General features: G+C 35.8%; 5 protein-coding genes across 6 annotated transcripts; 3 read left to right on the top strand and 2 right to left on the bottom strand.

Annotated features, from left to right (window-relative positions):
* Window positions 1-357: 357 nt before the first annotated feature.
* Window positions 358-39,475, top strand: LOC128987674 (ribosome maturation protein SBDS-like). Its single transcript, XM_054408651.1, has 5 exons — window positions 358-649; window positions 10,646-10,866; window positions 15,117-15,226; window positions 37,046-37,213; window positions 39,254-39,475. Exons 1-5 carry the CDS (start codon window positions 519-521, stop codon window positions 39,380-39,382), a joined length of 759 nt encoding a protein of 252 aa, XP_054264626.1. The 5' UTR covers window positions 358-518; the 3' UTR covers window positions 39,383-39,475.
* A 6,829-nt stretch (window positions 39,476-46,304) lies between these two features.
* LOC128986650 (corrinoid adenosyltransferase MMAB-like) lies at window positions 46,305-136,114 on the bottom strand. Its single transcript, XM_054407122.1, has 5 exons — window positions 135,980-136,114; window positions 121,117-121,299; window positions 87,601-87,805; window positions 68,145-68,269; window positions 46,305-46,696 (listed from the first exon to the last, which is right to left on the bottom strand). The coding sequence occupies exons 1-5, from the start codon at window positions 136,042-136,044 to the stop codon at window positions 46,549-46,551; spliced, it is 726 nt and encodes a 241-aa protein (XP_054263097.1). The 5' UTR covers window positions 136,045-136,114; the 3' UTR covers window positions 46,305-46,548.
* A 3,645-nt stretch (window positions 136,115-139,759) lies between these two features.
* LOC128986241 (3-oxoacyl-[acyl-carrier-protein] synthase, mitochondrial-like) lies at window positions 139,760-141,468 on the top strand. Its single transcript, XM_054406481.1, has one exon. It carries the CDS (start codon window positions 140,037-140,039, stop codon window positions 141,294-141,296), a length of 1,260 nt encoding a protein of 419 aa, XP_054262456.1. The 5' UTR covers window positions 139,760-140,036; the 3' UTR covers window positions 141,297-141,468.
* Window positions 141,469-150,744: 9,276 nt separating this feature from the next.
* LOC128986324 (gametogenetin-binding protein 2-like) lies at window positions 150,745-230,877 on the bottom strand. 2 transcript variants are annotated; one of them, XM_054406644.1, is made up of 12 exons: window positions 230,644-230,874; window positions 215,589-215,794; window positions 214,147-214,290; window positions 200,523-200,735; window positions 191,115-191,318; window positions 186,435-186,609; window positions 185,550-185,711; window positions 168,991-169,089; window positions 166,648-166,869; window positions 160,182-160,344; window positions 155,551-155,633; window positions 150,745-151,469 (listed from the first exon to the last, which is right to left on the bottom strand). In XM_054406644.1, exons 1-12 carry the CDS (start codon window positions 230,728-230,730, stop codon window positions 151,305-151,307), a joined length of 1,923 nt encoding a protein of 640 aa, XP_054262619.1. In that variant the 5' UTR covers window positions 230,731-230,874; the 3' UTR covers window positions 150,745-151,304. The 2 variants fall into 2 exon arrangements, with proteins under 2 accessions (XP_054262619.1, XP_054262620.1); XM_054406645.1 differs by lacking the exon at window positions 168,991-169,089 and having other exon boundaries at window positions 230,644-230,877.
* A 6,146-nt stretch (window positions 230,878-237,023) lies between these two features.
* LOC128987651 (uncharacterized) lies at window positions 237,024-242,567 on the top strand. The gene is made up of 5 exons (XM_054408609.1): window positions 237,024-237,057; window positions 237,475-237,582; window positions 237,998-238,471; window positions 238,583-239,112; window positions 242,490-242,567. Exons 1-5 carry the CDS (start codon window positions 237,024-237,026, stop codon window positions 242,565-242,567), a joined length of 1,224 nt encoding a protein of 407 aa, XP_054264584.1.
* Window positions 242,568-254,924: the final 12,357 nt, after the last annotated feature.

A 254,924-nucleotide genomic window follows, 5' to 3' on the forward strand; every position in this document is an offset into this window, starting at 1 on the left:
TACAGAAAACAATCGCATAATTGGGTGCTAATACATTGACAACAAATACATAACCTCTAAATCGCAATTAGTAAATTAAAAGCAATAACAAAACAATATGGCGTCGTCTCAAAAAGAGTAATTTTTTGCCGAAAGAGAGGAAGAATAAAGTGCAGTCAACCTCCACTCAACAGCTCGATAGGTGTTGAGTAGTTTTGGTTGTATAAGTCCACCGTCAACCGTTTCAAAATACGAAACGATTGGAAATAGAATGACTCGACACTCAACTCAACAGTCAACCATTTCAAAAATAGGGCCCCTGGTCTGACGCAAGGCCCCACTAGAAAAAGGTGCTTCTCTACTCTGGTCTCGTTCATGTTTGCATTGCTATTGCTTAGCTATATATATTGCTGTGCTCGTGCTGCAGCTGCAATGTAATAAGAATAGGCTAAGGTTTAAGGTTATTATTGCTGTCATTGTCAGTCAATTCCAATTGGTACTTGACTTTTCACTCTTGTCAGTTGTTGTGCATCGTAAACATGTCCAAAATATTTACACCAACTAATCAAATAAGATTAACGAATGTCGCTGTTGTCAGGATGAAAAAAGGTGGCAAAAGATTCGAGATTGCCTGTTACAGAAATAAGGTGGTCTCGTGGAGGAACAATGTGTAAGTAGGCCTAACTTTAACTTGGTTAGGCTAGGTGAGGTACTTGGTAGGCTTTTAGCGTTGAATAGCCTAGTCAATGCTTTTAGTGAAGTGTATGTGTTTCAAGTTGAAGATAAACCATAGGCCTACAACATTGGGACAATTAATCAGTATTGGGCATATGAAAAAATAGGCCTACCATAACTAGGCCTAGGCATGTTCTGATGTTTCTGTTAATTAGCCTACCTAGGCCTACATTGTTTTCATAGACAGTATAGATGATCTTTAACATGCTCCCAATTCTTGAAAATATGAAGCAATAAATAGATTTGTATAACTTTCACGCTCCCGTCACTGTACACATTATATTTTTTCAGAACGGTAAACTTAACTAAGTTTCAAAGCATAAATCGGGAGGTTGAAGTGGGTTAAGTGGAACCAGGTTTTAGCATACCGTAGCCTAGTTCAACTTTGACCTTACATTACTCAGGTAGGTAGGTTTAAATATTATGTTATTTTTTTGGCAGAGGATACACGTTCGGTACCTAACCGGACGTGGATTAGACGTCCGGCTACCACTGTGGTATTTGTTTACTTTAGGGGCTTCTAACGAATTTTGAAAAAAATGTTTTTTTCTCATTATTTGGCCTATTTTGAACACTTTTTACATTTGACACTTTTGGGGCAAACGCCTATTTCACCCTGAAAATCGCGAAAATTTTTCAGCAATTAATTGCCATTTTTACTTAGTAAATCAGGTTTCCCCCCCTTGCCTTTCTTTTAAATGTGTTTTTATTATTGTAGTAGGCCTAATAAGCAGATGTATATTTAAACTAAACTAACCTAACCTAACCTAACCTAACCTAACCTTGGTTTAACTAAAAATCCGCTATTTTTGTCATATTGCTAACCTAAGCATTGGTTAGGTAGGGTTGGGTTAGGTTAGGTAGGATTAGGTTAGGTTAAGTTAGGTTAGGTTAGTTTAAATATGGTTAGGTTAGTTTACGTAAGGTTAAGTTAGGTTAGGTTAAGTTAGATTTAAAATATTCAGGTGATTTTAGGCTAATTGATTTAAATAATAACTTAATAACTAGCCATACCTTACCTAACCTTAACTAACCTAACCTAACCTAACGTAACCTAACCTTGGTTTAACTAATAATCCGCTATTTTCGGCATATTGCTAACCTAAGCATTGGTTAGGTAGGGTTGGGTTAGGTTAGGTTGGATTATATTTAGTTCTGTAGGTCCTTAGTAATAGTAAAAACACATTAAGAGAAAAAAAACTACGCAAATTTTTAGCACTTTTTGCAATTTTCAAACGCGATTTTCAGGGTGAAATAGGCGTTTGCCCCAAAAATGACAAATGTAAAAAGTGTTCAAAATAGGCCAAATAATGAGAAAAAAACATTTTTTTCAAATTTCGTTAGAAGCCCCTAAAGTAAACAAATACCAAAATGTTATAAATAACAAAAATTCTAACAAAAGATGAAATGAATGAAATGAAAAGAAAATCCTTTATTTCAACAGGCAAAGTTAGGGCCACATGGCCCTTTCTTACACTTAACCTGCATACATAATTATAAATATAAAATAGAATATACAAATTAACACATTTATTTAGGCTACACAAAGCAATACTTTTTTTGACAAAACGAAAACAAAATGAACATAAAAAAAAGTCTCACACACTCAGTCAGCAATTACGCAAATGCCAAAACAGTCCTAGGACACACCAGCCGAGGCCATACGCTCAAAGTACATTTTTCTTTGCCACGAACCGAGGACGACCATCAAGCATTTTGATGGATAAAGGTAGGCCTAAGTTGTTCCAAAGACGGCAGGCAGTTACAACAAAGGCCCTGTCATATGCTGTACTCATGATGAGGTATGCGTAATGTGAAAGATGCAGTACGTGAACTCCTCAAGCTACCTTCGGCTACAAAGCTAAAGTCCCCTTCAAAATATTTTGGCAATCTATTGTTTAAAACTGAAAATGCTAACATGGTGATTTTAAGTAGCCTCTGATTGTTCAACTTTAATATTTTTGATTCAATGTAGAAAGATGTAATGTGCTCAAAGCGTCTTAAATCAAATGAAAATTGCAAGCAATAATTCTTCGAGCGTTGCAGCACACCAGGAAGACTTACAGTCATGTCATTGATCACAGAGTTGCAGTAAGTGAAGTGGGGAAATACGAGTGATTTAACAAGGTGGAGCTTTATGTGCAATGGCAAGAAAGTTTAAAATTTCTTAAATGAATGTATTGATGAGAACACCTTTTTACGAATGTCAATCACTGCATCTCCCCAAGTGAGTGTAGTGTTGAGAGTCAGTCCCAAGTTTTTCACTTTGTCACAGTAGCCTATGGTAGTTCAGTTCCATTAACAGTGATTGGATTTGTAGCATGAAAGTCAATTGAGCCTTGCAGTCGTTGATGGCAGATTATGATGGGTTTGGTTTTGTCATGATTGATTTTAAGTCCATGTTTAACGGTCCATTCAATGATTCGTCCAATGTCTTCGTTAATGTTTGAAACACAATAGTTAATGTCATCGGCGTTGAAGTGAGAGTAAATTTGTAGGTCGTCAGCGTACATGTCGCATTTACAGTGGGTGAGAGTTGTGCCAATGTCATTGATGTACCAGTACAGTACAAAAAGTAAAGGCCCAAGGATTGACCCTTGAGGCACACCACATGAAACTATCTCCCAGTCTGATCCCAAGTCATCAACCTGAACACACTGCCGCCTATCTGACAGATATGATCTTAACCATTCAAGAAAACTATCAGAAAATCCTATGGCCCTTGATTTTTGCAATAATAGTCTGTGATTTACACAATCGAATGCTTTAGAAAAATCAAATAAGATAAGAATCGTACCCTGTCGACGTTCCATTGAGAGTCTAATGTCATCTGTAACTCGAAGAAGTGCTGTTTCTGTGCTGTGACCTTTGCGAAACCCAGATTGATAGTGAGAGAGGATGCTATTTTCAGTCAAAAAGTCAGTAATTTGACAGTGTACGATTCTTTCTAGGCCTTTAGATAGGGCGTGCAAAATACTGATCGGCCTGAAATCCTGACAGGATGATGGTGCTGCGATCTTATTTAATGGGCGAATGAGGGCAGACTTCCAAGATGAAAAAAATGATCTTTGTCTCAAAGACGTATTGAAAATATGTGTAATAGTTGGAAGAATGGCAAAAAGCATATCTTTGATGAATTGTATTGGTATACCGTCAGATCCGACAGCATTGCTACGAATCCGGCGAATAGCCTTTAAAACATCAGATTGTATAACAGGTTTAAAAGAAAACATTGGATATTCCAACCCTTGGTCCAATGAGTTAACCAACTCATTAACGTAGTTATTAACTGGTTGTTGGTTAATATTTTGACTAAGTATACAAAGAAAAAAGGTATTCAATTCGTTAAGAGATATATTAACTGGTTGTGAATCAGTTTGTTTCCTAAGCTCAAGACTTTTTACATTGCGCCATAAAACTCTGGAAGACTGATTTTTATCTCCGAAAAGCTTGTGAACGTATCTTAATTTTGAGTTTCTCAGCAGTTGTTTGACTCTATTATGTAGACGGCGATATTCATCAAACTCATTTTGATCTTGGGATCGTCTTGCTCTCTGATAAAGACAGTCGCGTCTGGCCATCAAAGAGCGTATTTCAGGCGTCATTCATGGTACAGGTTGCAGTTTTGTTAAACGTTTTGTAATTATAGGTGCATGTTTATCAAGGAGATCATTTATGGTACTTTTAAGCTCACAGACCATTAAATCAACAGAGACAAGATTTTTGATGGTGTGCCACGGTATTTGCTGTACGTCTAACATAAACTGTGCCACATTCATTTTAAAATACTTGAAGTAATATTAGATAATTAATATAGAATAAATTATTTTCAAGATAGTGTTGTAAAATGAGTCTTGTATTGAGAACAATGTTTTGATAATCACAATAGTAAAAACATCAGGAATAATGAATATTTTAAATAACATTATGATTGTTGAGGAATGCAAATAGAAAATATATAACAATTCATGTTCTTGAAATCTCTATACTTAACGGATTTTGTCTTGGGTTTAGGAGCTTTAACCGAATACACACAGTAGATAAGGTCATGTTGGGATACTACTGGAATGGGAAGCTGCCCATGATGTAAAATTTCTTGTGGATCAGAAACCACTATTAGGTCGAGGAGTGTGTCAGACTCGGCAGCATGATGCGAAGGTTCAAGTTGGAGTATACTTATGTTGCATGAATCGAATAATGTAGTCAGATGTCTGTATTCATAGTTCTGGTTCGTTTGTGGTAAATTTTTGTTAAAGTCACCCATAATCAAGACATGACTATACCTAAACATTAGGTGCAAGAGTGCATTCTCAAAGTCTAGCAGCTGTCCAACTCTAGGAGGGCGATAACACTCTCCCAGCAGCAAGGAATCTGCCCCTAGTGGCCTAGAGGTAGGCCTAGTGGCTGATCGCCAATCCTGTTTTACAGCTATAAGTCCCTAATTCCAGAATTAAGTCAAAATCCTTCTGCTGGATTTTGAGATACATATTACAGACAGACTTACAAACAGGCATAGCTCGTATTAGAGAATAGGATTTAAAAACCTTTAGAAACAGCCCAGTTCTTTTCTGAACTTAGTAAACTTGAAGTCATAAGTAATTTATTCAGCCAAATTAACCAATACAATTAGCGTTATCCATGTCAAAATAAACTAAAAACAAAAATGTGTCCACAACTTCTTAGGTAGTAACATTTGTAAGACTATTTAGCCTACAGGTTATGACTACAAGCCAAAAAGTCCTGGACGCTGTAGTGCACCTTATTAAGCAGTCTCTTCACTGCCCACTCCTAAGTCCAGTGATCCTGCTCGGTCTTTAATGCCAGAGGGAGGCTGTTGTACAGCTGTGTACTGAAAATGATGTTGGAAGAATGAAGTGGAGAGTTTGGGAATGGAAATGTTGTTAGTTTTTCGAAGAGAATACTTGTGACAAGAAGAAACATCAAACATGTCAAGATTCTTTTTAACCAACAACAGTGTTTTCAAAATCTACAAAGAGGGAAGGGTTAAAATGTTGTACTGTCTAAATATTTCTTTGCGTACACACTCTTATTCTTTTTTTAAAAACAAAACAATAGCAAAGTCCTTTGGTTTTCACTTTCCCAGACAGATAAAGCATATAAAAGATATGGAAATACTATGCTGACAGAAGCACCTAACTACCAGCCTTTTCTTCCAGAGTTCGAAGAACAAAAACCCTAGTGGAGACTTTACTAGTTACACTTTCAATGTGATGGTGAAATTTCAGATTTTCGCCCAGTATCACAGCCAGAAACTTTTACACTTTGGGATGAGGTAACAACTTTGTCTTCTAGAAGAACTTTAAGACCACTCACAGCTGTTTGCTGAGGATGACTTATTAGGTGGCATGTGGAAGTTCAACATTTGAGTTTTCTCTGCTTTTAAAATCAGCTGATTTTCATAACACCATTGCAGAAGGCTGTTTGATTCTAGAAATGCTATTAAATGATTCCATAGATGGACTGGAAAGAGTGGGAGACGTATTATCGCCGAATAGGCAAGTCTTAAGCTGAGCTGACACACTCAGGTAGGCTGTTATAATGAAAATAAGGAACAGCTTGGGACCCAGGATGTACCCTTGCTCTCTTGATCAGGGCTTTTGGAGAAGCATTTTGTCTCAGATAACCAGCCCCATCAACATTAGGTATGGAATCTGACTATTGCCTTTCCACCAAAAAGGAAGCAAACCAATCTAGCGCCACTCCCCTGATTCCCAAGACAGACATTCTTTTCAAAAGTAAAGTAAATCATGGTTTACCATATCAAATGCCTTGCTTAGGAAAAAAATATGCCTGTTACATACTGCCTGTTGGCCAATTCTTTCACTAAGTTATCTTGTTTACTAAGCTAAGGATGGCACTTGTAGTTAATTTATTCTTTAAAAATCCATTTTGGTTAGTGACAAGTATTTTATATGTTTCAAGTAAGTCATATATAGTCTATTCAAAACAGCTTTTAAAATAATTTTGGACATTGTAGACAGCAGACTGATAGGCCGATAGTAATCGCAAAAGGTTTCATCTCCTTTCTTAAAAACCGGTATTACCACTGCCACTTTCGGAGCTGATGGAAATGTCCCCTCAACAAAAGAATGGTTTACTAGGTGGCATAATTGTCTAGCCACATATTCACCGACCGTCTTCAGAATTTAGGAGAGATGTCATTAACTCCAGCCGACGTTTTACTTTTCATTGAATTAATAATACTTTTATTTATGTGACGGGGGCAAGAAAACATTACTGAGCTTTGTGTGTATCGTTTGTTATTAAATAATGTTTTACTTTGCTTGGCAAATTATCTCCTATAATGGTGAAATGCTTGTTGAGTGTTTCACATTCTTTTTCTGGCTTGCTTACTTCTTCTCCTTTTCTATTTACAAGATGGATAGTTTTCCACTCTTTTTCTTGTTTTCGTCTATTGTCATTAACTATCCCCTAGATGGTTTTACTTTTGTTTTCTGATTTAATCTGAGGTAATTCTAGTTTAGGAAATGGTCAGAGCTAAGATATACTGTACTAGCTGAACCCGGCAGACGTTGTCTTGCCTTTGACTATTTATCATTTACGTACCGTAACGTTTAATTGTCTTATTTTATATGAAGTGCTTATAACTAAATTAAAATACTTACGACAACTAGTGAAACACATATAGTACAAAGGATAACCAATTCTTTATTATTGCTCTTATATTAATGCTAGTGGGTAGACAATATTTTTGGTCTTTCTATTCGGCTCAATCACGTCCTGGTTGAAGTTCGTTCGATACGCTCACTCACCTTTAGGTTTGAGCTCGTTCGCTACGCTCACTCACCTTTAGGTTGGAGCTCGTTCGCTGCGCTCACTTGCCTTCAGGTTAGCTCGTTCGCTACGCTCACTTGCCTTCAGGTTAGCTCGTTCGCTACGCTCACTTGCCTTCAGGTTAGCTCGTTCACTACGCTAACTCGCCTCCAGGTTGAAGTTCGTTCGCTATGCTCACTCACCTTTTGGTGAGGGCTTTGCCTTTTATATATTTAGATGAATTTGAACGGATGGTGTTTTTGGCCTCTAGGGACCTCAAAAAACAAAAAAGGAAATCGGTCCCGGTAGTCAGGTCTTACCATGAGTACTAGGGTATTAGCTTATTCCCTATATGGGAAATTCGCTAAAATTAATGTGTTATGGTCCTAAACGTACAGGGTCCTGAAAGACCGTCGCGTGGTTTTTTGGCGCCCGGGGCGGGATGTTGCCGGCGCCCCCCCCCCCCCCCCCCAACACAGAATGAGTGATGATGTCGCTATCTTTGTTTTAATCCCCAAAAACAGACACCTAAAGGGATTGAATCACCTTACAACAATACTAGAGTCAGAAATCTGGAATTGATTATTAGGGATAAATTACTTAAATTTTGTATGAAAATCTTTTTTAATTGATGATAACCAAATCCCAATTAATGTAAGAAAATGTTAAAATGTATAAAAAGTACTATACTGTATATGTTATTAATTAATACAGAGCAAATTGAAATTAATGCAATGTATGCAAAACCTCAAACCAAACCTACTCTGAATAGAATTTTTATACAGAATAAAAGAAAACCACGTTATCACATTTAGATATGAGATCCTAAACATTAAGTGTAAATAACTCTTAATCACTCATCAAACTAAGCTGGCAGCTCAGGGGCCCTATTTTTGAAATGGTTGACTGTTGAGTTGAGTGTCGAGTCATTCTATTTCCAATCGATTCGAATTTTTGAAACGGTTGACGGTGGCCTTATACAACCAAAACTACTCAACACCTATCGAGCTGTTGAGTGGAGGTTGACTGCACTTTCTTCTTCCTCTCTTTCGGCAAAAAATTACTCTTTTTGAGACGACGCCATATTGTTTTGTTACTGCTTTAATTTACTAATTGCGATTTAGAGGTTATGTATTTGTTGTCCATGTATTAGCACCCAATTATGTGTTTGTTTTCTGTAGAATAATCGCATTTTAATTTTATTTACTGTGTCAATACTAGACTATTTAATCAAGGGTTTTATTCTTGTTGGAATGTTTGAAATAGACTAGGCATACTAATTGAACTTATTATAAGATAATTATTGTTATTAGACCTATGATTTAAGGTAATAAAGATTGTGGTAGAGAGAAACAATATCATAGTTTGTTTCAATAATATTCACCTAATAAAGGGATCAAATTAATTTAAGTTACGATATGCTTCCAGTGCAATGGCAATTAGCCGCTTTCACCTAAATAAAAAACAATTAAAATTAACATAAAACAAACCGATGAAGGAAACTAAAATAAGGTGATGTGTTCCGAAATAGAGACGAAGAAAGCAAATAATAATGTATTTAGGATGAGTGTAGGACCTAAAGTAAAGTGCAGCCTATGCCTAAACTTATAACTAGCTACACCCTAAAACAAACATCCATAGTAAATTTTATTTTTTATACTTAAGTTTATTACTTTATTTAGTTTACTTTAGTTTATTACTTAAGTTAAGGTACTTTGCAATCACTAAGATTAAGCAAGACATAACCTCAATCTCAATCTCTCAAGAACGGAGTTGACAGTTTACCTCAGTGTCTCGAAATATGGCAGATTGAGATTAGCTGCCAGATTTTAGAGTAAGAAGAGGTTAAATCGAAGTCCGCAAGAACTCTGGTTTGTGATTGGTTCAAAATGACGTCATCTGAATTTTTGACGGTCGTATGCTCTACATTTCCACCACGAGTCTCTCAACTAGTGATTCCCAACTCGCTTCCCAACTGTTGGGTTTCAAAAATACCAAATCATGTTGTTGGTTGAGTTGAGTGCTGACGATTGACTCAACTGTCAACCATTTCAAAAATAGGGCCCCAGCTGAGACTGCCGTAGGAGAAAGGAGTGATTGGGGTAGGGGTGGTTCCCAAGGTCGACCGTCGGCCGGTCGGGCGAAATAAAAATAGAATACGGCAGCTACGTGTACAGAGCAACACCGCGAACCGCGACATTGCAATATTAAGATAATTAAGACATTGCAATATATTAAGATAATTAAGTTGGGACAGAGCCTTCAACTCCACAGTGGAAATGATTGTTTAGGCTATTATTACTAAATTGAATTCAATACTATATTGATATTTAATTTGGAAAACATTGCAAATTATAAAGTGATTGGTATCAAATAATATGTATTTGTTCAATAAAGGCATACAACGTAATATTCAACATTCAGTTACACACACGAATAATAGAACTAGTATTCGTGGTTATACATAACTTTCCAATATACGTTATGTGCATCTAACTTTTTTTAATTTTGTTGCATTACTTTTGCCGCAGCGCCCAGGGCGGTCGCCCTGGTCGCCCCACCCACGCGACGGCCCTGCTGAAAGACACTTGGCCTGTGAAAATACTATTTCATTGTCAATTTAAATTCTTAGTATTGAAGTATGGCTATGGAAATAATAAGTGTAAATTTGTTTAATTGTCTCAGATATTTTTCAATTTTATTTGAACCCAGTGACGAGACCTGTATTATACAAATATTTTATTTACCTATGTTTCCTGAAGGTCTTGTAGGTTGTTGAGCTACTTGATGCGCATTTTGCCACTCAGTGCGGCATCTTCATAGAGTATCTTCTTACACTTATGTACAGTAGTGTAAGAAATCAAGTCTAAGAAGATGTTCTATGAAAATGCCGCACTGAGTGACAAAATGCGAATCAAGTAGTTCAACAACCTACAAAACCTTCAGATAACATAGGTAAATACAATTTTTAGATATTTTTCACTACATTAACCAATTTCAAGGGTCGTTTACTTTAAGATCTGGCCACGTTTTCCGTTAGGGCCTAGATTTTCTCTTATGTGTTCTAAATTGATCTAATAAGATAAAAGTACAGTGATAAAAGTAGTGTAAAAACTCATGGTGCTTTCTTCTATAGTGAGAAGGATATTGACGAAGTCCTGCAAACACACACAGTGTTTACAAATGTCTCCAAAGGACAAGTTGCAAAAAAAGAAGACTTGATGAAAGCTTTTGGAAAAGAAGATCAAACCGAAATTTGTAAGGAAATTTTAGCTAAAGGTGAACTACAAGTTTCTGACAAGGAGCGGCAAACTCAATTGGATTCTTTATTCAAAGATATCGCAACAACAGTTGCAGGTTTGTTAACTAGATGTTAGAAATGGTAGTACTATAACTATGAATTATCTGTTTTAATCACTTAGTTTAACTTTAGCAGAAAAGGAATAGGCCTATTAGCACATAACTCTTTAGGAAAATGCAAAGTTGTTAACCTTGGCCAAGTCATTTATCTGCCGCTGTTAATGGTCTTGTTGATTATTTTACTTTTAAGCTTTTCAGGTAAGTGGTCTTGTTGAGCGACGTTCTACTCATAAATTAATTTTTGTAAATATCCTCGACTATTTCCTTTAGTTTCTGCTCTTTATAAAATGTCATTTCAGACACATTGTGACTCATTGTGTTATTAGCATTGTTAATTGTTATTATTAACTGAACAAAAATTTCAAATGAAAATCAGACCCTGTCAAAACACAGTAATATTTACAGTAGTTGGATGGATTGTAATCTGTTGGTAAAACCTTTATCACTTTAGAGTTGAAAAAGATTAGTTAGAAAATTAGAACTATTGAGACTGTAGTTGGTGGTTTCCTTAAGGACTGGTTTATTTTAATATCCAGCTTTATAGTTTTGTTTGTGGCTGTCTGTGTGTGTCTATGTGCAATAAATAGCCATAAACATGTATTAGGCTGCAACAGATTTAGATAGTGCACATTAAAATTAATCACTTCTAAAATACTACAAATCCTACCCTAGACTACATCCCTCTTAAGATGGAGGTCACCTTGTGTGTGTGTGAGTGTGTGTGTTTTTTTTACTAAACTAAGTGACCTTACTTGCCTTAATTAATTTTCTAAATCCTCTGAGGAGTCTCAGAAGGTCCTGTCTGAAAAATAACATAGATTATAGGATTTTTCTTGAATATACAGTAGAGTCCTGATAGTCCGAAATGGTTGGGACCGGACCCATTTCGGATTACCAAATATTTCGAATTATCAAATATTTCGAATTAAGCGAAATTTTTACTAAAATACACGTAACTATGAAATACAACGTTTAAGTTGGCCCACTGGCCTACTAACATTAAGTCTATCTCGCCCAGCTGCTCGGACATTACAGAATACTTTGACAAAGTACAACTAAGTGTCGTAACACAACAGTGCTAGCAGTTTCCTTCGGCTTTTCCCAATAGGTAACAGCACGTACTGGGTTACTTTTTGTGTCTGCATTAATGGCGTTACGCGATGGTCCTAGTAGTTACAACTTTCCCCGATACGCGGCAGCACGTACTGGGTCACTTTTTGTGTCTGCATTACTGGCGTTACGCGATGGTGCTAGTAGTTTCAGCTCTCCCCGATAGGTGGCAGCGCGTATTGGGTCACTTGTTGTTTTTACGATAAACTGCATTGGTTTTACTGTACTGCAATTTTGTTCTTTAGGTTGGCAATTCTGGTGTTCAGAACGGCCAATTTATAAAGTGAACAAACCTGGTGCTTAGTAACATTTATGTACACTTTGTAACATTATCTTTTGAGGTTGTGAATATGGTGAAATGGCTTGAAAACGTAAACATACTTCGGTTACATTACAAGACAAACTTGAAGTGTTAAATGATTAGACAATGGTGAAAGTGCGTCATTGGCTGTTGAGTTTGGAGTGAGGAATGCTACGATCACCGACTGGAAGAAAAACCGGTTACAAATAGAACAGTTTTGTATTGCTTCCACAAGTAAGTGTACTAAATCCTGCCATACAGCGAAAACCACACCACTGGAGAACCTCGACAGTGCTTTGTTTGTTTGGTTTTCTCAAGAGAGAGAAAAAGGTACCCCGATTAGTGGACCCTTGATCAAAGAAAAAGCTCTACAGCTAAATGAATTATTGAAGGGAGACACGTCTTTTTCTGCTAGCACAGGCTGGCTTGATCGTTTTAAGAAGCGTCACGGCATACGACAATTAGCCATTACGGGTGAACGTCTTATCGTCCAATGAGGCTGCTGCAACCGAATAAGTTTCAGATACATTTGCTGACATGATTGCTGAAGGAAACTATTCACCGCAGCAAATTTACAATGCTGATGAAACTGGGCTTAATTTTAAGGCATTGCCTAAAAAAAGTCTGGCTTCTAAAGAAGAAATAAGTGCTCCTGGTTTGAAAATAAGCAAGGAAAGATTGACAGTTTTGGCCTGTAGTAATGCTGCTGGAAATCATAAACTCCCTTTAATGGTTATCGGCAAAGCAGCAAAACCAAGGGCATTTAAAAACCTAAATATAAATGCATTGCCTGTTGTCTACAAAAACTCCAAAAATGCTTGGATCAATCAATCAATCAACCAACTTCTTTATTTCATAAAATGTACAGATTGGTACATGAAATTGTGTCAACATAAGTTTTCTTATCTAGATCGCTAAAACTAGGGATTTTACAGCAGTCAAAACAGAATATATGATGACTGATGACCTCAGCACTATTTAAGGGATGGTTTAACGACCACTTTGTTCCCAAAGTCACTCGATTTTGTAATGAAAATATTTGGCTTACCAGTTCGAGCATTATTTTTTCTCAACAATGCAACTTTTCACCCGTCAGACGACAAATTGATAAGTGGAGACATAAGGGCCGTGTTTTTACCACCGAATGTGACCCCTTTGATCCAGCCAATGGATCAACATGTACTACAGCATGTGAAGCTCTCATATAGGAAAAAGTTGTTGAGAAGAATACTGGAAGATCAGGACGAAACGCTCTCGTTGCTTCAAAAGCTCAAGATGGTAAACATTAAAGACGTCATTTATTGGGTAGCAGAAGCATGGGAATCTACAAGTGAACAACTGTTGAAAAAATCTTGGAGTAAACTGGGGTCAAGCCTAAATTTTCAGGACAACTTGACACAACATAAAGAGAGAAACAAGGTTGTGCAGGTGCAGGAGCTGTTACAAAACATTCCTGGTTGTGAGTACACTAATGGAAATGACGTGCATGAGTGGTTACAAGCTGACAACAATGATCATGAAATTTTAAACGATCAGCAGATCGTTGAAAGGGTTTTGAGGGAACCAGAAAACAACTCAGACGAGAGTGAAGGCGAAGCTGACGACGGCAGCAAGCAGAGAGTATTCCACTCGGACGCGGCAGCTGCCTTTGATCTAGCGCTACGCTACGTTGAACAACAGTCCGTCTCGACCCCAGCGGATACATTGTTTCTATGGCGTTGGCGTCATTATGCTTCTAAGAGAGATCCTCTAATCTTCGTCAAAAAATTTTAACAGACTTTTTTAAACCAACTGAAGAACTTTAGTCCAACACTGTATGTAAATGTAAGTTTCAAACACTGTCTTTACTGTACTATACATTTGAAAAGTAGGCTACTGTACTGTGTAATTTTTACTGTAGTACGTACTGTACATGCTGTACTGTAATTCTATTATTCACTGTTTTTTCTATAAATAAAGCATAACTGATTTTCACTTATTCACTGTTTTTTCTTTAAAATATCCTTTCTTAAAAAAAAAACACGTTTTCGGATTAAGCGGACTTTCGGATTACCGAAGTTTGGATTATTGGGACTCTACTGTATATATATTTTTTCGTTTTTTACATTGTCTCTTATTCTTGCGCTGTAACTTTACCAATACATAATTATACATCCTAAATATACCGGTACAAAAAAAGGGATTAAGTAGGTAACTTTTAATTTAACACATTGTTCCAATTTAGTAATGAAAAAAACCAAGTTAAGTAGTACCCAAATGTTTGGTTGTTTATTTATTGTAAAAAAAAAACAACACTAAAAGCATTTTTTTTTTCAAAAAAAGTTACTCGAAAATCTTTTGAGTTTAATACCAGGTTACAAAGAAAAAATCTCTCTGTCCCATCAACTCAAGGGCAATAATTATTGGAGTTGCCTGAAAAAATAGTGTCACTTTTAATTTTATTCGTAAAATATCTAGACTTATGTTGAGAAAAAGTGTCTTGTTCCCTGCACTTTGGTTCAATTTCATTGTGTACTATATTTAGTTAGGTAGAGCTCGTGCTTTTCCTGGTGAAGCCTGGGGCGCAGGTGGTTAGAGTGGCTCTGAACCGGTTTTGTGTGGGCTTCAACCCTACCCCCAGGCTTTACCAAGAAACGCACGAGCTATAGCATATTTTACTCTGACTTCACTTCAAAAGGGATTTGGGTGCGTATTTTGTGGGGAAGGCAGTCAAAATTTATCAGGCCACACTGATTGTAATTCCGTGCTCATAGGGCTATCTTTACAAACTAGTTATTCTTGAATTGTTTTACACTGGTATAGCCATCATTATGAAAACAGTTGTTTGCAATTTCAGATAAGTGTGTTAATCCAGAAACAAAACGGCCATATCCTGTGTCAATTATTGAAAAAGCCTTGAGAGATGTTCACTTTTCTGTCAAGCCCAATAGGAATGCCAAACAACAGGTAATAAGCCAGACTTCAATACTTTTTTTGGTTAGAGAACAATTAATTTTATGTTTTTACTACCTATAAATTTTGGAATGTCCAGTAACGGTTATTTCTTTATAAAGTACTAAAATTAATGTGCAAGCTTTTGGGCTGTTTCGAGATATTCTTCTTTATCATGAAGTAATCTTTAGCTTGAAAAAAATCAACACATTTATTTTGGATGATCCAACAAAAATGCAACTTTAGACAAGTAATGAACAGATTTCAACTGTGTAGTTGTGATCGTGTGCAATCTAGACAGGGGAAGCAGGATTTTTTATTGATCTTTTTTATTTGGCGTTTTCGGGTATTTGGTTTTGTTAGTAGAGGTGGGGATGGTGGAAAGCTTATGAGTTTGCAGTTTACTTTGATCATGTCTTTGCCATTTATTTTGTGAAAGCTGGCTCTTTTGATTATTCTTCTTTAACCTAAACAATTATTTCGGATTTAATTTGATTTTCTATATACAATACTGATTTTGATTGTTTAAAAATCTGAAAATGATACTAATACACTAGGCGTGCACCAAGTGTGTATTTTACGAACAATGGCCGGTTCTTTCAGCACTTTTGCAATGAAACCTAACAGGCTATCTACCGGTAACGGAAATCACATAAGTAACGAAAAAGTCGCGGATTTTAATAACTGGTCATGGAAAAGTCACAGATTTTACATATCGGTCACGGAAAATCTCCTATGTTTAATTTTCCCTTTAGAAACGACTCTTAAAGATTAAGACTCATTTGATTTACTCCGTGATTCATTAGATTTTCAATACTTACTTTCCATGTCCGGAATTCAGACTTCGCTTTTCCAAAAATTTGCTACCGATATGGCTTTGTCATTCGCATGTAAAAGATCATCTAATGTGCAAGACTGGTCTAGGCGTGGGCAGATCAGCAGAGGTGGCCAGGATCCTGAACAGCACCACACGCGCACAAGATGTTTTCTTTTTCTGGTAAGAGACCCAATTTCTGCATGTTTGTCTTGGATTTTGGTACCTCGACCCTAATTCGATTTAGGGTCTTCCACACCGTGTAATGAAGGCCTCCACCAGGAGCCAGTTCCTCCCTGGCTGGTATGGGAGGGTTAGTCAACGTGGCGTCCCACCTTGCCACCCGATTGCTTGAGATTGATCCATCCAGGACTTGTGTCCGTGATAAAAAGCTCTTTCTGGACCGAAGCCGTCGCTCTGCAGGTTGGTGGCCGTGTAATGGGTGACAAGGGTCTGTCTCTTGCTTAGTCCTTTCTGCGTCGGCAGCGACATCACGTCGGATTGATGGAGGGGCGATCCCTATGATAGGATAGAGTTTGTGTAGTGGGGTTGGTTTCAAACACCCAGTTAGAATCCGAGCCATGTCATTGACTGCAATGTCAACCTTTTTTGCATGTGACGATGCATTCCATACTGGTGCAGCGTACTCCGCAGCCTACACACTGAGCACTAAAGCTGAGGTTCTGAGGACATTAGGGTTAGCACCCCAGCATATACTGCTGGTGAGCTTCCTGATGATATTATTCCTCGCCGAGTCTTTACCTCTTGTCGCAATACAATGCGCCTTGCACAATACAATGTCAGTGTGCGGTCCAGTATGACACCAAGATATTTGGGTGTAGGACAATGCTGAAGACGGTCTCCCCGCCACCTCACATTCAACTCACGGCCTGCTTCTCTATTGTTTAGGTGAAAGGCACAAACTTGGGTCTTAGCAGGGTTCGGCTTGAGGTGATTTGCATCATAGTACTGGGAAAGTCCATTTAGAGTCATAGTCAGCTTCTGTTCCACCTCTTCAAAACTCCTGCCTTGTGCCGCCACCGCCGTATCATCGGCATATATATACTGACATGTAGTGTTTGGCAACGGTTGGTCGTTAGTGTAAATGTTATAAAGAGCTGGGGCTAAGACGCTAGCCTGAGGCAATCCATTTCTTTGATTCCTCCATCTACTCTTCTTGCCCTGAAGGGACACGAAAAACCGCCTGTTATGAAGAAAAGTGTCTATCATTGAAGTCAGCTGATAGTCTTTGGTAATACTGTATACTTTTCCCAAGAGTCTTCGGTGGTTTACGGTATCGTAGGCAGCTGTTAAATCTACAAAAGCGACACCCGTGATCTGTTTTCTCTCAAAACCAACCTCAATGTGCTGGGTCAGGTTTAAAACTTGGCCACAACAAGACTTGCCTGATCGAAAGCCTGCCTGTTGTGGCATGATCTTTTGTTCCAGAAAATCGCCGATTCGATTGAGTATCAGACGTTTTAATATTTTATATGTGTGGCATAAGAGAGAAACAGGTAGAAAGTTCTTAGGATACTTCTAGAAGGGAGGGGGAAGACCCAAAGTCAATAGTGCAGAGTTAAATGTGCTCTCTGGTTTTTTAAAGTTTTTTACAAGAAATAATAGTTTGTTTACTTACAATTGTGTACAGCTGTGTGAGTTTTATTTCAGTGTGTGTCTTATAAAAATAATATTTCTGAAAAAGGGTTTATTCTGTGAGTAAGATGAGAAAAACATAAAAGTTTTACTGAGAAATCAACAACTTATGCAGGTAAAGAGATAGGCTGGGTTTCTTATCAGATCAGATAAGAGGGTTGCACTGCTTGAGTTTTCCTTATCTACAATGGGATGAGTCAACTTTATCTCTGAGCGGGACATGGACAACTATTATCTGCCAGTTTGTTTACTTCCTTGTTTACATGCTGTTTGAAACCGGAATTACAATACTGAAGAAACTATAATTTTTTTAACAAATATTGCCATTACAAAGTTAGTACTAGTGGTGAATTGAGTAGCCACTTATTTTTATTTTTTAAGCTACTAATAGCATTGGATATGTAATATAGTTTTGAATGGAAGCATGCTTTAATGGAAGCCTTTAGGAAATAAAGTCTGTTAATATTTTATTGATTACACTTTGAATTTGTAAAAAGATAATTCTGTTTTGAATTTATATTTTTTTATGTACACTGGAACTGAATATGAACTCTGATGTAAATAAAACAATTCCCTCTGGATGGAAGAGGGCTGAGGTTGTAAGGAAAAAAGGCCTCAGTGCTGGGAAAATTGATGTTTACATCACATCACCGAGGGGTAAGGTTTTTCGTTCCAAAAAAGAGCTATCCAAGTACTTAGAAGACCACAAACTTAATTTAAAAATTGAAGATTTTAACTTTAGTTCCATTAAAATAAAATCCAAAAATGATTCCATTATGAATGAAAGTAGCATTGCTAGTTCCCAAGCCTCCATACTACACAAAAGTTCTGATACGGATATATTGTTAAATTTGGATAGAGATGGGTCCAATGCGGCAAGTACCACTCCATCTAGTAATTTAAGCATTCTTAGTATTAGCGAGTCATGCAATGAAGAAAATAATATTACAGTCAGTGACCTTCATCCTGTTCAGAATTTTAAGCCACAACTGCTTGAAAGGGAAAAAATTAGTTTATCTATTCTTCAGCGAGATTGGCTCACAGATGATGCTATTGAACACTACTTCCAGTTATCGTCCTCCAAAATAATCTCAAATGAAAATGTTTTTATCATGAAACCAAATTATTTCTCAAGCCATAAAATGTCTGGAAGATATTAACTATTTGCTTCAAGGTTCCGTTTTGACTGACAAATCTTATGTTTTGATACCAGTAAATGACTCGCCTGCTGTGGATAAGCCAGGAGGCTCAGGCTCTCACTGGAGTCTTTTGTTGTATATAAAGGATGTAAATAAATTTGTATATTTTGATTCACTAAAAGAGTACAACTATGCCCATGCACTGAAAATAGCAAACTCCTTACAGAAATACTTTGGAGTCCTTAAAAACTGTAATATCTCAGTGGTCAAAGTCCCGCAGCAGAGGAATAACTACGACTGTGGCGTTTATATGATTCTGTTTGCTGAGGTAATCATCCAGCTCATCCAAGGACCATCTCCGCTTGATTCATGGGAGAAGTTTTTCCCCGTTATTACTGAGTCCAATGTAATTGCTAAACGGGGTCAACTTGCGTTGTTATATAGTGATGTCAACCTATGTGTAACTGCAGATACACTAAGGGAGATGATGTTGAAACCATTTTTTGACTTAACTACTCCACCCCCATTAGAGCATAAGCCATTAGATGACCCATTAAGTGTGGATCAAGCTAAAGAAAATAGATCTAAACCTACTCACGATATTTTAACTACATGTGAACAGAATCCAAAAGAAGTTAACCATAATAACGAATGGAGTACTATAGTAAATGAAAAAATCTGACTGTATCACCTAAGAACAAGAACAAGAATTTAAGCAAAAAGCTGACTCTTTTACAGGAGAGCAAATTTGAGGTTTGCCCCATAAAAATTCAAAATAAATTCAGAATTCTAGAAAATATGTCTGGAAATGTTGAACTGACATCAAATCTTAGTCCCATAACTGTAGAGGAAAATAAGGCTAATATAACTCCTATAAATAAGGCTCATCGAAGTGAAGAGAAGAAGACATCAAGAAGAAAAAGAAGAAGAAACTTTGGACATATTACCCCTAGGATGAAAATTACCCTGTGTGCAGATAGTCAAGGGAAGATGCTGGCTACACAAATCCATAACATTAGTGCTGGGAAAGTAGATGTGTTTGGTTACGTCAGACCTAACACGACTCTGATTCAAGTTATCGATTCATCTTCTATCGAAAACCTCAATACTCCTCTCTTAATATTAGGAGGGAGCAATGACAGCCTGAATAATGACTTCCACAGTATTTATTCTAAATTAGAAGGTAAACTCGTGACCCATAGTAAGAATAGACCAGTTTTTATTACAACAATCCCTATGAGATATGACAAGCCTTACAATAGTATTGAGAACCATCTGTTAACGCGAGTAAATAACTACATAGCTGAATTAGTCGCTAGATTAAACAATGTTTTTCTGATTGACCTGAAGTTTATGAATAGATCCCACTTCACAACACATGGCTTGCACATTAATAATAAAGGTAGGACTAAACTAGCTCATGTTATTATAAACACCATTTCTTGAAGGTCAGCTCAAATTTCTTTAGCTAAGCAAACTAGTTCTATCGCATATAAAGAGCATAAACAACCAACATCATTGACCTACAGCAAAAAGTATCCAGAACAGACTAAAGCTTCAAACCAATCTAAAATGCAGTAAACTGAAAAACCAATGTTTGATGTTATTAAAGATTACCAGCATGACCAATCCGTTGCGTTCGCACACAGTATTTCAGCTGATTTTAACCATCCACGCCACATGACAGCAGGAGTGGCAGTCGTCTTTAGGCGACACTTTGGCAGACCAGAATCGCACCACTGCATTTCATCACATTTAGCAGTGCAATCCACTTCGCATTGTGCTACCGTTTACAGTTTGGTTACAAAAGCCAACTATTATGGTAAACCGGACATATCTGATTACACAACAGCTTTCAAAGATTTGACAACAGACTTTAAAAACAAAGGGCTAAAACACCTCGTATGCTCTGCCATTGGATGCGTAAGAGATAAAGTAGCGTTACCCCATTTCTTCAATAACCTCAGACAATTTCAAGAATCAACAGGAGCAAGTATAACTATTGTTTCATACTACCAAGAATCCCTTAGACAACTAAGAAACGGCCTAACACACAGTGAATTTAACAATAGAATCCAGTCTTTTATCGATAACAACCTAAATTCAACAATAGATTGTAGGAGCCCAGACCCGTCATCGACCTGTCCAGCACCGCCTGCCTCAATAACACCATTAGCAGCCCTGCCTACACCTTCACCGGAGGCACCAACGTTGCCACCTACCCCACCATCACGACCTTCAGTGACAGCTGTTAATGAAAGTGTGACCAGAGTAGTGCCCGGCGACTTCACCTTCTGTGAGTTGTTAAAGCAGAGCAAAAGTGATAGGCCAAGGATGGAAGTGAATAAAACTGCTCATGTACCACAATTGTTAGATTTAGAGGTAGATTCTGTAAGCCAAAACGATACCTTTAATTTTTTAGTAGATCAAGCAACCCCCATTGTAAAAGTAACGTTAGAATAAGCAATTTATGTATTTTTCATCAAAACATTAGAGGGTTGCAATCATCAATTGAACCTTTAGAAGTAACTCTAACTGAACTAACACCTAGTATTGTTGTCTTGACAGAGCATAAAATGATAAGTTCTTCTCTGGAAAGATTAAATATTAATGGTTACAATGTTGCTGCCAGTTTTGGGCGGAAAAAATCTAGAGGTGGTGGCGTAATTATTTTAGCAAAACCATTTTTTACTTTTAAAGAAATTATAATACCTGAAATCCAAAATCTTGTCACTGAACAAATTTTTGAGTGTTGTTTAGTAGAGGTAGATAAAATTATCCCCAGGAAAAAACTTATTATAATTGGTTTCTACAGGAATCCAATTAAGCAAAATGAATCTGAGTTTATCAAACGACTCGATACAATGCTTGAAATAATCAGTGTTAAATATAAATATGTTATTTTTATGGGAGATATTAATATTGATATGCTGAACTTAAATGACACCAGCAGGAAAAACTTACTGCATGTTGTAACAGCTAATGGCTTCCAGTCATTGGTTGATTTTCCTACAAGAATCACCGATACAACTAAAACTGCAATAGATAATGTTTTTACAAATTTAGATAGCAGCTGTTATAAAATTACGGGTATTAATACACAACTTTCGGACCATGATGGCCAAATAATTGAAGTTTTTACTAATACGAAAAATAGCCTGAATAATTCTTCTGTTTATTTTGAACATAAAAGAAATTTTAATGATAAAAACGTCGAACAATTTATATCTGCTTTACAACATGAGTCATGGCTTAATCTTTATTTATGTCCTGTGGAATGCAAGTATGATGTTTTTTATGAAATATTTATGCATTATTTTAATACATTCTTTCCCTCAACTCTCTCAAGACAACATACTAACTGTAAGTGGATTCCTAATGAACTGAAGTTGGAAAGACAAAATATTATTAATCTTAACAAAGCGGCTAGAGAGTTAAATTGCAAAAAGTTGTTACATGAGGCTAGAGAAACAAATAAGCAGTTTAGAAAGAAATTGTTTTCTTCAAAAAAACAGTATTATAAAAGAAAAATTGGTAGTTCTGACAATGTTAATAAGGCAACTTGGAAGATTGTGAACTCTGAAGTAGGAGCCAAAACTATTAACAATCATAATATAAACCTAGTAGTAAATAATGATGTATGTTCTGACCCTTCCCTGGTCTGTGGCCAATTCATAAATTATTTTGCAGATATTGTAAAAGAAACTGAAACTTTCAATAATATAAATACATTCCAAAAAAATGTTGATGACACACTGCATCCTGTACTTCCTTTAGATAAAAGGAGCTTTAAATTTAGCTTTGTTGATGAGAGCGACATTGATAAAATTATTAAAAGTCTAAAAAATTCCTATAGTGCTGGCTACGATGGTATTCCTGTGGTTCTTTTTAAAAAAGCGAAATCAGTCCTACTTAAACCAATAACTCATCTCATTAACTCATCTTTGATATCAGGAATTTTCCCTAACAAACTCAAAATAACAAAATTAAAACCGCTATTCAAAAAAGGAAACAGACAAACAGTATCAAACTATAGACCGATTGCTTTGCTGCCTTCAATTTCAAAAATCTATGAAAAGGTTGTTTATAACCAACTGGTATGCTTCTTTGAAAATAATGGTACATTTGATGACTGCCAACATGGATTCCGAAGTGGCAGATCTGTCATAACAGCTGCCACAGCTTTCATTGAATCCATCGTTGATAGCTTAGAGAGTAAATCTAAAGTGGTAGGGTTGTTCATGGACCTCAGTAAAGCTTTTGATTCAATTTCTCATGAGTTGTTGCTTTCAAAGCTCAGTAGTAGTGGACTAAATAGTACTGCTTTGAACTGGTTCAAGTCATATCTTTTTGATAGGAAACAATACGTAGAACTGAGTCACTGTAATAACAAAAATTATAAAATTTCTTACAATTCTTGTACTCAGGAAGTAAAATATGGGGTGCCCCATGGATCGATCCTAGGCCCTCTTTTATTCATCTTTTATTTGAGAAATTTTCCTCAACTCAGTGATTTTAGCAAGCTTTGCCTATATGCTGATGATGCAAATTTAAAAATAGCCACAGGAACCTATGCTGAACTTGAAGCCAAGGCCAATTCTGATATACAGTATTATTACTTAACAGTTTTTTTAATTCGAATAATTTGCGTTTGAACACAGATAAAACTAATTTTATGTGTTTCCAAGCAGGAAAAACTAAACCGCAAAATCTGCCAAAAATTGTAGTTAATAACAACATAATTCAAAATAAAGACCACATTAAATTCTTGGGATTAGAAATTGATGAAAATTTGAAGTGGAATCATCATATTGATCAGTTACTTTCTAAAATTTCATCTGGCCTTTATGCGCTAACAAGATTAAAACCCCTATGTGAAAAGAAAACTTTAAAAATTATATATTTTTCGTACATACATTCAATCATATCATTTGGAGTTTCACTTTATGGTGCAGCAAAAAAGAAAAAATTAAAATCAATTCTAAAAAAGCAAAAGAAAGCTATTAGAATTTTGTGCAATTTAAAACGCAGAACTTCAATCAAAGAATATTTTAAAACTGAGAATATTATGACTGTTTATGGAATGTATGTCTATGAAACAGTATTATCAGTAAAAGACAGATTTAATGAATTACAACTTATTGGAGACTATCACAATTACTTCACTAGAAATCGAGAAAACCTGGCCACAAGCTCACATACTCTGCAACTTTTTACGAAGACACCTAAATATGCCGGTTCCAAATTTTATAATAAACTTCCTAAAGAAATCAAATTAGAAACTTCCAAAAATAAATTTAAATCAAAATTGAAAAAGTTTCTTATCAACAAGGCTATGTACTCCTTTGAAGAGTTTTAGTTCTTTAAGTTATTAATTGCTCTGTTTCATATCAATTGAAACTTTTGGTTTTAAAATAATTTTATCTATATTTTTAATTTTGATATTTTCATGTATAAACTTTCAGATTGCACTGCTTGTTTTAATTTATTTGATCTGAAAAGCTATTAATATTGATGGTATGTTGTTATGCCATGCATGATAATGATGAGTATTTTAGTTAGTTAGTTTTATTAAATTACTCTTGACGCCATTCCTGTATCTATGTATTGTACTTTAATGAATAAAGTTATATGAAATGAAATGAAATGAAGGATCGTTTGGATCTTTCCCAGGTTTGAGCAGTGCAGCCACACGAGCTTTCCTCCAAACCTTTGGTATATGCATTTGGCTTACGCACATGTTCATGAGGCTCAACAACCATTGCATGGCATTTTTACCTAGATTCTTTAGTTGTTCGACTCTGATCTCGTCAATACCTGGTGCCATGTGCTCCGATGAGGCGCGTCGACATCCAGGCACTCAAATACTCCTGTGGCACTTAATAGTCTCACACACACCTAGAGGTAGGGGCACTCAAGCACCCAGTGTCCACAATGTCTGGCTAGCCAAAGGTTTATTTGTTTAATCCGGGATAAGCTGTGAGATCAGATGGTAAGATGTATTGTACTAAAGAATAAGATGTCTGACTTATCGGTTGAAGACAGATGATCTCGGGCTCAGTCTGAAGTTGGTATGTCCGGTCCACAGTATCCGTGGTAATTGACCAGTCAGGCAGTCCAGGTCCAAATGTCCAAAAACATAGCAGTGGGTAGACCAAGTGCAGTAGGGTACAAAGCAGTGACCCAGGCTGTTAGATCAAATCCCAGCAGCAGTAGCCAAAAACCCTACAAAATTCCTTATAATATATATTTATATTTAACTAAACAAGTTCTAGTGCCACAGTTTTAAGCCAAAACATAACTTTTGAATGTGATTGTAATGAATTATGCTCATGCTCTTGTAACCAGATTTGAATATAAAATGAGTTGTGTTGTAAAAAATTAAATAAAAGCAATAGTTGTTCCCTGTTTAAATAAATAATTCAACTAATTTGTCAAAGTATGTATTACAAATAATAATCCTACATAAATACAAATATTTAAATATTTCCACCAAAGATATAATCACCCTGGTTCAAAGATAATAGATAAAAATATACAACTTTGTAAACAACTTATTGTGATAATGCAAGGTCCTGGAAATTATCTGCAGAATAAACTATTTGATCTGTATTCCAAATAATATGCATTGTAACTGCCCAAAAGCTTATACAGTATGATTTAATCATTGTATCACACCTACTAAGATGTATTGAAATCATACAACCTCAAGAATCAATCACACATTAAATTACACATCAAACAATGAGTACACTAACTATAATTTTTGACCCAGTTAAAATTGACAAAATGGAACATAAAATATGTACAATTAAATAAAGTTTGACCTAGACAATGTAGCTTCATAAAATGTTGATTGTTCAAAATATAATATTTATTTACAAATTTACTAACCTTTGAGATATTATTTACAGATATTATTTACAGTTTTCAGCAAAACCAAGTAATTAATTTAACAAAAATACTACTGGATTTTTAATATTTTAACATTTACAGCCCAACAATGATTGTAATTTACTTTACTCAATATTCACAAAATTTATTTACAACAATAGCTGGCTTTAAATTTCAAGATATGTTTGATATATAATTAACACCCATATGTTTATTTTACTTTGTTTATCAGCAAAAATTTCTAATAAAATATTTTTTACCTATTTTACAAATTTTTAGAAACATGTGCTTTTTGAAATTGTCTATGCATGAAAAGTCAATGTTAGAATTTTATAATTCCAACAATATTAATCATTCAAGGCAATGTAAACTACTTATACTTTGATTTTGATACATAAAATTTACAAATAAAATATCTGCATTACCTCTTGAAATAATATCCTCAATAAAATATTCCTGAAGAGAAGAGGGTGTTGTCCTGGATATCCACAATCAGTCAGGTCGGCATCCACACCATAAATGCCCAGTTTTCCTTATCCATCAGCTGCGCTTATCAGTACTCATGCTCCAACCTGAGGGCTACTGATGGTCGGCACGTGTAGAAACTCCCTTTGCTACAGATTGAATTTATCTTGCTCCTTCAGTGGAGAGGCGGCAATTGCAAGACCTACTAGTAATATTGTGTATTGGGGCAGTTGAAGGTGTCCCACAAAAACAGCAATAATTCCTATCGGGTGATCAGTCCGATTTCCACTTGTTTTAAATATTACTAGCAACGTTATAAACACCCCCCAAGCAGAAGGAAGTTGCCTGCAAATTCCTCAATTAGGCGTAAGGCTTGAGGTCTTCTACGTGCCATGTGCCAACATTCTTCCCAGCCTGGTCAGTCAGCTCATAGATAAGTGGCGATACTCTTCTGGTGATTGTGAAAGGTCAAAGAAATTTCGGAGCCAACTTCGCAGAAAAGTTTTTGGTGGCATCAGACTGCTGGTAGTTCTTCTTCCAAACAAGATCATTGACTTTATACTCTTAATGTCATCTTCTCAGGTCGTACCTTGCAGCATTCTTCTGATGAGCCTGTTCCATCTTCTCTTGAACTGTAGACTAGATTATCCTTAGACCCCTCAGCTTTCGTCCGTAGACTTGGTTGTCCTCTACTTCTTCAGGTGTATCTTCACTCTTGTCTTCATCTTCCAGATTTAAGCTCAACTCCCGGCCAAAATTTAGATAGTTAGGAGTGTATCCAGTGGTGTCATGTCTTGCAGAACGAAGTGCAAAACCAATCTTGGGCAACTCTTTATCCCAATGACGGTGATTGTCACCTACATAAGCCCTCAACATATTCCCAATGGTTTTATTCACCCGCTCAGCTGGATTTGACTGGGGATGCCTGCTGGCATTGTACAATATCTTCACCTTGTATTCCTTGGCTAAATCCTTAACAGGGTTTCCAATGAATTCAGGACCGTTGTCGCAAATCAAAAATCGAGGGATTCCCCAAAGCAAGAAAACATCCCTTTCAAGGTGCTGGGCAACTAAGTTTGCAGTGGCAGCACGTTGAGCCTGACGTTGAGTGTGGGAAAGGACCTAACAAATCGGCAGCTACCATAGTCCAAGGTTTATCCACCGCTCTACTGGCTCCCATCATTCCTGCTGGCTTACTCTGTTCAGCCTTACTTTGTTGACATATACGACATCGGGACACATAATTACAATACAATACAATACAAATCATCTTTATTCATCAAGTATTTTTCAGCAAATACATAAATTGCGTCACAGAAAGGAAAAGAGAAGCAAAAAATTAGGTATAGGCTACAAGTATCCTAAATAATAGATTACAAACATATATTATAACATAACATGTATTTCTAATCATTTAAATTCCAAAACTCTTCTATTGAATATAATGATTTGGATTGCAAATAGTTTTTCAGTAGTTTTTTAAAGCTACTGAATCAAGAATCAAGAATCAAGATCTTTATTGTCATTGGCCTTTACAAGGAATAGACATAGTCAACAATATAAATAAAAACTAAAGCTATACAATACAGTGGGTTCTAAATTAAAAATTAATATTAACATCAGAAACTAAGTACTCTGTTATACAGTAGTATGGATTTTGGATGAGCCACTCAAACATTTTAGACTTAAACCTATTAAAAGGAACCTGTTTTGCTGCCAGACCTAATTTATTAAAAAACCGTATGCAATTTATTTTATGGCAGTTATCTGTTTTGGCCAACCTATGAGCAGGGATATCTAGATTGGATTTGCCTCTTGTATTGTAAGAGTGTATACTCTCTCTACAAGTGAATTGATGAAGATTGACTTTAGTGTAGAGGAGTATGTGAAAAATATACAAATTTACAACGGTCATAATTTTAAGGTCTATAAAAAGAAGTCGACAGCTATCCACAGGGCCAGCCCCACAGATTGTTCGTGTGACTTTTTTTGTAATAAAAGAATTTCATGGGTGTGGGGGGAGTGTCCCCATAGTATAATCCCGTAAGAAATATGAGATTGAAAAAAACCAAAATAAGTAATCCGAAGGTATTCATTACTAACAAAATCTCTGAGTTTCCAAATTAGATAATTTACTCTGGAAATTTTTTTACAAGTGATTTCTATGTGCTCTTGCTAATTTAATTTTGAATCAATTTGGAATCCTTATAATTTTACAGATTTTAATTCATTGTCAAGTGGGGATAGACTCAAAAGAATTTTCTGTGTTTTTTCTTGATTACGTTTATTCTTGAATGGCGCCACTTTGTCTTTAACGCATCCAAGTGGAGAACAAAAATCAGTCGCTTTAGGTTCTTCTTTTTGAAGTCTTCTGTGAGCGCTTCAAATGCTTTCTCATAGTAACCAATAGTAGGCTTTCTAAAGTAATGAGATTTTGTAACCAATCCATAGACTGTGGAGCCATCTTTACTTTGTTGACTGGTCAGGTGTTGGTTGATAAAGTCAGCCAAAGTTGGTTTGCCAAAGAAACTCAAAATTTAATTTGTACAAAAACACAAAATTGATTTGTACAGACACTTAAAATTTGTATTTACAGACACTTCAAATTGACTTAATATTTTTGTATTTTTTTTATCTCTTCAGTCAGGAGATCAGCCTGTTTCTGGGCTTCTTCAAGGATCTTTAATTTCTTCTCCTCCAGCTCCTTCAGATGCTGCTCTGCTTTTCTTTTCATTGACGCTTCTGTTTCCACCTTCTTTTCTTTCTTCGTCATATGTTCTTTATACCTGCTGTATGCATTTCTGGCTGCATGGATCAGAGGTTTTTCTATAGTTAGGTTATGAATACCTCCAAAACTCGTCACTGTATCATAGATACATCTTCGTGCCACTAATAGTTCTTTCATGTTCTCCACCACACATTCCTTGTTGACGGAGAATCCTCTTTCAACATTGGCATTACCATGGCTGAGTGTGCTAACAAGAATCCAAACTTTTTTTACATTGGAGTGCTCGTCCCCAGTCATTTGGGAAATCCAAAAGTGGTCTAGTCTTGTTGCCCTTGTGAAGGATTTTAGTTCTTCAACTGTCCTAGAAGAGCTACACAGAGAGATGAATTCTCTTAAAACAACATCCACGTTTAAATTGGTAGCCCAATTGTTTTCTAGCAAAATGGTTAAGAGGGACTCCATCCTTGCTTTGAACAATTTTTCGCACAGTGCTACTTTGGGATCAAAGCAAGACACAGCTCTTGTTAACTTGTAATGAAGTGGAGACTTTTCCAACATGTTTTTGACAAATTTTAGGAGGCCTTTTCTTACATCTTCTCTAAAAGCCAACACTTTCTTGTCTTCTACTCTTTTCCCTTCGTTAGCCTTCCTTAAAGCACTCTTGGTAGCTATTCCAAGTTTGACTGCCTTAGCTGGTAAGAGGTTTTTTTCTACTAAATCAATTTTAGTGATAGAGTTTTTTTCCAAGACCTCACTCACAACAATCCGCTCCATCTGTGTCTTAATTTGATGAGTCAAGTCCCCAAACAAAAATGGCGCCATTGGGTTATCACTTTGATATTTCCTAAGAAATGGTTCAACATCTGAAGCCAAGCTTTTAAAAAACTCTAGCTTAGCAACCAACAGCTCATCTTTTAAGTGACTGACTATAACGCTAAAAGATTGAGTATTTATTTTGTTTCCTTTTAACATTTCTTCAGTAATTTTTTTCATTTCAGGTAGGATTTCTATTGCCCGTTGGACAACGCTGACATTTTCTATCCATCGTACTGCACAAAACTTTTTTGGATACAGACCAGAACCTGTGATGTTGGTAAAGCAGGCTCTTCTAGCTGGGCTATCTTTAAATAAGTTGTAGAGGGCTCTAAGAAATGGTACAATGTCCCAGCCAGTGGCAATCATAGCAGACTTGAATGCACAGTGGCTGCAACAACAACAAACTTTTAAGTTCCCTTACTAATACTCATTGATTTAATTTTGTTGATTAAATCAAATAATAAAAATTTTTCAAAACACCTTCAATATGAACGTGGTTAGTCCAGATTGCATATTATTTAAGATATATTTTTCATCTTGCATAGCATGGTTTGGTTCCATTGCTTTAGTTAAATAATTGAGTACTCAAGGATTCACACATCAGACCTGCAAGCTAATTAAATGTATATTTTCTCGAGTTAGCTGAAACCTCTCTCAACCAAATCTGAACAATATCATTCACCGTTGCCAAAAAGTAAGCCTACTAGTTTTGAGTATAAATTCAAACATTATGAATTTTTTACAACTAGCTTGGATAAAATGGGCCTAGGCTTTAAAAATTTACATTAAATGTGAAGCATTGTGTTCTTGTGTTAAGTTGGCAAAACCTTGTTACTTATCCAACTTGAAAAAATTTTTCAAATTATTAGGCCTAACATAATTTAGGTTATTTTCAAATGTAGGCTATCAATCGAGTAACTTAAGTTACCGTACTTTACTTTTGGTAATTACCAAAAGTAAACATTTTCAGCTTTACTAATGAACAAACATAATTTCATTACCAAAAACATTTTATCCATTTACCTTAAGGTTAAAGTAAGGACCTTTTGCTTAGAGGTTTATATTTTTAAGTTAATTTTAAGTAAAGCTATGAATGTTTTTATTCAGAGGGTATCTAACATTTCATAGGCTATTTAACTTTATGTTACAAACCTACCTAAGTAGGCTATAAGAAACTAACCCAACCTTACCTAAAGTTTCCCAGCTCAACCACACAAATAAATAGTTGAAAATAACAATAAATTACATAACAAGTGTGGGTATATAGCTCATTTGTGTTATAAAATCAAGGTGCCAAAAGTATAAAATTTACCTAAACATTTTTTAACTCTTGAATAAATAGGACATTAAGTTAACTTAATACAAAGTGAAGTCTGTAAATTTGTCTCCGTAAAAATAAAAATTACACAGCATATTATACTATAACCTCATTTGTTATCAACAAAACCAAGCTAAAATGAAACTAAAATTACCTAACCTAACACCCACAGCACAGTGTGGAAGAGAAAAGACCAAATGGCCTAGATATAATATATTTACAAACTTTTAGCTTGTAAGCATGGTATAGTGTAAAAACTAATTATATCCCAATACGATTTACATAATATCAGAGTAGGCCTAAGTTAATGTTTAATCTGAAAATATATCAAAGGTTCTCTTTAAAACTGCACCTCAAGTTCTGCCTTTAAGTTAGGCCTATATATTTGTCTTGCCATTTTATGAACTGCCACAATTATGTGTAAGTTAAACCACCCACAATATATAAAATGTAAATAGGCCTACCATCAAATGAAAAAGGTCACATGATACTTAGTCAGATAGGCCTACATAAAAACAAATAAGACAGCAATATACTTACAGTGTGTGCAATCCACAGCTACCCATGTCCAAGATGGATTTGTCATTAGGTTCTGTCTTTAAGTCTGCTTTGAGGTCTTTTAAAAACTTGTGATTGACATTTGGACCATCCATTGACACTTGAAGTAGTTTTTTGCAATCAAGGTTTTCAAGTCCAGTTTTAAAAGCTTCAAGCAAGTCAACTGCTGTTGATCTTCCCAAAAACACTGAAGTTAAGTATCTAGTTTTGACTTCATTTCCTGAAGGGTCCCAAAATCTGACATTCAAATCCATCTGTTGCTTTTGTGCAACTTTGTTGAGAGATTCGTCAAATCCAACGACAAAAAAGTCATAACTATTAACTTTGTTTATAAGTTCGTTTCGGAAAAAAGGGGAAATGGTGTGAGTTATTAAATAACCAATTTTATCTCGTTGGAGTTGCATTTTTTTGACAATTTCACTATCAGGAAACATTACAGCCATCAATGTAACATCGCGAGCGGCGGTGCGCATAGACGTATGGGTCATGACGCTCTCAATTGCCCACAAAATCTCAGCCTTGGTAACATTGTCATTAACAATAAAATATTGCATTCCACGGGGTGCCGAGGGTTGGGAAACTACTGCTGCAGTAGGCCTACTCGACCCAGTGTCACTATCGGTACTAGTTGAAGCACTTTGTAAATCACTAGATGTTTTTTCAGTTTGCAAATTGTCATGTAAGTCCAATGGTGGTTTATCTACTTTTAAAAAACATTTTAAAGACGCTGAACTTTTTGAAGCAGACATGTTTTTTTAATGTTTTTCGCCAGTCATGTGACTTACGACCGCACGGCGTCCCATGTTGCTTAAGTTAAAACATTTCTTGCACACGCCCCCCTCCTCCCTACCACTACCCCTCCTCTCTGCCACCACTTTCAAAATTTCAAAGTATGAATACTAATACTAAATTCAAAAATTAAAAATGGCCAAAGGCATTATACTGCTATTCAGTTTATTTAAAAACAAAAGAAAACTGATCATTAATAATTATTGCATGGTTTGATTAGGAACTTTTAAAATAGTAACAAATCGGTTGTTCAAGGAATATAAAACTTTTAGTTTTAAAATAATGTATTTATTCAAATGATTCAAATGATTTATTTGGCCATTCAATTCATACAGGACAATAGGCTACGTCAACAATACAATAAATAATAAATAACATGCCAAGCTTCTTCTAGCATTCTTGACTGACAAAATTAAAAAAGTTTGTCGAAGTAAAATGATATTTTACATTTTATTAAACATATGATTGTATTAAATAAAAGTAGACCTAGCCTAAAATATCAAAAAACCAAACAATAACATACTACTTTCTAAATTAACTCTGTTAATCACCTAGGCCTAATACAAATTTATTAGGGCCTTTAGATAGAATTACTTATGTTGTGTTGTTTATTCCGAATCACGTTGACAATAATATTGTAAAAAGGTTAAAATACCTGTAACTGCCTCGTGATTCCTCTGTTCCTGTACTCCCTTCTTTTACTAGATCCTCAGAACTTAATTAGAAAATTATAGCATGCCATATTGCCTGTCTATTGTCAACTACAATGTAGCCAAAATTAGGATGTAGTTATTTTTTGACGAAATCAATCATAATATTGTATTGTTTAAAGATGGAATAAATGACTATTCATTGACTAATGAACTTTTCGTCAAGGTATTACTGGTATTAGAATTGTCTTGTGTAAGACTCTGAAGACCCAGATTGCTTTGATTATTACCAAGAGTCTTTTTTTCTGAGAGGGGGGAACTGCTTATTTTGTATATCTCTATAAACAGGGCAAAACCTTTGTAATTTGCAGAGTGCTTTCCTGAGCACAACACACAAGCTGGGGGTACATCAGGTGGTTTAGGGCAGTCTTTGGTATCATGTTCCTGTGTGCATTTAACACAACGATACTTGTTGTGACAGTAAGATTTAGTGTGCCCATACTGCTGGCAGCGTTTACATTGGACAATTTCTTTCTTTTTCTGAGGTGGTTCAAATAAAACCTTAGCATTTAAAATGAATTGTGTTTGAAATATTTCCTTATGTTTAAATATTCCACAGAAAATTATTAAATGTTTCATTATTATTGTCACTAGGCTCTAGGTCTATGAAACAAAGAGACATTGGTTTCTTCAAAAATTTGTTCCTTACATTAGTTAGATTCCTTACCTTGTGTCCATTTTTCTCAATAGCAGCCTTTAAGTCGTCAATGCAAGTTGAATAGTGCATTCCCTTCAGTACGACCCTATAATCACGTTCCTGTTTCAGCTGGTATGTATGGAAACATACATTCAAATCTGTCAGCCCACACACTATTTTCCTGTAGTCGTCAGAGGTTGCAGGAAACAGTTTAATTTTGGGAAGGCATTTGTAGGAATATCCATTGATAGTCACCATTGTATTCAAAGATCTGATCATGGGTGCAACGTTCGTAACGCCAGGAAGAAATATTGGTGGTGGTTTTGACTCTTTAGGCTTGTTAGTCACAAGTTCATCTTCCATTGCATCGGAGGACAGTGGCGCAAAATTGTTTTTGAGAGTAATTCCTTGTGAAGAACCAACATTCTTTGCTGTGGTTTGATGAATGCGATGGCGTTTTGGTCCATGTTCCGGTAACAGCATCAAGTTTCTTTTGCCATTTCTTGATATAACAGTTTGCCAGTTGTTTTCGGAGTCTTTTTTATCACATTTGAGATCTTCTTCACCGGTGATTTGAAAGTTTGATATCTCTAGAATAACACTTGGTTCGTCTATAAATTGAGTATAGTCATGATCTGGTGCTGGTCCCGTTGCCATAGTTACAATAGGAAACTACACTAACCTCAATATAATTAACAAGTAAAAACGGTTAAAAAAGTCAAAGAAAATTGAAACAAACACTGTTTTTGCTGATACAGAGATATAAAATGTAATGGCACAGTTTTACAATTTTACTGACTCAATGTTTACACTTACTTTTGTGTTTTAATTCAATTTACAAACTAAATTACAACTATACCTACTTTTATTCTGTCCAGAGGTAGCTACTACTTATATTTTCTTCTATGAATTACTTCACATTCGTTCTCTTTTTACATTTACAGAAACCTCTTTAGTAGTTATGTTTTTACAACTCTGCTTTTCAATATGACTATGGAGAAAATCACAAAACTATGGTGCACACAATTCACTTTTGTTTCTAAAATCAATTAAATATCTATGACATAACTATGTTTCTTTACTCAATGTTTTAAATGATGATGTAAATTAATGCAAATGCATACACGTTTTGAACTATGGAACGAGTTAAAATAAAAACTGTTATGTATTATGTTGTTGATTTATATTTAAATTGATGAAATTTGTGCCCTGATTAACAATAATAGTGGTTGGCTTTCTAACAAAAGGTAATACAAGTTTTCCATTAGTTTATTTTTGCTTATTATTGTGATATACTCACTGATCTGCAGGTAGAGATTGAACTTTGAAAAATGCTCAGTAGCTACGGTTAAACTTGCCGTTGAAGTGTTCTTTGGTTATAAGGCTATGGGTGCGTTCACAAAGAAAGCTGGTTACAAGTGCTTGGAAGCTCGAACCGGCGTGAGAAAAGTCAACATAGTATCAAACGTGTGCGTTCACAGACAAAGCTTGTGCCGGCTAGCAAGCGCTTGCTACAAGCTTTGACAAGCACGCAAGAACGTTTCGTACTTGTTTTCCGGCGCTTGTTGACCGAACCAGTCAGTTACAAACTACTAACAGTGCAGTATGGATGTCGATTAGTTGATAGCTCAAGTATTTAGAGCTTCCAATTTCCAAAAAAATATATTATCCACGTATTGTGGTTTTTCTCTAGAATGTTCAATAACGTATTGAATAGTACAAATATAACATATGTATTAAGATGATAGACAATCACATTTAATTTAATATTATAATTAAGTGTTGGATTATTATATAAATCTTGTATACTTTGACTTTATTTACCTAGAAAATTAAAACATTTGAATATATCTCACAATATTGTTTGCATCATAATTAATCAGCTACGTAGGGTGTTTAATACTCCCTCCGAGTATTTTTTAGGTTTTATTATTGGTCCAAAATTCGTTCTGGTGCATGGATAGGTTGCTTATGCCAATTCCCTCAAAACTTCACTAAAACACTTTCAATTTTCTTGAGGATGTAATTAAACGTGGTTAACTCCATTCTCATATCAGAAAAAAACCTCACTTTGTCAAATTTCAATTGAGGAAATAGATGGTGGTATTCCCCGAACCTACCTCTTACGCGGTTAATTTCATGAACACCTACTTTCCTTCTACGAACTTTTAATTCTACATTTTTAATCAAAAATAACTCTTCATCACTTGAGGAAGATATTGTCTCAACCAAAACTAAGACTACACTGAGCTTGAAATGCAAGCATTTGTTGTGAACACACAATAGCATTCTCAAGCACTTGGAACAAGCGCTGAAAGTAAATTACTTTTAACCAGCTTTCTTTGTGAACGCACCCTATATACCGTTGCTTGTTTAGGAATGGTCCTTTGGCATGACAAAAAGTTTGTTAGGCAATCTTTTAAGTCGGGCTTCCCAAAGTGTTTCCTAAAAGCCCTGGCCACACCAGCAGTGATTCTTCTTGGGTGATGGTAGTCGCCGGAGATGGTATGGGCGAAGGCTACAAAATTATCGTTCCTTAGCCATTCAATTACCTTATACATATCTGCCTCCACCATATCTACCTTATTACCGGGCTATTCCGCCCTCGACCTATCGTCTCGCAATATACGCGGGTCCAAGAGCTATTCCGCCCTCGGCCTAACCCTAGTATTCAACGCTACCAGGGTTGTTCAATACTGGCTTATTACCGGGCTATTCCGCCCTCGACCTAAGGTTTCGCGATGTACTCCACTCCACTTACCAGGGAGAGATGTTGCTAGCTATTCGCCCAGCGCTCAAGTGACTAGCCCCTATACTGTGCGGCTGTTATAGGGGTCGCGACGCTGGCGTAGTGCGTGGCCGCTCAGTGAACCACAACCCCGCGCTATTTGAATTACGAAACAGCAACGTTCCTACTCTTAATATTTGACCGTTACAGACTGAATTAGACTAAAATATTTTGTTATTCTTCTCCAATATTTAATTTGAAATAGCTTGTTCTGTTTTGTTCTAAAAAAATATTTTTAATCACTCTAAAATAGTTGTTTCATGTTTGAAAGGCTATTCGATATTAATGCACAAAGAAACTGCCTCTTAAATGTACATTTTCGGAAATCAGCAAAACATTTATTTGCGTTAACTATCAGTGAAACCCATGAATTTTATCATCTTACTACGGTGGCAACCCTGCAGTACAAGTTCCCTTAGGACTCTGTTTGCAGTATCAGCAGACGCACTATGACATTTTGTGCTACAATCCATCATGAAATCGTACAATTGCTAAGTAGAAATTGAATTTTTTTTCTTACAGGCTTTAGATGTGATCCCTCAATTAAAAGCAACAATGCCATTGGAACGAGCACAAATGAGGCTCAGAATAGTAATATCTGGTAAAGAGGCTAGGAAGTTGAGGGACAAAGTTGTGAAACTAACTAGCAAAGTGGAGAATGAGGAATGGACTGATGGCGAGTTGAATCTGGTAATTATCAATCATACTGTGAAATTATTGTAAATGTGGTATAATCAAATACCCCCGCCGCAGCAAACCTGCAGACTAAGCGAATTTCCATTTGACTGATTAGATTTACACTGAAATGTCTACTTAAAAATATAACATTTATTCTCTATTTAAGTAGAATTAGTTTAACTAGTACTTAGGTTTGCTGCATCAGGGAGGGTAAAACTGTTTTTTTTTTGTAAAACGTTAATAGTTAGTAAGAAATAAAAACATTTTCCAAATTTGATCAAAATATGTTCATAAACAAGCAAACTACAACAATTTACTTATTCTCCATAAGAATAACATGGGAATTTTAAATTTACAATTTTTTGTAATTTTCTCCGTAACCATTAGGCGCATAACAACGCTTCAATATACTAAATTATTTGTTTTTTTAAGCTCTACAAAATGGTTTGGAAAGAAATTGCTAAATTTTATGTTTTTTGGGTCAAAAATGGTAAAAACCTATTTTTACCCCATAAAACCCCCCGTAAACCCCCGTTCCCATGGTCCGATCATGCTGGATCACGAACTCGTTCGAATAAACGTAGGATTACACGTTTGTACCAAATTTAAAAAAAAACCGGATCATTTTTGCTCGAGTTATCGTGCTAACGGACACATATATATATATATATATAAATATATATATATATATGAATTTGAACGGATGGTGTTTTTGGCCTCTAGGGACCTCAAAATGAAAAAAAAAATCGGTCCCGCGTCCAGGTCTTACCATGAGTACTACGGTAATAGCTTATTCCCTATATGGGAAATTCGCTAATACCCCCGCCGCAGCAAACCTACAGACTAAGCGAATTTCCATTTGACTGATTAGGTTTACACTGAAATGTCTACTTAAAAATATAACATTTATTCTCTATTTAAGTAGAATTAGTTTAACTAGTACTTAGGTTTGCTGCATCAGGGAGGGTAAAACTGTTTTTTTTTTGTAAAACGTTAATAGTTAGTAAGAAATAAAAACATTTTCCAAATTTGATCAAAATATGTTCATAAACAAGCAAACTACAACAATTTACTTATTCTCCATAAGAATAACATGGGAATTTTAAATTTACAATTTTTTGGAATTTTCTCCGTAACCATTAGGCGCATAACAACGCTTCAATATACTAAATTATTTGTTTTTTTAAGCTCTACAAAATGGTTTGGAAAGAAATTGCTAAATTTTATGTTTTTTGGGTCAAAAATGGTAAAAACCTATTTTTACCCCATAAAACCCCCCGTAAACCCCCGTTCCCATGGTCCGATCATGCTGGATCGCGAACTCGTTCGAATAAACGTAGGATTACACGTTTGTACCAAATTTCATAAAAATCGGATCATTTTTGCTCGAGTTATCGTGCTAACGGACACATATATATATATATATATATATATAAATATATAAATATATATATATATATATATGAATTTGAACGGATGGTGTTTTTGGCCTCTAGGGACCTCAAAATGAAAAAAAAAATCGGTCCCGCGTCCAGGTCTTACCATGAGTACTACGGTAATAGCTTATTCCCTATATGGGAAATTCGCTAAAACATATCACTTAGAACCTTCCAGTAACAGAACATGGTTTATAAATGAAGGGAAATTAAACTACATCAAATTAAATGTCAGACTATTTGAATAAGTGGTAGGAAAGGTTATTATTCTTGCATAGGAGGATTTTGGTTTGGCAAAGTGACTGTACTTATTTAGATTTCTTCTGAGTAATACTAAAGAAAGAGAGAGAGTATGCCTTAAAGTTGAACTAGCAAAGATTCATTATAATTGTGTTTAAATTCTTCTTGTTAGTAAATGTGATATAGTAAAAGTTGTGTTGCGGTGGTAATGTAATATGTTGTTAATATATCTGGCGTAATCCTATATTTTAAATTCTAATTCATTGTTAGGAACACACAAAAAAGATAAAGAGAGTAGGATTTAAATTGTTAGGCATATACTTTTAAGAGTTTGTAAAGTATATTCATACAACTAATTTAAATTTTGTCATCACAGACTTGCCTGGCAGACCCAGGAAACTTCAGAGAAGTGGATGAAATAGTCCGATCAGAAACTAAAGGACAAGGAATTCTAGAAATTCTTAACTTAAAAGAAGTCACAGAGGGTGATGAGTTATTAGAATGATCATTATTTTGCCTTAGTTTATTTATTATTATATCCTAACTATTTATTTTGTATTTCAGCTTTTCTTTTGTTATTAAACAAGTATTAACTGTTGATGCAGTTCTTTTGTCCTTTTATTAATAGTCAAGTGTCTGTTACCATCAAGTTTATGCTACTTGTGAATTTAGTAACTTTAGACTTAATGTTAGTTAATCTGGTAACTAATTGGAACAGAATCCAGTTCAAAGTATAGCCGGAAATGGAGTAAAAATTGCATGAAAAACTTAACACATTGTATTCCTATAGCTGTAATTGGTCATATTGTTTCTGCAATCATGACAACACCGTGACTGTCTCTTGTGATTATATCAACACCATGATAGTCCCTTGGGTTGAAAATATTATCATATCTCGTGATCAAGGTGGCACTGTGACCGTCTTCCATAGTTGCATTCTCTTACATCTCGTACACTTCAAAAGGTATCTTTTTTTATAAACAGTCTGTTAATGATAGATAGTAATATTGATACAGTAAAAAAGATAAAACGTAAGAGCTGGTTTAATGAACATGATTTTTTAAGAACTGACTAAATGTAAACAAGTAATGTATTAATAATATAATAAAACATATGATTTGTGCACAAAAGGCAGGCAGTACATAGTATTCAGAGAACTTCTAACATATTCCCCCCAAATTGCAACAGGAAACTGGGCAATTTTATTCTGTGGCAGGAAGAGGGCTTGGGTGTTCCAGTAGCTGTCTTCAGTGTTACCAAACAAATGAGGTTGTCCGGGATTTTTGGCAGACTCTTTTAGTGGGAGTTTTAACAACATATCTTCCTCTTTCAATCATAGAGTGTGTCGATTGAAAGTGTTCTGCACAATTTTGATTTTCAGGAGATCTAACCTGAACTGGATCTTTTGCAAAATCTTCCTGTTCCCAAAACTTCTGAAGTAAATCATCTACTTTGTTCTCCAGTAGGCAATGATACATTGGTGATTTATTGTCATTGATGATAAATCCACTTGGCCTAGATAACACCCAACCAAAGATGGTTAATTGAGCAATAGGAGTGAGAGGCCCTTGATAAGTCCAGGAAGAATGATACTTCCATAAACATCAGCTCCAAGTATCAAATCTACAGACCCAGGAATCATGAAATCATGGATCAGCTAAGCTAGTTGGAGCTTCTTGAGGCCAATTGGATTCACCAGGTGTCATAGTGAGTAACTTAGCAGTGAGTTTTGGTAGAATATGAGCTGTTAACGGACAGATAACTTTGTCACTATATGGACTCCCTATGTTAAGGGACACTACTCCACGAGTAGTTGATCATTGAAACGAGGAAAGTCCTACAAACATGTTTATGATATACCAACCTAACATAACCGCCGCAGCGCTGTAAAATATGTGGCCTCGGTATAATACAGCCAGGGCAGAAATCTATGATGGAAGCTAAGTCAAATGAATGATAAAATAAATGCAACGGGTACAGTAATGCCTAACGCCTCATTCAATCAAGTAACAGACACTGCATTGCTTTCAAAATACAAATATGATGCAGTTATTCTTATTGGAGGATCTAATGATTCATTGAAAAACTATATGACTCCTATCTACTCATCCCTAGAAGCCAAATTAAAGACTTTAAGCCAAAAACAGCCAGTATTGGTTACAACCGTACCACAAAGATTTGATGTCCACAAGAAGCATGCAGTTCATGACGAAATATGTCTTGTAAATAATTACTTGAGGGAATTAGCTAATAGACTGGAATCTTTACATCTTGTTGATCTGGATGTGTTGAAGAGAACCCATTTCTCATATCATGGCCTACACATAAATAACAGAGGAAAGTACATAGTGGCTAAACTTATTACATACAAACTTAAACAAATATTTGAAACAACAAAGGTAGTTCCATCCTGTCCTGAGATCATACAAACATTCCCAGAAAATCATGAAGGAATAAGTGTCACTGAAATGCCTATGTCTTTAATGATTGAAAAGTACCACAATGACAGATCAGTAGCTCATAGCATTTCTGGAGATTTTGACGACGACCGGCGTATGTCAGCGGGTGTGGCTGTAGTGTTCGCAAAGCACTTTAAGAAACCAACAGCAGCTCATTGCATTACCGATCATCTTACACTGCAAAATAGTCAAGCTGGAGCCTGTGTATACAGTCTTGTCACAAAAGACAGATTTTTTGGTAAACCAACCCTTGATGATTACAAGACTGTGTTTGAACATCTAACTGAAGATTTTAAGAAAAAAAACTAAAACATCTGATATGCTCTCCAATTGGGTGTGTTAGAGACAGGGTGAGTCCAAGCCAGTTTGTATCTAACCTGATTAAATTTAAAAAAGAAACGCATGCAAACATTACAGTTGTTTCGTATTACCAGAAGTCCTTCCGGCAACTGCGAAATGGCATGACCCATAAAGACTTTACAAATTACCTACGAAAACTTACATGTGAAAGTCTACAAGCACCTACACAGACTCCATTGGAAAAACACAAAAATTCAGATGCCTTACCTGAAACCAGCAAAAACAACTTATCTCCAAGTCGTATTCCTTCATCAGTGTTGTCTTCAACAAACTCAGAGATCTTGTCTGTTAGCCAATTTGACCCTGGCTCTACAATCACTGTACATTCAACTCCTGGCTCTACAATCACTGTACATTCAACTCCTAAAGTGAGAGGACATCACCTGGTGAACTATGCAGCGGCCCTCAAAGACTGTCCAACAACAATATCTCCTGTGATAGTTTCTAGTGAAAAAAAGCAGAGCACAGTGAAAGTGTCCAAGGTTAACGAAGAAGATTGTCTTGCTGTACATAGTACTAGTATTGTAGAGGGAGAATTTGTAAATAGTAATCTTAGAAATAGTAATAAAGGTCTTTTTTTAGAGAAATAGATAATATAACTGATGCACAGGTAAAGTTAGTGTCTGAGAATAAATTGAGTAAAGATATGTTTTTATTACATTTTAATATTCAGGGTTTTTTAAATAACCATGTGGAACTTAGTCTGTTCATGGAAAATAAGAATTGCAAAATTAATGTTATCTCTATCAATGAGCATTGGCTAGATGCAAAAAATATAAATGTATTAAATAAACTAGATGGTTTTATAATTGCTGACTGTTACGCCAGAATAGATCAATGCAGGGGAGGTTCATGTTTGATGATTGACAAAAGCGTTAGTTTTAAAATTAGAAATGACTTAAAATTTTTAAATGAACAATATTGTTTTGAAGGATCATTCATTGAAGTTAAGGACTGGAATTCAATCTTTATATCAGTATACAGGATTCCAGGCAATGACATAGATAACATATTTTTAGAAAAGTTTGAAATGTTATTAGACAAAATTGCATTGGAAGCAATGTCAAAAAATGTTTTTATAATGGCAGATACAAATATAGACTTATTAACTGATAAAGTAAGTACTGATAATTTACTGGAAATTTGTGATTGTTTTGGATTTAAACCTAATGTTTTTGTACCAACTAGGGTAAACAGTATCTCAAGTACGTGTATTGACAATATAACTTACAGACAAAAAATACAAGCAGTTTAGTCACAGACATTGGTGCATCAGACCACAAAGTTTTACTTTTGTCATTTGAGAAAATGTCCTCTCTAAGACTTGAGGGCGTGAATCAAAAGTTTATTCGGAAGTTTACAGAGACAAATTTTCAAACCTTTGAAAACACACTACACAACATGAATTGGAACCTTTTTGAAAACTTTAACGTAGATACCAATTATAATACATTTCTTACACTTTTTCTAAATTTATTCAATGAGGCATTCCCTAAAAAAATTGACTGTCCAAAGAATAAACGGAAGAAAAATAACTGGGTAACAACAGGAATAAAGATTTCTGCAGATAATAAAAGTAAGTTGCACCAAGAATCAAAATGGAATCGAAACCCTCAGTTTTTAACTTATTACAAAAACTACAGAAAGGTTTTCAAAAAAGTAGTTGCACTAGCAAAACTTGAAGCTAATGATGACTTTATTAATAAGTCTAAAAATAAAAGTAAAGCATCTTGGGTAGTAGTGAAAAATGAAACAGGACTTAATAAGCAAATATCTGATACCCCAGTAGAAATTAAATTCCAACATGAATGGAATACACAAAATTCTGCAGTAGCGGTAGCAAATAACTTCAATAATTTTTTTATTAATATTTCTCAGTATGCTAACCAGTCAACAGATAAATCTAAAGCCATTCAGCTACTAACTAAAAATCATCCACCTTCCAAATTCACATTTAAATTTAGAAAGGTTTCAATTAACGAATTAAGAAAAGTTTTTGCATCTCTCAGTAACACTAAGTCCTCAGGTTGGGACGATATTCCTCTTTTTGTCGTTAAAAGAGTCTTTAAATTTATCGAACATCCATTATGCCAAATAGTAAATCAGTCCCTTGACGAGGGTGTTTTTCCTGATAAGCTTAAGTTTGCTGAGATTAAACCGCTATTCAAAAAGGGTGATGTCAACGATCCTTCTAACTACCGTCCTATAGCAATTTTGCCATGTTTTTCAAAGATTTTTGAAAAAATTGTTAAGATTCAGCTAACAGAATTTTTGGAAAGTAATAATCTAATAAATCCGTCACAGTTTGGTTTCCGCCCAGGGCTTAGTACTGAAAAATCCATAACAAAAATAATTGACTGCATTGCGAAAGCCTTGGATGGTTCGCAGAAGACTGTGGGTGTGCTGTGTGACTTATCCAAGGCTTTTGACTGTGTGGATCATGATATACTTTTAGAAAAACTAAGTAAGCATGGAATAAAAAACACTGAATTAAAGTGGTTTGGATCCTATTTAAAAAACCGAAAACAAAGACTTATTGTACAAAAAATGCAGAGAAATTATAAATCAGAGTGGAACATAAACCCCTGTGGAGTTCCTCAAGGCTCCATTCTTGGCCCTTGTTTATTTATTATATATGTTAATGATCTATGTAAAGCTACTAAGATGTCTACCTTTCAATATGCAGATGATACAGCTCTAATTTGTACAAGACAGAACAATGATATCATACAAGCCTCAATAACTCAGGAATTTCAACTTCTCGGGGACTGGTTTGCAGTAAATGGTCTGTCCATGAATGTAGAAAAAACCCAACTAATTCAGTTTTCTGCATCCAATATTAACCAAGAAATCTGTTTAAATACAAACTTTAATTCAATTCACTCACAAAAATCAATAAATTATCTGGGAATTGATATTGATTCACAATTAAATTGGCAAAATCACATTAAAAACCTATCAAAAAGACTACGTTCAGCAACATTTGTTCTTACAATAATCAGGGATACTACTAATTTAAAAACACAAATAGCAGTATATCATGCATATTTTTCATCGATTATGAATTATGGAATTACTGTATGGGGCTCATCAAGTCAGGCCAAAAAAATATTTGTCCTTCAAAAAAGAGCAGTAAGAATAATGGCCAGAGTTCCCAATAGAACACATTGTAAAGATTTATTTATTCAGTTTAAAATTTTGACCTTTTTTAGCTCTTATATATACAAATTGGCATTAATGGTTAAAAGTGATTTCGATACATTCATGGACTGTCAACCATCTCATACACATAACACAAGATTCAAAAATATTATAAAACCAATTCAACATAGGCTTAAAATATTTCATTTATCTCCTCAGTATATAGGGTCAAAAGTTTTACAATAAACTACCTGCTGAGATAAAAAACATTGCCTCAGTTTCTAAATTAAATCATCTTTAAAAAGTTTCCTTTTGGAGAGGGCATTTTACTCACTAGAAGAATATCTTGGAGATGTGATTACAATTTGAAAGGTATTACTTCTCCCATAGGTTTGTATTGATTGCTTTATTTGTTTTGTATTTTATAATGTAGATTTTTCAATGTATAATTTTATTAGACTTTTAAAATGACAAATCACCTGTCAAGAGAATTGATGTAATGTGACGATGTTAAAAAAAAAAAAAAATACCAAAGTACCCAAAATTTAGCTCAACTTAGAAAAGACTTAACTTAAGACAACTCAAAGCATTATAACAGCACTGTATTTGTATTGCAATTTGAGTTGTAATAATAAAGTGTTAACATTTTAATATACAATACTGTTGCAACAATATCCTCAAATATTAAATTATAAGATCAAGTATGGACAGATTGTATTGAACTAAATACAAACTTAATCATAAATGAGTTTATTAGAAGGGAAAGTTTTGTATGACTAATCAACCAACATCCTACAACAAAAAAGAAAAAGATTAATTATTTAAAATAATCCAAGCACAATTTAAGACAATAGAATTGTCTTACATTTGTGAAAAATACTGAAGAAATACTACACAATAGTTGGGGTTACGGCGTGCCGAGTAGAGCTTTGAAAAGTCCCCTCAAATCCATCATTGGGGATTTTCATGACTTTTTGCCTATTTCCATGACTTTCAATGACCAGAATTTTTTTCCATGACTATCCCTAACTTTCCAGAATGTGAACACCCTGCTATTTACCAAACTATATTATTCAAGTGTTACCATTAGATAAATTTTAAATAGTCATTAATAATTTGTTATTGAAACACTGTTTTTAGGACATAAAAGAATATTTTGACTTGTAAAACGTTTTATTAATTGTTTATTGTTTACTATATTGACCCAGCCTATACAGCATTGTATGTTTTCTGTCCATTGGTGTTCTGGAATCCTATAGACAAATGATAGTATCCCACATAGTATGTCAAACAAACAAGATAAAACATTGATCAATTTAGTTGAAGCAATGTTGTAATGCACATTTAAAAAATAACATTTATTGTTTTTCCAATAATTTGTGCATTGAATTTGATAAAAATACACAATTTCAAAATTTATCTAAAGGATTTTGGTGTTAGTAAAAAAAAAAACATTGGGTTCTGACTAGAAAAATTCAGTTTTATTTCACAACTGGCAGTCTATTTGTACCGATCACTCGGTAAAAAAAAACTTAACAATACATACAAATATATACAACATGTAAATTATTAATAAATAATCTTTGTGGTAGTCAACAGTCTTATAAACTATATAGTTGCATATGTGAAACAACAGACCCTCCACGGTTTAGCATTGGCTACAAAATGATACTATCTGGCACGATACAATTCAATTGAATATTTTGCTATTTTAACTAGTTTGTATATTATTAGAGTCATTATTTTCTTGCTTTGCTTCGGTTTTCTTTTTCATTTCAGACCTTGGAGTATAGACAGACTCTGACCTTTCATCTTTTTTTGCAGCATATCTAGCCCATGTGAACAGCAGATCTGCCAATCTGTAATAATTGGTAAATAACTTAGGGAAAAACAACTACATTCAAAAGGCAAACAAAATTGGCAATTTGTTGCAGAATACCCATCAGCAATGACATAATTTATCTTATCTTTAAGGTCCGGCAACTTTCAAGAATGAATATGCCTTAGTTACAACTACTCTCATAATTTTTACGACTGATATTGATCAATATTAAGAGTTGTTGATTTAGGCAGTTCAATTATAAAACAACCAAAAATCTTTATGCATGGTCCTTAATTTTTTAGGGAAAATTAATAAACTAGACAATCTTTTAACTTACATCCATTTCACTGCTTTCAGTCAATGCAAGAATAGTATTTTTATCACATTTTTGTCAACCATTAATAATCATAACTAAAAACAATTTATTACATTTAAATTTGTTAATTTCTATTTAATGCTCTACATTAAACTTTAGTTCATTCTAATGGGAATAAGTATTATTTTTTCTTGTCTTCGGTTTTTATTTTTAACAGTTTATTTTAAAACTGATTTAAACTGATAACTTATTACCTTACTAGCTATACCCGCGGTCTTTGCCCCGTTTAACTTCATAAGTGAGCTCGTTCGCATGGCTCAATCACATCCTGGTTGAAGTTCGCTACGCTCACTCACCTTTAGGTTGGAGCTCGTTCGCTGCGCTCACTTGCCTTCAGGTTAGCTCGTTCGCTACGTTAACTCGCCTCCAGGTTAAAGTTCGTTCGCTACGCTCACTCACCTTTTGGTTGCAAGCTGTTGTCATAAATATAAAAAAATAATAGTGGTGCACCCTGTTGGTAAACCTAAAATCACGTCCTGATTGAAGTTTGTTTGCTGCGCTTACTCACCTTTTGGTTGCAAGCTGTTGTCATAAATGTAAAAAAATAATAGTGCTGCACCCTGTTGGTAATCCTATTAACACATTCACTGCTAATGATATGTTATACTTTTATATATGGCTAAAAACATAAACATGAACATGATTATGTATATGAAGTGCTAATATATCTTTAATTAAATAAATTGAATCATATAAATTGTGAATTAAAACATATTATATAATTGTATACATTATATTTATATACCTGCAAATATACTGATGACGCACAAGTGCGTCATTAGCAGTGAACGTGTTAACTCTTTAATGCTATTGAACATCACACAATTAACTTGTTTAGTTGAACCAGCTGTTAAGATTCTTTAATTCCATATAAATATGAGTACTCATAAGGTTAACATGGGAAACTCCAGAGCCACTGGGGCGGAGCCCGAAAACCCAATCAGAATAAAAACTACTTAGTTTTCCTATTTAATGCCCAAAGAATCGGTGTACCCAATTTCAGCCTCCTAGGTAAATGGGAAGTGGGAGAATTAGTGATGAGATTAAGTGAGTGAGTGAGTGAGTCAGTGAGGGCTTTGTCTTTTATAAGTTTAGATTACCGATTCTTCATCTTTTACCCCATGGGGGATTTATGGCGTCTTTTACCCCATGGGGGATTGATGGTGTCATTAAAAACATAAAATCACTTATTTACACATATACAACATACAATTAACATATAATTAAAATTGAGGCTGTGGACAGACATACTTCAGCCTAGGCCTAATAGAGGGTCTTCAAAGTACTCCTTCAGCGAATAGTAGGCTTTGTCTTTGAGATACGCTGTAACCATCTTAAGGAGTTTTCTTTTTTCAAGGTGCAGGATGGAGTTTGGCAATTTGTTGTATATATTTATTGCTCCATTACTGAAGGCCTTCTGAGTCCTTGACAGCCTAACTCTAGGGACATCTGGTCGGGTACGATGCCTAGTAAGATGTTGATGTGTTGCTGCTCTGGTAGGAAACTCCTCGATATTGTCTAATACCTTGTATTTTATGCAGGCGAGGATATAGTGACTAAACACTGTAAGTATGCCTAGCCCAGCAAATATAGGCTTGCAGTGAGCCAAACCATCGCTGTGTGCTGTGTGTACGTGCTCAACGCTCAACGGCACAGTTTAATTTGTTGCGTGGTTGGTACTCACTGGCTGTGTCTCCCGTTTCTCAGATTTTTGGGTTCTGCCGAATGTTCTTCAGAGGCCGTTTTCACATCGCTCAGCATGGAGCACTTTTCTAGCTAGAGTTTTTCATCCACGGGGCGCAAGGGCGGTCCCGGGGGGGGGGGGTCAGGGGGGTCATGACCCCCCCAAAATATGTTTTATATACATAAACTATTATACCAGGGAAACATTAATAATTTTTATTGCAAATCGTTTTACCAAATTGAAATTCGTTGTAGTCTTTACACTTGTAGCGAACAAAAGGACTAATTACAAAGTCTAACCTAAAACTTGGGATCGTTCAAGTCTGATTATGTTTTTGTACGTTATGAAAAGTAGGGAAGATCGGCAGACAACGGACGCTTTCAGCCATATATGGCAACTGCAGTGTCCGATGCTGACGTTCGACGTTCGGCTGCATTCTTCTTATTTAATTTTTCGGCATTTAATGTTATAATTCATTTTAACCCAGATGATTGAAAACTTGAATTGGGTATTGGATAAAGAAAATAAGTTGTATCAATAGTCAAAGTTTGAAAGGTAGTTGAATATTAATTTATCTGAGTTCAGCGTTAGGAATTTGTAATTACAGTAATGTAATTCAATGATTACCGTAGCAAATTTCAAAACTTTCAATATTAAATAGTATTCATATTTAGAGCACCTGATATCATATTTAAGAATAACACAACCCAATTGGCATGTTGCTAGCCACAAAACAACAACAAAATGGTATTGTCTCAGACTTAGATGCGGAAGGGACGGATTTAATTCCTGGCACAATTACAAAAACGTTGCACAAATGCCACTGGCACTAGCATAGAAAAAAATAAGAACACTGAGAACCAATTCTTCAGGCGGTAGCAGTGACGGGACGCCGACGCAACGTTAGTTGGGTAGTGTACTTTGTGTAGGTTAACTGTTGCTTACTGGGCAGGTATAATGCAGTCGTGTTTGGTGCAAGTTCTTAAACACTTCTTAGATAAAATAAGTTCTTCCGATAAGATAAATAAGATAAAATAAATAAAATAACCAACTTCCCCACTACCAACAAAAGGAGGAGGTTCTCAATTTGTTTGTGGCGATGTTTTTTTTTTTCTATGTATGTTCACCAATTTCTCTGTGATTCTTTTACCGATCAGTGTGGTTCCACCACCAAAATAACCAGGAGAGTTTCTATTTGGTACCTTATATATTATGTTTAAGTATAATATTTGTTTCGGTGAAAAATTCTGAAAACCTTAAATATTCAACATTTATTTTGTTTACATTTTTGCAGATTGTTGACATTTGTGCAGAGAAGGCATCTATATATATAATACGTGAAGCCGTTTTTTGTTAACGCAACTCCTCCCTCATTTGTTGACCAATTTCAACGTTTAGGGTGTCAAAAGATTCGTCTCAATATGTAGTTTTGCAATAAGGTTTTACAATTTTAAAATTCCTACTCTTAAGGGAATGAGACCCTCTCAAAAGTCGGGTTTTCCCCATAAGAAATACACAGAAGAAATTTAAAAACAAACAGCTGTTTATAAAAAGAAACTCATTAGCTTTTTGGGAGTAAATATTATTGTTTGTAATATTCAGTAGGTTAAGACCAAGTTAAACAGTTTATAAGTTTTGTTGGAAGAACAGAACATGCCTCAAGTTCAAAGAAGAAACATTGAAAACGGGAGGAGGAGACAATTAATAATAAGATATCTTATGTGTATGATGAAAGTAGAAAAAGAGAGGCCTGGTCTAACAGATACCCATCCAGATACAAAATCACTTGGTGAGATGAATAATATTTGACAGTTATGCTATGCAACTTACTTTGGAAGTGAAAAAATATACGAAGCACATAGTGTTTTCACGTTGCTAAAGTAAACTTGCCTAATCACAGATCAAATGAATGCATGCATGAATTGTTTACTTCTGACACTTACAGATCGAGAAATTTCAAAACATTTGGTAGAAACTGGTAATAATGCCTTGACTATGATAAGTTCAAGTAGTAAGATTATACCAAATATTTGTGGACCTTATGTTTTTATTGTAAACTTGTGTATTACTAGGTCTACTTCAATTGAGAAAAACTCAAATGGATTGTTTACTTCTAGGTTGTGTTGCCCGTATCTCTGACAAACTTACACACAATTTTTGGACTGAATTCACCAACACAATCCAGACATTTCAAGTTAAAAATAAGAAGTTTCAAAAACTTAGTGGCAATATTAGATCAATCATAAGTGAAGGAATCGGTGTTTATGTATTTAACGATCGAATAGTTACGGCTCAGAGTAAATAAAACAAAAAGCTTTAACTGAGGTTACGGTCATGTTTATTTTTTATAATTCAGGAGAGGCAAATAATATACGCTTTTCAAAAAGAGAAAATAAAAATTGATATCCAAATTTTATAGCTAGAAGAGTTATCAGTTATTTAACCTATTTCGACAAATGAATCCATACTTTCAAAACTATGGTACAGGTATTAAAAGAGGAATTCCACTGAACAACGTGAGAACGTTATGATGCGGGCCATATACTGTGACTGACAGACAACACGTTAAAATACGTTAACCATATTTCAATGGTGTTGCTTCTTTAGCCTATTCAATGCAGATTATGGCTGTCCAGTTGGTAACCCAGAGTTTGTGGGTAAAAAATTGAGCACATGAAATGTCTGATATCACCCACCTTTTCCGGATTCTCTACGGAGAAAATTCCTTTGATTCTGGAAGTCTTAAATTAAAGAAATAAAATTACCCAAACTTAAATTACTCAACACAGGCTATCAGCAAGGCAACAGTTTTCTTTAATTATCAATTCTGGAAAAAACCTTTTTGTAACATGTTAACTCGAATTGAAGCAGATCGTTTAGCATTCAGAAGTTATCAGTTAAAACTGAGAGCGGAAATAATGTGGGTAGGTGAACCTATTACGACGCAAATAGAGATATTTAAAAATAGTATCTAACAAGTGTTTAAACTACTCTAAGATGTAACTAGAATTACTCGAATTTAAGCATAACGTTTTCCTCAGAGTTTTGTTACATACTATGCGGCTCATTAAGCCGCACGGGTTCTCTAGTTAAATAATAATAGCATTCCTTCAGCTGTTAGTTAAAACCATTTAAATGAAGCTACAGACAATTCTTAATGAAACAGTTGCTTCATATTGATCAATAAACTATTTCTGTCATGGAGCCTAAATTAATTACATTGAGAAAATGCATTTTGTTTTGGTTACTATAAAAAATGTATTTTAACGTTTGATCTGATTTGTGTATACAGTAATTCTGTTTTTAGTATTGAATATTCTGACTTACAAAAACATATATGTTTCAGTGAATAGCTGTATGATATTGACAAATTATACGTGTTAACGACCAATTTTCCACTTTTGAGAGATTTTTAGTGCTGGTATTTGAGGAATAACTTTCATATCGTTCCAAAAGGCTTTGAGACGTTACTGTATTTCTTTTTATAATGTAGAAGTACACCGATTGCAGGAAACGATGATGTCTGACACTTCAATGTATCTAGAAAATACAATTAGTTTTTCATTAGGCCTAATGTAATGGACAACTCTTTCCTTCTTAAGGAATATATAAAAATGTTTATTTTCATACCCATTGATTATGTAACCTGAACAGGTGACTCAAGCAGTTTAAAAATAATGATTGTTCTGTGGAACTTTTGACTGTTTCAAACAGTTTTGCTTATCAAAAATCTTCAAGTAATTAATATATAAAAAATTATACAGTCACTAAAAATCATGAAATAATTTATTTTCGTAAAAAAATACAACCGACTTCAAACGCTCTAAAAAGAATGAAATAATTTCAATAAAGTAAACTTTTGTATTAGGCAAGCTCACGTATTTCAAGTCGGCGCAGCTCAAACTGCAAATACGATTGAATATTGTGTGTGTATTTTGAAAATCAAAATCAATAAATTGTAGCTGAATAACATATATATATAAAAAGCATACTAAACTGTTTTGTTTATATATTAAAGGAAATATTTTCTTGCATTTTATGTTTACTTCAGAATAAATACATTATGAAAATAACACACACAAATGTTCTATATGAATAGGAAAATAATTTAGTTTGATATTATGATAGGGAAAATAAGCTAGTTTAGCATTAAAACGTTACTTTTCAAAGTTAAATGCGTTATAATCTTTTTAAAGATACTCGTTAATACCACTATAATGCCGATCTCTGATGACGGTAATAAAATAACACTTAACGCATAACTATGAAAAAGACATGCAGATTAACACCTTTAGTTATAGATAGTCACCTGCAATATGGTCACCCTCTTTCAATAGTGTATCAAAAATCATCATAGAGCTGCGCCGACTTAAAATACGTGAGCTTGCCTAATACAAAAGTTTACTTTATTGAAATTATTTCATTCTTTTTAGAGCGTTTGAAGTCGGTTGTATTTTTTTACGAAAATAAATTATTTCATGATTTTTAGTGACTGTTTAATTTGTTATATATTAATTACTTGAAGTTTTTTAATAAGCAAAACTGCTTGAAACAATCAAAAGTGCCACAGAACAAACTGCTTGAGTCACCTGTTCAGTTTACATAATCAATGGGTATAAAAATTAACATTTTTGGATTTTCCTTTAAAAAAAACAAAGAGTTGTCCATTACATTAGGCCTAGTGAAAAAAGAATGTCTTTCCTAGAGACATTGAAATGCCGGACATCGTTTCCTGCAATTGGTGTACTTCTACATTATAAAACGAAATACAGTAATGTCTCAAGCCTTTTGGAACAATAAGAAAGTTATTCCTCAGCCACCAACACTAAAAAATCTCTTAAAAGTAGAAAATTGGTTGTTATCACATATATTACCTTTAAAAAATACGTGTATGAAAGATTGGTTCAGCTAAAAGTGGTGTAAGGGGTAGGTGGTTTTGTTTGCTCAAGATGTAGTCGAAATTACAAATCAGCTTCCCATTTCCGAAGCAGGCATAATATTATTGACAGTGAAGAATATTAATAAACATTCCACATCTTCAAATGCATGTTTAGTAATAAAATATTTAACACTTTTAAGACGATTGACGATTATGCAATCTCACACCTCATATGTCGTTTAAGGAATAATTGCATCTAATTTATATTTGGACCTCTTTTACGAATGCTTTGGTTTTCACAATAGACCTTAAATTGTCAATATCATACACTATGTTATTCACTATGTTTTTATAAGTCAGAACATTCAATACTCAAAACAGAATCATACACAAATCAGGTCAAACGTTTAAATACCTTTTTTATAGTAACCAAAACAAGATGCATTTTTTCAATGTAACTTATTTAGGCTCCATGGCAAGAAATAGTTTATTAATCAATATGAAGCAACTGTTTCATGAAGAAACTGTCTGCAGCTTCATTTAAAAGGTTTTAACTAACAGCTGTAGGAATGTTATTATTATTTATTGCCTTATCTGCACAAATGTAAACAATCTGCACAAATGTAAACAAAATGAATGTTGAATATTTAAGATTTTCAGAATTTTTCACCGAAACAATTATTATACTTAAACATAATGTATAAGGTACCAAATAGAAGCTCTCCTGGTTATTTTGGTGGTGGAACCACACTGATCGGTAAAAGAATTACAGAGAAATTGGTGAACATACATAGAAAAAAAAAACATCGCCACAAACAAATTGAGAACCTCCTCTTTTTGTTGGTAGTGGGGAAGTCGGTTAAAAATAAGTTCTCTTTTTCGAAATCTTGGTCTGATTTTGGATATTTTCTGTTTAGCATGCACATCAGCACCAGTTGAAAGGGTGTTTTCGCAAATCAATAATGCTTGAATTTGTTGTAATGTTGCGGTATTCCTTTGATATTAAAACCACAAGTCTCAATAATGCAAAAACATGACATTATACAAGTTTATTTTTAGACATTTCTTTGACCTTTAAATAAACTGGGAAGCTTGAACACATTAAACTAGGTCCTCAAAATAGCTTAAAAACCACTCATTTTAGCATGTTATTTCCAAATTTTTTCCGGGAGGGAACCCCCAGACCCCCCTCCTTTGCTGGGGGGTATTCCATACCCCCCGGTGATCGCCCCCAAAATATATGTCTAGGACCGCCCTTGCCACGGGGTCAGTGACTCCATCTGAAGCCTGCCACCATTAGAATGCTAACAAACTGCACCACGACGAGCATTCTCCCAGACTGATGGGACTGCGCCACACCACTGCCTGTGCACCACCTGCTGTTGGCGATACCTACACAACTAGGCCTACATCTACTAAACCAGAAATCAGAAATCCTTTATTGTCCTTCAGCAAAACAATCTTGCAATAGACATAGTCACATATTATGGTAAAATAGGGTTACACAGTAACCCAGTCAGACTAGATTAATAAACTAATATCACAGACAATAACAGGTAAAAATTTAAAAGTTTAAAAGTAAAAAGAAGGCTGTAGGCTGGGTGGAGAATATACTAGATAAACTATTAACCCTTCCCGGACGGGTGACGGATATATCCGCATAAGTCATTAGCGATTAAGGACGGGTGACGGATATATCAGCCTATGGTTATTTATGTTCCGGACGGGAAGCGGTTATATCTGCCTTCTTTTCAGACAGACTGGCAGGTACTTAAACAGTAACCAGATGTTTTGCGGTACCAAGGCGCCACTTTCCTGCTCTATCCATGGCTGCGCTCTCTCTCGCACTCCCCCTCTCTCAGGCGCTGCCCCTCTCTCCCGCGCTGCCCCTCTCTCCCGCGCCGCCCCTTTCTCCCTCACACCAACCACCTCTCCTACACCCCCCACGACGTTTCGCGCTCAACACCACGTTGTCTGTGTGTTGGCGCCAAACGTTACAGTTGTCTGTCTAGCAGAATGAGATAGTGATGCACGATGGCTTATAACGTAAATAGTACTAGTTTTTCTGGTGATATTATTGAGTTATTGAACAAGAGTTTTTCGGAGGGTGATGTTGCTGTTGATGGAATGGAAGTGGACGAAGATGACAACATATCTGTGCGTAGTTGTGATGTAAATAATGCAAATATCGATGGAAATGATATTGATATAGTAAATGGTTTTGTATCCGAAAATGACAAAGACGCTGATGTTCCTCAAGATGAATGTAATGTGGTTCAAGTGGAAAGTATTAGTGATGAACAAGTTAGTGAGGACGATATTGGGAATGCCTCAAGTTTTATTGACTCGGAAAAAGAAAGCCTTCATAGTTCAACCAATGAATCTACAATGGCATCCAAAAAGTCATTTGCAAAGAACTCTAAAAAGCCATCTAAAAAGAGGTCTACAGAGGCACAACAACCAAATCTAACTAAAGCTAAACTCCTTCGTATGAAGTGGGATAAGGAGTATGCTTTTGTGACCGACAGTGACAGTGGACCTGTAAGTACTATTCCTATTTATAACTGCAATTACGGTCGTAATCTGCCTACAGAATTTGATCTCACTTCAAAACCAATTGATTTCTTTTCACTTTACTTTCATAGTAATCTAATACAATTGATTTGTGATGAAACCAACCTATATGCTCAAAGTTTGCCTATTCAAAACCAAAGGAAACAAAAGGTTTGGGCTGATACAACAACCACAGAGATCCGAGCTCTTCTCGGGGTTGTACTGAATATGGGACTTCACCCGTTGCCTGATATAAAGGACTACTTTTCATTGTCCTGGGTAAACAAGATGCCCTTTTTTTCCGATATTTTTACTCGAGATAGGTTTTTGATGCTGTTTTGGAGATTACACTTTAGTCATGAACAGGGAAGCGCACGTGACCTCAAAATAAGAAATATTGTAAACACAATTCAAGAGCAATGTAAACTATTCTATACGCCAAGCTCGTATGTGTCAGTGGATGAGAGCACTATTTCATTCAAGGGCAAGATTTCATTCAGAGTTTACAACCCCGACAAGCCTGTAAAATTTGGGCTAAAAGTGTTTGTTCTTTCTGATGCTCTGAATGGGTATATTTACAGTTTTAGCCCATATTACGGTAAAAGTGATGGTAACGAGGATGAGCTTTTGAAAACAACAAATACTGTTCTACAACTCTGCGATTCTTTAGTAAAAGATCCCCTGGACCCTCCATCTGGTCACCATGTATACGTCGACCGTTACTACAATAGCCCTGAACTGGCTAAAGAGTTGCTGAAGAAAAATATGTTTGTTACGGGAACGGTTATGAATAATAGAAAGGAAATGCCAACACTAAGCAAACCGCTCAATTGTGGTGATGTAGAAGCACGAAGAAACAAAGACTTGGGTGTTATTTATTGGAAGGACAAAAGAGTGGTAACTATGCTTACAACCAAACACAAAATAAGCCGGAATGAGATGACAGAGAAGCCCAGCAAGTGGCCAAATAAACCTCCTGTTCTAAAGCCTGATGTTGTCTTAGATTACACTAAACACATGGGTGGAGTTGATCGTGCTGACCACGTGATATCTAGTTATCAGTTTATGAGGCGTACAAAAAAATGGTATCGCAAACTTTTCTTTTGGCTCCTTGAAGTGTCTACTATAAACTCTTACATTTCATATAAATCCTTGCAAGAAGACAACAACAGAGTAGCAATGTCTCACAAACAGTTTAGACTTAGCCTTGTGGAAGATTTAGTAAGAGACTACGTTCAGGAGACCTGCAATTATGCAAGAAGACGACCAGGACGACCGAAAAATGATATTCAACGGCTGAACGGAAAACTCCATGTTATGGGCAAATCACCGAAGGGGTCCTTCAGATGTCATGTTTGTGCAAAGAAAAAAGTACGTAAGGAAACTGTGTACTTTTGTAAAACATGTGACGAAAAACCGTACTTACATCCAGACACATGTTTTGAGGTGTACCACACCCAAAAAGACTATTTTTAGAAGAATGGACTATTTACAGGCACCTTGTAAACTCCGTAAAATGATTTTGTAACCTTTTGAAAACTGAAATTATTGTTATTTATTCTTGTTTTATAAGAATGGACTATTTACAGGCACCTTGTAAACCCCGTAAAATGATTTTGTAAATTTTGGAAAACTGAAATTGTAGTTCAACTTTTTCTTGAAGTGTTATTTTCTTGAAACAGTTTTATATAATAAACAACGCAACAACATATTGTTCTTTATTTATTACCTAACGTTGTCATAGTCATATCTTCAAAGACGGGTGGCGGATATATCCGCAGCTTTTCTACTCATCTGCGGACGGGGAGCGGATATATCCGCATAATTTTTTTTCAAATAAAAACGAGTAAAAAATTATTTGGACAGTATGAAGTGTTTCATTGTGTTTATTTTATGTATATTCGTATAATAAAACACAAAAAAGGAAAATTAATTTTTATTTTTTCCTATGATTTTTGCCCGTCCTATGTCACGATTTCGCCCGTCCGGGAAGGGTTAAACATCAAAACTTAACAACTTTTACATAAAAAAACTCTTTAATCACATAATACCCCTGCCGCAGCAAACCTGCAGACTAAGCGAATTTCAACTTGTCTGGTTACATTTTTACTAAAATATTTCCATAAATAAGACATAGGTATATATTTCCAATTTAAATAACATTAGATTTTCCGAGTGCTTAGGTTTGCTGCTATGGGGAAGGTAAAAAGTGTTTTTTGACCATTATGTCAATAGTATAAGATGAAATAAATAAATTTGCCAAATTTTATCAACATTATATCCATAAACAAGTAAATTACAACAGTTTTCATTTTCTCCATAAGAATAACATGGGAATTTTAAATTAAACTTTTTTTTTAATTTTCTCCGTGACCGTTGGGCATACAACAGCGCTTCAATATACTAAATTATTTCTTTTTTTTAGCGAATTTCCCATATAGGGAATAAGCTATTACCGTAGTACTCATGGTAAGACCTGGACCCGGGACCGATTTTTTTTTCCGTTTTGAGGTCCCTAGAGGCCAAAAACACCATCCGTTCAAATTCATATATATATATATATATATATATATTTATATATATATATATATATATTTATATATATATATATTTATATAAATATGTGTCCGTTAGCGCGATAACTCGAGCAAAAATGATCCGATTTTGATTAAATTTGGTACAAACGTGTAAACCTACGTTTATTCGAACGAGTTCGCGAACCAGCATGATCGGACCATGGGAACGGGGGTTTATGGGGGGTTTTATGGGGTAAAAATGGGTTTTTCCCATTTTTGACCCAAAAAACATCAAATTTTGCAATTTCTTTCAAAACTATTTTGTAGAGCTTAAAAAAACAAATAATTTAGTATATTGAAGCGTTTTAATGCGCCTAATGGTTGCGGAGAAAATTCCAAAAAATTGCAAATTTAAAATCCCCATGTTATTCTTATGGAGAATAAGTAAACTGTTGTAGTTTGCTTGTTTATTAACATATTTTGCCCAAATTTGGAACATGTTTTTATTTCTTACTAACAATTAACATTTTACATAAAAAAACACCTTTACCCTCCCTGTTGCAGCAAACCTAAGTATGTGTTAAACTGATTCTACTTAAATAGGGATAAATGTGATTTTTTTAATGATACATTTTAGTGTAAATCCAATCAGGCAAATGGAAATTCGCTTAGTCTGCAGGTTTGCTGCGGCGGGGGTATTAAGCTCTACAAAATGTGTGAGAAAGAAATTACAAAATTTTTTGTTTTTAGGGTAAAAAATGGGAAAACCCCATTTTTACCACATAAAACCCCCCATAAGCCCCAATTTCCATGGTCCGATTATGCTGGTTCGCGAACTTGTTTGAATAAACGTAGGTTTACACGTTTGTACCAAATATCATCAAAATCGGATCATTTTTGCTCAAGTTAACGCGCTAACGGACACATATATAAATATATATATATAGATATAAATATATGTATATGAATTTGAACGGATGGTGTTTTTGGCCTCTGAGGACCTCAAAACGAAAAAGTCAATCGGTCCCGGGTCTAGGTCTTACCATGAGACCTACGGTAATAGCTTATTCCCTATATGGGAAATTCGCTAAAAAAGGATGTTCAACAAGCCAGTTGTATAGCCTATCTTTAAAAACCAACTAAGGCAACGCTCTTTTATTTATTTATTTATTTCCTCTCAACGGTTACACCATTTTCTCTTGACCTTCACCATGCACTCTTGACTCAGAGTGCAATACATTGAATAACTTTAACACTTAAAGTGCCGTTGACATGTTTGAACATGAAAATTGCATTTATTTCAATGTTAAGCAATGGCGGGAATTCCCATCATCAGCACCCAACGTGTTAAGCTCATGATTGAATGGTTACTGGCACATTTACTTAGTCTATGGGACGGAATTTCAAGTAGAGAGTTAGATCTAGTGTAATGAGAATGGAAATCTTTTCTAACAGCCAAGTCTCCTAATTTTAATTTAACATCAAGTAAACACACATAGGTACATGTTAATGACAGTCAATATCCTAGTTTTTATAAACGAAGGTCTACAATGGGCTTTGAGAGCTGATTTGGTTACTATTCTAAGTGCCTTTTTCTGAAGTAACAAAACATCACTTATAACAAAACATCACTTATATTATTACCGTTACCCCAGAGAATCAGACCATAGCTTAACACTGCCTCAAAAAATGCAAAATAGGCTGCTCGGATATATTTCTCAGAAACAACAGTTTTTAACCTATTCACTAAATAAATAACTCTTGACAGTTTTTAACATACTAAATCAATGTGAGCTGACCAAGAAAGGCTGCTGTCAATCAACACACTCAGGACTTTTATGGGCCTAAGAACCTCTTTACAAATTACACCTGAGCCCAAATCTTTGTTTTTAGTATGGCAAACTAGGTGTTGTGTCTTATCTACATTAAGAAGGAGTTTTTTGGCACTAAACCAATCCCCAGCTTGTTTCATTGTATGTTCTACAGATAACTTTAATCTATGGAGATCAGGGTGAACAGTTGGGAACGTTGTATCATCTGCAAACATTGTGGTTTGAGAACCCTCAATACTAAGTGGCAAATCATTGATAGAAATCAAAAAGAATAGGGGACCAAGGACCGAGCCTTGGGGAACCCCAGTTTTAACTTCAATGCACCTGGAATGCACACCCTTTGCATCAACAAGCTGTGAACGACCACTTAAATAAGACTTAAAAAATTGGAGAGGACAACCACGGATGCCATAGTGCTCCAATTTACACAGCAAGAGACCATGATGGACACAATCAAAAGCCTTGCTCAAATCACACACAGTCACCTGAGCAAGACTCCTTCCTTCAAAAGCTTCCAAAATCCCAGAAACAAAGCAATCAATGGCATCCGTAGTTGACCTTCCACTCAGAAAACCAAACTGACATGCAGAAATCTATCAAAGTGTGTACATACCTGGTGCTTTACAATCCGTTCAATTCATTTACCTACAATATGCACTAATGACACTGGTCAATAATTCTTGACATTACTTTTGCAACCCTTTTTGTGAATAGGAACCACTCGTGCTATTTTCAGTGCTTCTGGGAAAACTCCCTCCCTAAAAATCGCATTGATACACAACACCAATGGAAGCAATATTGCACTCAGAATATACCGGATTATGTAACCCGATAGGCCGAACACATCTTTACTTTTTGAGAGCAAAAATGATCCGATTTTGATGAAATTTGGTACAAACGTGTAAACCTACGTCTATTCGAACGAGTTCGCGATCCAGCATGATCGGACCATGGGAACGGGTGTTTACGGGGGGTTTTATGGGGTAAAAATAGGTTTTTCCCAATTTTGACCCAAAAAACATAAAATTTAGCAATTAATTTCCAAACCATTTTGTAGAGCTTCAAAAAACAAATAATTTAGTATATTGAAGCGTTATTATGCGCCTAATGGTTACGGAGAAAATTCCAAAAAATTGTAAATTTAAAATTCCCATGTTATTCTTATGGAGAATGAGTAAACTGTTGTAGTTTGCTTGTTTACGAACATATTTTGATCAAATTTGGAAAATGTTTTTATTTCTTACTAACTATTAACATTTTACAAAAAAAAAAACAGTTTTACCCTCCCTAATGCAGCAAACCTAAGTACTTGTTAAACTAATTCTATTTAAATCGGGAATAAATGTTATATTTTTAAGTAGACATTTCAGTGTAAATCCAATCAGTCAAATGGAAATTCGCTTAGTCTGCAGGTTTGCTGCGGCGGGGGTATTTGAAGCTTTCATGGCCCGCACTTCACTTATAACCTCCTCACTGGACACATTTCCATTCAAGGTGAGCTTCACAACGACCGGACCTACGAAGCAGTTCCTCTGAAGACACATCGGGTTGATCGATGGTACTGGTTCTGGCTTCCTCTACTGAGCTGATGAAGAAGTTGTTAAACTCCTCAGGGGAAATTCCCACCTCGACATCCGGAACATTGTTGGTTGTGCTCTTCTTGATGATGTTCCAAGCTGTTCGGCATTTGTTGGAAGCGGACTCGATGGATCTGTCGTTTGCATCTAGTTTTGCCTGGTTGACTGCCGATTTGTAAATCTTCCGACTGCAATTGTATGCCTTAAGTGCCACCTCGCTAGGAGAAGCTTGAAGTATTGTACGATAGGCCATAGTCCTTTCTTTCATTTTTCTCAAGTCCGGTGTGTACCAAGATTTTCCTGCACCACTCAAAGTTTTGTTCTTTCTTAAGATTTTCTCCGGGCAACTTGAGTAAAAAACATCCAGAAGAGTGTAGAAAAAAACATTAAATAAGTCCTCAGCAGGTAAATTACCAAAGTTTAACAGAGGCAGCCAGTCAATTTGTAGTTAATTAGATTTAAACTCTTGTAAACGCTTCAAAGAGACGTCTCTATTGACAACTGTAGGTATTTCTGGTCGAGTAGAAGATTGGACCAACTCCACTGTAGGCTCCAGCCCATCATGGTCAGACATAGCAAGGTAGACCACTTTAGAAGAATATAACTCTTCCGAGATGTTGGTAAAGATGTTGTCGAGACAGGCGTTGAACCTAGTTGGCGCTCTGTTAATATAATGACAGTTAAATTGTTCCAGAGTGTAGACAAGCTGTTTCACGCTTTGTAGTTTATTATTTACATCAAATTTGGCATTGAAGTCACCACCAATTATTATATTACTCTTGAAACGATCTAAGAATATTAATAACAGTTCCAAATTAGTGAGAAAGATGTTGCTGTCCCCAGATGTTGAATGGTACACCGATACTATAGCCAAATTAAAAGCCTTGATAAATACACCAGAACATTCAAAATTCTTTTCAACACAGAGCCAATCCAGTTTTAAATTCTTAAAACTTATCAGGCTGGATACAAAGATACCAGTACCACCCCTAATGAAATTCTTCCGACAAAAAAAGCTGCACTTCTGAAGCCGCCTAGGTTAAGGAACTCCACTTCTTCTTCAACGAGGCAATGTTCATTTAAACAGATAATACTATACTCATTTTCAGTAGATTCCATTACTAACATATTTAGCATGCCTTGTAATCCTTGAACATTTAAGAATAAACATTTCCTTTACGCTGTAGGCCTACGACATTTGACTTACAATGCAGTGATGTTGAGGTAGGTAGGCCTAGGCCTAGTTACATATGAACTTTAGGAGGTGTTAGTTCTTTTTGCGTTGCGGTCTCGCATTCCATAAAAAACTCTTCCTGTCATTGTAGAACGGTTTAGGTCTACGTGATGTGTACTCACACACAAGTACACCTTCAGGCCACAGTTCCGGCTTTATAATATTGTCTACGTCTTCCGGGTTGACTCCTACCTTATAGGACTTGTAGCCAGGGAATTTAGTCCTAACTTCTTCACAAATCACGTCACTAGTATTAATGCCCACCTGTTCTAAATGTTCCTTGATGTCCTCGGGTTTGCATTGTAGTGACAATCGAGATACAAACGAAACACCCACTCCTTCTTCTGAGTCAAAATCAAATTGGAATTCTCCACACTAGGCTTAGAACCCACGACAGTTTTCTTACTGTGGTTAACTGATAACCTCTTCTCTTTTTCGCTAAGTTTATTTAACTTTCCACGGGGGTTAGGCTTAGGCCTACCCAGAGCCTTGGTATCTTGATTGGTAGTCTTATTTAGGGCTGCTATTTGTGCATATATTTCGATATCATTTGTAACATTTATGTAGAGAATCTGTGTGACTGGGTGATACTACTTGAATTGGTTCAGCATGTCTGTGGAATAAGTTAAGGGAAGAGTGGTATGGATGAGTGAGGATTGTGACAAGAAAATATATATTAATAATAACTATGAGGTTGAGAAATTAAGAAGGACTGTTGACTGTCTATTATAAAAGAAGGATTTTACCATGAGGTTGATCGTGCCCATCGCCGTTAACACCTTAAGCCAGCTTTTGATGAGCTGTGACTTTAGTAATTTATAACAAGTAAATCTTATAACTAACCCACTACCTAAATATGTAAGAATTGCATCTACAAGATTACTAATTAATGAACTAACAGTGTAAAATGGAAACTGATAGAAGTAAGGTAATTTAGCAATGAATTAATCGAATTGACAGCACATAATTATTGAACAATTTAGAACATGAAACAATTAACAACAACGTTGAACAATTGAACAATTGAACATTTTAAGTTGGAAAACCTACATCACAAAGCCCCCTGATTTCTCCCCGGCAACCCCTAACTGAACTTAAACTACTTCATGATTGAAATTGGTTTCCCTGATAAATTAATGCAATTACTTAGATACTAATACTTATGTTTTAATTTGGAGCTGTCAGCAAGCATTCAGGCGCGTTCAAGAGACGAAAACGTACGAGAGAGATTTCTCGTATGCTCATCGCTTTTTTCCTCTATTCCATTGGCTGCTGATATGCTTCGGCCAGTAAGCTGTTGCCCGCGCGCTGAGTATATATATATAAAATGACGCGCACGGCACACATTGGAACCATCAGATTTTTTTTAACACTAGAAACATTTAATACTTCGATATTAACATTTTCATTGTTTATAACATTTGAATCGGATGTGCAACAATCACTTTCGTCTGTAGTGGTAGGCCTATTCACAATAATGTTTGGGGTTGAAATCGATTTGCTAGAGCTTTCAACTTGTTTCAGCCGCTCATCTATTTTAACGTAATTAGTTTGAATCAAGTCTAATTTATCCCACATCAATTTTAAGCTGGTATTGTCATTGGTATTTCCACTCAAATGTTAATTTTTCAAACGGTCTATGAAACGTTTAACCTCACTTTCACATGCAGAGCAGAACCACATAGCTTTACCCTTCAATTCTTCAAATTGTTTGCATTCTTCTTTAGTTATTTTGCTACATTTGAGGTGAAACCACTTTTCACATATACCTCTGCAAAAAATACCTCCCGTTTTATTAGTAACTTTAAAATTACATTCACCACAATGCTCGTTGTCTTTACTTCCACCCGCCATTTTTACAATGATAAATTTTACTCCGGCCTAATACCGTGCTGCAGTGTCTAGGGAGCGGCCACCATGCCCTCGGTCCAACTTCTACTTCCTGCTACCTGGACGACAGCAAGGTTTTACGGTCAGGTCAGTCCAGTCCATTTGGAGAGTCTCATCCATCATGAAGAAATCTAACTCAACATCACCGTTTTGATTTAACTTATATAACAACCCCTGTAATCTTTTTACCTGCAATTTAATTAATTAGGCTTTCAGCTCAAAACTTAATTTGACTTTAATATTTTATTCCATTCTTTTAATTCTGCTTCACACCCCTTGATTGAGGGTAAAGCCTTTTTTTCCCTTGACAGTTAATTTTACCGCTTGGAATATATTTTAAAGGCTTTACGAGGCGACCACATTTGTTGATAGTGTAAATGTTTTTCATGTTTGTAAATGTAAAAATTATTTATTTTAATGTAGGCAAAGGTCTTAATTTAATTGTTTTTAAATAATTTTTATAAGGTGGCCACCTAACCTAACTTAAGTTAAATTTGTTTGAAATAGTACATTTAAATGTTTTCGCTTTATGGCAATTTAGCCCTAACCAAAATATAGCGTTTCTATTTTTAAATTAAATTGTTTTTATTAAAGAAATTTTTAAATATTTTAAAAACTTTAATTATTATCTTGGCTAGGGCAATGCCTATTCATTATGGCTATTTATTATTGTATTGTTATATCTTTATATATATTTTGAATAAATGAAATTATATTTGTGTCCAGCCAGCTCTTGTGTTGTTATTGTTGGTCCTCCACCTCAGCAATATTGTGCCGGAATCCCACCATTGATTTTGCGCTTCCAAGGGCTTCACCCTTTTGATCAATGGAGTTGGCAATTCGGTTACAGCTGTTTAAAGGTCATTATTCTCAGAGCTCTCTTTTGCAGGATCAATATTTCTTCGGTCATGGGTGCGTGTCCCCACAGCAAAATACCATAGCTCACATGGCAATGAAACATTGCGTGATACACGCTCAGCAGGTATTTACTGCTCTGTGACCAGATATCTTAGTTTTAGAAGCAGGAAGCATACCCTCGATAGTTTACTGTAAACTTGGTCTATATGGTCACTCCAGGTTAGTTTTTGGTCGAGTGTGAATCCCAACAACTCACCGGATCATTCGGAGGAGCATGTTTGGCTAGACTGCAGACAAGAGTCTGTGTTTTAGTTTGGTTCAGCTGGAAGCCATTGGCCTCAAACCAGTTCGAAGCTTCTAGTAAGTGTTGCTCCGCTCCCGCTACAGACTGATCAACATGCAGTCCTCGTGACACAAGGGTGGTATCGACAGCAAACAATACAACATTTCCAGTCTTGTCAAGATCATTAATCATGACTAGGAAGAGAAGTGGCCCAATGACAGATCCTTGCGGGACTCCATAAGCTACCTCTAGAGGTGCTGAAATCGCCCCCTCAATGGAGACCAACTGCTGCCTACCCAAAAGATACGACTCAATTGTCTTGAGACACCTACTCCGTGTCTTTCCAACTTCCTAACAAGTAGAGTATGGTTGACGCAATCGAATGTGCGGCTTAGATCGCACAATGTGAGGGTGACTGTGTTACAAGCCTCAAATGCCTCGCCAACCAAACCTGCCAGCCTCATTACCGCCCCTGTTGTGGATCGGCCCTTACAGAATCCAAATTGACCATCCGTCAGCAAGTTGTTTGACTCCAGGTGTTCGCAGAGCTGCTTAGTCATCAGAGCCTCCACGACTTTACCAAAGACTGGTAAGATAGAAACGGGCCTGTAGCTGTCCAGTCTATCTCTCTCTTCCTTCTTGTAGATGGGGCAGCGATAGAGGTTGAGAAAGTTTTCCTTTCACCCGCTTCAACCAAGTTGTAGACATACCGTAAAAATCAGGGCTATTTGGATTCTTAAAGCTCGCGACAATTTTCTCTATCTCGGTTGGAGTAGTAGACTGCCACGATACAATTATTTGGGTACTCACCTCAATATTCAGCAATACCTCATTAGGATCTGAAGATTTCAAACAGGCTACAATACTATCCACAGAATCAATAAAAAATCTATTAAATTGGTCTGGATTATGTGGGGGTTTTTGTATCGCCCGACTGCTTCTTGTGGCCGTTATTGACCACATCCCAAGTTGCCTTACTTTGATTTTTGGCTGATAAATTCATCTTTCTTGGCTTCCACAATCTTTTGCTTGTAGACCTTTTTGGAGTTTAGGTAAGCTGCCTTGTCCGCCGCTTGGTTGGTCTCGCAATCCTTCAGGACTAGCATGTCCTGTTTTAGCCTAGACAACTCGGGACTATACCAGTCAAGGCCAGACTTTGACCTCTGCTCTCACATTTTTTGTTAGACTTCCAATGGGGGCCCACCTTAGTCTTGGATGGAAAAACACATCAAACAATTCCCTTGCTTTGTTGAAAAACACGTCAAAATCTTTTCATTGCCTTTTAGGATGTTTAACCACTTGACTTCACCTAAAGGAACTAAAAATAAGTCTATCAAGCTTAAGTCAAGTTTTCTAATGTTAAAAACATATCTGCTATGCCATGAATTCAAAGGAGGACTCACCACATTAGAAGAAGTATTCCATTTCATTACCACTGCTGAGTGAGTATAATCTGACTGATTTAAAAAGGTCAAGATGGTATCTAGTTTTATTTCTTCGTCTGAAACTACTCTTTGCTGTTCCTTGTTAATTTGCTTTGGTTTGCATTTATAAAAAATATATACGATATTTACAATATATACGAATATTTTTACGACTTGTAAAAAAAGTAATTAAAATAGTTTCAAATTTTTAGGCTTTTGGGTAGGGGTAGTCAAAACCATTCAAGTTTTTATGTTTTGCAGCAATATTATTTTCATAATAAATCTAACAATAATTTTCAAAGAAAAATCAGTATTCAAAAAATAGTTTTTTATCTTTTTAGTGGCAATTACTTACTAAGGAAATTAAAATGATCATTACCTGTTAAAATACACCTGGATTTCTTTGTCTAACCGGCCGTCTTGAACCAGAGGCTGAACTGATCGCTCTGCCCGACGACAGATAGACCTTGCCACATGAAGTGATGTAGAGGTCTTGCCTCCTCCCTTCAACAAAAATATTACAGTAGTTAGGTTCAATGCCTCCATACAGTACAAGTGTTATCTAATCATCAAAAGATGGGATTTTCATCAACAGTGAGAATGAGGTGAGGACATCCAACAAGGGGGGGGGGGGTTCTAAACTTTCAGGGTGACTAAAGTTGATTGATACAGTGTTCAAGATAGAATGTCAGTTAATTAATGACAATAGATTTACAACAAACAATTATTATATAGTTATTGAATTTCAATTAGCTAAAATAGCTACTGTATGTTTAGGATTCGTGCAGGAAGTTATTATTCAAGCTCAGCAAGACATGAGATCCAAGAGGAGGTCACGGAATGGCTCCACTAATGCGATAGATAAAGATAATAACACGTGGCACAGACAAGCTACACCCCGACTCAACACAGTATGCTTTGTCGACATAAACCTCATTAAAATACAATTAAGTAGCATAAGCTACAATACTTTAAGTAGACACTTGATTACCTGAGTTTGAAGGGGGGGGGGATCATAAAAACTACGGTTAACCCAATATAGTATAAAACACATGACAAACCCATTAAAACGCTGTAATACTGTGTAAACAGCCATTAACAATTTGCACATTGTCATTATTGCACAATCATTATTATTGCTTAACTAGCAACAGAGCCCGTTGTGGTTAAATACAACGGTCATTAGAATCACATACTTAAAACATAAGGAACTCACTTTAAACACAAATGCAAACTGTTAACAACATTTAATCAACGAAAAATCAATTAAATAACAATATAACAATAAGCTGTAAAAATTATTAACACATGTTTTGTATGATTAGATTATGCATAGGCCTACTGGTAAACCAATTATTGCCATCTATAAAAATTATTGGTTTTTCTTTTCCGAGTCGGGTTAGCTCTTCTACCCGACCGATTTTCAGCATTTTGGCCTTAAACTAAAGGTATGGACACACCACAGATTTGCCATCAAGCATCAGCATTCATTTTGACCTATATTTCGAGTTATGCACAAAATGATACTTAACACTACTTTTTTCAAGTTATTTTATATATCTTTGTCTTAAAATACTTCAAAGGCTTTCACTTGAGCTTGAGATATTGATAGTTTTAATCAGTTAAGTTAAAGATACTGTGCTCAATCAGAAAATATAATTTTGATTATATCTTGGATATGGAATTTAGTTTTAGATATATTTACTCAATTCTAATTAGGTTATTCTATTTGATTTGACCTAAGAACCTTCAGTGAAATACCATATATATATTTGAAAAATATATATTTGAATATATATATACAGTATTTGAAATATATATTTGAATATATTTGAATTATTGATTACTAAGATCGGACGTACCTAAAGCACCCTGGTAAATCACGAACAACCTAAATTGCTAAAAAAATGGAGTTATTTATCATCGATTTATAGTCAAACGATCTTGCTTGCAACCTTAACAGTAACTGTCGACGTGATAGGCTTAACCTAGTAAATCTTAACCTCTTACTGCCCGAATTTTTAAAATACCTTAGAAAAAAGTTTTTCTTAAAAAATTGTGGTTATTTATGTCTTAAAATGACTTGGAATTTTTTGCAGATTTTTCCAATGCTGATTTGACATATTTTGGGGTTTGTTACTAAAACGCAACATTGGGCAACAAGCGATTTCAAGCACCACAGGGGTTTGTAATGAAAATGCAACATTGGGTTCTAAAACATTTTTATTGTAGACAAATTGAAAAAACAAGGTAGACTTAGATTTTAGTCTTATAGTTAACAACAGTCTTTGATTTCAATGGTACTAACTTATGTATGAAAGGATGATGAGAAGCAATTTCTGTTTTTTGTTAGACATAGATGCACATTGCATTTAGAGCAGTTTACAACGGTGATTCCTTTGCAGGAAGGCTTTTTGCATCTCTGGCGGTCTTCTGTGATCAGGGGCCAATGACCAACACCATCATGTCTAATGTTGTACTCAGGGATGGGTTTCGTTGGCCCACGTTTTTTCTTTTGTTGAAACTCAGCATCAGTTTGGTCACTCGATGGTCGACCCCTTTTCCTCTCATTGTCTTTACCTTGCCTTAGCAGACTTTCGGCAACATTTGATTTGAAATCTAGCAGGTCAAGAGTATGCTTTTTGGGAAAGTTGTTATTCCTACAGTCCCTCCTGTACAACAACCAGGCATTCACAACAGTTAAGTCTAGGAAGTGGAAAATGAATTTGAGGTAATACTTCTTGGACCTTATTTTAGTTCTATAGTGTGCAATTAGTCCGTCTAATAGGTCCACGCCTCCCATGAACTTATTGTAAGTTACAATAGCCTTTGGACATGGGACTTCAACTTCCTTGGAGAGCTTTCTGTCAAACCGCTTTACATTAGTAATGGGCAAACTGCTTTCAAACGAACTCACCACAACAACACCACGGTTGTCAAACCATTTTATTGCTCTTATTTCGACATCAACTGGTTCATAATTGGGAAAATAAGAGGTGATGTATCTCTTTTCTTCAAAGGTTCCTCTCCCTAAGGCCTTCATTTCTTTATCTCCCGTGAAGTTCATTCCAGGAAATCTGTCGATTCTGACTGTTGATAGAGCTCCTATTCCTAACTTCCACAATTCAAAGAATAATTTCAGGGAAGAGAACCAGTTATAAAAAAATAATAGATAGTTCCTGTCTCTCGGTATCGTTTCTGCCATTCTCAAAACTATATTGGAACTAGCACCCAAATCAGGGAAGCCTGGTACTGGCTCAATTTGGCCTACATACACTTCAAAGTCGTAGATAAGACCCTTGGTATCACACAGAGCAAAGATTTTGTATCCCCACTTCCGGGGCTTTTTTGGGTTATACTGCTAAAGTAAATGATAAAAATCAATAGTTGTATGGAATTAAAAGTTGTATTGAAAACAATGTAAAAAACTAAACTGTTTACAAAACAAAAATAAACAATAATAATTCAACATATGTAAAATTATTAAGTTATTAAAACAAAACAGACTTGATGCTAAAGACCAGAAGGAAGAGTAGACTACACACTCCCCCCTAGAATGAGTCCCTCACTTTAAGTGAGGAATTATTCACCACACGAACAAATCTTGATCTTTGAGCCTTGTGTGGTTTGTCTGCTGTGGGAATGGACTTATTTACATTGTCGGATTGTCTTGTGACATCTCTTTTTTGTTTTCCTTTTTCGGGGATGTAGTCTTCAAGAAGGAACGCTGGTTTTAAACGATCAATTGAAACTTTTGTTTTTTTTCCGTTCACTTCAATTTCAAAACATTTTTCATATCTTGTCAAGACCTTGTGGGGTCCTGAAAAATTAGGGTTAAGCGAACCAAACGACATATCTTGCCGGAGAAACACATGAGAAACAGTAAATAGTTCTTGTGGAACAAAAGTCTTAGGTGAACCATGAGTAGAAGTTTGTCTTGGCTGTAGTTTACTAATCACACTTTTAAGGTTAAGCATAAACTCTTGCTGACTAATGCATTTGCTTGTATCTTCATTAAAGAAAACGCCAGGGAGTGTTAGAGGTGATCCATAAACCAGTTCAGCAGCAGAACATTGTAGGTCATCTTTTAATGCAGTACGCATACCCAAAAGAACTAAAGGTAAGGCTTCCACCCATTTTGTGTTGTAGAAGATGACATTTTAGTGCTGTTTTCATAGTCCTGTGTTGTCTTTCAACTAATCCATTTGATTGAGGATGATAAGCTGAGGTACTAGCATGTTTAAATCCAAAATACTTTCCTAGGGATTGAAAAAGTTGACTTTCAAACTGTCTTCCTTGGTCAGTAGTTATCTGAGAAGGTATGCCAAAACGAGAAAACCAAGTGTTTACCAACGCTTTAGCCACAGTATCAGCAGATTGATCTTCAATAGGAACAGCCTCTAACCAACGAGAGAACCTATCAATTGCTGTCAACACATAACGAAATCCTTTGCACAAAGGCAATGGACCCACGATGTCGATGTTGATGGACTTAAACCGTTGATCCGGAACAAGGAAGTTTGTAAGAGGTGATTTAGTATGCCATTGGATTTTTGTTTTTTGACAGTTTACACAAGTTTGAGTCCACAGCTTACAATCTCTCTTTGACTCTCTCTCTTTGATCTCTCTTTGAATGACTTTACATTTGGCCATATAAACCTTTGAGTCACCAACTTAGTTGTGCTTCTTACTCCCGGGTGGGACAGAGAATGTATAGCGGAGAATATTGATTTTCTATAAGGAAAAGGGATGTAAGGGCGAGTAAATTTTGTAGATACATCACAGTATAGCTCTGTAGATGAATTTGGAAGTTGAACTTTAACTATTTTCAAACTAGAACTTTGCTTTAGATCCAACAACTCAGGATCGTCTTTTTGACTGTCCGCCAGAGTTTTATAGTCTACAGGGCAAGGAAATGTAATGGACTCTATTCGGGACAAGGTATCTGCAACGATATTGTCATTACCCAAAATGTATCGAATATCTGTTGTGAATTCACTAATAAAGTTCAGTTGTCTAGTTTGACGAGGTGAAGTTTTATTTAAGTCCTGTTTAAATGCAAATATTAAAGGTTTGTGATCTGTAAAAACCGTAAAGTTTCGTCCTTCGAGAATATATCTAAAGTGTTTTATTGCACTGTAAATTGCTAGCAGTTCTCGGTCATAAGCACTGTATTTAGTCTGACAGTTAGTGAGAGATCTTGAGAAGAAACATAATGGAGTCTTAACACTATCGATCTCCTGATGAAGGACTGCGCCGATTGAAGTATCAGAGGCATCTGTTGTTAATGTCAAATTGGCATTTGGATCAGGATGAGCCAACATTGTTGCTTTGCATAAGGCGTCTTTTAAATTATCAAAACTTTTTGAAGCCTCCTCACACCAAGCTAAAGGTTTAGAACTGTTCTTCTTGTGACCATTTAATATCTGATTCAATGGTTTTTGGAGTTGTGCACAGTGAGGAATGAAACGGTTGTAAAAGTTGACCATGCCTAAAAATCTCCTTAATGCAGATGCTGAAGTAGGGACAGGAAAATCTACTATTGACTTAACCTTTGCTTGGAGTGGTTTTAGACCGCTAACACTGACTTCATGGCCTAGAAATTCCAAAGACTTGACGCCAAAAATACATTTTATTTAACATTGATGCATAGACCATAGTGATCGAGTCTTTTGAAAAGTGTCATAAGGTGAATTTTGTGCTCTGATTCATCCTTTGATGCAATTAAAACGTCATCAAGATAACAAAATACAAAATCTAAACCTAATAGTACCTGATTCATGAACCTTTGGAATGTTTGAGCGGCATTTCGTAAGCCAAATGTCATATATGGGAACTCAAATAATCCAAATGGAGTGGTGATAGCTGTTTTTTCAATGTCTTCTTGACGGACAGGTATCTGTTGGTATGCTCGGACTAAATCAATTCTGGAAAATATGTTTGTGCCATGTAAAAATTAGTGCAATCAGTTAGAAATGGCAAAGGATACTTATCAGGAATTGTAGCTTGATTTAATTTTCTGTAATCACCACATGGTCTCCAGTCTCCATTTTTCTTTTGAACGAGATGAAGAGGACTTGCCCAGCGACTGCTAGAAGGCCGACATAGTCCTTCTTGCAACATGAACTGGAATTCATGTTTTGCAGCTTGGAGTTTATCTGGAGGTAAGCGACGGGGTCGGGCTGTGACTGGAGGACCTGTAGTTTCAATAAAATGTTCGACTTTATGTTCAACAATCTTTTTGTTTATAGGACTAGGTCTTAATAAATCAGGAAATTGTGCCAATAAGGAATTGAATGGATTACTTGTATTCAAAGAGAAGACTGAAGGGTTACGGTTTGAAGACATTTTCTGGGGAATGTTTCGAAGTGCACCATCAATGAGCCTGTTTTTCTTGGCATCAATAATAAGATTAAAATGTGATAAAAAATCCATACCTAATATAGGTTTGTTAACATCAGCTACTATAAAATTCCATTTGAAAAGCTTGTTTAGTCCTAAATCAATCATAAGTTGTTTTTGGCCATAAGTTTTAATTTTTGTACTATTAGCAGCAACAAGTTCAAGTTTCTGTGGGTGATTTTTATCCTTATTGGTAGCTGGAATCACAGAAAAATCAGCTCCAGTGTCCACGAGAAATTTGGACAATGATTGTCTATCATGGACAAATAGGCGACTCACTTCTGCCCCCTTCGGTCGTGCCGCCGAAGAACCTGGGGGCTGGAGTTTTCCTGTTCCAAAGGTAACTGAGATAACAAACAGGGAGGTGTGCATTTGCGAGCATGTCCACCAAAATTAAAGTGATAGTAACACAAAGACTGTTGTGGAGAAGATTTCCTTGTGTCTGTGTTGTGAGAAACACATTTGGATTGACTTAGATTGTTTTTGTAGATGGATTGAATTTCATTAGACAATTCTGATAATTGATTTTGAAGATTAGTTATACGTGAATCCTGTGTTTCTATGGAAGAAACAGAGGTAGTGGAATTTAGATGATTAGTTGTGATGTCAATAATTTTGTCAGCCATCTCCGATAGTTTAGATAAGTTTTCATCACAAATTGAAAGAGTAGTTTAAGCACTGATTGGTAGTTGTTTCAACCAAAGCGCTTTTAGAAAATCGTCACTCACCTTATTCAGAGCCAGTGACCTCATTCTACTCAGAAGTTGCGAGGGTTTTTAGTCCCCAAGTTCCATACCTGTCAGAAGGGTTTGTATTTTCTTTGTATCACTTTCTTCATACAAGGATATTAATTTAGTTTTTATAGCTATGTATTTGTTCTCTGCTGGTGGATCTGTGACAATCTCAGAGACTTGAGATAGAATATCAGCGTCAATAGAACTTACCACCGTGTCGAACTTGGCTTGATCTGAGACGATTCTTGATCTTCGAAATTGAGCTTCAATTTGAACGAACCAAATTTTTGGGTCAGGTTTCCAAAATTGAGGAACTTTTATAGACAAGTTGGCTATTTCTTGGGTATCCAAATCTTCATTAATGTTCATGTTGTCTTATAAGGGGTCACCAATAAAGTAAATGATAAAAATCAATAGTTGTATGGAATTAAAAGTGGTATTGAAAACAATGTAAAAAACTGAACTGTTTACAAAACAAAAATAAACAATAATAATTCAACATATGTAAAATTATTAAGTTATTAAAACAAAACAGACTTGATGCTAAAGACCAGAAGGAAGAGTAGACTACACTGCCTTAATTTTGATTTACCTTTGAAGGGAACTATCTGCTCATCAATAGATAGATATTGTTCTTTAGGAATAGCCCTGAATTTGGCTTGCAAGTGGTCCACCAACGGTCAAATTTTGAACAGCCTATCACGCTGTTGATCATTCATGTTGTAATGGGCATTATAATTACAATGGAGGTTCGATTTGATTTCTTCCCACCTGTTTCGGCTCGTTGTATCAGCAATCTTATCAATTCTTGTTAGAGCAGACAAATAGTTATTTTATATATCTTTGTCTTAAAATACGTTAAAGGCTTTCACTTGAGATTGAGATATTGATAGTTTTAATCAGTTAAGTTAAAGATACTGTATTGCTCAATCAGAAAATATAATTTTGATTATATCTTAGATATAGAATTTAGTTTTAGATATATTTACTCAATTCTAATTAGGTTACTCTATTTGTTTTGACCTAAGAACCTTCAGTGAAATACCATATATATATTTGAATATATATATTTGAAAAATATATATTTGAATATATATATTTGAAATATATATTTGAATATATATATTTGAAATATATATTTGAATATATTTGAATTATTGATTATTAAGATCGGACGTACCTAAAGCACCCTGGTAAATCACGAACAACCCAAATTGCTAAAAAAATGGAGTTATTTATCATCGATTTATAGTCAAACGATCTTGCTTGCAACCTTAACAGTAACTGTCGACGTGATAGGCTTAACCTAGTAAATCTTAAAAAATCAAACTTTCAAAATTATTTGCAAATATACACGAATTAGGCTTTCCAATGACCTATTAATTAATAAAATTGGTTCAGTAGAACTGTAGATTTGATTGTAGAAAGTTTAACAACAACATCTTTAATTCAGTATTTTGGCGCCTCTATAAATTGGGAGGTTGCTTAACATTTTTGCAAATATCTTTGAAATGGTGAGGAAATCGACCAAAGTGGAAGGTGATATTCTGTTAGAGAATAAAATTTCATACAAATTATTGTTATGCATTTCTTAAAAATACTCAATAAAGGCAGCCAAAAGCTGGCTGGCTACAAATAGAAACTTGAAAACAGAAACTTGAAAAAGCAGTTTTTAATTTATTTTTTGTAATTTTTACTTTTTCACCACAAATATTTAATAAAATTACACTTTCATAATTATTTGCAAATCTACATGAATTAGGCTTTCCAATGATCCATTAATTAACAAAATCGGTCCAGTATAAGTCTAGATTTAGTTGTACAAAGTTTAACAAAAATATCCATAACTCAGTATTTTCTCTTTACTATAAATTCAGAGGTTGCTTAGCTTTTTTGCAAATAACTTTTGAATGGTTAGAAAATCAACCTAAGTGGAAGGCAATATTCTGAAAGAGAGTAAAACTTCCTACAAATTGATACCATGCACTTCTTGGAAATACTCCAAATAAGCAGCCAAAAGTCGCACCCAAATAAAAAGTGTGAAAAACACAATTTTCAATGTATTTCTTATGGAAAACATGTTTTTTTAATCTTTTCACCATAAATCATAACAAAAACAAACTTTCATAATTATTTGCAAATCTACACAAATTAAGCTTTTTTACGACCTATTAATTAATAGAACTCTAAATTTAGTTGTACAAAGATTTATAAAACTGAATTATATATAGAATGTTTAGATTATGCATACTGGTAAACCAATTATTGCCATCTATAAAAATTATTGGTTTTTCTTTTCTGAGTCCGGTTAAAGGTCTTCTACCCGACCGATTTTCATAATTTTGGCCTTAAACTAAAGGTCCGACGCACCACAGACTTGCCATCAATCGTCGGCATTCATTTTGACGTATATTTTGAGTTATGCAAAAAATGCGTCCCTGTACATTTCTTATAAGAGTTAAATTTGTTTTTTTTTAGTTCGTTTGGCTCTTCTACCAGCCTGATTTTCATAATTTTGGTCTGAAAATAAAGCTATGCAAGCATATATTTGTCATCAAGCATCATTAATTTATCTAAAGTATTACTCAACGAAAAAATATAAATTTGATTTTTTTTTTACTTCAATTAAAGATGTATTCCAGCAGTTCTAATTACATTACCCTATATGTTTTCGTCTAATAACCTTTAGTGAAATACCAGCTTTCATTTGAGCTATTCCAATCTTAATAATCCTACCTAAAGCACACTGCTGAATCACAAATCAACAATAATTATAATCGTTTAGGTACTTATCTGCAATCAATGATACCTAACTCAAATTTTATTTCAGTTATTTTATAGGTCTTGGTCTTAAAATACTTCAAAGGCTTTCACTTGAGATATTGATAGTTTTAATCAGTTATGTTAAAGATATCCTGAATCGCTCAATCAGAAAACATAAATTTAATTATATCTTGGATATGGAATTTAGTTTTAGATATATTTACTCAATTCTAATTACATTATTCTTTTTGTTTTGACCTAAGAACCTTCGGTGAAATACCAGCTTCCGTTTGAATTATTGAATTATGTTAGCACACTGCTAAATCACGAACAACCCAATTTAAAAAAAAAAAAAAGGAGTTCTTTATCATCGATTTATAGTCAAACGGTCTTGCAACAGCAACTTTGACTTTGACGGGTTTCACCTAGTAAATCTAAAAAAATCAAACTTTTATAATTATTTGCAAATCTACACGAATAGGCTTTCTAGTGACCTATTAATTAATAAAATCGTTTCAGTATTAACTGTAGATTTAATTGTACAAAATCTTTAGTTCAGTATTTTCTCACCATTATAAATTGGGAGGTTGCTTAACGTTTTTGAAATGGTAAGGAAATCGACCAAAGTGGAAGGTAATATTCTGATAGAGAATAAAATTTTCTACAAATTACTATTATGTATTTCTGGAAAATACTCAATAAAGGCAGCCTAAAGTTTGCTACAAATGTGTAACTTGGAAATATAAACTTGGAAAAAAGTTATTTTAAATGTAACTAGTATACATGTTGTTCGAAATCGAGCAATTGCAAAGAAGTACAGGAGTTGTTTATAAACAAATGACTTGTTTAAAAACTAATAACAGTCATAATTGTCGATGATTTTGAAAGAGTCGACTAAAAGATTATTAACTACAGTCATAATTGTCGATGATTTTGAAAGAATCGACTAAAAGATTATTAACTAACGGAAATACTCACAATTTACATAACAGTCCTATTCCAGTTTAAAGAGGGTTAATTTTTAACTATCAAACTGCACATGGACGGGAAAAGGTAAGCTTACATTTTAAGTCAATGTAAAAAGGCTGTCAGCTAAAAAAAGTCTCTCGGGAATCCGCCCTACTGGGTCTCAAAGTTTCAATGTAATCCTTATGGAAGCAGTATTTGACACACAAATCCTACTAATATTATAAATGAGAAAGTTTGGATGTATGTATGGATGTATGTTTGTGACAAGTGAACGCGAAAAATACTGGTTGGATTGGGCCCCAGTGGCTCTGGAGTTTCCCATGTTAACCTTATGAGAAATGGAATTATTGAATCTTAACAGCTGTTTCAATTAAACAAGTTGGTTCTGTTCTATGATGTTCAATAGCATTAAAGTTACAAGGATTACCAACAGGATGCAGCACTATTATTTCTTTTACATTTATGACAACAGCTAATTTGCAACCAAAAGGTGAGTGAGCGTAGCGAACGAACTTCAACCTTGAGGCGAGTTAGCTTAGCGAACGAGCTAACCTGAAGGCAAGTGAGCGCAGCGAACGAGCTCCAACCTAAAGGTGAGTGAGCGTAGCGAACGAGCTCCAACCTAAAGGTGAGTGAGCGTAGCGAACGAGCTCCAACCTAAAGGTGAGTGAGCGTAGCGAACGAGCTCCAACCTAAAGGTGAGTGAGCGTAGCGAACAAACTTCAACCAGGACGTGATTGAGCCATGCGAACGAGATAATCTTGAAAATTAAGAAGTTAAACGGGGCAAAGCCCGCGGGTTACAGCTAGTAAAGACATATGTTTAGCTGTTGACTTTTGAATGCAGTAAATAAAGAAATAGCTTATAGCATTATTCCACAGATATTAGAACAGAAACGGTATGGATCATAAATATAATCAAATGACGACACTAGCTTGAGGTCCGTGATGTAGGATGTGGTGAAGGAAGTAGTAAAGGTTAGCAGTCTGGAGTGTGGAAACTGTTTATGACGATTAGATTAAGGTATCTGCATTCCTAAAATTCTATGGGAAGGGATGAAAACAGGTCCACGAAGTAGGAAGTGGTGAAGGAAGTAGTCAAGGCGAGGGGTCGCCGGAATTGTACCCCCCTGGAATTGTACCCTCCGGCGATCGTTGACGCCATTTTGACGTCACGCCTAGGGGGGGTACAATTCCACCCCATACACTTTGATTTGAACAAAATCTAATCTATTTAATGTGGGCAGGCCGCTCGCGCCGATGTACCAGCGCTACGTCACTGAGGAGGGGCGGGAGAGGGGAATTAGGATCAGGCGGTGACCGCTAACATCAAAGGAGTGAGCCAGCCCTTGTATATCTGTAGCCCTGATGGGAAGGGAGGAAAACAGGTCCGCGACGTAGGAAGTGGTGAAGGAAGTAGTAAAGTCGAGCAGTTCGGAATGTGGAAACTGTTTATGACGATTAGATTAAGGTATCTGCAATCCTAAAATGCCATGAGAAGGGATGGAAGCATACCCACGACATAGGAAATGGTGAAAGAAGTAGTAAAGGCTAGCAGTGCGGAGTGTGGGGGATGTTTGTGGCAATTAGATTAACGTAAACGTACGTACGTACGAGCCACAGGCGACTGTGGAGAGATTCTCGTGTGCAGCAAAGGCACTTGGCGCTCGTGTTACACAATACACATTATATTTTTCCAACATATACTCTGATTAACATAATCTGAATAATCTGTAATACGAGGTCATCTTGGAGAGTGGTGGGGGTTAAAGGGGAGCCTCTGATTCCAGTTGAAGAGTGTATACATTATGTTGTGAGGGAAACGGACACGGACCTCGGTTCCCGCGGAGAATGTCATTTTATGCCACATATGTCACACCGTGTGCAATTATTCTCTAGCATCGAACACAACGTTTTCGGTTGTATTTGGATCCGAGGTCCCGCACCAGGACCTCGAAACCAGCGGGGACCTCGGACCCATTGTGGAAAATCACATCGATCGCCTCGGAAACGGCCTTATACGCACGCACAAACTTTTAGTATTATTAGTAAGATGAAACTATTGATTGGCTAAGTTAAGCTGAAATAAACAATCAGAATCCTGAACACCAAGGTGGTTTTTTTAAAAATTTAAACTGATGTAATTGTTTATTCTGAGCTATAGCAACTGTTATGGCCCAGCAACTATGCCAGTAACAAAAATTAAAGTTTCCAATAGTCAATGATATAATATAAATGGAGATTTTTTTTTTATATCTCCATCGTACTCGTAATAACAAGCTAGCCAAAAAATTGACGTGAGAGTTATTAAAACTAGCACTAAGAATATCTATATAAATAAAATTAGAGTTTTGTCTGTACATTGCTCAGAATCATAAACTTTTAGGTTATTTTTACGTTTTATACATTAGAGAAACCGAAACAAAACTCATCTAAATTTCTGTCTGTCTTCATGTCTGTTACGACCCAAGAGCCATTTTACGCGGCCTACTCCTAAAAAACGAGAGTACCTATCAAGTTCCAAATCATTTTAATGTATTCACTGGATTGGCGAAATTGTCTTTAGCCATTGAAATATGGCGTCACCACTTTGTAAATAAAATGACGGACGTTTAAAAACCCAATTTTGTGCGATTTTTTGTAAAGTTTTTTCCCAATGTTTAGCACATATTCTTCTATGAAATAACGAACAGCTGTTCAAATCAAGATTATTTCTTCTAGCTGTCACTGATATGTTTACATTGAATTTTGTTTACAAATACCGCAACCATTTCCGATCAAGTTTTGAAAGCAAATCCAAACCAACTAAGATTAAAAACGTTTTTCCTTACATAACGGATTTAATTAATCGCAAGTGCAATAATATGTAGGGTAACAGTAAATGAAAATAGAGATTCTTTGTGTATAAAATTGTTCTTGAGTTTTGATAACCGGGAAATAGACCTTGAATCAGTGTTGTATATTGCTGGGAAACTTACATTTTTTAAATGAGCGTTTTCAGTCGAGACTCGGCACACGACCGACGCGTGTCTACTTGTCTATAGTAAAAATAAAAGTAGGCCTACTGTGTATTTATGTTTTATTCGTCATGTGTATAAGTGTACAGTTCGTGTATGTGTTTCAAAAACTCCAAGACAAACTGTACAAGGGAAACCTAATGGGGAAGCTCAAGACCTTTAGGACTGATGATGGCGATTTAATTTCGCCGAAATGCATCTCCTGTAATAGGATACATTAGGATCGACCAGCGGACACAGGTAATTTAGCCTTTTATTTATTGTCATACCGATCCGGAACAACAACAAACGACATAAAATGAAGTTATGTATAATAAATAGTTTGGCCAGCATATCTGAAAATATGCAAACCAACTGCTGTTCTTTATATAAGAAGGTTTCAACTGATTACTATAAGATCCCCGTGTGTAGAACGGGTACACAGCTAGTTACAACTCTAAAAGTTGTTGCGTTATTGCCTGTCTGTATAGTGTATAGCCTTTATTAAATACAAAATAATACAAATTTATATGAACACAACTCTTGATACATGTTTATTTCTTAATAATAAAAGGTAAACATTGAATTATTTACAATATGAAAATTATTCCAGTCATATGATTAATATTAAAGTAAACGATAGATTCTTTGAATATATAACAATTCCTCCCTACTTATTTAAGAAGATCATTCATTTATAAGTTCATCCTTTTAATCGGTTTTCTGATTCTCATTGAACGGCGAATTTTAGGGACATCTGGTTGTGAGTTTGCATTGGACCCTTCAGCGTCTTGTTGTATGATTGTCCTCTTGTTGGCTGCTTGTACGATGGCTTGTACCTGACGCTTCATTGTTAGTTATAGGGCTTTTTGCCTCACTATCAGGCATTGAGTTTGCTGTAGGACTCGATGTTTCAGTGTCCGTAGTTCCTTCCCAGCTCGGGGTGCTACTTGAGACATTTTCTGTATCATGTGACCTTTTTGAATTGCCTTTTGATTTTCTTAACATGCCGTACCTTGTATGTCCCACGAATGAAGGTTGTCTTGAACAATTTTGATTGGTATTTTGGAATATTAAAGTTCGATGAGTTTGCGTAGGGTGTACTTTGGCTATTGGGTCGCATCGGTTGTTTGAACTTTCTTGCCTTGTTTGCTTCAATGAGCTAGGTAGAGGGCTTTTGTAATGAGTAGGATCTTTTGGCACTTCACAAGCTCGAAGCTGATTGAAGTGACGTTTTATAACATACCCATCATCAAGTTCCACGAGGTAGTGAAGTTACCCCAGCCTTTCCACCACAGTTCCAAATTTCCACAGAATGGATCCTACGTAATTTCTTGATTGTACTCTCTCCCCAATATTGAAATGTTTGTTAAATATTGGTTGTTGGGCCTCATTTTTGTCATCTTCACCAGGCCTTAAGAGATCTAGCTTGGTTCTCAAGTTCCTGCCAAACATTAATTGTGCTGGGGATGCACCAGTACTCAGTGGTGTAGCTCGGTACCGAAATAATAGTGCACATAGTTTTTCATGCAAAGTGCCCTGTTCAAACTGCATGCACCTCGGTTTTGTCTTGAGTGTTTGGCAAAATCTTTCCGCCTGACCATTAGTAGAGGGGTTTCCTGGTGCAATGAATTGTTGTCTTATTCCTTGGCGTTTTCAGAATGCTTGAAACTCTGCTGATTTGAAAATTGTAGCATTGTCACTGACCAATATTTCTGGTAGGCCATGGTGACTGAATATTTCTCTCAGGTGATGAATAGTACTGGCAGTTGGTTTATTGGATATATTTCTGGCCACTTTGATCTGGCATCTACAACAATCAAGAAGTTGTGATTTAGAAAAGGTCCTGCATAATCCATGTGGACTCGCTGCCAATTGCATTTTGGTATTTCCCAAACATGGGTAGGGGCCTTCTCTGGGTTTTTCTTACTCTCACAACATGCCTTACAACTTGCCACCATACTCTCAATATCTGTATCAATGTTTTTCCAGTAACAGTAGAACGTTGCCGTTTACCGTTTAGAGATACGTTCATCATCATTCTGTCATCTCCTTCGTCATTCTTCAATACATTTATGATCCACTAGCTGTAACCCGCGGGCTTTGCCCCGTTTAACTTCTTAATTTTCAAGATTATCTCGTTCGCATGGCTCAATCACGTCCTGGTTGAAGTTTGTTCGCTACGCTCACTCACCTTTAGGTTGGAGCTCGTTCGCTACGCTCACTCACCTTTAGGTTGGAGCTCGTTCGCTACGCTCACTCACCTTTAGGTTGGAGCTCGTTCGCTGCGCTCACTTGCCTTCAGGTTAGCTCGTTCGCTACGCTAACTCGCCTCCAGGTTGAAGTTTGTTCGCTACGCTCACTCACCTTTTGGTTGCAAATTAGCTGTTGTCATAAATGTAAAAGAAATAATAGTGCTGCACCCTGTTGGTAATCCTTGTAACTTTAATGCTATTGAACATCATAGAACAGAACCAACTTGTTTAATTGAAACAGCTGTTAAGATTCAATAATTCCATTTCTCATAAGGTTAACATGGGAAACTCCAGAGCCACTGGGGCGGAGCCCGAAAGGATTTTTGAAATAAGAATATGCCTATATGTTAATCGGGAATGTGAGCTATCATCATGCCAAATTTCAGCCCAATCCGACCAGTATTTTTCGAGTTTACTTTTCCCATACACACATACACACATACAGCAACCACCTCTTTTTTATAATAGTATAGATTGAACGTTGTATTCATTTTCAGAATCAATTTCATCAATTCTTTTTACATTTTTCTTTGAATACTGTAATTCCAGTATTCGTTTCGCGATACAAACCTTTTCTATGTGTCCATCTTTATGACAATACCTGCAATTTAGCTCATCTATCAATCGGCAATTTTGTGTTTCATGGTTATTCCTTCCACAGTGCAAACAGACGTCTGAAAATCCCAGTCTTTGTAGCCTTTTGTTTTTGTTGTCTTTCTTTTTGCTTGAGTCATTGTTGAAATAGTTTATGGTTGATAAATTTTTGTTTTTAGGTAGGGATGGACGAGATTGGATTTTTAGTTCGAGACGAGACGACATTTTTTATTTCTCATAAAATTTCGAGACGGGATTTCCCTTCTCATACACAACGGGAAATGCACGTTCAAAATTTTTACCTGATTTTGTAACATTGTTAGATGACTGTTTAAATACAAAAATAATGATAATAGGCAAGAATATTTACAATCTTTTATTAAAAAACATCAGCATAAAATCTTTTTATTAATCACGCCTAACTTATTAAAAATGCCTACGATTAGGAAACATAGTAATATCAGTTAGGATAGAGTTCAACTTATCCTAAAATAAAATAAATCATAAAATAAAAGCAATATTAATTTTTATAAAATAGTTACTTGTTTGGACTTTTTATAGTAATAAAACATTCCTCACACTGCTTACACTTAACAAAACTTCTTAAATGTTATTTAAGTAATATTTACATTTAAAGAATTAATTAAATAAGAACGCCTTCGTAAAGGAAACGCAACTACAACACGCTCCTGTATTGCGGGTATTGCATTGACTTTCTGCAGGCGTTTTTAATTTTTTTTTTTTTTTATTCTCGTCTCGATGAAAATTTCGGCCAAAAAGAAATCTCGTCTCGTGTAACGAGACTTAAAATTTCCCGAAATTCCAAGACTTGACCATCCCTATTTTTAGGTCCAATTTTGTTCTTTGTTGTTTTACAGATTTTGTGAATGTCATTTTGATTATTATTAGTATTTAAAATCTGGTTGTCAAGTTTTGATGCCTCTATAGCCAGGGCGATTTCTAAGGCTTTTTCAAATGATATTTCACCCAGTTGTAAGAGTTTTTCTCTTATGTCTGAGTCATATAAACCTCTGATGAATTGAGCCCTGAGCATAAGATTTATAACTGATTTTGTACATTTTCCTTCATTACACCCAGATTTGAAATCTGCTGAACAAGCCAGTTGTTTGAAGTCTGTAACATAATTTGTGATTGATTCATTTCCATCTTGTAAACGTGATAAGAATTTGTGCTGTTCTGTAAGTATTTTCTTCTTTGGGCTTAGGTGCTCATTTAGTAATATCAGTTAACTCTTGATATGTTTTTGAGTCTGGTTTGTCTGGAGATGTTAGACTACAGATCAGATTGTAGTGCTTAGCCCCTAAGCAATTGATTTAAAATAAACCTTTCAATTGTTCTGTCTCTGAATCATTGTCTGTCAATCCTTTTATTTAAAAAAATATATCTAAACGCTGAGTGTAGCTTTCAAACGTTTTATTACTTTCATCATAAGCATCAAACATCAAGGCATTGCTCTTTAGTAGTTCCTTGGTACTATGTTTTGATCTAGGCTGTTCTGTCTGTTGAATTGAATGTTGTGTCATAAATGTCATAAAATTGTTCAAAGTAGGTATAAGGTCTTGTATTTCAGTCATTTTCTTCCTCGTCGCCAAATTATTAAATACAAAATAATACAAATTTATATGAACACAACTCTTGATACATGTTTATTTCTTAATAATAAAAGGTAAACATTGAATTATTTACAATATGTAAATTATTCCAGTCATATGATTAATATTAAAGTAAAAGATAGATTCTTTGAATATATAACAGCCTTCATCTCTGGCGACGCAATGCCCGCCCGCATCTTAGACCTTCCGGGACTCAAAAATCTTAGACCTTCCGGGACTTGAATCTTAGACCTTCCAGGACTCGAATTTTAGACCTTCCGGGACTCGAATCTTAGACTTTCAGAAACTCTCATTTTATAAATATTTATTTACAAAATTTACATTGTGCGCCCAAGGTCTAATCCCGCAAGGTCTAAAACAGTATCAGTGGATGAGTTTTTTGCATTGACTGTACTCTTAGACCTTCCGGGACTTAGACCTTCGACATACTCTCAGATTAGACCCTGAGCTAACAAGTAACAAAGTGTGTCGAAGGTCTAATTAGACCTTCCGGGACTTAGACCTTCAGCATTACTCCCGATACAACAACGCTTCAATATACAAAATTATTTCTTTTTTAAGCTCTACAAAATTGTTTGAAGATAAATGATGAAATTTTGTGTTTTTAGGGTCAAAAATGGGAAAAAATAATTTTTACCCTATAAAACCCCATAAACCCCCGTTCCAATAGTCCTATTATGCTGGTTTGCGACCTCGTTTGAATAAACAGAGGTTTACACGTTTGTACCGAATTTCATCAAAATCAGATAATTTTTGTTCGAGTTATCACGCTAACGGACACACATATGGGAAATTATTGCCATATATATGGGAAACTCGCTAAAAGCAAGATGTAAACAGGTGTTTGACACAGTTTGTTGTTCTACTTTGGTAAATTTAAATAAAACATTACTAAGTTTACATAATAACTTCTAACAAGATAACATTTTTTAAGCGGAGTAGAGGCCCCCCGCAATCGTGGACTTGGCCAGTCTGGGTCTGACTGGAGTCACTACTCTTTGGTAAGCATTAAAGAAAAGTATGCCATCAAGATGGCTGCTTGTTGCTGGTTTGTTGGTCACACTGTCTCGACATGGTTGGACTCGTTAAATAACCCCATCTGATTTGATATAATTTTACAGCTAACCAACCAATCAATCATATGACCAACATAACAACACAAAAAACTGCAAAAACCAGTTAAAACAGAAGCATAATTTTAAAAAACAGATTGGTGACTCCAGTTATAATCCATTTATCTCTATGGAAGGGGTCGTTATATCGAGATAAAAACGCAGACAATTTGTTAAGCCGAGGTTACGTAGGTACGCTATGTAGTTGCTGGCAATAATAAATTCCTTATAATGAGGTGACTTACATTAGAACAGAATATAAGTTTATTGTCACAATAAATATACGTTTCAAATGTTGAAAAAAATATCTAAAAATAGATCGAAATAGATCTATAAGTTACCAAACAATAAACAGTAATATTAACAGTAGTACTTACCGGCAGTAGGTAGTTTTCAGCAGGTGTTAGATCCTTGGAATATAATACAATCCACTCCTCCAGTTCTTTGGTATTCTGGGAGGAAAATGTTGCTTTGTTTGTTTGTTTGCTGATCGCTAGCACTATGTCTACCAACATGGTTTGTATCCTCGTCAACTTGTCTGTGTACGGGTGCTGACTGACAATAGCATTCTCTCGAGCCAATCTATAAATAAATACATGTTGATATAAAGTAGTACCATTGACTATTCCTTCATCATCCGAAAGACCATTCAAATTAGTTAATTAGAGTAACCATTAGTGAATTTGAGAAAGCTTAAGTTTCTGCAAAATGTTAACACCAATTTGTTGCCACTTCCCAGTACATTTTGTTTGAAGTTAATTTTTGGTTATGGTGAGTATACACTACCTAATTAAGCCGTTATTGTGGACATTTTCTGTCATGACTATAATAACTATCTTTGGGTTATACTACTGTCATTGAGATGGCGAATGTCCTCACTAATGTCTTAGGTAACGTTGCTAGTACACTAGTAACTGAAGAGAGTGAATGTGTCCCCCCCCCTCCACCAGTGCCAGCATTCAAGTCTGGTTAAGGGCTGTTGGAAGAACCCCTTACACCAACGTTGCAGTCCGAGCTCAGGAATAGTGCTTCTGCGTCAGGAATATCTTGATGCAGAGTAGCATCGGAACCTGGCTCCGAGACATGGAGGAGACGATTAAAGCTATGCTGGGCACCTTCCGGATACAGAAAGCTGTAAACCAAGTGGTAAAAAACGGCATGGCCAAACTAGGGGATGACCTTGGTTTCGTCTTTGCCTGCTGGCTGGTGAACAAGGCGGCCATGGAGAAGATGATAGTGAAGGTAGTGTCCATGCCTGACGACAGGGTGCTGCCTTCCAAAAAACGCATAAGGTCATCCACTTCTGAAAGCCCTCCAAAAAAGGAAGAGGTTGTCCAGACCACAAGGCCTAAAGTTAAGGCTAAAGCGATCTGGATAGACAGCGTCTCCCGCGCCCAGGTCAACAAAGCGTCTGCACCCTCAGCAACCCGTGACCCTTCCTTGAGTAAGTTCCCGTAAGGGGTCAGTCATTGAGACACCATCTGGGGCTGTATGTATCGGCTGTACCATCGGCTTCTTACTCGAAAGGACCAACATTGCCCAAACTGGGCCCGGATTGGCCCCCGCTCTTAAAAAGTCGCGGCCAAAAAAGCCCAGGATGGTAGCAATCTTGGTTAAACCCTCATGGGAGAGATCATTGCCAAAGTCTTGGTTGTAATAAGAGATACCAGTGACCTTTGCATTTCAGCAAATCGGCACCCACTATTTGCCAAGGTCTGTCCGGATAAGGAGTTGGTATCAGCGGCTCAGCTCTCGTAGCGCGATTTTCTGCACATATCTTGCAATTTTCTACTAGTTCTTTGATTTGTTGAGAAAGACGAGGCCACCACACAGTCAATTTTGCAAAAGTAAAAGATCTACATTTTGTTATGCCTTGATGTCCTTCATGAATACTTCTTAGTACATTAGCTCTTAAAGAATTTGGTATTATAATACGACTTCCAAAAAGAAGTATACCATTTTGCTCACTTATATCTTCTCTATGATACCAGTAGGGCAATACATCCTCTGAAATCTTAGATTTTTCTGGCCAACCTTTCACACAATACTGTGACACATGTTTTAGAGTTTCATCTTTCATAGTTTCTTGATTTATTTCTCTCAACCTTTCATCCGATACTGATGGTCGAGTAGTGTCAATATTTTGTATATATGCAAGGATTTCCTCTGTAAGTTCCCATTCCTCTTCTTCAGAGTTCTCTGTGTCTCGAGACAGTGCATCAGCCAAAATCAACTGTTTACCGGGCGTGTAGGTAATATCATATGTATATCTCATCAGTCGGAGTCGTATTCTCTGAAGCCTAGGTGTGGCAAAGCCATAACATTTCCCAAAAGACTGTTTGTAACATATGTAATTAATACCAGATATTGTGAATATAAATACCCCCGCCGCAGCAAACCTGCAGACTAAGCGAATTTCCATTTGCCTGATTGGATTTACACTAAAATGTCTACTTAAAAATTTAACATTTATTTCCTATTTAAATACAGTATTAGCCATAATAAACAGTACTAAAATGGAAACAGCTGATTCAGTTTCAGTACTGTTTATTTTGGCTAATCTATATATATAATAGGCTAAGCCGTTTTTTGTTAATCAAACTCCTCTGTTATTATTCGCCCGATTTTTCTATATATATAATAGGCTAAGCCGTTTTTTGTTAATCAAACTCCTCTGTTATTATTCGCCCGATTTTGACGTTTGAGGTCTCAAAATAAAGGTTAAAACGTGTAGTTGTGCCCAACGATATTAGATTTTTTATAAAGTCGTTGGTAAGGGCGTCAGAGGCCCTTAAAGTCAGTTTTTTCTCCATAAGGATAACATGGGAGATAATTTTTATTTATAACAACATATGTTTTTGGTTGAAAATAGTCAAAGTCTACTACATAAGAAATCGGTGTGTATTATACCTGTAAATGTATATTAAGTTTAATCATGTTTTGGATACCTTAAAGTGTACTCCTAATGGATCATACTACTTTATTTTAATGTGAAGAATAGTAAAATTTAGTTGAGAATAAGTTACCATGATTTACAAAACTGTACTGTAACATTCAAAATCACAAATCTTTGACAATCATTAATTTGACATGAAACAGCTGTCTACCAGACAATTTATTTATAAATCAAAACAAAACAAATCCTCTACTTCAAGTTTGTTTCTATACAAAAATATGTTTTTTTATTAATTGTTGTGTATCCTAAAAGTGGAACCTTAGAAGATTTGGCTGTACACTCTTCAGGTCTTGATCCAATAGCCTTACACACTGATTGATCGGGCAACTACACACTGGAACACTGTTACACATTAGCAGTTCGCGGCCCACAGGCTATCTCTTAGACTTCAGTATTCTGCTGTTGTGGTAAGGTTACACTTCAATATATAGTTGAAATTTTTATGAGAATTGAAGGTGAACGTCTCGGTTTAGGGAACAGCCAAAACTTCGAGCAGAGCTATATGAACCTTCATGAAGCAATACATGCATAAGTAGAAAATAAAAGAGTCAAAATAGGCTAAAGCTAATTGATTCCTTATTTTGCCAGCAAGATTGCTTGGAGTTGGATGCCCTGTTGATTTCATCCACCCAAACGTCGTTGAAAGTATACAAAATGGTCAAATAAAAGACAAAGCTATTTTAGCTCCAAAAACAGTGTCTGTGGTTTGATCAACAACAAAGTTTTGGATAAATTGCCAGGTGAGCCCAAGGTGTACGAAAGCATTGATAGTTTGCTTGCAGATAATTTAAACACACATCTAGAATGTCCAACAGAGTTTTTAAACAATATAGAGGTCAGTGGATTGCCAAGGCACAGATTGATTTTAAACAAGGGGGTAGTGTGGTTTTATTGATGAGGAATATCAATACACCAAAGAGCCTCATTAATGGAACAAGGCTCCAAGTGACCAAAATGGTTACCGGTAACAATTTAATAGAATGTGTGTGTTTGAAAGTCCTAACTAGAACAAGCGGGGGGACATATTTTGATTCCGAGAATAAAAATGTGCCCGTCGGAAACAAACTTAACATTTAAAATGGGAAGATGCCAATTTCTATAAGCTTTGTCATTTGCAATGACAATCAATAAAGCACAAGGGCAATCACTTAAAAGAGTAGTACTGTTCTTGCCCAGACCAGTTTTCAGTCATGGGCAACTATGTGTTGCTTTAAGTAGGGCTACATATTTGATGGTGTACACATATTCATCACGGAAAATTCTGACCAGGGTAATCTTCCTGAAGGTGATTTCACATATAAAAACTTAGTTAAGTTAATTCAAGGAAGTACTGTTGTCAATAAAATAGGTTTTTTTGTGTTTATTTTTAAAAGGGGTTTCTTCAAGAAGCATTTTTATGTTCTTCAAATATGCTACATATTGGTTTTATTAAAATGTTTTATTAAATGTGTTATAAAATCTTAAAATAACTATGAAATACTTGATAGCTTATTAATTTACTAAATATAAGACATATGGAGCTAGAAAATTGATGGACTGCTTTCCTTCTAAGGCTTCATTCATTACTGTATTTTATTTTCGACTCAGAGTCAATATATGACAGTATGAATTTGTTTTCTAAATTCATGTATGTATTTTTGCGGCGCGTTGAGCCGCACGGGTTCACTAGTACTGTAGAATTAGTTTAACAGGTACTTAGGTTTGCTGCATCAGGGAGGGTAAAACTTATTTTTTTTGTAAAATGTTAATAGTTAGTAAGAAATAAAAATATTTTCCAAATTTGATCAAAATATGTTCATAAACAAGCAAACTACAACAGTTTACTTGTTCTCCATAAGAATAACATGGGAATTTAAAATTTAAATGTTTTTGTAATTTTCTCCGTAACCATTAGGCGCATAGTAACACTTCAATATACTAAATTATTCGTTTTTTTAAGCTCTACAAAATGGTTTGGAAAGAAATTGCTAAATTTTATGTTTTTTGGGTCAAAAATGGGAAAAACCTATTTTTACCCCATAAAACCCTCCATAAACCCCCGTTCCCATAGTCCGATCATGCTGGTTCGCGAACTCGTTCAAGTTTATCCCGCCTTACACCTTCAAACCAAATTTGATCAAAATCGGACAAAAATTACTCAAGTTATCGTGCGGATGGACATATATATATATATATATATATATATATAAAAATTTGAACGAATGGTGTTTTTGGCCTCTGGGGACATCAAAATGAAAAAGTAAATCGGTCCCGGGCCTAGGTCTTACCATGAGACCTACGGTAATAGCTACTTCCCTATAGGGAAATTCGCTAAAAGAAAACAATTGAGTGGTACTAGTTGAACAAATAGCAAGAAGATGATGTTAACTGAAACTTAAACTACTTTAATTGTCAAAAATAAAACTTATTTCACGCTTCCACATTTATATACTTACTTAATTTAGAACAAAACTTATAAATCCGCGACAATTGGTAGCAGAGCTGGAAAATGACCTCAAGACTACTGAAGAAGATTGATACCTTGAGCAAGAGATTGGGCAATACCATTACCAAGGCCAATTTACTTCTACAAGGGGAGGACTCTTCCAAACGTGACCTCCTAGGGACACTGACGACTTTAGACGGATATCGTAGGCGTCTGGAAGACTTACTTGAACAACTTGATCAGATCGAAATCGATGACTCAACGAATGGAGGGACAAGTACGTCAGTGGGAGATCCATTTGAACTAGTTCTGAATTGCGAAGAAGTAGTTGCAAAACTACAGGTAAGAATAGATTCCTTCACACCTCATTATGCAGACAAACAATGTAACTCCCATGATCAAACTGTAGTTTCAGAACCTAAACGTTGTTTGGTCAAACTACCTAAACTTGTCATCCCAACCTTTGATGGCGACGTCCTCAAATGGCAGGAGTTTTGGGATTCCTTTTCCTCCTCCATTCATAGCAATGATGCTCTTACTGTGATTGACAAATTTAACTACAGTATTTGAATTCATTACTTGAAGGGGAAGCTAAACGTTGTATATCCGGACTCCCACTAACATCATTAAACTATGATACAGAAATTTCTTTACTGAAGAGTAGGTTTGCAAACAAACCGATAATTGTAAACTCACACTACAAGTCACTAATAGAAATTCCTCCTGTTAAGTCTAATGACACAAAATTCTTGCGTCGTACCTTCGACATAATTGAAAAACATATGAGATGCTTACAAGCCTTAGGGGAGGATACAAATTCAAACTACTTCCTCACACTTATTACTAGTAAGTTACCTCTCAATGTTCTACTGAAGGTTGAAGAACTAAACTTAGGCGAAGAATTAAACGTAAATCGACTTTGTAATACAATTCAAAACATTCTAATCGTTAGAGAGAAATCAGAGATGCTGTTGGGAATTTCTACTAAGTCTAGGGATGTGACTGTGGAGCATATCATTCATAAACCTACCTCAACTGCCGAGACCCTGTTAACTGGTGGTGTGATAGGTCCTGCAATCTAAGACGATGTATATTTTGTGAGAAAGACCATTGGAGTGATTAATGCACAGCATTCAGCACAGTAAGTGAGCGTAAGGACAAAATAAAGGGGTTATGTTTTATTTGTTTAAAAAGGGGACATAGCCTTAAAAATTGTAAAACTTTCAAGGCTTGTGTTTTTTGTAAGCAAAGCAAAAATCACCACAGGAGCCTTTGCCCTAAACAGTTTCCACCAGGTATCACCAAAGATGCTGTGAATTCCCAGACTGTTCCTACGGGACGAGAGTTACAAGTACCAAAACCAATTGGAGGCTTGTCACACTTGACCACAACTCAACTAAAATCAACTAAGTTATCGTCTCTTCTTGCAGTTAACGAACAGGTAATTTTACAAACTGCAATTGTAAATGTTACAAATGAAGTTAACAAACTAACTCACACTGCTAGACTTTTATTCGATTCAGGTACTGTAGTCAAAAGTCATACATGTCAAAGATATTAGCTTCTAAGTTACAATTAAAATCCGAACAACATCAGATTTTAAATGTGTTCACTTTCGGAAACAAAAGTTGTAAAACACTTGAGACACCTGTTGTTTGTGTTGGTATATCGCTTTTAAATAAAGACACAATCAACCTACAAGCAAATGTTGTGCCTCACATAACTGGACAAGTCCACTCAAGCGGGATGATAGATATTATTGATCAAATAAAATCAATATATCCGAACTTAACTTTGGCTCAAGATCAACACCTGAACTCCGAAATTGACCTTCTTATTGGAAATGACTATTACTTGGACTTTATAAATGACGACAAAATTGAGGTAAGCAATGGACTTTTCCTTTTAAACACTAAATTAGGCTGGGTCATCAGCGGAAGGAGCTTAATAGGGATGGTCAAGTCTCGAAATTTCGGGAAATTTTTGGGAAATTTTCAATCTCGTTACACGAGACGAGATTACTTTTTGGCCGAGATTTTTATCGAGACAAGAATAAAAAAAAAAAAAAATTTTAAACGCCTGCAAAAAGTCAATGCAATACCCGCAATACAGGAGCGTGTTGTAGTTGCGTTTCCTTTTCGAAGGCGTTCTTATTTAATTAATTCTTTTAATGTAAATATTACTTTAATTCTTTTAATGTAAATATTACTTTCATTATTTTAATAATATTACTTTAATAACATTTGAGAAGTTTTGTTAAGTGTAAGCAGTGTGAGGAATGTTTTATTACTATAAAAAAGTCAAAACAAGTAACTATTTTATAAAAATTAATATTACTTTTATTTTATGATTTATTTTATTTTAGGATAAGTTGAACTCTATCCTAACTGATATCACCATGTTTCCTAATCGTAGGCATTTTTAATAAGTTAGGCGTGATTAATACAAAAATGTTATGCTGATGTTATTTAATGAAAGATTGTAAATATTCTTGCCTATTATCATTATTTTAGTATTTAAACAGTCATCTAACAATGTTACAAAATCAGGTAAAAATTTCGAACGTGCATTTCCCGTTGTGTATGAGAAGAGAAATCTCGTCTCGATCTCGTCTCGAAATTTTATGAGAAATAAAAAATCTCGTCTCGTCTCGTCTCGAACTAAAAATCCAATCTCGTCCATCCCTAGAGCTTAATAAACTCTATTGAAACTGACTCTTACTCAACTTCATTCTTAACTACGGTCCAGCCATCTAACTTGTTTGTTCCTAAAGCTTACTTTCATTCTGCAGATTCTGAACTTGTAGAACAACTTGACGTCAAAGACCTCTGGAGTCTTGAAACTTTAGGTATACATGATAATCCATTTGAAATTGATGATGATATTGCTCTAAAGCAGTTTAATAATACTATCCAATTAGTCGAGAATAGGTATTCGGTTTCTTGGCCATGGAAAGAATACCCCCCAAACTTGCCGGATAATTATTTTCTCTCATTAGCTCGACTGAAATCGCTTGTGAAAAGGTTATCAAGTCAACCAGATTTGCTTCAAAAGTATGATAACATAATCAAGGAGCAGAGATTAGCGGGAATCATTGAACAAGTTCCGGAAAATGGAAATGCCATTGTTAAGCATTATATTCCACATCATCCCATAATTAACGAAGCAAAATCCACAACAAAGGTAAGAATAGTGTACGATGCTTCAGCCAAGTCAAAGAAATCTTCTAATAGTTTGAACGACTGCCTTTATCGTGGCCCAGTAATACTAGAGGACTTATGCGGATTGCTCATACGTTTTCAACTCAACCCTATAGGGATAATAGCTGATATAGAAAAAGCTTTCCTTCAACTGAACTTAAACATACCTGATAGAGACGTTACTAGGTTTTTATGGTTTAAAGATTTGTCAATGCCAGTGAATCAAAACAACATTGAGGAACTAAGATTTTCCAGAGTTCCGTTTGGTGTTATCTCTAGTCCTTTCTTAAGTGCTACTATAAAGCACCACCTGTCCAATAGTGAACTAACAGAAGACACCAAGAAATTGAAAACTTCATTCTATGTTGATAATATGGTAACTGGAGCCAAAACTGATGAAGAGGCTCTTGGTTTGTACGACTTTGTAACTGATTTGTTTTCACAAGCAAACATGAACCTCCAAGGATGGTGCTCCAACTCTCAGGCGCTCAAAGAGAACATACCTCATGGTAAGCTCACAAAAGAAGATGAATCAAATGTAAATGTCTTAGGTGTAAAGTGGGATACTACAGAGGACACTTTAAGCATAAAACCAATTAACTGTATAGAAGATATTTGTACAAAGAGGACTGTTTTGAAACTCGTATCCTCAATATTTGACCCTTCTGTTCTATTTATCCTAGTAACATTGAAAGCGAAGCTTTTTATTCAAAGTTTGTGGGAAGAAAATTTGGACTGGGACGTGCCCCTAACCGAGGACAAATGCAAGGAGTGGCAAGAAATAAAACGTGATATTGTCAGCATTTCTAATGTTTCAATACCAAGATATGTTGGTTTAGAACCAACCTCAATCGAGTTACACTGTTTCATCGATGCTTCGAACATTTGCTATGCAACTACAGTATATGTTCGTGTGCAAAACGGATCAGTTTCAAAATCTAAACTTGTATTTTCCAAAAGCCATTTAACTCCTAAAACTAAAAAAAACATCTCTGTGCCTCGTCTGGAACTACTTGGGGTTTTAATAGGTTCGCGTGCCTTAAACTTTGTGGAGAAGAATTTAGAACAGCCAGTTTCAAGAAAGTTTCTTTGGACCGACTCCCAGTGTGTCTTACATTGGATTAACACAACTAAGATTTTACCTAAATTCACTGAAAGAAGAGTTTCTGAAATAAAGGCAAATAAAGATGTTATATTTAAATATGTTCCATCTGAAAATAATCCATCAGATGTAGCAACTCGTGGTTGAATGTTAACAAACTTTGCAGCTGTCAAATGTGGTGGTCAGGACCTCAGTGGTTTAATCTGCCTGAAAACCAATGGCCGAACTGGAACTTTAATCCCACTGAAGAAATTCATGAAGTTAAAGAAGAATTAACAGCGTTTAATGAGACAGCTGAAGAAAGGATCTTAGAACCTCCATATGGAATTGATGTCAAACGATTTTTGACTCTGAATAAACTACTACGAGTAACAGCGTTCTGCGAAAGATTTATTTCTAAGTGTAGAAGACAATCCATTGTTCATACCACAACTAACGTGACTGCTGAAGAAATCCAGTTGGCTAAACTAAGATGGGAAAAATATGTTCAAAGGAAACACTTTTCCGAAACTATAAGTAACATCGAAACCAATAAAGGAGATCCACTTCAAAAACAATTGAAACTGTTTCTTGACTATGACGGCCTGCTTAAATGTTCTGGAAGGCTTTCATATGCTGAACTTTCAATACTCCAGAAACACCCTAAACTTCTACCAAAAAATGAATACTTCTCAACTCTAGTAATACAACACTACCATAATGCTTCATTTCCTGCAGTATGTTGGAGTTCAACATACTCTGGCAGAAATAAGAAAAGAATACTGGATTTTGTGTGGAAGATCTCAAGTCTACAAAACTATCAAGAAATGTTTAACTTGTATTCGTTGGGAGGGTGGTCCATACAAATTGCCACCCATGCCTCCACTTCCAAAAGAGAGGGTTACAGAGCAGATCCCATTTAGCAACACTGGACTCGATTACTTCGGCCCATTATACGTTAAAGACTATCACAACAATGACTCTGGAGATTTAAGGAAAGTTTATGGCTGCATATTTACTTGTCTTACAACAAGAGCCATTCATCTAGAGCTAGTTATCGATTTAACAACTGAAGAATTTCTTCTATGTCTCAAACGGTTCATAAGCAGAAGAGGTAAATCAAAACAAATATTTCTAGACAATGCTCCTCAATTCAAACTCGCCGCTTCATTTACTGAAGATATTTGGAGAAAAAACTTCAACGACTCTAGTGTTTTATCTTACATACATAATGAGGGATGTGAGTTCTGTTTTATTCCTGAACTATCACCTTGGATGGGCGGTTTCTATGAGCGACTTATATCCCTAGTAAAGAGGTGTTTAAGAAAGACAATTGGTCCGACAGTACTTACATTTACTCAGTTGGAAACTACTTTAACTGAAATTGAAGCGGTATTGAATTCAAGACCTTTAGTGTACGTCTCTTCTAGTAAAGCCAGTTTATCAGATTGTATCTTAACTCCCGGTCATTTCCTGAATTTTCACGGGAAAAATGGAATTGAAATGAGTGGAAAGACAACTAATCCAGACCATAAAGCTATCCAACACTGAACATTTACTTCAAACTTGGAAAAAAGGACAGAACCTCATAAACACATTTTGGGTTCTTTGGAAGAAAGACTACTTAACTAGTTTGAGAGAAAGGACTCAATCTGAAATCAAGCAGAAACGTTGCCGGTCTTCACAATTCCCCAGTATTGGAGATATTGTCCTTATTCACGATAATTTACCCAGAGGATGTTGGAGACTTGGTCGAATTAATAAACTACGCTCAAAGCAGAGATGGAAATATCAGAAGCGTAACAGTCACTACAAGCAACAAAAAGAAAATAATTCGACCTTTAAAATTACTCTACCCTCTTGAAATTAACCGTGATGAGACTAACCAGGTGTGTTGAAGAAATTTCTCAAGTGGCCGGAGTGTGGCAAAGCCATAACATTTCCCAAAAGACTGTTTGTAACATATGTAATTAATACCAGATGTTGTGAATATAAAAAGAAAACAATTGAGTGGTACTAGTTGAACAAATAGCAAGAAGATGATGTTAACTGAAACTTAAACTACTTTAATTGTCAAAAATAAAACTTATTTCACGACTTCCACATTTATATACTTACTTAATTTAGAACAAAACTTATAAATCCGCGACACTGGGAGTAATATTGTCCAAGTCTTTTATCTTGAATATGGAGAGCAAGGGCTTATGGTCTGTCTCAATATGCAAATGCAGCCCTAAAATGAGGTGTTCAAATCGTTCACACCCCCATGCAATCGCTAGAGCTTCTTTTTCTATTTGAGCCCAATTACGTTCGGCTGATGACAAACTTCTCAAAGCATAGGCCACAGGACGTTTAGTTCCATCTTCTTGAAGCTGAAGTAGTGCAACTCCAATACCGTATGATGAGGAATCCGCTAAAGGAAGGTTTCTTTAGACATGCTGTATAAAGCGAGACACGGTTCGGACATCAATGACAGTTTAATCTTTTCCAAAGCTTGGTCTTGATCAGGCCCCCAAACAAATTCTGTATTTCTTTAAATCATGTAGTGGATTTATTCGTCTGCAGTGAGTGGAATTGTCCATGGTTCAGTTATAAGGATTCAATATTTTAAAGTATCTAGTGAATTACAAGGTTAAGTTTTACATGTATGCAGTAAAAACATTGGGGAAGTACTATTCTAGTAACTGAATAATCAATCTTTTATTTTATTTTTGTAAATAGTTTGATATTTAAGAATTAAAGTACTCACTTTTCAGTATGTAGAAAAGCACATGTTTTGAAGATCATATTTAACTGTATAGAACACCATTATGGGCACTGCACCAGTAAAGTTAGAGTAAAATATAAAATTTTTACTTGTAAATAAATAAGTTGAAAACTTAAGTGATATTATTTTACTCAGAAAGACTCTATAAAAACAATAAATATCAGTCAGTTTGGTTAGAGTAGTAATTTCCTGGAGAAACATTAAAAACAAACTGATCTTTTTCACGGCAACTACATCTTATCAGTAGTGGCAACTACAGACTACAAAGTTCAGGTCTGTTATCAGAGCTGGACAACATAAACTGTCAACAATAGATTATAGCTTATCGTTACTGACTACCTGTGAAGTCGAGTTCTTTATGATTATAGTAATTAATAGTTGAGCTGGAGCTCAACATTGTTGCCATTTTCAAAACAAGGATATTTAGTTTTTCTGAGAGTAAACCAATCATTACAAATCAAAGAAAATTAATTCAAATGCATAACAAAAATTAAAATAAGCTTATTCAACAGACAAAAATGACCAAAAACCCGTGTGGAATTTGTAAAAGAGGGGCAGGGTCAGGCTCCGTTTTTTGCAAAGGTTTCTGTGGTTATTGGTACCATAAAAGATGTATGAGGGATATGACGGATGTGCAATTCCGTGAAATCTGCAAAGAGGGTACTCAACATAAATGGAAATGTTATAACTGTAAGAAATCTGAAACTAATCAGGAAAACATGACAATAGATGTTGTAAAAGAAACAATCAAAAATCTTGATATAAACAGCAACTCAAATGAGGACCTGGAACGCTCACTTACAATTGCAGCAGAGGCTGGCAATTTGTTGTTAACGGAGAATGAAAAGTTAAAACAAGAACTACACAGCATGAAGTTATCCAAAACTTAGTATCTGAATAGATTAGAAGATAGACTACAAAGCTATGAAGATCAAATAAATAAATCTAAGTTAGAAAAAATAAAGGCAGTTAATGAACTAACAGATGAGATAAAATTTTTGAAAGATAAATTATCAAAGAGTGATGAATTTAGAAATAACTTGGCTTCACAGTTGGATAGTGAAAGAACAGAGTTCAAAAACAAAACAGAGGATTTATTACTACAAAAGGCCCAACTAAAAACCAAACTTATGGAACTGGAGAAAACTGCAACACTAACTGAGGGGCAAACTGACACTGCAACTAAAGTTGCTAAGCTTTTGAAAGCGGATGACGCGGCTTGGTCAAGAGCTAGATGGTTGGATGACACAATACTTCAATCATACTTTTATTACTACAATCAGGATCCCACAAACACAGGATCATCGGTACTACTCTTAGGTCCACTCCCAACACAAATTCTTAAACATTCAAACAGTGAAGATATTAAATCTGAAATGAACACTCTGCAATTTAACACCTTCAAATATGTTTTATGCTGTCTCAATAATAGTTTGGACCCAATGGTGGATGACTCTGGCTCACATTGGAGCCTTCTAGTCTTTGATAATTTCAGGAAATGCGCTTACCACCTGGATTCAAGCTCTGGATTAAATAAGCTAAGTGCCTTGGCACTTATGAAGAACATGGATTTTCAAGGAACTCTATGGGATATTCCTTGTCCACAGCAGCAGAATAGTTTTGAATGTGGAATTAATGTTTTGGTTAACTCAAAAATAGTTACTGAATTCTATTGCAAAAACCCAATTAATCAAAAGTTACCATTGCAAGATTGGTACAGGTTATATATGGAAGGACGAGCTGACCAGCGCAGTGAAACTCTTATTGACAATTTTAATCATAAAACAAGTAAAGATGATGGGGAAATTTCCCAAAAGGATCAAGAAAAGGATAACTGGATCAAAGTAGGCCAAAAGCAGAGAAAAATTAAAAAGTCTAAATCTAAACAAGGAAGGTCTAAAACGACAATCAACCTAAAAAATACTTTCTCTCCACTTACAGAAATATCTTCAACTGCAAGTGGAAAATTAGATCAGGATAACATGCAAGTTAACCAAAAGAAAGGCAAACATAAAGACTGTGAAGAAAAAGAGTCACAACCTATCAGAAGAAAAACAAATGTAAATCACTACAACAAAACAAGAAAATCCAACACAAATGTCTTTGAGATAACCAGCAAAGCCAACGATCCATCTACACTTCAAGTGGTGTCGTCTACTCCAATAAGGAATACAAAGAATGTTACAACTAAACATGAGAATAATTCTAAAATAAAACCCACATTTTACATAACAGGAGACAGCCATGCAAGAGACATTGCAAACCTACTGAGACCACACCTTCCTCACTACAATGTTACATCAACCTACTACCCAGGAGCACACCTAATATATATACTTCATGAATTAGAAAAACATAAATTAAAATTTACTAAAAATGATATAGTTTTAATTATTGGTGGTACTAACAGAACAGACTCCTGGCACCAAAATCAGGTGTATGCTAAGCTTTGTTCTATCATTAGGAGTTTCAAATGTGAAATTGTATTGACGGAACTGCCCTACATCTACCAGCAGCCACATAATGGTAGAAAGTTTTTTGAAATTGAGACCTGCAACTTAGAACTATTGGCTTTTTCTTTGGAAAATAACACCAAGCTCTTATTATTTAATCATAAATTAAATTCCTTTGAACATTATGCTAGGAACGGATTACATCTGAACTCAAACGGAAAACAGATAGTCTGTAATTGTATCGCCTCCTGGTTAAATGGGTCGAAGGATTTGGGGAAAGTATGTAATTTGGATGAGTCACATAAGTCACACAAACAGAGATGCGCAAGGAAACAGACGATTGACAACGCCAAAAGCATTCAAGTGGTAGAAGAAGATATGGCCAAAATGTTAGCTGACTACAGTAAACAGGAATTCACTGCATTTGCTCATTGTATTTCAGCAGACATATACCATGAGAAAAATATGTCAGAAGGCGTAGCGGTGACGTTTAAGGAATTCTGTGGTAAACCATCATCCGCTGACTTAATTCAACCCAATCTTGCATATACAAAAATTAGTGAAATATCTGGCGTTTATAGTTTAATCACTAAAGAAGATTATTTTAAGAAACCTTCAAGATCTAGATATGACAAAGCATTTCATGGTTTGATAGAAGATTTCAAGAGTAGAAAATTTAAACATCTGATATGCTCCCCAATGGGATGTACTAGGGATAAAATAAAACTAGAACACTTTATATGCAACCTAACAAGGCTTCAAAAGGAAACAGGTGCACGGATTACAATTGTAGTCCATGAAGAGGCAGTAAACAGTCGGCTGAGAAGAGGTCTGTCCCACTCCGACTTTGTGAAGAGGCTACAGCAACTGGTACGTAAGGAGCAGCAAACTCCAGGTCAGCCCGAGACGTCAACTAACCTTCCATCTGGCAACATTCAGCAGACTGATGACAGGAGACTTCACCAGCAACACCAGATGTCGTCAGACCTTCAGCATCAATGCAGCAGCGATGTGTATGTGTCTAGTGCAGTGAGAAGTAATGCCTGTTTACTCCCCTCCACTATTCTTGCACCAGGCCCTCTTTCCTTTTGTGAAGCCGTAGTCCAAGGCAATAGAAATGGTAGTGTCAGTGAGATAATGCATAGTGGTGAGAGAATGCTTCCTGGAGGTTCCAATAATAACTACATTCACATTGATGATGCAGAAATGCACTTTCCTTTTTTAGGGATAATCCCAAAGAGAAACCAACTTCTCTGAAATCGGAAATAGTTACAAATAAAAAGCTTTTACACCCAGCCAGTGTCATATAGGGTTTCTAACAACAATAAGAAGAATGTGGTTCTTCATTGGAATCTCCAGGGTGCAAATGGAAAAATGGAGGAGTTAGAATTGTTCATTTTAGGTTTAGAATGTAAAGTAAAAATTATATGTATTAATGAGCATTGTATAAGAAAAGATAATAAGTATATTTTAAATAAAATGTCAAATTTCTGTTTAGCTGACGGCTTTTTTAGGGAGAGATCTGAGGGAGGTTCCTGTATTTTAATTCACAACTCTCTATCATTTATTGTTCGAGATGATCTCGCTGTATTTAACGAAGAATTCTTGTTTGAGGGTTCCTTTGTACAAATAATCTCATTAAATCTACTAATCGTTTCAGTCTACAGGATTCCAGGGAATAAAATTTCAAAACTGTTTTTAAAAAAATTAGACACTTTTTTAAGGTTTGTAGCATTAAAAAATAAAAACTTAAAAATTTTATTGGCCTCTGATTTTAATGTAAATTTACTAAAAAAGGATACAAATTCAAGTAGGTTTTGTAACATTGTTAAAAAATATGGTTTTTATATTCACTGCAAAGAGACAACTAGAATTACTCCCAATACAGCTACTTGCATTGACAATTTTCTTACGAGCAAAAACTTCTATGGGTCCTTGATTTACAATATTAAGCATGATCTTTCGGACCATAATGTTCTAATTATGTCTCTTCCTAAATTCCCTAATAAAGTAAAAGCTCCCAGAATTTATAGAAGATTTTTTTCAACAGACAACTCAGAGAAATTTTTGATCGTACTACATCAAAAACTATATAGTTTTACTCTTTTAGAATCGTGCAATAGTAGTTATGATAGTTTTCTACATTTATTTCTGACATCCATGCATGAGTGTTTTCCATTAAAACTATTCATAGAAAGGAAAGAATCCAAGGCTTTATGGGTCAACGATGAAATAATGAGGTTAGCTCGTAAGAAGAGGCTATTACATGTTAAATTTAAGGAATTTAATGATGAAAATTCAAAGTTAAAATACAAAAAATGTAGGAAAGAATTTAAAGCTTTAGTAAATAAGAGTAAAAGAACAGAAAACAATAATTTCATTGTCAATGCAAGAAATAGAATGAGGGCCACCTGGTCTGTAGTCAAGAAAGAAATAGGAATTAGAAAAGACGACAAATTTGTAGATGTGCAATTAGAAGTTGAGGGTAGTTTGTTAGATGATCCAGGAGTCATAGCCTCTTGCTTCAACAATCACTTTATAAACACAGTTGATATTTTAAATGTCCCGGCCCCGTCTTTCATAGACATCAAATCCCCATCAGCTTTGTCATTTCCAGTGTTGATGGACCTGTGCCCAACACAGGGCTCAGAAATAGGCAAAATTATACAGAGCCTAAGCAATTCTGGCTCTGTTGGTTGGGATGAGGCTCCAACGAGGTTAATTAAACTGTCCCAACACTTAATAGCCCCGGTCATTAGCTTAATAGTCAACCAATGTTTTTTGTCAGGTCAATTTCCAGATAAACTTAAACTATCAGAAGTAAAACCAATTTTTAAGAAAGGAAAAAGAACAGATATTAATAATTACAGACCAATTTATATTTTAAGCAACTTTGCAAAAATCTTTGAAAAAGCAATTAATTTCCGCTTGACAAATTACTTAGAACAGAACAATGTATATTCACAATCACAATTTGGATTCAGGAAAAATAAATCAACCACAAAGGCATTAACTAAATTTGTCAACATGGTCTCTGAGGCGCTGGATGAGGGGCAGAGTACTGCTGGGGTGTTCTGTGACTTATCCAGGGCATTCGACTGTGTTGACCACAAACTAATTATTTGCAAACTGAAGAAAGTAGGGATTGTTGGTCAGGTATTGCAACTTCTCTCAAACTACCTATCAAATAGAAAGCAACGCACAGTAGTTTATAGGGATGGCCACAAGTTCTTGTCCGGATGGAATAATATCAGGTACGGTGTTCCTCAAGGTTCCATCCTGGGGCCAACACTATTCTTAATATTTATTAATGATATAGACTGTAATATATCAGGCGAACTCTTCTTGTATGCAGATGACACAAATGTTATATTAAAAGCCCCAAAAATACATCAATTGGAAATCATTGTTCAGAAATCAATAAAAGAACTAGAGGAATGGTTCTCTCAAAATGGACTACTGTTAAATAATTCAAAAACACAAATTATGCAATTTAAGGGGAAAAACTCTTCAAATTCATTAAATAGCAGCCTATTAATCCCGACAGATTCACACAAAGTATTAGGAATACATATTGATTCAAAATTAAATTGGGGAGATCATATTCAATATCTAACAAAAAAATTACTTTCTTTTCGCTATGCAATAAGTGTTACAATTGATGTAACATCTCTGAAAGTATGTAAATTAGTATATTGTGCCTATATTGATTCTATAATAAGGTATGGTATAGTACTCTGGGGATCCAGTCCCAAAACAAAAAAACTTCTTAACGCACAAAAATCAATTGTACGTACCATGGTTAAAGTATCAAAGAAAAACAGTTCTAGACCTCATTTTAAAAGATTAGGGATTTTAACCATCACAAGTATGTACATTTTTGAAATGGTTAAGCTATTAATTAACAATATAGATAATTTTGAAGAGTTTAAATTTACACATAACTATTCCACACGTCAGAAACATTTATATCAATTCCCAATACATAGACTAACTCTTTTTGAACGTACACCAAAATACAGTACATGGCTATAAAAATTTTTAATAAACTTCCAAAAAGAATCACCAACAATCCAAAAAACATACTCCTAGAAAAATTACATGAGTTATTAATTGAAAAGGCATATTATAAAATAGAAGATTTCTATTCTGATGTTTTCTAAACGGACAAGAATTGGGTTAATTTTGTAAACTAAATTCACTTTGAATACATACCTAATGGCTTTCATTGATTTTAGCAGGATTTTATCTTATTTGTTGTTTTTTATAATGGTAACTTTTACTTGATGTCAGTAGTAATAATTTTGAGTTTTGTGAATTAATTAGTTATAGTATTTTTTTAAATTCTTATTTTTGACGACACTCCTGTCTTTGTACGTTGTACTATGTAAGATGTTAAGAGTGAATAAAGAATTTGAATTTGAATTTGAATGAACTATGGTCGACAAATTATGAATAAACTTGGCTACCCTACGTAATTGACAACACCTAGAATTCTCCTTAGTTCTTTAACATTAGTTGGCGTCTTGAGTTTTTGGATAGCCTCAACACGAGAGGGATCTGGCTTAATACCATTTTTAGTTACAAGGTGGCCTAGTAAACTGATACTGTCATGCCGGAACACACATTTTGATCTATTAAGTGTCCAGCCCTGGAGCCTACACAAAACACTATGTAAGTTTTTGTCATGTTCTTCCATATCTTTCCCGTATAGGCCTATGGTTATGTCATCGAAATGGCAAACAACACTTTGAAGGCCTTCAAGTGATTCAGACATTTGACGCTGGAATACTTCTGAACCAGTATAAATCCCGAAAGGAAGTCGTAAAAATCTGAACCTTCCAAAAGGTGTGATGAAAGTAGTAAGATATGAAGCTTCTTCTGTTATGAGTATTTGCCAATAACCCGAGTTAGCATCTAGTTTCGAGAACACCTTAGCACCATCTAATTGTCCCAGAGTGTAGTCTACAGAAGGCACAGGATACAGTTCTCGTTTAACACTCTCATTAAGTTTAGTAAAATCTACGCAAAGTCTTATTGAATTGTCCTTTTTGGGGACAATGACAAGAGGTGAACACCAGTCAGTCGGAGTGTCTACTCTCACGATAACACCTTTATCCAACATTGCATCCAGTTCCTTTTTTACAGCATCTTTATAGGGTAGGGGAACATGCCTAGGAACTTTGAGAGAGTACGGTTCAGCGTTTGGCTTTAATTTTATATTATAATGAGCTTGTGTATCACCGAGACCACTGAAAAGTTTAGGGTATGATGTAAAGGGATCAAATGAGCCAGTTGAGTTGACTCGAAACATCCTTTTAACTAAACCCAAATTTTCACTAACTTCATTGCTCAAAAGGGTTCTATCAGCACCAGATATTACATAAAACTGAGCCTTACAATATTGATTCTTGTACTGGATTGTACCCTTATACATAAAAAGTTTCAACTTATAAAGTGATTGGGGCAAGACACAAACGTCAGCTCCAGTGTCTATTTTAGCTTGAATACATACTCCATTTAGTTTAACTTCAGCAGACCATTTTGCTTTAGAATTCTTTTGAGGATTAATAGACCCCACAAATTTGTCACTCTTATTAACTTCATCATCTTGAAGAGGATGTGAATTTATTTCCTTGACATTCTTGAACTGGCAACATTTAGCAAAATGGCCCTTCCTGTTACAGTTTCGACAGAAAATATTCCGGGCAGGACATTTTGGTCGTTCATGTTGAGCGTTACCACACCACTGGCATTGATTGTAGTAATTTGTACTGGACGCATTGGAATCAACTGGAGGTTTCTGAGCAAATTTAGGCCTAGTGCCCCAAGTCCTTGAAGTGACTTTATCTGCAGTTAGTGCATGTTCAGAAGACCTGGACCTCATCAATGATTGTTGCATTTTAATCGATTCGGCTTGCTTAACATTTGAGACAGCAGAATTAAGTGTTAGATCTGCATTCATTTGTAGTTTTTCAGATAAACTTTTGTCCCTAATCGCTACAACAAGTTGATCTCGTATAGCCTCATCTTTATAAGAAGCAGGAATATCGTATCTAGAAGCCATCTCATGAAGATCATGAATCAAACTCTCAACACGCTCTTCCTCATGTTGAACCCTAGTATGAAACATTTACCTCTCATAGATTACATTTTTAGAAGGAGCGAAATATTTATCAATTTTTTTTAAAACAGTTTTGAAACTTTTACTTTCCTCAGATGTCAAATTAAATGATTCAAATATGCTTTCGGCCTTTTCGCCCATCATATATAGTAAGGTGTTTACCTGATATGGTTCGTCTTCATTGGTGAGCCCAGATACCGCATTAAAGCGCAAGAAACGGGTTTTCCATTTAGGCCAGTTTTCTCCTTTAAAATCAAAATGTTCTGGGGAAGGAACACTAAAAACCTTTCATCCTTATGTACTGTATTGCTAAAACAATAAAAACCCGCTGCCACCATGTAGTGTTATTGTATGTTAAATTAAAATAGTTTTAATAAGACAAATACTTTATTTCCCAATGTTTACCAAACAAAAACTAAACAAATAATATTTTAACACCATATGTTTTCAAACACATATGAATAACAACACAATAAAGACTAAGGCTAAGTCGGAACAGACGGATACGGTTGTGCGGTCGATTAGACAAACCTGGGACAAGTACGTCCTCTTTGAACTGGGTAAGTTGAAAGAAAAAGCTGCTTATGCTGCTGAACTAAAGGCAGCCGTGGAGGGCCAAGGCACCGTCCGCGCACTCGAGCCCAAGACGTCAGTTGAGGTTCGAGACATAGATTGTGTGTTGGCAGAGAGTGAAGTAATTAAGGCCTTAAAGGAAGCAGTCCCTGAGCTTGCTGGAAAATCGGCTGTTCTTAGGTTGTAGCTCACAAAACCAAATAGTAGCTGTACTATTTGACTAAGAATTAAGTGAATGCACTGTTTTATGTCATAACTCAAACTCAACTAACTTTATTTACCTTTATAAAAACATAGAATAACAAATAAACATATGATAATAATTAATAGAAATTAACAGGTGTTATGAAATAAACTGTCTCACAACACCCTCCCTTTTAAGTTTGAAAGTTCTTCAACCAGCTTGGTTTTTGTATGTTTCTCTTTGGACGGTTGTATGGTTCTGTTTGATGTGTATTCGCTGACAAATTTTCTTCACTGTTTTCCTCTCTTAAATAAGGGGCAAGTTTGAGGTGGAATCGATTTCTTCTCACATTCCTCTTATCAGTTTCAACAATATATGAACGAGGGCTGTCCAGGATTTTCACAATCTTGCCATGTCTTCTAAGGTCCACAATCCAAACTGGGTCTCCTATATGAAGAGGATTGAGAGTTTGCACTTTGTGCCTTCTATCATAGTTGTGTTTGTACTTCTCACGATATCTTTCTTCTCTCCCTTTAAGATCCTTTAGATCTGGTTTTCCACAAAGCAAATGTCCTGTCTGAGGCAATGTGCTCCGTAATCGCCTGTTCATAAGAAGCTGAGAGGGACTGAACCCATTCCAGAGGGGTGTCGTTCGATAGGCTAGAAGCGCTAAATAAGGGTCTTCCACATTTTTCTTTAGAATCATTTTGGCGATTTTCACTGCCGCTTCAGCCTCTCCATTGCTTTGGGAAAATTTTGGGCTAATTGTTACATGCTTGAAGCCATAAGATTAATTAGTTATAGTAATTAACTAGTTGTGAATTAATTAGTTATAGTATTTTTTTAAATTCTTATTTTTGACGACACTCCTGTCTTTGTACGTTGTACTATGTAAGATGTTATGAGTGAATAAAGAATTTGAATTTGAATTTGAATGAACTATGGTCGACAAATTATGAATAAACTTGGCTACCCTACGTAATTGACAACACCTAGAATTCTCCTTAGTTCTTTAACATTAGTTGGCGTCTTGAGTTTTTGGATAGCCTCAACACGAGAGGGATCTGGCTTAATACCATTTTTAGTTACAAGGTGGCCTAGTAAACTGATACTGTAATGCCGGAACACACATTTTGATCTATTAAGTGTCCAGCCCTGGAGCCTACACAAAACACTATGTAAGTTTTTGTCATGTTCTTCCATATCTTTCCCGTATAGGCCTATGGTTATGTCATCGAAATGGCAAACAACACTTTGAAGGCCTTCAAGTGATTCAGACATTTGACGCTGGAATACTTCTGAACCAGTATAAATCCCGAAAGGAAGTCGTAAAAATCTGAACCTTCCAAAAGGTGTGATGAAAGTAGTAAGATATGAAGCTTCTTCTGTTATGAGTATTTGCCAATAACCCGAGTTAGCATCTAGTTTCGAGAACACCTTAGCACCATCTAATTGTCCCAGAGTGTAGTCTACAGAAGGCACAGGATACAGTTCTCGTTTAACACTCTCATTAAGTTTAGTAAAATCTACGCAAAGTCTTATTGAATTGTCCTTTTTGGGGACAATGACAAGAGGTGAACACCAGTCAGTCGGAGTGTCTACTCTCACGATAACACCTTTATCCAACATTGCATCCAGTTCCTTTTTTACAGCATCTTTATAGGGTAGGGGAACATGCCTAGGAACTTTGAGAGAGTACGGTTCAGCGTTTGGCTTTAATTTTATATTATAATGAGCTTGTGTATCACCGAGACCACTGAAAAGTTTAGGGTATGATGTAAAGGGATCAAATGAGCCAGTTGAGTTGACTCGAAACATCCTTTTAACTAAACCCAAATTTTCACTAACTTCATTGCTCAAAAGGGTTCTATCAGCACCAGATATTACATAAAACTGAGCCTTACAATATTGATTCTTGTACTGGATTGTACCCTTATACATAAAAAGTTTCAACTTATAAAGTGATTGGGGCAAGACACAAACGTCAGCTCCAGTGTCTATTTTAGCTTGAATACATACTCCATTTAGTTTAACTTCAGCAGACCATTTTGCTTTAGAATTCTTTTGAGGATTAATAGACCCCACAAATTTGTCACTCTTATTAACTTCATCATCTTGAAGAGGATGTGAATTTATTTCCTTGACATTCTTGAACTGGCAACATTTAGCAAAATGGCCCTTCCTGTTACAGTTTCGACAGAAAATATTCCGGGCAGGACATTTTGGTCGTTCATGTTGAGCGTTACCACACCACTGGCATTGATTGTAGTAATTTGTACTGGACGCATTGGAATCAACTGGAGGTTTCTGAGCAAATTTAGGCCTAGTGCCCCAAGTCCTTGAAGTGACTTTATCTGCAGTTAGTGCATGTTCAGAAGACCTGGACCTCATCAATGATTGTTGCATTTTAATCGATTCGGCTTGCTTAACATTTGAGACAGCAGAATTAAGTGTTAGATCTGCATTCATTTGTAGTTTTTCAGATAAACTTTTGTCCCTAATCGCTACAACAAGTTGATCTCGTATAGCCTCATCTTTATAAGAAGCAGGAATATCGTATCTAGAAGCCATCTCATGAAGATCATGAATCAAACTCTCAACACGCTCTTCCTCATGTTGAACCCTAGTATGAAACATTTACCTCTCATAGATTACATTTTTAGAAGGAGCGAAATATTTATCAATTTTTTTTAAAACAGTTTTGAAACTTTTACTTTCCTCAGATGTCAAATTAAATGATTCAAATATGCTTTCGGCCTTTTCGCCCATCATATATAGTAAGGTGTTTACCTGATATGGTTCGTCTTCATTGGTGAGCCCAGATACCGCATTAAAGCGCAAGAAACGGGTTTTCCATTTAGGCCAGTTTTCTCCTTTAAAATCAAAATGTTCTGGGGAAGGAACACTAAAAACCTTTCATCCTTATGTACTGTATTGCTAAAACAATAAAAACCCGCTGCCACCATGTAGTGTTATTGTATGTTAAATTAAAATAGTTTTAATAAGACAAATACTTTATTTCCCAATGTTTACCAAACAAAAACTAAACAAATAATATTTTAACACCATATGTTTTCAAACACATATGAATAACAACACAATAAAGACTAAGGCTAAGTCGGAACAGACGGATACGGTTGTGCGGTCGATTAGACAAACCTGGGACAAGTACGTCCTCTTTGAACTGGGTAAGTTGAAAGAAAAAGCTGCTTATGCTGCTGAACTAAAGGCAGCCGTGGAGGGCCAGGCACCGTCCGCGCACTCGAGCCCAAGACGTCAGTTGAGGTTCGAGACATAGATTGTGTGTTGGCAGAGAGTGAAGTAATTAAGGCCTTAAAGGAAGCAGTCCCTGAGCTTGCTGGAAAATCGGCTGTTCTTAGGTTGTAGCTCACAAAACCAAATAGTAGCTGTACTATTTGACTAAGAATTAAGTGAATGCACTGTTTTATGTCATAACTCAAACTCAACTAACTTTATTTACCTTTATAAAAACATAGAATAACAAATAAACATATGATAATAATTAATAGAAATTAACAGGTGTTATGAAATAAACTGTCTCACAACACCCTCCCTTTTAAGTTTGAAAGTTCTTCAACCAGCTTGGTTTTTGTATGTTTCTCTTTGGACGGTTGTATGGTTCTGTTTGATGTGTATTCGCTGACAAATTTTCTTCACTGTTTTCCTCTCTTAAATAAGGGGCAAGTTTGAGGTGGAATCGATTTCTTCTCACATTCCTCTTATCAGTTTCAACAATATATGAACGAGGGCTGTCCAGGATTTTCACAATCTTGCCATGTCTTCTAAGGTCCACAATCCAAACTGGGTCTCCTATATGAAGAGGATTGAGAGTTTGCACTTTGTGCCTTCTATCATAGTTGTGTTTGTACTTCTCACGATATCTTTCTTCTCTCCCTTTAAGATCCTTTAGATCTGGTTTTCCACAAAGCAAATGTCCTGTCTGAGGCAATGTGCTCCGTAATCGCCTGTTCATAAGAAGCTGAGAGGGACTGAACCCATTCCAGAGGGGTGTCGTTCGATAGGCTAGAAGCGCTAAATAAGGGTCTTCCACATTTTTCTTTAGAATCATTTTGGTGATTTTCACTGCCGCTTCAGCCTCTCCATTGCTTTGGGAAAATTTTGGGCTACTTGTTATATGCTTGAAGCCATAAACTTTGGAAAATGTCTTGAAATCTGAATGTTCAAGGACTTGGTTTGTCAAACGACAAACGACACTTGGTGATTCCAAAGTGACCTTCATGTACTCTTTGAAGTGCCCAAGACTGCAGAGCTGACGGAATTACAAGTCTTGAACCTCGTAGTATCATCTCATTATCAACACTTAGCTCATCCTTAACTGAATTGTACGGTTTTAGGTCATCTCGCAATGATGTCTTAGAAGGCCAACCTTGGATGATTATTTTTTTCAGTTCACGTAAAGTCGGATCTTTATTTTGTTCCTCCAATACTTTAGCAACTATGCAGTCGTTTATATCGATGGATGACAAAACCATTTGAACAAACGCTTGAGTTTCTTCTTCTAACTCACGGTCATCAGTACCTGAAAATGGGAGAGGTGCTCTTGAAAGAGCATCAGGAACTAGAAGCTGCTTTCCAGGAATATAAGTAATTGAAAAATCATATCTCATGAGACGCAATCGAATTCTTTGAATTCTTGGAGACAATTCATCAAGATGTTTGGACTTCAAAATTTGAAGCAGTGGTTTGTGATCTGTTTGTATTGTTATTCTCTTGCCAATAATAAATTCTTGAAACTTTTCACATGCCCAAGCAACAGCTGTAGCCTCCCTCTCGATGTTTGCATAGTTTTTTTCAGAAGGAAGAAGGCTTCGGGATGCAAATGATACTGGTCGTATAGAACCATCATCTTGAACTTGAGAAAGAGTTGATCCTAGTCCTTGAAGCGAGGCATCACATGAGATAATTGTTTCCCGATTTACATCGTAAATAGCTAGGCAAGGAGAGTTGGTCAAAATGAGTTTTATTTCATCAAATGCCTTCGCCTGCTCTGGACCCCATATCCATGGAACGTTAGCTTGAAGTAGTGAATTCATTGGGGCCAAAATCATAGCTTTGTCAGGAATAAACTTACCAAGAAAGTTTACCATCCCATTGAACCTTTGAAGTTCTTTTACGTTTTTTGGGCAGTCCATTTTGAGAATGGCGGAAACCTTTTCCTTATCAACAGAAATTCCATCGGATGAGAGGAAATGCCCGAGGAATTTAATACTTGACTTCCCAAACTCAGTTTTGTCTTTGTTAAGTGTCATTCCTACATTTTTAAGCTTTTCAAGTACTTGCCGAACAACTGTATCATGTTCTTCTTTCGTTTTGCCCCAAATCAGAATATCGTCCATATGGACTGCGACATTTGACTGGTTGTCTAAGATTTTGTTCATGCATTTCTGAAAATGTTCAGGTGCTGATGTGATTCCAAATGGAAGTTTGAGAAATTTAAAACGTCCAAAAGGGGTAAGGAAAGTAGTTAGATCCTGGGAATTTACATTTAAGGGGGCTTGCCAAAAACCACTGTTTGCATCAAGTTTTGAAAACCATTTTGCTCCTGAAATTGAGCTGAGAGACGTTTCAATTTTGGGAATCGGATGATAAGACCGCTGGATGGATTCATTCAACTTTGTTAAGTCAACACATATGCGGACATCTCCATTAGATTTAGGCACTACTACCATTGCTGAGCACCATTCAGTAGCATGCTCAACTGGTGTGATTACATTATTTTGGACCATACTTTCTAGTTCTTTTTTCACTTGACACATTAGGGGTAAAGGTACTGTCCTAGGAGTGGTTATTGCGTATGGCTTTGCGCCATCCTTAAGTGCTATTGTGTAGGGATCAGGAATGACGCCCAGACCACTAAACATTTCATGGTATTCGGTAAAAAAATCACTGTCTACCTCTGCAACTGAATTAACAAAAGTTAAAATTTTCAAGTCCTGTATTGCTGGACGACCAAGCAAGGGTGTTATGAGTCCCTTCACTACGTATACCATGTGATTTATTTTAACATCTCTGTATTGGATATTAGCTCTAACACAACCTACAGTTTCTAATTTTGTTCTACCAACCCCAAACAACTCAACTAGAGTCGGCTGGATCCTACTTGGATCAACTATGCCAGGGGGAATTACTGTTACATCTGCCCCTGAATCAATTTTAAATGTTTGTGGCTTTCCCTCAAATAGTAATTCTAGTTTCCAGGGCTTACATTTTGACCCATCCCCAAGTGTACCTATGAATACTTTATTATTTGAAGGTCCAAGTTCACTTACTTCATTTTCATCAGTTACTTCCTGTGCTTCTTTAGATCTGCAGACCTTTGAAAAGTGACCAATCTTTTTGCATAAGTTACATGTTGCGCTTTTTGCTGGACACGTGCTTCTTGGATGAGACGGTTTATAACCACACCAGATACATTGCGCTGGGTATTCTTGTTTCTTTTGACGAAACCTATATCCTTGATTTTGGTTTGAGCTCGATGACGTAGTTGCTTCAATTTGAACTCTTTTCTCATCACATAAATCTGCCTTCTCTTTCTTTACGTTATCTGCATGTCTTATTACTGTAATGGCCTTGTCTAAATTCATCTCGGGATCTAGCAACAAGCGATCACTAAGTTTCTCATCATTTAAACCCAGTATTAGTACCATCAACACCATTTCATCATTAAGTGAACCCCAGTCACAGGTTCTAGCCAAGGAATGGAGACTAACTATAAACTCTTCAACTGTTTCATTAATTTTTTGTTGTCTCTTCAAAAACTTTGCTCTTTCAAAAATTAAGTTCCTCCGTGGAATAAAATGTTTGTCAAATAAATCTAAGACTTCTTCAAATGTTAGCGTTGATTCGGTTGCTAAATTAAAAGATGCAAAAATCTCATCAGCTTTCTCACCTAATGTGTATATAAGTGTTGATTTGTTTGTTCTCAGACTCTTCAGATAGCCCAGATGCTGACCGATATCTTTGAAATCGTGTTTTCCATCTTGGCCAATCTGCTGGTACAAAGGAGAAACTAGCTGTAGGTTGAATTACTGAATGAGTGTTTGATACAATGATTGACTTCATAGTTGAATTGTTGTATTCATTTTCTCTGCTTCTTTCATTTTCATTATCTTCATAGTCAGATTGTTTCCTTCTTGGATTTCTCTTCTGAGGCATAGCTCTAAACCGCTGCCACCATGTACTATTTGACTAAGAATTAAGTGAATGCACTGTTTTATGTCATAACTCAAACTCAACTAACTTTATTTACCTTTATACAAACATAGAATAACAAATAAACATATGATAATAATTAATAGAAATTAACAGGTGTTATGAAATAAACTGTCTCACAACAGTAGCTAGCAGCGGTTGGAGGTCGCTGAAATAGCAGGCGCATAGGCAATAGACAATAGACAATTCCTTTATTAAAATTTCATCAAGAAATGTTACAGCGTCAAATTTAAATAAATAACATTGGTATAATAGATACAAAGTGAAATGGAAAAGCTTCTTCAGTGCTATGTGTGGTCTTGACATGCAAAGAACTCCATTAGGGTGTAGAAAGCTTTGTCTAGCAGCCATCTCCGTAGCTTCCTCTTCATCAGCAACGGGCCTCCAATTTTCAAGTGGTCTGGTAGCTTGTTTAGCATCTTCACTCCTGTATACAGTGCTTACTGGCAGTGACGGTAGTACGCTGATGTCTTATTGATGCCTGTGTAAAGTCAGTGGCTAGCAGACAATTTCACAACTAACTAACTAGCCTGGTATGGAACATCAGGAAATCAGCTGTTTCCCCATCCTTGCTCGCGCGCTCGGCATTCGCCTTTGCCCTAGCATGTCTACAGCTGACTGCTGTAAAAATTGGATGATGCCTACAGCGTAATATTGTTTTATTCGTTGTGCTATTGTCCACAAAGTTTATCTCTGTGAAACTTAATACTACTCCTGCCATCGCTTATTAAGTTTAATAAAAACCACATTGATGATGTCTGTTTTATGGCATTGCGTGTTTTAAGAACGAAATGTACGTTTAAATTTACAAAACTGACTTTTCAAATATTGGGGGGGACGCGTCCCCCATGTCCCCTATGGTGGCGACGCCCGTAATATATACTAACTAAACAAACATTTAAAATACGTGTTTACATAGTTAACACCCTAATTTTCAATTATTTACACATATTTGAAATTGTCTCTATTATTATATACACGTCTATATTTGTAGCCCAACTAGCAGGTTTATTTATATGGATTCGATTTGAATCCTGTTTTATTCAAACTTCAAATTGCTCTTGTATTAGGTTGACCCCTTTAAATTTAATTGAGGGTTGGTATTTATATGAATTTTAAAGTATTTCTACTTCATTTACTCTATTTATATATATTTACTTTATCTTTCTTATAGTTTATTTATTTCGTTTATATGTAGATTTTTGTTATATTTTATGGAGTTTCTCCCTCACATTTAAGTTGTGCACACTATGACCAAATGAGTGAAGATATTTCGACATACCACAAGACGAGGCAGTTGGGCAACGATTGAAAGGTTCCCCGGGGCGTTCCTTTGGTGCGGGCGTAGACTCCGGGGTTGCTCGCTCGAGACACAAGGGTTGATCCAAGCGTAGTCCTTCCTCTCGTCGTCGGTCGCTCGTCCTATGGGCCGTCCTCTTCGGGTTGCTTTGGTCCTTGGTAGCGCGGTAGTGTGGTGGTGGCCTTTGGTCTTGAAGAAAGCCGTGGGGTTGTGTCCTCGTGATCTTGAGCTGGTCGGGATCTTAACAGGTGCTTCAGACTATCCTGTTAAGTCACTGTCCCTACTCGATCCGGGACTCCCGACGGTTTCTTCTTTGAAGTGCTACTTCTTGAGACCTCTCCAAGACTGATTAAAACTTTTGGTGTCCAAGACCTCTTTTCCCCCCTTCGATGTTTGGTTCTTCCCCCGATGTCTTCGGGAAACGCCTACCCTCCAATCATCGGTGGAATATCTTCGATCATCGTCCTCATTGGCTTCTCCCCTCATGACCAGCCTCCAGAGGGCGTGGTGCTGACCGTAAGTAAAATAATTTCTTTATGCATGTATAATTTCTTGGAATCGGCGGGAACAATATTGTTTCTCGTCGATTGTTCCCATCGGTTACAATTTCTTCTACCATGCATTCCAGATCGAAATTCAATCTATGCCTGGCTTGTTCTCAGCCAGGTCTTTGCCCATGAGAACGTGACTTGAACCTGAGATCTTGCGATCATCTTTACTTTTTATTCCTATGAGGGGCCAGCGAACGTTTTCTATTGTTCATGAGTTCGTAAAGATAAATAATTTTAATGAATTAAATTTTAAACTTCCATATGTTTATAATAAGCATTAGAATCATAGGAGATGGCTCAAAGGAATTGAACTTAAAATAGCTGAAAAAATAATGAATCAACAATTTTAAGTGAAGAGAACATTGGTGTAAAGATAAATATTGGTGTAATTAGGTTAGGTACACGTTGTTTTGTAATAAAGGGAAGTAAAAAAACACAGGGATGTAATTATAGGCATTTTCAGAGACCTGCATTTAGCCTACATTTTAATTTTGAACCCTCAGAGTTAGTAACCAACTTATTCTAAAACAGATCGGTAACTTACAGTTCTAGCTAGTTATAACCTACAAATCAACCCTTTACTAATTTACAGTTATGGATTCTACCATTTTGGTTACTGATAACTGCATAAGAGAGCTTTATGTGATGGTGAGTATATAAGTGAAACCACAAAATATATTATCGTTACAAAAGTTACATTGTCAATCACATTTGCATTGATTCAAGCGTTTAAACCATAAACCATTTGTTGCACATTAATAATTTGTATAATTCAATTTAATCGAAGACGAAGATTAAGCCGTCGAGTTTTGGCTAAAATTGTTGTGCTTCCTTGTCGGTCTTGACAAGATCGAACTATTTGCTACGAAGCGGCATTTCAAACACATCATGTCATTCACAATGATTCAAGAAAACCAGCGTATGGATGATATGTAAATTTTGTTAACATGTATGATTTTCATTTATTCAAACCAATTTATAATTTTTTTATAAAAGCTAAAATTTAAAATTCAGTTTTATCAAGTAAACCAATCACATAAAAAATATCAAACAAGACACTATTATTTACAAAGCTGTATGTATTACCTTCAATTTGAATACACCTTCAATGTGAACCACAGTTTTTTGTTGCTAAGTTGGTTCAAATTAGCTGTCGTCATAAATGCAAAAAAATAATAGTGCTGCACCCTGTAGGTCAAGGGCGGTTCCAGAGAGGGGGCCATGGGGGCCATGCCCCCCCCCCCCCCCCCCCCGAGAATGTAGATAAACAAACTTAAACTCCAACCATAATAATTTATTTTTAAAGTTTTTAATGTGAGTAGGCTATCAAGTACAGATGTATTCATTAGGACATGAATAGGTAGCACAGGTAAGGCGGAGCTGGCATTTACGCGGAAAATAGTATGGAAGTGAGAGCGCGATAGTCATCGTCGTACTCAAGTTGTACTAGTCTGGGCCACACACATTCGCCACAGGTGCGTGGTGCCGCCAGCTCGCAGTTAAACGGGTAATGTTTTTAGGCCGGCGCGTAGACACATCCGATGACTCATCACCATCACGCCATGTCACTAGTAGCCAATAGCAAAGAAAATTATTTTCTTTGCCAATAGCCGCAGTGCAGTGGTAGTAGTAGCGACCAGCCGACTACAACACTGCGACTAGCGACACTGAGTAGAGCAGCAGTGAGAGTGAACTGAACATCTGTGGAATTTATGCTACGTTGTCACTAGATGATTTATACCCCTGCATTGTGAATGGTTATTTATGGGTTCTTCGTCAGTATTTGAGTAGTAATAACGCAGTCATGGTAAGTTACCATTACTGCATTATTACTACTCAAATGGTAAGCACAACTTTAATAGATTATAGGTCTCTGTCGGTAAATTCAATGGACCATGGGCGCCATATTGAACCTACAATTTCAATTTCCTAAATTAGCCGAGCCTGAAAAAAATGTTTCAAGCTGATACCTTACAAGCATTTTGCAGAGGTTTGTTTTCAACGCAATACAATTGTAATTATTGAGCTCCCATATGCATTTAAGGATATTTTTAAAGTAGCCCATTATATATATATTAAAAAATATATATTAACAAGAATTGTTTAGTCGACACGAGACACTCTGGTGTGACATACAAGTACAGTACTACACCTTAAAACAAGCTTCACATTTTAACATTGGATGGGAAGTTTTTTTTTGTGTTAGCTTGTATACGGTTCAACATGCCTGATGAGTTCACTGGAACCACTACATGCGCCCTCCTTATATACCTGCCCAAGTCGGCACAAGGTGGTCAAGAAGTTTTATTGCATATAACCAAAATCATGCCTATACTATACACTTTTCTTGAATTGTATCAATAAACCTAACCTAAAACTAGGTTCGAGTTTGACTGTTTGCACTTTGTTGCCGAAGATATGTTCATGAAATTCCACAATTATTCTTAATAAGGCAAAAACCTCAAATGTGTGATTTTTTAAATCTTAAAGCTAGGGTCTCAAAATAGCTTTAAAAACGCTAATTTCAGCACATAATTTTCAAAAATTTCCTCCATATCCCCCAGACCCCCCCCCCCCCCGGTGACCCCCCATGTAATGCCCCCCCCCCCCCCCCGAAACTCAGCCCTGGAACCGCCCCTGCTGTAGGTAAACCTTAAAACCTGTTAATGCTATTTAATATTATAGAACTAACTTGTGCAGTTGAAACAGCTGACAAAATTCTTTAATAATTCCTTTAAATATTTATGGATATATTTTTATCAAACTTGGCAAATTTATTTATTCTATACTAAGCTAATAGTATTTTCCTAAAACCACACTTTGTAACCCTCGTTTCCAAGGTTAACTCCAATATAATCTAACTCCATTTAAAAGAGGTAGTACCATAACTATTTAAGGTAAAAGGTAAAACTCAATTAAAGTTTGTACGATAATTTTGGCTACCAGTAATGTTAGGTGAAATCATATTAAAAGATTACAATGACCAAACAACAAAGAACCACTCAATCTTAAGCAGAAAACTTACCCCAGGTAACAAGAAAGCTCATCAGTGTTACCAATGGCATCAAATATTCTGTCATTTTTAGGCAATGAAACCTCATTAATTGTTGAGAAACCACTGTCTCCTTCTCGTGAAAATGGAGGATGGCTCTCGTTGTTTTCACCTGGTAGTTCATTTGACTGTGGAGGTTCAACTTTTGATGTTGAGCTAAAAAAGAAAAAGAATGATGAAAAGAAAGATTTGATGGGATAAGTATAGGATAAACATTTGCCGCACCAAACCTACAGACTAAGCGGATTTCCATAAACCCAATTAATTAATCTCTACTAAAATATTTCCTTAAACATCAAATTTATCCATAATATACTGTTTGAACTTATACTACTTATGTTTTATTGCATTTTTTTACCTTAAATCTATCTATAGAGTAGACTGAGTGAGTATGGTGGAAGTTGGTGACGAGGATTCTCCCTGTGAAATTTGCAATATTTTAATTACTAATGACTGCAATGGTCTATTATGCGATGGTTTTTGTAAAAAATGGTACCACGCGAGTTGTGTAAATATAGACTCTAAGAAATACTCTGGTATTAATGAACTGGCAGACCTTATAAAGTGGTACTGCAAGCAATGCTCTGCAAGGTTAGACAGGCTTATGTTAAGTGTTTGGGACGTTGATGATTTGATTAACACTCGTACTATCTTAGACAATCTTGTAAAGGTAGTGAAAGGAGTTGCAAACGACAACCTACAACTTAATAAACGCGTTGACGACGTTTGTTGTCAAGTGAGGTTAGGTCTGAATCTGAATCCTAGGTCTGTCGACACTTCAAAAATTGACAGTGTAAGGGCTGTAATTGAGACTGATGAAACTGTTATACAGTTTCCTTCAGAAGACCATTCTACTTTAATTGACGTGTCTAACAGTTCAGTAAACCTTGTGACTCCTGCTGTTGGTGATCTGAATATAGACAAACATTTTCCACCATTGCCGACAAAGACAAAGGTCAGTGCTCAAGCTTCTCCTTCTACTGATAACTGGCAGACACATGTATCCCGAAGGAACAGACGCAAGTCCCATAGGCCTAGACCAATTATAGGCACCAAGTCTGTGGATGTAGGTTCTGTCGCTAAAACTAAGGTTAAAGCCGTTGAAAAAAAGGCGTGGATCTTCCTATCTCGTATAGCCAACGATGTAACCAAGGAAGATATTGATAATTACATCTCTGATGATGGAATTTCAGGTGAGTCTATTCTACTAAAGTCGAAGTTTGATAGGCCTTATCGGTCTTTTAAAATCGGTGTCCAACCTGCGGATGCAAATAGACTTTTACAGGCTGACTACTGGCCTAAGGGTTCATTGGTTAAGGAGTTTAAACAAAAATTTGTCCCGAGACTCAAGCCTCAATTCGTACAATCACGCACATTTTTAGGGAAAATGCAGCCCCGTCAAACTCAATCCTAGGTTATGGGCCTGAAATCTTGCCTAGTACGGGTAAATCTGCTAGTAGCCTGCTTGTGTGTGCTATAAATGTGCAATCTATACGTAATAAAATTGCTGAACTTGAAATACTTTGCTGTCAACTGGACATTGATGTGCTTTGTGTCTGAACATTGGTTGTTAGAGGCAGAAACTGCATACTACTCTAGAATCAATAGCCTTGACCTTGTATCTTGTTTTTGTCGAAAAACCCCTTGGGGGGTGTGGCAATTTATACTAGGTAGCGTTCGCAGAGGCATCCACAAAATTGAGCGGAGTCATCAAGAGTTTATGTTATATTATTTTTGTCATACTACAGTAAAACAGTCGTTTTTAATGCATGCGTTGCGGGTCTAAAGTAGCAATTTTACTCTTAAGGGAGTAAAAATCGTTTTTTAGCCTCTATGGAGTAAGTATCAGCTGTTGTCAACTCAGTTGTAAATTTCAATTATAAACGATAGCATGTATCGAAAATATGTATCGATTCGTGCTTCATAATCATTTTTACCTACAGTTTTAAGAGATGACAACATTTGTGCGGATATAAATAATACAATAATTAGTTTGGCTACACATTGTTTTGTAGTTAAGGGGAGTAAAAACACAGAGCTGTCATTTTAGGTCTTTTCGGTAGCCTGCATTTACATTTCAAGTTTAAAACCTCTGGGGTGGTCATTAGCTTTTTCTCAAAAAGGGCGTTACAGTTCCAGCTAGTGATAATCTAGAAATCAACCCTTACAGTTTCGGATTCAACCATTTTGGCTGATTCAGTAACTGCATTAGAGGACTTCATGTGATGGTGATTATATAAGCAAAAACACAAAATATATGGCATTCTCTCAAATATGCGACCTTCATAACTACTAAAACATAACTAACCAGCCAATTATCTTAATATACTCGTTAAAAAATTGTATTTTTTACAATATTAAATATATAGATTGACTTAAAAGCAATTAAAAAAGCAATCCGGTGAGCACTACGGACTGCTCACCTTTACTACTTCCTCCAACACTTCCTACGTCACGGGCCTGTTTCCCTCCCTTCCCATAGCATTTTAGGATTACAGATACCTTAATCTAATCGTCATAAAAGTTTCCACACTCCGGACTGCTCGCCTTTACTACTTCCTTTGTCACTTCCTACGTCACGGACGTGTTACCCTCCCTTCACTTAGCATTATTGGATTGCAAATACCTTAATCTATTGATCATAAACCGATCCAAAACTCTGGACAGCTCGCCTTTATTACTTCCTTCACCATTTCCTACGTCGCGGACCTGTTTCCTTCCCTTCCAATAGCATTTTAGGATTGCATATACCTTAATCTAATCGTCATAAAAGTTTCTAGACTCCGGACAGCTCGCCTTTACTACTTCCTTCACCACTTCCTTCGTCACGGACCTGTTTTCCTCCCTTCCCATAGCATTTTAGGATTGCAGATATCTTAATCTAATCGTCACGAACGGTTCCCACAGTCCGGACTGCTCGCCTTGACTACTCCCTTCACCACTTCCTACGTCGCTGACCTGTTTTCCTTCCTTCCTATAGCATTTTAGGATTGCAGATATCTTAATCTAATCGTCTTAAACAGTTCCCACACTCCGGACAGCTCGCCTTTACAACTTCCTTCACCACTTCCTACGTCACGGACCTGTTTTTCTCCCTTCCCATAGCATTTTAGGATTGCAGATACCTTAATATAATCGTCACAAACGGTTGCCACAGCCCGGACAGTCTTAAACAGTTCCCACACTCCGGACAGCTCGCCTCTACTACTTCCTTAACCACTTCCTACGTCGCGGACCTGTTTCCCTCCCTTCCTATATCATTTTAGGATTATAGATACCTGAATCTAATCGTCACAAACGGTTCCCACACTCCAGACTGCTCGCCTTTACTACTTCCTTCACTACTTCCTACGTCACGGACCTTAAGCTAGTGTCGTCATTTTATTATATTTATGATCCATACCGTTTCTGTTCTAATATCTGTGGAATAATGCTATCAGCTATTTCTTTATCTACTGTATTCAAAAGTCAACAGCTGATCATATGGCTTTGTTTATGTGTCAAATACTGCTTCCATAAGGATAACATTGAAACTTTGAGACCCAGTGGGGCGGATTCCTGAGAGACTTTTTTAACGCCATATAGATGTTGGCACTCACCGATATGTTCTTTATCACCATGCAAAATTTGAAAACGATTGATCCAGCCGTCTAGGAGGAGTTTGCGTATTACGAAATGCATAAGAGTCGACGTATAAGAGCTTTGCTCAATTAATACTAAATGGAACTACTCTTTATTAGACTTAAGTGAGTACTGTGAAGAACTGCATGCAGAATTTACAGGTATAATCATCTCTAACTTGAATCTCATTGTTGTCACCATGTATCATTCGCCTGGTGGTAGTTTTGAATGCTTTTTTTATTTACTTGACATGTGTCTAGTTTATTTAACTTCCCTGGGGTTAGATATTATAATCGGCACAGACCACAATGTGAATATACTTAACCATCCAAGTGAGGCCAGTGATTTCAGGAACATTCTCCGCAGCCATGATATATTCTTCAGTGTCAATGAACCAACCCGTGGTCTATCTCCTTTAGACACTGTTCTTACCAATCTTGACAGCTGGAGATACATGGCCCATGTAAGTGTAGATCAGATATCTGACCACAAACATGTTTTTTTTTTAACTAGATCTACCAGAAGGTGTATCCAAACGTGGTCTGCAGGAACCTGACTACTTAAATAATCCTGTCAAAACTGTAACTTACAGACAATTTAATGAAAGTAACTACTGTTACTTTCAATGTGTATTGACTGATCTGGCAGTAAAGTGGCTCTCTGAAATAGAATCATTTAATGCTGAACAATCCTTTGACTATTTCTTTGATAAGTTTAGAAAAGTTTTTGACTATTGTTTTCCCTTAAGAAATAAAACCTGCAGGACTGTGTCTTCAGCCAAGGCAAATGCTGGGTGCAGTGTAAACAACTGGTACACACCTGAACTCTCTGCCTTTAAGAACTTTATCCTAGGTATCAGTGACTTATGCAAGAGTAACCCACAATTGCTGCCCTACCTCCGTGATCTCAGGAAGCATTATCGTTTGAAGGTAAGGGAGGCGAAGCAATTTGCTACTGCTACTGCCATTGCTACATCTCCAAATGCATGCAAGGCTGCCTGGAACTACATCAATAGGCATAAAACCCCTACTACTGTTCCTGCTAAAGACTTTTGCACTGCTGATGAGTTTAATTCATATTTTCTTGATTCTGTTGATGAATTAATCCTCTCTTGTAAACCTGATCCATCTGTTCCTTATGATTGCCTTAATTTTGTTCTTTTTGTTCCCACTAATTTTTCATGGACACCTGTTACTGTTGATAAGCTGCTTGTACCTGTGTACAAAAAGGGACCAAAGGACAGTACTGTAAGTTACAGACCAATATCTATCATCCCCATCTTTGGTAAGGTGCTTGAAGCAGTCATCAGGGTGTCTACTAAATTCTGGATAAAATATTCATGGACAATTCCCGTACATTTAAGGACCTTTGTCGGTGTGATTACAGAATAATATTCCTGATTTGTCAAACTGTATTAATCTTGTTCTTCATTGTAGTTGTTCCAGAGAGAAAAGTAAATAATAATAGAAAAGAATTAAATTTCAAAACAGAAACTTATTGAAAGTAAACTAACATATACTTTAGGTACAGCTTTTATAGTGTAACAGAAAAACGCAATTGTCTCCTGCAATAGCGACAAAATCCTAAATATCTCCATCAGTCACGGAAACATCATAACATAGCTTATCCGACCCAGGCAGATTAATTTGGCATTATTCGCCCTGGCACAACGTTAGGTTCTTGACTACTTTTGAAAAAAAAATCTGTAATCCATAATGAATATATTGTAACTCGGCTCTAGGTACAAAATCGGTATGGTAAGCGGCTACCAGTAAGCACAGAGTAAGATTAAATTGTCTTTTCATTTGCAAAGTTAACATCAACATAGGCCTACAGCAATCATTAGTTTATCTTAGGCTCATTAAATTTTCTTACTATATTTTACAGCTCTTTCAAAGAATCAAAATACCCAGGCCTAGGCCTAATTATTTAGGAGGGCCTATATAAACTGAGTAACAAACAATGAGGTTATAATATCAGCAAAGTCACTACAATATCATCATTCTAGTTCATATGATTTAGATTGCTTAAAGCATACAACACAATAAATAAATATGGGAAATAAAAAAAAAAATGAAACCTGAACGCCAACAATGTACAAAGATACAGAAAATGCAATGACATAATATGAAACCAAGTAGGCCTACGTAGTGATAAAAAATTAATGCAAACAACAATGCTTGTGGTTTTGTCAATTGAAAGATAAAATATCCATAAAAAAGGGTTTAACTTACAAAATAAGACTGTAGATTAGTTACATGTTTTATATGAAACCATAAACAGTTTTATGGCACTAGGCAATGGCCAGCGGCAAATTGAATCTTCAAGACTAAAGTACAAGTAAGAAGTGAAATTTAACAGCCATTATAAAACAATTATTTCCATGATAAAATATGTTTGGGATCTAATAATGATTACTCTAGTAATAAATAAAGAAGTTGTATGGGAATAAAAGTGATAGCCTACAACTTTTATGAGCTAAGCTACTACTGAGTCAACAGTTCTTGGAAGTACTTGACTTGACACTTAATTGTCGTGATAAAATATTAATGGGTTTGAGACTGCTAACATGTTTTTATTACATAATTACTCTAGTAATAAATTATGAAAATGTAAACAAACATCTGATAAACATTTTATGTGCTCCTAACCAACTAGCGATCGATAAAATTATGGCCCATTAAAAATTTAAGGACATTGTCTGGCATTTAAGGACAATTCCCGTACATTTCATGGCCAGTAAAAAATTAAGTACAATTCCCGGTTTTCCCGGATTTCCCGGTTGGTAGACACCCTGAGTCATGTTAGACCAGCTGTACAGCTACTTTGAGAGGCATCGCCTTATTGTGCCCGCTCAATTTGGCTTCCAAAAAGGAAAGTCCACCGTTCAGGCTGTGGACTGTCTTGTTCAAGAAATCTTAAATGGTCTAGAGATTAGAAATTCTACTTCCGTTATAATGTGTGACCTATCCCGCGCTTTTGACTGTGTGTCACATAGTCTCCTGTTGTCAAAGCTCGAAAGGCACGGGGTACGAGGCGATGCTCTCTCATTGATTAAATCTTATCTTGAAGGGAGGTCTCAAGTTGTGACTTGGAATGGTAACTCTTCCAGTCCTCTGATGGTGAACAATGGAGTCCCACAAGGGTCTATTATGGGTCCCTTCCTTTTTGTAATCTCAATTAATGACTTGTATCACAGTGTTGCAGGCAATGTCCTGCTATATGCAGATGATACAACTCTCTTTTCTAGTCACTCAGACTTTTCTGCATCTAAAGTTGCTGTGCAGGAATTATTAGATGTAGCTTCTATCTGGTTTCGCAACAATAAATTATGCCTGAACCAAGCCAAAACTCAAAACATCACTTTCAGTCTTTCTAGGGAACTGAGGGAAGAAAACACTGTAAAGCTGCTGGGCTTCACCCTTGACCCTCAGCTTGATTGGAACGATCATATTGAAATCGTGTGTGGTAAGCTAAGTCGTGTAATCCATTTGCTCAGATGGTTAAAGGCTGACATGCCATTTGAATTTGTTTGACTTGCGTACTTTGCTTTTTTCCATGCTCACATTCTGCATGGCACTAGGCTCTGGGGTCACTCCCCTGGAGTGCAAAAAGTCCTCAAACTACAGAAGAAAGCTGTCAGGGTCTTGTGTGGAGTCCATCAGCTGGAGCATTGTAAACCTCTGTTTGTTCAGCATGGTATAATGCCTGTACACAATGTATTTATTTACCAATGCCTGTTAGAGATTAAGAACAATGAATCAGCTTTTCCATTGGTTAATAATGTTCATCATTATAGCACTAGGAACAATGAAAATATTTTTAGAGATAGAGTTAGACTAGATTTAACTCTCAACTGTTTTCCTGTTGCAGGAATAAGGTTCTGCAATGCCTTACCCATAACTGTCGGACAACTCTTACCGAACAAGTTTGCGACCCCACTAAAAGCTTGGATGCTTGCCAATCCATTTTATTCCATAAAAGAGTTTTGGAATGCACAGCTTGTTACTATTGGGTTGAACCCACAGTAGTCTAGTAGAGGTATTACGAAATTGTAAATTTATTTTTCTCTGCCTTGCATGGCTTGCAGCACGTAGTTTTTATTTTTTTTTTTCATTTTTAGTTGCATGCATTGCTTTGCATGTTTTATATTAAACGAGATCCTGCATGTGTTTATTTCAGCTCTATTGTTTTTGTTTGACGTAGCCTATTGTCTGTATGTACTGAATGGCCAAATAAATCTTTTGAATCAAAATAAGGCTATTTTAAGTAGGCTACTATTTTTCTTTGGAAATTTTGGGAGAAACGACTATTTCACCCTGAAACTCACGTTTGAGCATCACAAAAGCACTAGAAATCAACAACTTTTGGAACTTGAATTTTTTTTTTACTTTTTTGAAAAAAAAAACCTTAAAATCTTTTTTCTTATTATTTAGGCCATTTCAAACACTTTTTCCTTTGGACACTTTTCCGGCACATGCCGTTTTTACCCAGAAAACAAGGTTTGAAGTCATTAAAAATATCAGTGCCAGAAAATGGCAGATTTAGGGTAAACCAAGGTTAGGTTGGGTTGGGTTAGGTTAGGTTTAGTTAGGTTAGGTTCGAATCATTAAGTTAGGTTAGCTATTGACACTTACCGGTTAAATGTGCCGGTCAAAATCTGTAAGTTAAGTGCCCACAACTCCAACACTTTTGTTAATATGAACATTTAAGTTTACAAAACGTAGCTTTTCAATGACAGAGTACTTTATTTATTTAGTAGAATGGAAGCATTTCCAGGTACTTACGACGACATTGTTGTCGGTCTTATCTATCTGTCTGAGAGAGATAACGATTCGCTGTAGCGTCGACAGCACCGGCCCGCAGTAATAAATCAATTAGCCTAATTTTCGTTCTAGGCCTAAGCGAAGAGTTGGGTTGACAAGTTAAGTTTGTTTTGGGTTAGGTTAGAACAGTGTCATCTATCCTAACCTAACCAACCAAACTTCTTGGAACAGAAGTTGATGATCAAAAACCTTTTCTAAATATTGTATTTTGTATTAAGGTCAAGTGGGGTAAGTGGACGCCCAAAATCACATAGGTAGTACAACTTTGAGCACAGATTAAAAAACGCATGTAGGTGCCTTATGCTATACAAATAAAATTTGCTGAGCTTATTCTTTGGAACTTTTTGTATAGCCTATGTGGTTCTTTTATTTTGTTAAAAATATAAATTTTGTGTTTTTGAGAATTTTTTTTTTAGAATAAATCGCTCTTGATTTATGTTTAGACGCACACGTGGTGATTTTATAGTCGAGAAATGAATTTTTTCAAGAGTACGTTAAGCTGTCCTAAAATGGATTTAGTTGAATTAACCTGTGTTTGTGCTCTTCAACTTAGATCAAAGAAAAAAGAAGACAAAGTAAATAGGTGGGTTTGTCCGATAATAAGTCAGAGACTTTTGAATGGACTGTTTTATTAACTGTAGGTACACTTGTTTACGTGATGACAGTAAAAAGGTCTTAACTACTATAGAATGCCTGTTGAAAGTTTTGATAAACTATTAATATTATATTCTCGATTTTCAGGGTGAGATAGGCCAAAGTGTTTTCCCCCAAAAGGGCCAAAGGAAGAACTATTACCTTTAAATCCATTCATTAGGTTAATCCAGGCAACTATCCCCAATTGATCTAGAATCTAGATTAGGCCGATGGAGGGTTAAGTTACTGAAGCTAAGTAGGCCTAGTGTTGGGTATCAACAGTCGGTAATTATTCCGACGTCGGGACTAGTCGCAAAAGTAAATTTTTTTTCCATAATGACCTAAATTTCACGCCGAATCCGAAAATGACGTTTTTATTTTTCGGATTTTTATTAAAAGACCGGAAATTACTGAAAAACCCGAAAAACAGAAAAAAATATTTTACTCAAAATAGCCTACGTCATGTGGGTACTCAAAATATGCGGAATATTGTGTAGATTAAGAATATGCGAGAATCTTTTGGATCCGATTAAAAACACCGGAGATAGGACGAAAAATCGGTTAGGTTAGGCTTGGTTAAGTTAGGTTAAGGTAGGTTTGAGTAGGTTAGGTTATGTTAGGTTAGATTGAGTTGAGTTAGGTTAGGATAGGTTTGGCTATGTTAGGTTAGTTTGAGTTAGGTTAGGATAGGTTTGGTTAGGTTAGTTTTCTTAAGGTTAGGTTGAGTTAGGTTAGGTTGGATTAGAATAGGGTTAACCCTAACATAACCAAACCTAACCTAACTTAACCAAACCAAACCTATCCTACACTAACCATCGCTGTAGCGTCGACAGCACCGGCCCGCAGTAATAAATCAATTAGCCTAATTTTCGTTCTAGGCCTAAGCGAAGAGTTGGGTTGACAAGTTAAGTTTGTTTTGGGTTAGGTTAGAACAGTGTCATCTATCCTAACCTAACCAACCAAACTTCTTGGAACAGAAGTTGATGATCAAAAACCTTTTCTAAATATTGTATTTTGTATTAAGGTCAAGTGGGGTAAGTGGACGCCCAAAATCACATAGGTAGTACAACTTTGAGCACAGATTAAAAAACGCATGTAGGTGCCTTATGCTATACAAATAAAATTTGCTGAGCTTATTCTTTGGAACTTTTTGTATAGCCTATGTGGTTCTTTTATTTTGTTAAAAATATAAATTTTGTGTTTTTGAGAATTTTTTTTTTAGAATAAATCGCTCTTGATTTATGTTTAGACGCACACGTGGTGATTTTATAGTCGAGAAATGAATTTTTTCAAGAGTACGTTAAGCTGTCCTAAAATGGATTTAGTTGAATTAACCTGTGTTTGTGCTCTTCAACTTAGATCAAAGAAAAAAGAAGACAAAGTAAATAGGTGGGTTTGTCCGATAATAAGTCAGAGACTTTTGAATGGACTGTTTTATTAACTGTAGGTACACTTGTTTACGTGATGACAGTAAAAAGGTCTTAACTACTATAGAATGCCTGTTGAAAGTTTTGATAAACTATTAATATTATATTCTCGATTTTCAGGGTGAGATAGGCCAAAGTGTTTTCCCCCAAAAGGGCCAAAGGAAGAACTATTACCTTTAAATCCATTCATTAGGTTAATCCAGGCAACTATCCCCAATTGATCTAGAATCTAGATTAGGCCGATGGAGGGTTAAGTTACTGAAGCTAAGTAGGCCTAGTGTTGGGTATCAACAGTCGGTAATTATTCCGACGTCGGGACTAGTCGCAAAAGTAAATTTTTTTTCCATAATGACCTAAATTTCACGCCGAATCCGAAAATGACGTTTTTATTTTTCGGATTTTTATTAAAAGACCGGAAATTACTGAAAAACCCGAAAAACAGAAAAAAATATTTTACTCAAAATAGCCTACGTCATGTGGGTACTCAAAATATGCGGAATATTGTGTAGATTAAGAATATGCGAGAATCTTTTGGATCCGATTAAAAACACCGGAGATAGGACGAAAAATCGGTTAGGTTAGGCTTGGTTAAGTTAGGTTAAGGTAGGTTTGAGTAGGTTAGGTTATGTTAGGTTAGATTGAGTTGAGTTAGGTTAGGATAGGTTTGGCTATGTTAGGTTAGTTTGAGTTAGGTTAGGATAGGTTTGGTTAGGTTAGTTTTCTTAAGGTTAGGTTGAGTTAGGTTAGGTTGGATTAGAATAGGGTTAACCCTAACATAACCAAACCTAACCTAACTTAACCAAACCAAACCTATCCTACACTAACCAAAACCAACCTAACTCAACTTAACCAAAACTAACCTAACCTAACCAAACCTATCCTAACCTAACTCAACATAACCTAACCTAACCTAACATAACCTAACCTAACATATAACCTAACCTAACATAACCTAACCAAACCTATCTTAAAACTTAACCAAGCCTAACCTAACAGATGTTTCGTCCTAAGTATCTCCGGTGTTTTTCATCGGATCCAAAAGATTCTTCCATATTCTTAATCTACACAATAGGCCTACTCCGCATATTGTGAGTAGGTACTCACATGACATATTTTGAGTAAAAAAAATAATTTTCCCTTTATCAGTTTTTTCGGTAGGCCTAATTTCCGGTCTTTTCCGAAAAATAAAATCGTCATTTTCGGATTCGGCGTGAAATTTAAGTCATTATGGAAAAAAAACATTTTCACTTTTGCGACTAGGCCTAGTCACGTCGTCGGAATAATTAGGCTACCTACCCAAAAGTCGATAAATCAAAAATATCGGTTTTGAAGCTGATAGTCGATGTTTTTTCCATCAATAGGTGTCTTCTGATATATTTTAAGTAATGTATCGATATTTTATTCATTTATTCATGGAAATTGTCACAAATTACACCATATACAGAGGAGTTTCCTCAATGGTAGATGACATGTCAAAAATATGATACAAAAATGTTAAAAACTAAATTAATGTAACTTAAACATAATGAGAAAACAAACTCTCCACATGAACCATTTTACAAACCACTATTACTATATAAAATGAAATCCTCTACTGAATAAAACATATGGCTCTTTAGATAGTTAACAAGTTTTCTTTTAAATGCTTTGGCAGAAGATTCATTGCGAATATGAGAAGGTAGTTTATTAAATAATCGGCTGCCTGTATAGAATGGTGTCTTTTCAAAAGCTGCTGTTCGATGTACCGGCAAAGAAAGATTACAATTACGTGTAGGATAGTTATGTGTAGATTTTGAAAGAGTGAATTTGTGAAAATTTTCTTTAACAAATAGAAGGGTATGTAGAATGAAGATGCAAGGTAAAGGCAGAATATCTAGTTTCCTGAAAATTGGTTTGGCTGATGCAGTATAGGGGGAATTTGTCATAGCACGGACAATGCTTTTCTGAACCTTAAATATTGCTGGAGAAGACTGTGAGTTGCCCCAAAATATCACTCCATATGTTAAGTTTGAATAGATATATGCATAGTAAACCATTTTCAAAATGTTTATCTCCAGGATTTTTGATAAGTCTAGAATTAGAAAATGACCTTTATGGAGAATTTTTGATAAAAAATTTACATGCTCATCCCACTTCAAAGAAGGATCAACGTGTAACCCTAAGAATTTATAACTATCTGCTGTCTGCAATAAGGGTTTGACATAAGAGTCATCAGAGTATTTTGAATTGGAGTAGTTGGAATGAAAATTAATAGCAAAAGTTTTATTTTTATTTAAAAGAAGGCCATTAGCTTTAAACCAAGAATTCATAGCAGATAAGTCATTTTCTAGCATTTTAAATAAATTAACCCGGATGGGGTGTTTACATAAAAGAGTAGTATCATCTGCATATGTTATTAATTTGGAGTTATGAACTGCATTTGGTAGGTCATTAGCAAAGACTAAGTAAAGGAATGGTCCCAGAATTGATCCTTGAGGGACACCAGCTTTAACAATGGAATAATTACTTTGAACAATATTATTTATTTTGACTGATTGTTTCCTATTATCCAGATAGGACTGAACCCAGAGAAGTGCATTACCACTCACCCCATTAGTGATTCAATTTTTTCATGAGCAAGTCATGGTCAACACAGTCGAAGGCCTTAGACAGATCACAGAACACTCCGACTGTGTACTGCGATCTATCAACAGCCTCCGAAATGCCCGAAACAAACTCATAAATTGCCTTAGTTGTATTTCTACCCTTCCTGAAACCAAACTGGTTTTCACAAAATATGTGATTGCTCTCAAAAAAATAAGATAATCGGTTTAAAGCTACCTTCTCAAATACTTTAGAGAAAGTAGGGAGGATGGAGATAGGCCGATAATTGTCCAAAACTGAAGAATCCCCTTTTTTTAAAACAGGGTTAATAACACTATATTTAAGTATATCTGGGAATTTATGATGGTCAAAAGATCTGTTAATAAGAATTGATAAAGGATAACAGAGATTATCAGAACAAGCCTAGCCTTAATCTACGTCTATCTACGTTTAGCGAGACCTTATGCTTTTTTTACCTTGATATTGTTACTATTGATAAGTTATTTCACTCCAATGTTTTTGTTAATAGCGTAAGTTTTATATATTTCTAAAGGCTATAACTTAGTATATTTTACTCCGATACCTATTAATTTTTTACTATCACTTGTTACAGCCATCGGTGCATCAGAAGTAAGTTTAGGCCTAGGATAATTATTTCTCTAGTTTAAGACTGAGGTTAAAATATAGTAGGGCCATAAGTAGTTTAAACCACGATTGTCAGAGTTAATATAGGCCTCCTAGATTTGGGGAAAGCGGCCCTTAGGGGATAAGTCCGATAAGTACAAAGAGAGGCAAACTTTTTTGGTATTGACTAAGTATAGGTTAAATATACCTACAGGTAGCCTAGGTAAAATATTGTCAATGGTTATACCTACATATGTATTTATTCTCCTGTAGGCCTAACCAAAAAAATTTTAATGGAATAGAGATTTAAATTATAGCCTAGCCTATATTTCATTATTTAGAAGTTGGATGATGTTTTAAAAATTTGGTAAAACATCGACCAAATGCAGGTACAGTTTCTTAACTGGGCTATGCTAATATCGATTGAAATTATCGAATTGAAAATATTGATTTAATAATCGATATTTTTAAATAGGCCTATATCTATTATAAATTTAAACTATCATAACCTAACCTAACCAACCAAACTTGCTGATGGTGAAAAAATCGCATGAAGGTTTACTAATTGAATCGATAGTTTCAATCGATATTAGCATAGCCCAGTTAAGAAACTGTACCCCCAAATGCAAATAATATACTTACCTAACTTAGATACCGTATTTTGTACCTTCTCCAATATTTATCGATACGGTATTTTGATTTCGATATTTGGGTACACTTCTTTATCTGTTGGCACAAACAACCAAATGAAAATATCGATCGATATATCGTTTGGTTGATTACGTAAGGTTAACCTAACCTAACTAACCAATCGCTATACTTAAGTTATCAAATGTTTCATTCGGTTGTTTGTGCCAACAGATAAGTTAAGGAAGTCTACCCCGATATTTTTTTACATCGATGTTAAAAAGGCCGATATGACTATCGATACTAGGCCTAATATCGAAGTTACCGGTTCGATGTTCCAACACTAAGCTAAGTGAACTAGCCTAGTTTGTTTACTATAGGCCTAGGCCTAGGCCTTATAGTGAAACATTTATTATGATTGTTAATGTTAACCACCATAATATTATTTAATATCTAGAGTTTATTTTGCTGAAAAACTATTTATAAGTTACTTACTATCTGGCGGAGAGATATCTAATTCCTGTAGGCACAAAGTTTTTTAATTTTGATAAAGCTTCCATTTAACGTCGTTGATTGATAGTACAAACAAACATTAACATGACATTCTTATTCTTTCTATGGTTGGTTGAGGTTGGTAAGATTTGATAATTGATTTGTTCAGTTCACTCTACTACCATTCGCAGTCGCGGAACGAACAGTAACAATAACTGACGGAGCCCGGTTGAGTAATATAACAAGGCAATAACAAATAACATAACATAACGACTGGGACGGGTGGCGTGGGCGTCACGAGACCTTAGGCTCGTTTCACATCCACATCTATCTACCCGACCCGGCATCAGCGAACACATAACAAAATACCCCCGCCGCAGCAAACCTGCAGACTTAGCGAATTTCCATTTGCCTGATTGGATTTAAACTAAAATGTCTCCTTAAAAATATCACATTTATTCCCTATTTAAACAGAATTAGTTTAATGAGTACTTAGGTTTGCTGCAACAGGGAGAGTAAAAAGGTTTTTTTTATGTAGAATATTAAAAGTTACTGTGGTTTAGTAAGAAATTAATGTATTTTCCAACTTTTATCAAAATATGTTCATAAACAAGCAAACTACAACAGTTGACTTATTCTCCATAAGAATAACATGGGAATTTTAAAATTACAATTTTTTTGAATTTTCTCCGTAACAATTAGGCGCATAATAATGCTTCAATATACTAAATTATTTGTTTTTTTAAGCTCTACAAAATGGTTTAAAAAGAAATCGCGAAATTTTGTGTTTTTAGGGTCAAAAATGGGAAAAACCTATTTTTACCCCATAAATCCCCCCATAAACCCCCGTTCCCATAGTCCGATCATGCTGGTTCGCGAACTCATTCAAGTTTATCCCGCCTTACACCTTGAAACCAAATTTTATCAAAATCGGACAAAAATTACTCAAGTTATCGTGCGGATGGACACATATATATATATATATATAGATATATAAAAATTTGAACGAATGGTGTTTTTGGCCTCTGGGGACATCAAAATGAAAAAGTAAATCGGTCCCGGGCTTAGGTCTTACCATGAGACCTACGGTAATAGCTACTTCCCTATAGGGAAATTCGCTAATAGAAGCGCTACTCGCAGCGCAGGAGCGTGGCAGTCTTACTAGCCGGCGAAACAGACAAAGATGGCGGCGCTAGTCTACCTGTCGAGTATGTTTTCTGTGCTGTCGGGGAAATAAATATGTGCACTCGAGTGTGAGCCTATCAGAGATGAATTATCCAATTTTGGCGAAACAACAATTAAATATAAGCTGGATTAAATACATTTTACGTGGTAACAATAACAAAAATTCCGCTTACCAGAAAAATTTATACTGTTGAAAGATCCTAAAAAGTACCGGTTTTTTAAGAAACTCTGCACTAACACTGAAGTTTAAAATTTAATTGTAAACAAACCACTGAGCCAATCTTTCTGAAATTTTTATGGCTGTGTGAAAAAAGCAATGTCAGTGTGATGGCCAGGTACACATCGGCAACGTCGCAGGTTCGCACGCGCTACTGCCCGACTGGGAAATATCGTACAAACACCAGGGGCCCATTTCATAATAAACTACAAGTTACAAGTTACAACTTGTAACTTGTAATTTCCATTAGATTTGCATTGGGCGATCAGCTGATTTACTAATAATATTAGTTTGTACGAGTTTGTACTTTATTATGAAATGGGCCCCAGGGAGAACGGCCCGCGGCGCGATTTATAAAGAACCTCTTTGCGTTACTAATTACTCCATTAGTAAATCGCATTGCCATGCGCTGGTGGCGCTGCCTACGGATTGACAGGCAAAGCTCTCTCAAACCGCTTAATGCTTTTTACCATGCGGTTGGCATTCTGGGTTAAAGTAGTACGTTTTCTGTGATTACACACGACTAGAAAATTGTATATGAAATTGCTTGGTTACAAGTTGAAGATCATCTCATTAAGCTACAATTTTGTCACTTGAAGTTTGCTTCTGACAAAAAAAAAAAAAAAATCCTCGCTTAGTAACTTTTTCATGTCAAGGTGTGATATTTGTTTAACATTTTTAGTTGTTAAAATTCGAATTACGATTTAAATAAGATTATATTTATACTGTCAGATTCTGCAGTTAATGCAGATTCCGAATATATAGCTTTCATTGCAGTCAACCTATTGTATGCACGGCCAGGAGCGTATTAACAACCGCGTGCAGGGCTTAAGGAACTGACATATCTGCGTCGAGTCCACCTTTGTGGTGGGGGAAGGTTGCTGAAACGGCGCGCTTTTTATCCCAAATCAAATCTCCTATCTACCCGGTGTTCCAGTTGTGTTATATAATTCGATGGGTGCATCACGGCATGGGCACACGGGAGGGACTAAGGCTAAAGGTGTAGTGACGTCATATCTCTAGTGGCTAATGTCTACTCTTGAGGCAACACGATTACCGTAACGAAACAATGTGTTGTCAGCGGCGTTCGTGGCATTGTTAGTAGCGTTTCGATTTGGTGTTCAGGAGGTCCCGGGTTCGAATCCCGCTGGTAGCACTAACTTTAGGTCAACAAATTTTTCATATCAGCAAGTTTGGTTGGTTAGGTTAGGTTATGACAGTTTAATTTTATAATACTAAATTTTAAAATTAATTTTATAATTAATAAAAAATTATAAGTAATCATTAATTAGATTTTTATCTTATACAGTTTTTATATTATCAGCAAGTCTGGTTGGTTAGGTTATGTTATGACAGTTTTATTTTACAAATTAAAAATTTATTTTATAATTTAAAAGCAATATTTTATAATTAAAAAGTTAATTTTATAACTAAAAACAAAATAAAAAAATTTCAACTTAGCGGTTCTAGGGCTGCATTTTACTTAAGGTCCTACGCTCATTCGAATTAAAATATCGATTATTCGATTGTTTCATTCGATATATCCTTTGGTTAGTTAGGTTAGGTTAACCTTACCTAACTAACCAAACGGTATATCGAACGAAACAATCGATTAATCGATATATTGATCGATATTTTCATTCGAATGAGTGTAGGACCTAAAGTAAAGTGCAGCCGGTTCTAGCGGCGAACGCTGACACTACAAGATATGTTAGCCTTAGTCCCTCCCGTGTGCCCCACCGGGTACATCACACGTCACTTCACTAGTTTCAGTTCAGGGTATTTACTCAGGGGAGGTATAGAAGAGGCTACGATGACAGCTGTGGGCTTCTTATTAGCTGAGGGAACGCCATTACCGTAACAAAACGGACAATAGCCATCGGCTTCGGTGGTCTAATGGTTAGCGTGCTGGGCTGATATACTGTAAGTCCCGGGTTCGAATCCCGCTGATAGCATTAACTTTTTGTCCAAGATGTTTTTATTATCAGCAAGTTTGGTTGGTTTGGTTCGGTTATTACAGTTTAATTTTATTATTAAGTCATTATAAAATTTTAATTGAGCAATTTCTAGTTTTATTTAATAAACAAAATTATTTTTCCGATTACTAAACTTTTGTTATATTATTTCTTTATCAGCAAGTTTGGTTAGTTCGGTTAGGTTATGATAGTTTAATTTTATAATTAAAAAATAATAAAATTGAATTTGAGGCATTTATAATTTTATTTTATGAACAGAACTATTTTTGCGATTAGTAAACCTTCATTGCCAAAGTGCTCTCTACTACAGCGCTATTGACGGAGGAATTTAGAACTAAATGCCTCATTCGTACCTCCCCTAAGTCAGACCCTCAGTTCAGTGTTCAGTTTGTGTTTGTGGTGAAGATGATGACAGGTTTTGGAACTTGGAACTGTCAGAATTTCAGATTCAGAGGTTATGTTTGGTTTGTTTCATGTTTGCTATGTTTAAAGAAGAAGTTAACCTTACCTTTGGGTTTAATGCACTGTGATTAACACACACTGTCAAGTGCGAATAACACAAGAATTATTCTGTGTTTGGAGGTTAATGAGTTGGTAACCATAATATTGGGATATTTCATAACTAATGTGCACTGTGCAGTCGTATGTAAAATATAGTGTATGTTAGTATTGACCATTAAGAATGAAACGTCGAGTTGTTGTTACAGGCATAGGAATGATATCTCCTTTAGGTAAGAATACGCAACAATCTTGGGAAAGCCTACTATCAGGGAAAAGTGCAGTAACAGTTGTTGAAGGAGATGAATACATACAAATTCCATGTAAAGTTGCTGCAGCTGTAAGTGATGATGTGCTAAATAAAGAATTTAATCATTATTTTACTATGAGAGATTTTAGGAGTATGTCTCGTGCAACAATTATGGGAATTATCGCAGCCGAAGAAGCCTTAGCTGATTCACAGTGGAAGCCTACAACAAAGAAAGGTCTAGAATCAACAGGCGTGTGTGTAGGAATGGGAATGTCAGATATTGCACATATCTCTGAAATGAGTAATGCACTAAAGCTTGGATATAATAGTGTGACACCATTCTTTGTGCCCAGAATTTTAACAAATATGACTGCAGGACAAATTAGTATAAAGTATGGTTTCCAGGGTCCCAATCATTCAGTTTCTACAGCTTGCGCAACTGGTGCACATTCAATTGGTGACGCTTTCAGACTCATTCAAAATGAGTATGCAGATGTAATGGTTTGCGGAGGTGCAGAGGCAAGTATAAATCCACTGTCTATTGCTGGCTTCAGTAGGATGCGAGCCCTTAGTACAGACTATAATCATAAGCCACTAGAATCTTCAAGACCTTTTGATGTTGGGAGGGATGGCTTTGTGATGGGCGAGGGTGCTTCAATCATGATTTTAGAAGAATTAAATCATGCACTATCCCGTAACGTAAAGATTTATGCAGAAGTGATCGGATATGGAATGTCAGGGGATGCATCACATCTAACCGCACCTCATGAAGATGGCAGAGGTGCAATATTGGCAATGGAAAGGGCAATCAAAGATTCAAATCTTAGTTTGAAAGACATATCTTATATTAATGCTCATGCAACTTCTACTGTATTAGGAGATGCTATTGAATTAAAAGCAATTAGAACTCTGTTTAAGGACCACTGTAAAAATATTGCCATCTCCTCAACTAAAGGGGCCACAGGTCATCTATTAGGAGCAGCAGGAAACTTAGAAGCTTGTTTTACAGCTTTAGCTTGTTTTTCGAGGGAGATCCCACCCACAATTAACTTGCAAAGTGTTTGTGAAGAAGGTAAAGGGCTTAATATTGTTGCAAACCATAAACAAGTTTGGGGAAAAGCAAAAAGGATAGCCTTAAAAAATTCATTTGGTTTTGGGGGAACAAATGCTTGTTTATGTCTTTCAAGCTTTTAAAAATTTTAGAAGGAATTTAGTTTTAAAAGTATAAACATATTCGAAGACTATTCTTGTTTTATAATCTCTTCTTTTGTCTTATGATTAGGCCTATCTTAAGATGTTATCAGAGACATTAGGCCCCTCATCTCATGTTACAATGACCTGTTAAGGATTTCAAAATAAATAGAACAATACATATGCACAGCATTTATTTATTTTTGATGCCTGGAAAACCCAACAATTCTGAACTTTTAAGGTTTTACTGTTACTATCTCTAAAAAAATATTTGTTGAGCTTAATGAATAAACAAAGCTTAAACCATTGACTATACACAGTCAATGCTTAAACCTACTTACCGCTATTTTTTTCTACTATTTTCGTTACTAATCGGTACTGATAATCTGTACTGATCATAATGTAAATCCTCGCTTTTACCCAAATGAGGTAAAAGACTTTTAACACATTCTTAGGAGCTTTGACCTGTTTTTTATGCAGATGAAGCAACTAGAGGAGAATCTGCACTGGACACAGTCATAACCAATATTGACAGCTGGAATTACAGTGCTTGTGTTAGCTCTGACCAAATATCTGATCACAAGGCATGTGTTTTCTAGATCTTGGACATTAGCTTACCAAATTAGGCCTAAAATCTGATCAAGTGGTTAAACCTACTAGAACTGTCTCTTTCAGAGTACTTAATGACATAAACACAAACAGGTTTTTAGAGTGCTTGATCAGGCCATAGTGTGGTATGATGAAATATTGTCACAAAGTTCTATTTTTACTTTTGACAACTTCTTTTAAAGCCTTAAAGAGATTTATGATTTTTGCTTTCCCCTTGTCTCTAAAACATCCAAGTCCAAGCCCGAATGTAGGCATAAGTAGAGGTGTTCCTAACTCAAATAACTGGTACACCCCTGAACTTGCCAAATTTAAGAACCTAATTTTAGTTATTGCTGACTGGTTCAGAAGCTCGCCCCACCTACTGCCTGAAACTGAACTACGGAAGCTGATAAGGGAGTAGGCTACTGTGCCTACTCTGTAAAATGTAAAGGAAGCCAAGCAGGTGGCTGTGGCCGCCTCCATCTGCGAGTCACCCAATCCCTGTAAGGCTGTGTGGGATCACATACGGAGGCTTGAAGGTCCTACTTCCAACCCGCCCAGAGATTTTTCTAGTGCTGATGAATTCAACCATTTTTTTTGCAGAGTCTGTTGATGATTTGGTTAATACCTATACCTCCCACACCAAATTACACCAACCCCGCTACCCTTGATTCTATACCTACTGCCCAATCATCAACTGGCACCCTGTGGGCCCTGAGACAGTGATTAAAATTGTAAAAGGTTTTAAAAGCTCTAAAAGTGTAGACTATTATGATATGAATGTTGAGCTCTTAAAGAAAATTGTTTATGTCATTGCTTCTATCATAGCTCATTTTATTAATAGCCTACACCTTTTGCAAATGGTATTTTTCCTGAAACTCAAAATTAGTCGAACAGTTCCCATTTACAAAAAGGGCTCATAAGATGATCTTAAAAGCTACAGACCAATATCCATAATACCTATATTTGCCCAAATATTTGAGGCCATTATGCTTGAGCAATTGTATAGTTACTTTGAGGAGCATAACCTTCTCACTCCTGTTCAATTCGGTTTTAGAAGTTGTTCCTGTTGGTGACCTCGATTTGTTATTCGACTCGCTTGAACAACTTATTTTGCATTTGACGAGTCCTAAGTGCCCAGTAATTATCTGCGGTGACATCAACATAGACATTGTAAAGGTTTAAATGACCCAGCAACAGTGAATTTGCAAAACATGCTACGAAGCGCTGACTCCTATTGTGCCAATAATAAGCCAACTAGGGGTCTGGCGTGCCTGGACAACGTCATCACTAATCTGCCAAGACAATCAATATCTGTTGATGTAATGGAACATATATCTGACCATTCTGCCCTGGCTGCTAGGATTAGTACCACCTCAGCTTTAAACGATGTCGCTCCAGAGAAAATAACAATCCGCTGCTTCAGTGAAAAAATACAGATAAGTTCTTAAGTTTTTTATACAATGTAAATTGGGATGCTGAGTTACCATTTGCCGAATCAGGCTATTTTGACAATTTTATGGAAATTTTTATTGATGGTATGAGGATATGCTTTCCTTATAAAACTATAAATGAGAAGAAATCAAAATGTGTCAGTGTATTTTGGTTTAGCCGTGAACTCCTTGAAATGAAAAAAGAAGTGGAGACAGCTTACACAGCAAGTTGCAGTGGGCACTACGCTACAACACATGTAGAGGAAATGAAGAATAGGTATTCTCTAGCCAAATCAAGGTATAAAAAAGCTCTTCATCTAGCCAAAATTGAGGCTAACAGCAAACTCATCGATGCAGCTCCAAATAAAGTGAAGAAGGCATGGGAACTCATAAATGCATAACGGCAGGTGTCTGGACGTCAAGATGACTGCTCACTAACGGCGAGGAACTTCAACTCCTATTTCACCTTTTTGGTTGCTGACATCACCAACCAAGTCGGCTGGTCCCTAGCTACTGCCATGGATCTACTGACCAACAACATAGGCCATGCACCTCAGTTACGTTGGAAGACAGTGTCAAGTGCCCAGGTGGAGGGGTATGTGAAAGAGATGAAGTCAAGCCAAAGTAAAGATATATAGCATAAGTTCAAATTTGGTTAAAAAAAAGTGTTGCCAGCCATACTTATCCCTCATACAGCTTGTGTAAATCAGTGCCTCCAGTCTGGGGTGTTTCCAGAGTCACTTAAAATATCTAAAGTGGTTCCAATCTATAAGAAGGGTGACAGGTCATCTGCCAGTAGCTATAGGCCCATATCGGTTGTACCTATAGTATCAAAAATACTTGAGAAGGCAGCAAAGCAACAGGTATGTGAATTTTTTGTATCAAATTCACTTTTTTCCAAACTTCAATTTGGTTTCAGTTATGGCAAGAAATGTTCAGACGTTAATTGAACTGGAAATTAAAATCAATCACTTTTATTTTTTTCATGGCTGTTAATTTGCAAATAACCTTGAGTAAACTTGACCAGGTGATGTCACACACTTTTTAACATGACTTCAAATTTCATCACATCACTCACTCCGAAATAGGGGTTGCTGGTGGGGTTTTGATTTTTTAAAACCAACTGGTAGGGTTTTGATTTGGGGGTGGGTGATGGGATCTTGTTAAAAAACACCATGGTCACGTGTTATGTATTGTCATAATGTGATTTGTTTAGTGGACTCAGAATAGAGTTTTTGCAAATATCACTTTTATTGTTGTAAATTTCACTTGAATATAAATCATCAACTACTAATAATCCATTCCTAAAAACCATGTAAACAAAGAATCGGTAAACAAGATTTTTTTGCGTTTCATTCAAGTTTTATATCTTGAATCAAAAATCTAAAGCCTTAAAAATCTGCACACCTGTCACCCAGACATGTGTTTTGATATGTGGGTAATACAGAAAGACTGAGTGGAAAAACTCAAGAGATGCCAAATTATACACAAATACTTGTTCTACAGCCCGAAAACCAATTTTTTCTTTATGTTTTCTTTCCAATTTAAATCCGTCATGTAAGGAAAAACGTTTTCAATCTCACTTGGTTTGGATTTGCTTTCAAAACGTGATCTGAAATGGTCGCGGTATTTGTAAACAACATTTAATGTAAACATAACAGTGACAGCTAGAAAAAAAATCTTGATCCAAACAGTTGTTCATTATTTCATAGATGACATTATGTGATAAACATTGGAAGAAAACTTGACAAAAATGGGTTTTTGAACGTCCGTAATTTGATTTATAAAATAAGGAGGTCATATTTTAATGGCTAAAGACACTCTTGCCAATCCAGTGAATACATTAAAATGATTTAAATCTTGATAGGTACTCTCATTTTTCAGAAGATAGCCGCGTAAAATGCCTTGAAAGCCGTGACAGACAGACAGAAATTGAGATTAGACTTGTTTCGGCTTATACAATGTATAAAACTTAAAAATTACCAAAACATATATAATTCTGAGCAATGTACAGACAAAACTCTAATTTTATTTATATAGATTGGTCGCTATTCACAGTCAGCAGCTATTTAGTGTAATAAACAAAAGTAGCCTATTAGTTTTGGATGAAAATGGCTAAATCAATAACATTTTATAGTTACGAACAATGCACATTCAATATAGTAAATATCGATCAAGTCTAGATGTAACTGATATTAACCGATAGTAATCTTAATGGCCCATCATGTAAAAGAGGTTGCTTAATAAAAGTGAAGAGCATCCACTTGCTCATTTATACTTAGGTTGAATCCTCAGCCACTGACAGTTATACAATACAAACAAAATATATGCAAGTTTAAAAAAAATGCATTTCATGTTACAGTCAGTGGTGTAGTGGAAGGGGTGGAAATGGGGTACCCAAACTGCTTTTTCCTAAAATCCTTAACATCAGTAGGTGACCTGTGCTTTTTCCAATATGGCAGTGAACGTTCCCAAACGAGAAGATTTTTGACTACGCCACTGGTGATAGTACTACCAACTAGGGATGAGCATCGATAGGTCAACCATCAATGTTCACCATCGACTTAGCAATAACATACAGTGGAGTCCCGATAATCCGAACTTCGGTAATCCGAAAGTCCGCTTAATCCAAAACAAAAAAATATATTTTTTATATATAGCCTATATTTTTTTTTAATTAAAATTTTTTTGAAAATTTTTTGGAATTTTTTTATTAAACTTTTAACACAGTTAGCTGTACCTTGTCAAAGTATTCTGTAGCGGCCGGGCGAGATAGACTTTTTTTAGAGTATTTTAGTAAATATTTCACCATTTTTGTTATTAACATTTTTCATTTTCGTCCCGGGTTCCAATCCCGCCAAATCACAAATGGATTTTACTAAGTGATAATGCTGCAGCCTCTAGGTCTAGCCTTAAGTAATGTGAAAAACAATCACGGGCTTGTGCCTGCGTCCTAAGACAAAAAAAAATTCAAAAAATAAAAAAATTAATTTCTTTTTTCAAAATAAAAAAAAAAACAGAAAACTTTTAATCTAAAATATTTGGTGATCCGAAATGGGCCCAGTCCCAACCATTTCGGACTAACGGGACTCTACTGTAATAATAATGTTGCGAAAACATTGATGTTTTTCAATGTTTTTCGTCTTCTTTTTGTACTCTCCGCTGATGGAAAACATCATCTCTATACTTGGCCAAAAACATCAGTAACCTACCATCGATGTAAAAAACATTGACTGTCAATGCTCATCCCATCTACCAACACAATTACTTTATTTTTAACTTTTAGTATAAACGTCTCCCTGTAGCGTGCCAAACATGACTTACATAAGGGACAGAATAGGACACTAACATCTGTATAAAAAACAATTTATTCATTGTTGTAGCCTCCGGAAATGCTGAATTATAAGTAATCAAGGTTACTTATCTTACTCAGTGAAGGCAATTCCTTTTTCTAGTACACTTGACTACGTATACATTTCAGGCTAGATCAATCCTTAAGTAGCTGTACTTTCAGGTCTAAGGAAACATGAAACATCCTCTTCGCAAATTTGTCACTTATGGGTAACCACACATACATAACAAACGTTTGAACATGAAATTGAGCATTTAGAAAAACTTTTAACATTTAGGTTGTGAAGCAGTTCACTTACTCTAATCATTGCTAATCACTTAATCTATTGCTTATGTGGACCTAATGATTAGGGTTTAATCCAACCCAAAATGTATTCATATAGTCAAGTGTCCTAGGATAAGGAATTGCCTGGACTTAATAAGGTACCTGAACTTTATTACTTTAAAAATAAAACTTAAAATTGGGCTTTTTATGAATGTGACTCTCATTCATGAGAAAGGAGCCAGTGGCCTCGAAATATTCAGTGTTTCCTTCGTGTTAGTTACTTTAGTGAAGTGGTATGCCTACAACTTTTAAGGTAAGCCTGCTTATCCTATCCTTTGTCTCCTTATTTCTCAAGCAAAAAACCTTTTCTAATCAAACCTAACCTTAAAATAGGGCCTGTAATTTAACAGTTTGGCAGGGATCAGTCAAAGATAAACATTTAATAAGTTTTTGTCCTTCCATTAATAGGCAACACCATAACAAGCTCCCATAGCTCCTAGCCACAAGAATCTCAAAGACCTCAGCATCCTCAAATGATATGGCGTGTTCAAATATTCACACCATGATTAAAGTTGTGGTCTCTCTCACACAGGTCTATCAGACCACACAGGACAATACTGCACACTGGACCTTCCAAAAACAAAAGCAGCAACAACATATACATCACGACGGAACCTTAACCACAACAATCTGCTGATCTTAAAAAATGAGCTTTCCACTGTAACCTTGGAACCTGTTTTGAGAACAAATGATGTGGAAGAGGCCTACTTTAACTTCAACCAAACGCTCCAGCTTGCAATTGATAATGCATGTCCAAAAGAAAAAAGATTTTGGACTTCACAAAAAAGGGGCAAACGACTGATGTATGATGAAGAAACTATGATACTTAAAAAGGAGTTTTTATCAGCACAAGACAAATTTCTCCTAACTGGTCATCCTGATGACAAGAAGATAGCTACAGATAAGAAGAAATCTTACGACCAAAAATTAAAAAAGGCAAGGCAAGAAACAAGTGCTGCATACATTGAACAAGCAGAAAACAAATCTAAAGCCATATGGGACACCATCGATAGTGAGAGGAAATAGCTTGACAACATTTCTACAATAGAATTAAATGACAATGGAATGAAACTTATTGACCCTAAAGATGTAGCAAACCGCTTTAATTATTATTTTTTAAACATAGCTGAGGAAACATTAAAACAAAACAGCAGATACAACACACCACCAATAGCTCAAAATCCTCCAGCTACCACATTTAACACTCTCTTCCTTCCGTCCAACAACACCTGATGAGATAGGCAGAACCATTCAATCATTAAAGAACTCCACATCATCAGGCATTGATGATCTTCAAAAATCCTTAAAACCAGATAAATTAATAATGCCGCTAATGAAGATTGTAAACATTTCAGTGGCAGAGGGGACTTTTCCAACCAAGTTGAAAACAACCAAGGTATTTCCTAAACACAAACAAGGGGACCTACAAAACATCTCTAACTACCGACATATCTCGCTGCTCTCATCTGTCTCCAAACTCATAGAGAAGATTATAAAAGTAAGAATCCAGGAGCATCTTAGTTAAAACCAAGCATTGACAAACAGCCAACATGGGTTTGTTCCTGGAAATCAACCACAACTGCTCTGATAGACCTTGTTGAATATATCATTGAGAACATAGAAAATGGCAACACTATCACCAGCCTGTATCTTGACTTAAGCAAGGCTTTTGATTCCTTGGGACATGATCTTATTCTAACTGAACTTCAAAATTTAGGAATCCAGCGAACAGCTCTGAAATGGTTTGCAAGTTATCTAAAAGGACGAAGCCAAATGTTAGAAATAAAACACACAACAAAAGGGTTTACAGATACTGTCAGATCAGAATTGCTACCGACTAACAGGGGAGTTCCCCATGGCTCTGTCCTAGGGCCAGTTCTGTTTGGCCTGTTTATTAATGACTTCTCGGAACACCTTGAGGAATACAGCAAGATGGTTATGTATGCAGACGACACTGTGCTGCTTACAGCAAACAGAAATGAAATGAAATAATACAAAGAAACATAGATCAACTAGAAGTAAACACCTATATAGCTTTCAATATGACACAGGACTACTGTATGAAAAATGACTTAGTCCTCAATTAAAGTAAGACCAAGCAAATTACTTTTAGAAATAAAAAGTCTACAGTATCTGAAATACCCAACCTGACAGCAGCTGAAGAAATCAAACATCTAGGTGTCATAATTGATGAAAATTTATCCTGGGATCGTCATGTAGCTTGTCTTTGCCAAAAACTCGGGCCAGCTTGCTTTGCTATAAAACGAATCAAAGAGACTAGTGCCCCTGAGGCAACGAGGACTGCATACACCGTACATTGTTTGAAAGCCATGTACGCCATGTGTATTACTATCTGGTGTGGATCCACTATGGACAATCTTAACCGGGTCCTGGTTATGCAGAGAAGGGCTATCAGAATAATAGCAGGCATAAGTAAAGAACAAAGCTGTAGAGATGCCTTCAGAACATCCTGACGGTGACTTCCATCTACATCCTAGAAACTGTTTATTACTGTGTAACCAAATACCCGCCTAAACAGAGAGATATTCATGAATACAACACCAGATATGCAGGAAACTATGTGCTGCCTGGCCACAGAAAAGCAATGTTTGAAAAGAAACCACTGTATACAGGAGTGAAGATGCTAAACAAGCTACCAGACCATTTGAATTGAAAATTGGAGGCCCTGTGCTGATGAAGAGGAAGCTACAGAGATGGCTGCTTGACAAAGCTTTCTACACCCTAAAGGAGTTCTTTGCATGGCAAGACCACACACAACACTGAAGAAGCTTTTCCATTTCACTTTGTATCTATTATACCAATGTTATTTATTTAAATTTGACGCTGTAACATTTCTTGATAAAATTGTAATAAAGGAATTGTCTATTGTCTATTAACTATAGGACCATGTTGGTAGATAATGAGTACAAGGTATAATAAAACCCATAAGTAATACAACGCTCGAGTTACACAATTCTGTTGGTATAGCATAGACATATCACTATTTCCGAGTACTAAGCAAAGCAATGAACGAGTCATCTTACATCCTTGAGTTTCAAAAACAAATTTGCTAGGCCAGTTGGAACTGTGCAAAGGTCCACAATGATTTATTGCTCTAATTTAGTACAACATTTCATCATTTGGTGCATTTATCAACTACAATAATCAAAATTAATTTCTTTCAGTGTATGTATATTTTAATCCAATCAATTTTTTTTTCTATTGAAATTGGCGTATTCCTAGATTAACGTTGACAGAATTCTACTGTATAAGATAAGAAATTAAATTTATTTTGCTCTAAAGCTAATGAATGTAAAATACTTTTATGCTACACTACATTATTTTGACGAACTTCCCATGCAAGGATTTAGTCCAGAAAACAGCTGTTTGCCGCCAGCTTATTCAAATGGGGTTTCATTGCGTACTACTGTACTGTAATGAGTTTTAACGGACACTAATCAGATGATTATACTGTATTTAGGTGGCAATGAGTGGTTATAAACAAAAACATAACCTCTCTTAGAGGTTATAACTAGTGATTTTTAGTCCTCGAGTTGGTGGAAATATACAAGGATTTGTACAGATTTAATATTATGGCGTAAACTATCGTACGTAACTCGTCCAAAATGTGTGTACCGAACTCGTATGGTAAACACTTATTTTCAGGAATAGTAACGTAATATACTATTTCACTACACTACTATGAGTTAAGCTGTTTAGAAAAAGAATTGGATCTGGGATAATAAAACGTTAGTGGGTGAATAAACCTTTATATTTGAACAATGAAACAACAGGGCTTTGTAAGGTATCGACTCCAAAGTCTCACAAAGAACATGAAAGGAATGTAACTGTATCCTTGGGTTACGCTACACTAACATGAAACACGCAACGGTAACAATGCCTTGTTTAGGATCACAAGAGTCTGTTGTAAACTTAGCACCGTTTGGCCGTATAATAACAACATTATAAAATATATAAATCTCCCAATCACACGACACGGTTACACTCTAGTGACAACAGCTCCTCGCATGGTAAAAAAATACACAAACAAAATGGATAAATGGACTGTACAATATAATGAAAACTTTAATAAAAGTACCGAGTATAAATATAATTAACAAATTCGAGAACCCTCAACAGCATGTATAAGAGCCCAAAAACGGCTTTAACAAGTATAATAAAATAGACTTACAAAATAATTACCTTTTCAATATGAACAATTACAATAACTTTTGCTAGCTTAGCTACAATATGGTCTCGACGACTGTGACTGCGGTCTGTTGACTAGTGAGGGAGCCGACAGTCCAGATGTGTTCAATCTTGGTGCTTCAGCTGACCCATCTGACACATGAGAGCGAATCTCTGCCGTAACATGTGTCGCAACTCTTGCCTCTTCTCTGTCACATGCGGCCGTTTGGCCATGAACTTCTGCACTTCTTCAAGAGGTATGAAGCTCTCTTCATCTGATGAACAGGATTCCTACAAAAAAAAAGCTTTTCACTATGTTACAAACTTACTTTGTAGCATTACAATTGTACAGTTGCAAAACCTCTAAACATTGACAACTTGGGGTAGCGGATTTCTACCCCCGGATATTTACCCCCATGAAAAAACGCCTACGTCATTTTGACGTCACGAGGGGCGGGGCTTATACACGATCCAGAAACAGCCCGCGACTGGAAATCTACCCCCGGACATCTACCCCCGGATATCTACCCCCAGACATCTACCCCCGGATGTCTACCCCCGGACATCTACCCCCGGAAATCTACCCCCGTGGTCAGCTACGCTATGTATCGGCCAAGATGCATTGTTGTAATTGATTTTATTAATTGGTTTATGTAAATAAACGGCTCTTTGGTTATTCATTAGCTTCTAATATCCAGTATAAAGCATGCGATATGTCGTTGTCGTGTTTAACATGTACATCGAATAGGTACAGTATTTTACATATTTGATTTACTTAGCTTAATAAGGTTATAACAAATAACATTTATCTTATGTTATTGGAATTAAAACAACTACAAGATTATGCAGTTTTGAAAAACTAGGTATTCTGAAACCAATATGTTTTTTCTAAATATGCTATTATGAAAATATGCTTTCTTATTATTTACTTTAAAATATTTTTGATGATATCATCGTTTTAGTGACACACCTGTTGTGTTGACTGTTGTGTTGGCAACGACTTGGGGTATTTTATTGCCCAAGAAGAATAAAATATTTTTTGAGTTTTCGTTTTACAACAAAAAAAAATTATTCGCATAATAAGCTAATGAATAACCGAAGAGCCGTTGACTTATATAAACCAATTAATGAAATCAATTACACCAATGCATCTTGGCCGATACGTAGCGTAGCTGACCATGGGGGTAGATTTCCGGGGGTAGATGTCCGGGGGTAGATGTCCGGGGGTAGATGTCTGGGGGTAGATATCCGGGGGTAGATTTCCAGTCGCGGGCTGTTTCTCGATCGGGAATAGGCCCCGCCCCTCGTGACGTCAAAGTGACGTAGGCGTTTTTTCATGGGGGTAAATATCCGGGGGTAGAATTCCGGCGACCCGACAACTTGAACATTCCTTTAATTTTAAATTAGACAATATTAAATACAGTTGAATTACCTTAGCAGCAGTTAGTCAATCATTGATATATTGTCAACGGCAAACAAATTGCAGATCTTTGAACATTGATTCATTGCAATTGATAGTACATTCAAAGCAATAGAACGCTCTCCTGTATTGTAAGAGAGGGTCTTCTATAAATTTTGTTGTAAAATTACCAAACTAGTAAGATATGAAAGACAATACACAATGTCAATACAATTGGTGATGGGTCGGTACCACTTTTTCAAAGTCGGTACCGGTGCTGGTTCCTAGCAAAAATCGGTTCTCGGTTCCGGTACCATAGGTATCTTATTTAAATTTTTTAGAATAGGCTTAGGGGTCTCAATCCCGGGCTTTCAATCCAATCCCGGGATTTCGGGATTCGTCTCAGCCGATCCCAGGATATTTGATGATTTTAACTTTTTAGCCATTTCAAATTTTTAGGCCAAATTCAAACCAGTCAGAAAGAGTCAATCGTAATTTAAAAATAGCTTTAAAAATATTTCATTCGCAAACACAAAAGCGTTGGGATGAAAATATCGCATTTCTAAATATGGGTTTAAATTCAGCTGTCCACGAATCAACCAAAGCGACGCCTGCGCGAATTTTCCTGAGCTGTTTTGATGTGCTATTTATATGTATAGTGTAAATAGTATTTAATTTGTACTATTTATAAATTGGGGCGCTTTCATTGCCTCACCCTGTATTAAGTTATCTATTTTATGAATAAAATTCTTTTACAATTTGTTTCTTTATTGGATTGAAATTATTCTTAAAGTAATTAGTTACCTAGGTTGATTATCATGTTGGTGAGGAGGGAGAAAAGGTAAGTATAAATAAAATACACAATAACAAGTGTAAATTTAATGCTGCAGCCAACAAGTAGGCTAGGCCAAATTTTTTAGTGTAGTATTAGGCCTAATACTAATAATTTAAATTTGAAGATTTGGTGTATAACTTACTTAAACTAACTTACCTATTTAGGCCTACGCCTACTTTATGCGCAACTACACGACTCGACTCGTTACTCGAGTTTTTACTCAAATACTCAACTTGATCCGAATTGAAAAATCAGGACTCGCCCACCCCTAATGAAAATTAAAGGGTACTTAACAAGTTTGAGCTTTTTCATTACAAAAACAAAATGCCAAAGGTTTGTATGAAAAAGAAATATATAAAATTCTAGTGATGGTCGGATCCAGATATCGGACAACCGGATCCGCCAAATCCGAGCTGGAACCGGCACCGGATCGGATCCAAAAATTCCGGATCTTGAGCTGGATTCGGTTTTGATGGATACGATTTTTTTGCTAACATAAAGCTGTATTTTTGTATCCATGTACAAGACCAGTTTCTTCCCGATTTTTTACAAACACAAAGCTGTCATTATCCATGTACGCTCATCCGGACTAAAGTGGCGGGCGTCCGGTCCGGATTACGAAAAATCCGGACTATCACACAGTACTGTATATAGAAGTTTTTTTCAATTTTGTTCCAGGTCCACCACAGTAATAAATAGCCGGGCATATGCACTTCAACCGGTAATAATTTTTACCACCGAATTTTGTTCCAGGTCCACAGTAATAAATACCTGGGCATATGAACTTCAACCGGTAATAATTTTTACCGTTGAATTTAGTTCCAGGTCCACAGTAATAAATAGCCGGGCATATGCACTTCAACCAGTAATAATTTTTACCGCCGAATTTAGTTTGTAATGATATTTATAGTTTGAATTTATAGTTATAAATTCGACTATTTAAATATAAATATAAACTATTTATATTTATAGTTCGTATTAGTTTAGTAATGATAGCTGGGCATACGCACTTACACCGGTAATAATTTTTACCGCCGAATTTAGTACCAGGTTCACAGTAATGATAGCCGGGCATATGCACTTCAACCGGTAATATTTTTACCGCCGAATTTAGTTCCAGGTCCACAGTAATGATAGCCGTGAATATGCACTTCAACCGGTAATAATTTTTACCACCGAATTTAGTTCCAAGTCCACAGTAATGATAGCTGGGCATATGCACTTCCACCTTTAATATTTTTTACCGCCGAATTTTGTTCCAGGTCCACAGTAATGATAGGCGTTCACATGCATCTTCCACCGGTAATAATTTTTACCGCCGAATTTAGTTCCAGGTCCACAGTAATAAATAGCCGGGCATACGCACTTACATCGGTAATAATTTTTACCGCCGAATTTAGTTCCAGGTCCACAGTTATGACAGCTGGGCATATGCACTTCCACCGGTAATATTTTTACCGCCGAATTTAGTTCCTGGTCCACAGTAATGATAGCCGGGCATATGCACTTGAACAAGTTAATAATGTTTGCCGCCGAATTGATTTCCAGGTCCATAGTATTGATAGCCGGGAATATGCACTTTAATCAGTAATAATTTTTACCACCGAATTTAGTTCCAAAGTCCACAGTAATGATAGCTGGGCATATACACTTCCACCGGTAATATTTTTTACCATCGAATTTTGTTCCCTGGTCCACAGTAATGATAGGCGTGCACATGCATCTTCCACCGGTAATAATTTTTACCGCCGAATTTTGTTCCAGGTCCACAGTAATAAATAGGCGGGCATAAGCACTTCAACCGGTAATAATTTTTACCGCCGAATTTAGTACCAGGTCCACAGTAATGATAGCCGGGCATATGCACTTCAACCGGTAATTATGTTTACCGCCGAATTTAGTTCCAGGTCCACATTAATGATAGATGGGAATATGCACTTCAACCGGTAATAATGTTTACTGCCGGTATAATTAATTTTAAACAGTATGATTTAAATTGGCATTCTGTTAATTATGTTTTTTTTACCCGCACTTATGACAGTGTTTATCTTCGGATCCGGATCCGGTACCGACATTTTCTTGGATCCGCCCATCACTAAAAAATTCTTATACTAAGTCTTCACTATCATATTATTTACCTCAAGCATTTGCTGTAAAGAGAGTGTTTGCATTGAATGCCTTAGACGTTTGATTTTCTCTCCTTCTTCAGAATTGCATTCACCTAGAAAAGAAATTTTGAATAAGAACACACCGTGGAAGATGATTAAGTAAATATGCTTATATGTTGGGATATTCTGCTTTTTACTAATTGACATTGCTATTATTTATATCTGGATTTTCTAAACAACATGAAAAAGAATAATAATATTTCAGGTAGTGATACCTGCAATGGTCAGCAATAGGTTGCTGATTTTATTGGTTCGGTTCCTGTTCGTTTTTTTTATCGGTTTTTCGGTTGTTTCCCTTAAATAACTTATTTAAATACAAATTTTCTCTCTACTCATGTAAAAGTAGTACAGTAGAGTCCCGTTAGTCCGAAATGGTTGGGACTGGACCCATTTCGGATTACCAAATATTTCGGATAAAACGTTTTATTTTTATTTTTTAAAAATAAAAAAAAATAATTTTTTTGTCTTAGGACGCTAGGCATGAGCCCGGGATTGTTTTTCACATTACTTAAGGCTAGACCTAGTGGTTGCAGCATTATCACTTAAAATACATTTGTGATTTAACGGGATTGGAACCCAGATGAAAATGAACAATGTTAATAACAAAACTGGTGAAATATTTACTAAAATACTCTACAAAAGTCTATCTCGCCCGGCCGCTGCAGAATACTTTGACGAGGTACAGCTAACTGTGTTTAAAGTTAGGCCTAAATAAAAAAATTAAAGTTTTTAAATTTTAAAAATGTTAACTTTTTTTATTAAAAAAATATATTTACAAAATTACCGGCAACTAATATAGGCTAATTATAAGAAAAGCCCAATAAAAGTTGTGTAAACAAATTAAAAAAACAGATATTGGTAGGGGTGGGCGAGTACTCGACCTTCGAGTAATTACTCGAGTTTTTTCAAATTACTCGACCTCGAGTCGAGTAGTAATTACTACTCGAAAATTCGTGTCGAGTAGTTATAAATAGTGCCACTTCACAATTTTCTACACTCAAATTTAATAAATTATATCTTGTTTTGTGTTGATGCCTTATTTAATCCCCATTCCTACAAAAAAACAACAATCTAAATTCATAAAGGTTAGACCAGCGTAAACCAAATGTTCAACAAACAAACATCGTCAGTCGGCAGAGCTAGCAAGAGGACTACTTAAGACTTTCACTTTCCTACAACAGTCAACAATACATTTCGATAACGATACGGATACAGTAAGTCGAAATAAACGAACTACAATAGTCGAAATAAACGAACTACAATAGTCGATAGTCAACAAGGGAGTCTCGTGACTAGTATAACATAGGCAGACGATTATTGAAGATATTATAAAGTACAGTATCAGATTTAGTTTGAACTGCCATCAAAATATTTTATACCAAAATATAGAAATACAACAAATAAAAATTACCTATGCATAATATTTTTTCAATTTAATCGGTGTTTAGTTTTACAAACCGATAAGTTACTTAAGGAACATCAATGCATCTGACTGACGCAATCTCATTGGGTCTTGGCAGAAAGAGAAGATCAGTTCCACTTCAAACTCAGTGTTGCCAGATGGACGATTATTTTTGTACTTTTACAACTAACAGTGGTATTGGCATAAACAAACTATAAGTATAATTAATTCTCAAATGAGTTTACATAAACATGATTTAAATTAGTCAAACTATTAACTTTTTTTACAAATTAAAAGCTATAGCAATTTTATAATAATTTTGCCGACATTCACCATAATAGTGTAATGATAAATATGGCAACGTCAGCCCTGCAAAACAGCTGTTTGATGGGAAAACAAAGCAGAAGCAGAATGAGCAGAGCAGACCGACTAGACTGACTAGAGAGAGAGAGAGAGGATAGAATGTCGACCGCATAGCAACAATAACAAAACAAAACAATGGATTGGAGTGAAGTTATGTCAACGTCAGTTTAGAATGTTTTTACTTTGAAGAACTTTGAAGTGAATTTAATAAAATTAATTTTGTTTGGTGGAAGTTTAATAGAAAGTAAAATAAAAATATTCTGTTTATGATTTTCATTGTGCAATTTTGAATCTGGTGGCAGAAACATGACAACTACAGTTTGAATTGTAACTAAACCTAGAAAGATGTGATTTTATTAAAGAAAGGCCAAATAGGCTATACCGGGCTACAAAGAAATGAAATGTGTTTTCATTTTAAAATTAAGTGTTTAAAATGTGGGATTTTATTTTAAAATAATAGGCCTACTACGTTTTTGTTTAATCTTCAGTCTGTCAGAGAGAGTGACTTGATTATTCTTATGTAAATGGATAGCCCTAGTACCCATAACCTTCAAACTTAACCCTCCGAGTGTCCATAGTTTAGGCCTTAATGTCCGGCTATTTTTGGCGCATTTGCAAAGTTTTATTAAAACGGATCTGAGAAGCTTAAAACAATGTTAATTCTACTGTTCTATATACCATTTTGTTTGGAAAATCATGGGCTTCAATATTATACATAAAACATAAGGAACATTTGTTTCAAAAAATTTTTTTAGGTAAAAATAAATATTTTGGAAAAAAAAAAAAAAAATAAGTTTGCGCTCAATGAAATTGTATAAATTATAGGCCTATAAATATTTCTACAATTACGATCGGCTCGGAGAACATAAAGCGCTTAGAGACAGACCTCTGGAGAAAGCTCAGAATCTAACGAAAAGAACGATACCTAACTCGATCCAGTTCAATCCGATTCAGTCAGTCATAGAGCCTTCGCCGTAAACGATGTTCGTGTGTCGAAAAATCAACGCGAGACACTACACAAAGTGTGTCGTGCGTCAATTTTTCGACGAGTGACGCTCGGAGGGTTAAGGCAGATGAAGTGCTTATCCAAGTCATTATTTTAAAATACCTTATTGCATATTGATGTTTTTAACATATGATACAATATGTAGTTTGATATTAGTTTTCTGTTTTATAAATAAATTTATGTTTACAAATTCTGTTTCTTAATTGAATTGAAATAATTAGGCTTAAAGTTACGTTATAAAGTTAGTTACCCAGGTTGATTATCATGTTAGTGAGGAGGAAGAAAATGCAAGAAAAAATAAAACACACAATAACAAGTGATGTGTAAATTTAATGCTGCAGCCAACAAGTAGTCTAGGCCAATTTTTTTACTAGGCCTAAGGTAACAGGTACTAATAATTAGTAACCATATAATTTCGAAAATTTTGTATACTTAAACTACCTATTTAGGCCTAGGCAGGGTCAAATTTGGCTAGGATGAAATTTGTTTCAGCAAAATGCTGCAAACTCTCAGACAACTAAGTTAACTGTAGGAAAAATATTATTCAATAGAGTAAGCATTTAAAACAAATATCCCAGTAGGCTAGTATTACATAGGCCTATGTTTGAACATTAGGTTACATTTTCAATTTTATTTGTATAAAATTTGCTATAGGCCTAGCCTGGAAAACTAAGTTATGTAGTATTTTTAAGTTGTGAATAGCAAGATGCTAAAAATGCTACCGCAGCTTAAACCCTGGGTCTAGGCCTACTTAACGCGTAACTACTAGACTCGACTCGATACTCGAGTTTATAGTGTTTTCACTCAAATACTCGACTCGAATTGAAAAATCACTACTCGCCCACCCCTAGATATTGGTAAATAATTAAAAACCCACATAGGCTACGTTTATTAGCCCTAAAGGTAAATTAACTCTTAATATTCACTCGACAAACTCTGCAAATTAAGGTTAAAAATTAACATCAATGAGTTTGAATCAACTTGTAAGTACTGCTGAGCTAGGCCTCCTGAAGCAGTTTTGAACTGACGAACGTTACGATTTTCGCCTTATATTTGCCGATAAGTTACAGTACTTATGATTAACTGTAAACCAGTAAAAAACCAATAATTACAATAAAAACTTATAGTATATTTTTCAAAGTTAACATAAATGTAGTACTTTAAAACAAAATTCGTGGTAGAAAATGGTATTTTTAGAAGTTCATCGCAGATGAAAATTACATTTCCTATGTAGATTTTAATGAAATATTAAACATTTTCTTTACACCAGAAGTCTAATTCAAAGGGGGAAAGAATGTATTATGAATTTTCTAGTCCTATAGACATTTTTTAAAAAGCTTGAATATGATTTTTTGACAAAAAACATGGTTGATTTGTGGGTTGTTTCAGATTATTCAAGGCACATTATTTATTGTTTTGTATTGTATTAATAACCTTTTTAAACATTGAATTTTGTCTTAAAAGTGCCCAGATATGTACAATACTAGTTACAAAGAACATTTTTTAAAGGCCTATTAAAATACTCTTCGGCCCGGCCCGTTTATCCTTAATTTTGAAGGGTTAGATTATTCACTACCTTCGGTCATAATTCATTACTTTTTCACAACTTTTCCTGACCTTTCAAAATCCCTGTCTTTTCCCGAATTTCCCGGAATTCTCGACTGGTAGACACCCTGAGCTCCCTCCCCTTTCTCACTTAACATAAAAACAAATTACCAATTAATTGATGGTGCAGACTCTAGGTCCAGGCACGTCACATAAAGCTTATTCTGCATGCCTCCATGGATAAAAAACAGAATTCCTAATACTTATATTTTACTTATACATTACCTGTACCATCGTGATTACAGAATCCATCAGAACAGGCCACCTCTGAGCCCTCAGGGGAGCTCGGCCCACTAGGTCCTGTACTGCCGAGGTTGTTCTCACTAGAATAACCGTAGTCTTGAGAGTGATCACTAGACGACCAACCTTTCTGTGCATCCAGCAGCTCCTGTCACAGAACAATAATGGTTTATACCTACTGGATGCAATGGAATGTTAGAGTTCTATACTATTTTCATGATTGGGTCACAACATCAAATTTGCTAAGGCAATGTGCATGATTGAAGGCTCTTAAATGACAAACCTTTTTCACAACTGTTATTTTTGGAAAGCATTGCTTAACCGGTTAGACAACGATCCAACAAGATCCTACTAGTCTATTAGGTTTCATTTTGTCATTAGTGAAACTCAAGGAGTCAAGGGAAAAGATATACTGTTAGCTACTACCACAGTTCTGCTAACAGAATCTCATTTTCCTTCTCCAGATGGGACTTCCCCGGCCCCCCACAGAATTCAGAGTGGATGGTTATACATTTTTGGATGCTTAGGCAAATCAGAAAAAGAAAGGAAAGTCAGTTTTTTTAATGTATTATTGCAAATTGTTTGGTTTGTTTACTAAAGAAGAATCACTAATCCAAAATAATTCCACTATATAAAATACTCCCGCCGCAGCAAACCTGCAGACTAAGCGAATTTCCATCTGAGAGGCCTGATTGGATTTACACTAAAATGCCTCCTTAAAAATATCACATTTATTCTCTTTTTAAAACGTTTTTATTAGCTCGCTTTCTTGTCCGGTACAAATTTTGCAATCAATTTTATACTAACTTCCCAATGAGCTAGAGACTTGAAACTTGAAACATAGCTCACAAATGGAAGACAGTGCAATATTATATCATTTAATTTTCATATTTCCCTTGGGCCAAGCCCCATGGGCTTCTTTTTATTAGCTCGCTTTCCTACAAATTTTGATATCAATTTTAAACAAAGTTCCTGATGAGCTAGAGACTTGAAATTTGAAACATAGCTCACAAATGGACGACAGTTAGGGGTCTGCGGTGCACTGAAAAAGTCGGTACGGTACAAGCTTAATTACCGTCATCGGTTCGGTACAGCATTTAACACACAGCCTATTATAATAATAAATTACTTTCAGTTTACTATCAATTAGCAGTCCCAAATCCATTAACATTTTATGACGACAATAATTATTGTTGTATTCAAGTACTTCCAATAAATGTTGAGTTTTATCACTTTTATTCCTTTATGACTTTCCCCAATTCTATTTTATCATAAAGATAATAGTTTTATAATGACTGTTAAATTTTATCTCTAACTCAGTCAGTATTTTCGTGAATATTAAATTTGCCGCTGGCCATTGTCTACAGCCATACAACTGTTTATGGCTACATATTAAACTTGTAACTAATATACAATCTTATTTTATAAGCTAAAATATTTGTTATGGATATTTTATCTTTCTATTGATTAAACTACAAGCATAGTTGTTGTTATTTGCATAATTTTTTTTTCGTTATGCAAGCCTACTCAGTCTCAAATTATGTCATTGCATGTTCTGTATCTTGTTGTGTTGTGTTGTATCATGTTGTTGTTGTCTTGTTGTGTTGTATTGTTGGATGTGGCTGTTAAGGTTTAAATGCTTTTTGTTTCCTGTATTTTTCATTGTGTGTGAAGGTACTTTATGCAATCTAAATCTTATGAACTAGAATTATGATAGTGATTTTGCTACTCTCATTGTAACCTAATAAATTTATATAGGCCCTCATAAATAGTTAGGTCTAGGCCTGGGTCTTTTGATTCTTTGGAAGAGCTTTAAAATATACTAAGATAATTGGATTGAACCTGAGATAAACTAATTATTGATATGTGTGGGTGTTAACTTTGTAAATGAAAAGACAACAATCTTACTCTGTGATAATCCAAATTTTAGTTTCAGAATAAAACTTTGAAAGAGTTGTATCCATCTTATAGTTAGTTTTGAAGCTTATAAAAAAGGATGCTCTTTGCCATTACTCCATCATAACCTCCAGTTTTTCATTGTCGTCTGCTGTGAACAGCTGGCAACTACACTGTCTTTGTACTGAATGCTTTTATATGTTTTTAAAAATCTAAAAAACAACGAGACATTGTGTTGGTTGGAAATAATTTACCAGTTGTGTGATATTATCTTGTCAATTAATGCTTCAAACATGTTTATTCCTAAAAACTGTTATCCTAATTTTAAAACCACTTTATCATGGCTATTCAAAGTATCTCAGAGTAAAATAGGTAAAGCCTTTATCTTAACTGTGATTTTCCTGACACAATCCTGGTAGTAGTAACAGGTTTTTGTTATAATGTGTGGTACAGTAATTGTTGTTAGAAAACCATGAATGCAGGATACTATCCTTTTTCATAGTAATGTCAATATATTAAAATTTAAAATAATGGTTTAAATACAGTTCTAAGAAGAAAACCACAAAAATACGGGTAGCCACGTACCGTACCGATTTTGTACCGAGAACCGAGGTACAAAATATTTTACCGTACCGAACCGTACCGACCTTAAATTTTCTGTACCGCAGACCCCTAATGACAGTGCAATATTATATCATTTAACTTTCGTATTTCCCTTGGACTACACTACGCCCCATGGGCTTCCAAATTTTCCATGTTTACATTTTGAAAAAATGTAAATATATCAATTAGTTTAAGTCAGCTGTAAATACTTAAATTTGACAGTTTGAAGAGCAGAGGTTAACAGGGTGTATACTATTTTATAAAGTGAAATTCCAGGTTTTTTCCAGGTTTTTTCATGGTTTTTCGAAGTTTTTCCGGTTCCCGCGTATTTCTTTGGTTCCACTTAAACTATAATCAATTTAAGACTTGCAGCTTAAGAACACAATATAAACTTACATCAAATTTGTTTCAAAGTCCAGTGAGCTAGTGTTGAAAAAGTAATAATCCTTATTATAGTAATAATTTTCATTATCATCATTACTTAAGTCCACGGAAACATTGTCTCTCTCGATAGCAGCAAAATCACGAATATTATCTTCATTTTTTATGAACACATTATCAATGGCAGCAAAGTCCTGAATATTTCCTGCGGTCGTGTGGTCGCTTCCCACGGTGACGAAAACCTCATCACAGTCTTACGTTATCATAGAAAAATCCTGGACATATCCCGCGGTATGTATACATTATCGCCGTCTCTCGCAATCACGGAAACGTAATCATCGTCATCCACAATCGCGGCAAAATCATGAAAATCCACCGCGGCCGTGTGGACATCATCATTGACTCCCGCGGTCACGGGAACGTCATCGTTGTCGTGCGCGATCTCGGCAAAATCATGAATATTTCCCGCGGCAGTGTAAACATCATCGTTGATCCCGCGGTCACGTAAACGTCATCGTCGTCGTCCGCGATCGCGGCTAAATCATGAACATCTGCGGCCGTGTAGACATAATCATCGTCGTCTTTCGCGGTCACGGCAAATCACGAATATTTTCCGCGGCCGTGTAGACATCATCATAGCCTCCCGCAGTCACGGAAACGTCATCGTCATCGTCCGCAATCTCGGTAAAATCATGAATATTTCCCGCGGCCGTGTCTACATCATCGTCGTCTCCCGCGGTCACGGAAACGTCATCGTCGTTTCCCGCGGTCACGGAAACGTCATCGTCGTCGGCCGCAATCACGGCAAAATCATGAGCATATCACGCGGCCGTGTAGAAATCATCATCGTCGTCTTTCGCGGTCACGGCAAATCACGAAAATCTTCCTTCCGCGGCCGTGTAGACATCATCATTGCCTCTCGCAGATATAGAAACGTCATTGCCGTCGTCCGCGATCTCGGCAAAATTATAAACATCTGCGGCCGTATAGACATAATCATCGTCGTCGCCCGCGGTCAAGGAAACGTCATCGTCGTCGTCCGCGATTTCGGCAAAATCATGGATATTTCCCGCGGCAGTGTATACATCATCGATGATCCCGTGGTCACGGAAACGTCATCGTCGTCTCCCGCAGTCACGTAAACGTCATCGTCGTCTCCCGCGGTCACGGAAACGTCATCGTCGTCTCCCGCGGTCACGGAAACGTCATCGTCGTCTCCCGCGGTCACGGAAACGTCATCGTCGTCTCCCGCGGTCACGGAAACGTCATCGTCGTCTCCCGCGGTCACGGAAACGTCATCTTCGTCTCCCGCGGTCACGGAAACGTCATCGTCGTCTCCCGCGGTCACGGAAACGTCATCGTCTCCCGCGGTCACGGAAACGTCATCGTCGTCTCCCGCGGTCACGGAAACGTCATCGTCGTCTCCCGCGGTCACGAAAACGTCATCGTCGTCGCCCGCAATCGCGGCAAGACGCATTTTACGACTACGATCTTCTACCGGGGCTATATTAAAGATCCCGGAATCGGTCCAAAAATCCCGGCTTTTTCCCGGTTTTTTCCAGGTCCCTTCAAATTCAAGGTTATTTCCCGGTTCTCCCGGTTTTCCCGGTTGGTATACACCCTGGTAAGAGGAACAGGTTATGCTCCCAAGAGATTCTTTATACAAACAAACATTTCAAAATAAAGATAAAAAATCTGATTGCAGATATAAAGGTGTTTGTCAATTGTTATTTATTTAGTATTCTATAAAGTAAACAATAAATTAAAATCGATTGATATATTTATAGTTAGTAGGTAGGCCATACATTAAATCTAATACATAATTATATGAAAAGAAAGAAACTCAAATAAACCTTAGATTTCCCACATGCCTCTGACTTAATCTGATATAGATGCTTTGAAATAGATCCACACACATTATAAACTAAAAAGTAGAAAATAATTTATAAATATGTGGAGAGAATAAATACTTGTAAGATTTAAAACGAAAAACGTGGGGTGCATGCAATTGATAATAATATATTAGTTCAATAGGTGAAGGTATTTGTAAATACGTTTTTCGATTTAAAGCTTACAAGTATACTCTCCACATATTTATAAATTATTTTCTACTTTTTAGTGCGTTAAAAAACGTTTTGATTGAACAGTTTTTTTTAAAATTATAAATTATTTAAATAGAATTAGTTTAACGAGTACTTAGGTTTGCTATAACAGGGAGGGTAAAAAAGTGTTTTTTGTTGTAAAACATATAAACAGTTTAGTAAAAAATGAATGTATTTTCCAAATTCGATCAAAATATGTTCATTAACAAGCAAATTACAACAGTTGACATATTCTCCATAAGAATAACATAGGAATTTTAAATTTACAATTTTTTAGAATTTTCTCCGTAACCATTAGGCGCACAATGATGCTTCAATATACTAAGTTATTTGTTTTTTTTAGCTCTACAAAATGGTTTGAAAAGAAATAGTAAAATTTGGTGTTTTTAAGGTCAAAAATGAAAAAAACCTATTTTTACCCCATAAACCCCCGTTCCCAAAAAAATTGCATGTGTTAAACTTCTTATTATTGGATAATATAACCTCACAGGGTAGATAATTGATTGTAGTGCTTAAACAAATGCTAATGGAAAATAACTCAGCCAAATGATCTTTCATTACTAAATTAATTGTTAACCCCCCAGAAATACTTTTAAGTTAAAGTGTTAAAGTTTATTAACACACAGTACTAAACAAGTTTGAATAGCTGTCTTCTACTTCTTGATACCAATTACATTTTTTTTTCAAAATGTCCTCCGTTTTCCCTGATACACAGCCAAGTTTTTTAGCACGTGGCGTCAACAGTAACTTTAAAATACAACGTTCCTCTGACTAGTACATCTGCATTTATTATCTGGTTGTGAATTTCCTGATTATCGTTCACTGAAGATGAGTAGACCATGTAATCCACATAGCCACACAAAAAAGTCCAGTGGACTTGAAGGTCTAGGAACCTTGCCAAATGATAGGTTATTTACTTTCCGTGGATTTCTATTAAGCAACTTGGATGTGAGTCAGGGTGTCCACAGAAATTTTGTCATCAATTTCCCTGACTTTCCATGACCATTAACCATTGATTTCCATGACTCACGAACTAAACTCAAAAATGAAAATATACCGTACACACACGAATAATACTGCCTAGACAAGTTATTTCACAGAAAATATTGAAATATGTATTAACAGATAACAATGGAGTACAATAGGTACAACAATGATCTAATAAAAACTCAAAACCCAAACTAAGACAACTGTATAGATTGAAATTGTCGTACATTTGTTAAAAATTCGGAAAAATGCTACAATAGTCGCGGTCACGGCCGACTAGAGCATTGAAAGGTCCCCTGAAATCCATCCATCATTGGGGATTTCCATGACTTTTTGCCTATTTCCATGACTTTCAATGACCATAATTTTTTTCCATGACTTTCCATGACTATCCCTGACTTTCCAGAATGTGGACACCCTGTGAGTTGATTCCTCACAAACTTAAACTTTAAGAAAACTTATTAGAGAGATAGATAACATACCTGGGCATTTACACAAGATTCACATGGACTTAATGAGTTTAAGTTTTTGTTTTTCTCTGTGCTGACTATCGCTGGGAATTCTAGGTTCTCTGCTTGCCCAGCACATTTTGATTTACTCTTTGTTACACTATTAGTCACTTTCACTGCACTTTTTTTGTTTTTTACACAATCTGCACATGAACAAGTCGGTGATCCTTTCATCTTCCGATCCAGAACTTGCAGCTGAAAAAAATCATCTATGAAACAATATACTTTTGGAATAAAGGTTTAAGCTATACACTCAACTAGGTAGGCCTACTGATAAACCGGGATAAAGTAGGGTTGAGGCTTACCAGATACGTAAAATCGTGGATAATCCGCAAAATACTATTGAATAGGAATTGGCATTAAAATAAAAGACAGTATTAAATTAAGGTACCTAACATAATTATATTACATTAAAACATAACTGAATGTTGTATTTGACAGGAATTTACAATGACAAGTATTTGAACCCAATGACAAACGTAAATACAAAGAAGATGTAGTCTTTAAGATCAAATAAAATATAATTTACAAGACAAACTACCGTGAATTAATTTCCTTGAAAATAATCTGTGGCAGTTTTCTGTTTTTGAACAGAGAAATATCTTTTTTTTACTCTAATTTCTTGTTTCGTTACACAATTTTGTCTGCAATAGGAGTATTGCATTGCAAATGGGAGGTATAAGAGGGGAGGGTCATTGACACCCGAAGGCCTGCTGGAGACAGTGATATACAGTTTTTTACATCCTGCTGCACTTCTTTCTGAGAAAAAGACCCTGCAGTTTAAAAAACAATGACTTACAGTTTAAAAACATTGACTCGTGTTGCTAATTATGACTGTCTGTCTGCATTTTATTAGAATTTCCTTTAATGTAACCCTGTTAAGCCGCAACGCGGATAATGCAAGTACGGTCCATTGGGAGTTTAGTGTAACTTAAATAAAATATTTTGTTTGGAAAACACAAATTTAATTATAAAATTTAGCACTAACCAGTACTTAATAGGGATGGACGGGTCCCGAAATTTCGGGAAATTTTCGGGAAAAAAATATTCCCGATATTCGAGACGGGATAACATTTGGTTCGGGAATTTTTAGGGCCGGGATTTAGTGCGATCGTCGGCGATTTTGCCGCTTCGCGAGTGACAATAACGCCGCTATCGCGAGAGATGTTCCGCGAACGCAGGAGGCGAAGTCAATTCGAAGATTGCGCCGTGACCGCGGAGTCCTACCGATGTTCCCGCCGAGACCGTGGAGTCATACCAACGATCGTCCCGTGACCGCGGAGTCATACTGACGATCATGCCGTTATCGCGAGTCATACCGACTATCATGCCATGACCGCAAGTCATACCAACGATCCCCCCGTGACCGCGGAGTCATACCGACGATCATGCCGTAATTGCGAGTCATACCGACGAGCACCCCATGACCGCGGAGTCATAACGATGATCGTGCCGTGACCGCGGAGTCATAACGACGATCGCGCCATGACCGCGGAGTCATACCGACGATCACGCCGTGACCGCGAGTCATACCGACGGTCACCCCGTGACCGCGGAGTCATGCTGATGAACGTGTCGTGACCGCGGAGTCATACCGACGATTGTGAACTGTATATTTTACAGCAATTTGGGTTGTACCATTCTGTTTGGATTCATAATGACCATAACATAAAATATGTCAAGGACAGTTTTAAAAATATGTCAAGATTACCTTACTTACTAAAGACCTTATCTCACATGCGGGGGAAGACTTAATAATTTAAAACATTTACTAGACAGACACACAGCTAAGCGTACACATCAGCTACAGTGCTACAATTGGAGCAATTCTCTTCACCAATGATGTCACTAAACAGGGAGATGCCTCATACCGGTATACACATGAACTAGGGAGCTATACGCAAAAACAGCCTTAAGTTAAAAAAACAACAGTCGTACAATTTGTTTTCCTAAAAGTGGAAATTGGAACTATGTGTCTTTTTTTAAACTACAAATTTAAAACAAATTTCCTTTACTATTTTTTATTTGTAGGTAAAATCAAGTTATGAATGGCACTCTAAAATATTTTTAGTAAACTTCCTGTGTATGTAAAACAATTGATTTTGGACCATAAAATTAAAAAAAAACAGTTCAATGGCAAATAAATCTTACCACAGTATCTACAGATCTACAGTAAAAGATACGTCCCAGGAGGGAACTTTGCTTAAAATAATACACATTTTACCCAACAGCAGGTAAGATATTTTTCAAAGATTTTTCACATATTTTGAAACATAAACGAGTAAAAATGTTACAAATTGAAGAAGTGTCATATACCTTCTGGCGGTCAATATTCTTAGGATTAGGCTTGTCTACAGTACAAACACAGTCATCTTCTGTATGTCCACAAACATCAGGTTGATCTTCTGACTCGCACTGTAAATATATGCATATGTAATTAAAATTATTTAGGTAGGCCTAATAATTAGAATCTGGGATGGGTTGGTTTTTAAAGTAGGTTGTCGGTTTTAGTTTACTGGTGGTTATGCAATAATTTTGCCGTGATCATGGGTGAAGATAATAATATTTTGAGAATGAAAGAAAGGAACCCTAATCTCCTAAAAAACGTATCAATTCATAAAGCTTATGTACAGGCAAACCTAGCCTATGCAGGGTTATTCCTAAAGGGGGTTGTTAGTTTTAAAATGTATAAACTAATACACTTGTATCATAAGTTTATAGTGAGAAGGGGTTCTAGCAATAGTCCCTGCAAAAAAAAAAAAAAAAAAAAAAAAAAAAACTACCACCACCAAAAATAAACTTAACACATCGAAAATTATCATTAGTATGGCTAAGGCTAAAAATATAAGTGGGTTTTTATCCTTCAAATATTTTATCAATTTAAAAGAGAAAATAAAAAAGGAGAATTGATAACAAAAAACTAATAAGTGATCAAACAAAAACCGAACCAATAAAAATTGCATTAAATTGAAGCCGTGCAACTATATCCAGGGTGTCTAGTTTTTTTTTAGTGATGTGTCGATACCAAAAATTTATCGATCCCCGGTACCGATGCCTAAAAAACCAATTCTCGATACCGATACCATTTTTACTGAATTTCCCTAAGGGGAAGTAGCAATTATCGTAGGTGGTAAAGTAAAGACCTAGGTCCGTGGCCGATTTAGGCCTCTTTTATGCACGGCGTTTTCGGTCGGGCGAAATCGTCGGGCGAAATCGATGTTCCTTTTATGCAGTTTCTCCGCCGAGCGGAATCCGCTGATGCCCGTGGTGGGGGTGGTCAGTGCTACCAGCTTCGTTCATTTTGCCATCGTCAGTGACCCAAGATGGATCCTTGTGTATTGGTGTACAGTAGGGATGGTCAAGTCTCGAAATTTCGGGAAATTTTCGGGAAATTTTCAATCTCGTTACACGAGACGAGATTACTTTTTGGCCGAGATTTTTATCGAGACGAGAATAAAAAAAAAAAAAAAAAAAAACGCCTGCAGAAAGTCAATGCAATACCCGCAATACAGGAGCGTGTTGTAGTTGCGTTTCCTTTTCGAAGGCGTTCTTATTTAATTAATTCTTTTAATGTAAATATTACTTTAATTCTTTTAATGTAAATATTACTTTCATTATTTTAATAATATTACTTTAATAACATTTGAGAAGTTTTGTTAAGTGTAAGCAGTGTGAGGAATGTTTTATTACTATAAAAAAGTCAAAACAAGTAACTATTTTATAAAAATTAATATTGCTTTTATTTTATGATTTATTTTATTTTAGGATAAGTTGAAATCTATCCTAACTGATATCACCATGTTTCCTAATTGTAGGCATTTTTAATATGTTAGGCGTGATTAATAAAAAAATGTTATGCTGATGTTATTTAATAAAAGATTGTAAATATTCTTGCCTATTATCATTATTTTAGTATTTAAACAGTCATCTAACAATGTTACAAAATCAGGTAAAAATTTCGAATGTGCATTTCCCGTTGTGTATGAGAAGAGAAATCTCGTCTCGATCTCGTCTCAAAATTTTATGAGAAATAAAAAATCTCGTCTCGTCTCGTCTCGAACTAAAAATCCAATCTCGTCCATCCCTAGTGTACAGTATACTTATTTGTACATGAAGAGAAATAGACGACGGCGAAGGAGATGGGCTGTACACCCGGTTAATGACAGTCGTAGGGTGGATGGGGCTTTCACAAACCTATATGGGTTGCTGCGAAATGATGGGGAAAAGTTTGAGAAGTTCCTACGAAACAGTAAGTTTGTATTATTCCGCGGATTTAAACAAAAATGTAATTAATTCTCATGCAGTAATTTTTTCCCTAATTACATCACTTTATTTGTACTCTTCAATCAATTACAATGAATAATGATATTCTATTTACAATGATTACCGTAGGTGATTTCAATACTGTAGATGACAGAGCGTGGGGTAGGTTGGCAGCACTACATTCCGCCCGACGGAAAATGCAGTTGCATAAAAGGGTTCCATTTGAACCTATGTAAAAACACGCTCCACGAAACGCCGAAACTCGGCGGAGTCTAAGGCCTCCGACGGAATTCTGAAACACGACGGAGATTCCGTCGTGCATAAAAGGGTCCCATTTGATCCCATGTTAAAACACTCACCGACGGAAAGCCCGATAGATTCTAATAGATTCCGCCCGACGGAAAACGCCGTGCATAAAAGAGGCCTTACTTTTTCATTTTGATGTGCCTAGAGGCCAAAAACACCATCCGTTCAAAATGTTATATATGTATATATATTATGGATATTACGGTGATTAGAGCTCTTATGTTGATATATAAATACATTATTAAAAACTAAGTACCCTTTTCAAATGAGTTTTCAAAGGGTACTTAAGTTTTCAATAATGTATATATATATATATATAGATATATATATATATATATCTATATAAATAAAATTAGAGTTTTGTCTGTACATTGCTTAGAATAATGAACTTTTTGGTTATTTTTACATTTCATAGGTCAGAGAAACCGAATCAAACCTTATCTCAATTTCTGTCTGTCTGTCTGTCTGTCTGTCTGTCTGTCTATCTGTCATTCTCTTGGTAACGCTAAAATACGCACTTTATTACAACTACTCCTCAATAACTATAGCACTGTCCCGCCTGAAACTTATTTTCCAAATACTATACATATATGAGATGGTTTTAGACGTATTTCATCGAATATGAGACAGTTAGATATTTAACAGTAAACCCTTGAAAATCAAGTTTTTGTCGATTTTTGACGTGGAATTTCTGGAAGCCCATGTTAACCTTATGAGAAATGAAATTATTGAATCTTAACAGCTGTTTCAATTAAACAAGTTGGTTCTGTTCTGTGATGTTCAATAGCATTAAAGTTACAAGGATTACCAACAGGGTGCAGCACTAGCACTATTATTTCTTTTACATTTATGACAACAGCTAATTTGCAACCTGGAGGCGAGTGAGCGTAGCGAACGAGCTAACCTGAAGGCAAGTGAGCGTAGCGAACGAGCTAACCTGAAGGAAAGTGAGCGCAGCGAACGAGCTCCAACATACAGGTGAGTGAGCGTAGCGAACGAACTTCAACCAGGACGTGATTGAGCCATGCAAACGAGATCAGATAGTAAAAATAAAAGTAAGCCTACCGTTATAGGATCGACCGGCAGACACAGAGGTAATTTAACCTTTTATTGATTGTCATACCGATCCGGAACAACAAAAAACAACATAAAATGAAGCTATGTATAATAGTTTGGCCAGCATATCTTAAAATATGCAAACCAACTGCTGTTCGTTATATAAGAAGGTTTCAACTGAATATTATAAGATCCCCGTGCGTAGAACGGGTACACAGCTAGTATATATATATTAGCTGTGTGCCCGTTCTACGCACGGGGATCTTATCATAGTCAGTTGAAACATTCTTATATGAAGAACAGCATTTGGTTGGCATATTTTCAGATATGCTGGCAAAACAGATATTAGGCCTATATATATACCTTCGCAAATACAGTATCTGACAGTTTCAAGGCAAAACCAATGCTTCACAATTAAATTTCACCCGGATCGTGTTGGTCCATATGTTAAACCCAATGATTAACCTAAAAAAATGCTTTATAGATCTATGAGGCATAGCCCTAAGGTAGGCCTATAATTGAAAGTTACTTTCCACAATAGTTAAAAAGTATTTAAGGTACTACCTTAACCTCACAATTCAACACTTTATTTGGGTTGACATTTTCACTATCAAGGTGCTCTTGTCCTTTCCGTGAAACACTGAGAAATAAGGACATTAATGCGTTACCAACAGACATACACAAAAATACAGAACTTAATTAGGGAATTTGCTACGCTCTAAGGATAACAAAGTACATACAATTTAGTATTTGAAATCTTTGTTAATGTCATCAAATTTAATCATAGCAATTTATATTTGCTTGGACCGAAGATGACCCGAAATGCTATAAAAATTACGGCTTACTATGTGAAATGAAGCACAGACGATTAAGATTGGTAATTTATAATAAAATTACTGAAATTACCACGAACTATTGATACATAAACAACGTAAAGCGTTTAAACAAATCATGATGGTTTGCTGAATAAATTTTTTACTAAAATTTTTGAATCCAGACAGAAAAAGCAAAACTTATACAGTTAAGACATCAATTAAATTGAATTCGCCTGTAATAAATAAGGTGCAACACCAACAATAACTAATGTAAAAATGATTCTTGCTGCTACCAACGGTTCTAAGGAAAAGAACCAGTACCAAAAACCAACGTTTACAGTTAAGAATTATAGTACATCCGACCAATTATATGCGTTAATCAAGTCCCGAGGTTATTGATCTCTTGGTTTTGGATTTTCTCGTAAAAAGTTATCGGCAATCAAAGTTATTTCCCATAAATTGCTTTAATTGTAAACAACTTTAATGCAAACTTATCAGTGTCAGTTTAAAATAAAACAAACTTATACAAACAACATTTTGATATTTAATATATTACGAATTCCCTAAACAATGATTGGTATATCTATTAACATTAGAAGGAATTGTGACAAAAATCACACAACATTGGGGTTTTGGACGTTTGTAATTTTAGAGAAAAATTATCCTCGTCGAAAAGGTTGTTATGAATAATTGGGTAGGCGTACGTACCCAAGAGATGGGATATGGGCCTGTTGGCTGTATGGTCCAGCGATTGCATCACACGGTGAGTAGGAACTATTGACTATATATATAGCCAATGGTAGGAACAGAAAGTGACACATTGGAAAAGCGAGTTTAGCATCATCCGTAAACCTCTGTTACAATCACCCACTGCAGTTGTGATTTTTTACTTACACTTTACACAACCACAATTGAAGCGCAGTCAATGAGTGGAAACCTTGTTCCTAAGCTATTGGTGACGATCATTAATAAATTTAAGTTTCCCAGCCGTATACAACACTGATTTAAGGTCTTCTTTCTGGTTATCAAAACTCAAGAACAATTTTTTACACAAAGAATCTCTGGTTCCTGACCTGGATGATGTCTAGTTATTTACTTTCATTACGCATTATCGCACTTGCGATTATTAAACCCATTATGTAAGAAAAACGTTTTAAATCTCACTTGGTTGGGATTTGCTTTCAAAACGTGATCGAAAATTGCTGCGGTATTTGTAAACAACATTTGTAAACATATAAGTGACAGCTAGAAAAAATAATCTTGATCCGAACAGCTGTTCGTTATTTCATAGATGAATATGTAATTTTATTTATGAAGTAGTGAGGCCATATTTTAATGGCTAAAGACACTCTCGCCAATCCAGTAAATGACTTGGATCTTGATAGGTACAGTGGGTGGCCAAATTATTAGACTAGACATATGTACTGTAGTTTAATGCATTTTTGACTTAACTTTTAATTTGGTTAGAAAACACGTATAAACTAAAATAAAACTGCCTAATTTGGTATGGACTACAGTATAAAACTAATTTATATTATTCTTGAATGTTTTGTAAAAGAAATAACAGCTGATTCAGTGCTGCCAATACCATCAGAATCAATACAAAAACAATACAAAAACATTCAAGCATAATATAAATTGATTTTATACTGTAGTCCATACCAAATTAGGCAGTTTTATTTTAGTTTATACAGGTTTTCTAATCAAATTCTAAGTTAAGTCAAAAATGCATAAAACTACAGTACATATGTCTAGTCTAATAATTTGGCCACCCTCTATACTCTTGTTTTCCTGGAGAAGATAGCGTAAAATGCCATCTTGAGTGTTACAGAAAGACAGAAATAGAGATAAGACTCGTTTTAATGTTTTAAACGTAAAAATGACCTAAAAATATATAAATGGTAGAAAAAGGAGGATAGCAGCTAGCTTACCTTGAAAGTGTGGGTAGGCCATAGAACAAGTAGAAAAATATTTTGCACACAATATTTCGTCCCCTAAGGGACTTTGTCAAGTGTAGAGAGAGTTTATAAATTACAAGATGGCTGCTGTCATGGCTGATGGCTGTTAGTATCAGGGTGTATACTATTTTATTAAAGTGAAATTCCAGGTTTTTTCCTGGTTTTTCAAAGTTTTTCCAGGTTCCCGCGTATCTGTTTGGTTCCACTTAAACTATAATCAATTTAAGACTTGCAGCTTAAAGTATACAATACACATCAAATTTTTTTCAAAGTCCAGTGAGCTAGTGTTGAAAAAATAATAATCCTTATTATAGTAATAATTTTCATTATCAGTAGGGATGGACGGGTCCCGAAATTTCGGGAATTTTTCGGGAAAAAAATATTCCCGATTATCGGGACGGGATTACATTTGACTCGGGAATTTTTCGGGACGGGATTTGGTCCGATCGTCGGCGATTTTTCCGCTTCGCGAGTGCCGATAACGCCGTTATTGCGAGCGATAGGTCCGCGAACGCAGGAGACGAAGTCATACCGACGATCGCGCCGTGACCGCGGAGTCCTACGGACGATCGCGCCGTGACCGCGAGTCATACCGACGATCGCGCCGTGACCGCGAGTCATGACGACGATCGCGCCGTGACCGCGGAGTCATACCGACGATCGCGCCATGACCGCGAGGTCCTACCGACGATCGCGCCGTGACCGCAAGTCATACCGACGATCATGCCGTGACCGCGAGTCATAACGACGATCGCGCCGTGATCGCGGAGTCATGCTGACGATCGAGCCGTGATCGCGAGTCATACCGACGATCGCGCTGTGACCGCAAGTCATACCGACGATCATGCCGTGACCGCGAGTCATAACGACGATCGCGCCGTGATCGCGGAGTCATGCTGACGATCGAGCCGTGATCGCGAGTCATACCGACGATCGCGCTGTGACCGCGAGTCATACCGACGATCGCGCCGTGACCGCGGAGTCATACCGACGATCGCGCCGTGACCGCGAGGTCCTACCGACGATCGCGCCGTGACCGCAAGTCATACCGACGATCATGCCGTGACCGCGAGTCATACCAACGATAACCCCGTGACCGCGGAGTCATACCGACGATCGCGCCGTGACCGCGGAGTCCTACCGACGATCGCGCCGTGACCGCGAGTCATGACGACGATCGAGCCGTGTTCGCGAGTCATACCGACGATCATGCCGTGACCGCGAGTCATACCAACGATAACCCCGTGACCGCGGAGTCATACCGACGATCGCGCCGTGACCGCGGAGTCCTACCGACGATCGCGCCGTGACCGCGAGTCATACCGACGATCGCGCCGTGACCGCGAGTCATGACGACGATCGCGCCGTGACCGCGGAGTCATGCTGACGATCGAGCCGTGTTCGCGAGTCATACCGACGATCATGCCGTGACCGCGAGTCATACCAACGATAACCCCGTGACCGCGGAGTCATACCGACGATCGCGCCGTGACCGCGGAGTCCTACCGACGATCGCGCCGTGACCGCGAGTCATGACGACGATCGCGTCGTGACCGCGAGTCATACCGACGATCGCGCCGTGATCGCGAGTCATGACGACGATCTCGCCGTGACCGTGAGTCATACAGACGATAACCCCGTGACCCGCGAGTCACAAGTTACTATAGGTACCTGGAAATTGTTACCCATTTTTTGGTTTTTATAGATCAGTGCCACAAATGGTAAAAATTGATTTCGTATGTCTTTTTTTGGTAACTGCAATACAGTACTTTCTTTTTATGCACGGAAAAAAATCCCGTCCCGTCCCGTCCCGAAAATCGGGAAGGAAATAAAAATCCCGTCCCGTCCCGTCCCGAACTAAAAATTCAATCCCGTCCATCCCTAATTATCAGCATTACTTAAGGCTACCGGAAACATCGTCTCTCTCGATAGCAGCAAAATCCTGAATATTATCTTAATTTTTTATGAACACATTATCTACGGCGGCAAAATCCTGAATATTTCCTGAGGTCGTGTGGTCGCTTCCCACAGTGACGTAAACGTCATCACAGTCTTACGTTATCATAGAAAAATCCTGGACATCTCCCGCGGTACATTATCGATGGAGACATTATCGCCGTCTCTCGCGATCACGGAAACGTAATCATCGTCATCTCCGCGATCGCGGCCGTGTGGACATCATCATTGACTCCCGCAGTCACGGAAACGTCATCACTGTCGTCTTCCGCGATCTCGGCAAAATAAGGAAAATGTTCCGAGGACGTGTAGACACCATCATTGACTCCCGGGGTCACGGGAACGTCATCGTTGTCGTCCGCGATCTCGGCAAAATCATGAATATTTCCCGCGGCAGTGTAAACATCATCGTCGTCTCCCGCGGTCAGCGTTGATCTGCGGCCGTATAGACATAATCATCGTCGTCTTTCGCGGTCTCAGCAAAATCATGAATATTTCCTGCAGCCGTGTAGACATCATCATTGCTTCCCACAGTCACGGAAACGTCATCGTCGTCGTCCGCGATCTCGGTAAAATCATGAATATTTCCCGCGGCCGTGTCTACATCATCGTCGTCGACCGCGATCTCGGCAAAATAATGAATATTTCCTGCGGCAGTGTAAACATCATCGTTGATTTCGTGGTCACGGACAGGGCCGGATTTCCCAATAGGCCCGGTAGGCCCGGGCCTATGGGCGCAAGGTCCCAGAGGGCGCACGGCTGAGAGGATTTTTTTTATATATCTAAAAATAAAAATAAATAGTCTTAGTTGATAAAAAATATGCTTAATACAGAGTTGTGATTCTGAAGTTCATAAAAAGAAATAATCGTTAGGAAATTTAAACTATTTTTCAGAATAACGCATCATTTCGTTACACAATTGGTAACGAACCTTGGTTAAACGGGAGTAAGCTGCAGGGATGTTGACGTTGACGAGCGCCCAAGGGGTACGCATCGTATTGCCACTGCACTGCCACTCGGTACTACCGATTACAGTGATTAGGGGCGCATGCGTGCTAGACATTGTTAACACCCTCACCTCACAAAACAGTTATTAACTAATCTTTTGATTAGTTTACAACAATCTGCAGGATCAAGTTAAAATATATAATAGCAATATTAAATTTAATATATTACGTTGTGAATGTTAAAACAACAATGAATTTACCTTTAAAATTTACAAAAAAATATTAATCTCAGTTTGCATTAGATATTAGAAAAAATCAATATCCTCCAAAGCACCATAAATGCTGTCATTTTCTCCTGAGACCTAAGGATCGGTATGGTTGGCCGGAATATTCTGTTTTGCTTTGGAAATATAACCTAGATGCAGTACAACCATAGATTAAATATAACCATTGACTATTGGATACAGAAGTCTATAATGCTATTGTATTAATAGTCAAAGATATAACACAAGTCGACTTATTATGGCATTGTTAATTCAAATTTTTTTCATGTCTAGTTAATTTTGGTGACACTGGACGTCAGTTTGGACGAATTTTTGTTTTTGTTATTTTAATGTTAGTTCTATGATGTGTGTTTTAATTTCTTGTAATACAAACAGGAGACGACCTATTCATTGTTAATGATTAGATTGTTTTATTTTGGATAAACTAGGTTCAAATAACATACATAAAACATACTCCTTAAATAACAAGAATTGTTTTCAGCTAGGCTAATCCAAAACGATGACAAATCAACTAAAGCAGTATGATTAATCTATGGTATCACGTACTGTATGGAGTTCATGTTTTTGGGCCTGGAATTGGAATCAATTCAACGTTTTTTTGCAGGAATGCTCGGTGGGTTGAGTTTTTTGTTTCAGTCCCACGGCCACAAACGTGAGCATTTATTAAAGGCATAAAATTGCGAAAAGTGTTTAAATCGGCATTTTGTTAAGGCTGTAAAAAAAAAAACTTGCAATGATTACGACGAGGAGTGGTATTCAAGCAATTAACTTAGGCCTATGGGCATGATATAGTTTTTAATAAAGGTTTGAAGGAAAGTAACTGTGACCAGACTAGGGGGCGGAAAATTATTTGGGCCTAGGGGCGCAAAAATGCTAAATCCGGCCCTGGTCACGGAAACGTCATCGTCGTTTCCCGCGGTCACGGAAACGTCATCGTCGTTTCCCGCGGTCACGGAAACGTCATCGTCGTTTCCCGCGGTCATGGAAACGTCATCGTCGTCGGCCGCAATCACGGCAAAATCATGAGCATATCACGCGGCCGTGTAGAAATCATCATCGTTGTCTTTCGCGGTCACGGCAAATGACGAAAATCTTCCGCGGCCGTGTAGACATCATCATTGCCTGTCGCAGTTATCGAGAAACGTCACCGTCGTCGCCCGCGATGTCAGTAAAATCATGAATATTTCCCGCGGCCGTGTCAACGTCATCGTCCTCTCCCGCGGTCACGGAAACGTCATCGTCGTCTCCCGCGGTCACGAAATGGTCATCGTCGTCGCCCGCAATCGCGGCAAGACGCATTTTACAACTACAATCTTCTACTGGGTCAAAAATAAAAATCCCGGAATCGGTCCAAAAATCCCGGCTTTTTCCCGGTTTTTTCCAGGTCCCTTCAAATTCAAGGTTATTTCCCGGTTCTCCCGGTTTTCCCGGTTGGTATACACCCTGAACTATGCAGGGTTGCCACATCTCATTAGTCTATTTACAACTATGTACACAACTTTATATATACACACACATATAATATTTTATATACAAACTAGGCCTATTATGTATTTAGCTAGCTGCTTGGACAGGTTTATGTTAGGTTAAGGTTGGGTGGAGTTCTGGAATTGGTTATATACTGGAATGCCAGTTCCCACCTTCTTAACATGGAAGGGTTGCATTCATCCTTTGGAAGGGATTTTATTACTTTAGTTGTGAAGCAACTATCAAAGTCCATGTTGTGATAGTTGGCATTGTTCCAAACAATCACAACATGGACTTTGATAGTTGCTTCACAACTAAAGTAATAAAATCCCTGGACAAAAATCACGGACACACATATATATGTATATAAATCTATATATATAATATTTCTATCTATATATCTAATTCCGTAAGCCCAAAATTTTACAATGAAATTGTGAGCGAACGGGAGGCCGTGGGAAGCTGGGAGAGGTATCATTTTAAAGGTCTGGGCATGAAATTTTGGGGAAAATTATTAATTTTTCTTAATTATGCACCAAAAGGTTGTTACAGAATAAAATAATTCACATTTAAATAGCATGGGAATCTAATTTTATGTCTTTTTATTTAGTGGAAACACAGCTGTGATTATATAAATTGAAGCAATTATAACCACACCTGAATGTGCATTATTTTGTTATTGTAAAATTGTTAGTGAAGTAGTAAACAACACAAAGTGGAACTTAGATAAAATCTTTTGAACAAACAATTTGATACTTTTAAACTAAATACTTTACAATGGATTGTTCTTTTGCACCGTAATGTATAATGTCGGAAGACTACCACCAGTGTATACTCAATGCTACCACGCATCGGTATTGTTCATCGAAATGAGAACAACAGGCACCAGATTTGGCACGATATTAATGGAAGAAGAATAAATGAGAATCGGATGAACATGAATTTATTCCTGTTTATAGATTACCACTTTTAAATGAGATTGCATTACACAGCGTAGGACCAATGAACGATGGGCGCATTCATTGTGGTACATTGCACAATTTAATTTGGTGAAATTATGGCGCAAGGCACACAACCGAACCTTCACAAAAGTTGGCATTCATTTGAAAAACCCAGTTTTAACCATGGTCAACTTTATGTTGCTTTTAGATAGGTAAAGAGGCCAGATGATCTTAAAATAGTACTAGAACCAAATAAAGACCAAGGAATCGACCAAAATGGATACCATACAACAAGTGTTGTTTCAGAGAGAATTTTGTTATAGAATTAGCATTTTACAATTTGGATGATGACATTATCTCTAAGTGTTTTTCTAAGAGAATTTGTCTATATTTAAAGAAATCTATATTCAAGGTAGGGTAACCCATGAGACTAATAATTTGTACAAAATAATTACTAGAATATAGGGACTATTGCCCCTACAAGCCACTAGTATATATATATACATATATACAAATTTGCAGTGTTGGGAAGTAGCACGCTACAAGTAACGACGCTACAGTAGCGCGCTACTTTTTTTGTAGCGTTAGCTGTAGCTACGCTACTTTTAAGATTTTGTAGCTGTAGCTGTAGCTAGCTACATTTTTAAAGTAGTTGTAGCGGAATTTTAGCTACTTTTCTCGCTACATTATCATTGTTTGAGATAGTGATTTTTATCATAACCTCAACCTTACGTGAAACCTCTTTCAAACTGAGATTTAAAAAAAAATTAGGCCTTACTTTCTTGGCTTCATACAGCTGGTTGCACCCGTTTCATTCCCTATTACAACGTTGTGTGGACATGGAGGCCACTTACTGGATACTGTGTTATCCACATTTTTGGCTCTCATTTCCTTAATTTACTACTCTATGATTACTGTCAGATAAAATAAAATCGCTAGATGCAGACGACGTTTAAACGTTACCGGTGACAAGAGAAGCTATTGAATGCTTGCAAGTGATTGACAGGGAAATTAGTAATCAATTTAGTTTGTTTATTATACCGATAGTGTTTCAACTTAGATTTTAATGGAAACCAACACTAAACCTTAAAATAATGAGAAATCTGGTCTATCAACCTTTGCTTCAGCTGTTGATTGTGGTTCATCATCACAAGCCCTTCCTTGGTTAGATTACGAAGATTTTTCAAAGGTTTACTAAATTAACAAAGAGGAAATTACCTGATGTGATTTAAGATATGTATAGACTAAATGATAATTGTAACAAAAAAATCTCCATATAACATGAAACTTACATTGAAAAAAATAGCATAGTTTGCTCCTAGTAACAGCTCTTGTATAGGACTATTAATTCCTAGGCTATGCTATGGTTTAAGACGAATACCAAGTCCCAAGTTCAATTATTAGGAATATATCTGTTTAGTCCTTGCAAGAACAAGCCTACTATAGCCAACTTGTTACATAGCCAAGTAGGCCTAGGCCTACATGTTATTTTTACTTTACAAATTTCAACATGTTTAAATTAAAAGCCGATTTCAGGATAAGTTACTGGATACTGTTTTCTGTACCAACTAGGTTGAAGCACAATTTGCCCTATGCATAATGACAATAAAGGACGATTTCTTGACATTGAAAAGTGTTATTCATAGTACAAGTAACTTATCACTTAAAAGTTTATAGCAATGTCGTTTTTAACATTTAAAGAAAAGCAATAAACTCCAATTTCAGTAGGCTAGGCTCTGTAACACAAAAAAGTATTTTTAAATAATCGTTTTACAGTTTTATTGGTCTTAATTATTGATATAAGACATCTTTAAATGAATCTTTATTAAAGAAATAAAATGAGCTTTTAAAATATAGTTTGGTTGTATGTCCTTTGAACTTAATGAAATTTACATTTAAGATGCTTAAAAAGGTGTGCGGTTATCCAATAATCGGGTCGGATTCGGTTTGGTTCGGATATCCGTATCCGAACCGAGCATAAGTTTGATATCCGATACTATCCGTTATATATCCGACTTTTTCGGATAGACAACATATTTTGACGTTTTGGACAGAAAACTAAATCTTCATAACCATCATTAGTTTCCCTGGACAAAATTACAGCAATACGTTTCCAACGACGACGACGTAACATCAAAGGACAAAGAAGCCGTATGATGCAATACCGATGTCTAGTTTAGTCGTTATCAGCTGTTTTGCTTTATGATTAGATTCGTCTGGAACGTTATCAGCTGTTTTGCTTTACGATTAGATTCGTCTGGAACAAACATACATAAAGCAGAAAAGAACTTCCATGGTCAACTCGTGCTTGTCTCTTGATACTAGAGGCGCTATGCGTAATAGTTTTTTTTACAGTACTGTTTTAAATCATAAAAATCTAGCCTACTTATGTGCTGTTACGTAAACAATAGATTTAATGTTTCCCGAAAAAAGTCAGAATAGAAACAATAGAAAGGCAACACAATAGAAGGGTGGGAGGGGTTGGGCAATGACCTCGAAAGGAGCCCGGGTAACGGGTAGCAACAGTGAGTCCAGTAGGCCGTGAGGGGGGAAGGGGTGGGTACGACCTTGAAGCTATATATAGACTTGCACTACTTCCCTAAATCTAAAGGACTGGCGAGTGGTATTCCAATCACAGGACAAGATATGTTGTTTTTTGAGTATTCATTGCCCGGTTTGACTTTGGATTGTCTTATTGTGTAGAAACTTTGAATAATCAAAAATAAAATTAGAACTAACCACGATTATTTAGTAGGCCCCTATTGATTGTGTATATTAAATGATTAAATGATAGGGACCAGGGGAAATATACAAACTTTTGTCATGATTTGAATTTCAACATCAAAATACAATATTGCACAATCAAGATATTTTAGGTCATTGACCTTTATTATACATCCGGTATTGCTGTTTCAGGAGAAACACGTTGATAAATTATAAATTGATATTCTCGTGGTTAAAAAGAATTATTTTATAAACCTATAAAACAAAATCATAAAATCTTACATAAAGATAATAACAATAACAGCAATTGTAAAAAGGGTATAAAGATAACAACGTCATTATACTTTCTCTTTGTTCTTCTATTTCTTGGGTTTCCCTTCATCACGCATTCAACAAGTTGCCTAGTTGCCCATGTCGTTATCAGCTTTTGTGACATAGCACAGCAGGGGGTAAAACTTGACGAAAATCGGTTAATTTTTACCTATTATTTAATTACCAATGTACTTGATTGGTAATTTATTAATAAATTGGCCGGTTTTTGTCAAATTTTACACCAAATTTATTGGAATTTCAAGGTGAATATCAATAAAACAATTATTACCAAATATGTTTATTCATTTAAAAGATTGATTTGTGGTATTGGGTTCCCCACTGAGTGCAGCCGAGCGGCACTAATGAGGGTTGAAGTGAACAATAGACGGCTTATCAGACCCGACCCTCCCAAGTGGTCTGGAGAAAGCTTGTAAAAAAACTATTGTTGCACATGCAGTGACTTGTTGACCTTGGGCTGCTTCAACTTTAATTTTTTCAAATGAACTGTGATGTTTCAAAATCAAAAACAATAACTTGGGACCATACTGCATAACAATAATAGACTGCAATAATTTTTGAATTTAAAATCCATTTTTAACAAACTTATAACTTTTTAACTTTTAAAACTTATCTTGGTATTTTACTTGGGGTAATGAAGTTATGTAGGCTAGTGTAATTCTTGGTTCATCAAGGTTCTACTGAATTAAGTTTGGCAGTGAATAAGTGTAGAATGAAATTTATAAATTCAGGGATACACACCTTTTACAGAGTTATAAAGCCTAATTGCTCTAATTAACTTGCCACAACATCAAATCTAGAGCCCAGTTTAGTTTTATTAGTGATGTTTTCTAAACTTGGCAAACCCCAAGAATGCCACTTAAGGCCAATAATCTGTTCCAAAAACGTAAGGAAATACAATGTGAAAATAAAATTGAGATAGAAATCCTTGTCTTGTGAGAACCAGGAAACAACATAAAACATAACCTCAAGTAAACAAACCAAAACGTTTTGACATCAGTCCTGCTGAGCTTAAGTGTTGTGTGAAGATTTCGGCTGCTAGTGTACTTAATTCAAGCAACCAACTTTTGAAAACAGATGTTGTGAATTGTGATTTTCAAGAGAGAAAAACTGTGAACTATCCGAATCCGAAAATATCCGAATCCGAACCTCCCAATATCCGATCCGATCCGAACCGAGCCTCAACTATCCGATCCGAAATGAAATTTCACTCAAAATAATGCAATATTTAAAAATAAGTACTAAATATGATGGGACACCGAACTATTTGGTTCTGTTGTTGTAATGTTAGGTTTATAATGCCAAAAAATTAAATACAATATAGGAATAATTTGTTTTCCAATTAATGTTAGATACAATACTGACATTTTTTTAATGTTTGTTCAGTAAAAATGTAGTTGCAATTAATTTTACATTTACCTAATGTGCGTGGAATAAAAAGTAACGTCTTTGGAAAAGTAGCTAAAATTTTAGCTGTAGCTACATTTCAATGTAGCTGTAGTTGTAGCTAGCTACTTTTGCGGAACTGTAGCTGTAGCTGTAGCTAAGCGACTTTTTTGGAAATGTAGCAGTAGTTGTAGCTAGCTACATTTTAAAAGTAGCTTCCCAACACTGCAAATTTGAACGAATGATGTTTTTGGCCTCTGGGGACATCAAAATGAAAAAGTAAATCGGTCCCGGGCCTAGGTCTTACCATGCCACCTACGGTAATAGCTACTTCCCTATAGGGAAATTCGCTAAAAGTAAGTTAATTTCTTTAAAACTAAAAAAATATTTTTTTAATAACATTTAGTCTTCAGATTGTTTATAAGATAAATGACCAACTTACTTCACAGTTTTCTTTTTCTTCCAATCCAGCTCTTTTCTCTTTCCTTTTTCTCTTCTTTAGTTTCTTGTGTTCTTTTCTTTGTTGCAACAGCTGCTCTTCCTTTGTGATTTCTTCATAGAGTAGTTCTAGTTGGGTCTTGCCTCTCTTGCACTCAACAGCTTTCTATTAAGTCATAAGCTATTTTATTAATTTTTAACATAAGTTGAAACCAACTTACATTTTTTTTTCAGTGTTTGGGTTTCTTTAGGATCCCTTCATGTAATAACAAATAGAGGATGCGGAATACTACCAAACCAAACCCCCCCCCCCCCCCCCCCACCGTGGTGAAACGTGACGTCACAAAATCTGCCAACTATCCCAAAATGGAAGCCGTGTCCGTGACTGGAATACTACCCCCCCCCCTCCTAGCAAAATGTGATGCTATGTATTAAAGTTAATTTCATACATAATAATTATTGTAAATTTTAGTAATTCCGTTTGATAACAGAAAAGGCATATGAGAAATATCAAACAGAATTTTTCAATGTTACAGCAAGTTTGGTTAGTTAGGTTAGGTTAGTTAAGAACATTTTGACAACCAAAAAATCCTGCTTGGGGGTAATTGTCTGGGGGGCAGTCTTCTGGCGATTCAACAAATAAATCAAATACTACCAGCTTGGTATTTTATTAAATACATTTCAAAACCTTTTCTGTAGCTGCAAACCTAAGTACTTGTTTAACCTAATGTTATTCAAAAGGAACTCAAATGTGGAATGTTAAAAGAAACATATTAGTCAAAATCCAATCAGGCAAATGGAAGATCACGTGATCGCTTAGCCTGCTGGATTGTTATGGCTGAGGTAATTAACAATACATTTTTATCTAAGTCAACAGCAATGGTTATACCTGAAAGTTGCGGTTGAGTGCGTCAACAGCGATGGCAGCCAACACCTGACAGGTACACTCCTCCTCCCTCAGTCTCAGCTGTATGCGGTGGAGCCTCTCATACACACAGATACCCAGACAAGTCAACACCTCCTCCTGGGCAATCTCCAAAGTCTTGGCATGTCTCTCCCTGCGACTGTACATAGGATATCACTTAATATATGGTGGAGCCTCTCATACACACAGATACCCAGACAAATCAACACATCCTCCTAGACAATCTCCAATGTCTTGGCATGTCTCTCCCTGCAACTGTCCATAGGATATCACATAATATATGGTGAAGCCTTTCATACACACAGATACCCAGACAAGTCAAAACCTCCTCCTAGGCAATCTCCAATGTCTTGGCATAGGCTGTCTCCCTGCGACTGTACATAGGATATCACATAATATATGGTGGAGCCTGTCATACACAAAGATACCCAGACAAGTCAACACCTCCTCCTGGACAAACTCCAATGTCTTGTCTCTCCCTGTGACTGTACAAATAGTCCAATCATATAAGGAATTTCCCGGGAAAAAATTCCCGAACATTTTTTCTCAGTGGTTTCTTATGTATTTTTTGACGCTGAATCCGATTTTAAACTTTGCCACCTCGCCAGAGGTGAGCTAACTTCAGAAATCGCAAAAAACTAATAAAATACTGTACTTTGTTTTACTTTTTTGCATATAACTCACAAACGGAGTATTTTTTTGCAATAACTGGCATTTACTAAATTAAAGTACACTAAATTCCCTACAATATACGTATAATAACTTTATTTCTACGTTGTTCCAAACTGACGCTAGAGCGCGCTCAAAAATCATCATTTTCTTTTACTATTGGAAAACGTAGAAAACACCATTATAAATCCTTGGATTAGACACCCAACGAACTGATGAATATTGATTATTTTATAATTATATGGTACCATTAGGTCACATTTAGTGGTAAAAAAATGTAAGTGATGTTTATAGTCGGTAACCATAGCAATAAATAAATAACGAAACAAATTTTCAATTTAAACTAGAGGACCCATGCTGCTCCGCAGCGTTAAAATAAATATAATATCCGAGAAATAATCAAATTTATAATTTTTGATCGAACAATACAGTATCTTAATTGCTTAAATAAAAGAAAGTTCTTAGACCAAAATATATACAGTACGATTATATAATTACAACTGGTGAAATACATCTTAAATTGATGTAAGAATTCGAAAATAATCAAATTATGTTTTTAGTGGAGTAAAACAGTAGGTAAATACTATATACCGATGCATGATGTGAAATTTTTGCGTGCATGGCATCAATTTGTGACCTAAATCATTAAAATCAGTCAGGTAGAAGAGCCAAACGAACTCGGAAAAGAGAAACCAAATTTAACTTTTAGAAATACATGGAGAGCAAATTTCTTTTACATATAAGCCGAGTGGGATTATAGATAAATATATGCCGGTGCTTGATGGCTAATCTGTGCTTGCATACCTTCAATTTGAGACCCCAATCATGAAAATCGGTTTGGGCAGTAGAGCCAAACGAACTCGGCAAAGAGAAACCAAATTCATCTCCCATAAGAAATACATGGAGATCAAATTTCGTTTACGTATAACCTGAGGGGGATTGTGGATAAATACATGCCGATGCTTGATGGCAAATCTGTGCGTGCATACCTTCAATTTGAGATCTAAATCATGTTAATCGGTCGGGTAGAAGAGCCAAACGTAGTCGGAAAAGAAAAACCATGTTTTTTTATAACCTTTTATACCACCTTTGCAAATTATTATTATAAATCAATGTGTCAATTATAACTATAGTTTAATATGCTGGGGCTGCAGTATAGATACCATTTTCCCTATATGTGTACATTATATAGATAGTATCTTTATAAAATGTACACACTATATACAGAAAATATACAGAGATGTTGACTGAAATGCTATAGACGAGCTTCTATTTATTAAATTAACATGTACAACTATAACTTTTATTTTCCTATTTTCTCCTCACTTGTCATCTTTATTTTCTTGACTGGCTAGGGGTCCTCGGATGTGGGCTGAGCTTTGAGATGGATGTTCTGTAGAAGGACCTGGGATGTTGTCCACCAAGAGTCTCTCCCCTGCCTCGGTAATTTCGTTTGTTGTTGAATTGGGATTAGAAAACCGGCAATGATAGGTATAGAGGTCGTTAGTCTTATAACTGTCTTATGACTCGACGTCCGCTCTATTCCAACAAGGTAAAGTAAAGGCACTGAAGACAGTAAAGGAAATAAAGACGGCAAGTGAGGTGAAAATAGGAAAATAAAAGCTATGGTTGTACATGTTAATTTAATAAATAGAAGCTCATCTACAGCATTTCAATCAACACCCCCTGTATATTTTCTGTATATAGTGTGTCCATTTATAATTATACTATCTAGATATAATGTACATATATGGAGAAAATGGTATCTATACTGCAGCCCCAGCACATTAAACTATATTTTTAATCGACCCTATGATTTATAATTATAATTTTCAAATATATTTAAATTGAAAATTGTTTTCTTATTTTTTATGCTATGGTTACCGACTATAAACTTCACTTACATTTTTTTACCACTAAATGTGACCTAATGATACCATATAGTTATAAAACATTCAAAATTCATAAAATAGAGCTCGTTGGGTGACTAATCCAAGGATTTATAATGGTGTTTCCTACCTTTTCCAATAGGTAAAAGAAAATGATGAATTTGAGCGCGCTCTAGCGTCAGTTTGGAACAACGTAGAAATAAAGTTATTATACGTATATTGTAGGGAATTTAGTGTACTTTAATTTAGTAAATGCCAGTTATTGCAAAAAAATACTCCGTTTGTGAGTTATATGCAAAAAAGTAAAACAAAGTACAGTATTTTATTAGTTTTTTGCGATTTCTGAAGTTAGCTCACCTCTGGCGAGGTGGCAAAGTTTAAAATCGGGTTCAGCGTCAAAAAATACATAAGAAACTACTGAGAAAAAAACTTCGGGAATTTTTTCCTGAAAACGTCATCTTTTTTCCTCATATGCTTGGACTAAAAGGATATCACACAATATGGTGAAGTATCTCATACACACAGATACCCAGACAAGTCAACATTTCCTCTTGGGCAATCTCCATTGTCTTGGCATGCCCCGCCCTGTGACTGTAAAATGGATATCACATAATACAGGGTGATTCACCTAAAGTGTTACAATAGGTCATTTGTTAGGCATTTTTTTACAGAGAACTTTAAACAAACAATTTCCCTAATTTTTTTTTTTTTTTGTAAAATTTTACAACATGCTATTTTTTATTTAAAATTTTGTCGCCATTTTGCAAAATTCAAAAACAAAAAATTTTGTTCATTTTGCAAAATGGCGGACAACTTAATTTTTTTCAATTTCAACCCCCATTTTTATGATATTTTTGGATTCTACATAAAATCTTAAGACATTTTAACTCTTGTCAATTTTTTGATACTCCTGTTAACTGTTTTGGAGATACAGCCATAATAAACCACACAAAACCATGGAGATAAAAATGACAGCAATAATGATGATCTTCATTTACAAAACAAGAATCTATAATATTAAAACGTAACAGGGTTTTTTTATTTCACGATTCTGAATCAACCACTTGACGGATTTTCATGATTTTTGTGTTGAAAGAAAGATAATTTTGAGAACTAGGGAATGTTGAAGCCATAATTTTAGTTTAGGATTCCAGTTCTTTATAAATTAAGTTTTAAATTCTAAAAAGTGTAGCAGCTGACGCCAACATTCCAATCTAGCTTTTGGTATCATTTAATTTGCTTAACATAACAGCTGTAAACGTTTTTTGATGATGGCAAATGGCATCATCAAGGGAAATGGCCTATTCAACAGGATAGTAACCGGGGACGAGACTTGGGTGCACATTTGGACGCCCGAAAGCAAGCGGCAGAGCATGATGTGGAAGGGAAAGGACGAGCTTACTCCAAAAAAAGGCAAAAGTTGTCGAATCAGCTGGCAAGGTCATGGCAACGATCTTTTGGGACTCAAAGGGAGTATTGTTGATTGATTACCTGCCAAGGGGAGAAACAATTACAGCTGAACGTTATTGCGAAGTGCTACGTAAGCTGAGAAGGGCGATACAGAACAAAAGGAGGGGAAAGTAGACCAAAACAGTGCTTTTGTTTCACGACAATGCTCGCCCACACACCGCCCGTTAAACACAAGACCTTCTGGAATCCTTCCGATGGGATGTTTTCGGCCATCCACCTTACTCTCCTGACTTGGCGCCGAGTGATTTTCATCTCTTCCCGGAGTTGAAGTGGCATTTAGGCGGGAAGCGCTTCGAAAACGAAGACGAACTGAAACGGGAGGTGGAACAAAGGCTAACCAAAATGGCGGCAGAGTGGTATGATGCTGGACTAAAAAAACTGTTGCCACGTTATCAAAAATGCCTTGAAAAAGATGGCGACTATGTAGAAAAATAGTCTATGTATGTATCTTTTAAAATATACCCTTTTCTAATCAAATTTGGCTTTTCATTTATTTTGGAAATAGGTGTAACTTACTTTTGAGACGACCCTCGTATCAACTGGCTGGAAATCTTTTCTGTTGTGAGATAGTTGATGTAGTATTCATGCAGTAGTTGTTTAGTTATTGTTTACTAACCTGCCCATCAATTCAGGTTCTGCCCTGGTGATGAGGTCACTGATGTACTCTGTGTTGGTCTGCAGATGGATGTGTTTGTCTGGCAGACATCGTTTGATGCCAGCATACAGTGCCGGGACATAGCCCTTCTCCTGTACAGGCTCCGGTTCTTCAACCAACAAAGCATAAGCACGCAACACCTTGGTGCGACACTCGCCACAGAACCTGTCAACCAATTCTTTAGTAACAGCAATTTTCAAGTTGAATTTTTTTAACTTTCTAAAGCTAATAATCATCATAAATTTATACCAAAGTTGTAATCATAGTCAGAAGAATTTCTATTGTGATTTAATCACAAAAAGTTAATATTCATTTTAAGAGGAGAGCTTTTCATTAAAAAGGAAACAACAAAAAATGGGAGAGGATAAAGGTCAAAGATAATGTAAAAATGGTTTGCTTTAAAATTATTAAATCTTAAGTAAGAAAAAAAGGTTAATATACAGTAGGGGTGGGCGAGTACTTGACCTTTTCCAAATACTTGACCACGAGTCGAGTAGTGACTACTTTTTGAAAATTCAAGTCGTTTAGTTATAACAAAAAACACCTGACAACTGTGGACCACTTCGAAGGTACAGGGTGTTATAAAATTATATCAGTAAATTAAATACTACTGTTCCTTGGTGAACATTTAACGACACTAACATTTTTATCACAGACAATTGTAATACAAACATATATTTAGTAATCATCATAGAATTGAACCTTTAACTACTTATATAACACGGGGTCTACAAATTAACCTGTGGCTCTTGCCCTAATTTTATATTGGGCAAAGGGCAGAAGTTTTCACCAGCATTTCAAAGAACATCTCCCCAAAGAGCACCCAACCAGCTCATCAACCTATTCCGAACATTTAATTTCAGAAAACCATTCCTACGACTCAATAGATGCCAACCTAGAAATCTTACATAAAGCCCCAAAAAACAAAAAGTTATGAGTTTTTTTTTTTTAATCAACGTTGGCGGCAATATTGAAAAATGGCGGCTAAAATTATTATTTCAACTTTACCAAAATCGTTTTAATAAACAATCCAAGGAAGTTACAATTTAACATTTTTATATCTCTTATAACTTTTAACCCTTCAAGACGTTTTGACGTACGTGATTCGCTTTTACTTTACAGTACTTTTAAGCCCGCTGCAGCGTTTTGACGTATTGCGTACATTCTCAGACTTTCGTCCGATGCTGCTACCTATCGGGGAAATCCGCAAACATCTGGACACGATCGATATTGTAGTGCGTTGAGGGATAGATGGGCTACATGAAACTACAAAAATACCCGGTTTTAGAAACTTTTGGTTGCCTTTGGTGAAGGTGAATGAACTGTATGTTTATTTTGGCCTAGTGATGCTTATGGGTATTGACCAAAGGCCTAGTCTTAGAGCATACTATTCAAAAAATGGTTTGTTACGTACTGTGTATCCAAGTACAATGCCGTTGGAGCGGTTTCAGCTCATTTCCAAGTACTTGCATTTTTGCGATGAGACAAAACTCAGTGAGTACAATGGACAGAAAGGTTTGTTTAAATTTTTTTCTATCATTGATCATTTGAATAATAAGTTTCAGGCAGCATATAGCCTTTCCCAGAATATTTCAATTGATGAATCGTTAACTTTGTGGAAAGGTCACTTGGGGTTCAAACAGTATTAATTTGCCGCTGAAGGCAGCTTAGTTTGGTATTAAGTCTTTTGAGATTTGTGAGTCATCTTCGGGGTATACCTGGTCATTTCTTATATACAAAGGTAAAAGCATCGTTTTTGACAATCCTGTTGTCCCACCAAAGTCAAACAAATCCATTGCAATTGTTTTATCTCTAATGGCGCCTCTTCTCGATGAGGGTTTTACGCTCTGGATGGATAATTGGTACAACTCACGGAACTTTCAAAGTTATTGAAAGAAAGGAAAACTGACACTTGTGGCACCATGAAACTGACCAGGAAGTGTGTACCTGATAAAGTAAAAAGTCAAAAGTTGGATAAGGGTGAAATAGTTGTATTGCATAGCGAAGATGTCATAATCATGAAATGGTGCGATAAACGAGTTGTCTCTCTTATTTCAACCTTCCATTCCCATGAAATGGGAGTGAAAACTAGCAAGACTGGTAAGCAAGAAATTAAGCCAGTTTTGGTACTTGAATATAATAAACAAATGGGAGGGGTTGACTTGAGGGATCAAATGCTACACAGTTATCAGCTTGAAAGAAAGAGGGGGCAGAAATGGTATATAAAGATTTCCAAAAGGCTGCTAAATGTTACTGTTTTGAATTCCTATCTCATTTGGAAATGTACCAACCAAAAAAGTGAACATTTTGCCTTCAGATTAGAACTGGTAAAAATGTTATTTGAAACCTATGGATCCCAAGTGCAGAGAAATGTAAGTGGTAGACCATCGATCGAACCCAAACCAGCTCGGCTAACCGAAAGACATTTCCTTTACCTCATTCCACCTACTGCAAACAAAGTGAATGCTCAAAGAAGATGTCGTGTGTGTTCCAAGAGAGGAATTAGAAGGGACACTAGGTACTGGTGCCCAAAATGTGAAGCTGGAGGGAGAATGTTTGAATGTTTCGAAGATTACCACACAAAACTCATCTTTTAAGGCATGAAAAACTTGTATAACTGTCCTAGACTTTTAATGTAGGCCTATTATATATTTTTTTAAAGCCAGTAATTTGCTGTTTAATTTGGTGAAAGAATTGTTAAAATATAATTATAGTTGTATACGTTTATTGTAAAAATGTTCCGAGCCTGCTGGAAAGCCAAAAAAACCCACGCAGCAGGGTTGGTCTTTATTAAAAAAACTCGCGCGTTGAAGGGTTAAATAAAACAGATGGCAAACTTATATCAATCACCCTGTATATAACGCTACCAAAACCGACCCATCCCTCATACAAAATGACCAAAGAATCTTCGCCGCTAACATCAGGTTTGATTCATTAATTTAAATAAGAAATAAATAATACAATAAAATACTAGATGTACAATGCAGATGTTTGCTTGAAATATTGTGCGGAGCTAGCATATTAATCCAGTACTTTTCTAAAGTCAATGCTACATCTGTTCCTTATAAAAGAGATAAAATACTTGCAGTGTCCAATGTCAATGATATATTTGGTTCACGTAAATGAATTGTCTACTTGCAGCAGTGGCGTAACAGATTTTTACGGGCCCCCCTGCAAACTTACTTTTTGGGCCCTCCTCTCATGAGTTATTTTTAGACCACCAGATACAACATAATGAAAAGCCCTCCCCCCAGAGTTATTTTTGGACCACCGATACAATGATAAAACAGATTAATTATATATAGAGTGCTAAATAAATTACGGGTTATGTTACATAAAAGGTTTTGTTAAGTATTTCAGTCATGGTTTGATGAAAAAGTTACATCACTACATCATTATATCAAAATCAGTGTTTGTAAATAGTTTTGAAATAAAATAAAAATACCTTATTTTCCATCCTTATCAGAATGTTTATATCAAGGAGGTTTTACATTTATTTATCACACATGTTATCAATTTTTATTATCCTGATAATTAGACAAATTCGTTAATTACAAGGTAAAAATGTGGTTCGAATTCCCCTATAAACTGTAAGCCTCTTAGGCGCGATTACACCAAATTCTCGCTAGCGATGGTTTAGTTAAACTTCGGTTAAAACTAACCGATGATTTAAACCACAGTTAAGGAAATCTGGTTTCACCAACAAAAATGCGTCGAAACTAACGCTGGTTTTATAAACGAGAGTTTAGAGTAAAATCCAGTTGGGGGTGGCAGTTAACTGTCGTAATACCGGGCTGTTACGGGAGCAAGTAAACATAACCTAGAAAATAAATCAGTGTTTATGAGGTAGTGAAAACAAAACTGAAGACAGCAAACTTACAGGAATACAATAGATTCTGAGCAAAATAACAACAGAAAGCAAGAATAAATACCAAAACAATTAACATAAGTAAATAAAGGCAAAGCAATGCTGACCAAACATATTCGAGGAACAAATTGATTGAGTTTTGCAGTCGAGTCGAGTCAAGACTCAAAATCCAACTTTTTACAGGGATGTTCAATATTCTGTTTGTTCACTAACCAGTTTGGTACATTGTAAGTAGTGAAAAAAAAAAAAACTGGGGTCAAAAGAATTACAAGAATGAGACACAATATAGATAACGCCAAAATAATTATTTTCTATAAAATACTAGCTGAATAATGACAACTTAGGTTCAGATTTTGCTTTAATTACGTCTGACCGAACGCAAAACAATTGTTTGAACGTTGGGTTAAGGTTACCCAAAGCCGGGAGAAGGAAAAGGAAGCCTATTTTTTCGAACAGTGTTTAAAATAATAAATTTGATAATGTTGGTAGAAGAGCCGGGACACTATTTTTAGCCGGGATAAAAGAGTACGGCTCTTGGTCGCCAATCAGTTCAATGCGGTCGCTGATCACAGATATATGCCTTAACTAAAAACCTTGTGGGATAACCTAAAGCAATGCACTATGTGGGATAGTCTAAACACAGTAGTGGTTTGTATTCATTTCCTAAAGAAAAAGGCTAAACGTTTTTGATAGTTCATATCTAATTAGTTATGTGGGCCGGTTAAATACCCAGTGGGTAGGTAAATATAAATTGGGTATTTACCCCAGGCCCGGGTAAATACCCAAAAACTGGGTATTTATAATTTGTATTAAAGTTAGAGAAGATTGAGATTTTTTTCGCAATTATTACCCTGTCAGGATAGTAAAATGATTATAAAATGTGTTAAACAATAATTTCATATGGTCACTACTAGCATTTTACTTCTGGGTATAATAGCCATAAATACTAGGGTGGGCTGAAAAAAAAATTATTTTTTTTCCTTAATGCTATACCGAAAAAAACTTGTCTCTATGATGGGTTATCAAAATGCAACAAAGAAAAAAAATCTATACCTAACCTCCAGCTAGCGCGTTACACTTGAAATTTCAAAATTTCACTCAAATCATAGGATTTTTATAATTTTTTAAAAGTATCTAAACCTTTATATATTAGTTTGCTATAGTGAAAATAATTTATTTTAGAGTTACAAATAGTCAATAAACTATAGGAAGTTTTGTATTTTTTTAATTTGAGGTGGCACAAAGGCCTTCAATATAGTAAATTTGTGACGTTTTTAATGCTAACCAACTGCAGTGCAGTACATTCTCTAACTTTTTTATACCCACTACTAATGGGTTTTTAGATCTATAATGTTGGTACTTAAATTTAAAAAACCTCTTGGAAAATTAAATAAAGATATAAGCAATTTACATACATATATCAAAATGGATTTAATGAATACAAAATAGATTGTTAAATACAAATTTCAATTCCCAAGCTGCAAAATTGTATTTGACTCTCACAGAATAGTTATTTGCATATTTGGAACCTTGAAATCATGTTTGCTTGTAAAACTTGGCATTGAAGCTCGTGATAGCAGTGTTGTTCGGATGAAACCATCTCTGTTCTTGACGCCAACAACTTTTGAGGAGGCTTCAGTTATTTCACACAGCGCTCAACTGCTTGTGTGTGACACGGGAATTTATGAAAGTTCCATTCTTCTGCTGTGCTGGCAGTTGAAATCTTGGCCCACATTTCTTCTTCGGTTACTCTTCGTAACAGAGGTGGTGGATAAATAGCTGTAGCAGTCCAATCAATAATTTCTTAATATTCTTTTGCCTGGAAGTTGAGTTTTGGACATTTAAAAGTTCGGACTAGCTTTTTTTTGGAAGCCACAGCTCTTGATTTAATTACTCTTCTAAACCCCAACTCTCTGATATGAGCCCTTTCATCAACGGTCATACTCAGTAGCAAGTTTTCTGGATGTGCGAAAAAAGCATTTCTTTCGATCACAGGATCAACTTACCTTAAACAAGTTTTCTGGCAGGAATCTTGACGATGTTATTAAATCGAAAACATGTTTTGGTCTATCAGTAAGGTATTTACCGGTACTTTTTAGCGAATTTCCCATATTACCTATTACCGTAGTACTCATGGTAAGACCTGGACGCGGGACCGATTTTTTTTTCGTTTTGAGGTCCCTAGAGGCCAAAAACACCATCCGTTCAAATTCATATATATATATATATATATATATATATGTGTCCGTTAGCACGATAACTCGAGCAAAAATGATCCGATTTTGATGAAATTTGGTACAAACGTGTAAACCTACGTTTATTCGAACGAGTTCGCGATCCAGCATGATCGGACCATGGGAACGGGGGTTTACAAAAGGGGGGTACACCTGCGCATCGTTTTATAGGGTAAAAATAGGTTTTTCCCATTTTTTACCCAAAATATATACAATTTAGCAATTTCTTTCCAAACCATTTTGTAGAGCTTAAAAAAACAAATAATTTGGTATATTGAAGCGTTATTATGCGCCTAATGGTTACAGAGAAAATTTCAAAAATTTGTAAATTTAAAATTCCCATGTTATTTTTATGGAGAATAAGTAAACTGTTGTAGTTTGCTTGATTAAGAACATATTTTGATCAAATTTTGAAAATGTTTTTATTTCTTACTAACTATTAACATAAAAAAAAAACAGTTTTACCCTCCCTGATGCAGCTTGTTGAATAAGTACTAGTTAAACTAATTCTATTTAAATCGGGAATAAATGTTATATTTTTAATCTTCATGATGATGATCTTTGATCTTCATGATGGCTTTATATTTTTAAGTAGACATTTCAGTGTAAATCCAATCAGTCAAATGGAAATTCGCTTAGTCTGCAGGTTTGCTGCGGCGGGGGTATTTATTCTATCTTGGAGATTCGATCTGAATGATTGTTTTTCCCTTCTAACCTTGTTCTTATCTATTATGAGGGAATCGTCCTCTTTAGTTACAGGACCTAGGTCATGAAGTACACTAGAGGCAATAGCAGCTGTTGCTCTGTCCGAAACCCCAAATCGGTCACTTGCCAATACGGTATTTTTTAATTGTATACGCATTTGCCACTGCTGTTTAGTAGAACTCAGAATAGGAATGTAGTCGTCATCAGACTTTTCTTTTTCCATTAAGATTTTGTCTGGATCTATGTTTGACTCCGTCACATTCTTAGAGCATGAAGGCTGGGAATATGAAACTGGTGGAATGTTAGACGACACAACCCGATTTTTTATTTCCTTACGTTGCAGTCTTTTGATTATTTTTTTCGACTCCTTCTTGTCTACATTTCCAATTTTTCCTTGTCCAAGATAACTTTGGAAATACATAAACTTAAGTTCAAGCACGGGAATCTTTTTGTCTTTTTCACATTTACATGAAATTGACAAAGGGCACTCACAGATCTCAGGGACTTTTTTGCAGTTGCATGAGTATGTTATTTTACATTTACATACAGATACATCAAATAGTGATAAAGCCTTTTGCCTGAACTCTTCAACTTTTTGTTTGTACTTCTCTTTTTCCTTGTCACGCTTAAAGGACTTCATTAGATTACGGTAGCTATCATGGTATAAGTTTATTAACTGAACGATTCTGTAAGGCGTCACTGTTAATATTGATGCTTTGTCAAAGACTGCTTTTACTTTTGGAGCAACAATATTTGATATCTGAGAGAAACTAACAGACTTGTTACTTTCTAATGCTAGTACATACTGTTCATGGAAACAGCCCTAATAACATCCTGGTAATTTGGAAGCTTACTTACAGGCAATTTCCTTGGACAGCCAAACAATGGACAATCAAAGTCACTCCGAGTCACTTTCTTTGCAACGGCCATTACGCACAATAAACTTAACTCAAAAAATTATAAACATAATTTACAAGATCAACTTACAGCAGCTAAACGTCAATCCAGAATCGTACACAGATGTAAACTGCCGAGTGACAGGCCGTCTCAACGTCTCCCCGCGAAGTGCATTGTGGGTGTGTGGAGAGTATGGGTGGGGGAGCCCGGCAAGGCCGCCGGGTCATCGCCCGAACTCGCAGCTGTCATCCCGCACTTGACTCAAAAATGTGTCATTGTAATGACTATTGCGCTACCTCAGATTAATACAATTAAACTTCTGCAATTACTTATTGTATTTTCAAGGCTCTGTTCTAACGTAATATCACTATAGCAGTCCAATATGCAGGTATTTAGATGCTTTAATTACATTTACAAAAGCTTATAATTTGAGTGAAATTTCAAGTGTAATGCGCTAGCTAGAGGTTAGGTATAGATTTTTTTTCTTTGTTGCATTTTGATAACCCATCATAGAGACAAGTTTTTTTCGGTATAGCATTAAGAAAAAAAATAATTTTTTTTTTCAGCCCACCCTAATAAATACCCAGGCCTGAGCATAAAGCATAATCGGCATAAATGCCCTGGCCGCATGGTCTTACTGGTCCTGATAACTTATGATTTTTTAATTTCTATGATAGATATGATTGTGGATTGTGATTCTAGAAGTGATTGTGAACCTGGATTCCTTACTGTGAGACCAGGCCTCTCCTCTACTCTTCCCATACGTATAAGATTTCCTATTGATTGTCTCATCCTCCTGTTTTCAATATTCCTCCTTTAAACTCAAGAAATTGTCTGTTCTTCCAACAAAACTGATTGACTGTTTAGATTTGTCTATAACCTCCTAAATATTACAAACATCAATATTTACTCCCAAAAAGCTGGTGAGTTTCTTTTTATATACAGCTGTTTTTGTTTTAAAATTTGATTTTAATGTAATTCTTATGGGGGAAATGCGACCTTTGAGAGCGTCTCGTGCCCTTAAGGGTAACAGTTTCAAATTCTAAAACCTTTATGCAAAACTACGAATTGAGACGAATTATTTGACAACTCAAACGTTAAAATCGATCCAGAAATAACGGAGGAATTTTGTTCACAAAAAAACAGCCCTCACGTATTAATATAAGAGATCCTTATAGCACATGTCTCCAATTTTAGTATAACCAGCTGTTTCAAATATTTGTGTCCATTTCAAAGTATTCATCTGTTCAAAATGTAAACTAACATTTTCTCCCTAAGAATAACATGGGAACTTTAAAGGCCACTGGGAAAGAGCCCTGATGGAATTCCCAAGTGTTTTTGTTTGATGGCAAAACTACATGCTAAGACCTTTCTAACGACACCTTGTGCATGGTGATCAGTAGCACCACCGCTCTAAAACAATTATGACAAAAATATGCCTAGCGTATTAAATATATAGATATTGTCTTGAGTTTTGTCTGGAACTCTTTTCTTGGATAAGTTAGTTGTGTAGTTATATTTTCTTCCTTGTACTCTTAAGTGAAGTGCTATTTACTCTAAAAAGTACTTATGAATGTTATAACATGAGTATTTAAGTTAAACATTTTGAATATAATTTGACTTTTGGTCTCAGAGAATTCATGAATGAATAATTGTGTGACTAACCTGTGTTTACGCAGGTAATTCTCTAATGTAGCCATTAGAGTGGTTGCCTCGATGAGCACGACCTCATCTCGACACTGAGGTCGCATCACTGACCACACATCCCTCCAGGCAGTAGACAACACTCGTGTGCGCTGAGAGTCAAGCGAATGTAGCAAGCAGCGGCGAGACTTTTTGGAGCGCAGCTGGCTGTCTACCAGATCATTAAGATGAGAACTGCAAAGAATAATTCACCAGATAAAATATTTAAGCACAATGTTCATCTAATGTTTCCTATGTTAAGTTCATTAAAGTGAGTACAGTAGACCTCTTAACCGACCCTAATAGGACCCGCTCTAGGTTGGATAACTCAACAGGTCAGTTAAAAGCAGCAATCCCAAAAAACATAACATAATGAAGTGCTATTCATTGGGAATTGAATAATCATTATTTTGCATTGTTTATAAATGAACTACAATTAATTATCTCCTTTTTCGAAGTGAATTTTCCATATAGGGAATAAGCTATTACCGTAGGTCTCATGGTAAGACCTGGACCCGAGACCGATTTACTTTTTCGTTTTGAGGTCCCCAGAGGCCAAAAACACCATTAAGTTTAGATTAACCGTTAAAATATCTAAAAAATATATATTAAGGATTTATGTAGGCCTACTTCATATATATATATATATTTAAACATATATAAGTAGGTAATATCATGTTACTTCTAGGCCAAAAAAAGTACAAATTCAATAATTTAATGAAACTAGTGTCCCTGTTGCTCGAATTCGAACAATTGCTATGTATTACAGCAGTGTTTCCCAACCAGTGTGCCGTGGCACACTGGTGTGCCGGGAGGCCTCTGTAGGTGTGCCGCGAAATTTTAAGTAGTTAAACAATTTTTATCAAGAAAGAAACTTTTAATGAGCAAACGTCGAGCACAAATTTCCCACTAGAACTCAAACCAGGGTTTATTAAATTTTTCTCACTCATTATTGGTAAATTCATACAAAATTTCAATCAAGCTCAATGTTTTATTATTATTTAAAACTTTCCACTTAATAAACACTAAATAATGTACGCATGTTAGATAACGAATGTGAGTTTTATATTTTTTACCTTATATATATATATATTTATTAGTAAAAAATAGGTTTTACGGAGTAAGATTTAATTGAAAAAAAGAGTTTTTTATGCACTTACTAAACGTAATTTTAACCAACGATATTTTGTAGACAAGTGTGCCGTGACTACAAACTTGTTCTAGTTAGTGTGCCCTGAACGGAAAAAGGTTGGGAAACACTGTATTACAGGCATTATTTTAAAACAAATAACAGTCATAATTTTTAATAACTTTAAAAGATTTGACTCGAAGATTATGGAACACTCAAGATGTACATAACAGATCGAATAATCAAAATTTCTTGTAATCTTATCATTTTTCAAAAGCTGATCTTGTTTTTTAGTTGTTTTTAGCCTTACTCATAGCCGCACTAGGTTGTCTATTATAACGATTATATATAAAAAAAAAACACACATTATTTATATTCCTTCTCCTTGGTGGTGTTCGATGACTCCTATGTTTCCATAGTTTGCAAATCGGCTCTTTCAGTGGTTACTAAGAAATGCAGCACAGCGTTAATTCAGTTTTGTTTTTAGTATATCAATTTATCCAGGCTCTCTCGTTTTTTTCCATTTTAATATTTACGCCAACCCAAATTCAAACAGTAAATATTTTATTTCAACCAAGTAAGTAAATTCCTGTAGCAAACTAACTTTTAAATTAGCAAACTTATTGACTGTTTACTAATAACATATGTTCTTCTTCTCACTTTTAATTTCTGACAACAGCGAGTTTCATAACTATTTCTTTCCCATGTTAATCTTATGGAGAAATACGAAACTTTAAAGGGCCTCACCCTCTAATTACTTCCCTAAAAAGAAAGTTTTCTGCACAACTTCACGTTACGCTTTTTCCAATGACACCAAGAACATATCAATCGGCTCAGTAGTTTTGGAGGAGTATTTGTCACAAAAAAACTGCTTGCGTATTAAATAAGTATAGATTTGATGTTTTTCAATACTAATATGTTAAAATTTCGCCTCTTTTAGGCCATTTTCATATTTTTCAGGAAAAAGTATACAATTAAAGAACTATCTAATATATAAAATTCTCGTGTCACAGTGTTTGTCTGCAAACTCCTCCGGAACGACTTCACCGATTGTTATGAAATTTGGTGTGTAAATTCTGTAGGTATAAGAATCGGACGTAAACTATTTCCCGTTTCGAAATTCTTAAAAGGGCTCCGCCCCAGTGGCTCTGGAGTTTCCCATGTTAACCTTATGAGAAATGGAATTAATGAATCTTAACAGCTGTTTCAATTAAACAAGTTGGTTCTGTTCTATGATGTTCAATAGCATTAAAGTTACAAGGATTACCAACAGGGTGCAGCACTATTATTTCTTTTACATTTATGACAACAGCTAATTTGCAACCAAAAGGTGAGTGAGCGTAGCGAACGAACTTCAACCTGGAGGCGAGTTAGCGTAGCGAACAAGCTAACCTGAAGGCAAGTGAGCGCAGCGAACGAGCTCCAACCCAAAGGTGAGTGAGCGTAGCGAACGAACTTCAACCAGGACGTGATTGAGCGATGCGAACGAGATCATCTTGAAAATTAAACGTAACGGTACTTTCTTTCCATCGGTCTGTCTTAGGGGAAACCTATAACTTAGGCGATACGAAGTTCGCCGGGTCAGCTAGTCTATATATATAATACGCTAAGCCGATTTTTGTGAACAGAACTCCTCCCTCATTTTTGGACCGATTTTGATGATTAAAGTGTCAAACAAATCGCCCTGATCTGTAGTTTTGAAAAGTGTTTTTCGTTTTTTGATATCTTTGTTAGTTTAGGCAGGATCGTCCATCAAAGTTGGGTTTCCTCCCATAAGATTAACATGGGGAATTCTAAATATTTAATTGGAAACTTTGTCTCCACTAATTCGAGAGAACGGCTGGGCGTAGAAACTTGGTAGATGTGTCCAAGGAAAGGTCTTGGTCTGTAGATGAGTTATCAAAAGAAAAACTAAGTAAATTCGCTTAGGGCTCTGTCCCAGAAGCCTTTAAAGATCCCTCCACAGATTTGTTTACATTTTGGCCATGTGGATAATACTTTTTAATGAAACAGCTGTTAATTTTAAAATTGTATTTTAAACAACACACATTTTATTGGGAGTTACTGAATTGTCCAAAGTATTATTTTCTGTTTTTAAAATTGATTTTCCTCTGTATCATTTGTGTTGCAATATAAAGTTCCATTACGAAATCAGTGGAAAATCCTTTTATCACAATAACTCCTACAATTGTTTCTTATTGAACTATCTTATATCTATTTTACGTGTTGGTGTCTGCCTTTTTCATACCTTTTCCCTATATTTTATCATATTATTCTAGACAGATCATCATAGGTTCATGAGATTGTTGTCATGCATGCTTTCAATCATTGAAAAAATCTTCGATTGTGTAATACAATACAAAATAATACAAGTGCAGAAGGGCACCCATTTGAGCCGAGTCCATATTTTGTTAAACTAATAGTGTAGTTTACAGCAACTGGATAAGACATTTTACAATATTTATGTAGAAATATGTGCATGATTTAGAAAGTCATTAAGCTGGAAAACTGCAATATACTGCAGACTTTTCAGGGGGGTTACTTTGATGTATTCATTCAGCTTAAAAAACATAATATAGATATGTATGTATGTACAAATAAGAACTTGAATTCTTAGAGAGCCTTAGAATGTTATTAGACTAACGAAAAGGGTTGTACATGTTTACTAGCGCTACTCAGCAACAAAAACCTTTTAATTTATCTCTAAAATAAATATTCTTAAAGTGCACTGAGCAGCAGCAAACAAAATATATGTAACTTCCCAAAAAAGTTACAAACTGCTCAAACTCGCATTGTGACATTTATAATTCGGCTTATATTTCTCCAACAGATAATTCATCTGCAGAAGAATTTTATTGTGCTCTTACCGTGTCTGATAACATCTAAACACAGAAACCTTGCATAAAATGGTACCTATCTTGACAAATTATTTGCAGTGGCCTATCCTATTATTGTGACCATGGCCCACTGGATTGGTAACATTATTGAAAATAACACGACATTTTGGCTGTAAAAATGGCCCAATGAGTATTTAAGCAGTTACTGTCATGACAAAATGGTCTTATCCTTTTAAACTAGGTCTGATCTATGATATGAACTGACACGACGTGACGAAGGAAAAATCAAACTTAGACTGTAACGGATATATCTCTCTTTGAAGTTAGTACGTGTCTTCCCCAAACAGATTTTTTTTTCAAATAAAATCATAGATTAATCTGCATTACACTGATGAAATCACGGAAGTGTTTTTAACTACAAAAAATCCACCAATACGATTTTTATACTGTTTAAAGGTTTTTCCAAAGGAAGAGATACCAGATAGTATACTAACAACTCCAAAGACGTACATTATGGGATATATGTTATTCATTGAATGATCAACCATATTTGGTAACTAAAACAATTAATATCATTATTGTTTTTACACTTATTAATCTTTAAACAATGCTATATGCTCAAAATATGTATAATTTCACTAAATTTAGTGCAGTTAGATGAATTTCCGTGAGCCTTGAAAGTAACCGTCGATTTCGGCGGGTTTCACCTAGTTAAAGATATTAAAAAACTAATATTATTTTTAAATTCCTTGTTTAAAAACTAATGCAATTTCAGTCTATATTTCATTTTAAATAATTTTAAAACTTAAACATGAAATAAAAGAAATGTTATCAAAAATGATAATCTTAAGATAAAAAGATAACAATTGATTTAAATTGAAAATAAATATTACCAATGAAAAGCTTATTAAAAATTGATGCTATCTATCTATCTATCTATCTATCTATCTATCTATACTATTATAAAAAAGAGGTGGTTGCTGTATGTGTGTATGGGAAAAGTAAACTCGAAAAATACTGATCGGATTGGGCTGAAATTTGGCATGATGATAGCTCACATTCCCGATTAACACATAGGCATATTCTTATTTCAAAAATCCTTTCGGGCTCCGCCCCAGTGGCTCTGGAGTTTCCCATGTTAACCTTATGAGAAATGGAATTATTGAATCTTAACAGCTGTTTCAATTAAACAAGTTGGTTCTGTTCTATGATGTTCAATAGCATTAAAGTTACAAGGATTACCAACAGGGTGCAGCACTATTATTTCTTTTACATTTATGACAACAGCTAATTTGCAACCAAAAGGTGAGTGAGCGTAGCGAACGAACTCCAACCTGGAGGCGAGATAGCGTAGCGAACGAGCTAACCTGAAGGCAAGTGAGCGCAGCGAACTAGCCCCAACCTAAAGGTGAGTGAGCGTAGCGAACAAGCTCCAACCTAAAGGTGAGTGAGCGTAGCGAACAAACTTCAACCAGGACGTGATTGAGCCATGCGAACGAGATAATCTTGAAAATTAAGAAGTTTAACGGGGCAAAGCCCGCGGGTTACAGCTAGTTTCATATATTATAAGTTTCTCTATGATGAAAAATAGTTGAAATAAAATAGTTTAATGTCTTAACTTAAATTAATGTCTTAAGTGAAACGGGTCCAGGTCTTACCATGAGTACTACGGTAATAGCTTATTCCCTATATGGGAAATTTGCTAAAAGGCCACCAATCTCTTAAAAACAAAAAAATATATATAGCCGTGTGTGATCGCTACTTACGATGGTGGCAACGCCATAATAATTGCAGTCACGTTATTCGTGTCTTACACAATTGCGGCAACATCCGCGATAATCTCCTGCGATTATCTCAGCATCCATGACTATAGGCCTAATTGTCCATATCTCTGATCATTATCTCAATCGCGACGAGAGTCGTGATGATTTTACGTATCGCGGCAACTAATAACTTCTATCAGTTACTTTTTAAACTAACTAACTTCTAACTTCTATCAGTTACTTTTTACGGGACTAACTAATAACTTCTAACTAGTTAGAATTTTTTACTAACTTTCCCAACTATGTTATTGTATGTCATTAAAGTGTTATAAAATCTCTACAACTTAAGCTATATGTCGTTTTGTACTGGTTTTGTTAAATCTATATATTAATTTGAAACTGTTTTTCTTTGTCATAGCTATTTTGAGAGAACGGCTGGGCGTAGAAACTCGGTAGGGGTGTCTAAAGAAAGGTCTTGGTCTGTAGATGAGCCATCAAAAGAGAAACGTGGTAAATTCCCTAGGGGCTCTGCCCCAGTAGCCTTTAAAGTCCCATCCCATGTTATTCTTATGGAGGAAAACGGGGTTTTTGTCACAGCTAATTTGAGAGAACGGCTGGGTGTAGAAACTTGGTAGGGGTGTCTAAAGAAAGGTATTGGTCTGTAGGTGAGCCCTCAAAAGAGAAACGAGGTAAATTTCCTTGGGACTCTGCCCCAGAGGCCTTTAAAGTTCACTCAGCAATTTTGTTTACATTACGACCATATGGATAATTTTACACTACTTTTAATGAACCAGCTGTTAATATTAAAATTGTATTCAAAGGTCTACTGAAACTGCCAAAATTAAATGTTTACATTATTATTTATGATTTTAAATGGATTCTCCACTGCATGGCAAGTTTTTTATAGTTTCAACAAAATGATGAATTTATGATACGTTTTAAATGTTTTGTTCAAAAATCTATGCTTAATTGCTCTTAGAAATTTTTTAATTATGAAATAAGTGTGATATATCAATTTAAAAGGAATATATAATTATTCCTTATCGGGTTAGCTTATATTTATATTGTAAGGTTGGAACTTGCCTTTTTTTCCCTACTTTCAATTACCATTTAATTTTTAATTTAAGAAAGAACACCAGAAATTCATTTATCGGTATAAAAGTTTTTGACAATCGGGTTAAAAATTGTGTCATAGATGAGTACGTTGAGGATGAGAGCTCAGTTCAAGTTTTGGAATAGACTAACTACGGAGTATGTTTCATCTATGGTTTTGGTGAAGTAGGTGAACTAATGTCAATTCAGGTATTTAAAAACATGTGTACAGGGTTTTTACTTTGCTGTACACATGTAACAACGCATCTAAACCTCTCTACATACAAAGCATTCGGAAACACAACAGTGTCATCACATCTAATCGCATTTGCATAATTTGTTACCAAGGCTGGACTAGGTTATGGATTTGGTTCCGCAAATGTTCAAGATTTGTGATAAAATTTCCTACAATTATGGTTCATTCCATCCACGAAATACATGCACAGCTTTATGTTATCGATCTGGCCAAGGCAAAACTATCCCATAAGTTAATGAATTATCAAGTAAGAACAGGATGATTAAATACATGGGTCGATGTGGCAAGAGAAGGAATTACAATTGCTTAGATCGAAGTAAGAATCTTACTGCTTTCTAGAGAATCAGATATTTTTATCAAATACAAAAAAAAGAGATTTAATATGCTGATAAAATTCTGTGTTTTTATGACCAAAGATGAAGATTCACTTATAAATCCGGATACAATCTGAATGATTTTCCTAAAGCAGATTGAATTAGTTGTTAGTAATAAATATTAACTCTTTCCGTAACATGATAGACTAATTATATGAACTCATTCTCCCATAAAGTGAAAGTGGCTTTGACATGAAACAAACTCATGAACAAACAATTATAAGACTCCTAAAAAACCTTTTGGGCAACCTAAAGCCGATAAAAAGGTAGGAAATATTGTGTTAAACGAATTCATCAATCACGTTTTTTAGAGAACACAATCGTCATATTTATTTATGTTTATCCTCCCTTTATTTAACTACGATTTTAATGACTTCACTCTATCTATCGCAGTTAGCTGAATTTACATAAAACCAAGATTAACCGTCGATTTCGACGGGGCTCTACTAGTATAAGTAAATACAATCTTGTCAATTTATTTGTAACTATTTATTTTCCACTAAGGCTACTTAAATGAGAGATTTTCAATTATATGAGAGATTTACACTAGCTGTGTGTCCGTTCTACGCACGGGGATCTTATAGTAGTCGGTTGAAACCTTATATAAAGAACAGTAGTTGGTTTGCATATTTTCAGATATGCTGGCCAAACTATTATATATAAACAAATATTTTCAGATATGCTGGCCAAACTGTTATACATAAACAAATACAGTAGCCTATCTGACAGTTTCAAGTCCAAAAAATGCTTTATAGATCCACTATAGTCATAGCCCTAAAGTAGGCCTAGAATTGAAAGCTACTTTCCACGATGGTTAAAAGTAGTTAAAATACTTCCTCAACGTCACCATTAAACTAGAGATGTGCGAGTACTCGAGATTTCGAGTTCAGTAGAGTACGGCCTTGAAACTCGAGCTTATTTTTGAACTCGGCAGTTTCGAGTGGTTTAAAATTGTAAAAAATCAATATTTGTTCAAATGTAACTTGTGTTTACATCAAATGCTTTATAATGTGTATTACTGTAGATTCTACGGTAATACAAATATTTCTACAGTGTAGAAATAAGCAAGAGGTAGTTGTCCTAACCTATTTATATAGCTGTCACAACAGAATAGGTCAACTCAAAGCAGTCGCTGGCGACTGACTGGCAGTGGCAATGGCATAATCTGGACTTGACACAGAATCACATGATCGGTAGTGATTTTGTTTTAAAGTACTGTTTCACAATAGAAAATTCCACTACTGAACTGTTAAGTAAGCAATAAATCTATGTTTAAAAAAGTCAGAATAAAGGCAAAACAATAGAAGGGAGGGAGGAGTTGGGCAATGACCTCGAAATGAGCGGCATAGCAACAGGCAACAGTGAGTGGTGTAGGGGTTTGGGGGGGAGGGTGAGACCTTTGAGCTATATTTAGACCAGACTTTCACCACTTCCCAAAATGGCTGGGTAGGGGCAGTGGGATTACAATAGCAGGTTTTTTCCTTGCCTGGTTTGACTTTTGTCTTTTTGTGTAGGAGATTTGAATCTTAAAAAATACAATTTGAACTGACCACAATTATTTAGCATTCAACAAGCAACAATCCACATACAATCTGCAAGGGACCAGGAGAAATATTATTTGAATTAGAGTTAATGCCATGATTTGCATTTTTACATCAAAATACAACATTGCGCAATCATGATGTTTTGGGTCATTGACCTTAATAACGCATCTGTTATAAGTTTATAATTATAAATTGATGTTCCCGTGGTTGAAAATAATTATTCTGTAAACTTGTAAAACATTAGATAACTCATAAATAAGTATAAAATCATTCATAAAGACAATGGTAGCACTCCTAAAAAGGATTTAAAGATAACAACATAAAAATATCATTATACTTTCTCTTTGTTCTTCCATTTTTTCTTGGGGTTCCCTCCACGCATTCAACAGGTTACTATAATCACCCCATTCCCATTAGAGACTTCTACGCATTACTCATAATCAGCTGAGATGTTATCATCAGTTATTGATAACAGATTTTTTTTTCTTATTGTAGCTATTAGAAAGTAATAACATAGACTAAGCAAAGTATTTTTTATCTATGGTAATAAACAACAAATGTTTCTGTTACTAAAGCTTACAAATATCTCAAAATAATTAATTTGGCTTGGCCTAAATCTAGGTTACATAATATATAGTTTGTTTTCCTTCTTGACAACTTACATTAATGTGGTTAATGTGCATGGAATACAATTGATTATAGTGAATTAGCCCTAAGTCTAGGTTTCATTTGATTTCTATAACTACTATTAATTATATGGGCCTATTACATTATTCAGTACATGTTCAATCTACAATTGTTTTGTTTAACAGTAAGGTAGGCTACTAGTATGTAGGCCTATTTAAGTACTTTATTTTGAACATACATTTTGACTATTTTGACAGAATGTTTGTTTAATTGTTTTATACAAGATGAAAAAAATTTATTTTATTAAATTTAAAAAATTATTTTTCCTTTACCCACTGCCAAACCAATGGAAATTTTGTTGGCCTACTGTTGCAAAAACCACACCAACTAAGAATAATAGTAATAAACTTACAAAACTAAAGGTGAAAAGGTACGAAATAAGATTTCAAGTTTTAGAATAAATCTCTATATTGAACTTTATATTGCAATTGCAACCTTAATAACTAATAGATGCAAGTATTAAGTAATTTTAGCCAAGTATTATTCAATATTACTTATCAATAGGGATTAATGTAGTTAATTTTTAGACAAACTAGTGCCCCTGTTGCTCGAATTCGAGCAATTGCTAAATATTACAGGCGTTATTTTAAAACGAATTTCAACCAAGTCAGCAAATATTTGTAGCAAACTGTTAAATTAGCAAACCATAGCAAACTTATTGACTGTTTAATTAACATATGCTCTTCTTCTCACTTTTGATTTCTGACAACAGCTGGAGTTTCATAACAATTTTTGTTTCCAATGTTAATCTTATGGAGAAATACGAAACTTTTAAGGGCTCCAGGGCCTCACTCTATCATTATTTCCCTAAAAAGAAAGTTTCCTGCACAACTTCACGTTACGCTCTTTCCAATGACACCAAAAACATGACAATCGGTTCAGTAGTTTCGGAGGAGTAATTGTCACAAAAAATCTGCTTGCGTATTAAATAAGTATATAGATAAATATATGCTCACTTGCCTATTTTTCACAGAAGTAGAAGTTCATTTATGAGCTCTATTGTTGTTGTTTTAAAATTATTTTCTATGCATTATATTGATTTGTTACTGCACAAATATACTACTGTGCGACTCATGAACATTGACATTGAATCAATAACTCACTGGGCCACAAACAACGGACTTAAACTCAACATTGACAAAACTCAAGCAATGATTGTTGGCTACCCCAGATTAATGACTAAAATAAACTTACTCACTGCACCACGACTTAGCTTTGACGGAAAAGACCTTACCTACTGCGACAAAGTGAGAAACTTAGGACTCATAATGAATTAGTCTGACCAAGCAAATTCCACTTGTAACAGGGTTTTTGGGGCTATTCACACCTTCAAACGTTTCGCAGAATACCTTCCACTGAACTTGAAAATCATGTTAGTAAAAACTCTCATCTTGACTCATTTCAACTACTGTGATGTGGTGATCAATGACATGACTAATGATGTTTCTAGCAGACTTCAGCGAGCACAGAATTCCTGTATCAGATTCATATTTGGCCTTAGACGATGACCATGTGACTCCCTATTTCAACCTGCTTTCATTAATGAGACTAAATGAACTTCGGGAATTTCACACCCTCCGTCTTCTACACTCCATTATCAACAGTAAAATTCCTAAGTATTTATCAGATAACTTCCATTTCATTTCTGACATCAGTACCCGTTCCACTCGTAGAGGCTCTCTTCTTTTATCTACACCAATTCACAGGTCAACAGTTTTTAATAAATCTTTCTTAGTATCTGCAATTCGAATGTGGAATTTTCTTCCTGACCATATAAAATCCATAGAGAACCGTGCAGGGTTCGGGGCAGAGATAAAATCTATGATTTTGAGTAGAGGCATGAATGAGTCTCTGGCGCTGGTGTGGCGGGTTGTTGGCGGCTTGTGTGAATGGACTTTTTGGGTTTAAATTTAATTTCAACATGTTTATAATATGGTACCTTAGATTATTTAATTTTATTTATAAAGTGGATAGTTTATTTATGTTTTAGAGGTTAAGTGGTAGAGAGGACTTGCTAGTCCTAACTTCGCCTCTTAAATAAAGACATTTTTCATTTTTTTTTCATTTCATTTCAAATATAATTAATTTATTTATAATGTACTTCAGCTTGTAACAAGGTTTTTTTTCAAGTTACATGCTCTAGGCCTAAGGAGTTACTTAAACTTACACATCCTTCGATCTTTTTGGTTCAAACTCGACTCGAACTCGAGAATCGAATCCTTTGCCAATTACTCGACTCGAACTGAAAAACCTGTACTCGCACATCTCTACATTAAACATTCCGGTTGAAATTTTCACTATCAAAGGTGCTCTTGTCCTGTCCATATGGAACACTGAGAAACATGCGCTACCAACAGTTGCAACTGTTGTATGTTGTTACTGTTTACAAACTGTAATAAATAAGGTGCAATATAATGCAATATAATAACTATGATGCATCGTTGGATAACTAATTTGTAAATAGTAATGTGTCGGTACGTAAAAATGATTCTCGCTGCTACCCAACCACCGGTTCTAAGAAAAAGAACCAGTAACAAAAACCAAAGTTTACGGTTAAGAACCATAGTACATCCGACCAGCTTAAGGCGTAAATCAAGTCCCGAGGTTACAGATCTTTCTTGGTTTTGGATTTTCTCACAACATGTTATCAAAAATCAAACTTATTTCCCACTAATTGCATTATTTGTTAACAACTTTTAATGTTAACATATTGGTGACAGTTTAATCCCAACAACTTTTTGTTATTTAATAGAAGACATATTCTATAAACCATGTTTGGTTATCTAGTTAACATTTGAAGGACATTTGAAAAAATCACACAATGTTGGGTTTTTGAACGTTTTAAATTTATTTCCTAAGTAGGTGGGCCATGTATTCTAGGTAAAAGTATACCGGTATCAAGGATCATCGCAGAAATTTGGTTATGAATAATTGTTTAGGCCTACGAACCCAAGAGATTGGTCATATCATCTCTCATGGCAATTGGTCTATTGTCTGTATGGTCCAGCGATTGCAGCACATAGCGGTGAGAAGACACATTGGAAAAGCGAGTTGAGCATAATTTGTACACCTCTGTTACAATCACCCACTGCAGTTGTCACTTTACAAAAAATTAGTTTTTTAAATTTTTTTATTATAAAATTTAACTGTCATAACCTAACCGAACTAACCAAACTTTCTGATGATATAAAATAAAAATCGAATGAAGGTTTACTATTTAAAAAAATAGTTCTTTAAAAAATAAAGTGAAAAGTAAAAAAATAAGCATAATCTTGGACAAAAAGTTAATGTCGCCGGCGAGACTCGAACCGGACACACTTCGATTACCAGTCTGAGACGCTATCAACTACGCCACGAACACCGATGGACTCTAAGCGTCTCACGGTATTGGTGTTCCTCAAGAGTAGAGGACGTCACGCCCCCCACCCCTTCGCACAAGAGGTTCTCGCCAGTTACTGATGAGGAACAGGAGATGCTAAATGTAAAGTACTCTTCGTTGATATTTTGAAATTTATCACCCACCTTTAAAATAGGGGTTGCTGGGGCTAACTTAAAATGTTTAAATGGCAACCCCTATCAAGTAGCACATAATTTTAAGGAGCATTAAAAAAAGAAATTAATGCTGCAAATTCAACTTTGATACGACAAATTTTCCAAAAGTTATGACAAAAAATGTTAGACGTTAATTTGACTGGGACTTGACATTCCATCACTTTTATTTTGTTCATGTCTGTCAATTTTCAAATAACCTTCAGTACAAGTGACCAGGGTGATGTCACACACCTTTAACATGATTTTGAATTTCATCACCCACCCCAAATCCCAAATAGGGGTTGGGGAACCCACCATGAAAAAAATATTGGTTGATGGACTCAAAAAACCTCTTGCTTTATAGTTTAAGTAGGATTTATTCTACATAGCCACCTGTGTCCGTGCAGCAGAGTACAAAGCAGGTGTGGCCAGTCTAGGTGGTCCTCTTGTAGTGTCAAGTAGCCCTCAGGTAACACCACTAGAGGAGAGAGTGCTGGATGGCCTGATTGCATCAACTGATAGAACAGCCTCTCCACACTGTAAAAACACAAACAAGAACATTTATAAATACAGTAGAACCCTACTAATCTGACATCATCAATTGGTTACACTTAACAAGGATATCGTGGCATACAGCCCATTTCCCATGGGCACGTGGACATTATCACCGCCCGCCCCCCCTGCCGCCATTGCACCAAAATTAAAATCTTGTTTATCCCCCAGTCACAAAAATATCATTGTCCCATGTGAACGCAGCAAAATCTATCAAAATCTAAAGCAGGACATCTCCTGCAGCAGGGGAAACATTATGATTGTCAACAGCGATCAAGAAAAATCCCTCAGTCATGGAAAAAAATCGTCTTCGGTGATTGCTGAAAAATATTTAAAATTTCCCATTTAATATTTACCAGGCAAAATATTTAACATGTTCTATTGGTGACATCAACATTGTCTTCCACAATAAGGAAACTTTATCCGGGTTGTCTGGGATCGCGCAAGGCCACACTAAAGAAACAGGCCGTGATGCTCGTCAAGCATGACGTTGTAGCCAAGGGGAAGACGGCAATGACGTAGGTATTTATTAATTTTTTCCCCAAGGAATGATTAAAACAAGCAGCTGATCACAAACGGCAAACATTACGTCATTGCCGTCTTCTATAGTGACGTCATGCCTGACGAGCATTACGGCCTGTTATTTTAGTGTGGCCTTGGGTCGCAGTAAACTTCTGGATATCTCCTGCAGTAACAGAAACATCATCCACGTTTACGGGCAAATCCTAAACATGCTGCTCAGAATAATCTGACCTTTTCACTGTTCCGACCATGGTCTTAGTCACATAGATGACGGATTTAGCAGGATTTTACTGTAGTGATTATCTTTATACATCAAACATTCATACTTATATTTCTCCAGTAGGGTTTAATCAATCAGTAAGCCTAAGTAATTAATGTTGGATGGTATTAAAATTGATAGCTGCTACTGAACAGTCCTTAAGAAACCTCATTATGATAGGAAATAAGGTTTTTATATTTCCTATAGACATTGTGTACTTTAAAAGTTTTTCTCATTTTGTTAAGATAAAACACAAATTGAATAAACACGATGCTCTAGAAGGACAAAGACCTTACCATAAACATAAAATGTTGTTAATAATTAATAATTTATCACTTGACCTAAGTAAATCCCTAATAAAAAGTATGGTATATAGGTTTAAAAAACTTAGGCCTAATCAATTAATTTAAAAAGCAGACCGGATTTGCTTATAAGTGTACCAGTTTGTCCAAAGTTGGTAGATTTGTCTAACTAAAAATATAACATAATTGTTTAAACCTACCTTCTTCTGCAACCAACACATGGAATAGTGTTGCTCAAAATGTTCATGAGATCCTTTCGGCTGACTTGAAATGCATATCGGACTTCTTCTGGGGAAAGTACTTTATATTTAGCCTGAAATTCATCGAGTTCCTTTCCTTTGACAGTTGGGTTGTTTAGGTCCAAAATCCACTTTACAAATCCCATGCTGTTCAAATCCATTACCATCTATAAATGAAACAATAATATCTTTTAATAGAATAACTTAGAGGACTTAAGCCTACCTTGGACAAATGGGTGTTCCAAGAAGGCTACCTTTTTAGTATTGCAGATAGGGTGGCATCTATTTACCATAGGCTAGGTCTGATTGGTTAGAACCATAATCACAGACTATAGACCTCGTTGGTTATAGACTATAATTGGTCAATAGTCTGTGCCATAATCTATGTTGATTAATTGTGCGGTTACTGGCTAGGGAAGCAGTAAAAGCTTTTTTAGCAAATGAAGTAGCTATTACCGTAGGTGGTACACAGTAGCGGTTCCAAGGGACAATACACAACTAATAAAACAATATTACGCTATAGAAAGTTGTACCCATCATCCAATTTTTACAGCAGTCAGCTGATGACATGCTATGGCAAAGGCGAGCGCCAAGCGCGCGAGCGAGGGTGGGGGAAACAGCTGATTTCCAGATGTTCCATAGTTAGTTGTCAAATTGTCTGCTAGCCACTAACTATAGGCATCAATCAGCAATCAGCGGGAGCACCAGTAGCCTATACCATTGACTATATGAAACTAGTGTTAAAGTTAATACTACACTAGTTCAGTAAGAGTCAATGCTATTACTGAATTTGATATTTCGATACTATACATATTGTGACCTATGAAATGGAGAAAAACTTAAGGTTAAAAAACGTGTCTACTTGCTTGCATGATATATAACAGGTGAAATGGCAGGGTTTAGGACAATTATGGGCACAGTTCTAGCCGTTAGAAATGGCTTTAAAAAGTCACCAAACGGCTTTCAGGTGATATAGCTTCGTAGTCTACGGTAGGCTTATGTTTTGAAATTCATGAATGTAAGTTCGACATAGTTTGATTTTTTTAATGTCTACTTGCTCATGACAAAGACAAATAACAGGGGAAATGGGAGGTTTTTGGACAGTTGAACACAGTTTAGAAAGTCAGTAAACAGCTTTTAGGAGGATATGGCCGTAGCCTACAATATGTTTTGAGATTTCTGAATGCAATCATCATAGTTATTTTTTTAAATGTCTACTTATTCATTACAAACTAGTGGTCGTCCAGTGGTCGAAAACTCGACCAAAAACATGTAATCTTGTTTTGACTATTGGATACTGAAGTAGACATCCCATTTATATGGACCAGCTGTCGCAATCCTTTTTTAAACACATAGTTGTGTGAGCCAGTCACCGAATATGTGTCTTAAATTCTATTTTCTACCTTATTTTTTTGTTGCTGACAAAGTTGATGGGTCATAACAGTTTCTATAGCTCATAATAAGTCATTCCATAAGTTTTACTTGGTAAAAAACATCGAGAATCCGACAGAAATTAGTCATTTAGATCAGCGCAATCGGCTGGTGGCTCACATTAACTACGACGAATTTAATTTTAATAAAACTGGTGACAACTTAAACATGGGGATTACAGGCTTATGCTGTAAATAAAACATGTGATTGTAATTTATTCCATTTGGTTTGATTTTCTGTTTATATTTTGTTATTTCGTTGCCAACATGGCAACCCATAAAGCCCATGTTAATTTTTTTTTAATTTCAAATCCATTTTTTGTGCTTATATTTGAGGAGCCTATTTCAAGTTTCAAAGGGATTCTGCACTTCTACAGGAAAATATCTTTCTAACGGTATGCGTAGATTTTCCCTATGATGCACACGAGCTGAGAAAAAAGGTTTTAAAGAAACGTGCTTGCCTATTAATATATAGATAAATGGGGAAATGGGAGGTTTTGTACACAGTTCTAGACGTTAAAACTGGCTGTAGAAAGTCACCTAGAGGCTTTTAGGAGGATATGGCCATAGTATACAGTGTGTTTTGAAATTCATGAATGCAATCGCCATAGTTTAATTTTTAAAATGTCTATTTGCTCATGACAAAAGATAGGTGAAACGGGAGCTTACGGACAAATGGGCACGGCTTTAGGTGTTAAAAATTGCATTAGAAAGTCACCAAACGGCTTTTGAAAATTCCAAATTTTCCCAAGGGAGGACCAGCCCCATATTAGTAAAGAGAGTGTATGCAGTACTAATAGGTGTGACCAGAGTCACCCCACTCGCGGGGTGACAATGGTCAGCCAAAAAAGATTTTTTTCTCCAATCTCCTTTCAGATTAATTTTTTTTCTATAATGTCCAATAAGCAACAAGATTGCGGGTATAAATATATACCATGAACATAGAATTATGTTAAGAATTAACAAAGTTACAAATGAAAATGTGCGTTTTTTGACCATAGTTACCCCGCTTGACTTTATTTTCCTTAAAAGCTTATTAAACGTTATTTATCAAATAACAAACCAGAGCCGACACACTCTCATCGCCCCTTCCATGACTTGCATTCTTGGGAATGCCATTCCGAAATACGAACTTACCTGCCATGATTAGCCCCTCCACATTCCTACAGTATATAACCATGACATAATTCTGTCCTTGTTTATATTGAATTGAAATATACAAAATACCCCTGCCGCAGCAAATCTGCAGAGAAAGTGAATTTCAACTTATCTGATTACATTTTCATTAAAATATTTCTATAAATAAGATATATTTTTTATTCCCGATTTAAATAACATTACATTTAACAAGTACTTAGGTTTGCTGCTACAGGGAAGATAAAAAGTGTTTTTTGACCACATGTCAATATTATAGGGTGAAATAAATAAATTTGCCTAATTTTATCAAAATCAACTGCAACAGTTTTCATTTTCTCCATAAGAATTTCAACATGGGAAATTTAAACATGGGAACATTTAAAACCAACATGGGAATTTTAAATTACTTTTTTCTATTTTCCCTGTGACCGTTAGCCATACAACAGAGCTTTAATAAGTTATACTAAATTATTTCATCTTTTTAAGCTCTACAAAATGGTTTAGAAAGAAATTGCAACATTTTTTTTGTTTTTAGGGTCAAAAAAGGAAAAACCCTTTTTTACCCCATAAAACCCCCCGGTCCCATGCTCCAATAATACTGGTTCGCGAACTTGTTTGACTAAATATTATGTAGGTTTACACATTTTTACAAGATTTCATCAAAATCGGATAATTTTTGTTTGAGTTATCGTGCTAAAGGACATATATAGATATACTAGCAGAGTACCCGTCCTTCGTACGGGGTTGGAATATAAGTATAAAATGCTTATTGCAGTTATACTCAAGCTTTGCGTAGCAATAAGGGAGGACACAGTTCGATAAAATTTGCTTTTTTAAATTTACAGTATTCTATAGTATTACACATCTACCATAGCCATAATGAAAACCACTTCACCTAAACAATAGAGAAAAATAAATTATCAACAATTCGCAAAATATCACAAATTAAGATATTTATGAAATGAAAAACATAAACATAACTGTAAACAATCCTACTTTGACAGTTCTCATTGCGAATCACAGTTTTTTGTTGCTGCTTAGTTCAAATTAGCTGTTTTCATAAATGCAAAAAAATATAGTGCTGCACCCTGTTGGTAAATCTTATAACTTTTTAATGCTTTACCATATCATAGAACTAACTTTTTTAGTTGAAACAGCTTGGACTAAATTCTTTAATTCCCTTTAAATATGAATACTCATAAGGTTAACATGGGGAATTATAGAGCCACTGGGGCGGAGCCCGAAAGGATTTTTGAGATAAGAATATGGCTATATATGTTAATCGGGAATGTAAGCTATCATCATGAAAAATTTCAGCCCAATCCGTCCAGTGGTTTATGCGTGATTGAACTTCAAACACACAAACAAACACACAAACTTTCACATATATAAAAGGCAAGCCCTCACTGACTGACTGACTGACTGACTCACTCACTCACTCATCACTAATTCTCCCACTTCCCATTTACCTAGGAGGCTGAAATTTGGTACACTGATTCTTTAGGCATTAAATAGGAAAACTAAGTTGTTTTTATTCTGATCGGACTCTCGGGCTCCGCCCCAGTGGCTCTGGAGTTTCCCATGTTAACCTTATGAGTACTCATATTTAAATGGAATTAAGAATCTTAACAGCTGTTTCAATTAAACAAGTTGGTTCTGTTCTATGATGTGCAATAGCATTAAAGTTACAAGGATTACCAACAGGGTGCAGCACTATTATTTTTTTTAAATTTATGACAACAGCTAATTTGCAACCAAAAGGTGAGTGAGCGTAGCGAACGAACTTCAACCTGGAGGCGAGTTAGCGTAGCGATTAGCGAACGAGCTAACCTGAAGGCAAGTAAGCAAAGCGAACGAGCTCCAACCTAAAGGTGAGTGAGCGTAGCGAACGAACTTCAACCAGGATGTGATTGAGCCATGTGAACGAGCTCACTTATGAAGTAAAACGGGGCAAAGCCCGAGGGTACAGCTAGTTTATAATATAAGAAGTAAGATAAGATATGTGAATTTGAACAGATGGTGTTTTTGACCTCTAGTGACCTCAAAACGAAAAAGTAAAAAAAATCGGTCCCGGGTCCAGGTCTTACCATGAGACCTACTGTCGTAATAGTTTATTCCCTATATGGGAAATTCGCTAAAGCATACAGAGGGCAACTCAGCCCATCCCCATACGTACATGACTCACATTCCTGGGAATGCCTAAATACCAGCTGATCTAGTGAGATCATCCCCTTTACAACCATGATTTAAATCCTTGTTATTTTCAATGTGCTAAATCTTTTATGAGATATACAGTAGACCCCCTCTTAATCGACCCTAATGTTAACCCCCTAGGTCGGATAACTCAAAAGGTCGGTTAATACAGGCAATCCCTAAAATTATAACATAATTAATTTGGAATTATATAATCATTATTTTGAAGTCATCCTTGCATTATTTATAAAATAAACTACTCTTATCTCCTTTTTCGTATTGATAGAAAAGTCACATATAAACACAAAACACGGTTAAGCCAAATAGGCCTACTTTCAGTAGAATATATTATACTAGCTGTACCCGCGGGCTTTGCCCCGTTTTACTTCATAAGTGAGCTCGTTCGCATGGCTCAATCACGTCCTGGTTGAAGTTCGTTCGCTACGCTCACTCACCTTTAGGTTGGAGCTTGTTCGCTGCGCTCACTTGCCTTCAGGTTAGCTCGTTCGCTACGCTAACTCGCCTCCAGGTTGAAGTTCGTTCGCTACGCTCACTCACCTTTTGGTTGCAAATTAGCTTTTGTCATAAATTAAACAAAAAATAATAGTGCTGCACCCTGTTGGTAATCCTTGTAACTTTAATGCTATTGCACATTATAGAACAGTACCAACTTGTTTAATTGAAACAGCTGATAAGATTAGTTAATTCCATTTAAATATGAGTGATCATAAGGTTAACATGGGAAACTCCAGAGCCACTGGGGCGGAGCCCGAGAGTCTGATCAGAATAAAAACAACTCAGTTTTCCTATTTAATGCCTAAAGAATCAGTGTACCAAATTTCAGCCTCCTAGGTAAATGGGAAGTGGGAGAATTAGTGATGAGTGAGTGAGTGAGTGAGTCAGTCAGTGAGGGCTTTGCCTTTTATATATATAGATTAGACAAGAGTCAATAAAAATTCATATTTTAATAACTTTAGTACTGTAATATATTAATTTATGCTTTTCAAATCCATCGTAATTCAGTACAGGTACAGAACCTTTTGTCGAGATTAAAGATACAAGCGACTATTTTGTTGCAAGACAGGATGTTTATTTAGGTATAGCCTCTCACTGGAGGCTCGAGGCACAAAAACTATCCTAACCTTGGAGTTGTTAACCCCCCTTCCCTGCCCTCCTTACAAGTTGTGTTGTTTGTTTACTTCAGCGATAAGATAATCAGTTCTCAAAATCGTAATGCACTTTACGATGTTATAAGTTTTCCACAAAGATAATAAACTGATAATAGGCCTATGCTATATTTTTGGTGATCAATACAAAATAACTTATTCTTAGTCATATCCTGTGGAGATAAGAGTATGGTTTAGTTCTCATCGCCCAGCGTGGGAGCGGAAATGCCGAGATTCCTAGAAAGCGGGGGTTAAACCGAACTGCTCTCAAAGCATGGTCGAATAGAACAAACTGTATTATTTTACGATCAAAGGTGGATAATCCGATTATCGGTTAATACGATGACGGTTAAGAGTTAACTGTAATTTAAGAATTAGGCCTAAATGAGAATAAAAATTGCTTCAACACGTTTCTGGGCTTCCTGAGCGCCGGCAGGATTGCTGTTCGGTAAAGTATTAGGCGGCAAAAATCCGGTATAAGGAAATTTGAATTCGGTAGCCTATTAGGCAGTTTCAAAATATTTGGTACTGGTTGAAAAAAACACAATTGAGGCTGTAGCTGATGACTCTGAAAGCCAGCTGGTGTCACTAGGCCCTTTCAGCATCATGGACAAGTGCCTACGCTGACAGCAGCCAAACATAACCTAACCAAGACCTTTTGTGTAAAACTTTAGGACAGGTCCTTTGAGAGGAAAATCGCTGTATTTTGCTTCCTTGTGTCTTTCAGTACCTATAAGTTAATCTTTGACAATTTGCATTGGTGTATTTCAGTTTTTATTCTTTGTTTAGCTATGACTCTTAAAGTCAGCTTGTGCCACCAGGCCCTTTAAGCATAGACGACTGCCAAGGCAGACAGCCAAACATAGCCTCTAAAATTAAACAGCGATTAAGTTATCTCAAAACATCAGTTTTCGACATAGCAGCTACAGCCTCAATTTCTGGAAATATATATTACTAGGCTATTATTGACTTCAAACACTGAAAATTAAATCATGGAATAGGCCCCACTACTGTACCTAAAATTATATTTTACAGATTAATTCTTAACCTAACCTTAACTGTCCAGTATTCGCTGTTTACTTTACTCATGGTGAGCCTTATTCTACCAGTTGGGAGTGGGAGGAGCTTAAGTTAACTTGGACCAAAAACATTACATAAACCAAGTGCCTCTGAGAGCACATTCCAGTTAACTTAGCTAGGTAATTATTTAGATAAGGGTGACCAAGCATTCTATCACAGCCACCTCTAATACAAGGCCGCGGCGAGCGAAAAGTGGCAACGTTGCATCCGTGTCTTGATGCGCGGTCGTCTTACCATTACAGTGAATGGAGGAGTCGCGTACTTGACGTACATAATCGCGTTTCTAATACCCTTAATCATTAGTAATGACATTGAACTTGTTAATACAGCATGCCAGATAGATGTGATGTGCCTGGATGCAAGAATAATTACGAAAGCTCAATTAAAAATGAATAATACATACAGTGTTCTAAGATTCTACGTGATCCGCCGCATAAGCAACAATAGCTTCCTGCTATTCTTCAGTCAAATTAGACATCTTAAAACAATTCTCGTTTTTGTGTGAAACATTTTCACAAATATGAACTTAAATTTGTAAAAAAATAACAACATAAGAATAAGACAATGATTCATGTAAATATACACGCAAGAAGCGAGTTTTAGGTATGAGAAAGCCGTACTATTTCCTTGTTTATTTGTCTATCTATTGATAAAAGCTGTTGTTAAGTGATTAAAATAACTTAAATAACTAGCACTTCGAAGAAATAAACCGGTGTTTCTGTTAAGTAGGCCTACTAGTAAAAAATATGTACTACACCATCTAACAATTAAAGCATCATATTCTCCGACTCCAGTCTGAATGTTGATGTGATAAAACAATTCTATTAATATTGTGGAAAGCCATATGGAGGCCTAACTTCTAAAATCGTTTACAAAATGAAAAGCGTTTTGCTTAGTAATTATTCAAAGAAAATAAATTATTTATAGTCAGTATGCCTTCAAAATGAAAACTTAAAATTTTGTTGTCGCTAACTAATGGTTTTCTCAGGTAGACTAAAACATAATATTCCTATTAAAAATTGAAAATTAATTTTATTCAAACAAATTGTTAGATGTTAGTCTCTACAAATCCCAAAGTCTCTACAAATATTGAAGTGGCAATAAGTTAGTCAGTCTTATTGTATTACCATTCTTGGTATACTAGCTATATGCTATACAGTAGAACCCCTTTAATCGGAACTAATTGGGACCGGGGGTAGTTCGGACTATTGAATAGTTCGGATTACAGAACATATTGTTGTTTTTACATAACAATTCGGAAAGTGAAAAATGCTTTATAAAGTAAAGTACAGTGTTTATTTAATACAGTAGTAAACATAGGGAATAAACAGTACGGTACATTACAATAGAATTACGGTGCGTATACCAATAAATACAGTATCCAATGAAGAACTACTGTTCTATGTATAGAGTACAGCAATGAGGCGTTCGGATTAGTGGACGTTCGGATTACAGGGGTTCGGATTAAAGAGGTTCTACTGTATTTTGTAAAATTTAAGCCCAGTCTGTCTAGTAGTTTTTACTATATTGAATAACACACATACAGACACCATGAGATTGTTATATAATAGTATAGATTATCAAATTAACAAAGGAAATATGTAAAGTCCATCTATTTCCACATTTATCGTACTTACAATACGATAAATGCAACCAAAAACATTATGTTAGTATTTTTAGTTTTAGACATATTGTGGTATGTTGCAATTTTTCACTAAATAAAAAAACCTAGAATCTAATTTGTCTATTTTACCATACCGTGCCTTAAAATCCATTAAAATATATAATTTAAATACTTTGATTCATTGATACAGAGCAGCAATACTCTCAATGATGTTTATAGCCTAGCACGAGTGCCGGACTCAGGCGGCGGGTGAGTGCGGCGTTGCCAGTTCAAACGTCGCGGCCTTGTATTAGAGGTGGCTATGGTTCTATAGTAAGTTATATATCATTAGAAACTAGATTTTTACCTGAAAATAATGGTGCAAAAATTTTTCTGCTGCTAAAAAACTAAATTTACTACGATTTTTTGAAGTTTATTTTAATATTTTATTAGGAACATTGAATCTGCACTTACTAGCCTACAATGTTTACACTGTAAAATTAAAGTTAATAGCACAATTCACATTTATTGACTGATTATATGCCATTTTAATGTAAATATTATCCTCACAACCCACACTTAGAAAGGTAATTATGTTAATTGAAGTAGGCTATAACTTATGTATTATTTGATTAAAATTAATTAACATTAATAAACACCTCTAGTTCGGACATATTTAATCTGGATCTGGGGCCTGGATTATGAAAATTGAAGAAGGAATTCATTTAGTTCTCCTCTTCATCTAACCGAATGGCTTAGCTTAGGTTTTGACCATGTAACCGTTATGTCCCATAAGGATAATAGTGTAGTGGCAGTTTTAATAAAATGAATAAACAACAAATTGACACTATTCTAACCTAACCTAACCAAACTTCTCGTACAGTTTAAAATTTGTTTATAAGTTGAAAAAGACATGTGAGGTTGGTAGGTTGGACGTTATGTGGACTTGTGACTGTATTAACCCTTTGAGTGCCAAAAGCCGACTAGATCGGCTTTTAATTACATCCCGAGAAGTGCCAACTGCCGATGTGATCGGCATCACCTTCCGTCGCGAGAAATGCCAGTCTGCGCGAGAAATGCCCGCCGCCGATCTAATCGGCATTTTGTAAATTCATTGTAGCAAACACATATTTACCAGTAAACGTTCTTACCACAACTCAAATTAAAGCTAAAGAGTCGTAGTAGTTGGAAAAATATGCGTTGGTAAACGAAAAAAGAGCGTATTAATTTCATATAGCATTCCAAAGTCATGATTGTTGAGGTTATATGGATGGCTGTGGCATTGGGCGTCACGCTGTCTGCCGCTCTCAGACTGCGTGGAACCAATTTTTTTTAACATGTGATTTGTCAATCTAGCGGGAATACCTTATTATTATTATGCTTTTGGATGTTAGGTTATGGCTTAGGCTTATGTAGACCAGCGTGCCTTGTGTTTGTTTATACAGTATTGTATTGTGTGTTTCCCGAGCATTACTGGTGGTTTGTTTCCAAATGAATAGGCCTAGTAATAAACAGCCACATTCTCCTGTAAGTGAGGGAACGCTTATATGCGATTTGTGTGAAAGTGGTGTGAATGTGAATGATGTCAACAATGACAATACTGATGTCGAATTACTAGATGACATTGACTCTTCTGGGTCAGGGAGTAGTGATGAAATGGTCGACTACACAGACGAGGACCCAGATTATGACCCAAGAACTACTCCAAGGCCTCGATTCCAGCTATCCTTGCCTCGTCCAAGAATCAATTTTGATTTGGACCTCCCCGGGACCTCCAGGGATGGACATTTTTCAAGACCTGATTTGGATGACTCTTGACGAGGATGCAGATGATCCGGCACCTGTAATGCCTCCTATTTATAACTAATTCAAGAGGCTGTTCAAACCTACGAGGAAGAGCTACAGGGCGTGGTAGGGGCCGTCATAGAGGAGGTAGCCATCCAGAAATTCGTCCACAAAGTCCAGAAAGTAGTGATTGGGAAGAAGTGTTTGATGACGTTGACCGTGGATATGAACATTCGTTTATTTTCAATGGCAGAAAAGGTATTCCCAGACAGCTTCGAGGGAAATATGATGTAGGGAAGAAGGTGTACGTCCGAAAAGGGCCAATCCTACAGATGACATATAGGGAAAAACCGACTAATAGGACACAGTTCATAATAATGTCAACTAATGCCAAAGCCAAAAATGTAAGATATACAATTAGGAGATCTGGAAAAGTTATCATCAAAAACAAACCCCAAATTGTATATGAATATAATCATGGGATGGGGGGCATCGACGGCACAGATCAGATGTTGCACACTTATTTGGAAGAGAGGAGGACAATGAAGCACTGGAATAAAATGGTATTTAACATTTTTGGAAGAATGGGCCTGAACAGCTATGTAATTTATAAGATGAACACAGACAAACCAATGTCCAGGCTACAATTCCAGATAGCTGTCATTGAATCATTAGCAGATGTTTGGCTTTCAGAAAAAAATCAAGCACGAGGTGAGAACGGAGGAGGAGATGCGCCGCAAGGAAATCGAACGTGTGGAGTGGAAAAGTTAGATGGAAAAAGGGAAAAGGATTGTATTGAATGTAGTGGATCTAAAAACGAAGAGGGGAAGAGGAGGCGCTCCAGGACTGTCTGCGTCAAGTGTAAGAGAGGGCTGCACTTGGACTGTGTCACGCTGCACAACTGCAAGTTTTAGTTCGAAAAAAAGAAACAAAAATGTACAATATATGTAAATAGTAGATATTAAGGAAACGTTTTATTGACTTGACATTTTTATTTTTGTGAATTTACTTTTATTTAGTGTTTCTCAAGATTTTAAGTGAACTTACATCAAGAGTTTCCAAACTTTTGTCCTCCAGTTCTTGAGCCGCTTTCACTTACATGTAAGTAAAATATGTTTTTTTTTTATGTTGTTTATTTCCTTAAGTTTTATTTTTTACTAAACGTTCATTATATTTCAGCAACAAGAATATAAAAAATACAAAAAACCACATGTAAATGCCTCGCACTATTGAGTTTTATTTTTATTTTAGGGTGTAAATGACAGATTTTTGCAATAACGCTACTTTTTTTCTAAAATATTTTTTTATTATTATTTATTGGTCAACGTTAATGAAAATTGGTGTACTGTGACAAAACAACATAGTAAATCGAAATATAGTATTGGTTAATGAGTTAAAAGTGTAATTTAGACCAAATTTTATAGTTTGAAAAAATAAATATGTTATATTAAAATTTTTATTCTATATAATTTTATTAGTTGTACAACAATTTTTGACCAGTTTTCATTGAAATATATATCATTGTTTAGAGCACATATTTATCTTTAAAACATAAAAGAAATAAGGTTCTATCCATATTATATGGGAAGTTATAGTTTTTTTTTTTTAAAAAACATTGCAAAATCACATGATTTGGCCTGGCAATTCTGGTTGTCATATGGCTAATAGCCCTGGCAGCTGAAGGTTACACACAGAAAACTCAGCTGGCCGTTCTCGCACAGAAAACAGCAAAAGTGCATGGCATTCAAAGGGTTAAGTCCTTTGAAGTTAGGTTAGATTAGGGAAGTTAAAGTTTAGGTTATAATGAATCAAGTTGTTGATTTACCTATATTATCTCCAGATTATTTATGTACTTTGTAAAAAGTACTTCAAACACAATAAATAATCATTTCAAAAATGCGCACATTTTTGAAATTAGGCTATTATTTATTGTGTTTGTAGTACCTACTTACTTTTAACAAAGTGCATAAACAATCTGGAGATAAAATAAATCAACAACTCGATTCATTATAACCTAAACTTTACCTTCCTAATCTAACCGAACTTCAAAACACTTAATACGGTCACGAGTCCGCATAACACCTAACCTACACATGTCTAAATAAGCACTGAAGTAGTTCATAATCAACGCTCAGTTGAATTTATAAATGCCTCTTTGTCCTCTTTGTATAAACTTACTCTCCGTCATACCGTAAAACGGGGTGACTTGATACCACTTTTGAAGTTTACACCATTGCATGTTTGTAACTAAGCACATTAGAACTAATATTTTTATATACTTATTACAGCCTTAGCTTATACTAACTATTTACAAAGTAATATATTTTTACCATGGTTACAAGTGAAAGAAAAAAAAAATATTGCCGGTTCAAGTCACCCCTGCAAGTGGGGTCACTTGATACCAGCCTATATGATTGCATGTGATTTCAATGTAATACAATATTAGGCTTATTTAAGGGGTGATTTGAGTCCATCTTTTTGTTCTGAATATTTTGATATTTTTTATATATTTTTAGCATAATTATTACTGAAGTTATTAATAAAATTATAAACCAAAACGCGGGGTTTGTTGGTAAACCTATAAAAAAATCTGTAAAATATAATATTGGACCAAAACACAGTATTACTTAGGTACCTTAACATAAACTAGAAGAGTCGTGTGTTCAAACAAAATAATAACCAAAATTTTAATTACTTATTTTACATTTTTTTCTTCTTAGTGAAATGTTGCAATTTAACACGTCGCCGCAGTTATACTTATTGAAAAAGTGGTTTAAATTTAAAAAATGTTTCTTTCTCAAATATTCAAGAACTGTCAGCTTTAAAGTAACTTAATTAAATTGTTCATTATATACAATATTTACAGGGCTTCTTAAACACATTTATTCATTGATTTTGTCCTTCAGCCTAAATTTTTTCATCTCGAGGTCTGCGAACATTCCCCTCACGTTAATAATGGGTAATGGAGGTTTAATGGTTCTTTCTATCACATTTGTTATACCAGCATACATCTGGATTGGTAAGTCATTTAAAATGGTTTGGGCCACTCATTGACATTGAAGTTATTTTTTAGTCCTCCCCAGAAACTAAAATTGGGCTATTGTAAGAAAGGCATCTATCATGTAGCCTACAGCCAATGCGGTATCAAGTCACCCCGACGACATGAAAATTATGTTGAGTTTTGATACGACGAGGTTTATGACAATCCTATAATAGATAAGAGATAAAACTATGCTGATAATGTAATTTGAGAAGTTGAAAAAAGAGAAAAAAAATGCCACAGGTTTCACAGAGTTGTTGTTCTGAAAAAAAGTATAATATTATTCGGGTTAAAATTTTCGGGAAACTTTTTTGCTTTTAAATTTTTTTATTTTCTTTTACATTCAATTTTGTTTCAATTGAAGATATTATTATACCATATTGAAGCAGCTACCCCAAGGTAGCCTATTAGGCTTCAAAAAAAGTTGAAGTGTACAAGTAGGCCTAATTTATTAGGTAGTAAGTTAATTACGGTACAAAATTAAAAGTTTAAAACTTTTTTTAGCTTATGATTTCAAGTCACCCCACAGGCCTCAAGTCACCTCATTTTACGGTAATAGGTTTCTTCTTCTTCCCTAGACGATCCTTTCAATTTCAATCGTTCATGTTTGTATTGGTCAGTCAATTCACAGTAAAGTTATGGCAACAGAGACCAGCCGACAAGAGGCATTACAGTAACTTAATAAACTTTAAAAAACGTAGTAACTTAGATTCAGTTTTTGTGGCAGCAGAAAAACCTTTGCACCATTATTTTCAGGTTAAAATCTAGTTTCCAATTATATATAACTTACTATAGAACGCTTGGTCACCCCCATCTAAATAATTTCCCTTAACTCTTTAATACATCGTAGATTAGGCCTAAGTGTTGACTAATCTTTGTCACAAATCCAAGGGATTGTGGCATGAAAGTTAACTTAGGCCTATGTCATTAATTCATCAACCTAATGAGTTTAGGCCTCCAGGCCTAATAACTTAAGCCTAGCCTAGGCCTATTAAGTTGTTGTGTCTCCGTTATACCATAGACAAAAAGAATTAAATATAGACTGTCAGCCGTGCTGCAGTTACCATAGGTTCCGGCGCACACCGCTGTAGTTTACGTAGCGCGTACGCCGTAACTACATGGCGCTCCAAGCGGTGTGCGCCAGAAGCTATGGTAACCGCAGCACAGTTGACGGTCTATATTTAATTCTTTTTGTCTGTGGTTATACTAACCAACAATTTGTCTTGCTGTCTTGCTAAAAGCTAAATCTTGGTCAATCGTCTATCTGATAGGTATTTGACTAGGCCTAGTAAGAAGCATAGGGAAGAACCTTAGTTTCAAACCGAAAAGAAATGATTAATTGGTTTAGGGTGAATTACTAGGCCAGCATTCAGGACAAGATTATTCTTGACAGCCCACCTGACTGCATCAGAAGTAGGTTTAGACCTTTTAATTTTTAAATAAACTACCTATTTCGATTGTTGGAATAGATTATGCTAAAAAAAACTCGAGGAACTACAAAACCAAGCCAAGCAGGCATGACAAACTTTCCATCCAGGAGAGGACCCACCTACCTTCCGTAGCTGAAATCAGGACAACTTACCGTGAGGTTTTCATCGATTTGTAGAGGAAGTTGTCTTCGTGATAGTTTTTGATCATTGTTTCTGTAAACGTCAACAAGCTTTGCCATGGTTTACAAACAAATTTACACCTTAAATGTAATAATATTATAGAACAAATTTTCTAAAATTCACTGAGATAAGAGATCATCTTCCACTTCCTCTACTGCCTACTCTCTCGACTCGAGTTATGGTTGGTTCGGTTCAGGTTCAGGTCGCTGTTCTGTTCTTGGTTCTTCTGCTCAGTGTCAGCAGTGTTCTCTAAAGCGCTAGTAGTGCTAAGCAGTAAAGTAACAGAAGTAAGCTAAGTAGCTAGTGTTCTACGTGTTTCAGTTTCACTGCCACACTGCCTGAGTGATTTGATTGATAGCGGTACCAACTCGAGTTCCCGCAAGGCTCACGGGACGCTCCTTGACGTCATAGTAATGGCACGTTTTTATATTTCAGCTGTCTGTGACAGTGTGAGTGTCGGTGGTAGATGTAGTTGTCGTCTGCCTTTGCAAATGTCAAAGTAGTATCATAGATAAAACATACTCCCTTTAGACTAACCAACACAAGTAGACTTCTCATCCCATTGTAAATTTTGAAGCTCGTTTTTCATGTCTAGTTCAGGTACGCCACACTGGGCGCTAGTGTCGACGAAATTTGGTTTATATTATTTTAGGGTTAATTTCTTGATTTGTGCTTTACTGTTTGGTTAAATAACTAGGGGACAGCTTATTGTTTATGATTAGATCGTATTATTTGGTTAAACGAGCTTTTAAATGACTGTATTAACGGGAAACAAATTGTAAACAAAACACGACCTCTAACATAAACCGTACAGAACTAACAATAAAATTGTCTTCAGCTGTTCCATTAGGATGAGAAATCTACTAAGGGAGTAGTATGTTTTATCTATGGTAGTATCCAATAATCCAATAGTCAATGGTAATAGCTATTTACGTTAGGTACACGTTACGCAAGAGCATGTTTACATCACTTAGGTGAATTATGCAACTCGCTTCCATTCGTTGCTTCCATTCACCTGCGTGATGTAAAAACGCTCTTACTACACTTGTAACGTAAATAGCAATTACAGTTCTTGAAGTGGTACGGTAAAATATATACAATCAATTTTCGAATAAAAATAACTAAAAAATATTGAAGAGCTCTATTTGTAAGCTTGATAACCTCTCCATCTCCACTTTTAGGGGCGCGAGAAGATCAATCCATACTAAAAATATTTGGTAACTTAGCCTTAAAAGATGTGATTTTGCATAGCCTTATGACGCTTATCTCTGTTATACTCGAACATTTTTACCAAATTTATTAAATATTTCATATTAACTTATTTACATAATTTAAAGCGTCAACAACTTACTAGATTTTCCCCCTTAAGCTTTATTCCTTTCTAGGTAGTTTTTAAGAGAGCTTAGAGTAGTAGTATGGCGTAAAATATGGTCCCGTCACTCGTCCAAAATGTGTTTGAATCCCGCACTCGACTTCATTTTGTTCTGAAACCACTAACCAAAACATTTTTTGTTAACACAGTTTTATTTACAATCTAATTAAATAAATTAAATGGCCGTTTATCAACAAATAATGCATACACAGAGTAAAATAAAAGAATTTTAAAGAAGGAAGTAGGCCTACAAAGACCTCATGGTTGTGTGGACAGAATTTGCCATTTTATTACCGTTGCCAATTAGGGGTTATTTTTATTTACTAACGGGAGAGGCACACTATCTTTATTTATGATTCCTGTGAACACACTTTCAGTAATGGGGGTTGCACACTTTTTTTATTAATGATTCCTGTGAGCACAGTTTTTTGGCATGGTTCATTGATCTGTAGCTGAAATGGGCGGGCTGTGTCATTTTATTACTCTTACCAATTAGGGGTTATTTGATTAGTAACGGGGTGGCATACTTTTTTATCAATGATTCCTCTCAGCACACTTTCAGCACAGGTTTTTGGCATGACTACTCCATGGTCGACATTACTTCCACAGGGAAAAAATTAAAGGCAATATACATATAAAACCATGCCCTAAAATTAAAGATGACGAAGGATACGACAAATGTCGACCGAAGTCGGGAACAGCCACACAACCTATGAAGGTTGGCGGTGGGAGTAATAAGAACAAAAACCCACAGCCTTGTTCGGGGTCGTGGGAAGTAACAAACGAAACACTGAACTAGCCTACTATAAAAAAAAAAAACACTTGAACCATTGAATATGAGTCGTGAAATTCGCCGGTGGAATTAGTCACGGCTCAGGGACAAGGGTGTTTCTTTATTTCTCTCCTTTTGTTGTGTTAACATTAATTTTTGAATGAAGCGATTGTTGATGTTTAATCACTATTAGTGTAGTCCAAGTCATTATCATGTATGTTTGTTTCGTTTATTTATGTATTGTGTATGTTCATGTGGTTATTCCGTTCGTATAAATTTGGTTTGTCGAACCATTGATCATGTAAATGGTGTAAGAGAAAGAGAGAGACGAGTATGCGACGGTTGTTGCGTTTTGATATGTAAAATTTCTATATATAGAAATCGTGGAAGATTATCGTTTCGTTTTTTTGTCTTCTAAGTCAGCTCGGGTTCTGGTTCACATTCTGCACTTTCTCACTGACCTGCAAGTCGACCGCTGGAATTCTGTTGGGCTGTATTCGTGTCTTCAACTCCTTAGAGGTGAAATCTCAGGAGAACTGGTTGATTGCGACTCATGCTGAGGGCAGCATGGTTCAGAGGTGGGGGGGAGTGTGACGGCTCAAACGCCGCCATCCCCCAATTTTGGCCACTGGCATTAACTTCACTTTTATTTTTAATCAGGAAAATTCTGGATACTCAAATAACTTTATTAGCAACATATATCAATGTATTAGGAAATACAGGTTTCCTATGGATTCATTTTAGTAACGTTACAGTATTCATCAGCCAAAATTATATTATAAACCGTAACTCAGTTGAGAGGTGTATATGTGATCAGAGCTCGTAGCCGTAACACATGCACAACGCATGCGGTTGGTATCACTGCTGCGCAATGTTCAGAATTGTTGATAGGGCGCAGCACTGTACGGTGAATAACCTTCTTTTCTCCCTCTACTTCCGTCTTGCCGGGTGGAGCCCATGTAACGGTCTCAGTCGTTCTCCATCACGTGTGTGAATAACTGTTCGTAACTCTAGTTCGACTCTCTCTCTCCCTTTTGCAGTCGCGATGACCTTCCGGTAATATTTATTATTGTAACTATTGAAAGTAATGTAACAGTATAGTGTAGTATAAAGTGTAATCCTTAAAAGTGTAATTGGCAGCTAAATTACTTTTGTATAATAAACCATCGTTTTTCTCTAATCTTTTCGAACTCGTTATTAATCCAACATCTCCCACTGGATGCCTTGATGAACAACGAGAGCTCGAGCTACAGCTAACCCATTTTACTCAGTTAAGGACTTCATGAAATATAAAATTAAAGCGGAATCATTCATACTGTAAATCAAGAATTCTCAATCGTCATTCTCAATCTTTGTTACTTATAGATATGAACATGTTTAGTAATATTTTATCTAAAGTAATTTGACAATGCCTATTCCTATGTACAACTTGGTCAATGGCAATAAACTTTCTTATTCTTAGACTTTTAGCACAGTTTTTTTGGCATGGGTTATAGATCTGTAGCTGAAATGGGCGGGCCAGCCGTGATTCTGGCCTGCCCAAATACAATTGATTATATCATAATTATTAGAAGAGCACACATTTTTAAAACCTGTTATAAAGAGCATACTTTTACTTTCTTCCCCTATACCATAGTGGAGAAAGTATTGTTTTCGTCAACATTTTCGAGTTTGAGTTTTCAGTGGATATATCCGTTTTGGGTCCCCCTGGACCCAAAAAAGTGGTTTTTGAAGTGATGTGTGTGGGGGGGGTGTGTGTCTGTGTGTCTGGATGTGTACAGAGCTAGGGACTACACCTGTGGTCCGATTTCGATGAAATTTGGTATGTAGGTTCTAATCCATGATATCTACAGGTGTTTTTTTCATTTTTTTAAATTTTGATTTTTAATGGGGATTTCCCATAAAAACCCATAAAAACCGGAAAATCGGATTTTCTCAAAAATGGTCAAAACGATTTTGATAAAAATTTATTATGTTGTAGCCCTTTAAATTCTGAACAAAATGGTACAAATTCCATTTCTGTAAAAATTACGGTTCAAAAGTTATGGTAAATTATGTTATTTTCCCATAAAAACCCCATAAAATAACAAAAAATTGGATTTATGACAAAAACCGGTTTTGATTTTACATAGCATGTATGGTCCTTACAATTTTGATAGTTTTTTTCATTTTTTAGAAATTTTTATTTTTAATGGGGATTTTCCCATAAAACCCCATAAAATAACTGAAAAATAGGATTTTCCCGAAAATGGCCCGAACGATTTTGATAAAAATTTAGTATGTTATAGTCCTTTATATTTTGAACAAAATGGTACAAATCCCATTTCTGTAAAAATTACGGTTTAAAAGTTATTGTAAATTATGTTATTTTCCCATAAAAACCCCATAAAATAACGGAAAAATCGGATTTTCCCAAAATTGGCTCGAACAATTTTGATAAAAATTTAGTATATTATAGTCCTTTCAATTCCGAACAAAATTGTACAATTCCCATTTCCGTATACTAGTGTACCTCTTGCTCGAATTCGATAAATTGCGAAGCATTACAGGCGACTCACGAAGATTATGGAAATACTCACGATCTACACAACAGTTAGATATAATCAAAATCTTTTGTAAATATCTTGTCTTTTCTCAAAAAGCTGATGTTGTTTTTTAGTGGTTGTAAAAATTTTTCCCTCTCATAGCCGCATTAGGTTGTCTTTAATAACGATTATAAAGGAATAAAAACATTATTTCTTTTCTTCTACTTGGTTGTGTTCTATGACTTTTTCTATGTTTCCATTGTTTGCAAATCGGTTATTTCAATGATTGCTCAAGAAATGTAGCATATTGTTAATTTAGTTTTATTTTTAGCCCATATCAAATTGTCCAGGATTTCTCGCTTTTTTCCATTGTAATAATTTCACCAACCCAAGTTCCGTCTACAGATTACGCCAAAGAATATCATCTACGTACAATCTCCAAGAAGTGGTAAAAAAGGCAGAAACCAAGCCATACAATAGATATAAGTTAACTACATAAGAAATAATTTAAGAGTTACTGTGATATTAGGATTTTCCACTGATTTGGTAATAGAACATTATATTGCAAAACATGACACGATGCAGAATAAAATCGATTTTAAAATCAGAAAAACCCATTCCCATTGCAAATACTGTACTTCATTTTGAAAAAATTCAATAAAACACAATTTAAATATTAACAGCTGTTTCATTAAAAAGTAGTGTTGAATTATGCATATGGTAAACAAATTTGAAGATGCAACTTTAAAGGCTTCTGGGGCAGAGCCCCAAGGGAATTTGCCTCGTTCCTCTTTTGATGGCTCATCTATAGACCAAGAGTAGAGTGGGAGTAGAGTGTCATGGCGGATGGTCTCAGTGATCCAAATTGTGGCTCTTGCTTTAAAATAGTAAAAAGTAATAGTAATGGTCTTTTTTGTGACGGTTTTTGCCGCAAATGGTATCATATCGCCTGTGTAAATGTAAACAAAAATGATTATGACTTCTTGTGTCAGTTGGAAGATCGCTGCAAGTGGTTTTGTGAGTCATGCGATTCTAACCTAAAACGACTGCAGAAACGTATTTGTAATATTGATGAGTTTCTTAATTTAAATTCTATCGTGGAAAACTTAGTACATCTTGTCAAAGGAGTTGTTGATGATAACTCACAGCTAAATAAAAAGCTCGACAGGTTAATGTACTCATAGAGGCTGGCTTCTGATTCTGATTCAAATCAGATTTCTGCTGGCTCTGAAGAAACCGAAGTCGTGCAGATAAAATCAGCGTCAGGCCTAGGCCTAGTAAAATCTAAGACTGTAGATACTAGTGTACCTAGAGCCCTCAACTCAAACCCTGCAAAAAGTGGTAGCCTAAAACTCAAACTAAGTCATTCGAAGGCAATAGGGCTAGTTTTGCTGACAAAGTAAAATCCCTCCCTGTGCGAAAACGGTTTGCTGGTAATAAGCTTATGCCTATGATAGGAACAAAGACTTCACTTGAAACTGTAAATGGCCTAACCTTAAAAGTTGTGGAGAAAAAATCCTGGCTATTTGTCTCAAGAGTACAGCCAGATGTTAATGTTGAATCCTTTCCGGACTTTATGAAAAAGGGTGGTATAGAAGACGTTGTGTGTGAAAAACTATCTACGAGGTATCCCTCGTATGCCTCTTTTAAGGTAGGTGTCTCATCCAGTGACTACGATAAGGTATGGAAGGCTGGCTTCTGGCCCAAAGGGACCTTTGTGAGTCAATTTATTCCAAAACGGCCTATTAGTTCTAACACAAAGACTTTTTTAGGGAATCAAAACCAATAAAATCAGGGACCTTTGGTGATTCTCACAAACTCTTATTCTGTAATATACGTAGCCTTGACAAGAAATCTGATGAACTTGAAGTTGCTTTGGTGAGTAATCCACACGACTTCATCTGCTTATCTGAACATTGGTTGAGTGAAGTTAGTCTAGGTGTTAAGCGGATTAAAGGCTTTTCCCCTGTTAGTTCCTTTTGTCGCTCAGATCATAAAGGAGGTGGAGTTGCGCTGTATGTGTCTGATCAACTCTTAAATAGTGTTAAGGTTATTGACGTTACACAATTTTGCCTTGAAATGCATCATGAGTTTGCATGTGTAGCACTTGTAGCGCTTAAACTGCTTGTTGTAGGTGTTTACCGACCTCCAGCTGGCAATATGGATGCTTTTATCTCTGCCTTGGAAATGCTTGTCCTTAGCCTTGAAAACTTAAGGAGTAAGTATAACCTCATTGTGGGAGGTAATTTTAACATTGATGTGCTGGACCTTGCAAATCCTAGGACTGTGCGGTTTTGTGATGTTTTAAGATCTTTAAACCTGTATTGCACAAATTTTCAACCTACTAGGTATGATGCATGCTTATATAACGTAGCCACAGACTTGAGTCATGGACGCTTTGGAGTTGACGTGCTTTCCTGGGCGGTAAGTGATCATGATCCTGTATCTTATCTTTTGCTGTTTCTAGGGTTCAAGAAGACAATTTCTCTCCATTAGAGAAACAAACTATTGTTGCACCCTTAACTCAAGCAAGAGTGTTTGATTTTACTGAGCAATTCAGCCGGGTGAACTGGCACAATTTGTTGACGTACTCAGATGCTGAGAAAAACTTTAATACATTCTTTAATGTATTTTTAAACCTTTGTTTTCCTGTAAAGTGTGTTGTGTAAGCCAAAAGAAGAAGTCTAATTCTCAGAGGATCACCCCTGAAATCTTAGCAAAGAAAAAGTGGGTGATCACGGCTTATGATGTGTATAAAGTAAAAAGAACACAGCAAGCAAAGACTACTTATAACAACTTGAAAAAGGAGTATAGACTAGAACTGCAGGCAGCTAAGCAGAACTTCTATGGTTTACAAATTCAAACAGCTACCAATCCTTGTTCGGCTGCTTGGAGGATCATTCGTTCCCAGACCAAGCCCTTAACTACCAGGTCGACTAACGTTTCTCCGGATACGTTTAATAACTTCTTCCTAGACTCTGTCCAAGTGGTAAGAGATGACTTTGGTACTCCAGAGGTTACTGCAGTTCAGCTGATGAGCCAATCTCCCCAGGTGCAGACCCAACATAAATGGAGGCTAGTGGGGTGTGATGACGTCATAAATGTGGTCCGTAGTATGAAAAATACTAAGAGTAAGGATGTTCATAATATCTCTAGTGAATTCTTAAAATGCATTATTACTACCATTGCCTGGCCTTTAACGTATTGTTTTAATCATTGTATGTTACAAGGTGTTTTTCCAGCTTGCCTGAAGAAATCGAAGGTCGTGCCTGTCTATAAGAAAGGTGCGTGGGACGAGCCCGGGAGTTTCAGGCCTATCTCTCTTATTCCAATCCTGTCTAAAGTGTTCGAGTCCTTGTTGAAAACACAGTTGTGTTCACATTTTGAAGTCAACGGGTTGTTCTCTGCCTCCCAGTATGGTTTCCGGGCCGGTCTATCCACTGTGGATGCGGTGGACAGCCTGATTCAGCATGTCTTGAGCTCCTTTGAGTCGGGTGGCTTTGCTGGGGCCACCTTGTGTGACCTCAGTAAGGCTTTCGATACTGTGGATCATGACGTGCTGCTCTGTAAGTTATATCATTACGGAATCGGAGGTGTCGAACTGCAACTGCTCCGGTCATACTTGGGGGGACGTGAGCAGCTGGTTGTTGTGAATGGCCAGTGCTCTCGGTCTCGTCCTGTTGCCCATGGTGTTCCGCAGGGGTCTGTCCTCGGGCCTCTGCTATTTATAATAATGATGAATGATTTGCCCAGTCATGTTGAAGGTGGTGTGGTCTGTTATGCAGATGACACCACACTGGTTCATAGCTCAAAAAATTTTCAAAATCTTGAGGAACTCATGGAGCAATCCCTTGTACAGGCCTCGGTTTGGTTCCATGCTAACTTTTTGTCTCTCAATGAAACCAAAACACAATCTTTGGTCTTTACGCTGAAAAACATTAAACAAGATGTGACCTCTGTTAAGCTCCTGGGTATTTGCATTGATACAAAACTGACTTGAAGCCCTCATATAACCTTGGTTTGCAGTAAACTTTCCAGAGTTATCTTCCTTTTGAGAAGTCTAAGTAGTTGTCTAAATAAAAACTGTTTAAAAAAAGCCTATGTAGCTTTTTTTCAAGGAGTTCTTTTGTATGGACTCAGACTCTGGGGTGGGTCTGCTGAAATTAATGAGGTATTGCTAATACAAAAAAGAGCTGTAAGAATCCTAGCAAACGCTGAGTATGATGCCCCTTGCAGACCTCTCTTTGTAAATGAGGAAATCATGACTGTATGTAGTTTGTATGTTTTTGTTTCAGTTGTGCATGTAAAAAATGATCTCCAGTCACTTAGTCGTAGGGGTGATTATCATATGTACAATACCAGAAATAAGAACAATATTGATGTACCTTATGTTAGGTTAAGCAAAACAAAAAGAAATTCCAGTCAGTTAAGCATAAGGCTTCTTTTTTTTAACTTTATTTAATTTACAATCTGTTCAAGTTGAACAATAAGCAAATGATATAACTAGTAATACAAAAATAACTTGAAGAACATGAGCTAGTGATTGACCACCGTCAACACTAGCAAACAAAGAGAATTTTGATAACACTTAGCCGAATCTGAATGGTAGGTCCAATATCGTATGTCGCTTCAGTCTGTAAATGGTGTTGTGATTGTCCAATAAATTAAGTGCAAGATGATTTGAATAATTTTCCAATTTCATAATGTATTTTTCACTATATTTTGTAATTTCTTCTTTTACTGTTCGAATTTGAAGATCATTGTGAAGTGTTCTGTTGGTAACAAACCAAGGAGCGTTGACAATTTTACGTAATAATTTTGATTGGTAACGTTGAATAATTTCAATGTTTGAGGTACTTGCTGATCCCCAAAGCTGAATACCATAAGTCCAAATTGGTTTTAAAACTGTTTTGTACAGTAACAATTTATTTTGTGTACTGAGTTTTGATTTAGATCCAAGAAGCCAATTAAGTTTAGTTGTTTTTAAATTTAGATGTTGCCTTTTAGTCCAGATATGTGCCTTCCAATTAAGCTTTGCATCTAAGTGCATGCCCAAGTATTTTATTTCCGTTACTTGAGGGAGGTGAATATTGTTCATGGATACTGGAGGACATGTAGCCTGATTTAAGGTAAAAGTAATGTGTGCTGATTTATTTTCATTAATTTTGAACCTCCATGTTTTAAACCAATGAGAAATTTCATCCAAGTTTAGCTGTAAATTTGCTGTAGCTTGAGCTGGATTGTCGTAATAAGGCTTCTTAATCACATTTCTTGTACAGCTTGGAACCAAACCAACAGAAAATTCAAAAACAATCTTCGGGCACTTTTATTGGCTTTCCCACTCTATAAAACCAGCGATTTCTTCGACATTCCCAAGGAGACTGTGAGAGAGTTTTTCCTATGTACGTAAGTAACAGATTGTTTTGTTTTGTCTTGACAGTAGTTTTGTGCATGGTTTGTTTTTGGTTTTGTTTGCTGTGTGATTTTTGCATTTTAGTTCTAATTTTTATGAAAATTGTATATTGTTATTTGTTCTGACGATGCCTATTGCATTTCATGCCTAATGGAAAATAAAGCATTTCATTTCATTTCAAGACCTTTCTTTAGAGACCCCTACCAAGTTTCTAGGCCCAGCCGTTCTCTCAAATTAGCTGGGACAAAAACCCAGTTTTTCCTCCATAAGAATAACATGGGATGGGAATTCAAAGGCCACTGGGGCAGAGCCCCAAGGGAATTTACCACGTTTCTCTTTTGATGGCTCATCTACAGACCAAGACCTTTCTTTAGACACCTCTACCGAGTTTCTATGCCAGGCCGTTCTCTCAATTTAGCTATGACAAAGAAAAACAGTTTCAAATTAATATATAGATTTACTCTCACTGCTTACACATGATAAAGGTTGTTGACAAACTTATGGGAGAAAGTATGTGTTAGAATGCTAATACCGTTTATTATCTATATATGTTAATAGCTAATAACGTCTTCTTCGTCTGAGTTCGACGTAGTAAGCGCACTTAAGCATTAATACCCCCGCCGCAGCAAACCTGCCGACTATGAAATTGAATTTGACCCATTTATGAACAGAAATATTTTTTTCGGTTAAACCTTCATTTGATTTTTCATTGTTAGCAAGTCTGGTTAGTTTGGTTAGGTTATGATAGTTTAATTTTATAATAAAAATACCCCCGCCGCAGCAAACCTGCCGACTAAGCGAATTTCCATTTGTCTGAATTGATTTTCAGTTAAATATATTTTAATAACTTTAGGTTTAACGAGTACCTAGGTTTGCTGCTACAAGGAAACTAATAAAGTGTGTTTTTGAGTAAAATATTGATAGCTTAGTACAAAATAAATAAATTTGCCAAGTTTGATCAAAATATATCCATAAACAAGCAAACTACAACATTTGACAATACAGTATTCTCCATATAAGAATAACATGGGAATTTTAAATTTACAATTTTTTTAATTTTCTCCGTTACTAATAATCGAACAAAAATACTTTTATATACTAAATTATTTTTTTTTAAGCTCTTTAAAAAGGTCTAAAGAGAAATCGGGAAATTTTGTGTTTTGAGGGTCAAAAGTGAGAAAAACCAATTTTTACCCCATAAAACCCCCCGTAAAGCCCCGTTCCCATGGTCCGATCGTGCTGGTTTGCGAACTTATTCAAGTTTATCCCGCTTTACACCTTTAAACCAAATTTCATCAAAATCGGGCAAAAATTACTCAAGTTATCGCGTTCACGGACGTATATATATATATATATATACATATATAAAAAATTTTAACGAATGGTGTTTTTGGCCTCTGGGTACATCAAAATGAAAAAGTAAATCGGTCCCGGGTCTAGGTCTTACCATGCCACCTACGGTAATAGCTACTTCCCTATAGGGAAATTCGCTAAAACAACGTAACTGCACTAAATTTGCACTCCTCTGATTGCACAATCACAATAGACGCAACTGTAGTTGTAAAACAGTCACACCGTGTGCGGACAGAAGTTTTGTTTCAGTTGCAAACTGGTTCCAGACGCAACTGGTTTGCAACAGTTGTTGTAAAACAGTCACATCGTGTGCGCCGGGCCCATCTAAACAGATCCATTAAAGATATACAGTGAAGCTATTACACAAATAGCTGTTATCGCAGGAACTGTTCCAAGTCCAAGGCCTTCTGTGCATGTGGAAGCTGAGATGCTCGTGGGTACAGAACGTCGAGTGTCTATAGTACCACTACCGCTCCGCTACGCTGAATTTTTATTTCAGGATTAGTGTTGCCTTCAGTATTATTTTGAGGCTTCTGATTGGCTGAGGGAACATCATTACCGTGACGATACGGTAGATGCCAACGGCCTCGGTGGTGTAGTGGATAGAGTGCTGGGCTGATGTGATGATCCGAAGAACCCGGGTTCGAATCCCACCCGAAGCACTATCTTTTTTGTATTGGATTTTTTTCATTATCAACAAGTTTGGTTGGTTTAGTTAGGTTATGACGGTTTAATTTTATAATTAAAACATTATGAAATTGAATTTGACCCATTTATGAACAGAAATATTTTTTTCGGTTAAACCTTCATTTGATTTTTCATTGTTAGCAAGTCTGGTTAGTTTGGTTAGGTTATGATAGTTTAATTTTATAATAAAAATACCCCCGCCGCAGCAAACCTGCCGACTAAGCGAATTTCCATTTGTCTGAATTGATTTTCAGTTAAATATATTTTAATAACATTAGGTTTAACGAGTACCTAGGTTTGCTGCTACAAGGAACCTAATAAAGTGTGTTTTTGAGTAGAATATTGATAGCTTAGTACAAAATAAATAAATTTGCCAAGTTTGATCAAAATATATCCATAAACAAGCAAATTACAACATTTGACAATATTCTCCATAAGAATAACATGGGAATTTTAAATTTACAATTTTTTTAATTTTCTCCGTTACTAATAATCGAACAAAAATACTTTTATATACTAAATTATTTGTTTTTTTAAGCTCTTTAAAAAGGTCTAAAGAGAAATTGGGAAATTTTGTGTTTTGAGGGTCAAAAGTGAGAAAAACCAATTTTTACCCCATAAAACCCCCCCTAAAGCCCCGTTCCCATGGTCCGATCATGCTGGTTCGCGAACTCATTCAAGTTTATCTCGCTTTACACCTTTAAACCAAATTTCATCAAAATCGGACCAAAATTACTCAAGTTATCGCGTTCACGGACGTATATATATATATATTATATATAAATCTATATATATATATATATATATATATATATATACATATATAAAAATTTGGACGAATGGTTTTTTTGGCCTCTGGGGACATCAAAATGAAAAAGTAAATCGGTCCCGGGTCAAGGTCTTACCGTGCCACCTACGGTAATAGCTACTTCCCTATAGGGAAATTCGCTAAAATATAAAATTTAATTTGAGGCATTTATAATTTTATTCTATGAACAAAAATAATTTGGTTAGGGTTCACTTACTCTACGAATCATTGACACAATGAGCCTCCAAATATGTAATTCTTAAAACACATGGCTCACTTACTCTACAAATCATAGTCTATACGAGCTTCGTAAATAATATTGAAGGTTCACTTGCACTACAGGCTCGTATACTATACGAGCCGATCAAAAATATCAAATAAATTAAGAGGGTTCACTTACTCTACAGATCATTGTGCCTATGAGCCAAGCGTATGAATTCTTGAATAATTCAGGAATAAGCTCGTATAGTATACGAGCCAAAATACTGAATTTAAATAAATTACAGGAGTAGGCTCGTATACTATACGAGCCTATTTCATGATAACTATTACACAAATAGAAGACGGCTCACTTACTCTACAGTTCATTGGCACAATGATCTGTAGAGTAAGTGAACCCTCTACAAATATTAGAAGGCTCACTTACTCTACGGTTCATTTAGCTACTCGTCGCGCGGTTTGCAGCGCATCGTTGCAGGCGTGTATGGTAAACCAATACCGCAGTTCTGCCGTTCTGCCTTACTTCTGCCGTTTACTAGTCTTGCAGCGTGAAAGAGAGCTTGTTATGTTAATGCATTGTTGAATTTTTAACTTGTGTACTCGTTGCTAGAAATCAAGCAATTATCAAGTACCGGTACAGGAGCTATTTTAAGAGTTATTACAGACTTAATTTTCAATTAATTAAAAAGACTCACGTAAAAGCTTATGCAACTAATGGAATTACTTACTGTGTTATGAACATTTCTATATAATTAAAGTTGTAAATATTTTAAAATTGTTTAGAAGATTGCCTTTTTAGTGTTTTCTACAAACGTGTCTCAACTTATACACATAGACTGGTGGAGTGGTAATTTATATTTCTAATCATTTAACTTTAAATTATGAACGCTTTCAGTCACGTGAAGTTGAATTAATTAAACTGACATTAGTTTTTACCATAAATGATAAACCTTTTGAAATTGACTTAATAGCTTTGTATAGAAACTATAAATATGATTTTTATTTTTTCCGCAATGATTTGCAACGTATTTTGAGTAATTGTAAAAACACAGCTATTATGTTAGGAGATATAAATTTATGCATTTTAGAACAAAATAACAGTGTCATTGATTATTTAAGTATAATGAACTCATTTGGTTTTGAGTCGTTTATAAATGAGCCAACTTGGGGGAGAGAAAATTGGGTAAAGTGTTTAGACCATGTATTCATCAGAAGTAAGACTAATTTAATTTTTCATAGTAATTTAGAAAACTATGACTTTACTGATCATGCTGGAGTTAATGTAAATTGCGTAACAAGTTGTGATAGTGCTTTGAAAGAGGAGTTTGTCAAGGCTGTAGATCATTCAATTTTAAAAAGAAGGTTGGCTGAAGTGAGCTGGATGCCAGTGTTTGATTGTGAGGATGTTGATAAATCTCTAACAGTTTTTTACGATATTTATAATAAATGTATTGAGCAATCAAGTTTTTTAAGGCCTATTATTAGTAAAAATAGGCATCGAACTCCATGGATATCGGACACACTAATTAAAAAGATAAATGAAAAAAACAGACTTCACTCTCGATTGAAAAAGCACTATGACATACATTTGTTTAATAGATATAAAGAACTCTCTAGAGAATGTTCTAATTTGAAAAGACGGGAAAAAATTAATTATTACTCATCTAAAATTGAAGCAGTAAAGGGCTGCATCAAAGTCTTATTGGAATATATGCAAATCTATTATGAGAAAGTCAAAAAATGAACTAACATCGATTAATATAGATGATGAAATTGTACAGGTTGAGGGTAATGAAAAAATAGTTGCTGACTCATTCAATAACAATTTTACTGGTATGCCGGATAAGCTGATTAGAGAATTGTATGGGCCGGGATTCCCCGCCATGCCGGATATCGGTCTAGCGTGCAGCTCAAGGTTACGTTTATCTGAAATTACTGAGGTAGAATTAGAAAGTTTAATCTTAAGCAAACCAAATAAACAGTCTGTTGGCTTTGATGGTATTTCCATAAATACTATAAAAGAAAATGTTAAGATTTTTGTCCCAATATTACGTCACATTTTTAATTTATGTATAAAGCTAGGTTACTTTCCTTCTAGTCTAAAAACAGCACTCATTGTTCCAGTATGTAAGGCAGCTGATCCATTGCAAATGAATAATTACCGACCGATCACTTTTAAATACCTTTGCTAAGCTGTTAGAAACTTGTGTGAAAAGCCAATTAGTTAAATATTTTTCAGATAACAATTTATTTTCAAATAATCAATTTGGGTTCATGAAAGGTAAAAATACTGACCTAGCAGTTGAAAGACATATAAGCGAGATAGTTAATCATGTTGATGAGCGTAAACCAACAATAGGAGTTTATCTTGACTTTACTAAGGCATTTCACTTAGTTAATCAAGACATATTATTACATAAACTAAAGTTATATGGAATTCAGGGAAATAGTTTTAAGTGGTTTGAGACTTTTTTAAATGAAAGAAAACGGATGGTTAAAATAAAAAACGTTTACTCAGATGTATGTTCTCAAAGGCTTGGCGTCCCTTAAGGGGGGGTGCTTGGACCAATTTTATTCACAATTTATATTAATGACATGTTATCAATGGATTTAAAATCGAAGATATATGCTTTTGCTGATGATACATCTTTAGTATGCAGTGCTAACAATTATGATTTGCTGAGGATGAAAATTAATAATGATTTGGACGTAATATCAAATTGGGTGATAAGAAACAAATTAATCGTCAATACTTCTAAATCTAATGCAATGATATTTACTTACAAACCTCATTTGACAGAGTCGTTGAAAGAAGAGATCGATCTACGTTGTCATTTAGTTACTTGTTTTCGTGATTGTTGCTGTACAAAAATAAATTTTGTTGATTCGGTCAAGTATCTTGGCCTTCATATAGATTCAGATTTAAAATGGCATACACATGTTAATCAACCATGTAAAAAACGTAGAAAAATTAACTATAATTTCTTTCATTTGAGACAGTTTATTACTCCTAAACTTCTTAGAACGCTATTTATCCTGGTTTGAATCTACTCTTAAGTATGGTTTAATTCATTGGGGAGGGACGTTTTCAACAATACTTAAACCAATTGTAATAATGCAAAAGCTTACATTAAAAACTATTTGTGGTGTAAAGAAATTTGACTCAGCTGCACCACTGTTTCAGTACTTGGACGTAATGCAGCTAGAGAAGATATATTTATATTCAAATAGCTGTAACCCGCGGGCTCTGTCCCGTTTAACTTCTTAATTTTCAAGATTATCTCGTTCGCATGGCTCAATCACGTCCTGGTTGAAGTTTGTTCGCTACGCTCACTCACCTTTAGGTTGGAGCTCGTTCGCTGCACTCACTTGCCTTCAGGTTAGCTCGTTCGCTACGCTAACTCGCCTCCAGGTTGAATTTCGTTCGCTACTCTCACTCACCTTTTGGTTGCAAATTAGCTGTTGTCATAAATGTAAAAGAAATAATAGTGCTGCACCCTGTTGGTAATCCTTGTAACTTTAATGCCATTGAACATCATAGAACAGAACCAACTTGTTTAATTGAAACAGCTGTTAAGATTCAATAATTCCATTTCTCATAAGGTTAACATGGGAAACTCCAGAGCCACTGGGGCGGAGCCCGAAAGGATTTTTGAACTAAGAATATGCCTATATGTTAATCGGGAATGTGAGCTATCATCATGCCAAATTTCAGCCCAATCCGACCAGTATTTTTCGCGTTCACTTGTCACAAACATACATCCATACATCCAAACTTTCTCATTTATAATATTAGTAGGATAAAAAGTTTACTAGTTTATTTCAAACAGTTGTTATTAATAGGAGTACGAGAAACTATACTGAGGGTATGCTTATGATACCACCTGTTATGAAAGACACAAGCAGGTTACAGTGTTACCATAAAGTAGTAAAATGTTTTAACTTTAATTTTAGAGTACTCAAAAATATGCAGGATTTGAAAATTGAATTATATAAAAATAAATTAAAGGAATTGATAAAGAATAACTCAATCAAACAAAGTGAAATAATTAATTATCGAATGTAGCATATACCGTTAAACGATTTGTAAATATAAAATAGTATGTAAGAGTGAATAGCCAGTGAAGGGATGAACCATAAGTGTTTGAGAAAAATCTAATTAGATATAAGGTATCAGTGACAGTGAATTTAAAGTTAAACAGAAAAAAGACAGTTAAAATAAAATGAACCTACTCAAGACAGTGTTAAGTTTTTCAACCACACGTGTTTTACAACACATGGTTGAATATTTGTATAAAAAAATGTTTTTTATGTGAATAAAGATTTTTGAACTGAACTGAACATAGCCGCATTAATGTTAATGTGCATGTGCATTTTCGCCAATGATAATGTACCAATGTCGACCGTACCAATGTCTAAACTTTACTTTCAAATGAATTTGTTGTTAAATTTTTTTATGTTTATACATCATACAGAATTTAAATGTTTTTACGTGACAAAAATAACGAAATATAACAAGCTACATTACATACAATATAATTTAGGCTTGAGCTAATGGAAAACTGTAGTTTTCGCATACTTGTCTTAACTTACAGATTCAATTACATCCTTTGTTTACCAAACAAGATATTTACATTTATTGAAAAAATAACACTTAGACAGATCAATAATTGTAAATTACGATGACAACTGCATTTACATAACAATCCTTATACAAAGAAGTATGTTTTTGTGACAAAGACCGGCCTTTTACAGTAATATGGTTTACAGTACTTATTAATTGCGCGGTTGTTAAATGCCCTTATAAACATATGGAAATTAAAAATTTAAATTATTAAATCATTTTCTTTACATACTCATGAACAATACAAAACGTTCGCTGACCCCTCATAGGAATGAAAAGTAAAGATGATCGCAAGATCTCAAGTTCAAGTCACGTTCTCATGGGCAAAGACCTGGCTGAGAACAAGCCAGGCATAGATTGAATTTCGATCTGGAATGCATCGTAGAAGAAATTGTAACCGATGGGAACAATCGACGAGAAACAATATTGTTCCCATCGATTCCGAGAAATTTTACATGCATAAAGAAATAATTTTACTTACGGTCAGCACCACGCCATCTGGAGGCTGGTCATGAGGGGAGAAGCCAATGAGGACGATGATCGAAGATATTCCACCGATGATTGGAGGGTAGGCGTTTCCCGAAGACATCGGGGGGAAGAACCGATAATCCAGGAGGGGAAAGGAGGTCTTGGGGAAGAAAAGTGTTAATCAGTCTTGGAGAGGTCTCAAGAAGTAGCACTTCAAAGAAGAAACCGTCGGGAGTCCCGGATCGAGTAGGGACAGTGACTTAACAGGGTAGTTTGAAGCACCTATTAAGATCCCGACCAGACTCAAGATCACGAGGACACAACCACGGCTATTCTTCAAGACCAAAGGCACCACTACACTACCACGCTACCAAGGACCAAAGCAACCCGAAGAGGACGGCCCATAGGACGAGCGACCGACGACGAGAGGAAGGACTACGCTTGGATCAACCCTTGAGTCTCGAGCGAACAACCCCGGAGTCTACGCCCGCACCAAAGCACAGAAAACGTACTACTATAACCATAGGGTTATAGGTACGTAGTAGTAGGTCATAGTAGTACGTTTTCTGTGACCAAAGGAACGCCCCGGGGAACCTTCCAATCGTTGCCCAACTGCCTCGTCTTGTGGTATGTCCAAATATCTTCACTCAATTGGTAGCGTGCACAACTTAAATGTTAAGGAGAAACAAAGATAATAAGATATAACAAAATCTATATATAAATGAAATAAATAAACTATAAGAAAGATAAAGTAAATATATAAAAATAGGGCAGACGAAGTAGAGTTACTTAAAAATTCATATAAACTTCATCCCTCAATTAAACTAAAAGGGGTCAACCTAAACAAGAGCAATTTTGAAGTTTGAATAAAACAGGATTCAAAACGAATCCAAATAAATAAACCTGTTAGTTAGACTATTAATATAGACGTGTATATAATAATAGAGGCAATTTCAAATATGAGTAAATAATTGAAAATTAGGGTGTTAACCACGTAAGCACGTATTTTAAATGTATGTTTAGTTAATATATATTATCAGAGGGATGAACTAACTTGTATGTAAATATTGGGTTTAATTTAGCTTAGAATGTTTTAAGTGTTTACGATTCATATAACTAATAACATTTAAGTCTCAAGGGAAATATTTTATTTCTTATCATTTTGTATAAAGAATTTTTTAATACAATTTAAGTGTTAAGGGAAATTTTCTTTAAATATCCTTATACAAGAAACAGAGTATAAAAACAAAATAGGCTCTAAATAGTCATTTATATTATTTCAATTTTATTTGTAATTTTTCTATTCTGAATAATAATAATATCACTGTATAACAATTATCTTCATTTTATGTACTTATTTTATGTGTGCACATTTAGTTATTTTTATTAAATCATAATTATTATACTGGAACTGGTGTTCACTTATTCCACGATCCTAGAGGTCCTCCACCTAGTGAGTACTCTACCCTAGTTACATTCCCCCCTTTGAAGTAAATTTTGTTTGGTCAAGGTTTTCGTAAGTTTCTTTTACCTCTACAGAGGAGTAGAGGCTAGAGAGTTTTACACCCTCAAGAACTAACTGTGTAAATTTCTTTAGTGTGTTACGTTATATGAAAGATCCATGGTTTAAAAAGATCAAAATCACTCATAGAGAGGCTTACTGATGTGATGAGGTGAGGGAATTTACTTAGCTAAATATATAGTAATCCTGGTAATTATATCTCAGTACAATTATATCTATTGTACCAACACGTACAATAGATATAAGATAATTCGATAAGAAATTATTTTAAGAGTTATTGTAGTATTCAGATTTTCCAAAGATTTCGTAATTGATCGTTATATTGCAAAACATCAGATGATGCAGAACAAAATATCATCATCATCATCATCTATATATACTAGGTGTGCAATGCAGTTGTATGCTTGCAATATTGAGCGGAGCAAGTATATTAATAATTTTTTAAGTCAATGCTACGTCTGTTATATGTAAATGGAATGTCTACTTGCTGTATCCAAAGTCAATGCTAAATCTAGTTCACGTAATTGAGACATCTCCTGGTTGAATCCTCTTATTCAGTGGTACGTTTGGTTCACATAAACAATGGAATGTCTACTTGCAGAACCCAAAGGTAATGCTACATTTGTTATACGTAAATGGGAAGTATACTTACAGTATCCAAAGTCAATGCTCCTTTTGGTTAACGTAAATGAGATGTCTCTTTGCAGTATCCAGTGTCAATGGTGCATTTATATCACGTAAACGGGATGTCTAGTCTACTTGCAGTATCCCAAGTCAATGGTACAATTGGTTCACGTTAATGAGATGTATACTTGCAGTACCTATCTAAATCCAATGGTCTTTCTGTTTTTATAAATTAAATGTCTATTGATGTATCCAATGCAAATGGCACATTTTGGTTCAAGTAAATGGAATGTCTACTTGCAGTATCCAAAGTCAATGGTACATTTGGTTCACGTAATGAGATGTCTCCTTAACGAATCCTAAGTCAATGGTACGTATGATTCACATAAATAATGGAATGTCTACTTGCAGTATCCAAAGTCAATGGTACATTTGGTTCACGTAATGAGATGTCTCCTTAACGAATCCTAAGTCAATGGTACGTATGATTCACATAAATAATGGAATGTCTACTTGCAGAACCCAAATGTGTTATATGTAAAGGGGATGTCTTCTTACAGTATCCGAAGTCAATGGTCTATCCGGTTCTAATAAATTAAATGTCTACTTGAAGTATCTAATGTCAATGGCACATTTGGTTCACGAAAATGAAATGTCTACTTGCAGTATTTAAAGTCGATGGTTCATCTGGTTCTCATAAATTACATGTCTACTTGCAGTATCTAAAGTCAATGGCACGTCTGGTTCAAGTTAATGGAATGTCTACTTGCAGTACCTATCCAAAGTTAATGATACATTTGGTTCACGTAAATCGGATGTCTACTTGTAGTATCAAAGTCAATGTCTCTGTTTCTTGTAAATGGGATATCTATACTTCCAGTATCTAAAGTCAATAATGCATCTGGTTCACGTTAATGTAATGTCTAATTGCTGTATCCAAAGTTAATGATATATTTGGTTCGCATAATTTGGAATCCCTATGTGCAGTATTCAAAGTAAATTGTACGTCTGGTTCACGTAAATGAAAAATGTCTACTTGTAACATCAAAAGCCAATGGTGCATAATCCTTATTGGTTATACATTTTGTAGCAAATAATGCTCAACGGTATCAATCCGATTGTTCTTCCCTTTTGTTCTCTATTTTGCAATGTGCTAGTTTAGATGATTTATTTGTAAACACATGTTACAACTTTTGTTTACCTTTTTGAACGGAGCGAAGCTCTTATACTACACTCCTGCTTTAGTTTTACAAATACTCCTCATGAACGGCTGAAGCGATCTGCATGAAATTTAGCACAGTCATAGTACCCAACCACGGGAAGGTATAAATCTGAAATGGAACAAATCGGACCACGGGGGTTTTCCCTATGTGAATTTAAACTTTTAGAAATTTAACATGGGCCTTATGGGTTAAGTGGATGTCATGACAGTATTTGCAAGATAACAATAAAAAGGTATTATTCCCCTAAAATGAAAGTCTCCTGCACAACTTCACGTTACGCTCTTTCCAATGAGACCAAAAACATGTCAATCGGTTCAGTAGTTTCGGAGGAGTAATTGTCACAAAAATCCTGCTTGCGTATTAAATAAGTACTAGTGTCCCTCTTGCTCGAATTCGAGCAATTGCTAAGTATTACAGGCGTTATTTTAAAACGAATAACATTCATAATTTCTGATGACTTTAAAAGATTCGACTCAAAGATTATGGAAATACTCAATATGTACATAACAGGTCGATATAATCAACATTTCTTGTAAATATCTTATCATTTTTCAAAAGATGATCTTGTTTTTTAGAGTTTTCTACAAATAGACTTACTCATAGCCGCATTAGGTTGTCTATAATAACGATTATAAACGAAAAAAAAAACATTATTTCTATTTCTACTCCTTGGTGGTGTTTTACTACTTTCCTATGTTTACATAGTTTGCAAATCGACTCTAGATATTTCATTTCAACAAAGTCAGTAAATGTTTGTAGTTAACTGTTAAATTAGCAAACTTATTGACTGTTTTCAATTCACATATTTTCTTTTTCTCACTTTTAATTTCTGACAACAGTTGGAGTTGCATAACAATGTCAACAAAACACACCCTACATGAGCATGGTGGTTTTTTGTGTTTATTACCATGTTAATCTTATGGAGAAATACGAAACTTTAAAGGGCTCCAGGGCCTCACTCTCTAATTATTTCCCTAAAAGAAAGTTTCCTGCACAACTTCACGTTACGGTCTTTCCAATGACACCAAAAACATGTCAATCGGTTCAGTAGTTTCTGAGGAGTAATTGTCACAAAAAACCTGCTTGCGTATTAAATAAGTATAGATATATGGATTTGCTTATGTTAAATTTATTATTTTAAGAGCAACCATCACTTAATTTGAAGACGATAATTAAATAATAAATAATAATTAGTTGATTTGGAATTAGGTAGCTGGTGCCCATTCTACGTACGGGAATCTTAGTAGAAATTTCTTAAATTCAGAACAGGAGTTGGTTTCCATATTTAGTGTGCACTTTTCCAGATATGCTGGGAAAACTATTACTGTATATGAATACATATAAACCTTCGCAAATACAATATCTGACAGTTTCAAGCCAAAACGAATGCTTCGCAATTAAATGTTACCCAATCTTGTTAGTCCATATTTTATATCTAATGAAGGAAGCAAAGGAACTGCTTTATAGATCTACTAGCAACAGTGCCCGTTATGGTTAAACACAACGGTCTCTAGTAAAATAATGGTTATGAAATCCATACACCACTTTACTCACTAATATTAACTAGTGCACATGTTGCTCGAATTCGAGCAATTGCAAAGTAATACAGGAGTTATTTCAAAACGAATAACAGTCATATTTAAAATGAGTTTAAAAGAGTCAACTCAAAGATTATCAACGTGTAACAAAAAAAGCTATTCACGATTTATATAACATTTATCAACGTTTCCTGTAAATATTGCATCATATTTCATACCCTGGAGTTGCTTTTTAATGTTTTCGACAATCATTTCTTGACTTATAGCACAGAAAACATACTAATATTTTCTGTGTAAATAGCCATATAAGGTTGTCCATGTTTATCTTTGTTATTGATAAACCTAAAGCATTACGGCCGGTTTTCTCCTTCTCAAAATGCCTCGCTGTACAGGCAACACAGGTCATTGATAGGGGATCAATTGAGAACGAAAAGTCGTTTTGGGGCGCATTTGTAACCTAATAGTTGAGATTGTCCAGGGTCAGGTGCTGACTGTGATGAGTTAAGCCTTTTACGCGCCACTGTTCTGTAGCTGCGGTCGTTATCACGATTACGCCTCCTGTCTATGTTTCGTTGTCGTCGCGTCGGTGGCATTTAAAAGATAAATACCCCCGCCGCAGCAAACCTGCCGACTAAGCGAATTTCCATTTGTCTGAATTGATTTTCAATTAAATATATTTTAATAACATTAGGTTTGACGAGTACCTAGGTTTGCTGCTACAAGAAACCTAATAAAGTGTGTTTTTGAGTAAAATATTGATAGCTTAGTACAAAATAAATAAATTTGCCAAGTTTGATCAAAATATATCCATAAACAAGCAAATTACAACATTTGACAATATTCTCCATAAGAATAACATGGGAATTTTAAATTTACAATTTTTTTAATTTTCTCCGTTACTAATAATCGAACAAAAATACTTTTATATACTAAATTATTTGTTTTTTTAAGGTCTTTAAAAAGGTCTAAAAAGAAATTGGGAAATTTTGTGTTTTGAGGGTCAAAAGTGAGAAAACCCAATTTTTACCCCATAAAACCCCCCCTAAAGCCCCGTTCCCATGGTCCGATCATGCTGGTTCGCGAACTCATTCAAGTTTATCTCGCT

The sequence above is a fragment of the Macrosteles quadrilineatus genome, unplaced genomic scaffold, assembly GCF_028750875.1.
Source record: "Macrosteles quadrilineatus isolate MER2022 unplaced genomic scaffold, UCM_ALF_1.0 Scaffold_2__2_contigs__length_208266976, whole genome shotgun sequence".
Lineage (NCBI taxonomy): Eukaryota > Metazoa > Arthropoda > Insecta > Hemiptera > Cicadellidae > Macrosteles > Macrosteles quadrilineatus.

Bases quoted from the DNA above. Each gene is read 5' to 3' on its own strand.
- LOC128987674 (XM_054408651.1), top strand. From the start codon at position 519: ATGTCCAAAATATTTACACCAACTAATCAAATAAGATTAACGAATGTC. The intron at 15,227-37,045 runs GTAATAAGCCAG...TTTTTCTTACAG, and splicing joins ATAGGAATGCCAAACAACAG to GCTTTAGATGTGATCCCTCA. The intron at 37,214-39,253 runs GTAATTATCAAT...TTGTCATCACAG, and splicing joins CTGATGGCGAGTTGAATCTG to ACTTGCCTGGCAGACCCAGG.
- LOC128986650 (XM_054407122.1), bottom strand. From the start codon at position 136,044: ATGGAAGCTTTATCAAAATTAAAAAACTTTGTGCCTACAGGAATTAGA. The intron at 121,300-135,979 runs GTAAGTAACTTA...TTTCTTTTTTAG, and splicing joins AGATATCTCTCCGCCAGATA to CTCAACATCAAAAGTTGAAC. The intron at 46,697-68,144 runs GTAATGATCATT...CAATTATTACAG, and splicing joins ATCCAGGTGTATTTTAACAG to ATTGGCAGATCTGCTGTTCA.
- LOC128986241 (XM_054406481.1), top strand. From the start codon at position 140,037: ATGAAACGTCGAGTTGTTGTTACAGGCATAGGAATGATATCTCCTTTA.
- LOC128986324 (XM_054406644.1), bottom strand. From the start codon at position 230,730: ATGGCAAAGCTTGTTGACGTTTACAGAAACAATGATCAAAAACTATCA. The intron at 215,795-230,643 runs GTAAGTTGTCCT...TTTCATTTATAG, and splicing joins AAATCGATGAAAACCTCACG to ATGGTAATGGATTTGAACAG. The intron at 169,090-185,549 runs GTAAGTTGGTCA...ATATATTTACAG, and splicing joins AAGAAAAAGAAAACTGTGAA to TGCGAGTCAGAAGATCAACC.
- LOC128987651 (XM_054408609.1), top strand. From the start codon at position 237,024: ATGGAAGGCTGGCTTCTGGCCCAAAGGGACCTTT. The intron at 238,472-238,582 runs GTAAGGATGTTC...GTGTTTTTCCAG, and splicing joins TAGTATGAAAAATACTAAGA to CTTGCCTGAAGAAATCGAAG. The intron at 239,113-242,489 runs GTCTGTTATGCA...CTGTTATCGCAG, and splicing joins GTCATGTTGAAGGTGGTGTG to GAACTGTTCCAAGTCCAAGG.